At 42.4% G+C, this 288,358-nt stretch overlaps 1 long non-coding RNA gene across 7 annotated transcripts; it reads left to right on the forward strand.

Annotated features, from left to right (window-relative positions):
* The first annotated feature begins 25,213 nt into the window (after positions 1 to 25,213).
* LOC148054993 (uncharacterized) lies at positions 25,214 to 146,411 on the forward strand. Of its 7 annotated transcripts, none has more exons than XR_015706084.1 (16): positions 25,214 to 25,406; positions 51,889 to 51,965; positions 52,654 to 52,766; positions 55,255 to 55,323; positions 56,814 to 56,920; positions 65,233 to 65,357; positions 87,948 to 88,008; positions 105,240 to 105,319; positions 107,528 to 107,733; positions 119,084 to 121,610; positions 124,208 to 124,320; positions 125,303 to 125,402; positions 129,746 to 129,890; positions 132,035 to 132,150; positions 132,293 to 132,370; positions 144,904 to 146,411. It is a non-coding gene; the product is annotated as an uncharacterized LOC148054993 (long non-coding RNA). The 7 variants fall into 7 exon arrangements; XR_015706083.1 differs by having other exon boundaries at positions 129,751 to 129,890; XR_015706081.1 differs by having other exon boundaries at positions 119,084 to 119,234; positions 121,492 to 121,610; positions 125,303 to 129,890.
* Positions 146,412 to 288,358: the final 141,947 nt, after the last annotated feature.

Here is a 288,358-nt window from a genome sequence, read left to right on the forward strand (position 1 = left end):
AACACCACTGTTAGTAGATTTATTGCTTACTTCATCCTTCTTCCCCTGTACCAATAAATCAAATGCTACCATTTTCTTCTTGAAGCTGGAACTTAATGCACTCCAAACCAATCTGAGGAAGGAGTCCTGTAGTACAAAACCTGGCTGTGCTAATGCCCTGTTCCATTTACAAAAGAAAACCAAGAGCAGTGGCAAAGTTATTTTTACTGTAACTTTAACGTACTTTAGACTGCAGCCACTCCCAGGAGTTGCCAGTCATATATTTCAAGAACTGGCTTCTTTGTGCCCAGGAGAATAAAGCCTAGAGTGACTTGGACATTTCTTAAACCATGCTGGTAGGGAATGGCTCCTATCTGCTAGCAGTGGACAAGAATGGGCTTAAATCACACAGTTTTGGACCCAGTTCTGAATTTTTCTTTGTAAACTTTTCGTACAGGGCAAGGGGAAGAAGGAGATTAAAACTGAGTAAATCAGTGAAAGCACATTTCTGGTGGCCGTTTCTAGCTAGCTGGCTTGTGTCCTTTGGAAAAAAAAAGGAGGATGGAAAGGAGTGTGAAGTAGTTGGAGGAGAGAAACACGATCAGTGCTTGTGCAGGACCTCCCAGCATGCTCTAAGGGACGAGCAGGGAAGTAGAAACCTGCTTGTGAATGTAGAGCTCCAGCTTCTGCTCACAAGTCACTGGAATTGCTCTTGCAAAGCTGAATGTGTATGAGAAGAGGGTGGCATACTGTTAAAAATATGGCTTTGATACAAGGCCATTCAGCATTAAAAATGCAAGGCTGAGTAAAAGACCCTTTATCAGCACTGGTCATGATAGCAGAGTCCTAGAGCTCTGGGGATCTGCCTTTGCAAGGGAGAGGATGGTGGTATGGAAGAAGACATGGAAGTCAGGGTAGGAGAAGGGGATAAGGGGTTTAGATGTTGTAGGGTGAAAGCTAAGGCTAAATTAAGAGGGAGTAGGAAGCTACCAGAATAAGGGTGTGCGTGGGCTTGCAGGTGAGGCTGGGAAGTTTGAACCTGAAGAATAATGCAGGAGTCAGTGAAGCAAGGAGTGCTGTGGTCAGAGCGGACCATGAAATGAATGGGAACATTTCCCGCTGTAGATAAGAGAACATGCCTGAGGTGAAGAGTTCTCAGCCCAGGGAAGTTATTAAGTGTCTGAATTCCTGGCGGCTGGCCTGAGGACATTGTTGAGAGTGGAATGAAGTCAAGCATGGACTCCCACTTGGCTGAATGATATTTAATATTTAAGCCTTTTAAAGTGGAGAGAACTGCGTAGGAGCACCTCTTAAAGAGGAAGGAGCACAATCCCTATTGATGAACTGTGTGCATCCTCCATGATTTTTGTTCAAAATGATACTAGCAAATTAGCTTACTCTGAATAGAAGCTTTGGAGAACTGACGCTTCCAGTTGATTCACACATCCTAATTACTCCTTCTCTCTCCCCTTTTTACCCAGTGTGTTTTTACTTTTTGCTTTGGTTTGGTTGCAGACAGGGATGGCAGACTGTGTGGCTCTCCAATGGTGCCCTGTGAAGCTGATCAAAAGCAAAATAATACCTGGGTTTTTTTCTGTAGCAGTTTTACTTCTTAGAGGACAAAGCATTCTGTGTTGTCCCTGTTTGATAGAGGGAAGTGAAGGACTGGAGAAAGGAAGTGACTTGTCACCCAGCAAAACGACAGCGTAGACAAAAATGGAACCAAGGTCTCGTCTTGACAGAGAGAAATCTGTCAGACTGCAGCATTTTCTCCAGGGTACAGAATGGGAAGTCTATTTTAGAAATTGGTCATTTTAGAAATCAGACTGTGCTGGAAACTGAAGGTTATTTTTTAAGGAAAGAAAGCCCTAGTCCAAAGATGGCTAAAGTCACTGGAATTCTTTCCATTGCTGTCCATGGGAGCAAATCTTTGTTTAACAGTGGTTGGTAACAGGCAAGATAACACCCGGCGAACCGTTTCCCATATCAGTCCTCAGGCTCTGCAATAAATACTGCTCTTCACTTAGAGCATGGTCAGCTGTTAGATTTCCATACAGAAAATGGTCAATTGACTTCTATTTGAAGGAGGAGGGAAGAAGAAATGGAGGTGAGGGTAAATTGCAGCACTAAAGTGAAAGAAAGAGGAAGCAGAGCATATTTACTTCTCACCTGCTACAAATTATCCTGCAGCACAATGGCAGCAGAACGCAGGGAGGAGGAGGAGGAGGAGGAGGAGGAGGAGGAGGAGGAGGAGGAGGAGGAGGAGGAGGAGGAGGAGGAGGAGGAGGAGGAGGAGGAGGAGGAGGAGGAGGAGTGGTGGGATAGGCGGCGGTGCGGCCAGCATGCTGGGAACAAAAGGCTTTTCTGTCTCGAAACGCTGTGCACCAAGGTGGAAGCTCTGTGTGAGCGCTGCAGCTCTGTGTTTCTCTGGGCTTTGGTTTCACCGGACAAACACATAGTATGGAAGGCTTTGGAAAGGCTGGCCCACAAGTCTGGGAGATCTTTTGCTCCCTAATGACACTCAGGCTGTGTCCTGCTATTGCTGGTCAGCGTTTTCCTTGCAGGCTTATGTTACAGTTGTACCAGAACTCATTCCATATTGGCATTTGATCCTGGGAGAACGGGAAAAATCTGGTCAATACGGTTCTCATTAGCCAAAAAAGCTGTAACATGCTGGAGTCATTAGTAGTTTGTTGATTGAGTTAACCGTGCAAGGCGGGCTGCAATTGATCATCTGCATTCTCATTAAATATGCCGCAGTCTAGGAGAGTTTATTATGAAACTGTTTGGAGGACATGAGGAATCTTGGTTTCAGCCAAGAGCACCAGTTTCAAAATATCTTTTGGCTTAAAGCTCAAACTGTATAATTAGTATCAGAGATGGGACTGAGGTGTAACATAAAAATAATCTTTCACAGAAGTGTTACTACGCAGGGTCTTGTTTCAGCTCTACATGGGGAGAGAGATCGGGGCTGAAACTTGAATCCAAATCTAAACTTTCTTAGTGCTGCAAGAGGCAAGGGAAGTGGTGAGGGTCTGTGGCTAGAGGATTTCCATTTGGAACTGTCTAGTAGGTATTTGAAGGAAGGAAGCATTGCTGTGCTTCATTTAAAAATAATGAGGTATAGTAAACCCTAACCAAAAGTCCAATTCACTTCATCTTTGCATTGCTCATAAGATAGTCAATAAATTAAAAAGATATATATAGAGAGAGGTGATATCATTTCACTTTCACAAAACGGGTGAACAGGAGTTGCTGAAGAGTGTTACCTTGAAAATATATCATGATCACTTTAAACCTTGTCTATGTCTTTCAGCTTTTGAAATGCTGGAGATCACATCTTGAGGGAATTTGTTAGAGCCTTTGAAGTATTTTTATGTTAGGCCCCTATGGCAGAAGATTGTACAGATCAAGAAAGTACCGAGTAGATTTATTCACAGAAAATGCATTTAAATTACCCAGCTATATGGGCACACATTCTTCATTTATAGCCTGGTGTCTGGTCTCTGAAATCCTCCCAAGAATTGAGGTCATAGAATTTGAAAATGAGCTTCTGTACACCATACTTCTGGCCTTTCACATGTAATGTCGTCTGTACTGTGTGGTAAATTGGACAGAATTCAGAGAAGAGCAGCAAAAACGATTAAGGGAGTAGAGGATCTGACTTACATGGAAAGATTAAAGGCGTTACAAATTTGTGGCTTGGTGAAGCAAAGACTACTGCAAGTCATTGGAAGTTTCTGGAGACAGGAATGCAGCTTCAAAATCCCCTGTCTTGTCTAAACCTGTTTTTGTTTGTGTGTTTGTTTTAAAGCAAAATCTTTTTAGAGCAATATCCTCATCTGGTGTAACTTACCGCAGCTCCAGTGAAAACAATGGAGCTATGGGATCTGTGCCAAATTATACTGCTAAAAATGTGGCCCTTGCGCTTTTTTAAAACTGGCAACAGCAGGAGTGGAAGCAGTAGTTTAGGGAGGCAACTGATGTTTTAACTCATGCAAGTTAATTCCTGGTATATTCAGAAGACAGAGTGGTTAAATGCAGAAGATATTCGGACACCTCCCTTCTGTAGGGCCTCTGCCCTTGCTGATGCCTGTTCTGGGGCAAGAGTGCTAACGAGCAGAGCCGGTACCAGAAAGCTCAAAATTTTATTTAATGCTTCAGCTGAATATTGGCAAAAGGATGGACTGAAGGGACACTTCTGTTACCTTTTTCTTCACCTGCTCTTGCAGAAATACAGAGAGCTTTTAAGCCAATAGAGAAAAGTCTAACATAGTCCCAGAAAATGGAGGGACATTGCCATGAGGAGTACCGGGAAGCCGCAGGTGTAGTCCACTACTGAATGTATATAACATGCTGCCTTCTGTGCAACATTTCCACAGAGGAGCAGTCTGTAAATACCGCAATTAGTGAGTGTAGCTTGTTGGAATAGGGTGTAGCAGCTCATGTTTTCAGCCTTAGAAACCCTTAGTTCCGTCCTTGCTGAGTTGATCAAGATGGTGGCCACTCCGCAGACACAAGGAACGAATTGTTCGCAACGGTCCACGAGGATTGAATTACAGTGAGACCGAGCAATTAAAAATGTGGGCTGACTCTTAGGAAAATTAAGTGTGAAGCCCATTGTACTGCGAAATAGTCTCAGAAGGGAAGTGATGGAGGCCCTGTTGCTTGGGATGTGGTACTTTTCATAAGGATGGAGTGTTAATTGAAGCATTATGGCCGAATTTTAACTGAGAAGTTAATTTCTGGCTCCCTTGCTTGCTCCTTGTTCCAGCTGGGTAGGGAGCTATCCCATCCCAGGGCTGAAGTGTGATGTGGCTTGGCTGCATGTGGGGTTCAGAAGCTGCCACCTTTCACATAAGTGATTGCTTTTATGAGATGGGTGAAGCTGCCAGAGAGCAGGGGAAGGAGATGGGAGTACAGTAGCTTCTGGATGGAAGTTGCTACAGATATCAATTTCCATTGTAACTCATGTGTGATCTTCACTGAGGGATGAAAGCAGCCAAACCTCTAAAACATAGTTAGGACTAGTTTTCAGTCTTGCCAGTTGCACCAAAAAAGCAAAAGTGCTAAAAGGGCCTATGGAGACTGTGCTGCCCTGTTGCCTTCATCCTGATTTCTTTGGGTCAGGAGTGGGGCACAGTGACCTGCCAGATACCTCATCATCCCTGTGATATCCAGCTCAATGGATGCATAGAAAAAAGAAGAAAACATACCCCTCCTGAAATGAGTGTTTGGAAAATGGGGATTTTGAGTGTGTGAATGAGACGAACAGTCAGACAGGAATACCGAATGTGGACCGAAGATGCCAGGGGAATTGTTTCCATAGAAACACAACCATGGAGGCTCACATGGCTCCCCCATCTCAGACTTACAAATTCATATGATTATCTTAATGGTCAACATAATGGATTGAAAAGAGGTAGGTGATTAGTAAAATTTGATCCGAGTTTGTTGCAGATGTGGGGAGCATTGTGCTGAAGTCTCTGTCTGATTGCAACTTAGAATGGCTCATATGCTGAGCGCGTATCGCTCTGATTTGCTGCAGTAAATCAGGATTAACTCCCGAGCAGTGAATGGTATCCTACTGGTGTCAAACAAAGGGAATCAGACCTAGTTTCTTTTAATTAACTTGAAGAAAAAAGGTCTACATTTGTTTCTTGATGCATTGTTCTTTCACCTTTGTTGTCCAGTCCTTTTGCGTGGCTGCAGACATAATCTTTTGCATGTAAATCAATACCATTCAGAAATGCCTCAGGAAATATTGTTCTGAAATGTACTCAATGGAAGCACATGCCTTTCTGTGCCAGAATTTATGAGGGGCCCTGGGAGCCTGTTTTCTTCATTTGCTCATGGAAATATTTCTCCTTGGAAAATCCAAGATGTTTAGGACTAATTTATGTTGCTCCAGCCCCTTCAAAGAAGCTAACACCTAAAGTGGTGGTTTTGCATTGTATTGGTATCTGAGTGTAATATGGATGATGCCGTGTTTAAATGAGTGAGCTTTAGTAGCATTAACAAAGGGCATTTAACTTTCATTTTTATGAAATGAGGGTGTTCTAGGCTTTTATGGGTAGCATTTCTAGGTTCTGTGCATGATCTGTCTTCTGGTGCGTATAGTGTTTTCAGTTGAGGTTTTTGTGTGGTACTGTTGACCAGTCCTGCACAGGCACAAGCAGAGTGGGTTGTTGCCGTGCTTCAGAAGCAGCTGATAAGATGGTACTTCTGATGCGCTGGGAATCAGGAATGATCAGAAATATCCTGTGGGAATACTAATTATCAGGGGTTGCTTGCCCACTAACCGAAATGTATCCTGATAGCTCCCATAAACCCCCAAATGCAACACCCATATAGGAGTCAGATTTCATGTGGGAGAAGAGGCTAAACCATATGGTCTTGGTCTGTGTGGCTTGGGCTCCTCTCTTCAAAAGACTGTGGTGGCCTGGCCTTCTCCTGTGATTCTGTAGTTTAAGCTGGGCTGAGCTGACTTGGTCTGTCTGATTCTTAAAGCAGCCAAAACTTCACAACCCACAAGCTTCATCTTTAATGATAGTCATTTGTGCTCTTTTTAGAAGAGGCTCCGTCTGTGTGGAGGGGGAGAGAAGAGCAGGAAGCAGAGACAGGACAACTTTGTACACCATTTCCAGTAACTGATGTTTGAGAGCAACTGTCCCATTATCCAAGACAGTAATGTCTCTGCAGCCAGAAAAATATGTGGTGTTATCTTTCTGGGTGGATGTGGGGGGAAAGCAAAATAAAGGCTAAAATTATGGGGAAAATGGCTCCCATCTTTCCTCCTGGTTTCCCCAGCCTCTCAGAATTGTCAAAAAGTTGCTAAAGACCCTCAAAAGCCTTAAGATTAGCCCAGCTTCAGGCTGGTCTGTTGATAAGCGTACATAATGCTCTTGTAGGTCCAAGAGGAAAACATCCGAGGTTTGGGAAGGGTCAGCCAGAAATTACATAGCTGCAAATATGAAAGGAAATCAAAGAACTGCAGGGTTCTGCCCAGGAGAGAGGAGAGCGCAAGAGGCAGCCAGGCCAGCCAGCGCCGAAACAGGATAAACAGGAAGGGATGCCCAGAGAGAAAAATTTTTCCTCTCAAGCTTCATGTGTGTGAATTCAGTGCTAACCTTGATGCATGCCTTCAATTGCCTTGTTTTGAAATGCCCTCTCTTGAACTAATTAGTGAGACTGCTCTTCCAGTGCTCCTAAGTTGCATGTTTTTGTGGCGAATTGAGTAATGTTTGATATCTTTCTTAAGGACCTGGATTGTAAAGTGACAGGAGTATGTCAGTAGTGTTGAGTTGCCCTAATTTCAGTTGGAACCTCTGGATGATACTAAAACTAAAACACCACCACCATTTACAAAGGAAAGTGGAAGTGTTTCTGCATTTCCACACATGAAACCCCGTGGAGTGTTGTCATGCAGACAATACATTAATTCCTTGATGGCGTTCCTTCGTTTCTCCCATACTGTGAGTTTCTTTTCCGTACTGTAGTCTTCTAGGACTTTTCTCTTACTTTGCTGAGAGCGGGGTAGCATTTACAAGAGCTTGTAAATGACTTGGATTTCCAAGTCCTATTTTAAACAAAAAAAGTGCTTAAGGGCCAGAATTTGAAAGGTATTCAGTTGATAATGACAGGGATAGGTTGAAAATGAGATAAAAGCAAACAACAAAGGAAAGACTTGGTGTCTGTGTCTCTTGAAATAAATGGGAATTTAGTGTTTCAGTGTTGCAGAAGATTCAGTGAGGTTCCTAGCACTACCTTTAGGACCCTAAACACCTTTACACTGCTGGTGACTTGTAAACTTATGTAAGCATTCCAGGCTTCTATTTTTCTCCTTGAAGCTTTAACACAGAGGTAGTCAGCTTTCCTAACTCAACGTATATGTCAAAGCATCCTACGTCAGGAGTGCCACTGCTGTGCTGAGGGCTGCGCTCGTTGTGCAGGCAATGTAACGGTACAGGCACCCTGAGCTCCTGTTAGCCGGTCCTTGGCACAGGGATGCCCAGCAATCCTGCCTCCGGTGCTGTCATTTGTTGGGGACACGTTATGGGTCGAGGAGGGGAGTGTGCCCTGCCCTGTGCGTGTGCAATGTGTGGCTTGGGAGGTAGCGGGGACCCCTAAATAGCTGCTCCTGATTTCCGAAGGTGCAGCCTCTACCCAAACCCTATCTCCGAGCAAACATCCACTCTATCATGAACACTACTGGTGTTATTAGAAAGTTGTTAGTTTACTGGAGGTTTTTTTCCCCATCAATTAGTCAGGAGCATAGCTTGGACCAACTTTGTCAAGCTTTTAATCTGGGGAGGCTTTTTGTTGCTGCACTGCCTCTGCATATGAAATGTAATTGGTTGCCAGCTCACACTTCCCTGACCCATTTCCAAAGCTATTTCATTTGATTGTGTTGGGTGATCTTTCTGAAATTATTTCTTGATTTTTATCTGAAATCCATTGATAATGGTTATTTAAGCTCTTTCTGTGCTATCTGGTTGTTTTAATTTCAGGGAGTACATTGAGGAGTTTAAGTATGTATTAGTTATCATATTGATGGATCAGCCAAGCAAGGAACATTTGGAAATTCACATATTCCTTTTCATTGACCTATGATATTTGAAAAGCCTCTTGCATGCCATTAGCAGTTTGAACATCTATAAACATTTCTCAGTATGTTTAGATTTTGTTTTGGAATAGTTTGAGTATGTACATGTAGATTTTTCCTTTAATCTATCCAAGAATATTAATTGCCCATTTGGTTTGCAGTTTGCCATTTATTTAATACTTTTCCTTTAAAGTAGAATTGGTTTAGTTTGTGCTGAATCAAGTACACTGGTGAAAGCCAGTAAGATCTAGTGCACTGAGAACTCACCTGAAAGCTGTGAACTATTGTGGTCTGTGACTGACACAGACATGATTTATATCCTGGGTCAAATTATGCACCTCTGCATCTCACTTCACCCAACTGTAAAAGGGTGAAATTAGCACCTCCCCCTCATGAATGTGGTAAGATTTAAGTAGTATTGGTACAATATGATATTAAAATTGTAGTGCTTGTGTTTTATTAATGGCAGAGCTTGGTGCATTTCAGAGGTGATTTTGTTCTCAAATGTGTGAATTATTCATAGCTTTGTGCTGCTGAGCAGTTAAAGTGCTTGTCAGAATTGGGCGCCAATGCATTTGAAAATTTTAAAAGGGGTGGTGCTCCTCTTCTATTGCTGGCCCATATTCACCTCGGATTTGAGCTAATCATCCCAGATTCATCTCTGGGATTGTGCAGTGGAGGCACAGAGGCTATCCTGGGAGCGCACCTGCCTCTTGAATCCCATGGATGGCTCTGTGGCTGGATTACAAACCCTGTGGGCTCCAGTTAGACGAAGTGGGACCATCTGTTGCAAGTTGCTTTGACTCATTAGCATCCCTTACATCTGTGCCAGGTCTTACCCTGTTGAGTTTGGATGCATGATCAACCTTTAAGTATTTGTGGAGGACAGAAATGGGTTGAAGGGTTGTGCTCTGATGTGACAAGTGTTCAGCTAAAGAGCTTCAGCAAGGTTCATTTGCAGGCCTGTAGTCTATTATCATCTGGTGAATCGGCACATAGACTATCTCAGTTTTGGTTTGTGCAGTTCCACTAGCTAAAGCTGAGGGTGTGAATTGACAGACTGGACAACTCTGTCACTTTGGGATATGACACATTATCTTGTCTATATTCCTCATGTAAATAAAATGAAGTTGGTAGGCCTAGTGCTCTGCTTCTGCTAAGGCAACCCCAGTGATGCTAACTGTGCCAACTTTGTGGTGAAATAATACCCAGGAAGTATTGGAAGTACAAACAGCATCAACACTTTGCTTGCGAGGCTACTTGGGATTGATACAGTGTCTCAAAGCAAACGAGGAAAAGGAAAAAGTAACTGTGATTAGAATCACCAAAACTAGATGTGGAAGAACTTCAGTCACATAATTTATCCCAATTGCAGGGTACACAGGATGGAATGGGTTTCCTAAATACTTCGTCTCATCCTGTCTCAGCAAGAAGGATAGCACTTCTTTCTACTGAAAATTGTCCTGTGGATGTGTCTGCCTATCAGTGCTATCTGATACACTTCTGGTTAAGGTGCACGCCGCTCCACTGGAGTTCCAGTTCAATATTGTGTTATGCTGTTCTCCACATGGGCAGTGTTAACAGTGTTGGTTTCTGTGGCAAATGTGATACAAAATTCCTGGAGGCACTGATATATCTGTAAATTGAATAAATTGGGATAAAGTCAATAGGCTCTGAAAATTTTTGTTAGAAGGAATTTGGCCCTCAGTATGTTATGTAGGTATATTGTGGCATGGCATTTGTTGCTTCGGGACAAATGCATCTGTCTGTCTACCTGTCTATCTATGGGTTTTCCATAGGTATATCAGCAGACAGTAGGGTGGGTCATTTCCTGCCTTTGCTTCTAAATTGCAGGTATGTGCTCTACTGTGACCAAAATTTGCTTTCTATGATCAGATATACTCTCAGTTTAGTGTCTGATGATCCTTTGACAGAGACTCTGCTTTCAGTATGTGTGATTTTTCCACTGCGTCACTCCAGTTTCTCTCAGATGTAACTCTGTTAAAATTGGTTGAAACTGGTTAAAACTTGGTAACTTGATGATGCATGAAAATGCATGGTGCAAGGAGATCTCTTCAGTCTTTAACCGAGGTGATCCAGATGTGGAATCAATAGAACTACATTTACACCCTCTCCAGGAGCGTTGTGAGGCTTAATTCACTGAAGTCTGCAAATCACTTAGTGGTCCTTGGATAAAAAAATAAAATGCAAGGGGACAGAGCTGTAGGAGTGGTAAAGAATATCCTTCTCTTTAAAAATTTCGCGTGTAAGGTCTCTCCTGCACTACCTCTCTAGATTCCCAGTATCTGCACTAGGAGTTAGATCTGGTCCTTAGGCAGAGAATTAATCTGGATTCTTCTTACAAAACACATCTCTCAAGTGAAACTTTTGCCTATATTTTTCCCAGAAGATTCTTCTCTTTCAGTCCAGAATTTTATCAGCAATTCTTATGCTAACAGGGGTCAGGAGATGAGATGTTTCTCACGTTACACTTGAAGCTTCTCATGAATAATGGCCTGTATCACCTCTATTGTCTGTTCAAAACATAAGCAACCAGACATAAGGCCAGAGGAGAAATTTAAAGAGTGCTGAATAAGCCAGCAGGACTGACCAAGAACTAAGATAGTTGGAGAGTGAAACAAATACAAGGTAGAGCAGATGGTTATTTGGGGAAATATCTGAGCAGATTAACTACTAGGCAGCTAGAGAATGAGTCAGTCCCTAGTTAAAAAGTACCCTGAAATCTTCAGAGTGAGATTAACAGAAGCACAGATGAAGATCACTGTAGCCAAAATAAATTAGAGGTCATTATTCCCTAGTGAATTTTCTTAAGTGTTAAGTAGAGCACATCAGGCTTTTCACAGAAATCTGAGGGGGGTTGCTATACTTAAGACTATCACTTGCTCCTATGTAAGGGCAATCTGTCCATTTTGAAGCAATTTTTCCCATCAGTATTAGCCTTCTCCCTCAAATTAATTTCTTTGCCTTTTTCATTCTCTCATATATATGTCTGTATTGTGTATGGAAAAAAAAATAGCTGCAGTTTGAGCAGGATGATAATCCCAAAATACATGGCATTGGAAATTGTCGTCATGGAAATTCTAGTTCCCCCCTAGCCCTCCAATCTTTTTGTTTTTCTTCAGTAAGACTGCAGCTGCCATCTGATTTGTATTTATATATGCTCTTTATAGATATTAATGCAATAACAGATTAAACCTAAAGTAACTGTTACTACACAGAGAAACCTCAGGGTCTGATCTTGCAAACACTAATGCCTCTGAATAACTTTAATCTTGTGTATTGTATATTTGAATTTAATGGGGACTCTTACATGCCAAAGTTTCTCACATATGCGAATGTTTGCTGCAACTTCAGACTTTCCCCATATGTTGATGTCAATTTGTTTTTGCAACCTCAATACGATTTAGAAACCTAAGTCTCTGGTCACGGTTTGTATATATTTTTTCAGTTCTGCGGGCTTCATTGTACCAGATGTTCAATTGAAAAAATGGGCCAAAACCTCACTACTGTTAGTGAAACCACCTACATATACCAGGCTAAACTTGGCTTACAAGGGATTCTTCAGGCATTTTCTTTGAGGTCTGAGCAAGCTCATAGGTAATAGGAGTTACAGAGTGGTAACGCTGTTTTTACAGCATCATCTTCTCACCACACATTCTGAAGGTGAATTCCTAAAAGAAACTGGATTGTAAAACTCTGAAAATCGCACAATAGCCCAGTAGCCAGTTTTAGTGCTTGTATAAATAGCTGAAAAGTGTCCAGGAAACAGACAGCGGAGTTGTATCAAACTTCTCTAGTGTAGCTGGCCTCTGATCTCTGTGTAAGGGCTCAAGGTAAACTGAAGAGTTCAGACTCACTGTGTTGGTTCTGTAGGGTCATCTTTTCTGTATAGGGGCTTAGATGCCAAAAACTGTTTAGAGGATATTAGTTTTATCAGATTTCCACTAGAATATAAAGTTCTGATAAATCCACTTCAGACCAAATATGGTTGGTTTCAGAATACTTGGGGGGGAACCAAAAAACTGTTTCTCTTGAACTCTAATACACAGGTATTTAAACTCGTGTACATCCTCCGGTGAGCCAAAGCAGCCAAATCCTTATATTCTGCCTTTAAAGGTAAGAATCATACTCACAGTGCATGGTCAGCCTGTTGTGTTCTGCTGCAGAAGGCAGCTCAGTCGAAACACCAGTGGTTAGTTTTGAGTTCAATAATAATGGTAGTTTTACAGGCTAATGTAAGGGTAATAAAGTCTTCCATAAGGCGACTACTGTGACCATCAGGAAAGTTTTATTTCTCCAAGTTCAACAGTTTACATGTGACTAATGTACTCTTGGAGAAGAGTTGACTTCTCTTTAAAACATGCAGCAGCTGACTTACAGAAACACTGATATGTCTGTGTTTGCAGTTAAGGCTCACTAACCGTTGGCATAAATCTGATAAACGTCTTATAGTACCTCAAATTATCCCACTTCGCAGCTTTTGAATGAATAAGACTTGTTTCTTAGCCCACAGAAATGTAAATAGATTTTTTTCTTTTCTGTATCCTGGCATTATTTAAGATTAAGCTCCTTTTTGTAAGAGTTATCTCCATATCTGTCAAGACCAAATATATATGTATATGTGTGTGTGTGTATGAGTGTCATAGAGGTCTAAGAACAATAAGATGGTGAGGACCAAGGTAACAGACACAAGAAAATGATTAGGCACTTGAAATTAGGAAGAGATTTGCTTAGGTAGCATAAATAATATTGTCCATAACCTCTTTCTCACCAGTTGCCACTCCTGAGATATTAGAGGAATGCATGAGACAGATCAGTCTGTATGTCAAAAAGTCATGTGGGACAGTTGAGATACTGGCTAGGGCTTTTGAAATGTGTTATTTTCAAATGACATAGGATATTAAAGAGTTTTGTCAGTTTTAGGCTGCTACATCTCTGTAGGAAATCCCAATGTTAGTCATAAAAGGGCTAGATGCTTTGGAGAGGATTAATGTTGTCTAATTTTAAATGTCTAAAAATTAGTAGTTTTGGGCTATGCTGGTCAGTCAGGATCTCTTTCTAACCATTGGAGAGAAGGGGGCACGTCCAGGGACTGAATGATGTTAACTCCGTGTTAGGAAGAAGTGAATTGCTTATTGGAAGTGTTGCTCTTTCCATTCATTGTAGAGGGAGACTACATGAATAGTTTCAGCAACTGATTTTTTACATCAAAAGTTATATGAATATAGAGTCAGCCCTAAACATATAATGTTGATATTTTAAAAGTTGTTTATTTGTTGAAAGATGCAGATAAAGGTCCAGTGGGTGTTGGTTTTTTTTTTTTGGTTGCGGTTTTTGTTGTTTTTTTTTTTTTTTTTTTAAATAGAGCCCATTTACTGGATATTTCTGAAAATCTTTATAACATCTGTAGGTACTTACAGAACTCTTGAAAGAAAAAAAAAGAAAAAAGCACGCTTATCCTTCTTTAAAAACAAGTTGGTACTACTGAATTATTGGTGTTAATTACATGACTGAGAAAACACCCCTGATGAGGGAACAAGAGCTAATTACTTCTGTCTGGGTGATGATGGACTATTGGCCGCTCCTTTCTGAGCTGGGTGGGACTGATGAGTGTATAGGGTGGTTTTTCTTGCTCTCTGCTATGGAGCAGCCTCCAAATTTCACTGACTTGTGGAGCAGCTGGAAGTCCTGGTATGGTTTAGTCTTCCACCTTCTGTGCTATACCTCCAAGGTTATACCTCCAGGAGGTGCAATGGAAAAATAAATCCATTGGAGATGGATACTCACCAAGCCCCATGGCTTTGAGTAGAGATCCCAGCAGGGAGATCAAGGAAGGCCAATTAATAAACTCATTTCTGTGCCTACTCCCTCCATGTGTGTTCTTCTCCTGTTTCAGATGGGCCTGAGGACCAGAGCTTGCCCTCAGAACACCACGCGTACTAGAAGCTGCATTTTTGTATAAATTGGGAACAGAACTGGCCACCAGAGATTGAAAATCTGGCAGGCAGAGCTGATTAGACATGCTCAGAAGAGCTTGCAGTTTCACTGCCGTGTGCCCTTTGGGCTTGCAGTGAAAAACAAGGCTGAGCGCTGCCAATATTTGTATATGTGATTCTGTTGTTTTATCTGAGGATGAGATCAGTCGGTGGAGAGAGCCCAGAAAAAAACTAAAGTGCTCTTTTTTATTCCATGGCATCATGAGGAATGTGAAGCTGCGATCACCCCCCACCCCACCCCACCCTGATCTTTATGACTCCTAAACCAGTGCTCCTCAACCTTTTTTCATTGCAGTGGCCACACACTGTCCTTTCAAAAGGACCCTGTGTCTCTCTGTCTCATTTAGGTGTCTAGGAAATGTAGAATTGTCCCGATATACGTCCCTGCCTCTTTTGGAAATCCTCACCCTTACTTGCGAACTTAAACCATGTCTGACCTGTTCCAGCCTTGTAATCCCATACTCATCCTCAGAATATTTTAGCACCTAGATGATTTTTAAATCCAACCCAAACCATTCTTTGATTCTATGATCTCACTTACCTTCAGGTTTTCCTTTATTTTACTTATCTACCTTTTAATAATAATGTGTTGTCAGATAATTATTTGTAAAATGCAGGTACTGAAATATACCTACTTTTATTTTGATGGAAAGGAGTGATTGCAGTGCCATGATTTGAATGGGGATTTGGAGAAAGCTAAGGATAGGATTCCTAGATAAGGAGACACAGGGGAGTTTTTATAGGTGGTAGCTGACTAGCAGCATCCTTGTTGAATTGATTGTTTTAATGCTGAAATTTAATTGTAGTATTAATCATGTGCTAGAGCACCAGGAGCGTTGGGAAGGTGTCTTTTTAGTTACTATTTCAGTAGAAAGACAGAAATTGAATAATGACTGTTTAAATGTTGTGATCAGTAGGGATTGAACCCAGGACCTCGGTAGCTGAAGCTCCGTGTTTCTGTAGCTAAATTTCCAGAAATTCATCCCACCACATAGGACAAGGTCTGACTCCCAAAGCTTAGATTTGGTCATAACTTTGAACAGTCTAGGTGGATTTTTTGTGTGCCTGTCTGTGCGGCAACAAGACACGTAGCTGACTTTTTCTGTTGACAGGGGCTAAGAGAGGCTCCACAGCTTTTGTAGACAGATGCATTACCACAAGGCCAGATGCTGTCGTTGCCCCAGCCACCGAACAAGAAAAACAATTATAGAAGCCTTCTCTTTATCAAATTCATTTGCAGTGGTCGCTCCCAAAGCTCCTTTGAGAGAGATGAGGAGAAGAACCCTGAGAATACCTACTGAAAGCTTGTCCAAACCCATTTCAAAAAAAAAAAACAAAGGGAAAGAAAATATCAGTGTGTAAGTCTGTCTGCAGCTACAGCAGAGGGAAGCAGATGTAAGCAAGCCCGCCCGTGCCTGCTGAAGCTCTGTTAGTTCCTGGAAGGCAGCCAGTGCTGAAATAATGGCTTGAGGCGGCACCCCTTTCTCCCCTCTCCCTGACCTACTAGCAGACAAGACATTTGTACGTTATTAAGCTGTGGAGCACATACTGTGCTTTGCAACTGGACAGTGCAGGGCACTGTTCAGAGCTGTAAATCTCCAGTCACATATTCGCTGTGAGAATCTTGTATAATGTCAGAAATATCCCCTCCAACTCCTGCAGCCTCCCTGGGCTTAAAGACGCCTCCCTGTGTATAGATGCTGACACAAAAACTAGTTGGGGTTGTTGTCAATGTAACGTGTCCTGTAAGTCAGGAGAGGTGATCTGGGCTGACTTCTAGCCTGAGTGGTTGGTTGTACCTTGGAGCTCGCTGAGGTACGTGTGCTGCAACTGCGCTGTGAAACCTGCTCTTCTGAAATGTGGTGGGATCCTGAGACACCTCTGGTTGTGTGCATTTACGTGCTCTATAGAGAGAGGGCAAGATACAGTGGCATGCAATATAAATATTTTGCATTTGACTTCCTTGTCAAAGTTCCTTTCAGTTTAACAGGTTTCTCATCCTAAATTTCTTTTTTCCTATTTCTTTAGCCTGAATTCAACTCTCATGTTTTATTTGTAAATGAATTCTCTTTGCTTCTACATGATTTATTTATTTATTGTTCTTTGCCCATGAGTGGGCATCTCTCCCTGTGCTTTAGCTGCAGTTATTTTGCAAGTCAGTTCATGGGCATTGTCCCATTTCAGTTATTGCCATGGTGTTTTAGGTTCCCCTCCTAGGCCCGCAAGCTTAACAGGCTGTGTCTGACTCCATGTGTGGGATGGATGGGTACATTCAGATGCAGCATTAACATGGCTTTTTTTTGAGGTGCTGCTGAAATTCGGAATTGCTGAAATTTGATTGTAAAAGATGCTAAAACGCAAAGCCAGAAATGATCCTTTAAAAGCACTCTTTGATATTTGAAAGGATTGGTGAAGTGAACCTTAAAAGCCTCCCCTTGTTTTCTGTTGTTCCATTTCTTGTTTTCTCTCGTAAAGATTTCTTTTCCCTTTCTGAAGACTTCCAAAATACACAACCTCACTGAAAGTCTATTGCTCCCAAAAGAAGGTCTTTTTGTAGGTTTTGACCTGGGTCCATCTTCTATCACAGCTGCAGCTTCTTTCCTGTGAGGTAAAGCCAAAGCTGCTAAAGTAAGTGTCAGCACTGGAGATTGAAGGCTTCACCCGATCCAGAGGGAAGGGGTTAACATTGGCAGAGGCAGTTCACGTCCAGTTTCTTGTCCAAGGCAACACAACGGGATCTTTCTGTGGGCAAGATGTGTCCCTCATCGCCTGTGACCCACCCTTGACTCCTGGGAGGTCCTCCAAATCACTCCTTCCTTCTAAGCTGCTCATCAGCTGTGAGGTGGTAAAGCCTTTTGGTTTGAGCTCTTATTTCCCTGTGTGACCCAGAAAGGAGAGACTTGGTAGCTTTTTAGGAAATGTGTGGCTGCGTAATATTCAAAGAGAGGGTATTTTGTAAGTCAGGCATTTTAAGGCCAAAAAGCTACCTTTTAAAAGAAAAGACAATTCCGAATTAAATCATTTAATAGATGCAATGTTCTGGTTAATTGCAGTCTTCTCTTTCCTGTGGCGTTCGGCTTTTCCAAACAATACCCACAACGTTTGCAGTAAGGGAATTGAAATGTGCTTGGCAGCTCCATTCTGCAAAGCCTCGATAATTTTTGTCATCGATCCAAAATCTTATGCCAGTTCACTGACGTGAGGTCACTCTAATTTCATCCCATGGTTGCTGGTAGACTTTTTTGTCCCGGCTGCCCTCGCCCCCTGCCCAGCTCTCTCCCCCACCTCGTTTTGTTGGAGGTTAATCACTGCGTGAGGTAACTCCATCCTTGGCATGTTCTGTGATCTGGAAATTTTGTCGCTAATTACTGCCTTCGCACCGGAGAACGAGTCTGCAGAGCCCTGCCCTGTAAGTGGCTGCGCTCCTCCATGGCTCCAATTGCATAGAGGACGTTTCTGGCTAACAGGAGTCTGGTGGGGGTTGACCAGTCTGAGCCTGGAAGAAAAATGGACTCCTCTTTATAATCTAGAGTGTCTACCTAGAAAACACTTAGTGTGCCATGTGCTTAGCAGCAGAAGAGAAAACACCTGTCTGGAAGGAAGACTGTCCTGCTTTTAAACAAAAAAAAGCTTACGTGATTTTTGCTTTGAGCACTCAGGACTTGGGGTGAGACAGGAATGTAGAACGGAGGCTTGCACACAGTGGCTTAAACATCCCCAAAAATCTTGCTAGCAGGATGAAATTTTCTTTTCTTTTCCCTTTCTGGTCACGTTTTACCACTGGAGTTACTCAGCGAATTAATAGGTATAGAAATGCAAAGCTCTTTTCTTATTACACGCCATCGATCTGATTGCAGTGTCATTAATTGAAAGACTCGGGAAATGTGATGGATGGTTCAGTTCAGGATTCCACATTCGTTTTGGCATAGCCCTGCAGGAGAAAAGCTGCATGAAGCTGATTGAAGGGCTCTTTTTGTCTGACATGAATTATTCTTTCATTGTCAAACCTTGTAACAGCATTCAGACATAGGGAGATTTACAATGTGAAATCCTAAATGGGGTCTATTCTTAAAATAAAATTAGAAAAAAAAGAGAGCTTTATCTTGCAACGTTGAAAATAGCTACGTTTAAAAAAAACCCACAACTATTTCTACAAATTAAATCTCTTCTGCAAAACCCAAGGGGCTGATGTTTCTCACTTAATTTTAAATTATTCCAATGGTAAGGCCTTAAATGAAAAAAACAATTGCTTTAATCACATAACTGTTGTCAACATTTTTATTACATTCAAATATATTTGTTTGTATGAGAGGGTTTGTTTGTTCTTTCCACTGCTGTCATTTACCTAGCAGACTGATTTGTCCGTTAATCTGTGAATCCTGCTTGTCCTGTAAAATAAGACGAAGTTTTCTTTTTCTTTGGGGGAAACCTAGGTGGACATTGTTTAAATGCTTGTTTTTAAGGAAATCATTCTGGATTTTAGAAAACATAAAAATGTATCGGTGTCGTATGCTGACAGGATTTCATCTCTTGCCAGCTTGTGTCTGAAGGCAGATCTTATCGAATAGCTTTGTGGTTTTCATTTTTCGCTGTTGATCCTGGTCAGTTCTGTTGTTAAATTCCCGTTGCTCTGTTGTCTGTTAAAAATTTGTGCCGTGCTCTGTGAATTTTCTGCAACATTATGAAACGTAACAATTAGTAGCAGAAAGGTGCAGATCAGCTTTGCTTTACACATGATATCATTTACAAAGTGGATGAAGAGTTTCCAATGCAAAGTAGCCACCCAAATTGTAGTCTCATTTAAGAATAAAATACTGAAATAACATTATACGAGATCTGAATCAATGTCATGCCTATTACCAATGCTGGAGAATAGCTAGATTACACGGAGCAGACAGATTAGATGAAGAAGAGCATTAGATTACATTACATCTGAGTAGTGGTGTCTATTCATCTGGGTTTCTTTTAAAGAAAGCTGACTTATTTTATTGGAATGTGGTATGTTTGAAGGAGCGACAGTATCAGGACTCAGATGAGCAGCTAGAAGAATTGGACGTAAAATACAGCAGTAAAAACGTCCAGCTCTCTGGTTTAACCGCCTTCCTCCCGTAGCTACCTTACCGTCTGACGGACCCGCATGCCCAAGTGGTGCTAGTAGATAGATAGCCATGGGAATGATTACAGTGTTTATTATTCTATTTAACTACTTTTCAACCCCAGATAAGTATCGAGCGATTAGTTTCTGTTTGAACTCCTAAACAAATGCCCCTTTTCACCTGAGATGTACATTTGCAAGCAACAGACTGGCCCGATAAAAGAGATGAGTAATTCACATTAAAGTGGGAAACAGCCTTTTCAGACACTAAGAAATAAAATCATTGATGGGAAATGTTGTTCTCATCCCCCCGCCCCTCCCCCTGCCTATTCTGCATGTAATACCCTCGCGTACGTATATTTTAAGGTCTCATTGTTCGGCGAAGGGCGAGATTATTTTGTAGTTTTTGTTACGCTTTTGTCTGCCTGATAAGACCTCTGGCAAAGGGACCGCGAGCGTGGTTGTTTCTGGTGGAGTTGCAAAGCCGGCCACTGCTCTCCGTGTTGTGCTAGTCCTCTATGCGGTGTCTTTCTTTCAGAGAGCAAAGAGCCTACGATAAACTCTGCGCTTGGCATATTGGAAATCTTCTGTCTCCATAGCACCTGCAATTCCCAACAGCTAAGTTTTGAAATGAAACTGCATGGCGGGTCAGCACAACACCCATTTAGCACCGTTTCTTTTAAAGCCCATTATTGCTTTATGTTACGCTGTACAGTCAGCTCTGGGACGCTTGCACTCAGGGCTTCTCTGGGCAAAGACATTGCTTTACTGCAGCTTTTCTTTAATCTTGCTTCATTGTGAGCACCTTCTATGTTGTTAGCAGTGGCCAGCTGTAATCTTCTAGCCACTAGCCTGTTCCTAAAAGGTGAGGGAGCTGGGGAGTTATTTCTTTACGGAGGTATTTTTGTTGTTTTAAATTTAAGATTTTTTTTTTTCTTTATGCCGTCTAAAGCTAAATAAACTTGACAGTTTCTTGGAGCCCACAATTGGGAAGAATGTTTTTCCTTTGGTGTCACTAATTAGCCTCCCATGGAAGCTGATATAAGTAGAAAGAGAGCTAACGATAGAGGGTTATGCAGCGTGCATCCTTGCAGGATTCTGCAAGCATATTGTACGTGAGAAAAAATTGCTTACTTCTCGGCAACAAACTCTTTCTGTCAAACTGCTTAATTTTCAGAGTTCCCCGCAATTCAAAACGTGGGGTATAATTTCTGCAAATTAAATTACAGTTTGGAGCCGTAGTCGCTCTTATCAAATCTGTGTAAATAACATTGTCCACAGACTGTGTTGTCACCTTTGAAATGCTCTCTGCTCATGGATAGCAACCTAGCTCTGTCTTTTCTTGTGGTGGAGTCAGGGTGGTGCTGGATTTTGGAGCTTTTTAATTTTATTGTTTTTGATTTTGTTCAGGGCATTTTTTTTTTTAGTCCGTTTTGACTCTGACAGTTTTTAAAGGTAAGGCTCATTTTTTGAGGTTAAGAAGAAGGAGAGAGTAAAAGGTACCGTATCTTTCTTCTTAATTGTTCGGCTTAAGTCTAAAACATCTGAAAAAACACCCTGAAAATGATTCTAAAAGTAACAGTCGCTTAATTAAAAAAAAAGTAACAAATTTAGCTTACCCTCTTTATGGACTTAACTTCAGGAAATTAGGCATCCTCTCTGTCTCCTCTGGAATAATCCGTTTCTTATCTAATATATATGAAATGACCAAATACATCTACATCATTTGCATCTTTCACTCAGGAACAATTGATCAAAAAATGGAAGCACTGCTACAGATCAGAGAATTTTTTAGTTTAAAGCCTTTAAGTCACCATTTATTTCCATCTAGTTAAGCTTAATTTCCTTTTATTGTGTTGTTCAAGTGAAAATATACAATGCCATGTCTAATTGTGTTACTATTCACATTAATAACCTGTAACTTTACATAACAATGAGCAAGAAGCATCGAAAAGGCAGAAACAGATGCAATTATTTGTTGCTAGCTAAGTTACTGTACGTGACCCAGGTGCTGTAGTACTATTTGCATGTGTTTCTCACCTTTGTTCACCCAGACACATGGGGATCTCAAGCTATTGCTGACTAATTGATAGTTGTAGTAACTGCTATAGGCTCCTTAGATTAGAAATGCATGCAGACGTGTGTCTTGATTCAAACATTAAGGAACACACACTCTCACTTACTTACATGGGCAGAAAGTCTTCATACTATTAGAGGTGTGTGATGGAGATAGCAGGACATAAAACAGAAGAGAGAGAGACACAGAGAGAGAGAGAGAGACAGAGACAGAGAGATGGCATGCAGCATATATACCCCTACAAATAGTTCTAAAATGCGTTTGCAAATGCAGAAGTCTTCAGAACCATCCAACAGTTCAGCACACCCTTTTTATCTCTTCTCTGCGGGACGTCTCCATCCAGATTACTCGAAAAAAGCGGAAAAGGTGAGAGCTCTGCCATCTTAGCTCTGAATTCATCTGATTTCCTTTTTTTTTTTATCCCCCCTCTCCCTTGTATTCCTCATGCCATTGTCCATTCTTATGATGGCAGCCGCCCTTGCTCTTGAATGCAAGTGTCACAGCGGGAGCAAAAAGGGTTCAGGGCTGCATTGTCAAAGCCATGGTTCCCTATTGTTTCTTAGCCTTTCACTGCTCTGCTTTTCCGAGCCTCTTTCCCTATCAGTGGCCCCTGTCAAGGGGAGGAGTAGGGAGAAAATTGCAAGAGTTAGTCGTCCTTTTTATTGCACACTGTTATGATAAACAGCCCAGCAATACATCCCACAAAATTAGGAATTATAACGACGGGACGGGGGAAAAATTCTTTGTAGGTTTGCGTTTGTCGCTGCCCTTATGTCAAAAGCTTGGTTTCTTAGGAAAGACTTTTGTATTGGTGTTTTGCCCAGCAAAAAAATAGAGGCAGCTGCAAAGTGAACAGTGAGCTATTTAGCCACAAGGTAAAAATTTCCTGTTGCTATTTGGATACTGATGCTTTTCAATTTTAAGGGGGGGGGGGGGGGGGGAGGAAGCATGACTGAAAGCATTTCTCTAGCTGTCCATTCATTCATCCATCCATCTATATTTTATGTTTTAAAGCAATTGAAAATGATTTTTAAAAAGGCCAGAGAGACTGTTTGCAACTTGGTTTTATTTGAAAATATCTCAGTGTAGAATGAGGTTTGTGTTTCAGGTGATTGAATCTTGTACTGGGAAATGAAGGGGGAATGACTGTCCTGCTCGTGCCAGAAAGTGCTGGTTTGTCAGGTCATCTGAAAGTAAAATCTTGTCAGAATTTCTTCCTTTCATGGGGGGAAAAATGTATACAGGACTTTACTTGACATTTAGTATGTGTTTGATTGTCTTGTGCGAACAGGCCAGCTTTTCCGGTGTTCAAAACTTTAGGGAGGTTACAAAGTCATGGCCTCAAAAGTTTTTCGTTTTACCGTGTTTGATAATAAATTCTTTAGAAAAAGAAATTATTTCTAAAATACGGCTTCCAAGAAGAGTACAAACATATTTACGTATTCAAGTTGTAAATAATCTAGTAATTTCACTTTCAGTATTTTTTTTGTCTTAAAAATCTAACAAAGTAAAAGAGAAGCAAATGCAATTTGGTTTATGCTTTTGACTGTTTTTGTAAATATGAGCATCTTTTCAACCCTTAAATTTATACTTACTCTCCTAACTGTACAGTATATTTAGCAGTTTTGGGATTCCATTTTTTAAAAGTCTATTATTATATTATTTTGACTGAGCTATTATATTATCAGAAATTATAAAAAGAAAACACTACAGACCATTCAAATATGTGCTTCTTGAGTCTGAATATCTAAGTCATTGCAAATGTCTAGTGCTATTTTATCATGTCTAATAATAACAGGCAGAGTGCTTTCACAGATGTAAATACGGTTTAAGTCTTAAAGAAGCTTGCAGAGAAATACTCCTTAAACTGCTGAATAGTTAGGCTCCTGTTTTGGTTATGTTTAAGAATATCTAGTTGTCCAAGTCTCCCAAATGATAAATGTTTGTTGTGAATTTACTTTGAAAGAAACGGGAGAAGATATTTCACCTGAATTCACTTTTAACTCTCAGAACGCTGAAATATAAGTGATTTGATGATCAAATTCTCTTAGTCCGTCCTACAGACAACTTGCTTTGCCTTTTATTCTCCGTATTAGTCTTTTTTACACATATATATTGTCTTGCATTGCCAAGTTCTAGGTCAAGTATGTGTCTGTTTGGAATATCTTTAGAATTGAAACTTTTTGAAGAAATGATGAAAGAACTCTGGCCTTGTTTTAAATCAAACTCTGAATGCAGCCGAGGCCACCCTGGGAGCACAATGTTTAATTTCCATTCGACATCTGCCTTATATTTACCATTGCAGACCAGTGTCTGTGTAGAAGGAGCACTTATCGTTGATAAAAGTTTGGTATCTCTTTTGTCAGAGATTGTCATTTCTGTTCTCTCAATCTGGACTGTCATTTTGTAAAATCTTTTGTCATTGGAGCTGAATGGAAAACCTGGAATGTGTAAGAGATTAAAGAAATGGGGAAGAGGATTCGAATGTGTAGAGCAATTCTGGTCGCTTGACTCTCTGAGACAGATGGTGCCTAATCCTGATTTTCCTTACTCCAGTGTAAATACCGAGCTGTCCCACTGAAACGACCGCTGAATACTGATGCGGCATCAGAATCAGGCCTGGCTCATTTCTTTGCTTTTTGAGACTGTGGGCTTATCTTGCAGTGCTTTATGCATGCAAAGCTCTCATTTTACACTTCTGATGATAGATGCCTACTGAGTGACTTCATGCTGATTGCAAACACATGGGTGTAAATCCTGAGTTTCGGTCATTACTCCGGACTCAAGCTTGTAGAAGTGATATCAGTCTGACCTTCCAGATTCTAGGAATAAATATTTGAATAACTTGATGTGTTTTCTTTAGGTAGGTCTGGGTAGGGAAATATCCTCTCCAAAGAACTGGGGTGGAATTTTGCATGTCTGGACATTCCCCAGTGTCAGTGAGAATGTGGTGGTGGTGGCTGAGATGTTAGGTCTACCTGGGAGGAAAAAGTTTATTCAGAGCAAAGGCAGCAACGTTTGGCCCCACAGATGTATTTGCTGCAAAAAGGGTGATTCAGGGGGATTGACTGGAGAACTGTTACAGCCTTGGGATTGAGAGAGAACTATTTCAGGTAGAGAAGGGAAAACTTCGCTCTGTGTTTAATTTTTTAAATAAATTTTATCTCCTTATTTATCAAGACAACTTGTGTTTGTGTTCATGTTGCTTTTAATTTTAGGAAAAAAAAAAAAAAAAAAGGGCTTTCCCTCCCCCCCAGATCCATTCTGAAATCTGAGGTTGAAGTGCTCTGTGTACAGTGTCAGCTCAAGACCCAGGCACCTGTTTAACTTTTCCCTGTGGGATTTCAGTGAAGCACAACCCTTATAGTCCTGCTCTACATAGGAATAAATTTCTCTCTCTTTCCCCCCTTCCCCCCATAGGAGTAACTTGATGACTTCAGTGGGAATTGCTCATAAACAAGAAAGAAAGGGTCATCTGGATTCTTTCGAAGGGAAGAGTCAGGGCCAGAAGTCTCCATGAAAGACCTACCCAAGACACAAGAAGAGGATCTCACCTACTACCTCTTTTCCGGAGACTCCATCCTGCATCGAGGTTCAGGCAACTATCGTTTTCCCCTGGTTGGAGCTTCACTGGTGAGTCCTTAGAAGTGCTTGCTTCTCACATGTACAAATTTTGTCAGTAAAGTTTTGTAGTGAATCAGAGGGCAGGTTCTTGTACCCCAATGTGTTCTTTCATACCCTGCCACTGGCCTGTGTGGCATTCCACGCTCATGAATATGACGGGTTTATATAGTCCAAAATGCAAGAAGAGTTACCCTTGGTAAGTCATGTCAGGAAAAGCTGAACCATTGGATTATTAACCTTTTACTAATTCCAAATCCATATCCAGTTACCACCCGAGACACATACAGGTAGAGTAATATCTCTTTAAATCACTGATTAGGTAACCCACTGCATTTACTGGCCTTTTGAGTTTCACAAACCACCAGAACCAAGCCGTTGCAATGAATTTTGTGTCCAGGTAGGCTTTGCATGTCATGGGCAGCATCTTCCCCAGGGATTGTCACTGGTTTCCATATGCTTGTTTATAGAATTAGGTATTATTCAATAGGAGCAAAGCGATTTCAGCTTGGCAGGTAGAAAATAGGATGGTTACATCCCTGTTAAAAGTAGAAGCATCTGAAATAAGACATGGAAGAACACATTACCTTCCACTGGGAAAAGCCTGCTTGGAGGGACTCATTTAGCCATGGGAAGCTGGGAGAGAAGTGTGGAGTGAAAGACTTGCCAGGCAATTATTCTACTAATGGACAAGATTGTGTTGGTTTTCAGTAAATCAGTGCAAATCTGTGGTTAACTATGTCTGTTGAAAAGATTCTGAATACAGAGAGTGTAAGGGGACAGACCCTTATCTGATGAAAACTGCCACAGTGTTCAACATCAATTGGAGATCTGCTTCAACTGCAGGATGTGAGGCAGATTGAAGTTCTTGTGTAAAACTGTCCTGCTTGGTCTGGTCTTCCCTGAGGTTGAGACAGTTTTGTGCTGGCCGATTTCGCTCTTCCTTATTCAAAACATGTGACATAGTTTAACAAAAACAGAACTTTGAAAGCCATTAATGTGTTAGCTCAACAGAAAACTTTCATGTGACAATATTGGCAAGAAAGAGAAAAGACTTTTTAAATAATTGTTGCTTTCTTTCTACCTCAGGCCAATTGCTATATTTTGATATTGTGTCGGAAGTGCCTCATATGCTCAGTCTTAATTCAGATTTCAGAACATCATTTCAGCTTTGCAAGATATCACTTTGCCACAATGTGATTTCGGTAGGAAAATTATTTGTGGTATAGCTTCAACTTTGTTTATACACATGAAATCTAGACAACTGTTCTCTCCGACCTGTGTATGGAATTCCTACTTTTATTCATGTGAACACATTTTTCTGAACCAGGGTAGTCACTGTGGAAATGTTGTGCACGTGCTGAAAATCGTGGACATTGTTTTCTTTCTTCACATTGACTTTGACTATGATGAAGGCTTAACCTGGGTGTGAATTATAGGTTTAAAAAGGGCAATAGACAAATTGTGTTTCCACCTGCCACTTGTTCCTTTGGTTTTTCAACATTTTTTGTCCATGGTTTGAGAAGGGACTGAAGTCTAATGGAAAGCACTTGTCACCTTGTAGGTCCTGGTCTATTTTTTCAGTTGCTACAGAATGTGCAGTCATTTCTGTAAGGTTCAGAGGCCTGTTAAGCTTTTATGAAAGCAAAAATCAAGCTCTGCACCGTTAATAGTTTTCCCGTTCTTCATGTGTTTTCGTTGTCTTGTCCAGCTTTGTCCTGTATTACTTGGCAAAACAATAAGGGAATGAGATTAAGAGACTACATAATATGCTGTGTAGAGCAAAGGTATAATCAGCTGAGAGGACACTGAACGCAGGTGTGATGTGGTCATAAGTGCCTCAGGAATGTGCCAATGTCAGGTTTAAATGCTGAGAGAGCAATAAACCAGTTGCAAGTCATGTTCTTCCTACAGAATTTACCTCAGACTTTGTTTCTGGTTATGTCTCCCTCCATTCTGCTGATGATACATACCTTGATATCCATCTCTGGTTCGTATTCCCACCTGTGCATAGAAAATCCTTCCAGTCTTTGCCAAGTCATCATCATCTCAACATGCAAATCCCTCCTAAAACTTCACTTCTTCAGTATTGACAACAAGAAATGATTTATTCTTCTAATATATCAGCATATTTGTCAAGGCTCTAGATAGATTAGCTAGGCAGCGGGCACATACCTAAATGAACTGTGTGATGTTTTCACTGTAACCATGATTCTTTTTCCCTCATTTATTTAACTTTCTCGCTTTGCTTGTTTTGTTGTGAAATAAGCTGATAAACTGCTTGAGTTAGGACATCATGTCAAGTGATTTCATTTATCCTTGTTATACATTTTGAATTCTGTATGAATAATAGGTAAGCGGTAAAAAAAATTAATTCAGGTACAAGCTGCAGCTCAGAAAAATGCCCGGTTGGCATTAAGATTCAGGAATGCACAGTGGGCAATGGAAATCAAACAGTGGTGATGATTACCAGTGGAGGATTATGTCTTGCTGAAAGCAACAGGATGGACAAGGGACTGGATAAAGCCCCGAGTAACTTCGTTTGATTGCAGAGCTGACCCTGCATTGAGCCTGAGGTTGGACTAGAGACCTCCTGAGGTCCTTTCCAACCTGAATTATCCTATGATTTGGTGCATGTAGGTGGCCTGATGCTGGGAAATTATGAACATCAAACCCATTAACTAAGGCCAGCAGAAGGAGCAGGCTTCCGAAATGTGGCCTGCTAAAGAAGCAGACAGTTTTTACCTGTGAGCACTGAACTTCTATGTAGTGCCACCTTTTCTACTGGCAGCTCGCTATTGCTGTGCATGATGTTAGGCAAATCCATTAGAAGCAGCCTCATTTCTGGTATGAGGCAGTGATTCAGACTAATACTCACCAACTGCCGGTGCATGCTGGCGTTGGATCTGGGTAGGGGGCAACTCTGCAGCTGCACCTACTAAGATGAGGCTAAATTGTTGTGGAGGCCTGCCGATCATTAGGCTCCAAGTTGATGGACATGGTAGATGGATGACCAGCCTCTGTTGTGGGAGGCTGGCTGGGGCAGGGTTGTGAAGATACCATAGGTTGAGGCCAAGCCAAGAAGGGGTCAGAACCTTGGGTGGAGTAACATATCTGATTAATTTAATTTCTTTTTTCTCTTTGGACACTATTCTCATATCTAAAGGTCCTGAAATCTGCCTTGCGTGCGAATGTCACACTGTCCCTATCTGCTTATTTGATAAATATGCATTTTTCTATTTGCATATTTTATCTTTTATTGGGATTTGTTTTCTTTTTAGTTACTGCATGTTTTTCCTCTTTGAATTATCAGGCAACGTATTAATATCTGGTAAAACAAACAATCTACCAAACATTAAATGTCTCAAAGAATCTCTGTTACGGGTCCTATAGGACAAGCTGTAGGTTTGTGGCTCCTCCAGGAAGAAACTTGCCCAGTCTTTCTCTTACATGATCTGTTTTAGCCATACCTACTGAATTCCCAATAGCTGGAGCTGCAGAAGGTGCCTTCTGCCCATACATCTATGGCTGGTGGGACTACTGCTTTTTTTTCCACACAACATAGTGGCACAGTCCTCACGGTGCCTACACATGACAAGCCTGTGATGGGGAAGAGGAGGTCTCACAACAAGACTGCATCTGTCAGGTTGTCCTTTTTTTTGAGCTGTGACTGGTTGTATAAATCACGCGACTCAGTCTGTCTTTGATGATTGGCCTGTGCTTACGGCACAAAGCGTTCGGATTTAGCTTTCTGGGAGAATTCAGCTGTACAAATCTTATATTTCTGATGTGAAGACGGGCTTTAGGAAATAGGTCTAGATCATGGAACATTTCTTCATTGTAATAGCTGCCCTTATAATATAGTTATAGCTGTGTTTTTTTTTTTCTTCTACACGTGAATAAACTGTGTGAAAGGAGAAATGATTTGCCAGTTTTTAGCAGTGGATTTGATATCAGCCCATGATAAAAACTCAGACCTTAATTTAAAGCAAAAGTGGATCAGGAGTTTTTGAGCAATACATTTTTCTATTGAAAACTATATTAGGTTATGAGTTAAATCATGGGAGAGATATTTTTAACATCTTCTTGCAAAGAAAGGGAGAAAGAGTTCAGTTTTGATAAAGTTTTAAAAAATGTTGGAAAAAAAGCAAATATTTATGTGTCATTTCATGTGATTTAAGACGGTTACATAGCCTTGTATACTTTCCAGGATGGACTTAACTATTACAGGTAAAGTGGATAAAATGCTATAAAAGGAAAAATGGAATGGGGAGAGAGAGAATTGAAGAAATGCCAGCAGTAGTTCAAAGGCAGTAATTAATCCAGTATATAGTTTAATTCAGTAGTTAGTAAAATCATGTTGTGAGTGTTCAGGAATTAAATATGTATAGAAAGGTAACGCATCATGTAGCATATACCCTCTTCCATGAGTGCTGATGAATGGCTGTTCTTTAATGTTTATGTTCTGTATATTGACCTGATAGTTTCAGTCATTAAGACAGTATTTTGTTTCTGAGGACATAGATCCCTGTTTTGGAAGCCTCCATCCAGAAGGCGATAGAGAAATCTAAACCTTGGTAAATGATCTTTTGGGCCATCTGCTTCTTACTTGTTTGGAAAGCTGCATTCAGAAGAGTAGATCAGGCAAGGGACTGAGTGACAAACCTTCATTGTTCTGAGGTTTAAAATAAACTTGTTGTGGCTAAAGATGACAGCGTTAGTTTCCCAGAATGCATATTGTCATTTCAGTGCAGTATGCTTTATCAACCGAGCTGTGATTAATTGCAGCAGGGCTGCTTACAATTTGATACAGACATCAAATGCTAATCTTTCCCTTAGTGGACAGATCATATAGGGGCTGGCTATGCCCCCCCATGTCCTACAGATACTTCTCCGCACGCGTGACCGTGCTCATGTGAATGGTCCAGTTGAAGTCATTGAAACTACATGCGAGTCCAGTTCTGTAAACATGTGTTTGTGTAACCCACTGGTATGCGTCTGATTACCGGCAGCTTAATAAGTGCTGCTGACCTGTGTCTTGCCCTTTCATGCACTTAAGCAGGCACACAGAAATACTAGTTTGTCTGGCCTGTTGATCAGCCAGCCTCCCCAGGGACCAGATTTTCTGCCTCGTGAACTGGATCTGGCCCCTGAACTCACCAGCTGGCTATTCCACTCGGTGGGTATCTGTAACATATAGAGAACAAACTGCAGACAGGTTAGTTCAGATGCTTAAAGCAGGACCAGCCCAGCTGGTGCAGAGGCTAATTATGCCAGGTTAATGTGGCATTATATTTTTTAGGTCCTGAGCTGATCTCTCTCCCTGGAGCAGTGCTGAGGTATATAGGCATAATAGGTCTTTCGGAGTTAGCTCAGATATGGGACACAGTGCTGCTGCTGGAGACTGACTTGAAGTCCCCCAACTCTAGGTCAGGCTATAATTACTTGTGTGTTCTGGCCAACGCTGTAGTCATAATTAGTGGAAGCTCAACAGAGATGCCCCAGGCCAGTCTCTGCTGTTCAGAGAAGGGTATAGCCTGTTGGTCAGTGTGTATTGTGTGTCCCTTGAGTCCCCAAATCTCATAGGAACTGGGTCTGTCTTGGCTCTTAGACTTTGACCCTGCAGCTCAGGCTGTAAAGAATTGTTGGTTTAACTTTGGAGGTCCTGGGTGCAGTCCCACGGTAGCCGGACAAGGTAGCTATGAAAAACTAGCAAGCTAAAAAGCCCCGGGCTGGACATTTGTAGATAAAAAGCTTATGAAGTATTAATAGAATTTTGTTTCTGTGACATTACAGGCTGACTATAAGAAGAGAAGAGGTGACTTTCGATGTCTTCATGAACTAATCCACCATAAAGATGGGCATTGATTATGATGCTAACTGGTTTTATTACAAAAGAAATAGAAACAGTAAACCTAATTCTCATCTCTCACTGCTTTGTCTCTCATTATGACATCATTTCAGTTCCGTGGGATTCTTCACTACAGGCTATAAAATGAGGATATTAGAGTGGTTGCAAAGGAATGTATGATATTATGGAAAGTGGATCACAGTGGCACACAACCACCCCGAAGGTTGTAGGGAATTGGAAAATAAAGAAAGAATCAAAAAGAGATGGGGTAGTTGTGCAAACTGGCATTTGCCTAAGTGGGTTTAAAATCTCTGCTCTTTCAACAGGCAAGAAGTTTTATAAATGCCTTCTTCATTGTGCTATTACTGAGTCCTTCAGTTAAAATGCAGTGTGGATTTTGCTCTTCAGTTTACATGGCTATGCTTGCCACATGAACTGTTGAACAAAACACAAGATGCTCAAGTTATGAAATTACTGTAAGTTATGAATCTGTTCTTGATGTCTCCTGGGTGGATTTCAGTGAAGTCCAAAGCTTGGTGTGTTTGTTGGGAACTGATTTTGGCTTTAGTAAAAGATTGACTGACACTGGCAAGAAGTGCAAACCGAAAGTAAAGAATGGGAAATTTATGTTACGATCACTGTAAAGTACAATTTGTTAAGCCATGTTTCAATAGGATTGTATAGTTTGTGGCAAAAATTCAGCAGCGTTACACTGTAAAAGTGTTGGGCTGGGTCCTCACCCAGGATGGCATGGTTGAAATCGTGTCTGAACACAGCTGACAGTCTGGTTTATGGGGTGATTGAAGGGAATGACTGTACTTTCCATAGTTGTCACTGCTGCCAATAGGACTGTTCTGAATAGAATAACATGAGATTTAGTATCTTTTACATCAGTCGAATCTTGGTCAAGTCCAGGCAATCTTTACTAAAAAAAATATTTCCCTCTTAAGAGTCTTAACTGAGAAGGGTTTAACTTCATGGAAGCTGATTCAACAGCCAGCAAGTTGGTAGAAGTCTTTCAGGGAGCTCAAATGGATTTTGGATCAAATTCTTCCTAATATGTCAATTATCCTATATTTACTTATTTACAGTGGAGTTTTCACCCCTCTAAACAAGAAGCTGTTGGCTGAAATCGGCCTCCAAATGGTACTGGAGACAGAAGTGTCTCCCTGTGATAATCTCATTATTTTAAAACGCTTTGGAATACTTCTCAGTAAACTGATACTGCATTTTGCATCACTCTTATTCAGTGAGCCTATTTCCGCTATGCCAGGGAAGTCATTGTCAGGTCAACAGCATTCATTTCCTATTGAGTTTTCCTAGAGAGTTGAGCCACAGTTCGGTTTAGTCCTCAAGACCATCCACAGGAAGAGATACAGGAATACCTCAGCCTGTTCCCTGAGTTAGTCTGGCCCAGACAGATGGTGGTTAATTCACTTAGCACTTAACTGAAATTATGAAGGACTTTCTTATTATTTTATTTAGTTTACAGAATGTTCTCAGTGCAGCTAATCCTCTGAGCTCAGGGGTGGTGCTGATTTGAGCAAAAGCCCTTGAGTACCACAAATGTCCCTCCTTCCCCTTTATGGTTTCTTCTAATGCTCTTCTGGTCCCCTTTGGCTCAGTAGCTTCCATATTCTTCAGAATTAAGAACTAGCCTCATTGATTTATTTCCCTATTTCAGTGGCACTGGAGACAGATTAGAGCAGCCTGTTTTAAAAGTCAGCGAAGGAGAAGGAACCCAAAAGCAGAATTTGCTCTTCATCAACTTGCATATCTCTTCTTTTTTTCTGATAAGCAGGTTAGCTATAAGCATAACAGAAGATATGGATAAACATAATATTTATAATATAATTTATATTCTCATTATAGTCCTTATTAAAAAAAAGAAGATTTTGACAAAAGGTCCTAAATAATTGATAATTATGCTATTTTGCAATCATTTTATATTTTCAAATAGGATAAAAATGTGCTCATTATTCCTTTTCCGTGATGTCAGTCTTGGTCCAGGACCTTTGCTCTTGTTGCCAAGGCTTGAAATTGAAGCAGCTGAGATCTGGGTGTGGTAGCACTGCAGTGCCTTTTCTCTGTGACCATAGGCGAATCCCTGAAAGCAGCATTTTGAAAAACAGGTTTAGGAACCTACTCTGTTCTTAAAAATAACATATGCTTCAGCTCAGAGGATGGTATTAATTTGAGGCAAGTAATTCCCATTGCTTTCAAAGTTTTTTACTCTTTGTGGTACGAACCTTAGTAAATTACCACCCAGTCTTGCTTGGTATCTTCTACATGTGTAGGAATAGCAATAATAAACCCTGGATATATGGGATGGGTCACAGGGACTGTGTGATAATTTTACAGGTCATACTCATTGCCTGCACTGTATTTTGTTCAGGCAGAGATGAAAGGCTAAAACCTTTGCTGTCACTAGATTCTGCGTCTTTGCTCAGCCCTCCTGCCCTGTTGCATGTGTCACCTGTGCTCACAGGTATACACACTTCTTTGGCTTTCCCTTGTTTGCTGTTGTAGCTGCTACTTCTGGGTATTCAACGTATGGCAGAGTTACTTGTTTTTGTGTGTGATCTGATGTCAAGGAGACACCAGCTTGGGCTTGAAAATGGCATTGCTATTTTAGTGGAGAACTCTGAATTGCTAAATCCCATCTCTTTCAATGCTTTTTAATCCGGCTTGGAGCTTCTCCTGATCAGCTGTTCTCCATCCACAGTGTACTGGGCTTGGCAGTAGGCTAAAACTTAGCCTAGCTCAGTTTCCCAATGTATGTAGGCTCAAAACCCTCATGGACACTGGCTCAAAATGGCACAACTGCTGCTGGACCCAGTGACCACTGCAGAGCATCCCGGAGGGTCACTTTGACTTCGTTCCAAGAACAAAAATATCAGTGGAGATTTCAGGGTCACAAAAATTCCCCTACACAAAGAGTCTGGGAGAAGGGCAAGACCCATATTCCACTGGCACTGCTCACTTCCCTTTTGCGGGTCAGGGCTCAGGTACCTTCAGCTGCAGAAGGTGGAAGGAGCTGGGAGGAACCTGAAGAAGTCCTGAAATAATGTTTTCCTCTGCTTAAAAGGCAGAGAGAGAGAGAGGGAGGTTATTCATTCTGATATGCATCCAAGTTGTCTCTATTTGCACATATTAAGTGGCTTTATTTGCTATAGTTGTTATTTTAGGTTGGTACTGTCTTTATATATACAATGGTAATTTATATATAAATGGAAGGCATAAGAGTATCTGTGGGAATGAGCAGATCCTGGTTCCTGCCGAGTGGTAGCAGTCTAACCATTTGTAGCCCTGACTCCTGCCACATGAAGTGCTCTTACTAGCACTCCTGTGCATCTCACCCTTATTATATAGTGTATTAGTGATGGTGGAATTGGGCCCACAATATTATGTCACAAAATAGAAAACACATGACCCTACACCAGCTGTAATAGCATAATAGGATAAGTGCAAGGGAGAAACAGCAGGATATAATAGGTACTCAGCTGCTTCAGAGATGGGGCCTCTATATTTACCTAGATAGAAGAAAGCTGGAAAACTAGGGCAACATAAGAACAGAGTGACAGTGTAAGTGCTCCAGGAGGTGGTTGTGGGTGAATTGAAAATGCAGCAATATGGGATGTTATATAATAAATAATAACAATAATTTCTGCGCTTAGTCCTGTTCATCCTGAAATACTTCACCCAGCTGCTTTACAGAGCTCAAAGTAGTGTTGGGGCCTCTTTGGTATTAGCTTTCCTAATTCCTTCTCTTCTCCTGCTGTATAAAAGCCTCTGTGTGGTGTTTTGTGCTTTATTATGTCTGGAGTGTAGAGAAGCATTCATCTGCCTTTCTCTACCTGAAAGTCCTGAATTTCAGTTGCTCGTGGGGTAGAGAAATGTGTATGAATGACCAAGGCCAGCCATGCTTTGTGATATTTGAGAGTGGAACTGATGGGGAAATGGGAAACCAAGCGGGGGAGATCTCAACACTTCCTGCCTTGTCCTCTTGACAGCAGTACTCCATCATATGCATGCTGTCTCCTGCAGGAGGTTTTTTTGCTGCAAGTTGCAGAACTCTCTTTTTCTGTATTTGGTTGCTGTGATGGTAGCAGGCTTCTGTGTTGAACTGTACACTCCTTCAAGCCAAGACATGACTTTTTGGCATTCATTAACATATTTAAGATGTGTTTTCTATGCCACTCTTTGATGTATACTCATCTTTGCTCATGGCTTTTCAGCTTATCTACATTACCAATTTCACTTTTAACTTATTTGCTGACTTGGGTTAAGATCCTCCTGCTTAAGTGATGAGTCATTTTTACTTGCATAAAAATTTGCATTTTCTTCCACAGAGGCACTTAGGAACAGGTTAAATGAACCGTTTAGATGATTGAGAGAGAGATGCCAGGGAAAGTGGTAATGTGTGCTGTGATGCTATTTTGTTACTCTTTGATTCAGATTACTTCTGTTCAGTTACATTCTCAGATGTGGATTGCTGAGTAGTGCCTCCCTCTGCCTTGCCTCCCTTGCCTGTATTTCTTATTTTGAACTGGTTAGAATTCATTTGTGTATTTTGGATTGTGGTTTTCCCTACAGTGCTCTGCCATCTAACAATAAAATTCACGTTATAGTTCCAGGAATTGCCAAGGCGGACTGAACGGTTGAACATGTCGGGAAAGATGCACATAGCAGTCTTTAGTAATAAAAGAAGAGGGGTTAAGAAATAGAAAATGAAACTTTAAAATATTGTGTTCTTTGAAGACTTTCTCAACTGGAGCAAGTGGTTTTGGAAGGAAAATCTAGTTTAAAAAAAATCCCCAAATATGAAACATAATAAATTTTAGATTTTTTAGAATGTTTCCAAGGGACATGTAATCTTTCTACAGCTTTGTGAGATTTATTAAGGGAAAATCAGTGTTCATTTTTTTCAGTATAGAGAGATGGAATCATTGTGCTGAATTACAGGTGGTCAGACAACTTACTGTCATGCTTTAACCCCAGCCAGCAACTAAGCCCCACCGAATGGCTTGCTCACTCCCCCCTGGTGGGATGGGGGAGAGAATCGGAAGAGTAAAAGTGAGAAAACTCGTGGGTTGAGATAAAGACAGTTTAATAGGCAAAGCAAAAGCTGTGCACACAAGCAAAGCAAAACAAGGAATTCATTCACTCCTTCCCCTCGGCAGGCAGGTGTTCAGCCATCCCCAGTAAAGCAGGGCTCCATCATGTGTAACAGTGACTTGGGAAGACAAATGCCATCACTCCGAACATCCCCCCCTTCCTTCTCCTTCCCCCAGCTTTATATGCTGAGCATGATGTCATACGGTGTTGGGTATCCTTGGGGTCAGCTGTCCCAGCCATGTCCCCTCCCAGCTTCTTGTGCACCCCCAGCCTCCTTGCTGGTGGGATGGGGTGAGAAGCAGAAAAGGCCTTGACTCTGTGTAAGCACTGCTCAGCAGTAACTAAAACATCCCTGTGTTATCAACACTGTTTCCAGCACAAATCCAAAACATAGCCCCGTACTAGCTCCTATGAAGAAAATTAACTCTACCCCAGCCAAAACCAGCGCAGTTACTAAGTGAGGAGCTGAGCTTGCTTCCCTGAGAGAGATAATCTGAGTTTGAATCCAGAGTAAGAAGGAGATATTTGTTCTTCGTGTTATCTTTGAGGACAATAGCTATGTCCTGCTAATTCGGAATGAGAGGTTGAAGTAAATGAGCCATTTTGCATAATGATGATGTAAAATCATCTGCATTCCAAGTCTGCCATGGAGAAAGAGAAGGACCTGTTGAAATATTAGCTAATATGAGTTTGATACTGTCTTGAGTTGTAGCTAACTTTGAGTAAATGATTTGTTAATAATTGGGTTAAACCATATAATAATTCTCCTCACGTAAATGTAGGTTCTCGCCTGGCCTATATTACTGTGATATCAGGGTGTGTCCTATTTTGCCAATGTATTCTTCTCGTAGCATCCCAAAGGCGGAATGCAGTGGTGGTGTCCTGTCTTACAAATGGGAAACTGAGGCATGCAGGGGCTAAATGACTGGACCCAAAGCTAAGCAGAGCATGATGGCATTTTATGGACTTGAATCAGGACCCTTCCAGAGTTTAGGCTCAGACCTTCCTTGTGGCATGGTTGTTTCTGCTTGCAACATCTGTATTGTTGGCTGGTTATTGATGGATGATTTGGGTAGGCATGCGTTTCTTGTATGCGTATTGTGAGTACACACGTACAAATGCTCAGACAGCATTTAGAAGCTGGAATACACTTTAATGGTGAGGGGGTGGTTTGGAAGTGGGGTTTGTTATTAAACAGCCTCTTTGCGTGGGCAATATGTATGTGTTTCTAAAAATCCAGTGTGTCCTTGCTCTCCTCCCATTTTAGGTCTCTAAAAAAAGAGGGATAACAAACATCCATATTCAAACCTGCCTTATGCATGTATCAAGCTTGAAAAGACATTTTACCGCAGCTGTGGGAACCTCAGGCTGCCAATGCCGACGTGTCACATGACGGACTTCAATCAGATTTCAGTCTGCAGTGTGCGGAGCGCAGAGCCCGTTTTAACTGCATTTGCACTGATTTGCTTCATATAGAAGACACTGAGTTATTTAGCATTATTGATTCCTCTTGACTTATTGGTTGCATTAGTTGCCGTTGACCCTGGCATCTTGCTGGAACAGACTGGCGCGTCATGTGATACTGTCTGGCTTTGTCCTTGTTCTGAGTCAATTCCTGTTTTACTCAGCAGATGTCTTTTGTTCCTGAGAAAGATTGCTCATCCGATTGTTTGGGGGTTAGCGGGTGTGCCCCATCCAGCCTGGGGTCCCGGGTCCCAGCCCTTCCTAGGCCAGACTTACACCCCCGCCCCCAGTCTGTACTGCGGCTGCTGTGCACACCAGAAGGAGCCTGGTTTGCTTTTGCTTTTTTCTCCTCCCCAGGGGTCTGGCTGGATTATTTCTGAAGCTGGCTTCTTTCTTCTGTGAAAGTAAGCCAGTGAAAATAGATTTTATTTTTTGGTACGTTTTTTTGGGAAGCACCTGGGCCCCACCTTGAATAAATCAGCATACATCCCTCCTTAGTTTTGATTTGCATCAGTAGAGAATCTTGGTCTGCAATGTCTAAAGAGATTTTTTTTATTTGCTGCATGGTAACGCATTGCATTGACCTGCTAGAAGGAATGGGGAAAAAGTTACGGACTATGACAGGGATTTGTGTGGCAGCCTACAGGTTTTGGGTGCCTGATCCGCTTCTCTCTTATGCCAGCATCTGCTAAATTAGGCATTCTTGCTCTTCAAATCAAAAAAGATAAATCATTTTAAAGCGAAGTGAGGGCCCTCTCTATCAATATGACTGCAATTCTTCAGGTGCCTTTAGGACTTTGGAGTACCTTGTGGGGATGCTGCTATAGTGAGCATTTGGGGATGTTTGAAAAAGCAGGGATCTGGCTACTACGCAGTGTCCTGGAATGTCTGAGTTAGGAAAATGGGTGTAGGGTCAGGTGATGGACAGCAGAGAGGGAGCAAGAACTCATTTCAGCCCACACCACTACCTAAAGAACAGCTCATGAGACTGCAACCTGGGGCAGGAAAAGCTGATAAGTTCTTCATTGTCTACTAATGGCTTTAGAATTCAGGATTTTTCCTTGAATTCTAAGATTTCTCTTGGGCTTTAATGGTATATTTTAAGACTTTCACTGCTTGTGGGGTACGTGAAGTCTGGGCCAATCCAGGGATTGGGTTCCCCCGCACTTCAGGTTGTACCGGTAAAGTTTCTGCTCAATTCCTTCTGTGTGCTGGATTGCCTTTTCTCTCCAAAAAAATGAAGAAAAAGATCAATAGATCTGATTTCTGCACCAGCTTACTGCAGCCAGGCTCTGTTTGTCAGCATCGTACTACTTCATTGCAACTTCATGTATGGAACCTGAATCAGGTCCATAAAAGCTGCTCAGAGGCCCATTATTTTCCATTACTATTCCTTTTTGTTCCGTTTTTACTTTGTCTCAGGACTAAATATTTTTTTTTTTTTTTAAATTTATTGTGGTTTAACTTAAACCCACGCTTTTCCTACTAAACCCACAATAAATTACTATGCTAACACCTTATCTCGCTGACTGCAGCTTTGTTCACATGGCTCAGGGATTCTTGGAAAAGAGTTCTGTGGGGTTTTTTTTTTACTATTTTTCTGTCACCAGTGGGAATTGGAGGGGGAAAGGACAAAATTAAATTAATAAAAAAATCTGCTAAAGGAAAACTGATCCTGGTGGTAAACTCACCTTTCGGTCAGTACTGTATGTGATCCCCCTCTTCTGGTAGTCTGTGGAATTGGCCACGGAGGAAAGCGTTGCAGGCTAGCACAGACAATAGGACTTTGGCAAATCTGATTGCAGGGGTATCGTTTTTATTATCCGGGTGAAAGACCTTTTTGGAATTATACAGCAGAATGTAATTTTGCTGTGTATCACATTCACCCGGCGTAACTCATTTGCTGGTGCTAATTTGCACGCTGTGTACGGGAGCTGAGTTGGATCTGCGTGCAGCCGGGCGCAGCTCGGCTATATTTGGTGTGGCTCTATTTTTAGTGCGTCTTGCAGGACTGACAATGGGGGAGACTGGTTCTCCCCTGTCTGGCACCTGGCGTCGTCGTTTGTGCCTACGAGAAGTCAAGGTGTGAAATGCTGCCATTCTGATTTGGTAGTGCTTTAAATTTTATTTGTCTAGATAAAAATCGTGACGGGTAGAAGGCAGTTTAGAGCCAATTCTAGAGCATCCTCAGGAGGGGTTGTGTGAGGCATGAGTAGACAACAGGCAAAAAAATTCACATCAGGTGCCTGATCTGTCTGCCGTGGATGGTCCTGCTAGCTAAGAGCAAATCCATCACAGTATGTGGGGGTGAGAAAATGAAACAGAGATCAGCTTTGAAACTTCTGGGCTTGAAGTATTGCAGTATTTTCCTGCGTGTAGGTACCAAGATTTTGTTTGGCTCAAAGCAGAGGTAGGGGTAAGCAGCCAACTTTATATCCATATCCAAGCTTCATCTTCCAGAAACTGAATCTAATCATGAAGGTTATTGAGCTGCAGACATGTTCCTGACTAATTGTCTAACATCTGCCATCTTACTCCATCTTATTCCTCTTCCTTTTTGCAGCAGTAATCACACTGGAGTTCATAACCTCTACCCAGACATTTTAAAGGAGGCAGGAAAATATTCTGGAGAAGGCATTGGATTACAAAATGGGTTTAAATTGAAAGAGAGAACTAAAAGCGAAGAGAGATCACATAATGCCCCCCCAGCTTAAGGAAGCAGCATTCCCTTACTGCTATGCATCCTTGCCAGGGAGAGCAGTGAGATGAACAGTCTTCTCTCTTCTTTCTTCCCTCCTGGTCTGAATTCACTGTAATTCCTGGTTGCACATGGCAAAAGAGATTGAGCATGGATGTTGAACCCACTGTTGCGTATCAAATGAGCCAGAGAATCTTCCTGGAGCCCAGACTTTCCTGCATTAGAAAAATATCCTCTATTTCCTAGGGTCCTAGAAATCCTGACCCTGAAATGGAGCCCTATCATAGAAGAAGGCTTCTTCTGGCTTTCTGTGTGTGCTCCTGTCACATGTGGAAGTGTCAGACAGAAATCAGTTTCACAGTTGTGTCAACTAGGGGAGACATATTTTCCTTACTGGTGTGGGAGATGATTTCTGAGAGGTGTAAATGCCAAAGCATCCAGAATGTTGCAAGGTAACTTTGTCCCACACGTCCAAGAAAAGGGTCTTCTTAGCCTTGGGTAGGAGGAATTGGCTATGGGCTACAGATTGGTAAATGATTTGGACTCAGAGTGTCTCGGTTTTGTTGCTGGGGATGTCATTAGTGTGTTTTAAGTCACCTTACCTCTCCGTTTCTCCTTCTCCCTTTCCTCTTGCTGTGTCTTGCAATCTAAATATCGAAATCTGTGTGGTATAATGGGGCCTCTGTGCCAAATAGTGCCTCTGGGAAATGCCATAATGCCAGTAACATTCGTGTGACCCTTAATGTTGAACCTGCTGGTCTTAAATCAGGTGCCCTCTTACCTTCAGGGGAAGCACTGTGGAAAGGGATGAGTCAAAAACTGCAGGGGGACTGCAGGAGATGTCTGATTGAAACCCTGGGCTCTGCCATAATGGATCCATCTCCCTTTCTGCTAGAAAGTTTCCGAGGAGTAATAAATTCACTCTAGGTCTGCACTGAATGCAAAATTGATCAGACTGCAGGAGCCACAGGGAATCAATTTTGTGTGTGTGTGTGCTGGCGCGTGCGCCGTCAGCAGCGCAGTCTGTGTGTGCACTGCATATACATTTGCTCCCTTTCTCTGCTTCCTCCTGCATTGGCCTGCGGATGCCACAGAAAATTGATTTTTTATGAAATAAAAAGGTGAACCGTGGCATTAAGCAATTCTGAGCCATCTGTCTTGTCAGGACTCTTGTTGGAGGGAAGGCACACAGGATGGTTATTTAGAATTATTCATTAATAAAGAGCCACATAAATTGCAGCCAAAGATGTATCCTTCTGTGTGAGACAGAAATTTCCTTTTGTTTTTCCTACAAAACTCATCAGTAAGCACAGGTTCTCTTTCCCTTAAAGAAAAGTCAGCACATGCAGCACATCTAGTTGCATGCATGTTTTCTTTTCTTGCCACCAAAGAGCCTGATCCTGCCAAGGTGCTGAATCATTCCTGAAAAAGCCAAGCACCTGCAACATCCCCCACATACAGGGCGAACTGCAGCTTCCTAGAGCCACTGCAATCAGATATGTCTTTTAAATTCACCTGATACAATAATCTACTGAAACAAAGCAACAGATGCTGAGTCATGACCCAGCACTTTTGTGCTACTCTGTTCGCCCAAAGAAGCTGGAAATCGCTTGGCTTCCCTTAGCTCGGGAAGTAGGAGAGGACAGGGGGGTGTCCAACAATATGGGAGCAGAGCTAAGGTGGTTTTGGTAACCTCTGCAGTATTTGTATGATTTTCAGCACTGGTATGTCTTTGAGCATAGATTTTCCTCCCCTCCTTGTCTTTTTCATCTTAAACTAACTCAGTTACTGTTTTTTGCTTTTCTTCTCTTTTTATATTTTGCTGCAATCTACAGGCGGGTTCTCAGCTGCTGCCATGGTAGAGGGCATTTCAGGATCATGCCATGTGTATAAACTGCTCAAAAGTTAAAAGAAGAAGAGATTACATTATACTCCTCCTTTGTTTCACTGATGTTCACTATACCCTGAAGAAATCACAGTTTTTTGGAAGAGATTCGACTTCCAGCCTGTAAACTGTGCTGTTTGGCTTTCTGAGGGGCAAGCTGCATCTTCCTTTTATTATTTCAATATTGTATCATGCTGAAGAGCCTCTGTTTGGAGATCATGTCAGAGATTACAAAGCCCCAGAACCCTCTTCTGTCCCCGAAGAATCAATCAACCTAAACTAATACTTTAATAACTCCTTTTCCTACCAAGGAAACAAATTCAGGCACACACACGCGCATGAACAAAAAAAAAAAAATTTTTTTTTTTTAAAAGAAGCTAGGGGCTGAGGAGGACCTCGTCTGGTCAATGAAAGAAAGAGACGGATGTCTGGTGCCATGGCAATGGAACAGGGATTACTTTGCACTGGAAAATAGGTTCCTTTTTTTTTTTTTTTTATTCCAGTGTTTTTTCTTAGGCAGCTAAGAGTTGTCACTGAGTCTGAGAGGCCCATTTAGAGGAAAACGAGCCTCTGAGTAGAATTGAATGCTTGCTTTCACCGGCTGCTGCTTGAACAGTCTGCTTTGCTTTTCGGGCAAGTCAGGATGCAAACACCCATATTTGTTTAGAGCACTTTCACAATCACAGTGTGTGTGCATATGTGTGTATACATATCTATATAAAATAAGAGTAACTGGATACAGACTTGGGCTAGTAGGAACATACATTAGTAACAAAGCTGTGCAGCCATTTGATTGTAAAAAATATCCGACATGGCCAGATATATTGTGTATGATTCTGTGAGAATTTATCACTTTACTGCTGGGGATATTGTCTCTTGATTTGGGGAGCATTTAGCATTTTATTACCATTAGGCTAGGTTTTGACTAGGATTAATTAATTCCATTTAATGCAGGTCAAGACATTTTCTGACAAAAGGTATTTTTTGTGGAAAATGTTAGTTTATGGAGACTTTTCACGAGACGCAGTTTGGTTCTGTGCTGCTTCCTCCCTACCCCCAATTCTAAATGTTTTTTTGGAAACAAGTTACAAAGTTTCAAACTGAAGAAAATATTTTAGTCAAGACAATATTGTTTTGAAAATTCATCTTATTACTGTAAACATTTTACAAAGAAATTGGCCAATGGAAACATACCGAAGTGACACTATTTTCAAGAGGTTGGTTTTTTTTTTTTTTAAACTGTTTTGAATTTCTGAACTTTTTAGAGATTCTGGCTGTTTTTGTCACCTCTTGGGGTGAAGGGAAGGCTTGCTTGCAAATGTGGGCCAGCCAAGAGATGAAGGTGTTCTCTGATGTGACCTGTTTCTTAGTGAGTTCACCCACCAGCCTCCAGACAAGGAGGTACTAAGTAGACTATTTACGGCAGGTAAAATGAAATAAAAGACAGTTATGTGACTTTTCTGGGCCGGCAAACGGATTCCCAGGTGATACCAGCTCAAAGCTCTGTGACGCCTGGGGTCGCCTTAGTGGCTCTTACCTCTCTCTTCTGCTGAATTTCCCTCTGTTTACCATCCCAGAGAATAAGAGTGTTTCTTCCCATCACACGTGGCAGGTATAACCTAGACGTTAATTCCACTGTAGTGTGTGGCTCTGATTCTTTAGGGCTTTGGGCCTTCCCTAGCCGTGGACCTTGAGGGAACTGCGTTGATTTCTACCATTTTAAGGACTAGACAGTGTATTAACTTTGCAGTCTTGACTGCTGGGTCATTGAGACACACATTTCACTGGCACGAACGATGGCACGACTTGCAAAATATTTACTCCCTGCTGACATTCTGAGATGCTGTTGCTTTTTACCATAGTAAAAGTGCCTTAACGTATAAGCCAAAATATGGTTTTAAGCTATGTTAATCTTATTCTATACATGCTGTGCTTTTTGCATAGCAAGGCCACATTAAAGCCTTTGAAATCCTACTGTAATATTTTGTGCTCTCTGTCCTTTCTGGGCTGAGTTGTTGTAAACGGTATGTGTATCTCGTCTCTCCTGTCTGGAATGAAAAATAGCTCCTTTCTTTGATCTTCCCTCATTTGCTAAAAAGTAACCAAAATAATCCCTTTTTTTATGTAGGGGGTAGGTGGTGAAATGTGCCAGGATTAAAAAAATGTGACCCTCCTTTTCAGTGATTACTAACTGTGAAACATAAAATCTCTGTCCAGGTAAAAAATTTGAGTTGTCATAGCAACAGCAGGATGGCTATTTATTTTTGGATTTCCATTTTCACTGATTTATTTAACACATTGACAATCCATTTATAATGAAGAGGAATTCAAGGGGGTTTTTGTTTCTGGCTAGGTTTATACTAAACCAAGGTTGGGTTACTTTTCTTCATAGCAAATAAGCAAAGATAAAAGAAGTAAATAAAAAAGAAACCTTGTGGCTTTCAGGGGCTTTTCTTGTAGACAAATACGGGTGCTGAGTGGTGCACGGGAGAGTGAAAACATGACTTACTTGTTTATTTTATGTCTTTGAGAACCTTAGTGTTATAAAACGGAACAAAGATTTAAATCCAGTGCAGCTGTGAGGCACAAGAGCCGTAGATGCTCCCCTCCACCTGCCTTTGGTTGCATGCACACACTTGCTGCCAAGAAGAGGTCATCAGGGCTATTGCAAGTGACTCCTACTGCTCCATCTCCTCGCAGAAGTCAGGGAGTGCCCCAAGGCCATGAACAAAAGCTGTCTTTCTCATTTTGGTTGCGACCTCTGCAGCTATGCTCAGTTCAGTTCAGTGCACTCCCAGGCTCAGCCTCTCAGGAACAGATTTGCCTGCTCTCCGCAGTATTTATGTGTGAGCGGGCGACTGGTCTGGGGCTTGGAAGGAGCCACAGAGCAGCCTGGAGTTTGGGGAGCCCAAACACGCTCCATGCTTCAGCATGGGTTGGGTCCAAAAAAGGTAAAGATGGCTTTGTCTCATTTTGGGGTGTTTGTGTTAAAATGGTCTGTGCTCTATTTTTAGGAGTGTTGATAGTTTGCAAGTCCAGGTGAGGCCAGTAGCCCTTGGGATAGGGGATGTGTCTGAAAGGTTTTGTCTGATGATTTATGCCATCCCTGGATACAGTCAGCTTTGGATCTAAGCAAACAGGCACCCACAAAATTAGTGAAACCTGGGAATTTTCATAGCTTACAGCAGTGTTAGGCAAAGCACTTTGACAACAGTGAAATGTAACAAAAAGCCCAAGAAATTCCTATCACCTATCAATTCCTGTGTATCTTCTTCCCTGGAAATTTCATTTCAGTGCATGCCTTTGAGTGCCATCAAATTTAACTGCCACATAAGCCAAATCAAGCTTCAATGTTTGGTGACTTTTGAAAGCATCAGAAAATTGGGAAGTTTGAGGCAGATTTTGCAGAAGCGAGCAGTGAAATCAGATTGGAATAACACAGCACAAGCAAACCCAGCAGATTTCTGCCTGCAGAACGTCTGAGAGTACATAGACGAAGCAAATTTCTGCATGGGTTTTCTCACAGCCTGTCTTTCTGCAATTGCTCTGCAGATTGGTTCTTCTCTGGGATTTGTTTCCTGTGATGGATTTGGGTGACGAAGATTGATAGCTTTAAAAGAACTAGTATTGATGACACATTTGTAAGGCTCAGTAGAAATTGTGAGCCTGGCAGATACTGGGGAAGTCTTCAATCATTTTCTATTATTGCTATATGTGGCATGAATCTGGACTGTTTTCAAGACAAGTGCGACAGGAGGCCAGCAGCTGACCAGAGTAAGTGTTGCAGTTTCAGTCCAAACCTGTTAATTTGTGAAGCATGGGCTTGTTTTTGGACCAGTCGGTTCAGGAAAAGGTGAGATTTGACCTGTGTGTTAGATAAAATCAAGCATTATTTCTGGACATGATCTTGAGCATATAGAAAGGAGAGTACTGTCCATCAGTCACTGGTGCTTCCCTCATTTATCGTGGTGGAGGATTCAGCTTGCAAATTGTCTTTGGGGCTGAGAGTGGGGGAAGGGTGGGAAAACCCAAGAAATCAACTTCCAGACGTAAATACAATATGGACAAGTCATAAACATTATTAAAGCAAGTCTATCCCTGCAGGGCAGGTTTTTCTTCATAATGCTTTCCTGATTACGCTTCCGCAAAGCTGGGGAAGTGAATAGTGGGCTGATTATCCATGGACCATGATCTACATCAGTGTAAAACTGTTTCCATTGTATGTGAGAAGAGAACTTTGCATATTTACTGGAAGGGAATAGCCATCCTGCTTCTTATTCCGTCTTCAAATTCACAGTGGGCCTGATCCAAAACACAGCTATGTCAATGGGATTCTTTGTTTGGGCTCTTCTTATGTTCCACATTACCATTGCAAAACCTGCCCTGTTTATCATCTTAAATATACATGCCATAAATGGACCTAGTATTGACACGGTATGTGATCAAACCCCAGACTGATTCGACAAACACTTTGGAAAATAGGTAGATCAATGGATAGGCAACTAGGAGCTATTTCTGCAAAGGCTGAATATAAGGGGAAAAAAAAAAAAACAAACAAAAAATGACTGACTGTGACATACTAAAGGAATTGTCTCTAATTGTTTTTCCTTAAAAGAACAAAACCCTTGAGAGAAATCCAAGTCCTTTTACATAATGCTTTCTTGGAGCCAGACTCCAGTTGTCTAGCTCATCTTAAGTACCGCTGACTTTGTTAAGATTTCATATACAGTATGGCACTGCTTGCTGTGAGAGTCCAAATCTGATCTTTGGTCAATAGTCAGAAAGACTCAGACTTTGTATAAAGATTTGTATTGGCAAGTATATCACATAAAAGGCCACTTATGCTTGATACAGTCAGAGTAGCAGAGACTTTTTAAACAAATGCACAAGGTGCATTAGTTTCATTATTCAATTATGACAGAATTTTTCCCAACATCTTAATTAACATTCATTTACTGAGTATTAAACCATTTTTTCTGTTAAACATAAAGATCAGTGCTAGGAGCTATACATTCTGAAAGATAATTGCACCATGTAATTCTGGTGCTTCAACAATTTATACTGAAATATTGATGGATATATTCCAACATTCTTTTTTTTTTTCACAAGCATATTTCATAATCTTTTAAATATCTCTCTCCTGAAAACTTTATTATAAAATACAAATCCCCTTATGTAATGGAAATTTAATGCATCTGGATACTGCTAACCAAACAAAAGCATTTCAGACCGATGTCTATTTTCAGAAATAAAAGAAGTTGTTAACATAAAGTATTGTAAATATGAATTTATGAGGGATATGCAATAGCAGAAGGGCATGACTAAGGATTCTCGAAAAGTTAAGGCCTCTGCTTTAGTATTAGAAATACAAAGTATCTTTTCTGATTTTCATTAGCATAACTAAGAATAAAAACCCTTCCATTTTCAAATAGAAATTTAATGCTAAGTGACACTTTGCATAATCTCCTTAGGAGAGTCACTCGGTAGTCTCACTGCCTGTGCTGTGGTTCTAGCGTTGACCAAAGACTTGTATACTGAAATAGAAATGCAATGAGGTTATACAGAACCACGAAGGAGTATCTCAGAGAATGAAGCCTCGCTTATAACCAGTGGTTGGAACAACAGTTAGTTCTAGTGGTTTGAATGTTTGTCATGAAAATAAAACTTCGATAAAGCGAATAATAGTCATTAACAAGTAGTCAGGATAAAGCATTTGGTTGTGAATTTATACAAACTATGTGGAAAGCTCTTGGGTTTGCTATAGGAGGAAGCTGTTGGACGACTCCAGAGTGCTGAGAGCTCTGCCTCAGATTGTTGGATTAATTGACACAGAAAGGTTGAGTTGTTTACCTTTAACTCTGCTATTGGTTCCTAGTGTGTGAACAAAACGTAAACTGCAGAGAAAGACTGATGAAATCTAGTAAACGTTCCTTGAATTTGCTACAGTGTCCTGTTTAGTTATGTACTTACAATGCAGTTTCTGTTTTTCATGATCTGAGTGTGTTATTCCTCTATCCACTTAGCATGTCATGCCATGATGTTTTTCTGCTTATCTGCAGGGTTGTCTTTCCTACCTTTGTCTGACAACGTTCTCTCTCTTTTGGTACACCTTTCCTGCACTATATCTCCTCTTCCTGCATCCTGTCCCATCTGCTGAAGAATTAAGTAGGACTCATAGAGGCAGCAATTCTGAACCCTGCTAGTTCGCCCCAGCTCTGTCCTGGAAAGTCCCCTCCACTGACAATGAGGCATAGATCAGCCTTTCTTCCCATTCAGTCCTTGGCTTCTTTGGTAAGACCACTAAGATGGATGCTTACTGCGATAATGGTGCTGACATTTGCTCACCAGGAACTGGAGTGAGACCATCATTTCATGTCATATAGGTCTCCAGTAACAATCCAATGCTAATGAGCGCCAGGCTATTAGAGGCCTGGCATGCACTCCAACTACTGTCCTAAACTCGGTGTCCTTAGCCCAGTATCCATTGTATCTGCTAGGTATTGCTACAGTTTGCCCCATCAGCAAAGATGTTGCACAACCAGCTACTGACCACCCAGGGCTATTCTGTTTAGGCTGGATGCCATCTTTTCCGGGCAAGTGTACAGATCAAGTCTTGAACTGTGCCAGACACGCTGTTTGTGGTTCTTTTTCTGCTTATGAGCCTGGCTGAACAAAAAAGGATATATATATATATATATATATATATATATATATGTACCAGTAGCGTTCGTGTTACATACAATCTGACACCCGGTACATGGTCCTTGGGGATCATAATGAGGTACCCACTGCTATACAGCATGTTTTGGCAACTGAGAGGGCTGGCGAATCCCATAGCTGTCTTTCTTTTGCAAGTCTTTGAGTTTCTTTTTGGCACATACATGCAATGAAGCACAAGATGCAAATACTGCCAAAGCTTCTTGTAGAATAGATGACATTTATATTGTTATGCAATTTGCTGATCTAAACATACCATTGCCTTGCCTTGATAGCCCAGGGCAAATGCTAATCAGCTTGTTTCGTGGGCACCATGCCATCTGAAAGGGTGAACACAAATAGAGACAGTATGTGCATCATCTAGGAGCGTTGCAAGAACACGATTCCCAGCTGAGAGTATCCAAATGTGTCTGTCTCCTGAGCTTACACACTGGCATGTAAAAGATAAGTGACAGTGTTAAATATAATGTATTTGGAATAAATCAGGGTTATATTCCTTAGCTGCTTCAAGCTAGTTTTCATTATATAGGTCACATCGTCAACTGATATAAATTGGCATAGCTGCATTGAAGGCAGTGGAGTTGACCGATTTTGATCTGTTAAGCATCTGGCCCCATGTGACTGTTCTCCATGAGAAGCTTTCCTTCTCATTTTGCCCTCTAGGCCATCATCAAAGGCTGCTTAGTCTAAAAGGTAACATGTAAGATGAGGAGTTTGGGTTCCTATATTGTCTCCACAGCTCTGTCACTAACACTTGATGCTGGGCAATTTGCCTTCTTAGTATCTGTGTGCCTTGCTTCACCTAGTGTATGTAACAGTACTTTTATTTAATTAGTCCCTTAGTACTAAGGGCTTTAATCAAGGTTTGCTGGAAGGGCAGGCATGGTGGAATAGTTTGTGTGACTGGAGTGTTGCAATGGGTGGATACAGCTCTTTGACAAAGATGTACACCAAAAAAAGGAGAGGGGGTTGTATTTTGTGCAGAGGAGTAGCAGTGGGTGTTGGGAGCTTGGGGGTCAGGATCAGAGTGGGGAGGCCCACAAAGAGGGTGTCGTGGTGGGCATCTCCTATGAACCACCTGATTGAGAGGAAGAGCTGAGTGAAGCCTTCTTTAAACAACTGGAAAAAATCTTCTGTCATAGCTGCAACAAGGGGAAATTCTGATTGCGTATAAGGGGAGGGGGGAACCGAAACCTGGGAGAGTGATGCAGCACTGGAGCAGGTGCCCAGTGAGGCTGTGGGATCTCCATTCTTAGGGATTTTCAGAGCTCAAGTGGACACCACCAGATTCAATTTTGAGGTTAGCCATGTGTTGAGTATAAGGATGGCTTAGGTGACTTCCAGCAGTCTTTTACAACCTCCAAGCAAAATACTATTTTTCTACAAATCTCTGTGACTCTCATGAATTTGTTCTGCATTAGCGGACAGACGAGGTGTAGCCTCTCCATCCTTGTCCTCACTTACAGTAGCATGTCAAGTACCCTTAGTGCCATCTCCTGCCTTCATTTGGCTGTTTTGTGTACCATCCCTTCTCTCTTTCTGTGCTTTTCTTTGCACCCATTTCCTGTTTGCTTTCTTGTTTATTCCTCAGATTGGACTTTTCTGGCCATGTTTTCAGGAAAATGCTGTCTGTGGGTATTACATATAAACAATTACATTTGAAAACCCCCGAAGATGCACTGGAAGTGGATACTTGCATGAAATAACAGGGGACTTTGGATGTACAAGTAGAACTCTAATAGCTGGCTTGAATTCATTTTGGTAATCTGGCCCTTATCCCAGCCTTTTTGAAAGATAATCATCGTTCAAAGAGAGGTTTTCATTCACTATAGCATACACTTTATATTTCACTATGTAATGTAACCTTCCATACACGCAAGGAAAACAATTTACAGAGCTAATTGCTGAGCTCTGCAGATATAGTACTTTAAATGGGTTATGTTAGATAAGAGTTTATGTTAAAAAAGAAGAAATGTTCTAGAGGAAAATTATTGTTTAGGGAATATTGATTTGCATGAATTAATGTTTTCATTTCAGTTGATAGTTAAAAATGGATACTTAAGCTAAGCCACATTTTTAGTGTAACATAAATGCTTCATTAGTTATGAACCTAGGGTGTGAGCTTAAGTCCATTGTTTGTTTGGTTGGTTTTTTTAAGTCTTCAAACTTCAGTTGGCATTGGGTCAAACTATACCAAAGATTTTTTTTTCAATTGAAAAAAAAACCTACATGGACTCAGAGATGGGAGGATGCTTTGGAGTTCTCATTGTAACTTAGTTATTCACTTTAGACAATCCTCTCCACCCTTCTGTCTCAGCCTACTTATCAGTAAAATTAGGGGCGGTGTTAATGATCCTACCTAACACAGTTATTGTAGAAATTAGCTGATGAATATTTGTACAATAAAATATTTGTACAGAGGTGGTGTATTACATGTACTGCAGGAGCTGCCATCTGTCGCACGCATGCATCTCAGTTTTAAAGACTGCAGCAGAGATTCTGGGCTTGGGAAGTTAAGTAACTTTTGCAGAACTCAGATTTTTTTTTGTGTGTGGTGTTGTTTTTATTACTTGTTTCTTATAGTTTAATTCAAAATATAGCCCAAATCTGTAACTGCTGTCAGTTGTGGCTTTATTGGCCCTATAGTTTGGGGCTATAGCACAAAGTGTCTATGTAAAAGGTTCAGCGCTCTTTAGAAGGTCTTAGTAATGAACTAGACATAATGTTTGAGTTTAATTTAAATTTGTTTTCTCCCATGTAGCTGAGTGTTGGTGACAGACTGAGAGAGAAGGAATAAACCACAGCATTGTGTTTTAAAGCAACCCAATGGAACAAAGGGTATGTATATTTATTTTCCAAAGTTCTCTTAATTATCTTGTAATTTCTGTGTCATGCTTACCTTGGCTGTGTTTAAAGGAAGGTTGCAGATTCACATATATCTAAAGAAGAAGAGACTAAGGATAATATTCCCATGAGTCCGGTCTTAGGCAATGAAAGTAGAAATGTGAATGTGGAGCTGTCCTTAGTCAGTGGAGCATCGGGAGAGTGGATCCAGGCTCCGAAGGTAGGAGTCCAGCTGTCCTAGTAGTCAGCAGAGCCTTGAGTTGAGGGCTCACAGATTCTGCGTTAGGAAGCACTGCTTCTCTACAGGTAAGGTAGATGCCTGAAGGTCGACAAGTACCTTGAGCTACCTACCTTCTGCCGATGTAGCTCTGCTGATTTCAGTAGACAAACACTGGAGAAGGCGTCGCAGCCCGCTCTGACCTCAGGCATTGTTTCAGCGAGAGGCTCTGGCTCTTGATTAACTTGTACTGACAGGCATGTCCACTGCGGTCAGCTGGACTCTCCTGCGCTTACCAATATACTGAAATACCTGAATTCTCCAGGCCTAGACTCACACTCTTTTTAGGCATATATCAAACTTCCAGCATGTGAACAGAGCTGGGCTCTCCAGCAGTCAATGACTCAGTACGATGTGGAGATCACATCAATTCCACTGATGAGCGTGAATTTCCTTCTCTTTCAGGATCTGTCAATACTGGTGAAGTCCTTTCTGTGAACCGCACAACAGAAGCTGCTGTCCCAATTCATGGTTGCTCCTTCCCACTGGCAAACAGCCTAAGGAGGAGCTGTTTATAGGTGAGATGTTCAGCATCCAGTCAGCTGAAGTGATTAGCTTTTTGCTCCTTTCTATTAGAAGAGCCTTACCAATTGTGACTTGAACTGATAATTAAGAGCTCAAAAGCTTTATAGCCCATTGCTGTATTTGTACAGTATTTGTACAAAAGTACTATAAGGCTGTGATGTATTATACAAGTCCATTGCTTCTGCATGGTTATATCTTTTTTCTCTTTCTTCCTCTCTTTCTACTCTGTGAATTTTTATTCTTTGAATTACCTCCTGCTACATCTTGTGATTTGTTGCAGCTAAAATTGATCTCACCTGTGAATTTAACACTGTAACTCTAAAGGCATTACTGTGTCTCTAAGTGAGTATCAGTATGGTACTGGCACTTGTGTGGGTCACTGAAAGAGAATGAAGAACGGCAGGGTGGGCTCAGCGTTGAGTAATCATGTATGTGGAGATAATTCAAAGAACTAATCAGAGATGGACATAAAAAGAAGTTATCTTCTGGAATGCAGAAAGTTAGGTAGAATGAAAAGCAAACCTGAAAACAGTGAATCTGTTTTACATCAGTGAAGGCAGAGGATACTACCCGGGGTTAATTTGGCCATGGTCAGTGCTTGGTGCTGCAGATAACATGAGTTCCATAGCAATGAATTTTTAACTTGAAATTCCTGGGTGCAAGCGTGCATATTAACTGGAAAATGGACTTGAGTTTCACTGAGATCATTAAAAACTAGCTTTATTTTATTTTCTAACCCCCCATCCTGCTCAGAAAATGGACTTATTTTTGAAGTCCTTAATTAAGGATGAAAATTCAGTGTTAGGCAGATGCTGTCATTTTCTTCCTACCCCTCCAGCAAAAACCCACGTGTAATGTGCTGCGTTGGGCTCTGAGGCTCTAGGATGGGTTGTCAATGATATGCATCTGCAAAACCTGCAGCACATGCCCAGGGACTTGTAGTCAGATGAGTCATATGTTGCATGGGCCAAGTTTAATCCCAGAGAGAATGTTACAACACAGGAAGAAACCCCTGAAAATAACAGGAATTGGTACAGTATTTGGGCCATAAACACAGGTTAGAACAGTCTGGGTATTTGCTTTAATCCTCTCTGATTCTATTTTGAATTGCAATGTTCCTACTTGCTAAACCACTTTCCATTTTTGCTCTGTTTTACCGTGACATAAGGAGGAGGGATATTTTGGAAACTGGAAAACTGCCACTTGCACCAGAATGGCATGCCACTAATTTTTGCAGTTTTTTTGAACTGAGCATTGCCACTCTGAAAGCTCTGTCAGCCTCTTCTTCTAGGATTCCCCACAGAGATCCCCACCCTCCTACAAGGCAGGACATGCCCCAGGTTACAGGACTTTTGTTCCTTTCTCTGCAGGCTGTGCTGCCTCACCTGCTTCAAAATCAGGCATTTTGAAATGCTGAACTGAATATTTGAGAGGATGAGGGAGTTTGGATTTATGGGCTCTTCCTCCCTTAGCCTCAGCAGAACAGATTCAGTGGGCGCAAACATTGCCAAAGGATCAGGAGTGCGAACGCATCCTTAGTGTAGACAGGATGAAAAATTACTTGGCAATGTGTATTGATGTAGTTTAGCATCATTTCAAGCAAAGATCAAGCAAAAGGGTCCAACTTGCCATGAGGCCAGTCTCCATGAAGGCTTTGGCTTTGTGGCAGCGAGGTGGCAAGGAACCATCTGTGTAGCATGTGGACTGGGTTGGAAGAGAGGTGCTTGTGACAGTCCTAGCCAGGAAAATGCCTGATGATGGACATTTCAGTGGCTGATGTTGCACAGTAGCTCATGATTAAGCAACCTGAATGATAGGTAAGAGCTGAAGATGAGGCTTGATTTTTTTTTCTTTTTTTTCTCCCAGTATAATGAAATATTACAAGGGTCTTGCTTTGCACCTTTGCTTACTTATGCTCTGCCATATATTTGGGTGTGGTTTAGCAGGCATGACAGGTAGCCAGGTTGAGGGAGAATGTCAAAATGTATACAGTGACATAGTGAAGCCTCTTTTGTAGAGGGGTAAACAAATCTTACTTCTACTTTTTTTTTTTCCTTTTCCCTTGAGCAGAAATTTGGGAAAGTCATTTAATGTCACCTAGTGAGTTTTAATGGAGGCTTGGAAGAAGAAGAAAAAAAAACCCTCCTGTGTCCGCTTGTTTCCTAGGTACGCCACATTACCCACAGCTAGTCTCACCACTCCCAGAGAAAGTTTGTGTAAGTCCTAAAATAATTTCATTCCGCTGGCCCACAAATATTCCCATTTGGTCAGCCTTATATAGAGTAATTACTGTTTAACATGGCACCGCAGCTGGGTCAGGGCTTATTTTGGGTTATGAGTTATAAAAAGCTGTTTGTAAAAAAAAAAAAAAAAAAAAAAAAAAAATTAAAATATTACTATGTTTGTCGGTCTGTCATTCTAAACAAATGAGTCTAGAAACTTGTTAGTTTACTTATTCTTTTTTATTTGTTTTGCTTTAAGAGTCAGCATTCATGACAGCACTGGCATTAGTACCAAAGGCATCCAGCCACCTCATCCTGGCTTATTTAGGTATGTCTGCACTTCAATTACAAAAAATATAATTGTTAGGTAGCCAGGTGTTGTGGTGATATTTAGCGAGTATTGTGGGGTGGCACAGGCTCAGGAAAAGGGGTCAAGGTTTAACCAATGGAGACGTGGGAAGTTCATTTTCGTGGGCAGGTGATAGGTGTGATGGGTGGGAAGAAGCGTCTTGAGGGAAGCATCTTGGCTCTGTGCTCTCATCCAAATAGGTCTTTGCATTTTATGTGCCTGAAGTGCTGTGCGCGGAGCAGGCAGTTCATTCCCACAGCTGTGCTGTGGTGTAATCAGCATTTTTTCAGACCATGCCACGTCCAACATCAAAGTTGCTTCTAATTTTAATAACTTTGATATATACATATATATATGTATGTATTTTATGTTTGTGCATATATGGATATATATGTATGTGCACAGCTAGAAAAAAGGAAAATATGGCTATGTATATACATGTGTCATTTCTTACCTGCTACTAAAATACAGGTGTCTCTGTGGGAAGCAAGTTGTTAAGCTGTTTATTGTACAAGAGTTCAGGAAGTTGAGAGTATTATGTTCACTTATACGATTTCCCATGCTGGGTTGGTCATTTCACCTCAAAAATTAGCATCCCAGTCTGTTTCACAGAAAACCCCAATATTTTTAGTAATCATAGAAAAGAATGTTGTCCACTGGGACAGAGCAAGAGGCTGTGGTTTGGTTGTCTTTTTGTACTTATTTTATGGCCTGGGACAATTCTTAGCACCCTTCTGTGTCTCTGTTTAATAGCAAAATGGGACTAATAACATTGAGTTACCTTGCACAGAACTATTTAAAGATGAAATTGAAGTTTGGAGACCTTTTACTAGCCTTTGGCTTCAGAGTAATAGAGCAGTTATAAGATGTATTCCTGTGGCTTGGCTTTATTAATGGTATGAACTTCTTGAGAAATTGTATTAATGAAATGGAGCTGGGAAACAAACCAGAAGCAGATAAACAGAAATCAAATCCCTTCATGGGCAGTTATACAATGTGCTAAGTGAGGATGGCTGTATCCTTAGATTTTTTCTCATGAAAAATTCTGAGATGCATATGGAAAATAGTTTCCTCTCTATAACAAAACGACAAGATGACTGACATTTCAGTAATTTTTAAGGCAAGACAAATCTGAAAAGAAATACATGGGGAGTTATGAAAATCTTTCAAACTGGAAATCTGAAAACAAAATTGAATCTGGGAACACACGCTGTTGGCTCAGAAATGGCTCTCAGGTTTCCTGGCTCCTTGTTCTCTGTCAGCTATGCCAGACATGTGGCAAGTGGCGTCCTGGAAGCCCTGAGGTCCCAGCCTTGGACCAGAAGCAGATACATCATGATAAGCAGAATTGGGGTGGGGAAATAGAGCTATGGACACAATTTTTCCTCCGCTTGGGCTTGAGGTTTCCTGTCAGGTCATCCATCATATTATTCCTTATATTCATGTATTTCTTACTCCTTTTACCCCAGACTGTGCCTGCTAAGTGTTGGAGGTGAAGAAGTGCACACCCATCCTCTTTGCCTTTCTTGCTGAGGACAGGTACAACGTGGTCATTCAGGACTGAACATATTGCCAGGTAAGGGGGCACACCTTCCTCCCTAGGTGGTGGAGTGAGCAGGCAAAAATGAACTGACCACCGCGATAGTCGTAGCAGCATAGGCTATAACATACCAGCTCTGCCTTTCTGTTGGATATTTCCTACATGTTCATGGTAAGAATCTAATTATTTTTCCATCTACAGCAAATCTAATAGGTCCAGATAAATGTTGTTGTGTAGGCACTAACAGTAAGGAGAAAACAAGTTTGATCCCAGGACGTCAGGGACCAAATCTTTTCCATTGTAGGTTGCTTCTTGAATTAGTCTGAAAGAGCTTTCATTTTATTTAAAAGGCTTTTATTGATCAAAAAGGCTTTGTTTATAGGCTCTATCTTCTTCAGTGGCTGAAGCAGGCTTAACTCATGATAGGAGTTCTTATTTGAGCTCATTTTTATCATCTTGGTTGTTGCTAAATTTTATGCTTTTCTTCTCTGTAAAGGTATTGGGAAAAGAGGTACATGGTTTAGAGACACAAAAAAAAAGTGTAGGTTTCCTTTCAGTCCATTAATTTTCTTTCATGGAGCTCTGTACCAGTTTGAGTGCACAACTGAAAGGAATCAAAACACAGACATCTAGACTATTACATAAGATCAAAAAGAGAACAGATTTGTTTTGAAGCTGGCTATAATGTATTTGTCCGAAGTCATGAACATTTTTGAGAGCTCAGAACATTCTTCCTGTTCTGCCTCAGGATGAAACTTAGATCATGCAAACTGCAGTGAGATCCCAAAAACTTGAAGCCGTTTAAGTAACTGTAGACCTAATTCAGAGTCCTTACTGAGTGAGGCGAAGCAGGGATTTGAACCTGATTTTTATGCGCGCTCTTTTCTTCTCTTTCCTCCTTTTAACTTGAAGTTCCATCTTCTATTGAAGAAACCATCCCTGTGGATTTCATAAAAATGGATTTATTTGAGTCAGATGCTTAGGATTTTTTTAACTGACCCAGTGTTTTGTGTCCAACCACCCTCACCCCTGAAAAAAACAAATAGATTGGCTGTGGAAATTTCCATAGAAAATTTTCCTGTGTTTTGCCTCATAATTATATTATTTTACAACAGTTTAAGTTATAGCTCTTCCTAACAGAACCTCTGTATAACGTAAAGGACAGAAAGCAAGTGGACTGTCCAGGCTAGGAAGATCTAGTATTTAGGGGACAGCGTACATCCAATGTATGTGCATCCAACTGCAGTGGATGGCTTTGCTGGGTTCATTGACCTCTCATAGTCTGTACACATGTCTATTAGGAACAGGCTAGGAACTGGACTGAGCTCCTTCTGCTGCCAGTCACTCGCAATCCTGAACAGAAAAGGAAACACCAGTTTTTCTTCCGTTGTCCGGATGCTGACTCACCTGTGTGGTGGAAGAAAATAGCCAAAGGGTTGCTATTTCACCAGTGTCCCAGTGTGCCTGGGGATATTTCATCAGCTGCTTTACTTGGGCAAGTTAAACTGCAAAGCTTTAAGGCCTGAGGCCAGTTCAGTAGTTACTCACACTTAACTTTGTTATGTGCTTGATGCCCTGGTGTCTGAGGTCCCCATCACCGATAAGTAAGTTTTATTTTGCGGTTGGTTTTAAAGCCATTGGCAACATCAAGTTCTTCTGCCTTCGTGTTTCATTGATGCATGATGTCAATTCAAGGCTATTTTGCTTGTAATTGGAAACCTGTTCCAACTCATCTGCCTCTTCTCTGCGTCTGGTTCCAGGCCTTGACCTGGTCTGTGGTAGGACCAGGGAGCTGTCCCACTGCTGCTGTGTTCGCTGCCCGATAATGGGGTTTTGGTGGGGTGGGGAGACCCAAGCTGGGGATGCTGCAAGATGAAGGAACCACTGTTCCTGAATTTCTGAAGGCTGGCAGTGACCAAGCAGCACTACTGTGGTAGCTGACTGTCATCGGCCATCCTGCTTCAAGCCGGAGAAACTTTCTCTGGCCTTGTGGAGTGTTTCCGTGCTCTCTGCCTGCCCTAGAAGGCCTCCAGATGCCTTCAGACCAAGCAACTTTCTAAAAGCTTGCTGGAGGGGGCATCACTTATGGTACTGCACGAAAGAAGATTTCTCCCCTGCTATACACCTTTCCCTTATTTTCAGAACTGGCTGCCCTAATGATTACCCATGTTGGTGACACTCGTTCAGACAGGCTACCAGAAAGGAGGTTTGCTCTGTGCCTCTAGATCAGTGCTCAGGCAGGATGCTGATGCTCCTTGAATCGTGCTGGTTTGCCTGCAAGGTCGGGATCTGAGCTTCTCATCAGGTAGAGCCTGGCCTGAAGTTCGGGACTAGAGCGTGCAGCAGCTGCCTTTTGCTGACAGCTCACTGCAGTGCTATTTTGCTATCAGTCTGCCATCTACACTCACCTCTGCGAGCATGGCCAATACAGCTAATCCGTGCTTATCTGAATGCAGAGACATAGGCAGCAAGAGATTTAATGCAAATGTAGCATCGCGCAGCCCTGTTCCTTCTCGCAAACTATTGATTACGTGTCTGATTTGCTCTCCCCTGATAATAGGCCATAGGCAGAAGCCAATAGGGCGAGGAGGAGGAAAACCTGTCATGATCATTCGATGCAGCTGGTGAGCCAATGAGAGGAGAAAGCCCGGGGATTGGGCTGGGAGAGAGCAAGGGTGGGGGAACTGTCTTAGCAACAGCAGAAAGCAACTCTTTCCCCCTCCCACCCTGCAACCATGCTGGAAAGTTCCTGATGATGTTCCTTAATGTATTTGTCTCGCTCATGCCAAGTTTGTACGTGATTTGTGTGACTTTGCCGCATGTGCCGGTTTACCCCTTTTCTCCATGATCCTTTGGAAAGGGTAGAAGGGAATCTTTTTTTTGTCTGTCCTACTAAAACCAACTTGTGAGCTCAAGGTAAAGGGATCTGCTGCTGGATTCATTGCTGTGCAAGCCCTGAGGACAAAACTGAGTTTTGTATTGTCTTTTTGTGGTTGGTGTCTTCCTCTTGACATCTCTCCAAGACTGTTGTTGAAACAGTCAGTTTCTTGCCAGTCTGTTGTTATAGTGCGAGCTGGACACCTTCTCATCTCTGCTGAAGAGTCCTTAGATGAAACCAGGTGAATCCTTGTCCTTCAAAATCCAGATCACTTTGTCAGGTTGCTGGGCTCTCTGGTCTGGGAATTAGAAGAAAAGCTTTCTCAGTTGAGCCCTCCCTGTGATCTGTGGGCTGAGAAAAGCCAGTCCAAGGCACCATACTGCTTTGCCTCTTATCTTTTATCTGCCTTGCAGCAGGAAATGTTCTTTCTGTCTCTCTGTCTTTCTCATGGTCAATCTATCATTGGTTTAACCAACCGAAAATGAAAATGGCAGTTAAATTTGTCCAAACCTTTTGAACATTTATTGGAACCAAACATTGGCACTTTCAGCACGCCCTTGAAAATGACCTTCGTTGTTCTCCTCTCACCTGCTGCCGCCTCCTGCTCATAAGCATTCACACGTTTATCTCGCTATTTGCATGCTGATAATAGACATAGATTTTGTTAGTCCTGCATCTGTCGAGACGGCAGGGACAATAATAGAATCACCGTTGGGACCAATATATATTGGTCTTAGGAGTGTGTCCAATAATGTCTGGGTCAGGGAGCCTTTAACTGCAGTGTCAGGGAATTTAGTCAGCTGTCATCGCTTCTTAATTAAAAATAGCTGAGACTCACTTACATTCCATTGCTGTGCGTTAGCTCATTTGTCATCTTGTCCTCTGCTCTCCAGCAAACCCCCTAAACACCTTCAAAACCAGACAATGGGTAGAAATGCATGCAGCAGGTAAGAAGACAAGGGAGCAGAGAGCAAATAACCTGTGCCATAAGCTGCTCTTTGGGTCAAGAGTTTGCAAGAGTTTAGGAAAGGGGGTGGGGATACATAACACTGCAGTATGAAATGTACTGTATGTATTTTATATATATAAAACTAGCCTCTGCCCAGGCATGTGTCAGGGAATAAATCAAACAATAACTGTCCTAGGGTTACAAGAAACTTTCCTTGGGGACAAACCAACTTATGTTTTTCCATCTTGAGTTTCCAGCATCTTCCTCTGGTCCAGTACTCTCAAAGACAGAATGTTTTTTGAGTACAATCCAGTCAGAGCTTTCCTACGTACATAAGTGATTGGATTCCTAATTCCTTGCTAAATGGAATTTAGTGGTATCTGTGATTGCTATCACCTTCCAGTAGGTTTCACTAATTTATTTATGGTATTCCTAAGGGGACAGGGAGATGGGAGGTTACACAGAGGTTCAGGAGCCGCAAAGGGAAATAAATAGCATGCTGTAATATCATTACTGAAAGAAAATGTATCCCCCTCCCCCTGCCAAAAAAAAGGAATTTATTGTGATTCTAGCTAATGCTTAGAGCCAAGGGACAGTTTTGGCATAGGGAGAATTTTTCTGACTTCCTTTTTACAAGTAAATAAGAGGTGGAAGGGCATTAGACCGACTAACTTCCTGAACTGGAAGTTGCATCCGGATTACCATATTTAATTGCCTGTGATTGACCTATCTTCCATGAATTTTGCTAATCCATTTTTGAACCCGTTTATGTATTTGGCCTCCACAGCATTGGGTGGTGATGAGTCCCACCATTAAGTCACATATTGTTTGAAAAAGTTCATCCAGGATGTCCTGTACAATGCTATCAATCTGTCCAGTGAGTAGATGCATGGCTGTTGCCAGGGCTTCAGATTCCCTCAGGCCAAATCGGTGAGAATTCCCCTTGAGACCGCATCCATCCCTTGCACTCGGGAAGGGAAGCAGCACCAGACCTCCTGTGCTTCACCACCCAACTTGGGCTGCAAGGGACCAGTGTTAGCTCCCCATAGGGTGGCTTCTGCAGTCCCACTACTAAATGGTGATTTTTCTGGCCATACATAGTTATTTCCGTCAGGACTGTGTTCCTGCTGACTTGACTGAAGATCCCGTGATACTTGTTGATGTTCTAAGAATGTTGTGTTTCCTGTAAAGGGGAAATTCTCATGCAGCTTGTGGGATATACCTGGATTAATTTCAGATGGTCTCTTCAATCTGGTCAGTTTTTTCTGAGTCCAGGTCAAGAAAGCTGTAGAACAGTTTATAGGAATCAACAGGGAAGCCCACTGATTTGAGTGGGTATTGTTTGGGGATTTTGAGTTACTCTGGGGTGTGCTGGTACAGGATATCAGAAGCAACAGGTAAAAGCTCAGCTGAACCCCAAAGCGTCAAGCTAAGGATAGACTTGCACGTTAGTAGAGACATTTTCAGACTGTGGATTTTTTTTTTAAACTAATTAAGCTCTGATGACTTCAGCTGTATTTTCAGCCTCTGATTAAGGCCATGATACTAATTAAACTCTTGAATTATTAAAAATGCAAATAGTCAGACCTGTGTGCAACAGCAGACTTGTGTTTCCATGCTCCAGGACAGCAGTGGGATTATTTGGCAGAGTCCCTTGGGGTGACAAGTTTTTCTTTTCCTTTTTTTTTTTTTTTAAAATGGCTGCACTCCTCTTGATGCAGAACTAAAAACGTCAGCTGCTGGGGTAAATGTCTCAACTGCCTTGCAGCTAGACAAGTAAGTTTGATTAAAACACAGCAAAGTTTTGGAAGGAACTCTGGGTCTCCTGACATCCTGACTGTGGCATTTTCACTGACTGGGCTGTTGGGATTGAAATACCATCTAGTCCTTAGAGAGTGAGTCTGCTTTCAGTAGTAAAACTCTTGGAGCTGCATTTAAGCTACCTACTTTGTTGTCATAGTTCAAGAGCATAATAAATTATTTAGACCTCTAGCTGTCCTCCCAGATCCTATCTCTCTGGCATCCCCTACGATGATACATGCACCTTCAGTGAGGCGTATATACCAGGAGGTCTGATTGTGGCCATTGCTTCAGTACAGGTATGTTTTGGTAGTGGCACTACTGAACAGCAGGGAATCTAAAGGACGTCTTGATCTCTTTACTTGTCAACATCTTAGCAGGCACCAAGCACCTCTTGTGAGTAATAGCCATCCTTGTGTACAAATACATCTTTTGAAGGAGGATTTTTGTAATCATAAGTAGGGCTCATCTCCAGATGGATAGTCCTGCAGAGGTACAATTAGCTGGTCTTTGAGGTAAGATAGAGTTCTGTAGGCTGCGAGTTGGGTGAGCAAATATTGCCTTTTACTCGCTCACCAGTGTCGCCGTGTACCTAGATCATGGAAATTTCTGTGTTTATTATAAAAGGTTTTGCACAGCTCCTGAGCCAAGAGCTCCAGTGATACCCCGAGTACTACTTCTGCATCACTGCCTATACCCTGCTCAGTCTTCTGGATATGCAGCCCTTCTTCTGGTTCAGGCAGTGGCCCGTGGGACTTGGAAGTGTCTGTCCCATCCTGTAGCCCTTTTGCCTTGCCATTATGGAGGCTCTGCTGGGTCTGGCAGTGTTTGCAGCCAGTACCAGCTGGGATATTAGAGGGCTATGCCAGTAGGCAGTCTAGTTACAACCTGCCCAGAGGGAAGTTTCTTCCTAGTGCCTATTTAGTTCATAATAAAGACGTAAATTAAAAATGTACACAAGACACTATTCAAATGCGTCAAGTGCACGTCATAGTGAATAAACTGGAACCCTCGCTGGTGTGAAGTGACAACAATTTATTGGAGTCACTTATCAGATAAAAATGTGACCCAGTGTCTACAGTTGAGTCCAGTCAATGGCAGGTGTGATGGCAAAGCTATGTAATTTTCTGCTTCCCCTCTCGACTGTCCTTTTCGTATGTTAAAACAAAGAAATAAGTGGTCATTACTTTACCTATGACAACTGATTTTTTTCATCCTCCTGCTATAATGGGCTGCAGGTGTTTCACAGCCAGCCCAGGCTAATAAGGACAGACATTCTGGCCACATGCCAAAATTATAAAACTGTCCAGGGAGAGAAGAAAAGAAAAGACAAGGGGCGGGGGTGGGGGTGGTAAGGAAAGAAAAAGCAAGCACGGGAGTCACTCCATGCTGAGATTTTGTACTTTTGTGTCTCCTGAAGTGAATACATCAGTCAGGAATCAAAGGTTTGAAAAGTCATTCAGCCCCTCCAAATTAGAAGGCGAACCATCTGCACAATAGGATGGAGCTCTCCTCAAAGGCTGCAGGCCAGGGCTGATCTCAGTGACACCAGGGTAAGCCTGGAGTATCTCCTCCAGAGTTACAACCAGCACACCCGGGATCTCAGATTCTGGCCTGGTGCATGTGTCTTCCTGCCAGAGTAGCGTTTTGGACCCAGCCCTTTAATGTTGTATCACCATAGTGACGGGGTCCTCTGCTCCAGAGCTGAGGAGGAATCACTGTGGGGTTGTCCAACGTTAATTAATCCCTTTTAGGCAAAATTTGAGCTCAGTGGAAACTGCAAAGACAAGGCAGCCCATTCAGAGCTCTGCAGCCTCTCACCCTCTTTGGTTTTAGCAATATGTCTTGCCTGCAAGTCCCATGTGCCACAGCAAATCCCTTGTGTTTCCTGGAAGTTAGAGCAGTGATGGAAAGTCAATGGGAAGGAAAGATATGCTGTATGAGAAGTGAAGATACGCATGTGTCCTTACAGCTTTGCAGATAATGCTGTTTGGAAAGCCTGGGCTGTGATGCAGGCTTCCCAAGGTGCTGCATTTTTGGGTGTGAGCCAAACAGCAGCCAGGATAACTGAGCACAAAGGAAGAGCTGGATCTGAGGCACTGGCTGGCTTAGAGCATTTAGCTTGAATGAGGCATTGTAGCTAATGGCAAGAGATCAACATCTCCAAAGGTACCTCTCTCGCTGTTGATTGCATGAGTGCCTTGGGGATGTCCGTGTCCAGGCCTAAGGGCATGTCCATGGGGAGAAAGAGATCCCAAAGCTAGTCCTGACTTCAGTTAGCCGTGGCACAGGGTCACAGAGATGCTCTGATCCCAGTAGCTACACTGCTCATGTAAAACCAACCGGAATGCATTTTCTTCTGTGCTGCTCAGTGTTTCTGGGTCTGGATGAGCTTTCAGACACAACTGGAGTGTCCAGAGTGCAGAAATACCCCTGGGCCACATCCTGAAAGATGCCAAAAGACATCACCCAACCCACCAAATGGTTTGGGGTCCAGATATCATAGTAATGGACACATCTGAGGTAAATTTACTTCACTGGATTTAATATGACAGATCACAACCATAAATTTCTTATCCATGTTTGTTTGGAGCCAGGATTTGGTTCAGGCCAAGTGTTTTGTTTTGCTTTGTTTGTTTATCTAAGATATGTTTTTGGATGCTTAGCAGGAAAAAAAAAAAAAAAGCCATAACTGATGGATGTTAATTATGTTCATTTCAGATCTCCTTTTGGCAGCTGGATGAGAAGGGAATGCCACCGCAAAGTAAGGATTACTGAGGCGAGGTTCAAGTTGTATTCAAAGGAAACACAAGTGCTGTGCATTACACATACCACCACCACGACAGGTCAGTACCTTTTCCCTGGAGTCACTGTCAGAGTTCTGTGAGTAGCATCCGTGATAACTAGGTCAGACCCTGCATATGGATTTACAGGTGATAAAAATGCCACAATTGAAATTCGCTTGTATCAGAAAGGAGTTACATAGTTGTAAGGCTTAAATGATTTTAAAAATGGTACTAGAACAAATGTTTTATAGTAAGCAAATGGTTGATGAAAAGAAGTTTCAGAACGTGCTTTGTAATGAGGCAGGCTGAGTCAGTTTTGCATTTTCTGCTTTTTTCGATGGCCTTTGGGTTTTTGCATTAACCCAACTAGGTAGTTTGCTTGGAAAAGTGTGCGAATTCTGGCTTGTGGTTTGCAAAGTGCTGAGAACACTATGACATCTCTGAAAATACAAATAATAATAGTGGTAATGAACGGCAACATATCAAAATCTTTTGTTATGGCTTAGAAATCCATGAATTCTTTTGCTCTCTGATTCACCCCTTGAAGTATCCTGTGCTTTGATTTCTGTCTTTGGATGCCAGTAATGTGCAGCTAAGATCTGGGGCAGTTCCTAAGCAAGTGAATGTAATTTGTTTTCTTTGAAAGAGTTTCAGATAGGGACAGATCTGCAGCTGGTGCAAACCTGTGTCTTGGGTAGCTTCAGGAGAAGTTATTCCCTAATCTGACAGTCAGGATTTAATTCTCCTGCTTAGAAGTTTAAGTTCCTTACAGTTCCCATAACCAGAACTTGGTTTTAGGATGACTTCCTGGTGCTTTGATCATTCCTTTAGTTAACTTCAATGTGGTTTATGCATATTCAGCTTCTGAGAAACCAGGTGCCAGTGTAAACCATTCATGCTTCATATTTGTGGCTTACTTTGAGACTGAAAACTTTTCAGGTGCATAGCATTTTATAATGCACTAGAGCAATTCTTATTCTTTTGTACTGTATGTGCAAACTCCCTTAGTCGCAGGCTGGTTCTGTCTAACGTTAAGCATGTGGCTGGGCTGCCTGGGTCACGGTCCTATGCTTCCCAGCACACCTTTGGGTGAGTGGAGAGAAATAAACGGGTGCAAAAGGCGACTCAGACTTCAGGCAGATGGAATATTACTCTGAAAGTGTCCATCTCTCCTGCTGATCATGGGGAGAGCCGAGGGCGTAGCAGAAAGGGGACAGATTCGGGGCACTGCTGTGCAGGCTTTTAAATGTGCTGCAGAGAAAGATACCAGATCTCTGTATGGGGTGTCCTGGTTTGGGAGCTGTTGTGGAGATGGGATACAGAACCACATATATGTGGCAGGGACATTACTTCATTTTCTTTTCTTCTGAAGCTTATCTGAGGGGAGGAAACTGTAGACGTTATCTTTTTCTGAGTGGAAAAACTGATTTCAAGTACATATGTTTGAAGCTAGCAACAGCGTGAGCCAGGTTAACTTGACTAAATAGGCGTATGAGGCCACAAAATCTGACTGAGCCTAATTAGAAACCAGGATGCCTCCCAGCACTTAAATGTTTCTTTTAAGATCATGATGAGCTGACAAAACATATTAGTGAGAGGTGGAATTGGTATGAGCCATGTTTGGCATTTTACTACTTAGTGGCAGCAGCAAGAGGCCCTATATAGAGATCAGAACCACACGTGCACAAGCCTGGATTAATTCACCCCACCTACTTTTTGTTGTTTAATACCAGTACCTAAGTTAGTTGCACAAAGCTCTCAGAGTTGATGGGGTGGGCTGAATCACCTTTGGAGATGCTGCTGATCTGCTGTGGCGCCCAAGATGACTGTACTCTTAACAAGGGGTCTCAATTAATTGCCTGCGCATTGCTGGGATGAAAGCAAGCCAAGGTATGGTGTCCACTCATCACAGTGAGACAACACATGGCCCGAGTAAATTGAAAAGGAGAATATCAGGTTCTCATGAAATGATTTGTAGAGAAGAGGCATTGCAGTCTGCCAGCTGTCAAATGCTGCTGGGTAGTTTGCAAGCAGGGGTGAGGATTTAAAGAGTTGAAGGAGGGCATGGTAGTAGTTTTATACATTTCTTTCCAAGGATTTATTTTGCATTGAGACAGTGCTCTTGTTACCACTAGCCTGAATTCCTCTGCTATCCATCCTGCACATCGCATTAATACAGGCAGTGCAGTGCCTCTGTTTGTGGGATCAAGCCATCAGCACTGGAGCAGGGCCGTAAAACTGTTGTGCCTGAGCACAGCCAGGCTGCCAGCGAGAAGCCGGGCTGATTTATGCTGGCTGACGGTGGGACCTATTGCCTACTAAATTCAGTCCTCTCCAGTCGATGCCAGCAGGTGCTTTGCCGATCTGGGCACTGCCAAGCTTCCTCCTGCTGTTCTCCTGAGTTCCAGTATTTCATCTTTGCTTGTGCTGCTGATTTTAATCCCTCTGCCTCGTTCCCAGCCCTTGGTGTCTGTTCAGAGACTTGGTCTCATTTGCTGTTGTCCTGGTGCCAGAATTTTAAGTCCGAGGCGGTGGAGCCGCCTCTGCATGGGGAGGACTCACGCTCGCTGGCTCCACCGTCTGGACCTGGCCCCGAGCAGAGAGCTCAGCAACCCCTAACAGGTCCCCTTGCTTTCTCTCCAAGAATATGATTAGAGGTTTGAAACTGAGCAGACAGCTGGTATACTCTCCCAGGGCAGCCTCTGTGTCTGGGCCTCCGTTGTTTTTGTCCAAATCATATCTGATTCCTTTCCAAAAGCGTTTCAGTCTGTAAAACCAGACCAGGTGCCTTTGGTTGTACTCATTCCTGAAATACCAGCTATGAACAAAAGCATTTTTGATTGGTCTTAAAATGGGTACGAAATTCATTTCAAACTGGGATTTTTTTCCCCAATTAAAGCATTTGAATCTTCCCTTATGCTTTCCAGATAGAAAACTGACCTTGTTCAAATCAGTCCTTGGTCTTATACACAATTTACTGCATCCTTTTTTACTACATCTTCAAAATTGCTTCATGCCACACTGCAGTCTCTGAAATCTGACCTCTACATATATTCTTTGCACCTTGACCTCTCGGGATTTTTACGTAGAGTAAAACTACCAGCAAGTCAGATGGTGTGTTTTTCTGCAATGTGCTTTCCCATTCTGCTCAGTAATTTGCCAGAAGAGTGGAAAAAGCAAAAGAAACCTTACCTTACCAGCCAAAATTGGTGCAAGTGTTTAAAAGCTCGGGTGGCCTCTGAGCCTTGGTTTAGTTCTGCATCCCTGTTAACTGCCAAGCTAAGTGTTTTGTCCTCCAGACTGTCCTTCATCTAAACAGCATGAGCAGTACCACTGGCACCAGGGCTACGGAAGGGCTCCTGACGCTGCCAAGGAGATGCGCCCTCGTTATGGAGCAGAGATCTGCCAACCTTCTGTGCCGGGGAGTTTGCAAACTTCCACAACACATCTGTTTTATTTTAGATCATGGATTGCACTGAGTAGTCCTTTTGTGTGCTCTGTCTCCAGCTACTAAAACTGGCTATGAAGAAGCCAGAGATAAATATGACAGCTACTGTTATAGAGTATCCCCTGGACACTACAGCCTGACCTGCACCCACTGTCTATCTTAACGTTGTCAGTAATAATGTTTATATTGCTGTGTCAACTCCATTTCTTATCGTGTAACCAGAGATGGGCCAAATGAACGTGGAAAGATTTTCTGTACCTCTGCATTCAGGGTCATTCAGAGGTCCACAGATGGAACAGGCACTTTGCCACTGAACTGTTTACCCTGACGAATGCCATGATGTTCTATGTATCATTCAAGGGGAAAATAATACTGTTTGAAATGACAGGAGAGCATTACAAGGGTAGACTGAATGGCATGACTGCATATCAGCAAGTCTGCCTACCCACAGTATGTGTTGTTACAGCAGGTTTTGCAGAGGTAGGGTCTGTCCACATTTCCCGTGGGACATTACCTTCCAAACTGCCACAGATTCTCTGCGTGGGTTCAGATAGCTGCAGTAACACTAACCGCAGTTTTGCGTACTGTTCATGTGCATTGTTAAATGGGCTTCATTTTGCATTGTAGAAATTTTTACACTTCAATGGCAGGGGAATGTGTTTGTGTATCTACCCCTGGATAAAGGTGTGTTTGCGTATGACTGTGTCAATGGTAATAATATGTATGGTAATGGAATATATGTCAATGGTAAGGGAATATGAGGGTTCCTGTACCTGGCATAGCGTTTGTCATTATCTGCCTGGGAGCGCTAGGTCCCAGTAAAGTGGTGTAAAGAGAAGAGCCGTTTCATTGCACCTCTGAGCAGCAGGTCTTTGATGCCTGAATCAGGGTTTCCATCGGTCGATCTTGTCTCCAAAGAGTGGTTATTTTGGAAAATGTGACCCATTTCATTTGTATTTAAGCATAGACACCAGAAAGAAGTGCTTGTGTCTCTAGTACTTGCAGTTCAGTTGCTGGAGTGTCACCAGTTCAAGGCATCACCCAGTCAGAGCCACTGGGAGCCCAGCTCTCCCTGCGCTGTCTCTGGACAGTGTTTGACTAGACTGCTTTTATCTCTCTAGTCTGTCTGTGGGAGTTGAATCTTTGTACAGAGACTGCATTGCTTGGCATCTAATCTGCACTAGTTGACTCAGTCAGCCTCAGAAGGCAAGGGGGGAGGGAGATAAGTAGGAGGAAGAAAGGTGGGAGTGGAAAATAACATATTTGAGGGGACAGCAGGAAGCCTGGGCTCATTCGCATCTTGGGAATTGCTCAGGACATGACCAAGTGAGTGTTTCCTGATCCCCTCTTTTTTTTTTTTTTTTTTTTTTTTTGTTCCCCTGTGGGCCAGGAAGAAAGGATGCCTAGTAGGGCATGGCTGGGGGAATCCCAACATGGGTGATGCACTTAGCAAATGTCACGAGGAAGCCAAGAGTCCCAGGTGGGTGGTAACCGTGACCCGCCAAGGTAGCTCAGTCGCAAAGATTTTGTTTATATTCTTTTCTGCGGTACCTGGATTTCCATTGAACATCAGCCATTCAGTCCAGTCCTTGCTTATATCTTGAGAGGAGTTCTCTGCATGGAGGATATTTTAATATACGTTTGCTTGTTATTGTTTGCTTTTTCTGTGGGGAGATGAATCAAAATGGCAACTCAATGAGGATCCTTGGTGAGGGAAAGAAAGTAAGATAGATTTCTAAAAGATGAAAAATGTTACTGTTTTTGGGTAAAAGGGTTGTTTCAACCTGCAGGTAATTTAAGAAGAGAGGCCATTGTGGAGGTGGAGCTGTAAAGCAGGACAGGAAGGAGAGGTGTACAGCTGTGTGTCTTTTCAAGTACTTCAGGACACTCCAACATAAAAGTCGCCATGTGAATGTCAGATACTGTTATCTATTATTATTAAAGTTGGGGATCTGCTCACACTTTTAAAGATCAATAATCCTACATTCTCTAAACAGGCAGAGCTGGGATCACAGGATGCTTATTGCATGTTCCATGTACTTCAGGAATTGATTATGTCTTTTCTTTGTCTGCCCTAATTAAATCAATAAATGGCCTTTGTAGTCACCTGTGTAGCAGGTGACAAGTTGAACTGCTTGAGGTCACTGAAGAGGGTATCCCGGCAGCCTTTGAAAAAGAAAAGGATTTTGATCCAGAATAGTCATGATGTCCTAGTTTCCTAGTCCCTCGGGCCAGCTTGTTCCTAGAACAGGGCCCTGAAAGCACATAGAAAAGAACAGAAGAGAATTGTCTTCTCTCAGGGATGATCTAAGAAATCTGGTATTTCTGTTGTCTCAAATCTTTCACTGTTTACTCCAGCTGTCACCTGTTTTGTTTCTTCTATGCTTCTCTTATTAACATATTAGTAATGCTGTGATGATTAGGTGAGCAGATTATGTGTCAATGTTGCATTACGATTTAGTTTCTAGTTGTACTGTAGCAGCTCCTGGGTGTAGAGGCATTGATGGGAACTGTATTGTGTAGGTTGCTGTATAAACCCAGTGCTTATTTATCAAGGTGCGATCATTTTAAGTGGAAGTGGGTAGAAAGAAATTTTGATTCAGATTCCTCTGGGTCCTGTCGTCATTTGAAATCCAGATCAACTCCAAATGGATCCAAATTTTACATGCAGTACATGTTTCAAATCAATTCAGCCCGAGTCTAAGACTGACACAGCCTCGTTCTCAGAGATGAAAACAAATGCAAATCCATGTGCTGTGGTTTGTTCTGCTGCATTAGCCTGTTTTTTCCCAGATTGATGCAAGGGCATTTGCAGGTGTTTTCTCTGTGGTAGTTGTCGTTTGACATCAGGTGCTGGCACGCAGGTGTTTGGAAGTGTGGCCACTGTGATTAGCAGAGCAGGGCTATGGTAAGGCCATTGCCATTAGCGGATTTTGCCAGCCTCCTAGGATGAGGGTGTGTGTGCAGAAACCTGACCCTTGTCATGTCCTTCCTTCCCTAGGACTCTCTGAGGTGGTTCATCATTCCTAGAACCTCCTGCCTTGTTCTGGCACTTCAGGATTACCAATATAAAATAAAGGAGCACTAGTAGGATGGGATTTTTTTTTTTTTGCTCGGGGGTATAAAAATGGTATCTTTTAACCTGTCAGTATGCATTTACAACACATCTGAGGTTTGAAAGAGGCTGTCCAAAAAGAAACCCAAGAGTAATAAGAGTGTGTTAGTAGAGCCAGTAGGCATTGAATAGTCTCTGTGGTGGTAGAAAAGCCTTAGGCTTCAACTGATTGCTAATTATGTGGCTCTATTCCTTTTTAAGAAAATACCATACAAGGTTTGTGAAGGAGGTAAAGTCTGTTAATCTGTGGAGAGTTACCAGTTTTTGGGTTGGTGGTTTTTTTCTTTTTTTTTTTCTTTTCTTTTTTCCCATGCCTCAATTTGGTATTAGAGACTGGGCTCTGGTTTTAAAATGAAGCCGCATTCCGAAGTTCTGCCATCCATCTCTTAGAGCCACTGTGTAAAGGGCACAAGTTATTCCACCTTAAAAAGAAAAGAAAAAAAAGAAAAAGGGAAAAAAAGCAAAACCCACGCTGTGCAGAGAGGGAGAGAGTTACAGAAAGTGGGCCCCCTGCTTTTTTCAGAGGGGGAATGTAAGCAGATCCTTGCTGAAACTGCTTCACTCAGCAGTTTTCAGCTTGTTTTAATTGGCCTGGCCTGAAAGAATTCTGAATGCTGTACCTGTGCCAATGAAAATGCAAATGTTTCCCCGAGACGAGGCACTTGGAGTGCCTGTGCCCCAGCTCTGATAGCAGCAGCAGGGGCATGGAGACATGTATGTGATGGGAAATGGGGAGGCCTTGATCTAACTCAGCTTAGGAAACAAAGGGCTGTGGAAAATGAAGCGTGAATAAGGCAGACCAGGGCAAAATGTAGGGTCCCTACTGGAAGTCTTGCAAACCCAGGAGCTTTTCTGTAGTGAAGTCTATTACCCTCTCACCTGGCGCTGGACTATTGGATCCTTTACTAATTTACAGGGGAACTTGATATCTCTTTCCTTTGTTTTTTTGTTTATTTGTTGATTTGTTATTTACTGTAGAAGGTCTCCTGTCAGAAAGAAGGCTGTTCTTTCAAGTGCAGAGATGCTGTCATCGAGCGCATCCTTACAGCCAGTGGGTGCGGTGGTGTTAGGTACCGCAGTGTGTCATTGGAGACTGTCTCGCAGCGGGAGAACTGAGGTTACAAACCGATCCCAGACTCTTGCTACATGCAGGAATGAATAGGGTGGGCAGGGAGATGCCAGTGATGTTTCTGCATGTGGAGCCTGGTGGCAAGGCTGCTGTTGAAGCAGTAGCTGATGAACCCTGCTTGATGGTTTGAGCTCTTCCTTGTCTGTGCTGCTGTAGCTCGGGACCCCCGGTCTCAAGGGCTGTTCCACCTCACATCGGAGCCGGATTTTATGCATGGCTCAAAGGGATAGCATTAGGGCCAGTGAATCAGACACTGACTGTGTCTACTAACGTGCTGGAGTTTGTTTTTAACTGAGAATTTTGATGAAGGAATCAAGTTGTTTCTCTGAACCAGCAAGATCTTTTCCCTGTCTATCTGGTGTAGCCTAATGCTCCTTAGTATTGAAACTTCAGCATCACCCCCATTTAATAATGGCTATTCTTTTCTAACTCCATACAAACTATTATTTGTGTTGCTACCTCAGCTGGTTACAGCATTTCCAAATCAGTTCAGTTGCACGGTCCTGTATCCAGACCTGATGCAATGTAAACTATATTCTCTCCCAAAGCATCAGCTCAGTTCTGGAATCAGAATTACTGGCATGACTGTCTTTATGCTCTAAGCTTGCCATTATCTTAATACATGAAAAGATGGTTGCTTAATTCTTTGTGTTTGTTTTCTGAGGCTTTTTTACAACAGACTGTCTTTCCAATGTGGAAAAAAACCCCCAAACAAACGGTTTCCATTTCACCTAAATTTGATAGTAACTCACACTGGGTGCATCATCACTAAATTAAGGTGGGTTTGTACAAGCATGGGTCTGGAACCTCCCCAGGTAGTCCCACGCCTGCCTTTCCCATATCCCATTTTTATGCTATTCATTCCCTTGAGATGCTGGCCCTACACAGAGTTGTCCTTCATCCCAAAACCTACTTTTTTGCATGCATTTGCATCTCCCTGAATTAGCTACATGACTGCAAAAAAAACCCCACAAACCAAACCACCACCAACAAAAAATCCTTTGAAACTATTGAGTTTCATGTATTTCCTGTGTATTGCTACTCCCCACCTGAGCCTGGGTACCAATATTCCTCCTATACTGAAATTCCCCGTATGCTCGCCATCCCTTAGTGTGACCGTTCTAAATGCAGATAACTCCACAACATATGTGTTACAAATTATAGCCACACAAAAGTATGTTCTTATGCATGCATAAAACATACCGCTTCATAAAGGGTACATACTAAAGTCCTGGAATGAATGAATAAGAAAAATTACCTGGCTCAGCTTATTTTTCTGCCTCATGTCAAATTACAGCCCAGTTGTGAATTGGGAAAAGAATTAATTTTCAATAAATGGTTGATCAATTCTTTTCTGTCTTTGTAACTCCCTATACAGTAATGAATATGCATTCTATGCATTTTCCAGATAAATATCCAGCATCTTAGGGTATTTAAAATTAGATCTGTATACATTTACAGAGCAATGATTATTCTGAATTTCATCTGAGGCAATTAAAAAGCATCATGATGACATTTAAGGTGATATTTTTCTCCCCTATGTTAAATAATTATAAATAATAATAATGATTAAACAAATTATTCTGTTCCTCCCAGTCTGGATCAACCTTTAGGTTAATAATCTAAATCATTAAAATTCATCTGTCTCTCAAAGGATTGAGCAGTTAAAAAAATTGGAGGAACCTTTCTGCATAAGGGTGATTGATAATTACGAAAGCAAAGTTGTTTTGTGGGTAAAAATTGTGAAGGCTCAGCAGATTGATTGGGTTATATATTGGTCAGGTTGAGGTGATATTTTCAACAATTAAACTCAGCACAGTTTCATCAACTGACATCCTCTTTGTAGTATGATGCAGAGGTCAAGTCCAAGCCTGCTTCTTAGTAGACTGGCTCTCAGGAATTTGTGGTTCACAGCTGCAAACTCATTGTGTGACCTTAGGTCACTGATGGCCATTTTTTGAGATTATTATTTAATTACAGTGGGAGTTAGGCCCTCATATATATATTTTTTTTTTTACTTAAACTGCCTCCCTGAGTGAGATTTCTCTTGACTAAGTTCAGTCATCTAAAATCCAGCTGCCTAGACCAAGCTACTACTCAGGGAAATAACTGGTAGTGTCTATCATTTCCATCTGCTTTGAGTTGCGTTGATTTGTGTTGTATCATTTCTCTCTGCTTTAGGGTTGGTTGATTTACCCCTAGAGGTGCCTGTATCTCTTTATTTGTGATATAAAGCACTTAAACAATTAGATGAGAATTGAAACCCAACTATTAGGTGGTTACAGCTAAAAGATGAATATGACTCAAGCTGTCTCTCAGCCTCTGTAACCATGAGCACTCTTTTCGCATAGACATTGCAAAGATAATGTGGTAAAAACTCTGAAATACTGTAGCTTCTCTATTGACAAGAGCAATCTAAGATGACTACCTGAAAGGTAGATGGACTTTTCTGGACTTTACACCTCTCTGGATAATTAGAGACTTGCCTGGCCACAAAGAGCCAAGGAAGAATGGATTTCCAATGCGGGAAGGAAAGATAAGGCTTTCCCTGTGGGGTTTATTGAATTGTGAATTGCTCCACCTATTTGCAGAGTTTCTCAGAAGCAGTCTGTGTTCATCCATCTTTCCCCCCTCCCTCTGGGCTATTAAATTTCTTCCCACTCTGCTAAAACCAAGCCTTCATGTTGCCTTTATAAATTGCTTTTCTTGTTGAACGTGACTGTGCTTTGCAGGAAAACACCCCCTTCGAAGTAATCGGGACCAAACAGATACCCTGTATACAGAACACAGACTAAGGAGACTCTCCTTTAAAATGTGGGGGCCTATGGAGTTACTTCTGATTTCACTGAACACAGACTCTGGCTGTTGATAACACTCTCCTCTGGCTTTCTCTCTCCTTTCTTTCTTTTTTTTTCTTTTTCTTAAACACATTTTTATATTCCCATCTTATTTTGCTACTTAGGTCTCCTCCCACTTTCCCTCCCTCCCCTTGTCGCCTTATCTTCCTAGGTGTCCCTTGCTAAGTACGAACGCTGCAGTGCTGGTATTCCAGCTCAGATTTAAAATCCGCTGAGACGCCTTAGTCCAGCCCTAGCATCCAGTCCTTGCTTGCTGCAGCCGGGCTGACGTTCCCTGGAGAACAGCCTTGCTCAGGAAATGTAGCTATTTCCGGTCTCGGCTGCAGCCAGGAAATGAGGAGGCAGCAGTGAAGATATTTTTTGAATTTGACGGGATTTTTTCTTACTTTGTAGCACAGAATGCTCAGGCCAGCCAGTCCTGCAGCGGAGGGTGTATTGAAACCCTTGGCCCAGGAAGGCAGCGTTTGAATTTCGGTTTGTGTTAGACCCAGGTTCAGATTAAAGCTTGGGATTTGAAAGCAGTGAAATGTGAGCGAATGATCCAAAGATTTGAAGCCAAAATAGTAAACATGACCTCAGAAAGCATTTCTGCTTTCTGTTGCTGATGTTCTTGTTTGCTTGTTTGTTTGATTTTAGCTTACTTGTTGGTTTTTTGGTTTTGGGGGGCTTTTTGTTTGTTTGTTTGGTTGGTTGGTTTTTTGGTTTGGTTTTTTTTTGACACAGAATTAAATAATTTAAAGTCTCTTCAGAATCCAGAGCAGTGCCTTTTGGGTGCTGCTCGTGTAGAAATTCCCATCTGCTTCCACCTCAATGAAAAGGGTTTCAGATCCCACACTCTAATATTGGCCCACTTCTACGTTAATTTTAAATAGACTTTCTTAAAATTAATCTCATGAGAATGTAAAGCAGTCAAGGGTACTTTAGTTTTAATGGAAAATGTGTGGCTAATCCCCTAGATTGTTTTAAAAATCTCGTTCTTATTAGTGTGAATATCCTGTAGATTTCTACTGCAAGTAGTGGTTAAAACACTGAAAATAAGCATTTCCAGTGAAAATGAAAAAATACTAATGGTAATCCTTTAGTGAACTCAGGTGGCATTTTAGAATTATGTTATTTTTAGAGCTAAATGGAAGATAATTCTTGCAAAGGATTTCAAATTTAGCTATTTTCAGAAACAGGCCCATACTTTGAAATTCTCTTGAGGAAGCTTTTCCTCTACCTGTCCCTCTCCTCCTTCAGAAAAAATACATTCGAACAGAATTTACCATTTCATCAAAATATTTACTATTTTAAAAAATATAATATGTATTCACCATAGATGGATTTAAAAGATTCTATGTCAATATTGAATTTTTCTTTAATATATGAAAATATGATAGTAAAGCTAGTAAATGTCAAAGCAAAAAGTTATTTCTAATGAGAAATAAAACATTTGTTCTGAAATTTTTGAATGGATAGTTTTACAGGATTTAAAGGTTTTTCCTAGTTTATTCAACGCAAAAACGCTGTTGCAGCATTAGCCTGATTTTTCCCAGGGTGTTTCAATCACGGTTCCCTTGAAGCTTCTGTGATTAGGGATAAAACATTAGCTACGTTTGTTAGCACATTATGTTTCGTTAGTGCTTCAGAACCGGAGTCACAAACTATGGGCCAAAATCCTGCCATCACCTTACAAACGCAAACAAGAACTGGCCTCTGCCCTAAGTGTGTGTATTACAAGAGTGCCTACAGCAAACATTTCCCAACGGAGGAATGCACGACAGCAGCCACATATGCAGCCCAAAGGGGTCAAATACGTATCTGTGCAGCCCCTGGTGCCACAGCCACAGGCAGCTGCAGTGTTTAGGGCATAGCGATGTACGTTTGAAACTCTAACACGGGGGGTCCAAGCTGGATTGGTGCCTTTGTGTGCTAGGGGTGGTACAGATACTTGGCATTTTTACTGTGTCCCAGGGCGTTTGCTCTAAATCTGTGACTTGCTGTGATGCTCTGGTATTGCCTGCCATGTTGTGTTTTGCTTTCCACAGGTATGTCTGTGTTTAGGTTGGTGAAGCGAGTTGGGTGTCCTCTTGGTGCGGCTCTGTTGCTCAAAGAGCAGTGAAGCCTGCAGACTGTAGGTCTGAACAGACAAAAGGGAGGGAGAAAAGGGGGGAGTGACTTGCTTGCAGTCATCCAGAAGGAAAACATAAATCTTCTGACCTGCAATACAATGCTTGTTCCCTTAGCACCCACTGCCTCACAAGCGATGTCCCAGAGCTTTACGTATGTGATAGTCCCACTGAGTTCAATTGTGGCTAAGGAAACACAAATATTGTTACTCACATGTGGAGAGTTGCTCATGTACTAATCAGATGAAGAACAGAGATATCCATCTCAGCCCTATTAACTTCATCACACAATTCATCATTGAAGTGGATAACTGAAGGCTCAATTAGGCACTTGTGATTTTGGCTAGTGCCTGCAGAATAGTGTCCCGTTGTATAATTTTGTTTGGTTTTGGTTTTATATAGTAAAGCACAAATAACATTTACTCATGAGACAGACTAGGGACACACTGCCAGAAATAGAGGCTCCCGACAATTATACAGGATGTTGCTGTGGTGTTATCATATGATTCATCCACTATGAGTATGAACAATTGTTAACCTCAAGACACTCTCACTTTCACGCCCTCTGACACACATACCACTGAGGACAAATATCCTCACGATGAGTAAAACATTAGGACTAGGATTTTAACTCGTAAGGGCCAGTTCATTTCAGGTTCATATGTTAAGCCTTAGCTTTGCTGTCCAGTCCTTGAGCATGGGGATTATAAGGAGGATCTTCCGTAAGCAGTATGATGTGCTTGCTTAGTTAATCCTTTTTGGATGCTGATTGACCATAGTAATGGCTGTGGACAGAGACTATCAAAATGGTCCATCGTAAAAGCCACTGAAATCAATTACAAAGTGAATAAATTTGGCACAGATGGTCTGATACAACTGAGCTGAATGCAGGAGGGAGTTATATTGAGGAACGTATCCAGTAAAGCTGGAAGAAACACGGCCAAAGGCATTCAGGCGCTTGCAAGAGTGTCGTTCTTGTGAAAAACTGTGCAGGCTTTGCTTGAACGTAAGCTTGGTGGTTATAAATTGATAGAGCAATAGCAGCTTGTATCAGCTGGGCAGCTGGACTATGAGACCTGTAGTTGAAAACTTGCATGTCCTGAAGTCCTCTACCATGGATAACAGCTGGATAACGGATGAGCTTCTATGCAACCCCTTCTATTGTAAGCGTTTTGTTATCTTATGTACCATAATGCTTATCTTTGCCATAAATGGTTGAGGGCCACCACTGGGTGTGCCTTTTTGCAATTCTTTTTGTTTAATTGAATTTAATTTAATTCTGGACTCTCCTTTCAGAACTTGGCTCAGGCACTTGCTGTTGGTCAGCCATCTTTTGCCAGCTATTTTGCCTTGCAAAGTCGCATCACTAGATGGCAGTGTAATGGCAAAAACCTGCCCTGCCTGTACTGCCAGGGAGAAAAGTCAAATTTCACCTGAAAAAGTGGATGAAATTTAAAATTTGAATGCAAAACAACCAGACCTTAAAATGCCTCTTCAGCCTCCTTAAATTCCCATAATAGTCTCTGTAAAGACCTAGGACAAGGTCTTCATTTATGACCCAATGGCATAGGAGCTACACCAATTTATGCCACCCACAGATTTGGCCCACAGAGCTCACATGAATATCACAACCATACCGGTGATTTGCAAGTATATGATATTAGGTCAGGAAATTTGGGTAAGGTTTAAAATGCAGAAACAGTAAAGCAAACAAACATGATATTTTTCTTCAAAACTAAGCTTTCCTCACTCTTCAGGTTTTGCTCACGTTTCCCCACAGGATAATGTTTTGAATTGCTTTGCAGTCCCAGACTTTGTGGTGCAATAAATTAAGCTACAGGTCATCTCATTTCGGTTCTCTTGAAATAAAAAGGCTCTGCAGCATTCAATCCCATTTCGTGGCCCAAAGGGGAATTTAAGTGTGCACAGGTATTGGTTTGGTTTTCTGTAGGGAGGATTGCATGTAATTGAAGCATATGGAGTACGTGCGTTCGTGTATGTTTTCTTAGGTCTGGATTAACGCCCTCATTTATGACCAAGATTTTAGCAAGGAGGAAAATGTCACAGTATAGAAAAATAAACAGGGTAAAAATAAATGGCAGAAAGACAGTCTTCACCACGCTAAACATCGTCCTTTTTGGACGTCATGAAGACAGCTGTTGGCTGAGAGTGAGATCTGAAGGTCTTTGTTAGGAAACGTTATTGCTGAGATTTTCACTGTTTGGATTTCCTGTTTTCCTCACTTCTGAACCCTTTAGCTTTTGTAATCTAAGCAGGGTCAGGTCTGGTCATCCGTGGGGAAACAGACTGACTGAACAACAAGGCTATGTACTGCAAGAACAGTGCTGGGAGTCAGTAGGTGAACGGCTGGGTAGGTTATGGAGGCAGCCAGGATCCTCATCAGAGTCTGCTCTGACCTTCTGTGTAATGCTGGCCATAAGACTTCCCTGTCTGAACTGCATCTGTCTAGATAAAAAATATCTATCCTTGATTTTAAAACATTGAGTGATGGGAAACCACCCACTGTCCTTCACAAGCGCTTCCAGGGGTTAATTGCCTTTGGCTGTTAAAAATGAGTGTCTTATTTTTCGTCAGAATCTACTTAGCTTTAATTTTCTTGTCATTGCATTTGGTTATACCCCTATCTGTAGACAGAAGACTCTTGTGAAAAGTTTTTGTAGAAGTCTTTGATGCCCAGATATGATATGCTCCAAAAGATGCTCCAAGAGCCATCATCTTCCAGATAAGATGTGAAAGTCAGATTGGAAACATTTGATCTCTCTCAAAAACCGTACTTTTAAAAGAATGTGCCAAAATACATTCAGGTTTCACTATGCACAAGCTCTCCCTCCAGTATCAATGTCATAAAATGCTTTTAACAGCCCTGGTGGTGATCTCCATGCATGCATGTGCCTTTGTATCACCATTGGCTGGACATGGTGATATTTTTCCCTGCAATAGCTAAACCAAAGTTAGCCCTAGAAGGAATAAAATTAAAACAATGTAAAGGTGCGTGATTGAAAATAGAGAGAGAGAGGTTGAAAAGTCCCACCCACTGTGTCCACACTTGGTGGCAAGTCATATAACTGTACCAGCATAGTTGAAGGGATATAATCCTATTGTGGTAGGTGCTGTTAATGTTATTGTGTAATATTATTTGTCACTGTTTGGTACTTAACAGTTACTCTAAGTAAAGTGATTAAGCACTGTACAACATGGCTGTGTATCAGGTTTTCTGTAGGGGTAAATCAGTGCTGTCTGTCAGTGCAGTTCTTTGTGCAGAATCTGCAGGAAAGACTGCCATGGTGTACTGAGCTCAGTTTTCCTCCTGCACATGTATTTGGTACAAGCTAAACTTGGTCCTGTCTCACGATCCCTGGAGTATGACCAGGAATTCTGCTTAGTACCATCTCTGCCTCTTAGCATCCCTCTTTTCCTTTCCACCACTCAGTTTCTTACTCCAAACACTGATTTTCACCAGCGAATAGGTTAGATCTGCTCTAGAAAGCGGTCTTCACAAGGCTAATGTTTTTCCTTCGCTTCCTAATTATGCATGGCCCATTTTCTCACAGTTATACGTTGGCTTTTCTCAGCGTTATGGCACAGCTTATCCATGTTTTTGAGTTCTTTTGTGATAGTAAGATCCTTCCAGCTGCAACTGTAATTAAGTTCAACTTTTTTGAAGGACAGCTGGTAAGACTTTCACAGGGTGGCATTTAATGGTTGGATTTGTCCCCAAACGTTCACGAAATATCTTGGTTTTCACCTTCAAATTCATAGGTATAGGGGATGCCATGCAGACGTTTAGAACTTGATTCTCTTCTCGCTTATGGTGCTGTCCTGAAGAAAGGCAAAGAAGTTACCTGGGTTATATCAGGCTAATTCATGTGTTTGTAAGAAGACAATTGGGTTCTTGGGTTGCTGGATGGATAGTATGCAGTTTCGGTCAAGTTGTTAGGTGTCTGAAGGTGTCAGGGCTATTCTGCAAATTGAACTACGATGTGGAGCAAGGAAACCCAGGGTCCTGCTGTGGTACCTTTCTGCCGTTTTCCCAGTGTACATGCCTGAGCGGGGCAGTGTGCCCCATCTCTCCTTCTCCAGAGCAGGTGGACTGGACAGTGGCTCCAGTTCTCCCACTCACAGACCCTCCCAGCAGTGTTGCTGCAACAGGACGTTGTGATTTACAAGGACCGGCCAGCAGGAAATTCCTACCTCCGCCCCCCGGAGAAAGGAGGAAGCAGGAGAAGGATCGTGACTCAGAGTCATGCCTGAGTCACTGCATACGCGGTTCCTGGGGTGGTGCTCAGCTTGCACCCGCCGTTATCCTGACCCTGCGTGCAGTCCCGGTCACCATCCCCTAAAGTGCAGCTGGAATTAACTTGCACTCCTGCATTGATGCCTGGAGTTATTTAAGGGGGAAAATGAGAAGCTGCATGTAGAAAAAGACCTGATTCAATTAATGCTATTCTTTAATACATGAATAAACAACTTATGGCAGGTGCCTGGCAGCTTATGATAATCAAGGGGGTATTTACTGGAGATCAGAAAACATACTTAGTTGAACAAGTCTCTCTTCTGTCTTTGGCTTACCACAGACTTGCTGAAATTGGAGGGGGTCATTTGCTGTCTAGTCACAGATAATAAATCAAAGGGCTGAAGAAATTGCAGGAGAAAGGGCATGAACTGACCAAACATTTAGCTTATTGTAGTAAGCATCAGCCCAGCCAAAGTGAAACTTTCCCAGCAAATTTTCACTTTTCTCAAATCCAGTTATTCCCTGTAGGCAGCTGAGTTGTCTAAGTAAATAGAGGTCACTTTACCTTGACTAAACAATGACTTTGCTATAGTCGGTGCCAGCTATGTAGCAGTTACAAAATGTACTTTAAAGGCTTGTTGGTAGCAAGCTGCCAGGGTGAATGAACCAGTCAGTCTGGTCTACTTTGGGCAGGATTTAGGATGCTTAGTTAGATGAAGCTGTGGTCGGATCAGCTGATCCCGTTCTTTGAGTGGGGATATAGTATGCAAACGAACAGACGTGTATAAGGAGGAAGCAGACAGGAGCTGGGGGAGTGGAGAAAGGATGATTTTCCTCTGATGTCAAAAATCCCATCATTCAGTGCTCGCAGTGAAAAAGACAAGAGGAGAAGAATGTGGAGAGAGGGAGAGAGGGAGAAGAAATGAAGGGAAAGGACACACTCATTTTTCTCCCTAATTCTGTAGGCTAACATTGTCCACCCTAATAGGACGGAGAAATGAGCCTGATCCCGAGTGCCAAGTTCTGAACAGCCTTCCAAGCCCCGGGGATTGTTCACAACCCCATCCCGATCTGGACTTGGTTAGTACTGTCTTGATATGAATAATCAGGTAGATAAAAATTGTCAAGAAACTTACGGCAGTTTCCTCAGAGCTCTCTTTGTGTTATCTTTTATTTCTGGCATTTTAATTTTGTGATCATTGTCTGTGTTTGTCAGAGGTGGTAGATATCCAGCTCTCCCAGGATTTCTGCAGTGGTGTGAGAAAGGACCAGAGCTGGCTGTCAGTGAATTAGATCGAGCACCAGACGCAGGAGAGCTGGAGTTGCCTGGAGGTCTGTCCAGGTTGCTAATTCTTCCTTCCGAGGGGCTGATTTCACAAGGTGCCAGATTTGTCCTTCGTCCATTTTGCTGTCTGCCGTTGCCTGTAATTAGTTTCTTAACTGAAAAAGCTTTCTCAACTGGAAAAAAAAGAAAAAGGGAAAGAAAAAAAAGCCAAAAAACAACCCCACACATTTTTGGCAATGGGTTGTTTTTCTAAGCAATTAATTAAGCGCTGATTTTAAAAGAATTTGAATCCTCCTTCCACTCTGTGTCAAGCATGGATTTTGTATTAATCACTTCACTACTTTCTGACTGAGTAAGGACTGAAAAAGATGCATAGAGTAAAAATTTCCTCAGGAAATGAATCAGACAAGGAACCTATGCCTCATCTTGCCTCCTACAAATGAAGAAAGAGAGGATTTTGTCAATGGTGGGTCAGTTTACAAATGCGTCCTTTGCAGTGTGAGTCATAAGTAGTGATACATTTCACAGCAATGCAACCACAGATGCAGTTTAAATCCAGGACTGAATGCCAGCTAAAGATAAATAGAAATGAATCTTCCTGCCCGTAATAGTAATGAGAATGAAAATGCAACCTGTCAGACCTGCTTGCATGTCAGCCAGCTCTTGCTGCTTTTTTAACCAGTGTCGAAATTCTCGCTTACTTTAATGGGAGCAGAATAATCCCTCGGGACATGGTCTTGTGATTTTCATTTGCTGATAAGCAAGGAAGAGATGTGGATTTTTACAAGATGGAGCTGGTAGAGTACCTGCCCTGCCGTGAGCACCTTTAGCTTACTGCATTGGAGTCTTAAGGAGAAGTGACAGCATTTCAGTACAGTCTCCAGTCAAATGTGAATGCTCCCAGGTGGGTATCACCTCATTGCAGGGAGGTGATAAAGGAATTGGGAGCAGGTGCGAAGCAGTGCTGTCTCTGGAGCTGGCTGCGATGTGTTACTAGTTTTGAGATTTCCAAAATGCTGGACAAATATTTATTTTTTTTCCAAAAGCGCCAGCCTTTGTTAGTGTTATAGCTGTTAAGAGATGTGTAAAAACTGTTGTCATGAAACTACCATCAAGATTTGTTGTTGTTGTTTTTGTTGTGGGTGAGAGAATGAAATTTAGCAGAAAATCTGAGCTGAAATACAGAAATTTTAATAGTTTTCACTGCTGCCGCTTTCCCCAGCATTTCCTGAGACTAACCCTTGTAAGTGTGTTAGTCCTCATGTTTTTGTTTTTCTTTACTGAGTTTCCTGTAGTCATCTCTAGCTTGCCAGGCTTTAAAAATGTTAGGCAAGAGATCAGACATGGATCAGATATTTAGTGGGTCTGCCAAAGTCAATGGCGCTATCACAATTTATTACTGGCCAAGATCCATCCATTGGTGTCCTAAAGTGTGATAAGATGAATAGCTGAGATGATGCAGGTCTTTCTGTTAAAGATAATGGCCATCCTTGGAAAGATCTTTATATTAAACAAGTTCATAGACACAGATTGTAGTATATTTATTTATTAGTGTATGTGCAGTCTTTCAGTCTCTAAGCTCAAAGACCATCACAGTTTGCAAATATCAGCATGTTCCTTTGTAAAAGTGCTAACACTGGGGCAGCACCAAAAGGTTCGAAATGGGATGGAGAATGGCAGACCTGGAGTCAAATTTAAATTTTCTAAGTCAGTGGCCAGCACTTTAACCATAAGATCAGTCCTCTTCTCTTTAGGGTTAAACGTTTCCACTTACAAAAAGAGCCAGAGGCTCTTGATTATCCATGCAAAACAGGCCAGGGCTTTGATTTGTAAGGTTTTCTCTGACACACTTTTAAATGGATGAAGCTCAATTTAGATTCCAGAAGAAAATCTAAATTTGATGGTTGAGACATATACCTACTTTTCTCTCTTATCCTGAGGCACCATTCTCCACCCTTCCCCTTTCCTCGTCAAAAAATGATACTGCCTAATGCTTTGAACCAAGAAAGCATATTTCAAGATCAGTGTGGAACAATTAAACCAATGATCTGTACGCTTCAAGGAGAAAACTGAGCTGCAGTAGCTCTGCTTTGACAGGTCTTTGGAGGATTTCAAGGAAGTTACACCCACTTCATTCATGATAATCGGCTGTTTAACGCAGAGCAGCTCAGTGTTATGAATGAAAGGGAGCATGTTTTGGCTTGCAGAACAACTCACAAATCTAATGCTTCACTCGTCAAATAACCAGCCACATTAAAAAAAAAGAAATCTGACTTCATTCTTGAAATGAAATTAATGAATGCAAGATTCAGTGAAAAAAAAAAACCCTGACACCTAAAACTGCATCCTCTCTTTCTTTAGAGATCCAGCAACATTTTACCCCTCCTTACTGTGGATTTGTGAGTCATTGTGGCTGGACAAGTTGGGGGAAAAAGCGCAACCTCTGAACGGACTTTGATGCAGGTCTTGGCGGGTTTTGTGCGTTAGATCAGAACATGCTGAACTGCTGGATTTCATATCATTTTGGTGGCAAAAGGGAAACAGAAGGAAAGAGAATATTAGGGATAGTATATGGATCTACAGAAGTAATAAGTTTTCATTTGGTAGGGGCTCTCTGAGAAGCTGTGGGCTCTATGCTGTGCCTAAGTAGCCCTGCTGATGAGAAATACATTGATTCTTGCTTATTGAACCTGGCTTGGTGGAATACCACGATTTCCCTAGGTGTCGCATGGCTGCTGGAGCTGCCCTGTATCAGGTGCTTTCATGCCTTCTGGCAGCACAGGGTTTATAGACTCTAGAGAGTCTTGGATGATAGTAGGACTCCTGGGAAGTCATTGTAGGAAAACGTAGTTTAGGATATCTTGAATTAAAGGCAGGAGCAAAGATAGTTTAAGGCTGTCTTTCTACCTTTCCTTATTCACAGTTCATTTGGTAATAAAATGGCTTTCTGGAGGAGCAAAGTGCACATCCATCCTACTGACTCCTTTACCAGGCAGTGATTTGCCTGTGCCTGGGCAGGAAGGAGCAGAATTACTTTGATCAAATAAACACCCAGAGGTGGTTTCAAAACGTTTGACGTGGAACTGAACTGAATGTTTTTTAATTGTAGTTTTGGAAGAAATGTGTATAATGATTTTCCTTGCTTGTTCTCATCTTGGTTTGGGGTAAAAGTGCCAGATGTAATATTTTTCTTTTTAGCAGCATTTTACAAAGCATTAATTGTTTTCAACATTTTTCTTCTGAGGGGAATGTATCATCGGGATTATCTGAGAAATACATGGTGATATAGGTTGATTAAGTGATTTTACCAAGAACGGGTCAATGGTAGAGGCTAGGATTAACTATCTAATCCAAAAACCATTACAGCAGATCTGGCTTTTGAGCCCAAGAGCATCAAAGCATCTCTCTCCATCTTAGTGCCTAGATAACTTCCAGGTCCATAGTACTCAAGCTCCCCCCAGCACTGCATCACCATAAGCTAGAGCAGTGCTTTCTGTCTTACCTTAATAGATGGGGAGCTGATGCACCAGAAGAGTACATGGCTTTCCCAAGATTTCAGAGAAAGTCTGTAGCAGAGGTATTTTGGCTTGGATGGGCTTTGGATCCGTTTGACTTGAGGTTGCCAGTTTATGGTCCAGTGTAATAATTAGTAATGCTATCAAAAATCAACAGCAATACAAAACAATAGGAAATCCCTGGAGCAGCTTAAAAATTAAGGCCTAGGTTTCCCACACTTTAATGTTAATTAGGCGAATAAATGATTTTTCAAGAAGTTTAGGAGAGTGTAACATCCCTTTTGGTGTCTTCTGTGCTGTCATTGCTGTATCATATGGACAGAGGTGTTGAGAGACCTCTTTTGCTTCTGCAAAAATCCCAGAAAATCGTAACAGAACAAACAAGAACCTAACTGACTTTTCATTATGCATACAGAGCAAGAGGCAGAGAAGGCACAGTTCAGCTGTAGGTAGAGGAATCATGGGAGAACCATGCATTCCTTAATATTCAAATTGATGCATACATTGAACATTATGTATGTATTTCTGGAACTGACCTCTCTCTGAAAAAGTGAGTTTTACTCAAAAGGAAGTTAAACAAAATCAATTGGAGAAAAGTCAATGCCATGTGAGGATCTTTCATCTTTGTTCAGCAGCTGAGAGACTCTGATGGAGGGTGGGAAAACAATTTTTCTCATCCTTTTTACACAAAAATAATTCCCAGAACAATATTCAGCTAAACCCAGGATCTCGCTAAAGCCCTTTCCACTTAGCAGTATAAAAAAAGGGCAGGTTGGCTGTAATCCCCTGCCTTGTGCCCTGCAGGGGAAAATGGCCGAAGGTAGAGCAAGGCAAAGGTGGGTTGGATGGTGCCTAGGAAGGGAAGGAGTGTGGGGAATCACTTCTTCATCTGCTGCGTACAATAAACTAATGTCTGTCTTTCTTTTCTACTCTATAGAACTGTGTTTGGGGAAATCAAGAACTCAACAGATCCTTTTTTATTGCCACTCATTTTCAGGGTGAGTGAATTCTCTCGTCTTCACTACTGCTGTCATGTCCTGTGCAGCTAAGAAGTGTGACTTAAGGTTCAGAGGAAAATCTCTCTTTTTTTAATCTTTGCACTGATAACACTGAGCTTAATTTAGCAGCAGTGAGGCAGAACATTTGGATTTTGTCATCCATTTCCAAAACTATTGTTGGCTTCTTATTTCTTTGTTCACCCCCTACTGCTCGTTTTAGATTTACATTTTATTGTAGGTGCCAAAAGATAAGTTAATGCCAACTTGATGATTAATTAACTAATACTTTCCTCTGCCCTAAGATGGAAAGCCTTTATCTAAGAAACCTATTAATTATTATTTTATTTATTACTGCATGGGTACATCTAAATGGATTTGAGTTCTGCCCTCCTGAGAGATTTGGGTAAGAGTTTATAGTAACAGGATGATGGAAAGCCAAAGGAACCTTAAACTTGTTATCAGAAAGCATGTCTTAATGTTGGGATAATGTTGATCTATATTTTGCAAGCCCCAAGCAATATCACAGTCTCATAGTCAAAAGTGACTGGTAATAGGCAGTTCTGAGGCTTTCCAGCATGCTTGGAAATGCAAAAATCAATGAAAAGCTTGATTTTCAAGAGGCTGTGAGAATTGCTCAGGTGTTCTTAAGGTATCTCAGCCTAGTTGCACAAGCTTAAAAAGAAGTTGCAGAAAAAGCACGCCTGGGAGACTTCCAGCCTATCTGACCTATGCCACGAAGGTCTCTTATGTAGCTCTGCAGAAGTTAGCAGGAGCCTCTGCACTGCTAGTAGTGGTACATGTCCCTTCTTCCGTGAGCTGGTAACTGGCTGCAAACATCTCATCTCAAGTTAGTGTCTTTCCAGCAGGAGATTTGGAATTCAAGATGGAGTTCAGAACGGACTCTCATTGTGGGAATAGTTATTCAAAGTGCCATAAAAGCATAGCATTAATACAAGACCATAGATGTGAATAGGTTTAATTGAATAAATGAAAAGAAAGGAAGAAAATTGAGTTGAACAATGGTAATAAATTTATTGGTGGTGAGATTGGTTACCTCATTCTCTTGAAATTATGATTAGACAGTAGGAATGAGGTAACTGCGTACTTTATGGAACTTCTGAGAATCTTGCCTATGGGCAAAAATTAATGCTGTGGAAGTGAGAAGTATTATACATCCCAGGTAAAATTCCCACCATGAAGAAATGGTAGGACACCACGTAATAGCCAGTGCTTAAGACTTACAGGAGCACTGTACATAAAGATGAATTCACCAATCAATCCATTTATAAAGGGCTTCACCTTTGGAGATTTGAAATACCTCTCTGCATTGAGATTCATCTCTCTTTACTTCTCTACTTATGTATGTTCTAAAAGATATAACACATGTCTAATTGATGTCCCCAAGTGCTATTGCAGATTAAATATTGAATGCACATATGCCTACTGTGTAACATAGTGAATAACACATATGGGTGTAGATAGCATGATAATATGGCTTGCGAACTGATGAATAACGTGTGTGCATGCTTATATAATAAGTGTACCAGCTTTGTTCTGCTACTGTTGAATTCTGGGTCCAAATGCCTTTTGCTTTTATTAAGCCCTGTGCATGAATATGTTGACACCTGTTAATCTGCTGAATTCATTGGCGCCTAAATTAGAAGCATACCGAGTCTTCAGAAGTCTTATAACTACCCTTGACTTCAGTGGGATTAATCTGTTCCTGGATTGTGTGAATAATGGGCTATTTTTAGGGGGGAGGAGTAAGGGAGATTAGTGGCAGAGTCAGGAAGTTAAGGGAGAAAAGTCTACATTTTCCCTGCTGCCCTAAAAGAGAATCTTTTACCCCCACCCCCCCCCATTTTTTCCTCATGCTTAACATAATATGTTTGCCTTGAGCTTTCACAAAGCAAAATGCAGAGCTTTAAAGGCTGGATTTGATAAGATGAAGGAAGAGTGGTAGGCAGCAGCAGCAGTCGTAGCAGCATCTTCTTTTCATCAAGCATGTCAGGAGTTCGTGCGGTCACCTCAGATGTGGGACACCCCGGTTCGATTACCTCCCCTACCTTTAGGAAATTTGAACCGCATCCAGCTTGCAGGAATGTGTGTTAAACTCCAGACTACATTAAGGCTGTTCCAGTTTGCATGAATAGCTAAGTATTGACAGAGGCAATGTCTTAAGGTGGGTATTCACCTTCCTACCTCCTCCAGTGACTGTACTAACTATTTGACTAGTGAATTGTTTTATTTCAGTAACTGTTTATATTAAGATTACGGATTTGAGGACTGTTTGTGCGTTTTAATTGCTGACTATTTAATGCAGAACATATACGTAGTCCTTGAAGCAGGGATGGGATCCCAGGTTTCCCCTTTGCCAGGTGAGTGCCGCAGGCAGCACATCAGGGAGCTGTGCTCCATCTTTCAGTGCACTGAATCTTTCCATCTTTTTTCCACAACTTTAGCAGGAAGCGCAGTGAGTCCTGCCACTAGAAAGCAGCTGACAGCCAGCTGGTTAAGGCTCTGACCTCTAAAGGTTGGAGAGCCTGGACGAGCGACATGGTCTTCTCTATTTCCTCGGTCTTTTCACCACCGGTCTTCTGCAGAAATGGAGGATGGTGTGATCTTTGCATGTAATTGGCCATGGTCATTGCATTTTATGCAGGGCCTGAGTGGGACGTGCATGGCAGCAAACTGGGTAGTTAAGACTTGAATCTGATACTTTGAGAATCACTCACTTGGGCACCTCAGATCCCCAGAGTTCTGTGTAAGGAATCTGAGTCATTTTGTGGAATGAGCCTGAGACCACCAGGGCAGATTTATCACAGTATGAATTTTACCTGTGAGATTTGTAGCCCCTGTGAAGTTTTCATGGGCCTCTTTGCAAGCTGCAGCAATGGTGGGGGCAGGATACTGGTAGCAGCTATTCCCTCCCTTACAAATCTAAAGGGAATTCCCAGTAGATACAAAACAGCTCTAGGATCATTTGTGGAGCAGTTTCCTAATTTAGAGCAGTTGCTGAATGTTTAAAAGTTATGCCAGTGGACCCATGTCCAACTCTAAATTTGGAGGGTATTAAGCCATGCCCCTGGGCTGTGTGTACTGATGGCTTAGCATATAGGGGTTCTTCTCTTGGATTATTGAGCAGCTGGCAAAAGCAGAGAGATTTTGCAGCTTAAAGCTAGTAGAGGTAACAAAAAGGAAATGTCATTTGAGGCTGAAGCTGAGGGGAAGTCACACTGATGTTTTGGATGAGCCTGTTTCTTGCACAATGCTCTCTGCTTATGAATGTTCAGGTAACTGTGGAAAGAAGTAAAAACAAAGTTAAGTCTCCACTATACAACAGAGAGAAAATAGGAACAAGGTGTCCAAAAATGTTAGAATCATCTGGTTTAGGAAGATGAATTAACTGTATCTTGCATTAATATAGCTGCTTTGTATTAAGTCCTTTCACCCATAAAATACTGTGACTGTGCTTTCTCTGTTTAAAGTTGAATGTTGTTAATACTATATATGAAAATATTGTGGAACTTGCTGAAACTTCTGAGCCCTTTCCTACACCAGTAGATGATGAGTGGAGAAGCAATGCTTGGGAGAGATTTTCCACTGTGATTGCCCAAGAAAGTTACTGTGCCGTCTTGTAGGAAGAAACATCTCTGTTAGTGTGCATTAGTCCTGTTGCATGAATACCAGTGCCTCTGTGCGGACATTATTTGGATGTTTCTAATTCACAGCAATTTGAAGCATGCTTTTTGGGGGGAAGGGGAGGTTAATCAGGGAAGGAAGGGCCTGAGGGAGAACTGCTAAGGGGTTTGCTCGAAGCATCATTGGGATGTCTTGAGCCTCACTGAAAGGATGAGTGTTAAGGCTGCCTGTCCATCCTGCTCCTAATGGAGACACCTGGCAGATAGATGAGGCTCAGTGAATGTATTCCTCCCCAGAGAGGCTTTCCTTTTTCAGAAGGGTCTTCCAGGGGGAAGAGGTGGAGATAGCAGCTTTGGGTCCTGCTGAGGTCTGTCCTAGGTCTACATGCTTTCCTAGGGACTTAACTCTCTTGTAGGAACCTGTTCTCTTTTTCTAGGTCTACGCTCTTTCCTGGGCATCTATCCTTTTCCCTAAGCCTGTGCTCTTTCCTAGAGATTTATGCTCTTTCTCTAGGCATTGTTCTTTTGCTGAGGATCAGCTGAGCAGGCTACAGTAGTATTGAGCGTCATTGTTAGTGTATTTACAACATCAGAGAGAGCAGAGTTCTACGCTGCAGTAGCTATTGAGGCACACAATTATTAGCACATTTGCAGTATCTGAGAGAGGAGGCCTGTGGCTGCAATAGCTGGACAAGACGCTCAATTATTAGCTTCTTAATGGTATCAGAGAGGAGGTTTTGAGACTGCAATAGCTATGGAAGCTCACAATTACTAGCACATTTGCAATATGAGTGAGGCAAGGCTCATGATGTTTATTATATTGCCCATCACTCTGTGTCCTGATACTGCTCAGTCATGCATGCTAGGAACAGCTTATCCATAGTGCTCAGAGAACGGTATGCCAAAATCCTCTTGTAGTCCATCAGCGAGGCTGTCGGAGGACCTCACAAGGCTATAAAAGGAATGAAACTGTATTAGTATGTCTCTTCTTTTTCTTTCCAACAAGCAGGGATATTGACCGTGATTAAATTGTTTGGCCTTTGTAGGAGGTTAAGAACTTAACAAAGGGACTTTGTCACACAAGATGGGCTGTCAGGAGAGATTCCCCAGAGAAGTTCCTCTGAGATGTTCACATACCTGTATTCTGGTGTCACAAGCCAAACACAGTACAGTACTATCCAATAGACCAAGGAATACCGCTTCAGTGTTTTCTCCAAGTAGTATGTGGTTTGGGTTTTTTAATCTCATTCCTTGCCTTCTTGGCAGAGGAAATAGGATGGGAGTGCCACACATGTGTTTTACACTCCAGATTTCTAGTGAAATAGTCTCTCCTGGCCGTGGTTATGAACTGTCCGCATGCAGTGGGTGATGCATTAAACTTTGTACCTTGCTTGTTTGTCGGAGATTTTTCCAGTATCCTTAAGCTGAGATAGGTATTGAGAGGATAAGTGCATTTAATACAGAAGAAGTCAGGTATAGGTGTGGGACAACAGATACCTCCACTGATAAAGATTCTCCTATTCAGCTGTCTTTTAAATGAAACACAGATGTCCTGAGTTCCAGCCTATGCCTGAACCACAAGACTAAAGGGAAGAGAGAGTATATGTTTATTTGAGCCCCTTGTTATATTGCTGGCAATGTATCACTAGTTTCCATTCCTATTTTTTGTTCTCTTAGCAATCCATTTGCTATTGCCCTTTTCTTCCTCACTCAGCCAGTAATCAACACACTCCAAAACACAATGGATTCCTTTTTGCGGTGAATCCCCTACTTGATGCAAACATTTGCTGGCCTCATTTCTTTGGGATACATTTCAATGGGAAGAAGAGGGGAAAGTATTCCTTGTTCCTAGTGAAAAATTGCACTGGCAGCCTGGGTTATTTTGTCGGACGTGTGGCTTTAAGTGACGCCTTTGCCATCTGTTCTGTCTGCTAATTATGAATGCAAAACAAACGTAGCCCACAATTGCTTCATTTAGAATAAGGGAGATGGCAGTGACCAAAATAGTTTTATTTTGGTGTCAGATGCTCTTTTTATTTCTCCTGTCTCTTCCTAATCTAAAGCAGGTCTGAAGCACTTCTCCCTCTTCCAGTTAGCAGCAATAGACATTGCTATGACAAACGAGACCATCTTCTACGTGTTCATCCTTTACGCCTTTTTAAGGGATGATCCCACACGAGCAAGGAAAGGGAAAAGACTACATTTCTTGAACTGCGAGGGCTGGTTTCAGATTTCATTTTTTTACTTCAATGATGCCGGTCCTAGATCTGCAAGTATCTCAAAGAGAGACATCAGGATATGTCCAGAAAGTTTGACAACAGTGTGTGAACCACTTTCTCAGTCTGTTCCATCCCTGTTTCCTCTTACCAGAGGCAAGTTTTGTAGCCATACTGGAATAGCATGGTGATAATGAATGATGCATTCTCCTGTTGTTGTGTCCAACAGCTGAAGAGGTGAATTTTCTTGGCTTTTGATTGTGGGCCCAAAGGCTTTTCTCCTTAAGTGAGCCATCACCAAAGGTAGGCGATCCATCTCCTTCAGTGACTGTGCAGAGACTGGGTTATAAGAAGCCCCCTCCATTTGCTAGTTAGACACTGCCTGCCGTTTAGCATTTCCTAAGTTGCTGCTGACTTACTTCAAGCCAGGGCTGTGGCAAATCATAGAGGCATCACTAGCAGCGCAGCCACGGATTGAGGTGACCTAGATTTAGAAAACAGAGATGAGATAAAATGCTCACTGCACTCTGTTCTAAGGGGATATGCAGCCAAAAAGCTGAAGTGGTGGAACAATTTCTCTTTGAGTCATTTGAAACTGAAAGAGGCAGGTTTTTTTCCCCATTAGACAGCTCTATGATATGTGCTAAGCTGTGACCCCATTTGTTTCACTTGTCCTTTCTCTAGTCTCAGGCCAAAGAGGTGATGAACAAGTGGCCATGAGGGTTTCCACTCCTCCCTCAGTAAGACTGGCTGCTTTCAGATACACATGTGCTTCAGTCCAACCCTCCTTGCTTTGGTATTGAGCATGTCGACACATGTCTCTTACCCCTCCTTCTTTCCCTCCCTGGCCATCACTCTTGCTATGATAATCAACATGCTTCACTTTATTTTCTGGCTGGTTCTGTGTTGAAGGAAAATGGGGTTACAGTATTTTTGTACCTACTGAAAAGCAATGTTTTGGACAGTAGAAGACCTCCCTTCTTCCTCCCCACAAATCTTCTTCAAGAAAAGCTGTTGGTTTGTGCTTAAATATTCTCTTTCCAAGATATTTTGAAATTCTATTCAGCAGCTTACAGTTTTCCTAAAGTTCTGCTTATTTCTTTTTTTTTCCCATTTGAGATTGTACAGGGAAGGAGTGGCAAGGGATGCTCTCTCAGTAAGATGTTGTATCTGGAAAAATCTCTCTCACCATTTTCAGATCCCAGCAAACTGTCATAGCACAGCTGAGGCAGAAATATGTGGAGTGCTACGTCACGTCCGGGGTGTGAAATGCCCAAATCAGGTACTAAAAACAGTGGGCTGTCATCCAACAGACAGGTCCTAAACCCTGTCTCTCTGTGTTTGAAGATTGGGCAGTTTGACCAGGATCCTGTCCTAGGCTGGAGGCCACCTCTGCTACAAAACAATTATTGAAAATGCTTCAGGATCTTACAATACAAGAGTTAAAGATTTTGTTGGTGTCCTAGGCCTGAAGGATGATCTTGTGGTTTAAGCATTTGGACTGGAACCAAGAGATGTGAGATACATTCCAGGCTCTGTTGTGCACTTCCTCTGTCAGCTTCTGAAAATCGCTGCTTCTCTCCATGCTTCCATTCTCTGCCTCTAAAACATCATGCTCTGCTCTCACAATTTCAGTAGCGAACTTGCAATACTGAAAGCTCCTGATTGATGACACAGGTAATTTTCTGAAAGTCTTAACTTTAGGGTTAAAATAGTGCTCTAGCCCCATGCACCTGCAAGGGGGGAACCGTTTAAAATTTGAAAGTAAGGGCACAAAAGCTCAGACAAGCTTGAAGGACACAATGATTAATGCTGTTTACTCAGCCTGGTGACAGCAAGAAACAGCCTGGTTCAGAGTGGTTGAGGGGTAGCAACGCTGGGAAATGAAGGTAGGGTACATTTTTCTCTGGGTTCAGTTAGATGCCCAAGGAATGAATGTCCATGAGCAACGCTAAAAGGCTGGCCAAGAAGAATCAATTTTGTATGCCTACCTAGCTGTATTTTAATAAGTTTTAAATGCAGCAGTTCTAATTACTGGAATCCACTTATTTGAAAAAGGGCTCTGTAAGTGACAGTCACAACCTGATGGAGAAGACTGGGATGAGGGTTTGTCTCCCTGGTACCTGATATGGACACTTGCCAGCTTCATGTTAAGAGGGAAAGACAGTTGCTGGAGACTTCCCTTAGGTGTGTCAACATCTATTTCATACTAAATTCATTTATACCTACTTGTAGGTTTGTGAGTCTAGAATAATGTACAGAATCAATTGTCCTGTTTTGGGGTGTAGTGTTTCTTGTTCGAAGGTTTGGAGTCACGTAAACGTGACAGCAGTGCTTAACGAACATCTTTCTCGTGTGACTTATATCTGACTTTCAAATCTGATGAGATGCCAGTCAAGCTTTTTGTCTTTGTGCTGACTCTTGGAGGGCTGCTTTGCTTGGAGCTCAGTGAATCGGTGGCCAAAGGAATGAACCTCCCATGGAATAATGCAGAAAGAATGCGTAGGTGTGTGCACACGTTCTCCCCGGGGCGCACATGGCAAGCAGTGGCAGCTCCAGGTAGGGCTGGGCGGCCTGGGTGAGCTGCATGTGCGCCCGCCGTGGTCTCAGCAACTTGCGTGCCTCCTGCTGTTAGCCAGGTTGTGCTGAGTCCGAATAAAAATGGTTGTCCATGGATTGACACACTGCCCCAACCTCCCCACAATTTAAAAAAAAAAGTGTTCCCTTGACATGATGTGCCACTTTGGTAATGAAAACCAAATTGCAAATCCTTGGGTGCGTTATACAGCCTAGGACACTGGAGTTGGTTTTCCCTTATTGAACTTTCATGTGGCAGCGGCTTTGTGAATAAGCAGCTGTGAACGGGCTTTGGATAGCAGAAGTTGAAGAAAAGATCCCCTACTGTCCCCTGCCGTGTTTTGCACACCTACAAACTGTGTAAGGTTGTTCCCACTCTCAGTGAACCATTGCTATTCTGTCTAAAATTTGCCTTTGCTTATCTTGGTCTCTTTGTTACAGCTTTGACTTCAGGGTGGAAGAAAGTAGATTTTTTTTCTCTTTATGATTTCTAGAATAGGGTATATAGAAGACAACATTTCTTGCTAGAAGGCCTTGACAGGTGTGAAAAATGTTACCCAAACCATTCATAACGTGTGACTGTTCACTACTTTGTGCACTTGACCCGGTCTTGGACAGGATAGCAGCTTGTACTCCAAGTTCAATATCAAGTCCAACACAGTCTTAGGTCAAATTGAGGCTGTTGCTTGTCAGGAACTGAAATTCCACATCTTGCTGCTGGCTGCATGACACATCTGACTGTTCCCTTTGAAATGCAGCTTTAGACATCACTCCTGCATGTGTCCATCTCTCAGATTAGACCCAGAGGCTGAGACTTTTGGTCTCTTGCTGCTTTGCCCGTGTTGTGGTAGCATCTCACTACTGGTGCCTTACAGTCTCCCAGAACCTGAAGATGTACCTAGCCCGTCGAGTAACAAGAGGGTGTGTTTTGCCTGCTATAGGAAGAGGTTGGAGTAGATCTCATTTACTTGCCTGTCACTTGGGGAGGGCAGTGATGAGGCAATAAAAAATCCCCATAGCCATTAGTAGCAGCAAGGCAGATCAGTTGCAGAAACAGCAAAATGAAAGTGGCTTCCTAAATTAAATTACCTGAGTTGCATTTACATCACATTATACAAACCTTTAAGTGGTCCAAAACTACTACTCTGTCAGGGCTGTTGTAATTGTGACTCCGTGTAGCTCATTAAATAAGACAAACTGTCTTTTGTCTTACAGTCCAGCCATGAAACAGTTTGATATATCTCCATCTTTTACTCCTTGGGAGAAACAGAAGTCACTGTGAATAAAGTGTTTCCAGTGAAAGCAAATGATATTTGTAGAGATTTTTCTAGATGGCTGTGCCTTGACTACAAGCTAGGAACAAGTGGAGTATGCTCCTTCTCTGCTGGGGATTTAGCCTACTCTTTGGATGCTTCCAAACAGTTTCTTTCTCTAGGTGACTTTAAAGCGTGACCTGTAAAAGGATTGCTTTTTCTTTCATTGGGGATGCACTAGCTTGTACCAAATGGTAGGTATTATCCCAAAATATTTGCTCAAGGGGACGTAACTCTCAGACCCCCTGCAAGGTTTTTATCTCCTCATCTTCAAACTACACAGTTCAGACACACACATAATGACACATGTAATGATGATAAAATGTAAGTGTGACTGCAAAGAGTAACATTTAAAAATAATGATATACCTCTAACTAGGTCTTATAAAAGGAAGTTTAAATAGCTAGAGAGAAACAGATGCTTTGGGGGACTTGTGGTTAAAAATAGTGGCTTTCAATTTGCAACCAAAACAAAAATATAGCCCCACTTAGTCAACCTCAACACTAGAAATTCCTCTGAAAACCTTAGGGCCCAGAACTGGTAAAGCATGTAAAGTACCTGGTACTGCGTCTGCAGTGGTTTTAGCATATTTTTACCTCTTCTACCTTGCCTTACTACTTCTCAATTTTCTATCCATATTGGTGCCTTGCAAATACCCCATCTTACTGGGCGTGATGGTTTATTTAATAGCTATCTAGTGGTCTGAGACTGTTTTCCTTGGAAAAATGCTCAAGTTGTGTCCAGGCTATGCACGCATGATTGTCTACTCTGTGGTTAGTATGGATTTGACAGAAGCAGTGCAGGTGCAGTCAGTGTACTCAGATCTTTGCCCAGGATCGAGCGTATTCCTTTAGGCAGGGCTGCTTGGGGCTCAGTTATCTACCTCAGTGATGAAAGACTAAATCAGCCTCAGCAGAGCTGGATATGTCTGCTTTGCAGTATGAGATTTTCAAAGGTGAACTACAGATGGCTCGCTAGAGGCAAAGGCAAATATCCTCTTCCCAGGTCAACTGGACTGGTTGAAGGTCTGAATGTCTGCAGGCAGCTCTCCCCCCTGCAGCTCACCCAGGGGAAAGAACTATGTGAGCAGTCCCTAATCCAGTGCAGTGTCTGGTTAGGTCTATACATCTCCTTTGCTGGTTTTAAGTTAAAATGACTGATTTTTCATTGATGCTTATGAGAAGCTGTGGCATGGTCCCTTCTCCTGGCTTTGCTGTAGAAGCGATAACCTCCTTCAGAAGTAGTTAAGGTGCAACAACATCTTAAACCTCATTTCAGCTGTTCATAAATGTATGGACCTGAACACTTGGTGTCCTGCAGGCAGGTGCTTTGACTCCGCGTTGTTGGGCTTGGAGCATCTATCTGTTCCAAGCGACTGAGCAAGCTGGGGAAAGGGAAATGTTTGTTTTGTGTGCTTTCATTTAACTCGAAAAAACACTAGTGTGTAAGAAATAATATTTTTATGATGATTCTGACTTTTTCCTTACCTGCTAGGGCAAAAGCTGAACCTTTCTCTTAGATGAATAGTTTTAACTTGTTCATTTGGTATTTTTGTTTCAGGTGGTTGTTCCCAAACAAAGATAAGCAGTCAGGTGAGTCAAATGTTCCACTTCCCAGTAGATCTATGGGAGAGGAATGAGAAATGACGAGTGAGGGCAATGCTAGACACCTCTGAATTTCAGGGAGTGAGGTTCAGGGTGGCTCTATAGCCACCTGAGCATTAACCTACTGAGAGGCATTTTTAAAATACATACTTAATTCTCTAACTTCTGTGCAGTGCCACAGATTCCCTTGCTTTGGAGCCCAAATTTAGTGATTAGAACTTTATAATTTTCTCCTCTGTTAGTAATGCCCTCACAGTGTCATTTGGAGTTGAAAAGAAAGCACACTGCCAGAATTGGCCCCACCGGGTGCTGTGATAATAGTCTTATGAGTGAGACTGTCATTAGATTAAGTGGAAGATACCAGTAGAGTTGTTCTTGATGGCCAGCCTCTCCTTTCTCCACATGATGCTCTTGAGTCCAACTATACTTTTTCTTTCAGATTTCCATATTGTCCCTCCTTTATGCCTTGTCAAGAGCATTAGTCACAGTTACCCATTTGCATCTTACGTTGCAGCTGAGACAAAGCCCATGGGAAGTGTGGCTGTTCAGCACCCTCACCCCTGCTGTAGCACAGGGTTTGAGTCCCTCACGTGAATAGCAAGTACTGGGGCAGAGAAGGAGTGTTTGACCCTATATGCCCAAGGCATGATGATGCTTCTCCTGGATGGGGTGTCACCATGGCGTGACATCGGCTGTGCTGAAATGAAGGCAGGGACCACTCTCAGCCCTGGCATGGAAACCCTCTGGGGCTGAGCAAATGGACTCACCTGTCCTTTGCTTTTGCTGGCATGGGTATAAAGTGAAGATGGTGCTCATTAGGGCAGTTTGGGTTCCCCTTCTGGAATATGCTACCTTCAGTAAAAGCCCTCAGTCAGACCTGAAGGCGCGGTAATGCTCTAGGACCAGCTCCAAGGCACAGCCCATGAAATTGGCTTTTCCTGTACGTGCTGCCGTTGAATTTGTAGGTTACTGGATTCCTCATGTGAGGATTGAAATCCTTATCTTGCGAAATGCAGTGCACAAAACAAGCTAAAGGCAGGTGTTGAATGATTGTACTGAGCTGTCCGTCAGTGGGAAAGTATTTGAGATTGTGAGACATGAAAGGAGGGCTTAAAGAAAGAGGTGTATTTCCTGCACCCAAATAACAAGGAACAGAAAAAAACCTCAAGTTTAATTTTGTCCCAGCCAAGGGCTGGTGCACTGTCGGTTACTGAGGAATGGATTATGCTGTGCACTGACAGTCACCTTCCACGAATGGTTCAGGCTTTGATTTAATCTGCCCCTTCCTAAAAGTAGAGGGCGAAAATATTATCTCTAAATGTATGGTTTAGGAACACGCACATCAGGGACTAAAAAAAAAAATAAATGGTTGTTTAATATGTATATATGACCCCACTGTGCTGAGAGAATGAGCCAGTCTGCGGCCTGAATGTCTGGTGGCAGAGAGTGGGTCCGACATTGTTCGTTCTGGCAGGGTTTCAGACATCTGCCAGGGGACGGGGGATTTTGTTAGGAGAAGTGGGAGAGAGAGAGGAGCGAGAGAGACACAGCGAGAGAGACGCAAGAAAGCTCAGGGAGGCTTGCAGCTTTATATATATATGTGCCTGGATAACACTTCCTCTTTAAAATTCCCTTACTAAGCTCGGCTCCTATATTTTATATTCACCATGAAGGTTCCCGCCCCCCCCCAGCCCTCCCCACCCACCACCACCCTCTCTCCCTTTAACTTGTTAAGTTTGAAAGATGATATATACACACAGTTTGCTTTGCCAGTCAGCCCGTTTAAGGCCAAGATTAATGCAGTGCATTGGTGCAATCGTGCCGCAGTGGTGCGTGATCGGAATACGAGATGGAATATAGGGGGAAAGGCCAGAAATGTGCCTGTATTCTGAGTTTACACAAGTCTCCTTAGCAACTTGCCTGATTTTTTTTTTTTTTTCATGTGCGGGGTGTGTGTGCGTGTGTGCGTGCGCGGGAACATTGTCCCAAATCACCAGTGAATAAAACGTTCCCTGAGTTTTTAAATAGCTTCGGTTGATGGTCTTGTTGTTGTTTTTCCTTCTCCTTTTTCTTTTGTGAAATTAGTGGCTTAATTTTTTTTTTTTCCCCTGGAGGGAGGAGGGTACAGGGGGAGACTCCGAAAGGGGTGGCAGTGGGGCTGGGAGTGGGGGCACCGTAATAGTTTTCATTGTGACTTCTAGAGAGTTGGTTTCTTTCCAGTTGTTCACATCTCAGCATGTGGAATTATTGTGCTTTCTCCCGATTTGCCACAGAATTGGCAGTAGACTGACATTGTTAGTCATTTGAATTGTATTTGGATCTGGGCTGATTTTTTTCCGCGTATTTACTTATTTCAAAACAATTTCTTTTATTTTCAAAATATGCACAATATATTTTATAGTCTGTAAAATGGAGGAAAGAAAAAAAAAAAAAGAGGGTGAGAGGATTGTGGCAAGACTGTCCCCCGAACCGTCCCATTATTCCCCTCCCTGTACAATTTTTTTTTAGTTGCCTACTGAAGAAACCCCCTCCCTCCCTATAGGAGGGAGTGGCCTTTTAGTGATCAAGGTACGTTGGATTTTTTTTTTTTTTCCAGTTTGTGTGATACTTTATTAATAGCATGGGGCAAGAGAGAGGATGTAGGGTGGGGAGAGCAGGGGAGGAGGTGACGGCGGGTGGAGAGAGAGGAAAGAGTTATCCTCGGAGTACCGTACCTTGAAATAACTCAAGGGAAAATAGTTGCTGCCTCACTTGAGTTGCTTTCAAAATCTTGCTGTGCGCTTTTACTTTTTCTTTTACTTCTATTTTTTTAAAGCTTTCCGGGGGGAGGGGGTAGGGAAAAAAAAAAAAAAAGAAAAAAGAAACTGAGCCAAAAAAATTTTGAAGGCTTGATCTTGGCTTCTATGCAAACAGATGTTGCCTGTCATTCCGTTGTTAAGCAGGCAGCAGATTGGAGCAAGCAGCAGCAGTTTAGGGGGAACTGCAGCAGAACTGGAAAGTGGGAGATACATAGATATATAATTTTTTTTTTTGTTCTACAAATAAATATTTTTTCCCCTGGAATTATCTCTAATTACGACATGTCTATTTTCAATTTTTTTAATTCAAAATTTTTTTTAAGTGGGCAAAACAAATCCAAAACAAAATGGAAAAGCACTAGGAACTCTCACCCAAATTTTACCAAAGCAGCTATCTTTTGGGTTGTTTTTGAGAGCTTTTCAGTTTGTTTTTTTGTTCTTTTTCACATAGGCGAACATGTGTAGGAAAGGGGTTCTATTGGAAATGCTTAAGGCATTCTCGGTAAGTGAATGTTTGCAATGAATTAGGTCAGGGATTCTGTTGTTTTTCTTGCTGCTAGCCCTGTTTCTGTTGGGTTTGCCCTGGAGTTCTTGCTGTACGTGGAATTGTGAAGGTTGAAGGCCTTTCTGTCTCCTTTCCAAGTTTTAGCAACATTGTAAGAACAAGAATCACGTTGTTTATACAGTAGAAGTTCTAACGAAGCACCGATACGCTCCATATCGTGGCTCTTTTGTGTTCTGCATGTGCTTGTGGGTTTAATTCCCCCGTCCTTTTTATGGTTTTGTTTTTTATTTCCCACTTCGTTTTTAATTTCTGCTTTCTGATTTAATCGTAGTATGCTTGGGAGGAGAGAGAAAATAGCAAAACATGGGGAGTTTTGAGCCGAAAGAGTTAAAAGTTTCTTGGCACAAGAGCAGCAGTTTAGCAACAGATCAATTCATTTAAATGAAAGAAATCACAGACCAAGCCATCTGATTTTGAAATTTCACATCTTATGCTTCCACTTCAGAACAAAGCTTCTGTTTTTCTTTCCCCCTTATTAATTCGCGCTGCTTTTGTTGAAGGCTGTTGGTTTTCATAGAAACTTTAAGTTGTCTGTAGTCTGTCTCTTTTTCTCTTAAAATATGAAATACGGGGGTGTATTCATCTTCTGCTGGTTGCAGTTAGTTCTGCTGTAAAGTCAGCCGTAAACCTCTGCACATATAGCAGCTGGTGTCAGAGCTGTTTTCACCCTCGATTATTGTATGTTTGAAACAGCTTCCATTTTCTGGCTTGCAGGCTGTATAAACAGTCACCTATGTACTGTGAAAAATAGTCGTCTCCAGCCATTCTGACTACCCTGCGTGCATTTCGTATGCACGTAGGTCTGTCGGCACGGGTAACTCAAGGAACCGTGGCTGAGTGGGAATTTTCCTTAAACAGATATGAAGGATATGTCCCTCCAACATCTGTATCAAGAAGTAGTTGTTGAGACTGACTCTGTGTGTGTCTCGTGGAAGAGTTATATCATTCTATACTTTATAACGTATACTGAGCATAAGCCACCGTAACGCTTTTCATAGCTAGTTAAAGTCTGAGAAGGATCACAAACAACTTTTTGTTGCTGTTTGTTCATTTAAATGCATTTGAGCCTTGGTACCAGTCCCAGTAATTTTGTTGCTACATCAAGTAAAATAAAATAAATCAACTCGTATACAGAGAAGTTGGGGATTTTAAAAAACCTATTCCCACCTTCCTTTTACACAATCCCTTTAAAAAAAAAAAGAAAATCAGTCGCTTACGATAAAGGAATGTGTTTGATGAAAGAATTCGCAGCCCCGTACTGAATTTTGATGGAAGCTTTTGCGCCGTGATGCCGAGTCTCTTCACGGTGGCATTGCGTCAAAAGAAAGGCCGTGATGTTTGGGCATGGGTGAACTCCTATCAGAGGGAAGCAGCAGAAGGGTGGGGTAGGAGTCCGTGTGCGGGGGGAATCCTTTTGTTAGGCTGCTCCCCAACCTCTGCTTCCCTGCACCCCCTGGAAGAAATCCTCAATGAGAAAGAATAGTCTGAAGCCGCAGAAAGTGGATTTAAAAAATAGGTGGTGGGGGGGAGAAGTATCAACCTCCAGCTCTAATGTGACTATGGTTGATCGCAGGTCTGGACGTTTTTATTATTTCCTTCTCTTACACTAGGTCCCAACCATGTTGTAGGAAAACGCCAGGATTCTGAGCGTGAGTCCGTCCCCCCCAATATTGGAAATATTTCTGTGGGTGTCGTTGTGGTTACATCACAGCGCGCTCCTTCCTCATCTCCATTCTTGTGCAAAATTCAAATAATTCCCCCCCCTCCCCGATAGCAGCTGTGCATGGTTTTTTAAGTCGGTCTTTAACGTTGCGAAAGGAACAATAAAATGAAAGGCAAAACCGGCATCTTAAAACTTGGCAAGTGAAAGCAGCTTGGACTGGCAGCCAAGAATCCTGCTGTGGTGCAAAAAGAATAGCATCCACGAAGCCACCACAATCCGGGGTTTCTCTTCTTTTAACAATCGCATCGGCAGAGAGAAATAATTATTCCTTGTATCAGTGTTAAAAGAGTCAAAAAGCTTAAAATGCTTGCTTGGTGAACCTTCTCAAAAGCAGGTAACGATCCTCCTATTTGATTCTGTTTTATCAAACTTTAATTGGATAAGGATCTATATATGATAACTAATCAGTTTAAGAAGTTGATGCGTGTTACTAACTAGCAGGGAATGCATTTGCTGTTGCAACCACCACGTTGCTTTATTTTTCTTAATTGCTTTGGTGGTAATAGAACTGGCAATCTTCTTAAATGTTTGTGTTACAAGAAATGTTTTATTTCCACAGATTTAACTCATTGTGTGGGGGAGGGCAGGAGTGGAGTGATCCAAGGAGTAACATGGAAAATAATCTTCCAAAAATTTTTTTTTAAAATGGGGATATCAGGAGGGGGGAGTAATTTCTCTCTTAGGACCTTCTCTCTTCCTTTTGCTTCTAAAGCTGTAGCCTCTGGATGTATAAAGGTAGCATCCATTTCTTGAAAATGTGCCATGAAAATATCCATAAATATTTTGTCTTCCAGAATACGTTCCTTGAAGAGTTGGGCCTAGCAATATGGCAGCGCACATTCGAAAAGAAATCTTGTAAAATGCTGCTACTGAGGTAATTTGGTTTCTCATACATTCTCCAGTCGGTATCTTCCTTTTCCTTATCATTCCTTAAAATTACTTGAAGTACAGAAATCTATTGATACAGGTCTTTAAACCTCAGACGGAGTGTATGTGTGTGTGTACATATATATATATATGTATATATATTTATAGGCCTAAATAGTTTGGGGTTAAAATTGGGAGGAAGGGGTGGGGGAAAAGAATGGGAATTATTTAGCAGTTGTGTTTCTTATTTGTCTTATTTTTGTGGCAGAAGTATGAAATGGCTGCAAACAGTTTTTTACTCAGGCACACAATGCATTCCATAATGATCGATTTCCCTGGGACAGGGCATTTATGCTTTGTGGTTTGCAAGAATACCACCCACAGACCAAAACCAATGTTATGTCTGTAGAGACTTTATTTCTACATGTTTGCTTCTATATTCCTCTCGTTATAAATCTATAAAATGCCAGTCTTATACTGGGTTAATACTAACGAAAGTGTATTACTTTTTTGGCTGTCCCAGGTTCTAGTACCAAAGCCTTGTTGATCCTGTGATCATTGACATATTATAAAATTAATAGTGAAGCAAAGTATCCTTAGTATAAGCATATCATGGTCCTTAATATAAATAATATGATCCTTAAGGTACAGGTTGAAACTTTTTATTTGTAATCTTAGCATTCGAGACAAATACAGTGTGAAGATGATTGATTTGTTTGCCTATAATGGATTTTCTGCCACTGCATATATGTTCATCAGGTTTTCAAAAGGTACAATAGCTGTATGGTTAATCAATGTAGGGAAATGTTTCAAAATCCAGAACTTCTATAACCTATGGCTCTCACTCAATCTCCCTGAATATATTTGATATAAGTGAAATTCATCTTTAAAAAAGCAATGCTCATTCAAAAATAAAAAAAATCCTTATCTTTCAAAAAACAAAACTGTGTTCATTTGCTGCTGCCTTTATCAGTTCACCGTCTCAAAAATTATCCATGAGTTTGTTTTCCAAAATGTATGAAAAGGAGTAGGTTGGTTCCGGGATACTTGTAATTTACAGCATACAGGTGCCACTAAATGAAATCTCTGTGCCACCAAGCTGCCTTTCTCCGAGGCTCACAGGAATGCAGAAGCAGTCGATCAGATTTATAGTGGGGACCTGCCTGAGTGATTTATTTGGCACACATAGGTGCTTTTCTAGAGATAGCTGTAGCTGCTTTCTCTTTTTCTCTCTTTCCTTTTTTAACAACTGAAGCTATGGCAGTGGATCCTAACACTCGTTCTTCCCTTTTGTTTTGTAAAAGCCAATCAGGTAGCAAGGGAGAAGGAGATGGTTGGCCAGAACTGCAGCAGAGATCAGCCCTCCTTTAGGCAACTAAATAAAGGGCATATTTTCTGTGTGGGTCAACACCTAACAGCTGCCCTTACAAGCATGTGATGGGCTCTTAGAAGATCTGGCTCAGTTCTGTCTCTGAGAAGAGCTGCGATAATTCAGTAATAAAGAGCAGTTGCTGAAGTGCGTTGGGTGCCTGCAACTTCCATTCAGACCAGTCAGAATTGAGGACACATGTCCCATACCACAAGGAGGTATGTACAGGCCACCCAAATGTTACATCTTGGTTTCCTTCAAGGACTTGAACTATTCCAGTGGTTAGAAAATGAGATTGTGAGCTATTAAGGGGAAAAAAAAAAGTTTTGGAACTAGGAAAATCTAGTAAAAATTTAACCTCCACATAGTATGTGTACTTCAGTGAGATCATTACTTTTTTACTCTCTCATATGAAAAAATAAAGTATTTCTTTGCCAGCAGAGAGACATGCAAATTAGCTTACCTTCATATACATACATTAATGTAAAGAATATTAGGGTCAAAATAAATATAAAGAAAATACTCTGTCTTATGCAGTATTGCATTATAGCATGAGAGTGACATGCAGAAGTCCGACAGAAAAATTTCTTGCCATTGTAAGAAGTACTGGTACATGCAGCAGCAACGTTACTGACTCCTAATATTGTGGCTATTAGGCCCTAATAGAAGGGTCAAAAGACAATTTGAATTTTAATCTTATGTTCCGTGAAATAAATGAGCTTTGTAGTTGGAGGGCTTGGGTTATTTTTGGTAGGGTAACATTTGTTATATTCCGTTTGCAGTTCAGTTCCAAAGAAGTGCACAATACGTGTATTTGTGCATGATGTGACTCTGTTCTGTCTGCAGGACCACGTGCTCCCTGACCCATTGCCTTGACCGCTGCACAATTATTGCAGGGCTAGAGCTTTCTGAATTCTGGGTGCTCCTAAATTGCATTTAGGATCCAACATAAAAGTTGTCCTGATTTTTCAAAGATGCTGAACCCCTGCAGCTCCTGTTCTTGGTATGAATTTTGGGTGCTGAAAACTTTGGAAAAGCTGGACGCTTTTAAGGTAGGTATCGGAGTATAAGCGTAGGAATCTAAATTTAGATGATCAATTTAGATAACCTTTGGACAGATGGTGAAAGTTTAACATCTCTATTGCTGGATGGAACAGGAGTTTCTTGTAACCCAGCCCAAGCAGAAATTCCAATAAAGGAAAATTGTGTTTTAATTGCATGCTTAGCAGGCTGCAAAGGTTGAAGTGATTTATTTTAAGAACCTACACAAGAAGTGGGGGAACTTTCTAAAAGCATCCAAATAGCAAAATTATTTTCCAAGTGTTGACTGTTTCATTTTATAGAGAATAATATTAGCTTGCATTAATATAGTTTATCTTCCGAAGAAAGAGAAGAGGTAGAAAGTGAAAATTTTCTGACACTTTAAGCAACAATTAATCTCACTGATTTTGTTCACCAGTTCTGTGTGGAGCTTACAGCCAGACTGCTTTTCAGCCTAATTCCCCACCAGTTGCCCACCCAATAAAATGTCATTAATGGGAAATGTTAGTTACGCAGGAAAGAAAACTTGGAAACTTCGGGGGAAGGAGGGGACGCTTCTTGCTTGCAGTGGCAAAACTTTGCTCCACGACTGTTTTTCAAGACTTATTAGAAAAATCCTAAAGAAGTTTTATATTTGTCTCTGTCATTTTAGGAAGAAATGCAGTGAGACAGCAGAGAGCTGGAGTTAGAGGAAATTTCTCGATTGTTTAGCAGAGTGAAAGGATTTTTTTTCTTTAAAAATAGAATTAAAATCGAACCCCAGACCAGTAATGACTTCTCTGAAAGTTAAAACAACTCTTACGCAGTTGTTTCTTCTGTCCGTTTTAACCAGGCTGCCAGGATGGAAACAAGACAACTTTTTGCGGGGTGGGGGTATGCATGTGCATTGCAACTCTGTCTATATACAGAAACTTTGCTGTTTGATAATTTGCCACAGTGTTAGCAATATAGCTCCAATGTTGACTGTTAATCCTTCAGTACTGTGCAATCATCAGTAATTCTGTCCAGCAAAGTACTTACGAGAAAGAAACACAGATCTGCTTTATTTTGTTTATTTTAAAATTCGTTTTATTTTGCTGATTTTTTTCCAAAGGGTTACATGGGAGTGAAGGAAACTGTAGCAACAGAGCTAATGTTATAGCACAGTCAATAAGCAACTCTCCCCCCCCTGCCCACCCTGCAAAGGAGGGGTTTTAAGGTGCTGAGGAGAATGAAGGCTGCTACTTACTAACAGCTCTGAAATTTCATTTGCAGAAATGGTTCTCCTCTTTAAAAACAAAATCAAAAACCAAGCCTAGCAAATTACAGAAGAGATCCCTGCCTGTTGCCACAAACCCGTAGATCCGAACTTGTGGTCATATTCCACACAAGCTTGTATCTATAGGTATGTGTCTCTCTGGCAAGTGCACAAAGTGGTGTGTTTGTCCATTTAAACTGACAACGTTCACCTTTGCTGTCTGTATCTTTCATCTAATGCCTTCTTCCCTCCTCCATTCTTTTGTTTTAAGAAATATAAAATTAGAGCTGCAGATCTTGTTCTACAGTTATCATATCAGATTTCAGCTTTGGTTAGTGTTAAAATACACTCATGCAAACCAGCAACTCATTTGTGCCTGAGTAAAATGGGACGGGGGAGTTACTTGACATCAGCCTGAAGAAATTAAATCTCAGCTACGTTATGCATAGGTCTGGCTATGGGACGTGGTAGGGAGTGTTCTTAGGTTGTTTAATTCTGAGGTTGTTGAGAAGCAGATAAAATTGGTTCATTTATAAAGTAATGAGGATCCATTCTTTCTTTGCTTAGTGGCGGCAATTTGTTTGTGAGAGCAATAGACACTCCTGTTCGCCTTTTTATCAAGTAACTTTGAATCACTGGCTATACTGCAGGCTTGCAGCGCTGTAACAGAGGAGGGCATTGGCCCTCCAACTCCTATTCTCTTTCAAAAATTAGTTTATTGTAGAATCCAATTCCTTCCAATTTCATGGTATTTATGTCTTTTAAAATAGTTTTTAAGGGAAAATAATCATGCTGTAAACTCAAAAAAACTGGTAGAGCAGGGAAAAAACCCACCACGTAAGCAGACAGTATAAAACCTGCTGCGTAAAACTAACATTTTTAAGTCATGAAAGTGGAACAATTATTTTTTAAGAAGTCATTTTTTAAAACCCCAATATACAGATTCTATATGAAAATAGTTAGACTGTAAACTCAAAATAAAGTCTGACTGTTTCTTTCCAGCAGGCTTCAGTGTTAATTCTACCAAAGATTTGGTCTGCGTTTCCACTTTTAAATTTCTCTGTTTTTGAACTTGGCTGGTTTGACGCACGCTGCTGCAGTCCAAAAAAGTTTTTTTTCTTCCTTGCTGAATTTCCAGGGTTTTCTATGTGTTTTCTATTTACTATAGAAGCATAAAGCGATGTCGAAGAAGGCTTCTGCTAGTAAAATTTCAGTCTAACTACTCTTCTTTCTCCTTGTGAACTGAAACTAGCGTGTATAGGAAATCAAGGTATAAAAGCTGCACTGCAGTAGATGCGTGGTTTCCAGAAGAACTTTTGCTGCTGGGTTGCCTCTGTAGTGCAATGCAGCTGTTTTTCAGGTGTGTGCTTACCTTTGCCACAGCACAGAATGAATGCTGGACGTCACCGTTCTGGTCTCAGTTACATAGATATGAAAGGCCTTTGACACGCGTCCACAAGTAATGTTTTGGCTCTTCAGAAAACAGACAGTACGAGGTGACTGAGGAGGGGGAAGGATAAATGTCTTTCAGGCGAGGGTGCTGCAAGGCCACGTTGAAGCCTAGTTGTGGGATGCTACCCAGAATATAGATCTTGAGTCAAGATCTCATTTGGGACGTGGTGCTGGTTCCTACCTCCACTTTGGCTTTGCTAGTGGACGTTGTTTCACCTGTAGTGGAATGAGTAGGGTATCATCATGGGCTGTGATAGAAGCAGGGTGAGATTGCATCTACTTGTGACAGTAAAAATTGTTTTTCCCAGAGGGGCTGTTAATATTATGTGTTGGGTTTTGGTTTGATTTTTTTTATGGCTATAAAGGAAGTATTGGCTCATTTAGTCTAACCTCCAAAGAGAAATGAGCTGGTCAAACCCAGTTCCCAATATAATACATAGTTCTGCATGATGGTCTCTTCTCTGTAAAGCCATTTGGAGACATCAGGCTTCTGGCAGAATATGCCGAGAAAAGCCTGGAATTTGTCACAGATGTTTCTAGAGGCTGGCACTTCAGGTGACATTGCTTTGAGAGTGCCAAAAGCCTGTGGCAGGGGAATTGGACAGATGTGTCGCAAAATGATATACCACAGTTGGATTTGAAAGCGTATTTTTGGATTAGAAGATCAATATTTGAATCAAAGAAGAGGAAAGAGGAAACAGATTTTTTTGTAAAATATTTAAGTGTAGTTTCTCACTGACTATGTTGGGACCTGCTAATCAATATCCAACATTTTTTTTTCCTTTTGGTGAGAGACTTGATCTAAACATGGCTGGATGCTTAGAAAGCAAACTTTAGAAATGTGCCATCAGAAATGGGGCTAAGATGCAGGCCCTGTGCTGCTGTGAGGGGAACCGTTGCATTATATTCTGAGGCTAAGCATGTTTTCTGGTTGCTTCTGGTTTTCTGGTGCTTGGCAAAGAAAAAGGGTAGCTGTGCCACTGCGTGGGCATGCATCAGCTCAGCCTGACGTGAGCTTGTAGACGCTGTGGCCTCTGCTTTACAGGACAGGGTAAACATACCCAAGGAGGCCTCTTGAACGCTGTTGTCTTCTGCAGCAAGAGGTGCAGCAGCGTGGCTGCAGAGAGGGTGCCAACATGGGCATAGGTAGAGTCGGCACTTCTGTCAGCAATACCAGCATAGCTTCTCGGAGCATGGCGTAGCCATGGTTTCTGCCACAATGCTACGTGTAATCTGGGTCTTTGTATTGAAGTGCTCTCTCACTATACCTGTTTGCTTGATGTTGCTAAGGCTGCGCTCTCTGAGCCAAAGTTAGTACTTGGGATGGCCTGGCTCCAACTTCTGCCTTCCTGCCACTGGCTCATGTGCCTTTCCCCTCCCCTCCTTCTCCTCTTACATTTGACTAAATTTTAAAATTTATTTTAGTTTGTTTCTTGTTAAACTGCCCCCTGTTCTTTTCAACTATAGCCTCCAATATTCTCCCCCGCCCCTTTGTTCTTCAGCTCAGCCTTTTGAAAAGAACTGTATTGTGTTTTCAGTGTTAATTTGTATTTCTTTTCTGTCGGTTGTATTTCACTGCACTTCATTAAGTTTTAGAGTGAAACCAGAGTCTGACAAAATGATGTGAAGAACCTTGATATGTGTCTCCCCTTTAGGATGGAAAAAACTAATTGGAGTCTGTGGAGCTTCTACCTGTACATTTCTTAGGAATTTTTTTCCTCATTTTGTTGATAAGGAGCTTACATTTATGCAGCAGCTTTGATCCAAGTGCCATACAGAGTGCACAGAGATCTCTTCATCTGTCACTGAGGCACAGCGACTGCATAACTGCATAGACGCGCTGCAAAATTGCTAAGGGCGGGAAGTACTGAATACTTCACCCAGTTTGATGTTGCAGGGGAACTTAAAGAAATAGAAGGCAGTTACTGTAGCTGGAAACAAACCAGAGCACCTGCACGTAGAAAGTACCAGGAAGGCCTTGGGGACACGAAAAAGTCCCAATATCCTCTCCAAAAATCGGTGCCTTAATTAATACAGTCCCTTTCTCTAGCAATAGGCAGAGTCATTGCTTTAGTACCTCCCAAGAGGAAAAAGAGTGCCTCCTGTGGAACTACATGTCTCTATCTGCATCTGGGGAGGCTTTACTACAATTGTGTTTCATTTGGCCAGAGTTACACTTTAAACCAGAAACAGTAGTTCTTGTCTGAAGAAGCAAACCAAAGCTTTTCCAAAGCAAACTTCTCTTTTTTTCAGATTTGGTAAATCATGTCTTTATCCCTCAAAATAACAAGACCATTTCTCATTTCTGTTACTGACGTCTTTCACTGAAAGCACCTGTAAGGTCCCTTGCAGACGAGCATGTTGCACGGTGGGCGCTGGAGTATGAAAATTATTACATTTGTGTGCTCCCCCTTTTCCCAGTCTTGTCTGGTGTGGAGCACAGTGAGCCCTTGTCAGCAGAGGAGCACACAATAGCATTCGGGTAATTAGAATAACCATATGCAGTGGCAAATGGGATTCATGATAAGCAGAATGTAATTGTGTACCCTGGAATTTGAACCATATCCAAATACTCTTATTCAGATAATCAAATCTGGTTAAACTCTTAAAAGGCAGATAAATAACTATTTCAGTAATCTGATTTTTTTTTCTCTTTGTTTATTTGCTTTTAATCAGTAAGGAAGAAAATAAGGAGAGAATGTTCTTAGGGGAGGAATCCAAGACTAAGTAAGATACCTGCCCGTGAGCCGGGAAGTCTCCCTGACTTAGGAGCATTACAGAAGTAGCAATAGCCACAGTGATCTGACGGAGATGTGCTCCAGCTGGGCTGCGGAGCCTTTGGTTGTAGATATGCAGTGTCGTGATAAAATACAGCCTCACCCTGCCACCCTGGAAGTGGCACCAAGTTTTGGTACAGCTTCCTGACAATCACCTGTGAGCTCCTTTACTTTCCAGTGTGCATGTGAAACCAGCCTTGGCTCTCGGTCCTGTCATGCTGTGCAGAATCTCAAACAAGGGCATTCAACCTGGGCTCACTGAGCATCACACCAGAAGCATAGTGCACTGCTCAATCACAGGGCAGGCCTAGGCTAAGCAAAAAACCCTAGGTTTTGGGGTCATTTAGAGTCATCAGCCTTGCAGCCCTTGCTAGCTTGTGCCATCTTGCCCACCAGCATCCCTGATCCACCCTTAGACCCAGCACAGAGCGCCTATGTCATGTGTTGTCCAACCCAGAGCTGATGCTGCAGTCCAGCTGCTGACAAAAAGCTATATATGGTTCAGGAGTGAGACCGTGGCTACCCTTCCCCTAGAAAGTACCAGATATTGAAATGTAATATTGAGTAAATGTTCAGATTGCTGTAACTCTTGCTAAAAGTTGAGGCAGAGACCATTTTAGTAATGTGTTGAAAAATTTTGGATAGCTTTCAAAATATTTACTTGCTCTGGATTTCAGCTGAGCCCAGATGAGACTTCTTTCCTTACTTCGCAGACTCTTGAAGTTCCAGCCCTGTCTAGTGTGTCTGCCAGACTTCTAGGAGAGCTCTCTGAGCTAGAGTAAACCTTTGAACTTCTTGAGGTTCCTCATCACAACCAAGTTCTAATAACAAAGTTTCATCAAGTAAAGCTGAATGGGTGAGATGACCAGTAGGAATCATGTCAGCATTTCCATTGTAAAATCTCTTCTGTCTGAGGTTTATGAAAGTCAGCTATAAAAAAGATCACTCCAGGCTGAAATTTAGCAAACAAGATTTCAGACCTCAAACTGGAACAATATCATTTGTGGGTTTTGGTATTTATTTTTTTCTCAATGACTTAAGGAAATATGTTTGCTTCATGAGTATTTTCTGCTTTCCACCCCCTCCTTGGCTAGCCCAGCAATAGCCTGCCTGTGATCTGAAAGTGAAGGTAGCTTCTTCCTTCTTCTACATCATTCACATCCATGTAGATTCAGAGCCGAATATCAGCTGATGATTTTGCTGATTATAATAACAAAATAGAATTCAGCTTTCTTGAACACATCTGTACTGAATTTCCATTGCTGGTCTTCTTACTGTCTTGTTCATATCTGTAAAGTCAATAGGAGTGATCTGTAAATGCACACAAAGTGTGGTATAGCTGCAGGGGATTAATACATGAAGCACTGTTTTCTGTGTCTTCATTTGGGAATATTCTGCCCTCTGAAACCCTGCTTTTCTGTGGATCATGGCTAAGTTGCTGCTTTGCATTGAAGCATATTTTAAAATAATGGAATATTCCAGCCATTCAGTCCTCAAAAATCAGTTCTGGATTTGAATTCTCTCCTCATTCTTGGGGAAATTAACTATAACATTCGGGTTCGTGTAGTGTAGAGTAGGGGAACCAGGTTTCTGAATTCTTCTCTCACCTGAAGTCCGTGAAGGGAACAGGCAGTAAAATGAGTGGTGCTTCTGCATAACTTCCCAGTCCAGACTAAAGCTTGCACCTTGATCTAATGTCTTCTGAGGTCAGTGGCATGGGCTGTTGTTAACTTCAGAGATAGAAACCCTTGATCTGTCTGGGAAGAACTGCTACAATGACATTTCCTCTCCATTTGAAAATAAGTGTTCATTGAACATGAACTCTGTCTTCTCTGTGATAAGACAGCAGTCTTTTTCACGTTTACTTCAGCTACTGTATTTCAGAAATCAGAGGGTTACACTAAGTAAAAGGACACAATTTTTTCATTACACTGTTGCTTTAAAATAAAGCTAGCTGGGCTGGGACAGAGATTTCCTTTTGTCCACAGAAGTGTGAAATCATTTCTGTGATTCTGAAAAAGCAAGAGGCCTAAAAGGGTTCACGAACACTAGGCGCTGGGGCACATGAACTTACACAGGAACGCACAGCTCTACATGTAATGCAGTTCTCCCTACCACAGTATTTAATAGGAACTTTTATGACATTGATATGTATCATAATTGAACATTGTCATTAGATTACATATTTACCCTAATTACATAATTAGGTATGATTGTGCTAATTGGGTAAAGACATAATTGACAAAGATCACCAGAAAACAAACATGGAGATTCATGCCACCAAAAGAAAGTGTCTTAATAGACGCTAGTGCTGTGAATCTCTCTTGGTCTCCTCCCAGAAGAATGTTTGTAGTATGTAGGTAGGTACCAAAGAGCCAGGCATTGACAGATGTTGTGAAGGTGCAGATGTAATGGTAATTAGATGAATTCTGTTTTAATATTTGACCTCAATTCCTGAACTCAACACTTCATGTCAGTAATAGCAGCAGATACTCTAATTGATGGAATGACTAGATGCGTGACACTTTTTTCTGCTTGAAATTACAGTTCCTCTGCGATGCAAATACACTTTCATCTGTCCAAGCTTCATCTGAGCTTAAAGCGGTGGGAACAAAATACCTGTAATCCTGAAGCCAAGCTCTCATAAATGGGGAAAATTTGCCAGGGTAATCTGTGCAGCAGGCTGCAGAGGTGTCTAAAAATTGACCAGAGGGTGAGTTAGGTATCAGACCCGGGGGCAGAAACTGCTTTAGTGTTTAGAAAATACTTTATCTTAAAGTCTCTTTGTATTGCTCTGTAAGGCAAGCAGAGGTTGCATACAGGTCCACATAAACACTTGCTTATTACTATCACATTTGTGCAGAGAGGCGTTGGCATATGTGGGAACTTGGATGAGGATATTTTCTCAGTGAGGACCTTCTCCTGGCAATTCGTGCTTGGACACTGCCATGGCACCTTGGAGCAGGTCTTGGTACTTGCGGCAGAAGCATGTGTGCCAAGCGGGGCACAGCTCCCCGGCTCAATATAGTGCCGGGGGAGGGAGCGAGAATGCTCTTTGAATAAGTGCCAGCACGGAGCTGACAGCTCAAGGATTTGTAAATGTGGTGATGAAGAGGAAGTTGGAGTTGCGATGGAAGAGGGGAAAGGAGAGGTGGCGAGTCATGAACAAAACAGTCACGGTGGCGTTTGCCAACCTGAGAAAAATTTAGGTTATTTAGGTGCAAGTTGAGACTAAGGAATTTTTTCATAAGGAATTTTCTATTGTAATATATCTATGAAAGGATCTTTACTTAGTTAACAAAACGCTTTTTCTCCACCTTCTATTTTAGAGCAAATTATTGGAGAGTTTTTTGCTCAGCGCTGCTTGTAACTACCTCGTCTGCAAGGTGTGCCCGTGTTAGTCTCAATGCAATGGTGATGTTAACAATACTTTCCTTAATTGAACTGATCAGATATAGACAATAATTTTTTAAATGTTTTGCATTATGTAGTATCTAACATTTGTGACATTGAGATACAGGAAAAAATTTGTAAGGGTAAGTTGTAGAAAAAAATGAGTAGCCTAGCCATGTGATACTAAAATGGTTTAGTTTATAGCTGCAGAATATGAAATGAGACGTTTTCGAAAGTCTAAAGGGGAGTTATGTCTCCTGTGTCACATAGAAATTGGGTGGGATTTGAGATCTTCTGTCACCCTCAATGAGCACACAGGTTCATTGGCTTCCATAGACCTGCGTTAGTCACATCATTGGATTTCATGTCAGAGGACAGGTGTTCAGTGCACAAAAATGATGATGTTGCATCAAGGAATTGGGATGGTTTCAGGATGCTTTTAGACAGCAATAAAGCTCCTGGTCAGGGTACAGGGCCAGAGAACCATGGTTTCCTTATCCAGATTTGTGGTTGGATCACTGTTCTAACCAATAAAATGGTTAACAGTGACTCCACTGTTAGGGTACTGTACTGTGCTGTTAACTAAAATAACATGTTGTATTTCCACAGAGCCTATCAGATCAAAGTAAACTTTACCGAATATGGAGTCATTAGAAATTCCACTGATACTATCAACATCATGTACATTTAAACCTTGCAGAAAGATTGGTTTTTTTCAAATATTCTTCTGCTGTTGCAAGCTGAATTCTGAAGAGTGGTATTATTTCTCACCTTCCTCCTTTATCTCTAGTCAGGCTTTCAATGTAAAGGTAGGGCACTGGCTTTTTCATAATCAGCAATTCTACTTTATCCTAAGAAAATAGAAACAACCAAGATGCCATCTATTCAGCACAGCTCATCATTCGTTCATAGGGTTTGATTCCCTTGTAATCCCCTTCCAGCACGGAGCTGCTGTGCCTGCAGATGCACTCACCTGAGAGGCAGGATCTCAGGACTGATTCAGTTCCACTGTCTGCACTAGCATATTTTAAGATGCTAATCCCTGTTTGTAAGCCATAATAAATAGGCAGCATACTGCTTTAAGTAATACCTTGGTGGGTAATGGGAATGAGTCACAATGATAACATCCTGGTTGTTTGACTGTGAACTAATACGAGTTAAAAATGTAATGTGTTCCTTGTTAAGGGAACACCGTCTTATTCTGACTGCTAAGAGAGGCTCAGTGTTGCATTTCTAAAATCGTTAATCTTAACAAGGGATTGATGCAAGGGTAAAATTTACTTAAAACTTTCTAGCCTTTTTGCAGTTCTTCTCCTAATCCCACTTCTGCAACCATCTTTTAAACATTCAGGAGCCAAGGTGCACATTCCAAGGTCAACGTTATATGTGTTCAAAAAGGAAAAGACGTGTTAGGACAAATTTCATCCTAAGCCTTCTTTAAGTGCTTTAAAAAAATGTATGTATATGTTCTGTGCTGTAGTGCAGATGCATCTGCTATCGAGTATTTTTTTTGGCCAGGGACAAAATTCCTTCTTGTGTGAAAAGTGACCGTGATCTTGTCTATATCTAGCAGTGATAACCATGGCTTATTGTGTCTTGTCTATTAACATATGCAGTGTGGGGAGCTGCATTTGGTTTTGGTGTCTTTTCACCAGCAAAGCATTTATTACTTCTAAATTAGTGCACCGAGAATTTTGAGGACTTTTTTTAACTAGAAACCCTGACATTATGTCGGCTGTGAAGTGGTGGGTAGCTTTCAGCATTTTTGACTGCATGCATCCAGGTTGAGGTAGTAGGTTGTATAGTTTAGAATTACACCAAGGGAGATAACTGTACAACCTCCTAGCTTTCCTTGGGTCTTGCACAGAACGGCGAGATGAGCGACCATAATTCCTCAGCAATGTTTGCTCTGGACACATGGAACAGGAAAGAGCAGGTAAGATGAGCTGGAAAACCTTTTATTTTCTTCTGCCTCTCTAGAACTTCAGAAATGTTCATTCTCTCGGCATTTTTTACCTATTGGTGCTATATTATTGAGTTTTTAGCAAATTCAGTGGACTAGTAATGCTTGTCTTCCTTTATTAGCATTCGAGCAGTGCAATGTGTAACATTCCTAAAAAGCACCATGGCAACATATCAGTGTTATTGCCTTTGCGGTCAGCAATCAGAAGTCTCCAAAGGTAACATGAAAAAACATCCTGCATTGTACCTGTTATTGAGATGTGTAAGCAGGTTTCCCTTTCCATTAGTCTTTGACTGGTTCAGTTAGATCTACACTAGGAGTTAAACAAGGCCGTGCCCTGTAGCACTATGAGACCTGGCACGCTCATTGTCTCTCAGGAAGCGTAGGAGGCTGGTGCTGATGCTTCCAGATAAAGCTGGTAAGGGTTTTTGTGAAAGTACCTAAATCTACACAGTCCTCAGGAGAGCTGTTCTTGGGCAATATCCATTAGTGATTACGGTCAGCTAAAATGGTGATTTTTAAGTTTTTTTTTTTTCTAGGCTTGTACAGTTAAATTAGGTGTTTCAAAGGCTGATGCTTCTGGACACATCCAATCAAGGTGGTTTGCTTCTCCCTCACAGCAGTTTGGATTAAGGAGCTGTGGAGCCACCCCAAATTTTGTAGAGGAGCTGTGCGGAGAATGGGCACATGGTGAGCCTGCAGTCTTGGGCAAAAGACCATGTTTCTAATGTATCTTGCATGTCTAAAATGCAGAGAATATACCTAATATACCTAGCAGCTATTGAAATCTACAGTATTATTTGCCTAGCTATTGGAGGCCTAAAAAACCCTCTGAAACTCCAGCATTTATCTCGTAAAGTTTGAACACAGAGTCAAGATCTTCATGTTGGCAATGTTCAGGGTTCATTCAGGTCCCCTGGCAGCCTGGAGGAAGGTGGTGGCCCTAATGCTTGATCAGGGCCCAGAACATGAGCTAGGTTGCGTCTTTTGACTATATACATGACTAATTCTGGCAAGAGTTTTTGAGTTCCCAGAAATAAGAGAGACTGTTTGCTAGTGGATAAACTTTCGAAGTTAGCGAATAAAAGTAAAGGGTAGGCACAGGGTTCATTTCATTAGGCTAGTCTAAAAGTGTGAAAATGATAACAATATTTCAAGGTATCTAAATAACCTAGAAAAATGTTTTTTTCTGGTAAAATGTCGCTTAAAAACTTTAATATCTGCAAATCCTTGTTTACTGAATGCAAAGAGAAGCTGTTGGTTTCTCGAGTGTTACCCAGTGCTCAATTATTAGTTATTCAAAGAGTGGATTACTGGGATTTTCTTTCATCTTGTTTTCAGAGAGGTTATAGATATCACTACCATGTTTTATAACTCTGCAATTCCTTAGGACAAGGCAAGTATCAGGGCTAACACAACACTGCTTCTGTGTTTTGTGAAGGCACATGCGTTAAACACATGCAGGCAGTTAAAAAAAGAGGAATCTTTTTGGCACATTTTAGGCAGTACCTTATTTCCCCCCCCATAAATCTTTTTGCAGATGGAAGTGCAAATTTTCAGCTGTAAATCCACAAGCTGCGTTGACTCACATCCAGTGTAGAGCTGTTCCATAAGGGTTGATTTTTTTTACCTGTTTGGTACTTCTCTAGGGATAGCTTTACGAATGGGTGGTAATAACTCCCAAATGAGAACAGTCTCTTTCCTTTTTTGGTGGTAGCATTTTAGAGCTGCTTTGCACAGGTATAAAGGAACTTCACAAGGTTCAAAACTAGCGGTTATCTATACTAGCGCACACATTTGTGGCTGTCAAACTTAACTTTATGTTAAGTATATTAATCATATGATATGTAAATCAAATGATCTATCTTGCTCCAAAGAACAAGGAATAAGAATTAAAAAGGAGAATGGTCAATGGTACATTGAAGTTGACAATAAACATAATTCAATGTGCATATTTTTCTTCTGAACAAAATAGCATTCCAGCTCTCCCCCTGATGAGAGGAATGTATTGTCAATTAATTAGACTTCCATCATATGTCCTCGGATGCCCTTCTATCATATGCCTTCCATATGTCCTTATGTCATATGCCTTCCATATGCCCTCTATGTAATTAAGCTTCTATCATATGGCTTCTATCATATGCCATTTAAATAGATTTCCAGGAGAATATGGCAGTGTTACAATTATGGACCTTTTGCAATGAGTAAAGGAACAACTCATGAGCTGTAGATTAAAAGAGGAGGAAGCAAAAGGAAGGTGGCTCGCCCTGAACAGTTCCTTTAATTGCCAGTTTTGTTTCTCTCAGCTTGGACAATGAACGGACAAAAGTGTCCTGTTTTCCTTGTTTTCCGTTACTGTTCCATTCCTAGTTTTTATTCAGTGAAGCCTGTGAATAGTTGGAGAGATAGCAACTGTTTTTCAGAGAACATTTCCACTGGAATGTAAAATGAAAAAGAAACAATCCACCTCCCAGAAAATTGTTTGTCCTACGATAATGAAATGTAAACTTTGATCTTGTTTTTGTCCCTTTAAGTCTGTAACATAAAGTGAAGTACTAGAAATATCACGGGGAGAGAATTAGTGAAAATGAGATGGTACACTTTCCTTAAGCACACATCCCTGTTCTCCCTTGTGGACAATGGATTCAGATAGTATTGTGCTTTTCTTGGCATGACGATTGCTTGGTAGATAGTGTCCTAATGTACAAGAACATGTAGTGAAATGGATTCCAAATTTACTGTGACTTATTAAGGATAAAGACCAAAAATAGGCACTGATGCTTATATACGTAATGAAGAAAACTGCAAGCATCCAAGGAATGATGAGGTCTTGGAATGGTTTCCAATGAAAAGACAGCTAGTGTGTTCCTTTGCCTTATGTACATTTGTGTATCTGTGCCTTCTTTCTTCCCAACAGCTTCTGAGACTATTTTCTAATCCCAATCAGATTTGATAGAGGAGCAGTGACTTCTGAGACTATTCTGCTCCAGCAAGCTTTGCAGAAATTACAGAAATCACAGCCATATATCCAGCAGTCAGGAAGAAGGCTGAAAGGACAAAGCGAAGGTAAAATAGAGTAATATGTGCTGAGGTGTCCAAACCATAAAATGGAGAACAGCTTGTAGCATACGCCAGTTTACCTGGATTAACTGGATTGAATGAAGTAATGGGAACAGTTCAAACAGATTCCCGCTGGCTAGTAACCAGCATGTCCCTGAAGAATTTGTATTCTAGTTGCTAGAGCGTGCTAAAACCCATACCATCATGACTTCACTTCTATTTTTATGTGCTCTGCCTAGATTAAGCTAGAATTTACCAAACAATGGTCCTATATTTTGCTGTGTAAGCATACTGCTAGCCGCTATTTGTAATATAGATGCATTCCTGAAACATAGGTGACAGGTCTTATTTTGGCTTAATCTTTTTATTTTCAACTCAATTCTCATTTAAACCCCCCCCCCCCCCCCCACACACACAAAATATAACCAGTCCATCTGGAAGCTCTAGGTCATTAGGGAAATTATTTTGAAAAATTCATGTTGTGGTCCTGCACCATCATTAGTTTGCTGGTGCCACAGTCGTAAAATGCATACTAAGGGAAGCCATTAAGCCTCTTGTAGTGTGCCACTAAAATTATCTGTCAAGAATAACTACTAAGCTGTCGTATGCAGAAATATTTTTTTTCTGGTTTGCTGGACAGCAAGAAAATACTTGCAACAGCGCATCATTGCAAGTTTTCTTTTGCTTCTGTGTTTTCACATGGCTATGATACTTGTGAAAGATGGCAGCCTAACAGTCCTGAAGGAGGAGGAACTCTGCTTATCCACAAAAGTGGTACCTGATTGCTTGCGACTCCCTAAGCATCTTCTGACTGTTCTGTTGTGCTGCCTCACAGCTCTTCTTGGAGAGGGCCAACCCGTGACGGTGAGAAAGCTGAGGCAAGGGCTGGTTCCTGGGACCTGAATGCTGTTCCTTCGGAAAGGAGGCTGACACTCAGGAACTTTCACCATTAAAGGGATTTTTTTTTTTTTCCTTTTTTTAAACAATGCCTTTCATCTGTTTCCACACCCAGCTGAAACCGTGCTGCAACACTTGCGCTGCTAAATCAGACGCATTAAGTACAGTCAAATTTGTACGTAAAAGTTTTGTAAGAACTGGGATGAAATAGAATGGAATGCCAGAATGACTCATTGTTTAATGAATAAGGCCCTAAGTGTTCTATTGATGCCATTTATAAATCTGTATAAAATGTATAGAATTCATGTCATAACTGGAATTCCAAGCACAGCAACCTTGTGAGCTAAATTATGATGATGATAGGGTACCGCACAAATTAATATGAATTCTAACACGCTTCTGCTTGAAAGCTGCTCAGACAGTTAAAAATAAGACAATTTCATTACACAGATTCAAAGCCCAGACCTCAGAAATGCTGCTACTCTCTCCTTTTGAAATTGTAAATTACTGAAGAAGGAAGTTCTTTTTGTGTTTCTCAGAGTCAAAAAGTATAACCTATAAGGGAAAAAGATGTTCTTTCAATTAGATGAAGATATTGATTACAATGCACAGTGTGCATTAGAATTAGCTGGTATAGACCAGCTCAATATTTGGAACTCTTCTATTGGAAATGAACAGTCTGAGGCCAGAGCAAAGATCTGAACACGCATCTCTTTTTAACTACCTTTTTCCTTCTCATTCTTCCTTTTCCCTTTTCATAGCTTGGTGGCTTAGGTATGAAACCAGGTGAAGCTCAACATTTCCAGCATGAGTTTTTGAGATAAGTTCTATATCCATTCAGACTTTAGTCAGAGACAAACTCATATATGTGTGATGTTGGGCTACCAGGATTTAACCTTGCAATAAAAGCTTCCAGTCTAAACTGGAACAGAAAGGAAATCTGACGCTTGGAAATTTCCCATAGCGGAGGAAGATCCAAAATGTTTTATCTGGGGAAAAAAAAAAAAAACAAACTTCTTTTTTTTTCTTCTTTCTTTTTTAAACAAGGCAAAACTTCTAGTTGCCCTGACTCTACTGATGCTCCAGGCAGTCCCAGTTGCAGACATTTAGATTTATATATTCAAAATACAAAATGTATTCTCCCTGAGCAAATATTTTTTTACATGCAATAGGGTGAAATTAGCCTCTTTGTGCAATGTCATGGCCCTGTTTCTTGGTTAAATAAGTTCAAGAATCAGGTTTCTGGGGCAGATACAGAAAGAAATTGAAATGGTGCATTCTGTGTTATATGCAGTGACTCCTTACCACCACCTCTCCCTGCTTCCTTCTCAAATTCGTAGAAAACAACTTCCAGTTAGGAGATCCAAGATTGTCTGAGGTGTGCTGCAAATAAAATAGAAATATTCCAAGCAATTATTTTCTTAAAAGCAGGAGGGAGCTGCTGCTGCTGCTAAGGATGAAGTCACTTACCTGTGGGGAAAGAGCTGTTAGCCCACAGGTGGGGGCCTTACCGGTGGCTGCAGGATTCCTGCTGGAGCCACTCCCTGGCTCCTGCCAGACACCTCTCCATGTACAACCACTTTTTCTTTTTTAAGAAAAAAAGCCCACCACACTCGAGACCCCTTCTAAGAGTACGGTTTAAGAGCAGTGTAGATTAAAGCTAATATTCAGTCCTTGATTTCTGTTTTCCATCTACGTTCTTGTAGGTTCCTGTGTTCAGGTAGCCAGACTACAGCGTCATGCCACAGAGGAGCAAATGTTGTGGTGCAGGGTTCTCCCTTGCCCCTCTTGGGTCACTGAGGATATGTCCACTTCAAGTGTGAGTCACCCTGCTGCCACTTTTCCTTCCACCCTTTGCCAAGGTCTAATGACAAGACTGATTTCTCTAAGCTTGTCTTTGTTACAGGTGTGACACACCGCTCATAGGGTTTCATTATGGCTTTCATAATGTATTAACGAAATGTCAGGATCAAGTCATTTATAATTAACAGTGATGTGTAAATGTCATGTCTAACAATTGTAGTGTAAGAGTATTTTTGTGAATGGGCCATTTTTTACACATGCAACTGTCAATGTCCAAAAAAGCCATAACCAGTCAGGCAAATGGTTGGTAATGACAGATTTTTTTTTTTTCTTTTGTTTTCTCCTCATTGAATTCTTGATAAGCAGTTAGACGTTGTTGCCTGTTGTTCCTAGATCCAGTACAGATATAAAGCTCAAGCCACGAATGGAAGCTTTTATGAACATTTTAGGGCTTGATCCTATTATAAATGTGAAGTGGATAAACCCCTGCATAATACTGGTGTGAAATTCATATAAGCACTGTCTGTATTGTTGGGACCAAAGACGGTAAGGCATGCAGCATAGGAGCTGTACTACCAAATCTGAGGAGAGGAAGAGTGGCTCAAAAAGGTGCCAGCAAAAATGGTCCCAAGCATGGAGATATCTGAAATTGATATACTGGAACCATTCCCATTAGAAACGAAAAACAAATTGATGTTATAATGAAAAGAAAAAAAAAAAAAGAATGAGGAGGTAGACTGAGAAATTCTCATAGTTTCACAAAGTGAATACAAGGAGACATGCAGTGAAATTAAATGGTGACAAATTGAAAATGTTTTAAAAAGCAATTCTTTTCCACCGGTGTGCAATTAAAAAATGAACCTAATTGCTTTTAGAAGTTAATGGGAAGTTTGCAAGTCTAGAACAGATTAGATACTTATGTTTTTAATAATCATACGTAGAATTATGGTAATTCACTGTAATAACTTCAGAACTGAGTTTAGACTTAATGTTTCAAGGTTTAGGATGAAGTGCAGCAGTTCAAGACCAGGGAAAAAACAGTGGGAAACACAGCTCGTGATTGTCCAAAGCTGCTAATACTTGTCACTGTCGGAGAAGGTATGTTAGAGAAGTCTGGATTCTGACCCAGTCTATATCTGTCTCCTGCAAAGGATTAAGCACATAGTTTGCCACTGACAAATAAAAGCGAAGGGTTGATAGATGTTTGGCCTTCACTTGGGCTTGCATATTGAATAACTGCAATACAACAGTATTAGTAATAATTATCCAATGGCATGGTCCACCTCTAGTTCTTTACAGTTACCATGTGCAGTGGGAAAGGATTGCATGACCACTGTCCAGAAATGAAAGCAGAGGAAGGTGAATGACTTATCCAAGGCCAGGCAGCATATCATTGGAAGGGCTGTGTACAAAAGCCAGGTCAGTTGGATTGCAGATCTGCATCTAAACATTTATTGTGACCTTTTCCTTCCTCATTAAATATGTTTCTTGGAACCCTGGTATTACCAGAAGTAATAAAAGTTTCAGAAACAGTGAGGAGGGTTACACCTGGATCTGCTTTCACAGCCACTTTTCAGTATGAGGTTAGAGCTGGTCTTCACCATGCAGGAGCCTGTCATACAGATATGCCCAAGCTATCAGTGACTGCTGTGGGATGTGGTGAGCTCGAGTGTGGTGCTGCACTAGCAACAGCCCTGCTGCCCGGGGGCCTGAGCTGGCACTTCCAAGTGGTACTGGCTGGAGATTTGTGGTTGCAGCAGCTCAGGTTGGTGCTAGACTTGGGGTCGCTGCAGTCAGTCCCCTGAAGAGTGTAGGCAGACCCTTTGTATTCCTTGGCTTAAGTGAGATTTAAGGAATTGTTGTAAACAGTGGGTCAAACTCATTCCCGGATTAATGCCACTGATGTGGGTTTATTTTGAAGTTTGTTTTTCTTGTGTTTGAAGTGGCCTCTCATCTCTTCTGACAAGGAACGGCAGTTGTGGCATCAGAGAGTGGTTTGCAATAGTGGTGTTTGCAGTCTGTCAGATGCCACAGCTTCCCCTCGGCTTTCCATTTCCTTTCATAAATGAGGTTGTTAGGTTTGGAGGACAGGATTTTAAAAAAAGAATGAGGAAGAGAAGGAAAAGCAGGAAGGAAATAGAAAGGGAAGAAGGCAAGACACGATTGCTCTTTGCTACAGATCTTGCGGTTTGAGTTGATTTTGGAAATCGACCTTTTGAATAGCTTTTGAAATGTGAAAGCAGAACTTATTTTATAAGGGCCCTAAGATATTTCAGTCACATGTTTCCCTTCATTTGTATGTGAGAATAGTTATTGAATGAGAAGTTGAACAGTGTAGGTCTTAGTGGGAAAAATAAAATCAGTGCCCACTACTTACAATGTTAGTAATGATGTAGTTAGACTGCTGAATCATGTCTGTTTGTAGAGTTCTAGGATAGAAGTCACTGGTCAGCAATCTGTAACCATGGTGCTGTAATAAATCCACAAGGGCCCTGTGTTGGTGGCTGTATTTCATGAAGTGACTACTTGGGACTTCGCATCAGAATTAAAGAACTGTAGTCTTTTCCTTTTTCAATAAAAGAGGATATCCAGACTCTGCTGGTGGAATTGCTAGTACGAGGGGTTCTGGGATGTTTATATTCCAATAGAGGGGCAATTTTTAATTGCAGAATACGTATTCACAATCTCATTACGTGGTGCATACAGCCTCTCAGGAGGTATGCACACCAGCTCACTGCTGTGTATTTTAGAAGAGGCGGGGATCTCATAAGACATTCTGTCTTGGTGCTGTCTAACATTTTATATATATATATATTTGTATATATGTTAGTCACATGCCTGTGAAGTAGCAAATTGCAAACCATCAGCGACTAATGAGTTGAAGAGCCAGAAAAGGTTATCTGGAGCAGAGAGAAGTGTGTGATAACTTTTTAGACTAATAGGATGCAAGGTGAAAGCCTAACAGACGGTCTGTGTGCAGTGAGTCAGTCCTGCACCACAACTGAGTCAAGAGGTTCTGAGGGGCACCTAGAAATGGCCCAGTGGAGCCATGAGTGCAGGGATGTGGGGGTGCTCAGTGGGGCAGTTCTGTCAGCTCTCGGTAACAAGGACCTCTCAATCCATATTGAAGTCAAGGGTTAAATGTTTAATCCGTAAATCAGTGCTAGGAATTAAGAAAGACTACTTGACATCTGAATCACAGGGAGCCTTTTTCTGTGTAATAAAAAAGCCTCTTCAGATTATTTAAAGCATGCTTCTCTTGCATTTTAAAACTGGGGGAAGCTGTGCAAGTGAGATGGGCCAGTTTTGGCTCTTGGTTAGTAATAACTGAGTTCACAGAAATGACAGCAGGATTTTTCTCTTTTTCCTGCCATGGCTTTAAAAGGAGTTACATCCTGGTTTAGGTTGCAAAAGAAAATGCTTCCAGTTGCTGTTTCTGTGCATCCTGCTCTGAATCTTGGTTATAGAATCATGTCATTTGGTCATCTTGAAGTCTGCAAGTTAGCTTACAGACAAGCTCTAGGCAATGGGACTCAAGCATATCTTTAACAGCATCGCTCAAGCAGTGCCTCGGGACCCATAGAGACGGTGAATTCTGATGTAACTGTTCACATTTTTATTTGCTTCTTGTATGACACAGGCCTGAAACCTCAACAATAATTTGCTAGAGTAACAACGAGGACAAAATGAATCTCTCCTTTGCCTGGGTGTCTGTGAGGGAGCTTTAAAAACTCCAAACAGGAGAGAATTCATTTGGGAAGTTTATAGTTTGTAAAGCAGCTCCCTTACTCTTTGCAAAGCCCTCGGTCTGCCTCATGCCACATTGCGTTACGTATTAACATAGGCTTTGCATTATATATTAACGCAGATTTGTCCTCAGATACCCTACTGTGGAGAAAGCCATTTTTAAATCTTTAATAGGGCATTAGAGCAATTTGCCTGTGATTTAGTTTTAAGTGGGCAAGGAGAGTGGTGACAAACGAAGCCGGGAGGCCCTAAAATTCTTTGAATATTCCATGTTTTCCTGGAACTGTTGGGAAAAGGCTGCCAGAAAGGTCTTGGCAGGTTTTCTAGGTGGCTGGCCAAGTCTGAAGCAAATGTGGATAGTTAATAGGCTAATGCAGCTCTGGTTCCAAGTCCATACGTATATAACATACGTTTTTATTTAAGAAATCCCACCGCATAAAGGAGCAAATGTAGTGCTAATATATCTTCCTGAAAGAAAATAGCAAGGGGAAAAATTCTGTCATCTTGTAACGATAAAATAAGGGATCTTTTGCCCTTACTTTTTAGGGACTTGAATTGTCAGTTGAAGAAGAGAAGACGTAGGAAATGAAATCAGTAGACAGGCAGCGGCTTTCCCATGAGGGCCCCATATTAATCAGGAATGGCTTATATAGCAATAGTTTGCGTCTAAGAAAAAAGGCAGTTGTTGTTCAAAGAATGGATTTCTGTTGCTAGATTGACTTTTTGTTGTTACCATGCAAGTAATTAAACCTGGCAATTAAGCAGGAACGTGATCAAATAATGAGTCGGGACCTGCTGCTGCAGTTGGTTCCATGTGGACAGCCCGTTCCAGCGTGAAGCATGAGGCCACCTGTGCGGGTCAAATCATAAGAATTAAGTGCTGCTACCGAATCATCCCAGGTATAGGCTGGTTTGGGAGGGGTTTCTCTGTGCTCCAGGGTCGGGATCGTGGTTCTCTGTGGTCACAGGCACCCAGGGAAAAGTAGTGTACTGTCGTGACTGGCAGGAGTTGTTCCTGGGAAACATGAGTTCAGATTTCTCTGAGACACCAGGTGAATTACCTTTGTAATTTTAAAATTGTCTGCACTGTGAGGGATTCTTGTTTGTATTCAGCTCATGGGGCCTGTCTTGTTTTATTATTAATGGGGCAAAGACTGTGCACAGCCTCTCCCATTATAGTGGAACATTTTTTTTTTTTTATTAAGCCCTTGGTGCAGACCCTGAAATTCTGCTACAGATCTTGGATGAGTCACTTATTTTTCTTTGTTTTTATTCACTGTCTATAAAATAGAGGTCCTTGTTCCTCATAAGAGGTATTGTAAAGACAGAGAAACTGATTATATGTGGATTGTTCAGAGGCAGTCATGTTGCATGTCATATTGGAATTGCATGTGAGCATACTGTATATCTCTGTGAAGAAATGTTTCATATGGACGACCTCTGTGCTGACATATACATTCATTAGCTGTATGGAGTTAAAATTGACAATATTTATAATCTAATACTATTTTTATGCAAACAAAATCAACTTGAAAAGGTTATTATTACAGTTTAAAAATCCTAATTAAAGAATGTTATTTATTATCATAAGTTAAGTGATCTGATATTCAGATTGTTCTGATTGTTTTCTTCATTTTGTATCTCATAAAGATGTTACACTGTCTTTTTGCATTATAAAAACAACTAAATTTAAGTTTAGGGTGTACTAGAGCCTGCACTGCAACATTAAGTGATGCAGAAGTACGGACTGGCACCGGGAGTGGGGAGACTGGCTGCTGCGCTTGCGTCCCGCTGCTATTTCTGGCATGCAGAGACTGAGCAGTGTCTGATGGGCCAAACGTAAGTCCTCAGAGGTTGCCGCGTCTTCCTCGCATTCTGACATTCATTCTGTCTGTCACATGCCCCTTGATATGTGGCTTTCTAACTTTTAATACGCTCTCAACACCAGCGAAGCAACTGAGAACAAGTTACTGTATATTAAGACCTCTGTGTCTGGTTTCACAAGAGGTAAGGGTGACTAGGCTTGCATTCAGACTTCCCCTGTGTTAAAGCGCCCAAGCCTGTTATTTCTTTGACAGCAATACCTAAATGGCTTGGCATCATGTAGATACCCTGTGAGAAGAGACTCCCTGTCCCCAGGAGCCTGCAGTCTAAATAGATAAGGCAGGCAGAAGAGGAAACACAAAGAGATGGAAAGACTTGCCCAAGCCACTTAGCACGTCAGGCGGCAGGACTGGGAATAGGAACAGGTCTTTTGAATTCTCGACACTGTCATCACCGCTGATTTGGGATTCCTGGGGCTGGTTCTGTGCCAGCTTCTGCCCTGTCCCTGCGCAGGGATCGGTGGCTTGGGCCCACCGGCCAGCTGTAGAAAATATTTTGGTGTCTTACCTTTTGGTTTAATTTTTAAGCAGTGGCTGAGACAAGTACTTTTTTTTGAGAGAAATATGCCCTCACGTATTGTTTAATTTTTTTTTTTTTTCAAATTGTGTCAACTGCAGGCTGTAGCTGGAGTACTAGAAAACCTGAAAAACATTTCTTTGTTTGTTTTATCTTTTAAATAATTCCAGCCTCTCCTTAAAAAGAAAGTTAGTGCTGGTGAAAAGGGCTAAGGGTCTGACAGAAGGTCTGGGGGATATTTAAGGATGACCGTGCTTTGAGGTTCTTCAGGTCCCCGTAATCTCTCAGGGCTCTTTACAAACATTAATTAAGGCTCAGAGTCACAACTCCTTTCTTAAGTGCAATAGTCATGTTACCTATTTGTGTTGTTTTTATGTAGGGGAGAATTGGCAATAGAGTGCAGGACTGAGGGTGCACAGTGAACTCATGGAGGAGACGGGAATAGATCTGTGGACTGCAGGCAGCAGGCTCTGCCCTCCAATCACTGAATTACAGTCTCTCTTTTACAGAGTGGCCCTAGCGCTTCTTGCTTATTGAAATATAATTCATTCTAGCTCTACTCTTAGTCTTGTGGATTTCTAATTTTAATTTAATTTTCTACTTTTCCTGCCAGTTCAGATTCCCCAAATGTCCCTAACTTTATGCGTGTTTCTGAAGTTGAATCTAGGTTCAGCAGTTTATTTTCTAATTGAACAGCCTCAACATGTATTATTTTTACTGGCTTTTTCAGAAAAAAAAAAAGAGAGAGTTGATTGAGGGACACCATCTTTTTCATGCAATGATTCTGTTGAAATTTCAAGTAAATTTTAAAAAAGCATTAAATGTTGACCAGACAGAAAGTTTTTGTAGCAACCTTGTAGGTTAACACACTAATATAGCTCCATCGCTTAGTAACTGAAATATTTCAAAATTCATCAGCCTTCCAGTATGAAGGCTCAGATCTTAAGAATTATGTCACCAGCTCAAAACAGGTTAGATTTATCTGAAATTTTAGTGAGGTTCTTGGAGCTTTTGTCGTGTTTTAAGTGAATCGAGTCTTATTTGAAACTTTTGGTGGACCTAAAACCATGTGAAATACGAGGGTTTTCAGGTGCTTTATGTGATATGGAAATGGCAAATCATGCAAGAGTAGATGTAATACTTTTTTGCGTGACTTCATCCACATAAATTTGAGTTTCACCTTGAGTTTCAGAGTTCGGTTAAATCCGGTATGTGTAGGAGAACTCACGGATAAGGGCAGATTGTTAACTCCCCATAGACAAAACGGACATAACTCTAGGTACTGCGTTCCCACTTCTCATACTCTTTCTTTGATATTGGATGAATTCATCTCTGTAACCTTTCCTTTTCAAATCCCTCTGTTACATCCACTGACCTTTTGTTGAACTCTTCCCATTTCCCCAAACTTGGTTTTCAGTAAGGGCACCGAATGGTGCAGAATTCCAGGCCCTTTCACCAGGCTCTGATCACCAGGAGGTGAACAGCACTGCCTCATTTTGCTTTTTGCTTGCTTTACTCAGCTTGGGATAGAATTGTCTTATGGCTTTCTCACCTTATTATTTTAATTGTTCTCTGTTATCCAGGGATTGATATAGTTGGAGCTCAAAGATCTTTGAGAAACGTATTAGCAGAATTGGGGGATGAAGAGAAAATACAACCACCCCTTTTTAAGCTGTGTTGCTGTCAGGATAGTGCTTGGGTGAGATAATTTGCTAACATATATGCATTGTTGGGTTTGGAGGTGAAAGTTGGTGGGTGAGTCAGGTCAAAAGGAATTGTTGGTGGTGAAAGGGAGCCTACATCATCTTCAACCACACTCTGTCCTTTCTGTTGACTAACAGGGTATCAAATGAGGATAACAAAAGTAATCTGGACGTAGCAGCTTTCTTCCAAGGACTTCAAAACACTCCAAGAACATGGTAAGCATTGCTGTGATGGTTCTATATTGTGGAGAAGCAAAGTAGGAAGAGGTGAAATGATTTTATCACTGACTTGATGTGGAATTGGACAATGGTATACAAAACAGTGAGGCTCAAATTAGTAGCTTTTGGTTGTCAAGCTCCTCGCTTGATAGAGCGCTGTTCTGGTAATGCCCAAATCGTGACGCCTTTGCCCAACTTTGCTTTCCATGGATGTGCCCCACACTACGAATTTGTACCTTTCCTCAGATCATAAGAATTCTTTGTTTGTATTAGTAAATATTTTCTTCTCCACTGAAGACATTTTAATGATTCGTAAACTATTCTCATATATTATCATATATGCTGTCCATATAGCTGAGATAGAACTGTTATTTTAAAGATATTTCCTAAATGATGTCTGTATAGTTTGCCTAGAGTGAAGTTATTGACTTGTCTCAAAAAGGCCTTAAGATTTTATAGTTAATGCTTAAGTCCCTAAAGCACCCTCTATGGCTAAGCATCGCTTCTCCTATGTGTCTTCTCCTTTGAATCACTAATTCCAAATGGTCTCAGAAAAAATAGTAACAGTTTGTCTTTACTCTGCTTTCTGCTATAACTGTGCACCTACCAAGGTCTCTTCTTCCTTTGAACCTGTGTCCATCATTAAATTCATTCTTTCTTTCTGTTTTCCAGCTTCTCTCTGCAAGCTTCCTCTCACTCCATTTCTGCAAGAACTTTTCCTGCAAACCAGGTCCCTAAGAGGATTAGTGAAGGGGATACCAATTTATTTGTACCCACCTCAGCATGGTAGCAGCCAAACTAAGTTGCTGGATTGTTAAATGGCACGTAGCATATGAAAGAAGCTTCAGTCTTCTGGTGCTGTTCAGAGTGGACAAGTGTCTACCTCACAGCTGCTCTGAACTTATCCTTAGTTCTGGCATTTGGTTTTTTTTTTCCTTCTTAACCTGTTCACATTGGTAATATGAACAGGCATGCTCAGGACTAAATGGACTGCAGAGTTGGCCCCTTTTTAAATATGAGAACAATTTTCAGGCCTCTTTCAGTTGCATTTATTTCACTTAAAAAAAAAACCCAGAACCCCTCAAACTTTCTCTGTTTAGATTTCAAATTCCTGGTGGTCACAGTGCCAGGTGATGTTGCCATTTGTGTTTTCTTCTGTAGTGCCTGGCTTGACTGACCCCAAAGCAGCAAGCTAAGTTAAATACATGGCTATGATCAAAAGAAAATGACGCCTCTATTTTTTTGTACCAGCCGGGAGGCCCTTAGGTTTTGGAATTTGAGTCTTTGAAAAACAAGGTTACTGGACTCTAGTAAATGAAGTGTCCGGATGTTAGTGATGATTCATAAAAGCAATTAAAAAAGGAAAGTGCTTTTCCATTGAGCGTAATGTCTTGGTTTGAAGATGTCCTTAAGAGTGTGTGTAATGCTGCAAATAGTGGTCAGTGGATAGCGACTGCTGTGTTTAAGATTATGGATCTGTTTCCGGCATAGAACTTCTTTTCACATGGTTCTGATGATCAAAACCATTTTTTTTGGTAGTTGAATCTTTCTTATTTAGTTTCTATTTCAAAATAGTTCCCATCTCTTCTGTCGTCTTAAATTTGTGGGGAAAAAAAAAAAAATCTACCGAGGATGTAATATTTTCCATGGGAGAAATGTAGGTTTTGCAATGTAAATATTGGAGATGACAGATAATTGAAATTCATCAAATACGATTTCCGTCCCCCCAGTGCTACTCTCTTGCATTTCAGCCCTGACCTTCCACAAACACAAAACGCTTGATTTTGTACAGCTTTCAAAGCGATTTTCAGTAAGCAAGACTGAACTCGGTTAAAACATGATTAGGGTTATTGTTGTATACAAAGACCCATCAGCCCGGCCGCGTTACCTAAGCAAGAAGTAGACCCTGAGGCACGCTCTACAAGATTCTTCCTTACATGGCATTTCAAGTCATCTCAACCAACCTGTTAGCTGTTAGTGATGGCTATTAGGCTCTGCCGCTGCTGTTCTGGAGCAGTCACTTCCAGTCTTAGTACCTGCTCCAGGTGGATGCCTCTCGCTTCTCTTGGAGCCTGTGCCTATTCCAAAGTTGGGGCCTCAATTTGCTTTGCCCTCACACGCTGTCCTTGGTTAGACCACGCATATATGCTAAGGGAAGCAAAATAGTTTACTGATTTATCATGGATCATTAGATGCAGTAACTATTCTTAAAATATCACCAGTATAGATACAATAATTAGAGATGTGCTTTTGTTAACATTGCCAGCCTCTACCCTCTTGTACAGTACCCTTGGGTACTAAATAATTACCCACTTTGTGTGGTTATCTAGCTCACTAATTACCCACAAAAATTGGGGTCAGGTGTTAACTGCTTGAAATAAGTATCCTCCAAAGACTTGGTTAAATTGTATAAAGAAATTATGTGTTTGCAGCAAAACTTTAAAAAAAAAATCAAACAGTTTTTGGGGAAGGAAGATAACAGAATGCGAAAAAGACAATGGATGTAAATTGTTCCATGTGATGGCAAAATCTTGCACGCTGCTGGGATGGTGAGGGAATCTGTAAGGGGAGTGAAAGGATGGTTGGCAGATACAGTCTCTCTAATCCAGTCTACTTTTCCCAAAGATTAGATCCTTCAGTACACAGGGTTTGATTCTTCCCCTATCTAGGCTGATGTCAATCAGGATTATGTCGGTATAAATAAGAAAATTTGTATCCGTGGATTCCTGGACTGACTTCACTGCGTAATCCCACCTCTTCTGTCACCCAGGGACTTCTGCATTGCACCCAATAATTTAATTATGTACTGTATATTTATTTCCATATGTTTATTTTAGTTGTTTCAAACTGTGTATGCATGCAGAATTTCATTCTAAGGCTGCTGCTCATAACATGTAGCTTGCTTTGAGTAATAATTTAATTCCTGTGTTCAGGGAGTTACCCCAGTGAGTCAAAGATTTCTAGATAGCCCCACCCTCCCCAACTTCCCGAACACTTACACTGCAGTCACTTTCTCTTTGCCAGACCCACACAAGATGTCTAACTAGCCAAAATCCCAAGAGGCAGCTTCTCCTGCCTCCCCCATTTTAGCCCCAGAAACCTAGGAAATAAAGCCACGGAAGCCCTAAAGCCCTTCAAATACCCGGCATGTGTAACAGAGGGATAACTAGTAGACTGTCTTCCTAACCTGGTTTCTTGCATAGGTGCTCTCTGTCTTCCATACAAAGGAAACAGATTTCAGTGGGAGCTAAGAAGGTGTTTCTGAAAATCCCACATCAGGGGCTTTGGATACCCAGATACCTTTAAGCCCTAAGCACCTGTGCAGCGCGCAGCGTAACAAAGAAACCGTCTTCTTTATTTCTGTATTTTGCGTTAGGTGCTGCCTCTCCTTTACAGCGAGTAGCACCTTCTGTTCCCACAAGCACCTTTTGAAGCTTGTGCGGAGTCAGGTATTAGGCATTAAGAGCCCCACCTCCCAGCCCCATTGCTGGGGCAGACGCGGGGTCTCAGGCGAGGCCCCGCACGGCTAGGTGTGTGCTGTGTCTTCGGGGGCATACCTGCGCCCCGCATTGTGTAGCGCATCGCTGGAAAATGCAGGGATCAGCCTCATAAAGCACAATGCAGATTTAGTCGTCATCTTTGTCTCCCCCCCCCCCCCCGGCTCCGCTCCCCGCCGATGTTAACTGTCTGTATTATTATTTATTGTTATCAAGGGATTTGGTTTGATCAATGAAGTGTATATGTGTCTGACGGACATTCGGAGAGGAAATGCTTGGAGAATGAGTAACATGTCTGCAGTGGAGGGTGTGTGTGAGGGAGAGAGAGGGAGCATCGGTACTAGAAACATTGACTGATGAGTTCATTTTAAAATCCAAGGGCATATAGCTGGTAAATTAGCACATATTGCAAATATAGTCTGGTGTGAGAGGCAGCAGTGCTGCCATTGAGCAGAGGGGTGGGGGGGGGCGGGGGGTCGAGGAGAGGAGATTGTCAGCTCTAAAGTCATCACGGGCATGAGCCAGGCAGTCTGCCTGCCTCAATGCAGACGTGGGGCGTGCGATTTCCACGGGCGGCTGCGGGCTGCAGTGTGGCGGAGGGGCGGAGGGGGGGGAGCGGGGGGAAACCGAGATAGCAGCGGTGGATTTTATTGTTTTAAAATCCAGATCCAGCCAGAGGGATGCTAGGCGGAGGGCTGCAGTCCCACCGCTTTCCCCCCCTCCTTCCCTTTCCACCCCCTGCATCCCCTTAGGAAGGCGGCGTGGGGCGGGAGCGGGTGCCCGGCTGCCCGGGAGGGTCCCGGGGCTGGCGGGTCCCCGGCGGCGGGGACGGGGACGGGGCAGCCGCGGCGGGGACGCGGCCACGGCGACGGGTTTCTCCCGGGAGCTTAAGAGATTATCGGGGAGGGGTGACTGGGGCTGGGGGGCCTGTGTGTGTGCGGGGCTGGCGGCGGGGGGAGCCGAGTCCTTATTCTGTTAAAGATTTAAGTAGGCATGCAAGGAATCTCTAGGATAGTTGGCAAAGGGCGAGGGTGGGGAGGGGGGGAAGGATCCAAAAGAGTCTGTAACCAGACACTGAAGCTTTCCAGGAGTGAGAGTGTGTGAGAGAGACGGAGACAGAGCGAGAGGAAGAGAGGGGGCAGTGTGGTCTAGTACATTTTCATCTGGTCGTTGATTTGAGCCTGATGCTTGCTGTCCCTCAACAGCCTCCCTTGCCTGTATTTTTTCTTTCCCCCTCTCCTCTCCTTTCCCTTCTACTTCATCGAAGCCTAGGGGAGCCAGTAAAGATTAAATGTGCTTTCTAAAAGGCAGCCACTTCATGCAGCTATGTCTACTCCCCCCCCAGCTACCCCCCCACTCCCCCTTTTTGAAATAAAAAAAAAAAAAGAGAGAGGGGGAGACAGAGAGGGGGAGAAGGAAGGAGGAGGAAGAGGAGGACTATAGTTTAATGATGTCGGGACTGGCTGATCCAGAAGGAGGAAAAAAAAAAAAAGAAAAGATTTGAGATCCTGGACGAGGAAGGACTTTGGTGAATGGGCTCAGACTCCTGAGGTGAGAAAAGGACGGGAGCGAATGATGATGATTCCGTAATGGTGCCTGTTACCGCCGCCCCCGGCCGTGGGGTGGCGGGGAGCGCCGGGGCGCGGGGCCGGGCTGGCCGGCCGTGCGGGGCCGTGCGGGGCCGGGGCCGGGGCCGGGGGGGGACCTGCTTTCGGCAGCGCCGGGCGAGGAGCGGCGGATATTTTGCATTTTTAAACTCGGGCCCTCCGGTACGTTTCGGCTTCTCCCCGCTTATGCCGCTGGGCCTAAAGCGGTTCCAGAGATGGGTGGAGGGTGCAGATCCATATTATTTATTTGGGGGGTGGGGGGAGAAAGAGGGAGGAAAGGGAGGGAGGGAAGGGGAGAAGAGCGGAGAAGGAGGTGGCAAGCTGGGGACGAAATCCTGCTTCTCGGTTATGGCCGGCGTAAATTTCCATTGGCTGGGGTTGCACAAGGTGCTTGGAGAGGAGTCGGTGCAGGATGGAGTCCCTTTTGTGTGTGTGTGTGTGTACGTGTGTCTCTGTGAGTGTGTGTGTGTGTGAGCAGGGTGCTGGGGGACCTCCTCTCCCGGGGAAGCGGGTTTTTCTCCAGGTTTTCCTTTGAAACCCCGGCCGGCGGCTGGCAGGGGAGGGCGACCGGGGCTGCTGCGGCGCTGCCCGCGCCCTCCCTCCCGCTGACAGCCCGGGGCTCGCTCCGGCACCGGGCTGGCCCCGGCTCCAGCCGCCCCAGCTGATGCAGGAGTTAGGAGCGGGCCGCAGCTTGCAGACCCCCCAGCCCCCGTCCCTTAATAATAATAATCATAATAATAACAACAACAACAGCAGCAGCATTGGTGGGAGCGCGGAGGGAGGAGGGCGGCAGGCGAGGAGCTGCGGAGGAATTTGGTTCCTTTTCCTTTTCCCCCTTTTCTTTTCCTTGATATATTCCCTTAAAAAAAAAAAAAAAAAAAAAAAGATGTTTTAAAAATGCAAGCGGCTTGCCCAGCTGCACACACCCACCCTCGCCTCCCTCCCCCGGCTTGCGCACACCGCACGCTCGCACTCGCTCGCTCGCCCGCGCTCGCTCGGGTGTCAAAACCCGCCGGGCACCCAGCCTGGTCCGGGCACTGCCCCAGCCCCGGCCCCGGCCCCGGCCCCGGCCCCGGCCCCTGCCCCGGCCCGCCCGGGGGGCCGCCCGCCTCCCCACCGCCGGGCTTTTCCCCCCTGCTCTTGGCGCTGAAGATCGGAGCCTCCCCCGCTTCCAAATGGTGAGTTTCTACCTGATTTTCTCGCAACTCGGGTTTTTTCTCCATCCCTGCCGGCCGCGGGGCTGGTGGAGGGGGCGGGGAGGCAGCGCCTTTATGCTGCTGCATGCTTTGTGCCAGGCGGCTGGAGGGAGAGCCTGCATATTCCTGCTCTTATTTCTGCATTCCTTTTCGTTGAAACAATGAAAATAATTCCGTCACTGCCCCAAACTTCCCTTTCTTTCTTCCTCTTCGTTATTTAAATGCGGAGACTTTTCATGTGTTTGTCGCAAGCGACCTTGTTGGAAGCTGTAAGGAACCTGCCGCGCCTTGTCATTTTTGTATAAACGATTAAAAATGGAATGTATTCTCTCAACAGAGGGTCCTTAGAGAAGCTCTTTCCTTCCACCTGTGTGTCCTGTTTTGTAATCTTGAGCCATGAACTGAACTTGCCTGCTATGCTTTTCCTCTTTCTCCTTTTTATCTTTTATTTTTGATCCCTGTTTTTTGCAAGAAATAGTTCGTTGCGCCCCTCTCAATCCCTGAGACCCTAACTTGTGATGTTTAGCTTTTAAATCCACGGGTTAGGCTCTTGGGAGCTGTGAGTTGTGCTTTGACATCTTTATTTTATTTTATAAATATATCCTATATATATGTATATGTGCGCGCGCGCGTGTGTATATATATAGGCGTATACACACGCATACAATAGTGTTTAGTAGACCTTTTAAGGGAAAAAAGTGTATCTCTCCTCCTTAGGGTAGATCGGCTAATGGTAGGGCGGTGGTTAGGGCCATTTACTGTAAAAATCTCGTCTCAAATTAAAAGTAGCGTTTGTATGACAGAGGGATTTTTTTCTGTGTGTGTATATGCGAGAGATAATTTTACAGCTGATACAGATATGGGGGTGTATGTGTGTACACATATAGCGATTATTATATATGCGTGTGTAGATAAGATATACACGATACGGATGCATGTAAATATAGCTATTGAGGTGTGTGTATAGATACACATATGGATGATACGTGCGTATGAATATGTATGGAGGTAAATAAAACCCTAGATATGTATATATATTTACATATGTAGGTATATTAATATACATGCCTGTGTTTTCATATTGAGAGAGAGATTTGCCTTGCTGCAGGCCACTGCATATAGCATCTCTCTCTCTTTTTTTTTCTCCCCCCCTTCTTGAGAGCAACACAGAGTACCCTGAGAGCGTAACAGTAACAGCTCGGTACATTGGTGCTTGACCTCAGCTGAAATCCCAGCATGCCTCATGCTTCCAAGTTTAAAACTGAACGATTAATCTTAGAAATGTGCTCTATGGACACGCACACACACACACACAAAAAGAGGGGAAAAAAAAGTGAAAAAGCCAGGAGACGGGTTGGATCTTATGGATCGTTAGGTCAAAAATAAACTAAAGAATAAAATGGTTGCATGTACCAATGGTTGGAAACTGCTAAAAAGAAATGCTGAGCAAATGCTGAAGTTTTGTTTTAGTCCTTTTCTAGAACTGAAAACTTTCCTGCTTTTCCAGTCAAAATTATATGTAAATGACAAATCAGAAATGTTAAAAATGTTTCCTGCTGCTGTTTTTCTTTATTAGATTTTTACATTGCTGTAAAATGAATTATGGTTGAAACTGTATTTCTTATCTCTGTTCTGCAAGGCAATTTATAATGAAGTTACTGTACCTTGTTATGGCACCGAATTGCTGTTTGATATTTGAATGCAAATGCTTTAACTTAAAACACAATGCACCAAAAATTAATCGATGGTGTAACATTTTGGTATTTAATAGCGTAGGATATGTTTGATGGTTCTCGTTGTTTAATAGTTATTGAACTGGAAAAGGTTGCTTGTTTGATTTCTTGGTTTTTTAGCTTCTTTTTATTGACACTGTAATTTCATTGACTATTTTACCTCTATGAAAAAAATGCCAACGAAGCCTTTTACTTCTGAATTTGTATATTATTCCAAACGTCTTCTAATTTCAAAGTGAGAAACTTATGCCGAGTTGAATTTATTTCCTATTACCTGTTTGGCATTCTAAATCAGAACACGGTACGCTGGAACCCAACCACCTTTGTCCAGCTATTACCTCCACCTCAGAGACAGGCAAAAAGTGGTATTTTTTTTCCTTCTGAAGCTGCTTTTAATCGCCGTTTCCCCCCCGAAAAGGGCAGGGGCGAGCGCTTTTGTCTGCGAGGGGCTTGCTGTGATACCTCTCCCTCTGAAATCCCCCCCGCATCCATCCCGGCTGCGCCCTTCTGGGGGGGGGGGGGGGGGGGGGTGTTCATCGGGGAGCCCCGGCGGAGCCCAGCGCGGCCGCGCCCGCCCCCCGCCCCGCCCCCGCCCGCCCCCCCCCCCCCCACCGCGGGGCTGCGGAACCGCTATTGTCTCCGCGCTGCCTCCGCGGTGCGGTGCGGAGGATGCGCGGGGCTGCGGCAAAACAATGGCCGGGGGCGGGGGGGGGGGGAGGGGGCGGCGGCGGCGGCGGCTGCTGCTGGCCCTGCGGCTGCTGCTGGCCCTGCGGCTGGTGGCCCTGCGGCTGCTGCTGGCCCCGGGGCCGCAGGGGCAGGGCCCGCTCCCCGCCCCGCCGGGCGCGCAGCGCTCAGCTCCGGCGCAGCGAAGAACATAATTGGGAGCTGGTTCAATCACTACCAGTCTAGACTCGCCCAGACACATCAATTAGAGGGGCTGTCGTTTTAAAGGGATAGTGCGGCTGGAAAGAGTCAGGGCCTTATGGATAAGGCAGCGCGGCGAGTAAAATGAACTAAAATGAAATGAAAAACAATTGGCAGGAGTTAAAAGAAGGAGGGAGACCAAAAACTGGGCTCCCCCAGCCTCCTTTTCTAGTGGAAAAGGTGAGGTTCTTGCAAGGAGAAAAAGAGGGAATAACAACCGAAATATAACACATTTTCTCCCCCCCCCGCAGCCTACCAGCACAAACTCCATAATTCAGTGCACAGGGCGTGCAGGTTCAGGGGGCTTTCTCAGCCAGGTTTTGTGCGTGAGATCTGAAGAAATGTCAGCGTTGTTGAAACTTAATTACATTATAAATACCCAGTTGGAATAATTTCTTTATAAGCAAATGAAAATCAATCCAGAACCTCTCCCGCAACATTTTTACCTTCTGCAGACAAAAGAAGGGATATTGCGTTTTGCTTTTATTTTTGCTTTATACATATAGCTATAAGGCTTTCTTGTCTTAGCATTACAGAGTTCCTTCAATGATAATTTCATCAGTCTCTATAGCTGTACATCTTTACTGGGATAAAAGGAAGCTGTGAACAAAAAGCAATTTTTTATCTTAAGAGGAATATGGCAGAGAAAATAAATCTTGGGTGTTAATCTAATTAACAAACAGAATAAGTAAGTCAGGCTTAGTAAGGATTGAAGATCTTATTCAGCACTAAAAAAAAATGCCAGACTGGGACTAGTTTCAATTAAAAGTATATCTGATATGCTATCATGACATTTAATATAACGCATTCTCAAGTGTTCTGTGCAATATGCGATGCAAATAATGAAAAGGGGAAAGATAAACAAAGCGATGCATATTTTTTTTTGGATGTCGCTTTTCAAAAAAATAAGGCAAATTTTGCAAAACTCTGGCATCTAGGAGTTTTGTCTGAGCAGCAACTGTAGCATTTAGCTCTGTGACTTTGACCTCGTTGTAGCTTAGTTGGAACTTGCTTTCCCAAGTTGAAAGGCATGGGGTTGGTGGCAGTAAAAGGTAAAAAAGGTCCAAGGCATTCTGCAGTTTTCCATTGTTGCTCTTTTATTTCAAGGGTTTTAACAGTACCTGAAGTTGCATAGTACTGCAGCTCAAAAAATGGAGAATACTTTTACTGTCTTTCTCTCCTGAATCATTTCCAAAGTACTTAAGGATTTATTGGGCCAGATACCAAATTATAGTTGAGATACTATGTAGTGGCTAGTGCTGATTAGATGACTGATTAATTTCTAATCGATTTCTAATTCAAAACTTCCTTCACATTATAAATCCTTGATATTAAGATGCGGCTTAGGTTGAAATTTGATTGCAGCCTTTTCACGGCCAAAGTCATATCAACCCAGTCAAAATGCTAGTTGAAAACAGCATAATATATCTTTTTTTGTTGTTGATTTTGTTAACTCTTTAATTTCTCTGTGCTGAAGGCTTTGGCCATACTTCAGTACTTGAAAGTGATGAAATGTTTGTTCATAGTACGTTTGCGCACAACCCCAATGAGAATAGAAGGCACGGTACTACCCAGAGTATAAGGTAAATGTTAATCTGCACCTCTAACAATTGTCAAATGATTTTGACTGTTTTAATGGCCGCTTTCCTTTAGTGCTGTCCTAATTTTCTTCACTTTTCTGTGAGTAAGGTGGAATGCAGACGTACAGTTAAGAAGTTCGGAATGTGGGCTTACAAAAGGTACACGTTTCCCAGTGTCGCTGTGCAGCTCTGCACAAGGCTGGTGCTCGCGATGCTTGGAAGAAGAGCCTCTCTGCCAACTGTACCGCATTCTTGCTGCCCTGCCTTTTTCCCAGGGCTCAGAAGGAAAGAGCATCCCAGTTCTTCTTCACTCTTGGGAACACACACATTGTTTCAATAATCCAGGCAATAAATGCTAATTAGTAATGCTTAAGGACCCTACCAGTCAGAGTAATTATCATAATTTACCTCTTCCTTGTTAAAAACATTCCTTGCTGATTTAAAATTTTTTTAAGCGATAGTTTCTTTCCTCTTCCTCTGGAAAGCATGCCTTGTTGCGTTAGCAATAAGTATATGGATCTGCTGTAGCACTGAAACACGTTTCGCATATTGCATAGGGAACTGGAGCTAGAGATAAACACGTGTGAAGATTTTCCCACACATAAAAATTTATTTTAGAACTGATATTTTTCCTTTGCCTTCCCTCCCTTCTCCCCCCACTTCTCCAGCACCACCAAAAACCACTTACAGAGGGAGAACAAAGGAAATCGCTAACTATAAAGGCATCATTAAGTATGAACAGCAACAGCAAGATAGTGTGTGTGATATGACAACATATTTTATTGCAGAAAAGTAGAGATAATTAAATAATTCAGTGGTATTCTTAGCTAATTAGCACAAAGATCTTTCAGAAGCCATCAAGAAAATGGATCTCATCAAATCTAATAATATGCTACATTTCCCAAAGATCCTATATTTTCCGATGTTGCTACTGCCTCACCGCCTGATACAGTAACACAAAAGGTTACAAATAGTTGCACATTTAATTGGGCTGTTTCTCCAGATAATATTTTCTGCATAAGGTGATTAGGTATTTAGAGGAAGTGAATATGTGCAACTGGACTTTTCAATATTAGTCAATAATAGAGAAAAAGATCATAGCTTCAGAAAAGCCAGCTCTATTATAAGTGATCTGTTAAAAAGATTAAATTATCAGCTAGGAGCCATTCTTGGGTTGATTGTGATGGGGCTGACTCATTTTGATTTGGAGTTGGTGAATGAGTGCTGGAGTCCGAGATCTTTTAATAGAGTTAATTGGGGACCTAGATTGCCTGTTTTCAGCTTTCCTCAACATTGAGAAATGTGTGGCAGAGTCTAGGAGAGGTCTGGGACCTCTGGTTTAATGTGGGCTCTAATTTCAAGGCCAAAGCATTGTCTCATTTGCCAATGGTACAAACAGGGAAGAGCTCCATTCTCATCAGTGGAGTTGTTTTAGGTCTTCAGTAGGACGAAGTATAACTGTCGTGCCATGCAAACACTTTTTCCTCTAGATGCATCAGTTTTTTAGCTGGCATCAGTGACTGTAGATGTTCATAAGCACAATCCACCTTGACAATCTACAGATCCTATACAGGGGAACAGGCTGCGCTGACGAGTACCTGCAGGGCATTGGTACTGCTACTGGAAAACTCTGTTAGGCATGTTCTCAGTAATTAGGTGCATCAAATATTACTCAGAAGATGTCATTGTATTATTCAGAATATCTTATTATACTCCTTTGATCTAAATGTATCCACGAGTGCATGTGATGCATTTACAAACTGTAATTTACTGCCTCTATATTTGATATAGTCAAGGTTACTTTTTCCACTGCCTAACAAAGGAACGTCTGAAAATTTGACTTTGCCAGTTAAACATCTCCTGTTTTAAGTAAAATGTCAGCATGCAGCTCACCCTTTAAATAATGGAAAGGGATGTGCATCAGTCTTTTAGATACAGCACTAGTTCTTGCTTTTACTCTGGGCCCAAACTGAACTTTACTCCTGTGTTACAGTTATGGTGCATATTGACTCCATGGACTGCCCAGACAAGTAATGCTGTGGGTAAGATGCTATGGTTTGTAATTGTTTGTTTGCATGTAAGGTAGAACTTATAGACTCACCCTGAAATCGCACAGTGCCTAATACAGCAGTGTCCCTAGTCCAGGGAAAGAGGCTTTTCCCTGCTCAAAACAGATAGAGATTGATTTATAAAAGGTAGATGGAGGGAATATGAGGGGAAAAGGCACCAAAAAGTGTTTTGCCGAAGGAAGCACAGTACATCGTTATCAAAGCAATAATTCAGCTGTCTCTTGGTTTACAGGGCTGCTGTACTTAATAGTATACGTTCTGCCTCTGTGGAACTTTCCAGGTTGTGAATAAGATTCCTGATGAGCCAGGGGACCCTGTCGTGTACCCCCAGATGTAATTATGAAAGAATACGTTAGTTCTGTGAGCAAGTCATGTGTTCTTTCTCTTTTGTTTTTGTGTCATTCACCCAATGGTCTGGCAACTGTATTTTATATACGAGGGTATTACAACCAATTAAAAAAAAGATATTTTTCAAGATGAAAGTTGAGTCTCTGATTTACATGGTAGTCAAAGTGACCGTGGAAGGCTGAGACTACTGCAATTGTTTTTATTTAACAGCTCTTCCCCCACTGTAGTCAATGAATCTCTAATCTCCTGGACTGAAACGTCTGACACTTAGAGAACCATTTATTTGCTGACCCTCGTATCCATGATTGACTGTGTCGTGCTCACAGAGCTCCACCTACAGAAGTGTCTTAACAGTGGGCTGATGGTACACTGGATATAAATTATATGTTCTTTAGGGAGTGGGGGGGGGGGGGGGGCATAAAAGGATGAACATAGGCTTTGTGCAGTATGTGCTTCTGATGCTGTCCTTTAAGTACGAAGCAGTGTCCAGCAGCAACTGTTGAAGGATGGCTTGGGCTTCTGAGAAACAAGGAGTAGATTAGCTCTGGCAGAATTTATTTCTTGCTGCTGACTCTCAGACCATGGCTACTCATGTCAAATAGCCAACATGCTGACTGAAACTTGGTGCTATTTGCTGTTGTATACCTTTGGAGGACAGGACAGAAGGGGTGCCCTTTGGTGTCCTATATGGCAAAGAGGAGGATAAGCTAAGTCAGCTCCTGAGAGAAGTCTCCAAACAGCTCCCTCTGGCTACTACAAGAAGCTGAACCGATGGCTTCTGTTCCCTGGAAGCTGTGTCTGATGATCACAGGCCATTATATACTTCTCACTTGACTGCCCTGCTGCTAACTCCACTTTTAAGATGAATTATGCAAGAAATGCTGTGAAGCATCAGACATTCAGGAGCTGAGGATTGGGAAGAGTCCTCTCTCAGTGTATGAACTCATTTCTGGATAAAGTCTGAGACTCACCTGGATTCCAGCTTCTCCGGAAAGGACAAACAGTGGAAAGGATCAAAAAATAATTGCTGGACTTTGGTTTTCCTGTGCATGTGTGCTTGTATCATGTCTGAACTTGCAAAGAATATACCTGGTTATTCACAAGGAATCCAGTAAATAGTGAATTTGTAAATCAGTTACTTAAAGTGTGTTTGTCTCATTTGATCACCCTTTTCTCCCCTTTCCCCCAGGGTATCCCCTTGCTTTTAGAGCACCTAGTTCCCCTTGAGGAGAGGATGGAGTGGTTGGGGCTGGGTTCTTCCTGGGGCTGGGATGGGGGAAGAATACCATCTTGGGAAGAGGGTTGGTGGGCTCCTGGAGCACCTCACACACAAAATTTGCCTTCAGATCTTTTGTTTAGTTCTGTTTTCACTTCACAAATATCTGGCAGGGTAAGGTGAATTAAAAGATGTGTTGCATCTCGCTGTTGAGGGCCAAGATACCCTAAAAACTCAGGAAAACTGTATTTCTCTCTCCTACGTTTCATAGGTAATTCAGAAATAGCAGTACAGCTTTGGCATAATTCCTGTTCTCTTTCATCCTCCTTTGATCTTTTTCATGTGACCTAACATCCCATGTGTAGTTTTGGGGTATAATGTGGATTTTGAAAGGTGCTGAAACATAATTGGAGGAGGAGGGAAGCCCTGGTTTTGGATTAGTGGTATTCTGCTTGCTGTCTTTACGTCAGCATTCAGTTCCTTTTGGAATATATGAATAGAGGAGTTAAAAATAGTGATCAAAACCCAGTAAAAACATGACGTTTTGGTACAATTGCCAAAAGTATTCAATAAGAGTCTGAAGTCCCCATATTCCTCAGACAGCCAAATGCTTCTTTTTCTTACAATCATGGCATACAAACTGGCATTGCAAAGGCAAATAAAATTGCTCCATTTTTTTTCCTGTTTCCCTATTTTAGGAAGAACTTTCCCCAAATCCCAGCCCCAAAAAGCACAAGCCTCTATCTATTGTGCATGCATGGAGGACTCTATAGTAGAGCATGTGTAGTGGGTGCGAATTCACTGCAAGCTGGAGATAGGCAAAAGGAGACTCCAGTGGCAGAAACAAAGCTTAAATTAATGTTTCTCTGGAGGGATCTCTCCAAGTCCATACATGAAACTGCAGTGGGACAGTGGGGGAGGTGTGTTTCCACATTTATCTTTTCAGTTGAGATATAAACCCCAAGGTCTCCTCTGTTGTTCAGGGACAGATGTCCAGGGAGAAGTTACGTTCCTTTGGCACATGCTGTGTGAAACCTTTCCTTCTTTTTTTCCCCCCTCTTTTTTTTTTGTAAAAAAAAAAACAAAAAAAACAACAAAACCAAACTCCTATTTTGGTTTCAATACCCAGAAAGAGACACAATGTTGTTGGAACTATTTCCTCACCTCAGAAATAAAAAGACAAAATATTCTGGGATGTGTTTGCTCCTCTCCAGGTTGGAATGTATCTGTCTGTTGGAAAACAACACAGGGCCTAATGTTATAAAACATATGGAGCAATATATGAGTGTGTTTTGTTCACATATGATCGTACCTCATTATTTAGTAATGCATCACTTCTACAGCAAGTTCCATCTGTGGATCTCAAGGCACTTTCTGCAGAGAGCTGAATTAACTCTCACAAGTCCCTCTGTGAGGTGGGTATGGAAATGTTCCTGTTCCTTATTCGCATGAGGGGAAACCACAGGCAGAGAATCAAGCCCCTTATTTTCAAGATTTTTAACCTCTGTGTCCTCCTTTCCACACTTTCATTTTCCTGATAATGCGGAGTAAGACTATTCATTTTCAACCCAACTAGCCAAAAAATATATCGAGCACAGTAGAATCAAATATAATCTGATTTGGTGGGTTTTTGTTTGGCTTTTTTTTTTTTCTCTGGGGCAGGGGTGGGGAGACTGGCTTTCAGTACAGTGGGTTTGCTTTTCAGAAGGCCAGGGGTCTGTCATTCTACCCAGAGCTTGTGGGGTGGGGAGGTGCTTAGCACCTCTGAAAATCAACCTAACCTAAAAGCGCTGATTAGAAAGTTTGGCTTAAGCATTTTGCCTGAGATGGTAGAGCTGATAATTCAGTTTTCTGAGATCCAGTCCATTACTACAGCTATAAATCACAGTGCTTGCAATCACTTGTCTAATGCACCCTTAGATTTAAAATGTTTCCTTTACAGCTTTTTCCATCTGTGCCTATGAGGACACCTTGAATATAGGTAATACAGCAGTGGAGGGATAAAGCTGTGCCTTCAATAGCTCTTAGTGCAGTGCACTGTAACTTATTGAGTCCTACCTGGCATTATCTCTCTCCATAAAGCCGTTTCAGATGTTCAGAGTTGAGTGTGCTACATTTGGCAGCTTGAATAGCTTTTACACCTGTAAGGATTTTACATCCTAGTCAGGGAAGCTACTTTCTTACATTTATCGGGTCATGGTAGGCTAATTTCAACACAAACTCCCTAATCATCTGCACCATTTGCTTGCTCCTTAGCTTGTGTCTTGGGACAAAGAAATTTGCTCTCCGCACTAAGAAGTTCAGGCACAGGATGGGGACCCGCAGCCTCTGAGCCTGCCTCTGCAGGCTCCATCTACACCTTCAGCATCTGAACTCAAGTGGGTTTAAGCTTGTGAGGCCCTGTGAACTGAACTAAGTGCCAGGTTCAGATAAGTTTGCAGTGTCAATTAGCTCCCATTATATGGGTAGTATCTGAGGTTATGATTTTGCCAAAAAAAAAAAAAAAAAGTTCCTGTGTTAACTCATATTAGCCTGAATAAGACAAGTCACATAGAAAAGGTGTGCAAAAATCTTTGCTAAATCAAGACCGTAACTTCTTCAGATGCTAAGTTTGTTTTGATCGCAAGACTAAAAAGCAGCTATCTGCATACATGGGAAGTCCTGCTTTTTTTTTTTTTTTTTTCAAAATAGATCATGATAAAACCCTCACTAACTGCACACATCCTCTTCTATCATTAAATTTTGCCTTACAGAGTAGATTGCTAGCCAGACCTCTTTTTAGATAAACATAGCAACAACGAGGTAAATCTGGGAGAAGTATGCAGGATCAGGGAATACCCTAGCTAAGTCCTAGCTGAAAAATAAAGCATGGTTTTTGCCACGTGAAGCATTAAGTTAGGTTGGATGCTAGGATCCCTTGCACTTCACTAGCTCCAGCTCTACTATAGTGCAGTCAATGGAGTGACTGCAGAGTTACATTAATGTAAATCTTACCATGTGGTCCAAAATAGCCTGGCCCAGAGAGGTTTGGAAGCTGTGATTGGGAGATTAAGTGGGAGGGGTGTTGCAGTAGGGAACATATCTTTTGATTTTGGTAGCAGACTGCCCCTACTTTTTATGTCGCCTGGGCCATAATATCTTTTCATATGGACTTCAGCTTTTCCCTGCTTGCTGCTAAAACAGAAGACAAAGGTAATAGGCTTTCTAGTGATCCTCCCCCTGACTATCTCTAGGCAATTAATTCTTGAAATCTTCAGCATTGTTGGTGTATCTGTTTCTTCTATAAAACCAAACGTTTTTACTGCTAGAGGAGATGCAAAAGTAGAGATGTTTAAAGGAATGAGCACTTAAATATGCCTTTTTTTTTTTTTTTTTTAATGAGTTTATTTCTGAGTTCTGGCTCTTTCTCTATATCTGCTACCTTCAGAACCTTGTCCCTTTCCTAAGAGCTGGACTTTGGTTGATGCAAAAACCACATATGCAATGGGACAAATTCATTCTTAAGCTGACTCTAATGTTACTGTCAGAATTGCACCAGGACTAATTTTGACTCAGAGACAGTAAGATCAGATGTTAAAAACACTGAACCAAGAGCTCATCAGCAGGAGGTCTTGTTCCTGCTGAGATTAGTCAAGCCCATTCTCCTAAACATTTTTTATCCATATCAAGAGGAAGTTTGGAACTAGATTTAATCTATTTCCCAGAAGCTGCTGATGCTTTCATGTAAAATGAGGAGTTGGTTGTCAAGACAGGAACAAATTTTTGGAGCCATCACACACTTTCTCTGCTTGGTGTATCAAAGAGATGGACTAATTGGATATATGAGGGCCGTAATAGTTATTACTATCTCTCCAGACACACACATCAAATTCCTTTTCTACCTTCACACGCCCACAGCCCCTGTCCCATGCTTCAGAACACAAAAAATGGAGAATTAGGCCCCACCTCACCATTCAGTGTTCCTAAAGAGATCCAGCTGAGTAAACCAAAGTGACTGGAACCAGCCTTTCATCTACTAATGGTCTAATGGGATCCCTTTGTGTTGATTTTAGCACTTTCTCTTCTTGGCTGAATTAAGGAATCCACTGCAATAATGCCCAACCTTTTATTGTTGTGCCATGTTATTCATGAAGTATTCCAGTTTCATGGTTATTTTTGTTTTGGCATATAGCCTGTTTTAAAATATTTGTAAAACAAAAGAAAGGAACATAGTTTTTCCACTTCCTGTCTGTCTGTCTGTCTAGAGCTGTGGGTCCAAACAGTTTCCAGCTTTGAGAATTGAGCTGATAATTTATGAGAGTATGGGATGGTGAGAACCAAGAACTTGGCATCCCTAGACTTGCGTGTGTTGTAGGCAAGTTCTAGTCCCATTCCTGCTCCTCAGCAATGATCATTACTCATCCATCCCTAGAAAATGTAGGAAAACCAGAACCCATGTCCTTAAAGTATCCTTAAAGTGCAGGCAAAATTTGGACTTGGACTTGATTTATTCTGCCAGGCAGTCTTTCTTTCTTTCAGAAGGAGACCCAGCAAAGTGTGTTGAGAACTTGGTCCCACCTTTAATGTCGCACCCAGGTCTACACAAACCACTTAAAAAGAATAAAATGCATAACATTAAGCAGTATTATGTGATAAGGGAAATTTCCCTGTCCCTTCAGTAACAATGGATCAGTCCATCTAATATTGCACAAACTGACATCTCTTTTCTAAAAATAGATACATGAACATTCAGTCAATGGAGTAATCCAATTGCCTGAACATTCTTGGGTGCTTTATCATTTGAATTGTAATAAATCACAGAATACCAGAAGCTGTATTGAGCTGCATCAAGTTACATACCCACCAATACCATGCGGTAACCAGATGAAATCAGTGTGACATGATGTAATTGAACTGAAAATTCAATGCGTGCACTGTTTTGTCTTTAAAAGTTGGTTTAAATAGGTCTCTCAAAAATTAGGGGGATTTTCTTGAAATCACTGCCTGTATCACATTTTGACTCACTACTTTGCCCCTTTATTTACTTTAAATAACGAGCACATAGAGCCTGCCCTAAGGTCCACTGAACTCTATTGAATATTACTATTGATTCCAGACTTTGGACCTGGCCTATTGGGAATTTTGCAGTAAAATACAGAAGAATCAGTATAGTGCATTTTTTAGGACAGCTGGACTAACAACACTAATGCTCTCATGAGTTCCTCAGGAAGATGCTTCCACAAAATATACCTACCATTGTTTGGAAGATTTTCGTTATATTTAGTTTCCCCCCGCCCCCTTTCTTAAGTAAAAGTAATGGGATAAAATAATTTTAACTCTCCTAAGCAGTCCCTTATTTCTCAGACTAATATTCCGCTGGACCGCCCTAATGAATTCCCTCCTCTCCTTGGTTTTATACGTGTTTCAGATATTTATACAAGATGTATGAACATAAAAGGATTATTCATAATATTGTTGTTTCTGAAACAGGGGACTAAAGCTAAACATAATCTGGTTCAGTCCCCAGCTGATGTAAATCATTCTAGCTGTCCTGGAAGCTGCTGATGAAATATTTTTGTGCACCAGTTAAGGATTGCTTTCAGCAGGAATAGGAGGAGGGAGAGCATTGAATAAAACTGATGGGAACAAACTTGTGCCACCTGTGATGATGTCTGTGGATGCCCAGTGTGCTGGAAATTCATCACAGAGTTTGGCTCTGCTGCCAGAGGTGAAGGTGTGATGAGATTATGGCTTGGGCCACCAGAACTAATGTCACTGCTAACAGGTAACGGTGGGGTGGAAATGCAACAGCACAGAAATTAGACTCACCTAGTTACCTGAATAAATATGCAGAGCCCTTACAGAGCTAGATCATGGTGAAGTGCATGCTACATGTTTTGGCTGAAATGCTACTAAGGTTAGCTGGTTCAGGCCTAGCTACGTGTCCTGCTCTCAATTGCAGTCACACTTAGCCCCTGTCTAGTTCTGCTAAATTTATTGCTGCAGAGCTACAATGACAAAGCTGAAACCCCTCGTGGGGGTGAGGTTGGTATACATTTGCAGTGGATAGAGCTGAAGTGTAAGAAGGGGGAATATTACATCTGACTCATTTTCCCCAAAGTACGAGAGATATAATAGGAGATCAAAAGAGTTAGTGACTTGACAAGAAAGATGAGAATGAAATGAGAAACCAGAGGAGAAAAATGTGGGAAAAAGGGAAAATAGACCAGCAAGGGATATGTCTCCCATTATAAACTCTGACCCTAGCTGTGAAAGGGAAGGTGCTGGACAGTATTAGCCTGTTGTGCGCAGCTCACTCTCGCAGTGCAGGGTCACTGATGAGGCACTTGAAGTGCCCCCACCATGAAGCATCCATGGGGATAGAAGAAGTCACTGTAGTGCAATGGAGGGCAGAATTTGTCATCCTTACCTCCAGCTGACCAACCCTGCCAGCACTGATGCAGAGTGCAGCCATGCCTTCCCTTAGCCTGCTCAAAATGCTCCACTGCACATTAAACTGTCTTTTTTTTAAACAGGACTTTTAAAGCCAGGCTAAGAAGTGATAGAGCATGCAATTGTGCTGGCATTTCTGGTGGGAGATACCTCCCCTATTCCTCCTCCACTGAAAGCTGCAGTGAGAAGCAGCTGCTGGAAATAGCCTTTGAGAGAAGCTCTGCTGCAATCAGAGCGCATGAGCATCCGTAAGCAGAGCTTATGTTCCACTCTTCTTTCTTCGCATGCTTTATAAAAGTTAATTAAAGGAGGCTGGGATTTGAAAAGTGAGAAGTACCATTGCCAAACCAGCACTTCAGTGTTCTCTTTATTGTTCCCTCTGACCAGAACATCAGCACAGACCTCATTCCTACTACTTACATACCATATTTCCACAAACTTAATGGTTACAATGTGGTAATGAGCAATAGATTATCAGATGTTCAGATAAGAAGGATCTAATGGCTGTGTTACAGTTTGTAGGGTAAATACAGTAATCATTAAACCCCCCATTTTACAGGCACAGGAAAATTGAATTACTTACCCCAAATTTCACATTAAGTCATTCATAGAGCGAGGGAAATGGCTAAGGTAATAACAGCGAAAAAACTGCCAGCATTTCATCAGGTAGCTGTAGGCTCTAAAAGTCGGGTAGTGAGTGTGCAGAGTTACTGCAATAAAGAGAATATGAAACTTAGACTCGTGCACCTTTTTCTCCTACACCAGATGAGAGTGCATAAATAGCACCTTGTTGTGGAAGAGATTTCCAATACCTCTCACATCCTGCGAAGTCCCAGCCAGTTGTAATGTAGTGAAGCAGCAGAGACAAAATCTTTAACAAATGGGGCCAGGAAGGAAATGGCTTTAATTCTTTGGCCAGAAAGACTCTCTGATGAGCAGTGGTTTACATGACTACAAACAGACAAGAACCCTCTGGGCTTTTTTTAAAGTCTTGTGGTCTTCGTATTTATAGGAGAAAAATGCCAAGAAATATCAAAGCTGTATCTTGTCTTAGTTTGTTAGCACAATTCCCCAGTCTGTAAAGTTGACTATTGGACATGAAGAAACCCTTCTTTTCCTGTCTGTTTTCAGTGAGGACTACCTAAGCTTGGCACAGAGGCCCTCCAACAGCTTTCAATGAGGTCTTCAGCCTCTGGCCTTGAAGCTGAAAGTTACCATGGCCCTTTCATGCTTAAATTCCTGGTAGGAAGTTTGGTTTTCATGCTTTACTATGGTTTTCCTACAAACTTTGATCTTCACTCTTGGGAGTCTCATTTACACTCAGCTGCATCCGCATCTCTGGCTTTAATCTTTCATAACTGAGTGGCCTACTTATCAAAGTGTGACAGCTATCTTAACCCCCCACCCACTTGCCAATGTAGATGTAGGAGACTCTCCAACTGTTATGAAAACAGATAAGTTAATTGACTAGGCTGTTTCTTGTCATACTCCAAATATTTGGTCTCCTTTGTCACTACAGCTTGAGTCCCTCAATTCTCTATCAATATAGTCCCCGTCTCCGTAGCATCTGAGAGTTGTTTTCTGTACAGTAGCATGCTTCCATGAACAAATGATTAATTTTTGCTCACCACTTTGCTGGACATTGCTTTATTCTTGCAGGGCCACCTTATCATCTGTGAAGACTAACAATTGCTATATTCTTAACATGCTTATGTAGTACCAACTATCTCAGCATGAGTCAGCGATGTCATCATATTGGGATGTTGTGTATGAGCAATAAATATGCCCCTCTATCAAGCAGAGCCTTGAGTGCAGGACAGTATCTTCTCTTGGGTCCGTGCTTCAGTAATGATATGAAGCAATCACTGTAGGGAAAACAGCAAGAGTGGTTAGAGGTTTATGAGTAATTACTTTTTTGGGGGGGGAAGTGGTGGAAATCTGAGAGAACTATTTTTTTTTATTCAAGAGAAGAGAAGGCTGAAAGTGAAACTTGAAAATTGCCTTCAAATACATAAAAGAAAGAAGCAGAGAAGGGAGTACATTGTTCTCCATGTCCACTGCAGATGAGGCCCACAAGGCAGTTCTCTCTGCCTGTGATTCTTCTCAAAGAAAAAAAAAGATATTGTGCCAATATAACCTGACCGAGAGAGGACTGCAGGGTGTAATAGATTTTGCCTGCATTTGTTGGTCTGCTGTGGACTGGTGACAGTTTTTTTTTCCCTAGCTTCCTCCTTGGCAGTCCATTTAAAAGTGGCTCATATTTTGTTATTACCTCTGATGGTTAGGAAACGACCATATCTATGAGTTAACTCTCATTTATGATCGTCTCATAATGATAAAGTGGTTCTTTTAAGAGTCCTGTTGCTTGCCAAAAACCTATTATCGCAAAAGTCTAAAGCCATTTCCAAAATAATTTATTGGACAACTGCACTCTGAGTAAGAAGCACTAGGAAAGCTCTCATTTAATACCAGCATTTAAATACATTTAAATGTACCCATAACCAGAGTATCCAGATGCCATGTATGCAAGCATAGCACTGTGTCTCTCCAAAAGAACCATTTTCCCCAGTCTTCTTTTATAAATGCTGCATTCATCCTTGAGATAGTTTTAAGGAAGGAATTTTGGAGACGCTTGTGGAGGGCCTGCCTAGCTGAGGGATGTACCTGAGCTGGTTCTCCACAAATGGCAAGCAGCAGAAGAGGACTTATCTACACAGGCAGGTGTAAAGAGACCGAAGCTTCTCTTGCCTGTGACCAGAGCTGGCCAAACCAAGCTGACTATGGTCTGGAAGCCATGCAGCCATGTTAACATATTAGAATATATAAGCTAGGGCTGGAGCTGGTTCACATCCACAGCACAGGAATGCAGGACCATCGAACTCCATGGAAATTAAGGGAAGCTATGCACCTTGCCACAAGCAGATACTTCTCTCAGAGGCTGTCCATGAGGCCAAACCATGCAGGGCTGTTTTGGGTCCAGATACGAAATTCGTTAAGTATATAAAGAAGTTTTCTTTGTGGTATTTCAGGATATTTATAAATCATTCTCTCGCCTTTGAACACAAGATCAGTCACAAAAGGGAAAGCCTTGTTAACAAAGTTATTTCCTTTTTTGAGCCTCTTATACTAAGAATTAGTTGGGTTGTTTTTTTTTTTTTATAATCACATGAGTTCTGTGACTCATGAGGGCTGTAGGTGGTATTATTTGTTTTGGTGTCTGGAATCCCAACATCAAACTTGTCTTTGTCAGGAGATTGATACAACATTGGTTTTGGCAAGAAGCATGGTAGGAGAAAGGACATCACTTAGCAGATACTTAAAATGTGGTCAGGCTCTGAAAAGTGACTCTTAGAAATGACATTGTGGTTTTCCATATTTATTTTCTCTCAACAACTTCCAGAAACAATCTGCTGAGTTCACAAATCTAAAGGTGATTTGTTGAGCTGTCACTTCTCCACACTCAATGGAGGGTTTTGAAAACCCCGCCCTTTTCCGTGTGCCTCTTCCATCATCACTGCTAATAAGGATTCCACAAGTGGAAACTAGCCGACATGTTGCTGATGGATGCATGAGGCCAAGTAAACTTCAGCTTGCTCTTCCACAGCTCCCTCGGCTTATCAGGGATAAGAAGAGCCATAATTCAGCTTCAGCTTGAGTTAACACAGAGGTGCACAGAAGGAAGATTATAAAGCAGCAGTAGGATGGTCTAGTGGTTAAGACATGGCTTTCAAACTGAGGAGGTCTTAATTGAATTCCCATCTTTAAAATAATACATAGTCATGATGGCTATACTCTATACTGCCTTGCCCAGCTGTGGGCTTAGGCAGAGCTAGGAAAAGCGGTTTAGAATTAGTCAATATGACTAATATGTAGATATTTTCTTTTACCGTGATTGCTTTTCCATTTGGCCAAGGCAGGTATAAGGAATGCCCAAGGCTTAAAGGAGCATTTCCCAAAGTTTGGTTTTCATGGTTCTGCCCTTCAGCTGTGGGATCTCCCATATGGCAAAAGAAACCTATGCTACATGATGATGTGTGATCGGGGAGAAATAGAATTGATATGTAGTAGCTGGAGAAGTGTTGTATTTTACTGTGTTCTCCAAATCTCCTGATTTTTGGGAATTAGTGAGATAAAGCAGAACTTGTTTTCGTCCTTTCTCACAATACAGAAACAGGAGAATGCAGAAAGGATGGAAAAAGCAGGGAATTTAAAAATCTAAATACTTGGACAGAATAGATTTGGGAGCTGCAAGATAATATCATCAAGAGTAAGACCTTCACATTTTATAAATACAGTTGGTAATAGACAAATTCTAATGAAGATTCCTGTTACCGCTTGAAAACTGAATGGAAAAAAGATGTGCAGAAGGAGCAAGCCAGCTTTCAAATGGAAGGTTTGGAAAGCAACTTGCAATAAAGACAAGTTTGTAACTGCCCTAGTGACAACTTGCTTGAACAGAGACTGGCAAATGAAGTAGGCAGATCGCTCCTTCAGCCCAAAAAAGCAGCCACTGGCTTCCTGGTACCTGTGCAGGACGTCAGCTAAAGCTACACGTAACATGTAGATGATATTAATCTGGCTCCAAAACTTAGCATAACTGTGCTTAATGCAACATTCTCGCCTAAAAACCGAAGCTAATTAGTCCATGTGGAATGAAGCTGCTGATGCAACTAGACTGCTGCTGATGCCAGAGTTAGCAGGGGTTCCTCTCCTTGGTGCCATGTAGACACAGTCATAGGATACTAGTCAAGCAAAAATAAATCAGGATAACTGAAATGTCCTGGACTTGTCATGGCAAAAAAGTCAATCATGCAAGTGATGATATTGAGAAAAATCACTTTATTTTTCCCATGGAAAATATTCAAAGACAGTCAAGATGCCAAAAAATTAAGTCATTCTTCTATAATTCATTCTACTGGGTGCCTATGGAAAAACATTAGGGAAGGTCACTTCCTTTAGATACCTTAAAAATCAGGTAACTGATTTCCCCATGTAAAGACATGCATAGGTTATGAATTTTTATTTCAAGAACATGTCATCTTTATGACTGACATGCTTACAGTATAATTTTCCTGTGCAAAGGTGGAGTAATTTTGGTTAAGCAACATTTATTGCTTTGCATTCTTATTTAATTGAATTAACTACATTTTAAATCAGTATGTTGAGAGAAAGCTTGTTGGGAAGAAATCTGGCTTATCGAGGCCTGAAGTTGTGAGCCAGGAGTACTAGGTCCTATTTCACAGTGTCGTGGGAGGCCGTTAAAGCTCAGTCCAAAACCAGCTGAAGTACAACGAAATAGTCCCATTGACTTCAAAGGGTCTGACTCAGGCAGCTTTTCTCTGTGCCGGTTTCCTCATCTTTAAAGTTGGCAGAAATGCCTCCTGCTTAGGTATGGGAGCCTAATGATTCACCCGCACTGTGCAAGGATCATGGGGAGTTTTGCCTGAGGGACAGCACAGGAATTACAGAAGCCTTACTTTATCAACAGTTCTTCCACAAAATGGCAGGAGCGAGGTTTTATCTGATAACCCAAGAGGTTAGTAAGAGAAGACATCCGTAAAAAATCTATGAAGGGTATGGAAGATGGTAGCTCTGAAACATGAATACTATGAGGTTTCAGGTTACATTGCTGAGAAAATATGGTACAGGTTTAGTTAATGTGGCTTAAGCAGGCAGAGTTTTTGTCTCAGCTCTGATTATTTTTGTGTGTTTATAAAAGCCAGTGGCTATGTTATACTGTGCATCAGGAGTCTGGGCTTTGCAGGTTAGGTATTTTTTCTAAACCCAAGACTCATTTGTGTTTTAATTCTATTTTATTCAAATGTTGGGGTACAAATGAGAAGATAGACTGATACAGTTTTAGCTCATCTCCACAAGGTCCAAGCCTGAACTAAGCCCAGGTCCAGACATCCTGGTCTTTAAAAGTTGATCACAGGTTGGAATTTGGCAACTGAATCCTCTTCAGTCTTTCTGCTTTCAACCTTTTGCTGAATGCTCCCTAACTTTGTGTCTGTGAACCTCAGCATGAACCAAAACCAGTGCCTGCGCGGCTGTGTCTGACCCAGAAAGACTTCACAGAGACCATGGCAGAGACTTTCTCAGGCCAAGGTGATGGCATTGGACAAATCCTTGGGGAATCCTTGCATTGAGGGGATCTTATTTAGCCATGGGTTGAACAGCTTCATGTATGGCAAGGTCCCATGCCAGCTGCCCAGCATCAACTGCAGAAAGGAGTAATGGTTCTTCACCCTCAGCTCTCAGCTGCAGCCTCTTAGGGACTGAGTGGGACAGGGAGGAACTGGGTGGGGAGCAGGGTGGAGAGCAGCATTGCAAAGACACCTATTGTAAAGGTGGATGCGCTGGAGAGGCCTCTCTGCAAGGTAGTTTTTAAAGCGTTCTATATATTTCTGGAACAAAGAGAGTGGTGGGAAAAACAGGGATAAAAGCCTATTGACAAATTATATCTAAAATTGCAATACAGGCACATGCAGATACACATATACCACATAATACAGTAATTTTAATTGCTTGCAATGTAGCCCACTCCCCCCCCCCCCTTGCTCTCTCCTTCCTCCTCCTGCGCTCTCTCCCCCCGTCGGTCCCCCCCCACGAGTTAATCTGTCGCTAGATTCTCAGCTTTTCTTTTGCTTCTGGTTTCATTTTCAGATGACAAAATTCAAGGCACACAGCTCTGCTGTCTGGTTGCCCTGGTAACGGCAGCCTATTATCGTACCTTGTCATTCATCAAGAAAGAATTGCACTTGACAGAGATAGACCAAAATGCCTGCAGTCTGCAGCATAAGAAAAAAAAAAGAAAGGAAAAAAAAAAAGAAAAAAAACTGTTTTCTTTTCTTCCAAGTATGTAAAAGGCCTTTAATGCCTATTTAGCTACATGTTTTATTTAACGTTACTTATTATCCACTAAAGTGATTGTCGATACTCATAGAAATAGATATTTCCTCCTCAAAAATATATTTAAGTCAAATTTGTAATTCTGTCTTGCTTTCAAACCCTTCCACCCTGATGCACAGTATAAAGGAAATGGTTAAATGATAAACGTTTTGCATGTTGAACTCACCAAGTGACCACACAAATGCTGCCTTTCTGCTTAATTATGTCTTGTGTTGGTTAGCTTTCCTGCTCTCTTTATAGAGCTTCAAAAATAATTAGCAGGGTATGTAATAAATAATTGAATTTTATCTTTAATTAATCCTTCAAGTGCAGAGTGTTACGGAATACAGATAAGTATATGTACATAAAAAGTACATATATAGTGTGCGTGTACGCATATAAATATTGTATGTATTAAAAAGGTAGATGTTTGTCTGAGCATAAAATCTGTAATCACTCTTTCTGAAGTTGGACCGGTCCCAAATTCATTGTTCTTCAAAGGCAGGAAAAGGTAATTGCTTGTTATTTTGCCTACCTCATCTTTGCCATTTGAATTAACCCAAATTAATTCCTGAAATCTGTGGCCTCATACCTTTTGGTTAGTGAGCACATTTATGTGGTGAAACTCCCAGTATTGTGATTTTTTTTTAAATCTGAGTATTTTTTTGATGATTATATGGCTGCTTAAATAGCTGTAATTGAGGGTTGGGGTTTTTTGGCTCTTTTATAAAGGGATTTGGGTCAGTTTTTGCGTACATTGGTCAATTTGCTTGTTAAAGGTGAGATATGTTGTAAAATAGGTTTTATTGGCCATGTGGTATTTTAAGTACATATCCTCCTTGCTTGGGGTTTGAATCCCTGATTGTTGAATCTTTTGTCCCAAAGATCAGAGAAAAAGGAGAGAGAGATAGCAGAGGGGAAAGATAGAGTGCACTTAGAAAAAGGGGGGAAAAAAAATTCCTCACATAGATTCTAATGCCAGCTCTGTTTATTTTCATTAAGTGTGTCATTGGCGTTATACCCAGCCTGCAGGGGTGAGGAGCTCTGAACTTTGGAAGTTCACTTTACGGTCCCCCACCGAAAATAGAAATCCGCATGTTGCTCTCTTTCTCCGTTCGAGCTTTCTGTCTACACAAACTCCCACATGGGTAAGGGATACATGGGGAAAATAGATGGTTGCGATGGCACCAAATCAAATGCAGATCTTTTCATTAGAGGGGTCCTCGGTGTGTGCGGGCTGGGAAAGGCTCCCGAGGACACATCCTTACCATTTCAGATTCACAAACCCAGGGCACTTCACCACACGGATTTCGGTTTTATTTGTAGCAGCAACCCAACAACAAAAAGAGCAGGGAGAGAGGGAGATGGCACTTAAACTGTGTACTAATACGCTAGTTCCTAGAGCCACTTCTGAACTTTTTACTTTTTACTTTAATAACGCCGCAACACCAGTGTTCATTTCCTGTTCAACCTCGGTCCTACCTTTTGATTTTTAAATCTCCCTTAGGCTAGTGGTTTCAGCGGACAAAGAAATGAACAGGCAGAAACAATTAAACTAGCAGATACAGTGAAAACCAACACCACAGCACTTTCGCAGAAATTGCAGTGTATGAACGAATTCTGTCGTGTATTTGATGTTTCAACAGTCGGTCTTATTCTTGCAGTTTCTTCCAGCCTTCCTCTCGGCTAAAGGAATTCTGCTATCCCTTAGGACCTCATAAATACATAGAGGCACTGGCAATATTTTTTCTGTATATTAATATTACATGATAATCTCGTTGAAGAAAAATAAAATGCTAGATCTAGATCTTCTTAACTGCAAAATGGCTCTTTAAATCCCTTTTAAATATTCGCATATGTCTTTATGAAAAATTGGAATTTGGAATGTTTATACAGCCATGAATAGTGCAAGTGAATATCCTTAAATTAGCTTTTCAAGTTGATTTACAGCCTGAAAATTCTGTAACAAGTCACGAGTGTTATCTGTTAAGAAAGGAATAAGTTTTTCTGTTATTGTCTGTCTGTGTGTCTTTGCTGTGAAACAAAATGGGAGCCAAAATGCCAGCTATAAAATGAACTTTCAGGAGGAGAAAAGGCTATATGGGAATTAACAAAGAAGGAATGAACTTACTCAAAAATTAAAACACTGCTTAATTTTTTTTTTTAAAAAAAGGTATTTTAACCAAGATTTATTGATTAAATCTTACAATACAAGGAAAAATCCAAGTCCCTGAGAGTTGATATTTGTTTTACTTAAGAAAGGACTAAACATCTATTGGATCTATCTAATTAATTTCTTCTGTCTATTGATGTGTGTATCATTTATCTCACTGACTTTCCAGGCTCTTATTTTGTGCTCACAGTTCTGGTACCCGAGTAGGTGATAGATCAGAAAATAAGGGCAGCGGGACAGAGCTTTATGTATTTCTGAGCATTTTTAGCTGTGTGTTCTGATTCAGCCACAAAAAAAGTTGTTGACTGAAGTTTCATTTGGGTGGATGAAAATGTATTTGTAGACAGTGAGGCAGTACGAAAGCCTCATACACAGCTTGTCTGGCCCCCTCTATAAGCGAAGCTGGGGAACCTCTCTCAGTAAACTCTACACGCAGTGTTTCAGTGACTACTTTAGCTTTATTTGTACTCCGGCACATGGGGAATAGTTGATTCTCTGAAGCCAAGTTTTTAAAGCACACTTGGCACATCCTCTGGGTTTGAAGTCACCCTTAAGTCTGCAAAATAAGTGTAAGTCAGAGAGATGCTTTCTATGGGTCTGCCTCAATAAAAAGCCCCGTCCTGCTGTGGCAGGAGGGAAGCCCATGCAAATGCTCACAAGCCTCCAAAAATTGACTCTGGAGGTGAGGAGGGCTGCTGCGAGGTCTTAGAGGAGGTTGCTCTGTGTGAGAGCCAGATGGAGGTTTTATTGAATCCAGCCTTTGGGTATCGACACAATAAAACACCTCCTGTAAACCAAACTCTTTCTCTCTCTTTTCCCCTTTCTTTCTTTTTTTCTCTGTCTTTCTCTCTTTCCTCCTACTGCAGTGAAAATTTGAGGAATGTGGTGAGTAGACCAAAACCATGGCACAGTGCGTGCTTATCTAAAGTTCAGTCAGAACAGAGTGACTCTCCTACCTTTGAATATGTCTGAAATTAAAATGTCATGGCTCAGATTCCCACTTTTGCTCATGATGAGTTATATCCTGTGCTACAAATCTTTCCTTGCAGTGACCGATGCTTTTCGGAAAGTGAGATGCAGTTGCGGGACAGCTAGAGGAAGGCTCGTGCTATTTGTCTCCTTGCTCCACATGTATACGAAGTATATGCATTTCTGTACTGTTTTTGCGCATAGAATCACTGCTTTCAGTGGCTCCGCTGAAGGTTAAGGTCTAGATCTGAGTAAGGGACTCGGATGCCAGCTTTTCTCAGTCCTGTTTCAGAGGTCAGAGGTGTGATCTTCCTTTTTGCTCCGGAGGCACTGAAACGTAACACTTTTTTTTTTTTTTTTAATTAGCTAAAATGGAGTGAAAGCACGTGAAAGATGTAGCTGGAGAGTTAAGGGGAATATATGTAGGACAGTATGGTGGTAGTGGCTTCTGTTGAATGCTATGAAAATAGCTCAGTGGTAACATCTGAGCAGTGCAGTTTGCTGGGCAATCCAGAATCTTGTCAGGATCATTTGCATCAAGAAACAAACAATAATTTTTATCTATTTTCAGTATTTCTGATGTGCAACTTGTCATTTTAGTCTCTGACATTATAACCTCCAGATTTTAGGTCTGATTTTCAGCTACTGTCATGGGATGGGTGTGCCACAGAGCTATGAGGAATTTACATCTAGTACAGAGTATAGTTTTCCATTAGTAGAAGGGGACATCACCTGTGCCCCTAAGGACCACGCTGGTTTCTACTCACTTCACACCAATATATTAACTCTGCATCCGACTTTCCTTAGGTCTCTCTGGCTTGAAGTTGTATTTTTTGTGTGCTGTCATGGTGGCTGAGGTTAGTGGGGAGGGTTTTCCTGGCAGCTCCTATATTAGAACAAAAGAGGGCAAAGCAGCCACTGGAATTCCCTTTCTGCTGAGCAGATACTGAATTGCCATCAGGCATGAAGACCAGGTTATTTGTTTTCTGCTTGCAGGGGTGATTGCGGTTCTAACATGTACTTCATTGGCAAGTGATCCTGCCTAAAACTACACATGAAATGTCTGAAGTTAGAAAGTACTAGTGGAAGGAGGTCCTTCCATAATTGTTCATTATAGTAGTATTTTTTCCTGCATAAGAAGTGATGGCTACAACTCATAATTACAGATTGTGGAGTTATGGACTTCAATGATCCATTAGAAACTGTGAATGGCAAATGTGAACTTCCGAAGCTCTGCAGATACTTTTATACTGTCAGAAACAGCTTTAAAAGCTGAAATAAATCTTTAAATAATTTTCCTGTGTCACATCAAAACCAATAAAAGATCATCTCTGTCCACATGGTGGACAGTACCTTTTTTTTTTGGTTTTGTTAAATCCATAGAAATACCTTAGTTTACATATGGACAGGAGAGGTTTTCTAATTTTTTTTTGTGTTCCTCCCAGGGCAGTTTTTAAGCTTAATTGAATTAATACAACTAGGAAAACTTTATTTCTTATAGCAGGACAAACCAAATGGCCCCATTCAAATATCCACTTCTTTATCTTTGAAATTTGCTTCACAATTTAGATCAAGACTAAAAATTTCTGAGTGGGGAATTGGTTTAATCATTAGGTGCAGTGTATTGCCAGACTAAAGATCTGCAGCGGTTTAGTGAGACATCAGTGGGTCTTTGCGGTCTCTTTTCTCAATTTAATCTGTAAAAAACTAAATGCTGCTTTGTTTCATTATCATTTACGTGTTTTGGCAAGGACTTCAGCCGGATTTTACAGCCTTTCCACCTTTTCCCTCAAATTCCTGTAATCATGCTGTTATAAAAGCTGGTATCTGATTATTCCTCTATTAGTTTTCCCCCAAAGCATATCTTCTCAGAAGCAAAAGGTGATTAGAACCACTAATGCTGCTGGATTACCACACCCAGTACAGTCGCCTTTAAAAAGCTCCTATTCAGAAAATGAGACAAAAGTAAAAAATTGGATGAGGATTTAAATTGTGGAAAAACCTGAGAGAATAAAAATGCCTCTATTGTTCTTCTGTTCTTCTTATTTGTTTCAACTAGATCATTTTAGACATGACAACATGGACGTGCATAGGATAGATATTTCACACCACCAATAAATGGGATGCAGGAGCTTAAAGGAGTTAGAGCAGACTTTTGCCACCCAGCTGTTGGCTGCTAAATACTTTTAAAATTTTGATTTCATGACCAATAAGTATTTGCATAGAAAAAAGCAATGGAGGAAGGAAAAATGCGGAAAATTTCGTGTGTGTGGATACCACTACTATAAATAAATGTTTCCCCACACACCACAAACAAAGGGCGAGCATGGCTGTTTCTGTTGATATTTTAGCATTACTTTTTAGTATCAGTCAGGCTGCTGTTTTTCATTCTCCTTTTCTTCCTTGCCAAGCACTTTCTTTTTACACTTCGTAGCAATGAGGTGTTGGTGTAGTATTGCTAACTGAAGCATTCAAGACTCAAGTGTCAGGTGCCTAACATCATGAGTCTTAAAATGATGAGATTAGGAAAGTAATATGTGGGACTTATTCTCATTGCCTTCTAGCTTTTGAAATCAGTGGTTGTCTTTGGGTTACATTTTACAAGATCTTCCTCCTCAACCAAGAATGTTAAAAGCATCTTCCTTTTTCTAGCCCTCTTTTAATGAAAACTGTTACTGTCACAGGTTTCCATGATTTCAGGAATGGTGTTTCATGGCAGACACCATGACAAAGCATTGTTAGACTTGTGGTAAGAACCTGGTGGCAGGAAAACTCTGTTCCCAGAGAGTTAGGTGTCTCTGAGCTGTAAAAGGCATTTACAGATTGTGGTTGAGGGACACGGGGTCAAATATTGCAAGTCTTATCTCATCCGTACTTAGCCGAGTCCCTACCGACTTCGGTGGGAGCTCAGCTGGAGTGAAGAGATGAAGATGTGTCCTACTTAGAAGCTGAGACTCTGTCTTGTTGGCAGGGGGGTTTGTTTAGTTGTTTTGATTTGGGAAGCGACAAGAGATAAACGCTGCTCGGTGAAACAAAGGGAGCTATAACCAGGCTGTGCTCATTATAAAAGCATGATATTTAATGATGGGAATTAAACAGAGCAGAAAATACATTTTTTTCTGGTAGTTCAGGTGCTCTTTCCCCACTGCCTTTGCTGCACGAGTCTGTGAGAAGCATTTAGACATATTCAATTCAATCTATTATTTTAGGGCAGGATAATTTCTCATCCAGTTTTAGAAAAGAAAGAAACCAATCTTGTGTGGCAGAAAGCAGGCTTACCAAAGCAGGTTCTGATCTCAGTATTTCAATGGATATAAGATCTTGTCTCAAGCATTTCTGTCAGGACCCCTTGGGGAAAGTGTGGGGAAGACAGGAAAAACAAAAGATACGAAGGCAATTTTAAAGATTACGTTTTAAAATACCTTTTAATGAGCAACTCTGCTAAAAGCACCTGTCACTTACTTCCAAATAAGTTATCTTGAAGGTTTGGTGGATGCTTTACAATGGTTATTTGCGCCAAATTATGTATCGTTCTGAGCACGCACAGTTTCCAATAGAAATCCTATTGAAACTCCTTGTGTAAATACAGGTTCCTCGCAGGACCAATGGATTTGGCCATCTATTCTGCATGGGTGTAAATCATACTGTCCAAAACCTACTGCTCACGGTAGGGACGGAGCAAGGTCCAGCTTTATCTCAGCCAGAGCTATTCTGAAAGCAGACCCTTTGACCAGCCAGACATTCACTGTTGGCTACGAATGATAAGCACTTCCAAAAATTAGACCTTGCACCTTCTTTGTTGGCTGGAGAAACTGGTCACTTCCATGTGGAACAACAGGAAAAAAAAGGGCAGACTCTAACCTTCGTTATTTTGATGTAATTCTGGAGAAATACTATTAGCTGCAAATCTGCAATTATTCCCAGAACCGCAAGCGTAAGGGAATGTACATGAAATCTTTATTTTTCTAAGCAATTCAATCTGTAGTGTAGGGAAGAGTGCTGAATATGCAGAGGATTATTGCAAAGAATTTTAGGAAACATTCCTCTCCTTCCCTGTGTCATGTGCAAGTCTTGTCTCTAATAACCTCTTTCTGAGGTTACTGCCCATGTGTCTGTATTCTGCCATGCAATAGATATATTGTGCGCAGTTGAAGCATGGTGAAAAACTCAGAGTAGAAGGATTTTTGGTCTTGTTTGAGCATACCCAGAAAAACAAAAATATGCTTTTCTCTGTCTTTTTAGCATCTTAATTTAAAATAAACTGCCTCAAAACTATGATGCTGTAAAACAAAGGAAAAAGAAAAGCTCTTAAAGGAAATGCTCTTAAACATAAGGATATGAGATAATGAAACAGGCTACTGGGATAAGCATATTTATTGGGTTTGTTATGTATCAAATGTAACAAAAGTAAAGTGTCTGAAGAACTCCATGTGTGGTTCCTTCACACTCTTTGATCACACAATTCCCCCTTTAATTCAGATGCAGTAGAGCTTAAGTGGCTTCATTGATGTGTTAAGTGTGGAATGATTTTTGTATAAAATAAAAAAAAAAAAAAAGACCCCATTATGTGTCCAGAAAAGCCTTGTGTGCACTTGTTTATTGAGACAGGAAGTCGGTTTCCCACACCGAACAACGGTGCCGAAACACTGAAAAATTGTGTAGGGAAGAAAAGTAAAGGAAACTTAATTTTCTACCTGGCAGAAATCGGCCTCCGGAGGAAGAAGTAGACAATGAGATTGGGCTTAAACTGAATAATAGAGCCTGATTGATTTTAGGAAAATGCTCCACACCATTTATATAGGGGGTTCATGTGCTGCTTTTGTTAGTAAAATGCAAGGCTTTGGTACAAGCGTCTTTGTAGTCAGCCTGCTGCTTAAGTATTGCTTCCACTATTGCATTGCCCAGAGGAGAAAACACCCAGAAGAACGGCTGTCAGGTAGAAACACAGCATTTAAATATATATTAAAAATAAAAGAACAGCGGACTACTTTTAGGATATTTCTTACCAGTTTATCACTGACAGAAATCTGTGTGAGGCCCTTGTGAACAAAGACTTGGATGCTGCAGTGGTGTAAATCAGGATAGTTTCTTTTATCCGAGACAAAGGAGCTACTCGTCGCTCCCGCACCTGACGCTCTGGGCCAGCCTTCTCACAAAGCAGCATGGCAAAAAATATTGTTTCTATAAGACCTGAATTTTAATATTAAAAACAACACAAAAAATCACACAGGGAGGTTTTTAGGCTGATAGTTAATATGTATTTACTAATACCTAGGAGTTTGAACATGATTAAAAACAGGCTCCAGTATTCTGATGTATCTCAGTCTCCTATTTGGTCAGTGAGCGTTATGGGCTGGAAGTGAAATATCACGTACGGGCATTTATTGGTGTTTTCAGAAGCAGCCGTAAGTCCCCAGAAAGGTCAGAAGTGCAGCTGGCCCAGTGCTGTGGGCTCAGAGCCCAGAGTTTTAATTGGAGGAAACAAACCCAAGGTCTGAGGGGCAAGAACGGCACAAAGAAATCAAGTGACTCGCCAAAGGTCACATAATTCATTGGTAGCAGAGACCAGAATAAATATCAGAATTTTCAGGTTCTGTATTTTGCTGCAATTTCATATTTCCTGGCTTTTCTCTAGTTTTATTCAGCAAATAATGATGCCTTCTACCTCTGCAACAGTAGCGTGCTTTTGTGCTCGGCGCTAAGGTCTCTTTTCGCTTTGGAAGCTTGTAAAAATGTGTGGTTTCCTAGACTCTGATGCCAAACCCAAGGCTATTCAAAACAAACAAACACAAAAGCCCTCCAAAATGTAGACTGGGCTTTTATAAATATTACCCAGAGGTAGATTTGTGCAAAACGGTCACAGGGAAAAGACACCCCCTTCCCTTCGCCCCGAACCGGTGGGTTTGCAGGACCTCAGTGACAACAGCCGTCAGAGGTTCTCCCTAGCTGTGTCCCTCTTGGGGTGAGAAGCAGTGCAAAGCACTTGTTCCTTTTACCTCAATGCCAAACCTCCCTCACGAATGTGTGTGCTTATATGTAATGAGGAGGATTCTGAACTGAAGTGTTTTTACCAGCCTCTCTATAATCCTTGTAAGGCAAGACTTGGAGAGAAGCTGCACGTTTTCCTAACATGCGTGCACTCTCCCACTGACACACGCAGCTCCCCCTTCCACAACCCCGCTCTCCCCGAGCCTTTTCTAGCCCATATAAAACTCTTCTTCCTTTCAGCACCATCTCCCCACACCCAGCACATTCCTTTCATGTGCACAGGCCGATGGCCTTATCTCTCACTCTCGCCCTAATTATGAAATGTGTGGTATGTTGCTGCTCCATGAGAACAGAGCGCGCTGCGACTGGGAAGAAGTTAAAGGACTCTTCTTATTGCTCTTCAGGCAAGCCAGGTTCAGGGTAAACTGGCAGTCCTTCATTGTTTTTTTTTATTTCTTTTTCCTTGAGAACAAAAAAAAAAAGAGAAAATTGAAATGATCACTAAACCCATAAGCTATGTCTTGCTTATAAGGATGGCTTAAGGAAGGTTGTTTGCACTGAGATAACTTTTCCAGCACTGAATATGGGTCTGAAGCATTTGTACATTTGTTTGTCACATCTGACAGACCCTGAGACAGCACAGAGGATTTGGACACTGAGCTCCTGAGCTCGACCTGGGGCTCCGGCTCTTTCGGTCTTGCTGCATCGTGCTGTCAGCATAGGTCAGCACAGACATTTCTCTCTGTTCTTGAGAGCTGCAGGACCTCAGTACGTAGCAGGAGGCTTTCTGTGTCTGGCAGGCATGTGGTCCTTAAAATGCAACTGTCAGACACTTTGCAGTGGGATTTTCAAAGCGGATGACTACTGGCTTATGTCTGCTTCCACCGAAATTGTCTGTAGCAGCAAGACAGCCAGACCAAGATACGAGCACCTTTGAAAATCCCACCGTGAAATACTGTATATCTGAGAGCTACATCTGAATTGTGCAGAATGTCCCTCTTCCTCAATTATTTAAAAACGTAAGCTGTACTGCCTTAGCCTGGTCATCCACTCAAAAAGAACACATTCGTGACCTGCCATCAATTCCTGCTCCTCCTGACCCTCCCCCTATCCCCACTTTGTCAGCCCTTAGTGAACCAAAAACTGGCTTTTCTGATTTGAATCATGATTCAGCCTGATGCGACTTGAAATGCCTGAATTCTTAACCCCCTGCATGATGGGATTTTATCTAAAGGAAATGCCAGCAGCCTTTAAGTCAGGCATGGCAGCATCTTGCCAGCCACTATACCCAGCACGCTAAATAAATGATAAATATTGTTGCACATATGTTACATCTGCCAAAAGTCTCAACATCACGCCATCACCACGTGGCCTTTATAAGGTGATGAAAGGAGCAAAAACAACAACAAACCCCAATGCAAACATCAGATAGGCATTAGACATTCTCTGCCAGTGCAAATAAAATACCCTGTTAGTGAAACAGGCGTGTAAGGAAGGGGGATGTCTTTTATTAGGTAAGGTAAAGAACTGAAAACAGTGGACATGCTGTGGATTCAGAGTCTCTCCATCAGGTGAAGTAGGCCCCAGCTCCCCTGTGTCCTTGTTCCAGTGGGTATGGTGCTGTTACTATTTTCATTTAAGGGGTCCCAGGTTCTGTTTTTAAACACCAGGTTGAGGTGTGGGAGGAGAAGGGAAGGTAAATAAAGAAAACTCTTCAGGATCTTAAGTATCAATGTTACTTCTAAATGTTAGATGTGTGTAGTCCCACATCACACTGAAACATTTCAGTCTGCTGAAGGCTGATGTATACTATTTTACTCTTCCCCAAGCAGGAATTTTTAGTATCTCTTGCTCTAGAAGGGGCATTTGGCCAGTCACAGAGAGCATTAAAGCAAGACTGGGGTCAGTCTTAAGGCGACGGTTCAAGAACATGCAAATTCCTTGCCTATCTGAGGTTTTGTCAGGGTTACCCTGAAGGGCACCCCACTTCTGCAAAGGCCTTGTTCTGCCTGCGGGAAGGAGAAAGCAGGGAGAGGGTGAGCAGAGGGAGGAGAAGGCTGTCAATATGCTGAGCCATGCCTCCGCTCCTCTGCACCAGCTGGATGCCGGGGAGGAAGGATGCTGAAGTGCTAATGCATCTTCCTTCCCTCCAGCAGAAATGACTCTCTGCAGAGGAGCAGATCCTCAGAGGAGGGTTTCAGAGGCAGGGTCCCTCCTGAGGGGAGGAGCAGAGGGGAGGTGGAGCTGCTCCACCTCTTGCCCAAGGCTCTGCCTAAGGCAAAATTTCAGCCCAAGAAATATATTCCTTTCTCTCTCCCTCCCTCCTTAAAAATAAGGGTCACAGTGGCATTTACCTTGAAGTCTATTAAAAAGCATTGAACTCCCAGAGTGTGGCATGTGTGTTTCTTATTAAGAAAGCAGTTCCAGACTAATAACCATTTTTAATGGCTGTTGTTGTGCTTTGCACTAAATGATATCAGCTATTATTACATGAGAAAGGCAAAGAAACCTGGAAAATTAAATGAAAGCCTTCTGCGGAAATTTCAAAGGGGATCAAAGATGCTCCCCAGTTTTTACTTTAGCCCAGGTGGAATGTTTCCTAGTTATGACGATAAGGTAGGGAACCCGTGGAAAAGCACTTTTGCAGAAAGCAGGTATAATTTTCCCTTTCCCCCTTTCCTTCTTTGTCTTAAACCGAGTAACTGTTGGAAGTCAGATAATTTACTTAATACAAATGAGAACAGAATTGGCTCCACCAAGGCTTACGAAGGTCGTTGCAACTTCATGTACAGTGACAGAGGGCAGGAGGAATGGTGTTTGGCCAATCCCTTGAGCAGGAATGCACGCACATGAAAATCCCAGCCAACCTAACCAGCTTGAAGTATCCTTCTAACATTGGATATGACACATTCATCATCCCTCATTGATAGAGAATGGTGTTGGTTGTGACTTATAATCAGTGTGTACTGACATCTAATTTTCTCTGTGTTTGCTCCTTCATTCTTGTTGTGCGGATGTTTGCAGGAGTGAGTGGATGTGGCAGGTCTTGTAGCCTGCGGCTGCGACATCTATGCACTCTCTCATGGTGCGGAGCAGCTGAGTGGTGGTTTCCCAACTGAACCTGGGATAAAGTGTTCAGCTGAGGTCCCTGCTGATGAGGCTTCTATCACTTGGAGGTATCCCAGTGTTAGAGACCAGAGGGTAGAACTTGAACTAGTAAACTCTACTGGGCACGTCTGCATCTGAGCTAATTGTCTAGACTCACTGGTGCTCTGCAGAGGAAATAAATGATACTTGTAGGATGTGATTCATCTTATCCTAAAGTGCATGTACAGAATAGGTCAGATGAGTTGTACCATAAATATGGCTGTTTCTGTCCTTTGACTATAGTAGGAACCAAGGATGACTGGGTCTAAGAGTAAAGAACTTACCTTGGGAAACGACAAGAGGGAGAGCCAGGGACAAGTCTGTTGACCTTCACAATGTGTTTCAAATTAGTTGTAGGCTATGACTGCAAGTTGAGAAAAATTCAAACCAGCCTGATGGTATTGAAGCAAGTCAAATTTTGTTGAGGCCAAATGGTTTGTAATTTAGTTTAAGACCATGACTGTGAGTCTTAAAAATCCCGAACAGTGGGTCTTGCTGGCAAGCTGAGCATCTACTAATAACGTGGCAGTGAAAGCAGAGGGTTTTATCCTCAGGGGTCCATCCTACCAGCTTTCGAGCTCCCCAGACCTCCCACTACTTCTGTAGGAAGTAAAAGTGCCCAGGACTTTGCAGGATCTAACCCTAAGGATGGGCTGCATGCTCACAGGGATAAATAATCTTTTTCCCATTAACTTCAATGGAGTTATCTCCATTTAGACTACATGCAGAAGTACTCCTGGTATCTACAGAGAAACTCTGTTTTTCGGGGTGATCCATTTTGATTATCCTATTAAAAGGATGCAGCCTGCTTTCCAAATGCACAGAAATCTAACTTAGTTGCTCTAATTAGCCCCTACTGCAATTTCCACCATGCTATTAAAATATGTTATACTCAAGTGCAATGAAATGCTTGTAAATCAAGTGAGATTAAAAATCCTTTTGGCTGCAGAGATGTGTTTATCACAAAGACTTTAACATCCTGAATTTTAGAGAATTCTGTACACTATAAGGGAGTCAGGGTTCATAGGGAGGAGCAATCTCTTTTATTGCGTTGTCTCATGGAGCTGAAGAACAAAACAAAATAAAAAAGACGACATTTTCAAGCACACAAAGCCTTTCTCTGGACCAACACAGTAACAAACACATATGAAATCCCACAGGAATGAAATGTTTACCGTAAACCCAGTTTGGGGGTGAAATGAGTCCAGTTGTCTGTGTGATTTCATTGCAGAGGTTTGGATCTAGCTTCACTTGTACTGTGCCTGGTACCGCTTTCCTTTTAGAAACCTTCAGCTGTGAGGACCATGCCTGTGCACACTGAGTTTCATTGTGCCATCCCTTCAGATACTGCTATTGTATGTTCCTTTTTTTAGCGCAAGGTATGTGAAAGCTCAGTTGTTTAGGCTGAAGGTGGGCGTTGTTCAGTGCACGTTCAGAACCTCCTCTCTGGGTTTCATTTCCAGGTTCAGGGTTGGGTTTGAATGAAGGGAACTTCAGAAGATTATTGTCTGACTTGTAATCAAAGTGGTGTTAAATCTCAATTTTTTAAAAAAGATTTTCTTAAAAAGGAAACCAGTACTTTTAAAGTACTGTTTAGTTTATATTTGACAAGGGAAGGGAAATAGACCCTCATGTAATAAAAATTACTTTAGGTCCTTTAAGGCTATTTCAGCAAGACTGGTGTATGTCAGGTGAGAACCTAATCCTAGAAGTTATGCCACTCTTTACTCATTGCTTATTAAGCTTATATTTGGTTACTGAATTCCCCTTTTTTTTCCCTTTTCTTTTGGATCTGTTTGGTTAGATCCCTTTTGGGTACACACCTTCTCACTTATACTCCCCTTTCTCCTCCCCTTCTATGTAAAGGCCATGGAGAAAACAGGCCCAATATATCTGAAATGCATGAGGAGGTGGTAAGATTTATCCTCGGTCCAGATTCAGAGAGGTTAACTGCCTTGCTGAAAATCAGTTAGGGAAGGCTGTGGCTAATCTTCAACCAAATCTCCCTTTCCAGCATCACTGGAGAGCAAACTGGTTATTTTAAGTTGTTGTTACTTCTGTTTATTCTAGCCGTTTATTCTGACTTACATCCCTCCCCTCCGACTTTGCCATGGCGGCTGTGAGCGTTGCTATGTTGCTGAAGAACCTTCCTCTTTACAACAGTTGTGCAGAAATCACTTTCCTCTGTCATTCCTTTTCGGCAGCAGCAATTTGTTATTCGCCAGAAATAGCTGCAGCTTAGCACCTGTTGTGCAGCCCGAGAGGCTATCATCTGGCGCTACACAAACAGAACTTATGTTCGCAGGACTGGACCAGGATCCTCTCGGTTTTTCGTTAGAATTCTCCTTCTGTTTTACCAGGCAAATAATCTGTTGCGACTCTTATTGCTTCTTATCTTTTGCAGCTTGGACCGGTTCCATGCACCATTTTGTTCTCAAAGATGCCTAAGCTGATTTTTCAGTGCTAGCCAAAACAAATGAGAGTCTTGGCTGCCGGCGTGGTAGCAGCAGCTGGTTTCACTATGGCTCCCTACACCTAACGCTGGGGCAGCTTTGACTTAGACAGATAAAGATCCTTTTCCCTCATTAGGGGACTGGGAAGTGCTGGGGAGCGGGCAGGAGGGAAATGAAGTCCTGTAAAGTTGCTCGGCTGATCCTGTTTTTAGTGGAACAGTGGAAGTCTTTATTAGAGGTGTTTGTTTATTGTGTGTTGTCCCAGGCATCCGTCATGACGGCCTCTCGAGAACGAGCGGGGTTGAATGCATAGGGCACAGGACTGGGAACTGAGACACCCAGGATCTGTCCCAGACACTCACCTGCTGTGTGACTTTGAGTTTTCCCTGCCTTGCCTTGCCGTCCCCATTCAGACTGCCAGAACTTCACAGCTGGAGCTGGCTTCTGTTGAGCGTCTGTACAAACTAACATAAAAGGCGCCTGGTCCCAGCTGGGCCCTATAAGCATTGGTGCAATGCAAATAGTAATATATATTGTCCAATTTATCAGTCCTGGTAGATATAGTAGATAGTACAGCATCCCCGGGAGATTTTTAATGCCTACAAAGAACACAATTTGAATTAGAAAAACAAAGAGAAGGTGTAGAAGAGAGATGGCGGTTAATGAATAAAGAGTGCAACAAAAGACAGGGTCCAGCAAGTTTCTGAACTTCTGAAAAGTTCAGATCTAGACTCAGTCTGGATCTGAGCTTTCTGGTTCTGTACTACCAGTCACTACCACATAGGTGCAAAGCAATTACGAGAGCTGAATGAGTTCTCAACTTCTCTTTTGCAGATTGAAACCCTCTTTTCCATGCTGCATGTGTCCCTTCACCTGGACTGGAATGGTTAGGAAAAAGTGGGGGTCTTGTGACTGGGAAGCCCACAGTAAATGAGGCGGGTTTTGGGACTGCCTATGACTTTGGGCAAATTCCCTGGTCTTTCATTGATTCCCCTTAATGCCTCATCTGTAATAGTAATATTTTCCTACAGCTTCTGTAGGGCTGATGTGGGATAAAGGTAATAAAACTAGCAAGGTGTTTGGATGTATAGGGACTGTGAAATTATGATAGATAGATAGATGTGTTCCCTTTGCAACATGGGAAGGCCAAGCCGGTCGAAAACTTCTAGACACACTGTCTCTTCTGAGCCGAAATATGTCACCGTGAAAATGCCACGCATTTTATTTTAAAAGGACATTATGGCAAGGCTATAATCAGATCTCTTAGTGCCTTAGACAGCTTCAGAACCTGATTCAATAAAACCATGGCTGGACTCCAGCATTATGAGGAGAAGCAGGCTATCTGTGGGGACTTATCTCTGCCTGCAAAACCTCTATTTCAGAGCGCTTTTGAGAACTTGAGTCCAGGCTTCTCTTGTTTGTTTGCTATTGTACAGGGAGTTGGTGAGGGGGACACCAAAAATATAGCAATGTGATATGATGTTTGGGTGGAGAAAGCTAATTGATTTGACAGTTAATCAAAAACTACTAAGGGAAAATCAATATAGAGTAAAACAATCTAGTCTTCTGTTCTATATCGTATTCCCAGTGGCATTGTTGATTGTATAGCATCAATGTCATCTATTTTAGATGGAAATGTTACCAACTATAATGCCACTGTTGATGTTTCAAAATGATTCTAATCTCATTTCAATAATAGCTTCTGTCTCTCCTAGTGACACACATGCCATAACATTCTTGGTTAAATTGACAGCACTAATAACACGCTCAGTTTTTATATTATTCGGACCACTGTCTGTATTTTTGAGCTTTCACAGTATTGCACAGTACGAAGGGCCTGCATCTCCCTCGAAAGCTTCAGGTAAATGCGGTAGCACCCTCACAGCCCGCCTGGACATCGCCGATGCTGTGCTGGCACTTTGAGAGTCAGCTCCTCAGTTAATAGGGATTTGGGGCCCAAATGGAGGCCCCCGAGCTTGGAAGGTCTGACTGGAGGTGATTTGCTCAAGGTCACAAAGACTAATTCAGGAAGGGCAAGGTTAGGGCCAAGATGATGGCCAGTTTTGTGGTTTAACTGCTGGATTATGTACTTCCTCCTGAGGTCTTGAGTCTTTCAAAGTGGACTAAAAAAATCCCACGGGGAAATTCCTTGCTGGTTTTCTGGAAACTCTTCCCTTGCATCAAAGCCTGACATACCAAACTCAAAGCCTCTTGTGTGGTTTTATGGCACATTTTGTTTTCATCCTGCTTGCAATCCAGAAGTAAAAAATAAATGTGCCAACAGATCCTGCAATGATGGGCAAAGGGTGAGATGGACACCTCATGATGAATCAGGTTCTCCAGACAAAGCAGGGAGTTTTCAGTTCCTGGATGTCTCATTCAGATGAAATTCAGAGTACAGCTCATAGTCCTTTCTTGGATGGACCTAGTGATAACTTGACTTCAGAATTTAAGGAGGTCTCTCGAACTTTTTGTGGGGAAAATTCTGGTCTCTCATCATGTTTATTGTCTTCTCCCAGCCTTCTCCTGTGCTGGATTGAGCAATAAATGCACTGACCAGGCAAAGCACTTAAGCAGATGCTTAGCGACACACTTAATTTCAGCTCGCTGAGCATGGCTCAGGTTTAAATTTTAGCAAATAGAAAAGACTCGGTGAAGTCAATGGACTTTAAGCCTGTGCTGAATTTTAACCATGGACTTTGCCAGAGCCCTGCACTTGAACCTGTTTCTGGAATATACGGTACATAATTGGGAACACGGAAACAAAATCTTTCAAATAGATCCTTCATTTAAAACAGCTTTCCTCTTCAATTATCAGCTGTGGATTTAAATGGAATGAAAATTCAATCTTTTCTTTCTGATTTTATCTTTTCTCTTGTCGTTTCTTTTGCAGGGGAATTTCCTCTTTATTAACTTTTTGAGCATAAAATGCAGAAAATAAATGAACAAACAAAACCTGGAGCAATATGTGAGATTTTTAACTAATTCAGCAGTCATTATTACTGACATCAGGAGAAAGAAATGCAAGAATACAAGTCTATTGCTTTAAGCTGGGATTTTCAGAAGAGCCTGTTGGAGTTTGGCACCCAAATCCCATGAAATCCCCTTTATACTTTTCACTTCTCTTTCTTTTCTTTTAATTTATTTTTCTTTGACATGGGAAAGGCCCGGTGCACTTTGTTAGCGTGTGTTATTACATAATGTTTAGGATCAGCATCGAGGATTAAAGCAAGTTCAGAGCCCTTGTAGTGCACAAAGTCATTGACAGTTCCTTCTCCAAGGATGTGATGTCTGCGGATGCATGTGCGGTTGTGGAGCCAGGTTCAGTATTTAACCAGCTTCCCAGGCTGTTTATTACCTCCCAATGGCTGATGCTTTTTTTAAAAGCGCTGTTTTTCTGCCATCCTGGCTGAATTTGCACTGAAGCAGATCAGGGGTGTTCCCTCAGACATGTACAGCACTTCTGCTCTGGGACAGAAGTGCTGAAGGGAGGAAACAATAAATGGGATGGTTTCTCAGCTCTGCCTATGCCATTGCTAGATAGATAAGGAGGACACAGAAGCGTGATGCTTTGCAAACGGAGGGCGAGAGGATGGAGAAGAGGGAGCCATGGTGGGAGGCAAGGCAGCTGTAATGAGGCACAAAAAATGAGAAAGGCAGGGGTGCAATGTGGAATATAGCCACATTATAGATGCGTGCTGAAGTGATACCAGTGTTTTTCAGCCCAAGGGCTTGCTGCTGTCAGGTTCCTCCATGAATCTTTTCAGCCAGAAGACATAGCTGATGCATGAGACTTAAAGGTGCTGAACGGTGAATGGCTGGTTACCAATGGCCACATTAGTATATATTTCTTGGTATGCCTTGTAAGATGTGCGTTTTTCAGTTATGAACCGTTTTGTGATACTGCTTCCGTCTTGTGCCTGGTGTAGGGTCCTGCAGATCCCACACCGCGGCTCATAATTAAAGTGAATAGCCATATCCCACTATCCTGAACACAGCTTGCAGAGGGGCATGGGGGGCATATTTTCTTATTTCCCAACTGTGGAGCAACTTGTGCTTGTATTACAGTAACGTTTTTGTCATTTGTGGCAAAAGACCTATCCTGTTGGGACAAGTCAGCCTGAAGCTTGCTGTAGTTAGTTAAGCTAGCTCTGAGCTCTATTTTTGTTTCTTTTCCTGACAGAGGAAAATTTATATTTTCTAACACACCTAGTAGAATTTGTTCAGTTTTCCTTCTCGTTTTAGTGCATAAGAATCACATCTTCAGCACAAACCAGGGTTACAAACTAGATTCTCTACCCTTGTGATCAAAACTCTGAAAGATTTCAGAACTGTAGCATATCTCAGATTTTTGGTTTCCTATGCCAGGCCTTCCTTCAGTCTGGCAACCACTGTGCTGATTTCTGACCTCATTACAGTCTCTCTTATGAAAATGAGGTACCAAAATTTAATGCCTGATGTAGCCTCTGAAATATGGTTGTATGCTATACTGGTCTGACCTTTTCATTATTCTGTAGTTTGACTGACTGGCTATCCCAGCCCTTTCCCACAAGTTGAGGAGGCTGTAATCATCGGAGGAATGGAGCTGCTAGATAATCAGCATACAGAATGCCGAAAAGGTCAGGATAATCCAGTATACATAACAGATGGATGCACAGATAGGTAATACACAAGCAGAACTTGAGGACTAGATATGTGTTTTCTAACCTTCAAAGAAAGTTGCATTCTTTCTCCTACTTCCCCCCTGCCCAAAGAAACCCACAGACTTGTTATTTGTTATTTTAAAAATGCATATAGTCTTCACAATTTTCCATATGCTGCAGACAAAATGCATTTCCTGCCTGACTGTCTGCGGGACAGAAGCGACAAGGTTCAGGGGAAAATACTAGAAACCTTTTAGCATTGTTTTCTTTCAAAAATCATTTCAAATATCTCTGCTCAGTTTTTTACTCTTTTCCTTTTAAAAAAATATGAAAAGAGATATTAAAATGGATATTTCAAGAAGCTTGTTAAAAATTTCAAACAGAGTATTGTGAGTCATTCTCCCTTTTTCCACTGGTGAAATAGTATCAAGTAAGAAGGGAAAATGGGAGAGATTTTTAAAAGCAGCATTTTGTTCTGTTCTCTGAACTACAGGACTGAAGATTTGAAACAATGAGAAATTACCAGTTTTCTTCTAAAAAAATCATGGCCAAATACCTAGTATTTCTTATTATTACCTCTTCTTCAGAATAGTACAAATTACTTAGCTGCAAGGAGATACTGAGGTACAGTATCACTGTACTGAAGTCAAGACACCAGAATTTATCATAGGACTTAGATAAATGTACTAGTTCAAATTTACATGCCTAACAGCAACAGAGGGAAATAATTGAAGAATAATATCTAAATAACACGTAGAAGGAAATTCCGTGTTATTACAAATCAGTTTGGTTATCTTCATTAATCAAGCTAGAAATCAGTCCTCTCCTTTCTTAGAGGTTTTCTTCACAAGATTCAGTGTAACCCAAAGGGTAGAAAATAATTACCTACAATTAAAGAATATGCAGCACAAGCCAAGGTCAAGGTGAAGCTCTAGGGATCTTTCATTAGCCACTTTAAGGCAGGTTGAGAGTAGGCTAATAAAAATTCTGACCTTCGATATTTTGTTGTCTAAGAGAAACTGAACCTTGTTCAGCAAAGAAGAAGGGTATATTCCTTTTGTCATTCCTCATGAGGGTAGAGAGTCACAGGGATGATTTTTAGTCACAGCACAGTTTGCTGAACTAAAAATCCTGCAGACTGTTCGCTTCAAATACCTGGCAGGATATCAAACCTGAGAACAAGGTGTGGTAGCAGATGCTGATTCATTCATGACTTGTTTGCCACGATATTGGTCGTCTTTGTCCCATTTCTGCTACTGGAAGCTGCCTTGGATTCTGGCATTAGCGTTTCTTTTTATCGCCTAAGAAATAATCCCTCCCTCCTAGTCCTGTCAACACCACTTGCCTCGCTCAGGTCTTCATCATTTCCCCGTATTGATTGCTCCAGTTTGCTTTATGAGTTAGTCCTTCAGACGTTCTGTGCACAGCTCCTTTGTAAGAGCTCTGCAAGGTCAGATGTCTGTGTCCTGGCCTGCTCAAGGGCTAGCAAGAAACGCAAATCTCTTCCCAGTTCCTGCATGAAGGAAGGGGAAAAATAGGACTATATACACACCTGAACCCAAGCCAGTCCCCGTGCCCTTCTGTTTTCCTCCAGATTTCAGGAGCCTCTACACCAGTTCTCTCCCTGAAATCACAGGTGATGAAACATTTCTTGGGAAACACTGATGCAAAGGACAGGACTGAACATGGATCTCCTGCGGGTTGGAGGAGGTCTCCAGCCTCTGGAATAGCATACATTAAAGCAGAAGCTCTTTATGTCCTTGTTTAGGTACCAAATACCATCTCTGGTTTGAATCCGGCCCTTTTTTCTCAGCCTGCAGGGCGTCTGAGGCCAGATCCTCAGTTATCCGGTTTGATCCTTTTTTGGCTTCTAAGCCAGCCTGCACCTTGTGATGCTCAGGTACTGGTTTACTAATTTTCCCTACTGTAGGCTCAGGAGAGCAGGTGGAAGGGTCTGTGTTAATTGTGCCCCGAGGCTGCGACGTCCTGTCCCTAATCAGCTGCCCTCAGCAGCTATGTTTTTGAAGCAGGTTGCAGGCATTCACTACCCGCTTGAGCACTAAAAAAAATCAGCTCTCCTTTGACTGGCATCCTAAGATGTTTTGTTTCAGGCCTGGACAGTTCATGGCAAAACAACCAAATACTTGGTATTTCCACAGTCATTGTCCAGCGCTCATGCTTAACCCATCCTGTGCCATAATGAAACATGGCCATTGCTTCATAGGAATTACTGTGTGCTTAGCAGTTGCATCTCAATGGATGGGACAGCTGATGGTCGTAGATCTATATGATTGCTTCAGGCTGGAACCGTATTGCAGTCTTATATTTGGCTAATTCTTAGGAAAACTGGTTGGGTTTGTTGGGGAGTTCGCTAGCCAGCCACAGATAATTGGTTTTATTCCTTTTGCTATCAATGTAGCACTATGCATGGCTCTCCATACTGAATTGCCATTTGAGTGCATCTTAATCTTCCTTCTCCTGCAGTGTCATTTTTCCATGAGGATAGCAAGGGTTGAAATATTAATGTTTTTGCCTCTTTCCCTACAGTCAGATATACTATCACTGCCTCCTGCAGTAGGAGGGCAGATGTCACCTCCTGCCACCTTTTTCATGAAGATTGATGCCTGTTCACTTCTTTCTGTGTAACTAAATACCCACTAAACATTTAGCAGATGTAAAGCTGCATAGTCTACCTGAAGAGGGTGAAGCTTCAGACATTGATGCCAGTGGACAGCCTGATAGTGTCAGGCAGAGTAGGATAAATCTCAGAGAGGTCTGTCTATCTAATAGCCCTGGACCTATTCTCAGTTAACCACCTATTCAGTGGTGAACGGTCTGCTCCGTGGAGAGATATGACTACTTCCAGAGGATGATTTATCCTGTCCTAATAGGGGTGCTTAAGAGCAGTGGGATGAATTGCCATTTAGTACTGTCTTTTCCTTCCTCATGTGATGACAGAAGACTGTAGGTAGATATACATATATTTTACAATCTCAGCTGGCTAGGGTGATGTCTGCGTGTGGGAACACTGAGGAAAGGGAGGTTGGTCTTGCTTTGTTTCATTTCTTTTCTGCCATAATTTCTTTCTCCCATTTCTTCTCTGTCTTCAGGACACAATACAGCAAAGATTTATTACTAAGACAAGATGTCAAATTGCTGCGATTAGATCCAGGTTAAATCTATAGTTTCTCTTAGCCCCCCTGACTCTTCCTACCTGTATTCCAAACACCAAGGGAGAACAGTTTATGAGCTCAAAACTCAAAGGAAAACGAAGCAGCTTTAGGGAGTGAGAACTCTGTGAGATGGGACCTAAATTAATCCCTGCTGTAAATCCATCGTAGTCCTAGACAGATTGGGCTGAGAGCAACGCAAGTGATGAACAGGAAGCAAAGGCATAGTACAGGCTGACTTATTTCTCTGCAAAACCTAGCTTCTGTCTTAGTCATTGCTGGTCATGTTATACAGCCCCTGTATGTAATAACATTGGGACGGATAGCGGTAAACTTACTGGTTCTTACTCTTCAAGGTACTCCTTAAATCCTGGGGGCACTGCTCGGTCCTTCCAGCAAACAGCGCTCAGATCAAATTGCAAAGCAAGTTTCCAGATCTCTCTGCTGTCTTTGATTGCCAGCGTCTTGCATTACTACATTTTATCCTGCAACATCCACCGGATAGTGGGAAGTATCGGCACAGAAATGTTTCATGAGTGAGGGGGCGAGGGACGGGTGTAGTTAAAGGACATGATCTGGGAAATATCCTCTGCTCCCCCCGACCCATTTTAGAGGTAGGAAAACTGAAAAGTGGAGCTCTAATGCTAATGTTGCACAGGGAATCTGCAGCAACATTAAGGACAGACCTCTCTCCTGAGAGTCCTGTGTCCCTCCCTCCTCCGAAGGGGTGTACCTGTGGAGCTCCACCTTGGCTCACTCAGCAGGGAAAGAACAGCCACAAAACTTGGCTTCACATCAGGGCTCTGAACAGGAACTTCCCAAGCCCTGGTTTGTAAATCTGCAATACCTGTACTGTTGCTACAAGCCGGAGCTCGTGTCCGAAGAACAGCCTGGCTGCCTGAAACAGAGGATTTGCCTTGACACCTTCCTTTGAACGTTACTCCATGACCATTACTACTTTTTCCCCTCTTGCGGAGCAATAATCTGAATTTAAGGAGAACAGGTACGGCACACTAATTATTAATATGATAAATATGGCAGCTAATTAAATAAACAATTTGAATTTAGCCTCTACTGCCATTTAACTATAATTGAAGTCAAAATATAGTCCTTAAGGCATCCAAAATGAATATGGAATGTACTTTCTGTGACTGTTTTCATTGTTTGAAAACAATTGAGTCTCGGGAAGCAATTACAATGAACCAAACTGCTTGTGTAACAGCCAGGTAAGAGAACGTTCAGGTTACAATGAGCTCCTTTCACATAATAAAGCAGACTATATAGGTTGTTAATCTCAACTGAGCAAGGCTTTCTTAATCCATGCCGCTGTCTGGACCAGAGTTAAACCATTCTAAATGACTGAACAGCTAAAAAAAAAAAATTCACTACCCATATCTGGACAGTTTGACACCAAAGAGTTGGTACTGATCCAGAAAAGGAAAACAAAAATGATTTAAAGGAAGTGATTTGTCACAGGTAGAAGAGATATGCTGAACTTCTTTCACCTCTGTACGCTGTCGCTCCTTTGCAGCTCTGGTGGGAAGGAACCAAGGAAGCTCAAGCCCCAGCCATGCTTGCCCCATCTCAGAGGACGATCAAAGCAATTTTTAATTCCTCACCTTTTCTGGAGATAGGTGGAGTTTAGGCTACAGAGGGTCAACTCAGGTCCGTGCTTCTGTTCTACTACCTGATCCATCCTATAAGACCATTCCAGCAGAGAATATTAGATTCCAGTCTGTCCTGTTTTCCCCTCCCACTGCCACTACCTACTAACACTTGACAGACCACAAAGCATGACGTTTTCTTCAGGCAGGCTGTGCCGGTCCTGTGCAGAGATGGCACAGAGGTGAAGGCACCTCCAGCAATTCTGGCTCTTCCCAGTCCTGCTCTTGAGGAATGAGGAGGACATTCCCTGTGGGAATTGGTTCCACACTTTCTTTTTTCCAACCCTCCTTAAAAAAAAGCCCTCCCACTTGTGTCTAATATCCTTCCTGAACACATTGTTGGTTGTTGTCCTTCTTCTCAGTTTACCTGGCTGCAGTAGAATTAAAAAGAAAATTAACATTTCTCCCACAGGCAGATGAATTCATCCTTGTTGCAAATCCCAGGCAGTCTGTACCTTTTGAGGCTTTGCTTATTCCCTTTGGCATCCCTGTGTGAACTCATCTTTGGGTTACCCATTCACATGATGAACTTGATATATAGTAGCGTGGATAATCGTGTTACTGAATCCAGGGCCAACTACAGGGGAAGACCATTAATAGCTGCCCGTGCCGAGACAACATGGCTCCATCCCCTTGCCATGAGTCATTCCAGCTGCTTGAAAATGCTATCTTTGTAGATTCCCCTTTGGTCAGGAAGAGGAGTATGGAGATTGCTCCAGCTCAGCGGTGAAAATATCTCCCCAATTTGTAGACAAGAGAGGTCTTTCAGAGACATTCTTGGACAAAATACCTAATAGTGCTGCGCATGGCACAAACACACTCCAGTTCCCGAGGCCAGTGGATAAAAGACACATATGCTGTCACAGATTAGATATGAAACGAGCATATGTTTCTGCACTGAATCAACTGCAGAATCAAGTTTGCTGGTATATCTGGTCACAGGACAGGTCCCTGGCATATGTACAGGGAGGGGAGTGTGTAGGTACGCAGAGTCAAAGATTTACCCTGCTTTGGAGCACGGAATCACAGACGGGGTGGAATGACAGCAATTAGAGATGGAGATTAACGCTGCTAGGTCTGAGAACATAATTTCAGTGGAGTCATTTCTGATTTACAAGAGAAAATGCAGGTCCGGCAGCTCCAAAACCTTGCTGAGGCCTGCTTCATATTTTCTCTCCTGCCATAACTAAACAGTACAAGACACATACGTACATGCATACATACACACATATGATTCCAGCATAGCATTTCAAAAAGAGGCTATGTTTTAAATTTCATCTAAGTCCATGTAAAACACTACTTTTAGTTTGTCTTGCAGTAGAAGTTAAACATTTTCTAGATAGTCAAGCATTTATTTATTTATTTCTCAAATAACAGAGTGAAACAAAGTGAGCTTTTTTTCCATGATATTGGTTGTTACTGCCAATTTGCAAACTCGGGTCATTATTCAAACTGGGCTTTGGATTAGGTTATTCTCTCTTTCTGTTTCCAGTGCAGATATGTGACAAACTCAGTTGCAAGATGCTGACTGTCCCACAGATAAAAGTTTCAGTGTTACAGACCCTGGTAACTGAAGGTAACCCTGGCTGGACTATTCCTGTCTTGACCATTGCTTGCTTTCGCTGCTCCAGTTGCTGCTAAGCAACTAAGGTACTTCTGACTGTCTAGTCATGTAATCCTTTTAGTTCTCCTTAATTTCAAGGAACTGTTTGCAGTTAAACACAACTCAACGTTTGACTGTAAACTCATTAGAAACAAGAGAAAGACAAGGGAAAACTTGATCTCCTGTGCAGTGAAGGAAGAGCAATGATATTGTGTGATTGTGAAAAATCTGAATGTAGTGCCTCTTTTTGTTTGTTTTTGGATGGTGTTAGGAAGTTAGACGTCTGAAACATGATTGGCCTGATGAACTTCATCCTCTACGAGTTACAGACTACTTGATTCAATCTCTGTACTGTTAACAGCTATCTCTGAGAGCACGTGGAGGATGAGGGAAGAAACAACTATGAAAGAACACGCATGATGTTTAGCTCCAAAAAAAGTTGTGAAGGGGAGGTGTGAAGTCCAGGAAGTGGAGGATCACAGACTAGTCATTTCAGTGCCAGCCCAAGGGAAATTATTGGAAAAAATAATTGACCCAAGTATTTGTTCACACCTAGAAGATAACAAGGAGGAGAATAAGACGGCATTGATTTGTTGAGGAAATTGTGGCTAAGCAGGCTGAGCTCCTGTTCTGGGATACCCAAAACTAAATCCAAATGAAATCAGGAGTTACAGACCAATTCACAGGCAGGTGATGTAGGATACCTTGTACTCTCTATGGTGCAGAGCAAAGATGATAGTAATATCTGCCTCCAAAAACACACAGTCCTGTGCTTGATTCCCTTTCACTGTCGGGACATTACAAGGACCTGTTCTTTAAGGCCCTCTGTGAGTCTGGGACAGCTATATCAAAAATCACCTCCTGAGGCACAGACCACTGGGACAACACTGCTCCTCCCAGGCAATGTGTTTGACAGTACCCAGGAATAAGCACTCAAGAGCCAGAGATTTAAAGAAAAAAAAAAAAAAAAAAAAAAAAGATTGGCTAAAACAGTGAGTTTATTCTGAAGTGTTTCCAAATGGCCACACATCTTTGTTTCAGTGGTGAAAATCCCTTTTAAAAATTATTTTATTTGATCAATTAAATGCTACCAATTTCTGGATGCACTAACCACAAATTTGCTAAATTCCTGAGCTAATGAAAGGCTGGCTTGCTTTGACATGAATGAGAGTTTTGTTTGAGTAACAATCGAATAAGGACTTGGCCCAAAGACAGCAAGGAAAACATTTAGATGTTAAATATGTATTCAGAAGACCTTTCTTCAAATCTTTTCTATTACAGCAACAGGATTGTAATTGTGTTCTCTAGAAGGGACAGTTCAGTGAGACATCCAGAACCTCTCAGGATTTAGCAGAGTGAGCAAGAAACTATGCAAATATTTTAGTTTAGAAATACTTGAAGCTCCTTTTCAAACAATGAAAGCCTCAATTAAAGCCAGATCTCCGTTATTTAAAAATTCCAGGCAGCAACTGAGAGAGAAAGAGAGTGAGTGAGTTTCATTTTTTTCCCCTCACTCGCAAACATAAAGTCCAAGGTATTTGAGAGTCAGGAAAATTGTGTCTAACATTCAAACTGTGAGAGCTGAGAAGTCTGAAGCTGTGATTCTTATCTTCTAAAGAGTTTTGCAGTCATCAATACCTAAAGTAAGCTGAAGTACAAGAAATAGGTGACCTTAATAGATATAACTCTGTATGGGTTCATTGTACCATGAAATTAAATTTTTAATCTGAATTGATGAACAAAAATGCTTGTTTGATCCTCCCCACACACAATAGTTTAAATAGTTTGGTAACTATTTCACTTCCAGAATGTGGCTGCACAAACAAGATCAGCAACAGAATAATCCACTTCATAGACTATGGTCTGGGATGATCCGGAAACAAAAAGCTCTTGGAGACTTTTTTTTTGATTTGTTAAATTGTTGCAAGCAAGTTTTAGGATTATTGGGGACATAAAATTATGTTCTTTTGCTTCTGATAATCTGCAAACATAGGGGTTAATCCCAAAAGCCACTAAAATCAATAGTCAGTGAGTCTTTTGAGGGACTTCAACTGGCTTTGGATGCGGTTCCAGACTTCTGTCTTTTGCTGGTGTAAGCCGTCGGTTTTGTGCATAATCACATTCAGCAACATCTTATCCTCAGAGCTCATCTCATTTCAGCAGGCTTCCCTTAAAAGTGATGCACTTCCTCCAAGTGTACCTTTAAAATACTTACTGCCAGGCTGAATTCAAAGCAGATATGTTGTCTAGAAGGGACTTGCTGACTATTTGGCGTATGACCACTTGGTCTCAAGAATGCTAATACAAGTTGTAGAAGCTGAAATGAAGCTATTAATAGAGGATCCCCTGCCAAAAACAAAAAAGAAGACTTCATCTTCTGTATTTCATTTTTAAAAGCCAGCTTATCTTCCTTTTTTTTTTTTAAGTTCTTCAGTATTAAAAATGCCCCTCCATCCATGATCTTATTTATGGCTTCTTTTTCCCCTAAAATTGCTAACAGAGATTTAACAGATAAACAGGAAGAAAAATCGTCTCTTCATTAGCATCGAAACCTGAACTTGGATATGTTGGTCAGCTGAAGCTGTCAGAATGGCTGGAGGAATTATCTGCTATTATCTGCCGAGTAAACACCATTACAAAGTGAAAACTGATGCCATAGCATTTTTTATAATGCAATAGGCATGGCCCTCACTACTGAGTATTGGAGCCAAATGTTCTGCCATGGCCCTATACAATAGCACTCTTTGACAATAGCTCAGTATTTAGTTTGTTATGAAATCCAGTCTATTTTGGGAGGGCCCTATTGTTTCCATTTTATATGTGCTGCAGACTTGTGTCTCGGAAAACACGGAACTAATTGCAGAAGTTGTCACTGTTGCTGAAAAAGCTGAAGGTTTTGTCCCAGTGTGAGTGGAGAAGTGTCTTTCTGCCAGCTAGAGCCTCGGAGACAGCTTGGTCCTGCAGGACTGCACACGTGTTTGTCGATGCCTGTGGGAAGGATCAGCAGTGAGCTACCAAGCAAAGCTGATGTTCAGCTTGCCACCTTTTTGTAATAATTTCTAGAAGTACCAATGTCTATCCTGGAGGTATCTCATCTTTGATACTTCTCAGAGAAGTATCTCATTTTAACACCAGTCCCTGAAGGAGGATATAAAACAGTAAATGTAAATATCCAGCTCTTAGAGCTCTTCATTTCCTGAAATAAGGTGGTTTTGTCCCCATAATGAAGCTGACTCATTGCTGCCATTAAACAGGAGGGGTTGCTTTATCTATGCTGCTCTCTAACAACCTGATTCTGCTCTCTTTTCTCTCACAAAAGACAAGGTCATGCCATTAAAGTTAATAACATGATGCATACAGGAGTGAGAAGAACGTGAGCTGCTTGTGTGTTCTCCACCTCTCTCTCTCACGTGCACTGGTTCAGTTCTAGTCTTATTTTGACCATGGAAAGTAGGATCCTTAGCAAGAAGCAACTGCAATGCCAAATCGAATGCTTTTGCAAAAATAGCTTGTTGGGCAGTTCCTGTGGGATGCCTCATTGCTGCAAGAGGCCCCTGTCTCTGAGCGTGTCCATGCCCCTACTCATGCCCCAAAATGCCCGTGGCTCTTGTCTTGCTCTCCCTGTGTAGACCCATTGCCTGAGTCTGTAGCTGTATCATCAACTCCACAGATAGTTTTTTTCCTTTCCAAACTGCTAGTTCAGGCTGTGGCATTGTAGCATAGCTTAATATAATAATTTCAGGTAAATCAGTGATCTAATGATGTACTCAGTTGTATGCAAGGTAATCCTTACGGGCCTTAATCTGTAACAAGCCCTGGCCTGTTTTAGAGAGAAAACAAAGCAGACAAGGATTTTGTGGGGTTATGAGAAGTAGAGAATATCAAGAGGAATCATAGAATCATAGAATCGTCAAGGTTGGAAAAGACCCTTAAGATCATCAAGTCCAACTGTTAACCTATCACTGCCAAGTCCATCTATACCATGTCCTCGAGCACCACATCTATCCGTTCTTTAAATACCTCTAGGGATGGAAACTCAACCACTTCCCTGGGTAGCCTGTTCCAATGCTTGACCACCCTTTCGGTGAAGAAGTTTTTCCTAATACCTAACCTAAACTTCCCCTGGCGCAGCTTGAGGCCGTTTCCTCTCGTCCTATCACTTGTTACTAGGGAGAAGAGACCGACCCCCACCTGGCTACAACCTCCTTTCAGGTAGTTGTAGAGAGCAATAAAGTCTCCCCTCAGCCTCCTCTTCTCCAGACTAACTAAAGAGGAAAAAGGGTATTCCCCCTGCCTGGTTTTATTAGTGGGCAGTGATGCCCCATGGTTGGTGAAGGGGACTGATGTTAATATTTCAGACATTCATTAATGTTCTGACTCATGATGAGGCACTGGACTAGCCACTTCACTTCTGCTGTTCTGTGCCTCTATTTCTAAGACTGTAAAAAAAAAAAAAAAAGACATTAATATTCAACTCTACAAGATCAGCAGCAGAAGCTAGAGATTTATTTTGAGCCCATAAAAATGACTAAAAGAAAAGAAAAAAGTCTCATTGACTCCTTTCTTTAGCTTTCTTTTGATTTTTTTCTTGGTTTTTATATGTTTCTAAATAATTACTGACTTTTCAAAGTTCCCCGTATGCTTACGCAGATATGCTTTCCAAAGCTGGGGACTCAGAGTCAGATTGACAAGTGGACTGAAGTTGGCAGAAAGACTCATGAGGCCTTTTAAGCTTAGTCATGATTCCACAGAAGAAAAACCTTCCATTATTTTAGACTTGAACTCTTTACTTTTGTTCACAGTTTCAGAAGTTCACAGCAGAGCTAGGAGCAGTCTGAGGCCCAAGCCTTTCCTAGTTCACAGAAACTGTATTTGTGCATCCTCATGCAATCTTACTCGAGTTACTGTAAGTTTGAACAGTCAGCCTTTCTCTGCTGAGATCGATCAGAGTAAATTTAGAGCTATCGAACCTCATTAAATATGTATTGATGTTTGTTGTATGTGTATTTTTTCCTTTTTTCCCCATTTAAAACGATTCCAAGTTTGTGCATTGAATGCAAATCAGCAAATGAGAGCTCATGAGGAGTTTGCAGACAAATAATGGTGGTGCACTGGTTCCTGCTACCTGTTTCGTCCTTCCATTTTAGAAGACAGAGTAAGTGACAGGTAGCACAGAAGTGGTTCATTCTCACAGTGACAGAATCTTCTGAAGGACTGTGCCCTCCCCTGGAAGCATCCTGTGAGCATTAATGGAAATTAGGGACACATACTGAGGAGAGTAGAGGTGGACCATACATAAAAAAAATATTTGTTATAAAACATTTATGTGTAAACTCAGTACAGGGGAAAGGAGCTGGACTGACAGCGCATGGGAAGCACAATATGTTCCCACATGCAACCCAGCATGATAGTAGCAAAATACAGGAGGAAACTTCCCCTGGCTCATCTGTTTATTTCCAGTGCTGATTATGGGGAACGATGCATTTCAAGCTCTGTGTTTTAGCTTACTTGTGGGCTTTGAGCACGACCGCGAAGGGATTTCAGGGATGACAGCAGTTTGATGTGCCTGTGTTGACATATATGTGCTTGCACATGTGGTCCACTTTTGCTCTCCAGTAATGTACTCCATCTTCGAAAGAAATGGTTAATGCTCAGACTCGTCGTGGGCCAGATGCTTACCTGGTGTGAATCAGGGAAGTTCTGCTGGAGTAAAACTGAGCTGCGCTAGTTTGTGCTGGCTGAGGATCAAGCCCAGAGAAAATATATGTAGGTGTTTTATCTATTTTGTAAAATTGTATGAGAAACGGCTTGCTTTGGAAGCTTACCAACCTTCCCATTCTAAATTTGGATTGCTTACACACGCCAAAGCATTTCTAGATGAAGGACCATGCAGTCATCTTCCAGTCAATATTCATATCCTCTATTGACTAGAATGGTGTAGCCCTGGTTATTTAAAATATAGCTGCAATCTGCAACATCAGAGCATTTTATGTCCAGTGTGACTGCTTTACTCTGAAAGTAAAGTCTCTTTCTTTTCTCCCTTAGGCCCCCCAACACAGTGTGTAAAACCCAAGAAGACATAGCCTGAAGGGTCCCCGCCTTATATCTAATCATGGGAACTATTGCTTAGTATTGATATTGCCTTATTAAAGCAATTAGCCAAGCATTTCAGAAGCTTGTTAATGTTTCTAGAGTGACTTCTAATGAGGGATAATGATAACAAGCATGGAAGGTCTCTGGTGAACTTTAGATAATGATGTAAATCTGAGAAAGGTCAATGGTATTCGTGGATTCAATGATGGCCATTCCATTTCCGTTCATTACCTAGTTCAGCTTTTATTTTCTCTTCCCAGGCCATTTACATCGGCAAGAACATGTTCCTTATCCAGTCTGGAGCCCTACCACTTGGTTCACGCATTGACTTGGCTAAGAAGTAAATGATGCTGAGCTTTAGCACTCCTTGTAATGAGCTCAAGTCTAGACAACAACGAATCAATTAACAGAAGGAAAGCAGATACAACAGGAGGCACTGGACAATGACAATGTTTTGCATTTACATAGCAAAACATTTCCCCAGAAGATCCCAAAACAGGGGCCTGGACATCAGGAGGAGCATTTTGTGGCTGTGGAAAGGATAATGCCAAGGGGAGTGAGATCAAACAGAAAGATATAGAAGGGTCCTACAGGGAAGCAAGAAACGGAGCTTCTTTGCCAGAACTGGACTGGAAAGCTCAGGTACGACAGAAAGGTCTAGAGCTGTAGGAACTATTAGTATTGTTATTAAATAGGCATTTACTAGCATAGAAATATCAAGTATGTACACCCCATCCCCACTAATGTGCCTGTGCTGACAGATTTCTAATCTATCCCTGTCCCTGGTCAGGGACTATGGCCTTATCCACAGATGTCAGCCCAACACTAACTTTGCATAGGGCCGCGAAGCAGCCCTGCAAAAGGGGTGCAAAATTCTGGAAGGAAGCTTGAGAAGGCTGCGGGGGTCAGACTGGACACTGCTTCAGTGCAGGCTGTCACATGAAGTTCTGGCTAAAGGTCTCATGTAGTCCTTTAAGGAGGCAGATGTGAAGGCAGGGTATAGCAAGAGGAAGGGTATTTCCACCCTTGCACAAAGTCATTACAGGAATTGGCGCTGTGTATAATTCTGATACGAACATTGTTTTTATAAAGAGCCACAGAAGTAGTTTGAGGGGTAAAGGAAGCGTCTGTCAGTGACAGACTGAAAGAGCTGTCTATTTAGGAAAAAGAATAGAGAGAGATTACTTGATTACTCCATGCTGGCGCTCCACTGGTACATTCATGAGAAGAAAATGCTAGATACCGAAAGGCCATTTAATCTACTAGAGATAAGCATAAAAGCTTGTTACCAAGCTGGGCAAATTTAAAATGGAAATGAAGTGCACACTTTTTCTTTTTTTTTTTTTTTTAAAGTGAGGGTGATCAGCCAGGGGAAGAAAGTCCTTAGTAGATCAATAAACTGCCTCTTGCAATTGGCCAGGGACTTGAGAGCACCAGCAGGTTTAATGGCCTTGCCCAGCCTCACCTGTGTCCTCCATCCATGCAGCCTGCTGCCCATTCCCCTCACAGCTCTATTTAAGCTCAGATGTGGGCTCCCCGAGTTCACCTAGGCTTTGCTGTGGGTAGGTGTCCTGCAGTTCCTGACCTGTAGACTGGTCTTCCCAGATTGATCCTGGACCTTCTGCGTCACTTCACCTTCACTAGATGATCACTGGAGCACGAGCTGCGTCCTTACTGGTGAGGCTGCCCTTACTCCTCTCTGTGCCTTAGTTTACCCATCTGTTTGGCAGGCCCCGTTATGGTGTATTACTGACCTGATAGGTGCTGTTATGAGGATTAATAATTAACAATGGGATTTGTAAATCTGGGCTGACTCTAGAGAGCTCGGAGAATTGTTCCAGGCTTGTAGAGAAATCAAAGGAGGCAGAAGGTAATTGTAAATCACTTTCAGGAAGTAGTTTTATGCCTTTGGTGGAAAGAACTATATAAGGGAAATGTATTAAACGGAATGCCTTCCATTCACACACTCTTTACTAATATTTTGAGCCGGTAGATCACTTTTTGATTATTAGTGCAAATATTTGCTCTTTGTTTATTATTCTGTGTCTCTTTAAGATTGAAAAGGAAGGCAACTAGGAATGGCTGGTGAGAGGGGCAGATGGGAATTATTAAATAAGTAAATAAAAGGCCAGTCATCACATTAATCACTCCGGTCCCCACTCTGTATCAATCCCCATGCTGGTGACCCCCTCTCCCAGAGCACAAAGTCACTGGAGCTGAGAGGGCCCGTGCCTGGACGTGTTTGCCCTCTGGCAGGAGCTCCTGAAGGACTGGGACCAGGCTCTTCATCTGCATCTCACCCTCCTGCATCTGTCCCTGCTTTTTAGACTGCAAGCTCCTATGTGTTTGGGTAGCACTGAGCACGGTAGGTGAGCTGACTCAGTTTTGTAATAACTGATAACTGGAGAGAGAGAGAGTGTTGTTTTGGGAAAGAATGGGTATTACAGAGCACTCGAGCTGAGAGAAGCCAAGCCATCGAGGCTCACTGTAGGAAATGAGGAAGTTCATGTGCTCAGGAGAGAAGAAAGCTTCAAGGGGAGATGCAGAAATTAAATGACTTGCCCAAGGTTACATATTTGGTCAAGACCGGATAAACCACTTACTCAAGCCAGCCTGAGCGAGCCCTGCTCCTTGGGCTACCTCCCTTTTCCAGGTATATAATTTTCAGTGATAAGCTTCTTCCCCAGAAGCCTCTCCCAGTCCTGCCTTCATTTGAAATGTCTTTCTTGGCTTATTAATTTGAATTTATCACAGCCAGGGTTTGTCTGAATATCTGCTTTGTTTGTCCTCTACAACTTTGACACTTCAGAAGTTCTTATTTAAAAGAAAAAAACCCCACCCAAAACAACACAAAATAGCCCACAAAACCCACACGGCTTTGCCATAGAGCATCCCTTGTCTTGTTCCTAAGTTTCTCTCTGAAGAACGTGTGAAGAATAAGAGTTGCTTCATGGTTTGGATGAAATTATGTATCTTTATTAGGTTTCTGTTCTCAGGAAACAATTTATTAGACATAAGAATGTTATGTTATACTACCTCCTCCTTTTTGCCTGGGAATTTACAGTTCACACACTGCACCAGCACATAAATCCAGTTTTATTTCTCAATTTATTCACCTGGAACTAAGTGGATTAAATCTTTTTTTAAAGGAGACCGGCACTGCATTTTCAAATAGAAGCACTGCAAATAATCATGATTGTTAGGCAGACAAATTAGAGGTGGCTGTGGACATGCAGTTGCTTTCTATGCAAACTTTTATGCTTGCTGAGTTTAAATGGTGATTTTTTTTTTTCAGTGCAAAATTTACCTTTAATGACCCTCTTTCCCCTTAATAAACCAGGATTGATTAGAATTTGGCTTTAAGAGATGAAAGGACTCTGCAATTATCTACTTGTATATGCCCTTCAGTAAACTACCTTGTCTCCCCCTTTCTACCTCCCCTTCTTAAGAAGACTTTCCCAGGTCCCTCTTGGCTGCGGTTGAACGATGTTGGCTCATGTCCATGCTGCAACAAAGACCTGGCATTCCAGCTGTCTGCTTCTAATCTCCAGTGTCAGCTCTTGTTAATGTTTCAGCATGAAATCAGAGGGGGCAAAGCTGCATGGAATATTAAAACCATGATCAGAATTCCACTGAAATGCTGATAGTCTGCAAGCACCATTAGGAGGGCCGTCAAATCACTGTCTCACATTAAATAAAAAGAAAAGATTTCTATCGCTGGGGCGCACGGGAAGTACAATCAGTGAATCACTGAACTAAATTAGCATTTTTTCAATTGGAGATCGAAGTTGATTTATTGTTCTACACAACATTAATGTAACTATGTGCTTGACCTGTTAAGGCAGCTAATTTTTCATTTAAATGGGTTCTTTCTGTATGCAAAAAGGTTGTAATCATATTTCAACTTAGCAAAGTGATCAGGAAAGTACTGGACTGTTTCAAAATTGTCTTAAGGAGTCTCCCTCCCCCTCTCCCTTCCCCCCTCCCTTATGCCTAGTGGTCAAGGGCAAGCAGTTTAAAAAAAAAAAAAAAAAAGCTGTCTCAAGTAATAAGCTTAATTGTCATTTGACTTGAGCTATTTTACACCACTTTGACCATGTAGGAAAGCATTTGAGTGGGTGTAAATTTCACACCCCCGAGCCCTGCGAAGGGATCTTAGTACACAAGGAGGATCCTTCCCATCAATAATTTCAGGTTTTGCAAAAAGGGGGGGGTGTTGTTATTCATCCACATTTATTTTTCTCACTGTCCTGAGTAAACAGTTGCTGGATATGACCATAGACAGCCCATATTTTCTGTAGGTTTACAAAAATTAAAAAAAGCTCCGAGTTAAGCGGCAGCAGACTGAATTAAAGACCAAGAAATGTAGGCCAATACAAAGCTCAGTACAGAATGAGCAGTGCAGAAATTCCTGCTGGTTTTAATAGACTTTGCGAGGTATTATATAGAATAAGAGCTGTAGTTTTCCAGTGAAGTTTGTTTTGCAAATGAAAATGATGGCTTGCTGGAAGTGAAGCTGCCTGTGAGAAAGTGCTCCTGATGAGTCTGAAAAAAGTGTAGCTGTCCAAGAGGAAGTCTACTTTTCTGGTCTGGAAGGCCACTCCATTTTGCAAATGTAATTTATAGTTTGAAAGAGAGAAATGGTTTTTTAAAAGGCAAAAATCCAACCTGTGTGCAAAACCTGCCGAGGTTGTCCCTTTCTTCTTGGTTCAGGAGGGTGAGGAGGTGGAGATTTGCAACCTCCAATGCTGGCAGGATGGGAACCCATTTCCCATCTGACTCCAGTATGTTTCCTGTTAAATGTGTCTACTTTAAACCCAGTCATTTCCAACTGTTGCTTCCTCATAGTCCAGCATTCCAATCTGGGAAAAACTTTTGTACAAATTGACATTCGCCAGCTGACAATACAGAGCACCGCGGTGCCTCCTCCCTAACAAAGTGAAGATAATATACATTTCCAATTAGTGGTACACATTCTAGTCATGTTCTCTTTTTACTCCCTAACTATCTTTGTTTTGCTAAAAAGCTGTTCGGTCATTAATGAAATCCTGCAGTTCTGCTAATCCTAGATACAATGCATCTTTTCTCTAGCAAGCTATCCCTGACATAAAACTACAGTTACCCAAGTTCCCCACCACATTAAGATTCGTTGTCATTTGCCTTTCATTACATACCTGATGTAGCACAGTAGCAGTCAAATGTCCTTGGCAGGCAAAGCAAAGTATTTAATTGTATTAGTTTCCGCTTGCTCCGCCTTAGGAACAATTTTTTTTTTTCTTGGGAGGGGAAAAAAAAAAAAAGAGGAAAAAATACTGTATCTTGGAAACTTATACTTTCTGGTTGGACATAAAGGTAATTATACTTAAATTCTCAAAGCAATCTTGCATACACCCCCCTCCCCAGCAACACTGTATTGCCAGTGCCATATGAAATGCCTCTCCTTAGAGGCGAACAATGAGGCATTCATCAAAGGGAACTAGTGATTAGATGTTTTTCATTTTCAGAACTTTAAGAGATAAATAGAGGCCCTGTTCCTTCATTTGATGTACAGTACTGTTGGGATTCAATTAATCTCTTCTGATAAATACAGAATTTCTGCAATATTATTTCGGAAGGAAGAGTCACACAGAATGTTGACTTCAATTCCTCAGAATACGGGTGCTGGTTTTCAATAAAGAAATATATTAAAGAAAGCTTGGATGACCATGGGGCCTGCAACAGGGCTATGAAGCTGTACAGCTTTTCCACTGAACAGTCTTGTTTTTTCCCAATGTTTCCCTTTGAAAAAAGATATTGGATGGAATAAGGAGCAAAATGTTGAAACTCTAGCTTATGTTTTAGGAGCTCTGAATTCTGTCCCTTGCTTTTCTCTGGAATTATTGAGTCTCTTGGTGTGTTTGTGCCCCATTCTGTTAATGGAAGTTAATAATCTTTTTCTTCATCAAGATGTTGGGGGTAGTTTTTTTTAAACTCTTGAAATGCTCAAGTGCTACAAGGTTAAGCAGTGCAGGGATCTCTATAGATAAATTCAGTTACTACGTGTAATTTCTACAGTCTTCATTTGAATATGCAGAGTTGCAACCAAAGGGAGCTATCACTGGCAGGCTGCTCTATGGCCTATGAAAAATGAATTGCTGCTTTCAGCACAGTCTAGGTTGTGTGTCTGCGTTACAAAAGCTGTCTCTGCAATTGATAATAATTTACCTATCTATTCCCATTGACAATTTTATTAATAAGATCAATGACTGAACAGGTCTCAAACACTGAACATGCATCTTGTCATTGCTGGAGCAAATGAGGAATATTGATGGAGCAGGGTGGTGGAGGTTTGTGTTGCTGTTGCTGTGTGGTACATGATCGGTGGGTGGACCAAGAAAATAGGTCAGGTTTGATCAATAGGCCTGCTTTCATGAGTACTGAATCTACTTATACAAATGGACCAACTCAATCAAAAAAATAAATAAATTAGGTAACTGTCAGGCCGAATTTGAACTTAGTCTAAAGGAGGAATAACTACGCTCCTGGCAGCAATGCTGAAGTTGTGCAAGTGCTGTGAGGAAGCTCTGTGAAGGTGATGCCCATCAGGGAGGTTCCCGACTGATGTCACGGGGTACTTGGGTGGATATTTCGAACTCTTTATCCATACTGCAGTGAAGAGCTAAGACCCTCAGCTGCTGTAGCCCCGTGGGGTGATTTACACAGTTCAAGCCCAGCTCAGCACAATCCCAAAGTTGTAATATTGTGCACGCGTTTTAATCAATCTGGCTTAAATTGCCACAACCCCTTTTGAATCCATTTGTGGTTTTTATCATGATCACATTTCACTGCTATACTTTATAATCTGTCTTTCCTTGTGATTATTTTGCACTAAAACTACTTTGTATGTTTTGCTATAGAATGAGCAGGCATTTATTTAGAGTGGCACATGCCACATTGCTAAGTCAAAAGAATGAACAAATGGTGTTCATTAAGGGTTTGACCCGCCTCCCATTTACTACTTTGGCAAATCTGCCACTGATTTTACTAGAGCAGAATCAGATACTGATTAAATATGAGTTTACCACTAAGGACAAGATAGGGATTTATGGTCAAATGCTGCAGTCAGTTTCCAGAGCACCACAGAAATATCAAGGGACAAGTGGCAGCTGTACCTATGAAACGAGAAACGTTTTTGGCACAAATCTTCATCTTTGTATTTTACAGATGCAATAGCTCTTTTGTAGTCTTCAGGATTGATGTTAGGCTTGTTGAGGTCAATGGGAATCTTTCAAACAATTTCAAGGGCTTTGGATCAAGTCTAAAGCCAAACTGCTCATAAAAAGTCAAGAACTAGGCATAGATTTGGGGAGGGACACGGAGGTCATTCGGTTAAAAAAGTGGATTTTCTGAATTTCTGCTGGTTTTATCAGGTGCCTTCTGAATGTAGCTCAGCTTGTATTATCTGTAAGATTTTATGTCACTGCAGTATCTCAAGCTGCACCGATAACACGATCTCACAATGTATTCTTAACACAAAACATGTAGAGAGTTTTGGAAGGTTTAGTCTCTGGATTAACTGAGTGGAAAATGTCTTTCATTGTAGCTGCAGATGGCCCACAACACAGGGGAGGAATCTGGAGAAAAAATCAGAACCTCTTTGTCTTTGCAACTTCAGTAGGTTTTCCAAAACTCTGAACAAGATTGATCACAAAATGAGAGAAGGGATGGAGAATTATTATTTTTCATATTTCCTCATTCTTTTTCATCTTCTTACTGTTTTCCCCAAAGAGAAAACATTAAACACATTTCTCATTTAAAAAATATGAACATGGGGAAAAAAATTCAAACTCTTTATTTTTTTTACTCTAGAGGAGAGGCTTATACTTGCAGGAAATCTAGGAAGCCACCTTGCAAAGAACGTGAAAAGGTTATAAACCCAATTCAAGCAATTTGAATTGCTTGAAATTTGAAATTGAATTTCAAGCAATGGAAAGTAGCAACCCAAAGATATTTGATTTCTGATTTGTTTCGTTTTTCTCCATGAGGTTTCTCCCCATGAGGAGTTTGATTCCTGATGTGCTGTAGTGAGATTGCCAAATATCTGGTGTCACGGGAATTCACGCTCCCCTCTGACGAGTCATGCTTCATTATGACTATCATCAAAATCAAAATAGCAACATTTTTGCTGACTGTATTGCTAATCCAATGGAGACTGGAGAGAGAGGTGGGTGGGTGGGCAGAGAGAAAGCATAGCAGTGATAATGTCACTTAGTTGGGAACAGGATATCTTCCTGTATAAGATTAAGTTATCAAATTAAAGCTTAGTGCTGTGATCAAGAAACTCAGTTCTCCATGTGATATAATTGCCAGTCTGGGCCAAATTTATCCATGACAGAAAGCCATCTGTGTGTATATTTCTGTCCAGGTTGAAGTGGGACCCTTGATACTAATGGGACCACCACCAACACCACTAAGGTATCTGTATGTAAATACCATCCTTAGGTCTTGTGAATAGTATTACTAAGATGTCTAGGGTGATTTTCATTTAATTTCTCAAGCCCTTACAGTAAAAGGGTCATACCTCCATGACAGAACATTTACCAGTGAGAAGACATCTCTGCTTTGTGGGAAAATGAAAAACTAGACCAGCCAGCAATTGCAAAGGAAATCTGTAGCTTGTATTTGTAGCACATTAATAACATGACTAGTGACCTTTCTGAAGACAAGAAATGTGTAGAATTGATTGTCCTACCCAGGAATTGTGCAGAACTACGGATTGGGTATTTTCAGACCAGTCTTTCTTGTGGTCACATCTTTGGCCAGCGCAAACTCAGTGCAGGTATAGTTTGGTCTGGTTGAATCCAAATACAGCTGAGTAACTAGAACAATGCCTTGGTATGGCTGCCAAAGGTACAGCCGCTGGTGGCCATGCTTGAGCTTGTACATTACAGAGTTTCTCCTAAAGACAAGGTAAGAGTTTCTGTGGGTTTTTTTAACCTGCAGAATCTCACTTTTCTAGACTATATATACATATATACACACACGCTTGATTTTTCATTATGATCTGAGAGGAGGATGGCAATTCAGGTCCCCAGAAGTTTTTAGTATTTTGGTAATTTCATATTTTATTAGGGAATAAAAATCCCAGAGTCTAGTGTCCTCCCTTGTTTGGAATTAATCCCACAGGCAGCTCCATGGTTTACCGCTTTGAAAATCCTGAGGTCCCAGATCTAAGGCAATCTGCTGGGTCAGCTTTACTGGTGGGTTTCTCCAGCCTGAGAGTCAGAGTTTTTAGCAGCTCTCTAGGGTTATACTTGAAATCAGAAAGGGTTCCCTGAGTTATGTCACATCTGCAGAAAATCCAAACCCTCCCTGGAAAATACTTTGATTTTGCAAGCTAGCAGTTTTCACAAAACACTGATTTTCTTGACAATCACTATCTTTCCTAGTAAATACCTGCCTTTCCCATCACTCATCACTCTTTAAAGACAAATGGGACAAAGAAAGGCTCCATGATTTGCTGCAGACCAAGGAAGAGTAAGACTTCTGATTTCTTTCTCTCACAACTGCAGCGATGTCCTTCTATAAATTGTAAGGCAGTAACAGATCCTTCAGGCCCCTGTCAGACCTGTCTGTTTGTCCATGTACCTAAGAATGGTTGCAAAGCCCTCTGTTTTCTCAAGAGTCCAACCAGATGATAATGTCCACGTGGCATGGGACATTCTTAACACCAGTCATTAGATAGTGTCACTTGCTCTAAATTTCCCTTAAAATATTGCTTTATCTACCCAGTACTATAAAATTCTGTTGCAACAGGATAACCAGGAAGGTTAATTTAGGGAGCAAACAACTGGCCTGAAACGTAGCAGGTAATTTGCAAGTTGGGTTTCCTGCATGAGGGCAGGTAATTTTCTGGTACTTGGGAGTGGGGTGGATGCTCTGCTTCCTGCATGTATCCAGGAGTAATATACAGAATCCATTAGAGAGATGCCTAATCATCTTAACCTGTCAGATCCAAACCACCCTCTTTTAAGAGCCAATTTGTTTTCCTGCCAGATCGATGTTCTTATCTGTAATTGCACAGGCCATGAATGGCACCCAATAACCAGTTAATATTCAGTTCCATTCCATGACAGGGTGGGGAGCAGGGAAATGTCTTAATTTAAACATTTATTGTACAACTGTGAAAATGTCCTAAGTGAAATTAATTGAAGCTCAAGGAGAATAACTTATAAATCACCTTGTCTGGCTTGCATAAAATGATATAAGGATATGCCGAAGCCTTATCAGGGTGCTCTGTAGAGCTGGAGAAAGCTTTAACCCTAAGGTTACTGCTGTTATTCTGGCTCCAAGATGGAAGAAATCTGAATCCTACAGGTTATGTGATAAAGGGAGGACTGATCTAATTAATAATAATCCACAAATTTTTACTGTTACTTCGCACTTTTCCAACATCTCTCTGTAGTGGATTGTGCTAGACAATTTGAATGTAGTGTTAATACTGTCAGCCATTCATCCCTTATACTTCAGCAGCATTTTAAAGAGGGGTAATAATCCTGTCAGACTGTGCTTTTCACAAATATCACCAGAAAATGGAAAAACAACCCTAGTGACATTAGCAGAATAGGATATAAACAATACCGGCTAAAATACAAGATGGAAATTAGGCAGGCTAATGGGGAATGTGAAGAGCACATAAACACGCAAACAACTTGCAGAGAATTTATTGATTTGCTAGAAACAGTGGGACTGCAAAGGAAATACTTGTTACACTTGAGGAAGGTTAGAAGAACACTTAAGGAAAACAACGATATTGCAGACAAATAAAAGCCAAATAGGTAGGTATCTACCTATTAACTCTTACGACAGGGGATAGTACGGGAAGACACAATGCAGTGACAGAGAAGGAAGTACCAAGACAGGGATGGAGGCTTGAGAAGGAGTGTAGATGGCTTTTTCACAGCATTCAACACCATGGAGGCCTGGTTTATGGCTCCTATCTCCTGCCGCAATAAGAACAGTAATAGAGCGAGAAGTTACAAGGGCCAAAAAGTGCATACCTGTGATTTGTGAAAGACGTGACTGAGCTATTGAAAAAAACCTGATAATCCTGCTCAAATCAGCTGCTCTATAAGAAGCCTGCAAAGGCTGCCTCTTTGGAAATGTTCATCCTGCATATTGCACATCAGCAAGGCTTAATTACGTGCTGGGCAGGCTGAATGAAGAGATTATTTAAAATAGAATTCTGTAACAACTACTTGATATGATACAGATGAGCCAATGCAGCTCCTCTAAAGCAAATTCACATCTCTATAACAGACACTTGGGAACAGGTCAACAAACTAGTGAATAAAAGAGAACTAGTTGACATAATTTATATAGACATGCAGAAAGTCTTCGGACAAAGTCCCTGACAAGAGGCTACGAAGGAAGCCAAGTACCCAAGGGCTGACTGGTAAAACACTGTCATGGATTAGACGTGAGTAAAAAGCGCCCCCCCCCCCCCCCCCCCCCCATACATGCGTCCCAAGAAGGGAAGTAAATGGTTGATTTTTAATATGGCAAAAAATCAGTGCTGTGCCTAGGGTTTTGTAGTTACTTAAATATATTTACCATTGAGTTAGAAGAGTGAAAAGTAAGGCACGAAAAGCTGATTTGGGCTAAGCTGGAAGTGGCTGAATGGTTTTAATGGAACCCTACATAGTAAAAGGGAAACCTGAGGGGCAGGGTGGAAATTCCTGGCTGACAACTCCAAGGGACTCTTCAAAAGAGTATTTGGACAGCCCATATCTATCTAAGTTATCACTGAAGGGAAAAAAAGAGGTCTGTAACTGAACAGTTCAATGTTATCACTGTTCAGTCTACAGCGGTGGCTAAGAAAAACACCAGTGAAGTGGTAGGAAAAAAACCAGCTAGTATGGAACATAATATTGAAAATATAAAGATATTATATCAGTGTCCCATGATATTGGTCACTCCTACACAAGTAGGATACAGAATAAGTAGAAACAGCTGGGAGACGGACAACAGAAATAATTAGACGCTTGCAAAAGTTCTCAAAAGAATAATTTCTTGAAAGAGATTGTTCAGATGAGAGAACATAGAAGTAAATAATAAAAGGAGCAGAGAAGGTGAATTGTAGTACATTCAAAACGGTTAAAAAGAACTGGGTTTTGTACAGTTTACAAAAACCTGTGGAGTTCTTTGTCTCTTGACATGGCTGAGGCCAGGAGTCTGGTGGGATTGAAAAATTCATTGAACATTTGTACAGTGAATGGAAACATCTGCAGTGAAATGGGTGGGATGCTATTCTTCAAAAAGAACCAGCACCAACGCTCCTACTTTGGGGCATAGTTTAAACAGTGACTGAGGAAAGGACTGGGAAGAAAATTCCTCATTAAGGTTTTCCATTGTGATCCAGGAGGAGACATGTACTTTCTTCTGTAAAATTTGATTATCAGCGTCAGATTGCTGTAATAGGTTAGCCATTGGTCTAAATAAATACAGCAATGCATATTTTTCATTATAGCATATTGTCATGTCGTCCAAATTTTTGTGAAAGGAAAGGTAGTTTAAGAGTGAATTGAAATTTCTCCTAGTTGCAATATGGCATCATCAATGCACATCTGTACACAAATGCTTAAGGCGGTAATTGAACAAGTTTATAACACTCAATTAAAATTTATTGCACAGGTATATTTAAGTGCTAGCAATAAATGACAGACTGAGGAAGATTATTTGTGGTTATTCTTAATAGGGGGGATGAGACTCCTGCACAATTCTCAAATTATTTGCCCAGTTGGAAAAGGACTGAAAATAAGGATGATGAATTTTTATTTGTGTGTTTGTTTTTTTTTTTTTTTTAATGAAGCAGATAAGTAGCACTTGTCCAGTTGTAGAACCAGCCCATCCTCAGCTGAGATGGAGGGCAGGGTGAGAGAGGAGGTGCCCTGGGGGTGCAGGGGATGCCCATGGGGTGTAGTGCGGGGGGTCCTGGTGCAGGGGCTGGGGCCTGCCTGTCCTGCTTGCCCTGGCGACCTCCCCGGCAGCCCCTCGAACCCACCGGGTGCCTCCTATCAAGGCAGGGGCCCAGCCCAGATTTGCTTAGCGCCCCTGGATCTCTTCACAAAAGCGTCAAAGAAACCTGGGGAGTCCAAAAGTCAAGAGCCAAAAATTCATTCCTAGGAAAGAAAAGAAACCAGAAGAAAACAGCAAAGCCCCAAACCAGGATTTTAAAGATGAGCTGAAACTTGGTGATGCAGGCAGTAAATTTGACATCTTGCCACCTCCTCCTGGCATGATTTTCTTTGAACTTTTCAATGTAAACAGTGCTAAAACTGTACTCAGGTAGGGCTTTTATGACCAAGGTTTGCAACTTTCCTGCAAATTACTGCCACAGAACAGGACACTTACAGTCCTGTCCACCTTTCCCTACTGCAAAACTGCTATTAACTCACTGAAAATGTACATGCAAGGAAGCAGAATCAGATCTCTAAATAAAAAGCAGAAACAAAGCATGAAAAGAAAGCAAGCAAAGCATCGTATTAGACCAGAAAATGTACTGGGCAAAATAGCTTTTCTCTATTCTTCAATGCAAGTAAAAAGGATTGGGATAAAATATGCATGTGTGTGTGTATATATATAGCTGCACAGGGAAATTTTTTTCTGTTTTGAAATCCAGATCAGTGCAACAGGAAAATAAAATGCTGAGCCACCACACAAACCTCCTGTCTTTCTCTTCTGTGTCAACTCTTACTCGCAGAGAACAGCATTTCGTTTCCTACTGTTGAGGCAGCAGCAACTAAAGTGAATGTTCATATGTGTGGTGAGGCATTTGTCCCTGGAAAAATAACATCTCTCCTTCTATTAACGTTTTAATTAATCCCTTTTAGTTATGAAATGTAACTTTACATTACATAAAAAAAATTACATGCAGTCTCTTAATCTGCTAATCCTTTCTCCAGACAAGCTGGTTCTTTTTAAATCAACTGCCATTTTATCAACCCAATGGAGCAGAGATCCGGACTCAACTCTATTCAACAATACATTCTTTTCATGAGAGACTGGCCTAGCTAATATGACACCACAAAGGGCTTGAGGAATTCCAAATACCCAGCTCTTTGGATTAAAAGCATAATAATCCCATGCAGTTTTTTGTTCAGAATTGATAGAATGGTTGTATAGTGAGTCACACTTGTTTGAACTTATCAAAGTAACAATATATCAAGCATTTCGTAGGATGATATTTTATTTTCTCAGGTTGATTCAACTGCTTTCAAGTCTTTTTTTTTTTTTAGTGTGTATTTATGACTGCCAAATGCCCCTGCAGTTAAACAATTAAAACATATAATTAAGCACAGAATCTGATAGCTGTTGTTTTATGACTAGATTTCTATACAGTTTTTATATAGACATAAGCATTGTTTTTACCAAAACAGTAACAGCGGCACAGCATAGTACACAGTGTGTACCAGTGTAAAAGTAATTTATACTGCTGCGACTCTTTCCCCTGCCCATAGGCATGCCTTTACTCTATTTCCAGGCTATATCGCGGAGCCAAAGCAGGACAGCTTTTGTGTGTCAACAAGCCCATTGGGAGATGGAAGACAAGGCTGTTAGAATTAGTGGCCCAGTAGCCTGAATAAAATCATGTGTTAAGCTAAAGCTTTAGAAAGAAGGGGGGTACAGAGGAGCGGTGCAGAGCTGTTGCTGTCTGACTGCCCCTACCCGAGACCTGCTTCTGCAGCAGCGAACCCCCCGTCCACCCGCAGGAAGGGACTGGGCTCCTGCAACAGTTGTTTTCTGCCAGCCACGGTGTAGTTTTCATCTCCCATTACTGCTATCCTGAATTCAACTGATGTGAGTCTAGCCCACATGCCTCACTGTATTCCCTCCCACTTTGCACTGGATTAAGCAAGAGGAGACTGAGGCTCAATGTTTTCTTTCAGATAGGTTTTATAAGCTTATTAAAAAAGCTATCAGTTGCAATTACAGAACAGATAGCCTCTTAAAAGTGAACTGAGATATTCATTACCATCTTGCAGTTCTTGTTGGAGGAATGGGTGTTTTTATTACTAACGTGTTTTCTGCTAGCGTCAATAGGACTGTAAGCGAATCTCATGCCTGTGAGCTAGGAGTTAATGGGCTGGAGCGCCGTGTAAGGACCTGCACTTCAGCTAGCATGGGAAGAGCACATTGCAACTGGAAATACTTGATGGGCTCCAACAGAGCAGCCTTACGAAAGGGCTCCTTGGCCATCGCTGCCTCTGCAGGCTTCCAGGACAGCAAGAAACAGGTCTTCCCTTTACACTGAGCAGCACAGGACACTCTGCAGTAGCTTCTCACTCCAGTTATGGCCACATTCATGAACCAGGATCCCTGATTCAACATCTTCCCAAAGCAGGAGTGTGGGAGAACATTTTATTCTTGTCATGGGGCAGCCACAATTCCCTATTATGAATAAAAACATACAGAACTTGTCTGGCCAGTGGGGCTGAGCTGGCGAAGTGCTGACTAGAGCATGGCAAAATCAGCCGGAGGGCCTCCGGGGATGCTCATTCACTTGCTGGCCTCCACGTTTTCTGTAAAAACTCGACTGAAAGAACTCTCCCGTGCTGTTGTCAACTTATCCCTGCACTGCTCAAGGAGCAGAAATTTCTTGTGGCTGGACTGGTGAGTCCTTAGTCATGTCCCTGCAGAGAACACAGAACTTCCTTTATTTTATTTATGTTTTTGTTTTCATTGTCATAACTCTTCCCTTGAGTTCCCACCCCTCCTACTCCATATGGCATCTCACAAGGGAACAATAGAGAGCTCTTCAGGGGTTTGTACTATAACTCTTCAGAAGCAAAGTATTCTCTAAGGAGCTGGTTGAATTTTTCATCCCAGCTATTTCAATATTTCTACTGAATTTCAAAACTAAATACATTCACAGAAGAACTGGCAGTGATCGAGTGAATATTTTTCATTTTTACTTTCAACCAACTGCGGAGCTAACCAGAACATTTTGAAATTTGACTCCCTTGCCAATGCCTGCTGTAAAGAAGGGAAATTTGGGAAGGGTGGTGGCAGAAATGTTTACTAATTTCCCTGTTTCTTCTCTTTTTCGGTTTGGGGCCCGACCCCAAAACCAGTGAGCCACCTCCTCAGGCTAGAGGAATAAAAGTGTTAATGAGGAAGCAAATACAGTTTAAAACTTCAGTTCTTACAGACACAGGGGAAAAAAGCAAGAACAGACACAATTTTTCAGGCCAGATTAGTACGCCTTTCTTTTGCCAAGTTAATATTGTTTGCATGCCTCCTTGAAGGAGGGCTAGGTCCTTCCATACTCCGCCGGTGCCCCTTTAAACAAACACCTCGTAACACTATAGCTATAAATAGCACTGAGGTGGCAATAGCTGGATATGTTTCTATGCCCTCCTTTGTATTCACATTTTTCAAACATACAAACCTTCTCCCCTTTTACCCCCTCCTTCACAATGTGTGGTTATATATAGAATATTTATAATAGTCCTATTTCTAAGCAATTTTCGCCACTGCCACACAGCAGGAAGAAATTGAGAAATTACTGGGGCTGTTTATTTATTTATTTCTCAGTTGAAATATGCACTTAATCCTGCACAGTGTGGGAATATACACTATATATATGGTATGTATTGAAACACATACAGTATATATATAGACAGATAGATGCATGTTTGTGTGTGCGTTTTAAATGCAGACCATATTGATTTCAATGTGGAACTTATAAAGATGGGAGATGTTCTTATCTCTGCAGGAAATAAAGTGTTTTGGGTAATATTTATGGGCAAGATGGTGACCAGCTTATACACCCTATCATTCTCAGAGCTTATTATTTAAGTCAGGGGAGGTACACTGGGGACTAACTGCTTGCTGGTAAGAAAGGAAATTACAGCCCGAGTACAAAGATTCCACCCCTGTCCCAAAGTCACTGCAGACCACTTGAAACCAGAGGCGTATACTGGGGAAATACCAGTGTACACTTACCCTCCTCTCCCACCCTTTGCTAGGCATCTGCTGGTGGCAACTATTAATGGGATATCAGGCTTAATGGCTAATTGCTGCGTAGCCCTATTAGCAATGCCTCGTCCATGTCAGAGGAGAGGGGAAGAGGTTTAAGGGGATCACGGCTCACGCCAGCCTGACACCGCGGCAGAGGCTGGCAAGGACTTCTGTGGTCCGGGTTTGATGGGGAGCCAGCCGCAGCTTGGACGGTTTCAGGCTATAAGGCAGCCACGGATGATGCCATGCGGCATACCTGGGCTCCATGCGGTGTGTTTGAAAGATACGGCCCATGTGAAAAGGAAACGAAATTCATATCATTGAGCTTGGCTTGTGTAGTGCAAAGGTGTGTTTACTTAAGGCTTGCTTCTTATTTGGAACCTACCCTGCCCAAAAAAAAAGAGAGGATTCAGATGTTTCCATTTTTTAAATCAAGTGGAAAGAAAAAGGAGAAGGGCAAAGCTTCAGTTTGTGGTTAAGGTAGTCCTGGGTGTTGGATTTATTCCAGGCTTTCTGTTCTCCTAAGCTTTATGAGAGCTGTATGAAAAACCTTACAGGTTTTAGCATAGTATAATACTTGTACAGAGTTTGTCCTTAAGATCAGCGGTGTTATGCTTGGTTCAAGGTCCTTCTCAGTCAGCTTCCAGCCTCTGGCAGGAGCCAGTGCTGATGCTCAGAGTTCAAGAACAATGCCTGCACAGATTTCCAGAAGGTGGTGTTAACTTCTGGCAACCTATAACTTTTGTGTTTGCTAGCTCAGGTGGGCTTTTCTTCTATTTATTAGTCTACATGCACTTAAAATCCCTTTTTATCAATGGACTTTGTAACATCCTGTAGCAATGAGTTCCCCAAATTTGTTGTGTGCTGTGTGAGAACCAGGTGTGGCTTTTATAAGCTTTTTCTAATTCAAAGTGGGAATTCTTTAGGACTGGGACTTCCCTGCTACACAGAGAACATGAAATATGTAATAGAATAGTAGCAGGTTTTGAGCTATTTTTTCTTGATTGCATTTGACAAGTCCTGTCTATCAGCTTAGGGAAATGAAAAAGAGCAAGCATCTCTCTCGGCCCTTTTTTTCATCAGTATCAGGCAGCATCTGAAGGAAAGCACTATTATTTGAAAGGATTAGACCCTGAAGAATGTGCATGGGACATGAGAAGTATTGAAGCACAGTGGGTGATACCAGGAGCATCTGTGATCTAAGAAGCCCTCAGAAAGGCGAGGAAGAATGTGTGGCTGTTGCAATGGGTTCCCTGGAATGTCAAATGAACATGTGGGTGCCACCGGGTGCTGCCGAGAATGCAAAACTGTCTAGGTGGGCGCCAAGATATGCACTAAACAATATGAAACATGCCATGCGAAGCCGCTGCGACAAAGGAGAGGGGTGGGGGCGGGGAGCAGGGTGCTGGAATTAAAACATAGATTAAGCTCCCAGTATGTTTTGCTCTCACTTCTGAAGTATCTGTCTCATGCTGTTCTCCTCTTAATCTGTCAGTTACAGTTAATAGCTGATCAGAGCAGTACTTTAATGAGTCAGCCAGATTGTTTGCATAAACAGTTGCTAGGCTGATGTAACCAACAGCAGTTTGATACTGAATCCTCCCTGTATGACTTACACCTGCACTCTTGCCTCTCTCCCACCCTCTGGGTTGTTTTCTGCCAGAAGGGCACCTGAACAGGCATGCTTAAGTGGTAGGTTGTTTTTTAAAATGTATTTACATCCGTGCAGCATCCTTTTCCTTACCCATTTTCTCCTCTCCCACCACCTAGACGAGATTTTTGTGGCTAATGCACTCCAGGACGTGACTTCAGGTGTAATAATTCACAACTAGAGCTTTGCCTGAGTACTGCCTTTTGCAACTGGGTGTGAATTATTAAGCTCTGTTTCTCACCTCAGAATGCCTTTATCAAGATTATAATAATAAAAGCAGTACAAGAAGAGCTAAGTGTGGAGCACAACTCGGGAGATTAAATTCAAATGCTTTTCAGTGTGCTCTGACATATTTACAACTTAAATATTTTGCTTTGAAGTGATTTCAGGCATTTCATATCAAGGTAATAGTTCTGTCTGAAAAACAAATGTTTGCAGTTTCATTCATTAGTTACTATTATGAGAGATTCGAGCAACCCAAGGCTTAGAGCTATACAGGTTCTGATCCAAATCTGATTTCCTTGGCCTCATCTCAGCACTATTAGAAATGGCTTTCCATTTATGCAGTGCCTTTTCCTGTGACTTTCTGAAAGCCCTTGATAAAAATTAATTAACCCATAATGCAAATCTGTCAAAGCTGGAAAAAGAACCCCTGACTCTTGAAAGGTATTGCTTTGCATGAGTATCTGGGCAGAATGACTCCCAGGGTGAAACTTCTGGTGATGCTACCATGCTTGAAAATGTACCTTTTAAAACAGTTTTTGCGTAATGCTGTGTGGGCAAAGTGAGCATTCAATATTATTCTGTTCCACAGATGGGGAAAACAGTCACCAAGTGACTAAATAATTTGCTCGTAGTCACAGAGGAGAAGAACACAGTGTTCCTCATTCAAGCCACGTGCCTTTCTTATTCCCCTCCTGCGTACTCAACATGGTATGGGGAATCAAAAGGTTTAGATTCCTGTATTTTGCAAAAGGTATAAGGTAAAGATCTGGACCTCTTTTGAGAGCTCACAGTCCCTTGTACAGGTCCCTTTCACCAAGTTGTGTTTGTACCCTGGCCAAATATCAATTTGCCAAGTTATTTTTGATTTTCCTAAAATTATGCCCTTGTTGTAGACTAGATATTCTTTCATGCTAGACTCAAGTTAACCTTAAATATTGTGCATTTTAAAAGGCTATAGCAGTCCATCACTGAAATTTTTCCTTTGCAAAAGTTAAGAGTCCCCTTTTAAATCACAGCTGAGAGAGACTTCGAGATCCTGCAGACGACATGGAGCCACAGAAACACCATCAAGTTATTGGTACTAACGAACAGAGAGGATTTCTTGTGGCTCCTTTTAGGACATTTGGACATTGCTCAAGCAAACCTGAAGAGTCAAAAGCCGGTGAGGTCACTGTGCATGGCTGCCTGCCTGAGAATATTGGCACAAAGAAATTGGCACCATTTTGATAGAAAATGGGCAGGGATTCACTTGACTTGTGCAGCGGGCAAGAGTGTGATCAATACCACGTGTAATTTACTTTCAGAGAAAGATGCATAAAAAATATAACAAACCTATAAAAATGGATTATTTAAGTGTTGGTTTTTAAATAGAAAATCACTTACACACCAGTTGACAGTATTTTAACATGACTCTAATTCATGTTCCTTTTGTATTTTTGATCATGTGTGTTATTCACTATGATGACAATTGGACTTTTTGTGGCTGAAATGTCAGATATATGTGGGCATGTCTCCAAAAGTTCTCTCTGCAATGCTGCTTCTATTTGCAGTTTGTGGTCTCCTGGGCCTGTTTTTTAGAGATGCTCTGGATTTAAAGTGACATTTAAAGTACCCAAGATGTTTCAACTTCTACAGTCCACAGGTGATGGGTATGTTTGGGTGTGGTGATGTACTAAGGATGAAAAAAAGGAAATTTCATTAGACAAAAGCAAGTACTGAATATCTGCTGAAATTCCTATTGTCTTTTTCTTTTAGCCAGTATACATGTGCTGAAAAACCTGGAAGTTAACCCTTTTGATTAGAGTTATCTTTCCAATGGAGAACACTTGTTTTTGATAGCAGTGTTTATTGGATACAGTGCTTGCTTTCCTTGATGAGCTCCTTCAGGCCAGCTGGAGCTCGTGGAGGTGGGTGTGGTGCTACAGAGGACCAGTGGTGGGGATGCTCAAGGAGAGGAGGCAGTCAGGCCAGTTTGGCTCCTGCAGAAGTACAACTTCAGTATCCTGGTGGAGAGCTCATCCTCCCTGCGCCAAGGTAAGCTATTCTGGCTTCTTCTAAGGAGATTTTGATGGTGTTGACTGTAAAATGTGTTTAAATGAATGTCCTGGAAGTTGATTCATACAAGTGGACTGGAGGACTTGTGTGTTTCTGTAATTTCAGAAGCTTATTTAAGGCTCCTTAGTCTTAATTTTCAGAGGATAGACCTGCCTATCTCCAAACAGCTTCAGGGAGAGATGGGGGCACTTGGGAACTGTATGAATCAAACTAATTGTTATGTATTTCAAATTTTTTAAGTCTGAATTGCACCAGCACCTCTTTGATTGATAAGGTTTATTATGGTAGTCCCTAGGGAGCTGCTTGGAATGAGTTTCCCATATGGATGGGAAGTGAAAGTCTTCCTCTTGCTGTTCCCAGTTTCTTCCCTTTCTCAGACCCAGTGAAGGTTTTCCATCTTCTGGGCTCCTTCTTTGTCCCCAGATTATCGACCCAGTCTGCAACTCCATTGTGGTTTTGATACTTGTTGGAAATAGTAGTGGTTCTGGGCTAGCAGAACTACAGGAGCCTGATTTCCAGCACCATTTCTGTGTGGATTTACTAATGTTGAATTAAGAGTGAACTTAGTCTTTCCCTTACTGGTGGCATTCATAGGGTTGTTTTCCTTTATCTTGTCCTTATTTTATTGAAATTTGCATGGAATTAAGGATCTTTCAGAACTTTACCATATGTTCTTGGTTTGTTTGAAATTAGCTAGAAAGTTTAAAGCTTGGGAAGTGGTAGGAGAACATAGACTGCAAGAAACCAGCATGTATCATTTTGCTGAGAAACCAGGCTGAAAAAAATGCTGCTTTTTCATTATTTGTGCTTTGATTGCTTTAGTGTTGGTATCTGTAAAGAGTGTTTTGTTTTTATTTTGAATGTTTGTCAACAAAAGGAATGTAAAATGATCAATAACCCAAATGTACACTATGTCTTGGCCGTGTCAATGTTATTGTTATTATTGGTACTAATAATATATCTCTTGCAGTTGCATATGTAAGAGTGTCTGCCAAACTTGTTGTGGCTCCTTACAGAGATTTCTTTTTTTTTTTTTTTAAGAACGCCTAATTGAAATAACAGTAAAACTCCAATTACTTGCATAAATATAAGATAAAATTGTATTTTGTCTCAGTTTGTCATTTTTTGTTTAAGAACTACTGGCCCATAGGCAGCAGCTAAAATCATTTCCCCACTGCCTCTGGCTGTATTCTTGATAAATACATAGGAGGAGGTCCCTGCTGGAGTACTTATATTCTGAATAAACAAAGCACAGAAGGGGAAACAGAGGTATTAGCAAAGCAAGGTAACACACACACACAATTAGTGGCTGGGCTCAAAGGCCAATAGGAATCTCATGATGCTTAAGGAAATGCTGCAACCTCTGGTCTAGGCTGCCCTCCCTATAGGTACCCTGTAGGTACTTCCTCCCCTTCCTGCACCCATAGTCACACTCACTCCTGCTCTCTTCTTCACACACATGCTTCTGCTAAAATATTCACTGGGAGTGTGAAAGCAGCTGCTCTTGTAAAGAAACAACCTTGTGTGTTATTAAGATAGTGTTCCCAGCCTTTCAGGCTTCAGAATGATGTCGTGAGTAGCCACTGAAGGGAATTGGGTGTCCGGTCTTGTTCATACCACTATTGTGGGATGGAGTCAGTGTGCAGAGGGTTAAAGATTAACAGGGCTGGATATGACAGGCTGATGTCTTTCCAGGTAATCAGGATAAACTGAAGCTCATTACAAAAGGGATGAGCTTGAGCCGTCTGCAAAATACAAGTACCTTAGAAGAGGGTGGGGCTGCTTTCTTAAAGAGCATTAGGGAGCAGTGGCAGGAAAGAAAGCGAGAGGTTTTATTCCTCCCAGTCAGTAGGTCTGAGGATGGCTGCTTGCTCATCTATTATTTCTTTAGCGACGCTATACTGGATAATCAATATGCTGCAGAGGAGGTTTTGATAGTGTTCATACATCCTGGGTGTGGTATATGGGCTAATCTGAAAGCGCTGCTCCAAAGCTGCGGTGTTTTTTTGCTAAGCTGCCAAGACAGATCCCTATAAATGGCTGGGGTTTTCTTATTTATTTTCTTTTCTTCTCTTTCTTCTTCCCAAGGCAGGCAGTGGGAAATGGCTGCCTTGCTGAAAGAGTCTCAGTGAAGCTTTGTGCTTTACATCTATGACGATTATTTTCCGCATCCAGCCTATGCAAAAGGGTGAGATTCTAGAAACAGGCATCATATCTGTGATGCAGAGAGGCTGAGGATTTCTCTCTGTAAATAGGAAGGCTATAGACCTCTGCTGTATATCTAAGCGTATCTGCCCTGCAAAGCACTGGGGTCCTCGGCCCCCCCTCGATATGTCAAGTTTAAACCTTTGAAACACATTATTTTCATGCTCTGCAGGGACTTTTACAAGAGGATTAAGATACTTCTCCAGTGTATTATAGGGAAAGAAACATTATTCCCTTTAAAATAAAAGTATTGGAGAAAAAAATGCTTAAAGTGCACTACAACTAAGTATCATGTTTCCTAGCATAGTATAAGTGCTCTTGCAGGCAGGCTCCTGTTCTTTATAGTGCTCTCGAACCTGTGCTAAGTCCTGCTGAATTCAATCTGAATTGGATACTCATTTGAAGATACGGTCTGGCTGATGATACATCTTCCAGTTAGGCAGCAAACGCTGCCGAATGGGTGAACTTTGGTCTCCTTTCTACACTGATCTTGTGAAAAACTAAATGGGGAATAGCTGGCACTGGGAAGTCTAACAGAGGCACAATATACTTTTTTGATGTACTGGGTGCAGCCTTGGGATCACAACTGTAAGGGTCCTTAGATGTCCTTCTAAACTCTTTTCTACATTAGGGTCTTTCACAGTTAAGTTCTGCTTGCCCAGAGCCATGCCAGAGCTTTCTGGTCTCATCCATCTGTGAGGACACCTTGTCCTGTGCCTCAGTCTCCCAGGCAGGGTATTGGGGAAGGAAGATCGCTGGTGTTCTCTAAGGGACTTGGAGACCATGCAAATGCAAAGTGGAATTTATTATTATAGTATATTAGATCTTTGCAAACCTGTAAAACAGGGTGGGGAGTTCAGTTTAATATAAAACTTCCCATGGTCAAAATAGAATTACTAATGATTATGAGATTTTTCTTAAAAAAAAAAAAAAAAAAAATTGCCTATGAAATAGGAGCTATAAATGGCTTCCAATAACCAGAATCCATTTGTTCCTGTAGGTGTCTGACTGTAGGCGGTACAGCGTAAGGATGTCCAAAGTAGCTCTGGTCTTAGATCACTTACCCAATGTTGGCTTTCTCTTGTCTTTTCCATTACCTCCAGATACTTGCATGAAGAAAATGCAGTTTGCTGTTTTAGGAACTCAAATATTAGGAATGTCACACTTCAAAAAAAAAAAAAAAAAAAAAAAAAAAAAATCCCTTCAACATTTCCTCTTAGATTTTCCAACCTCTTGGCCACCTATCCTTTTTCTCCTTGCTTGACTTTGTCCTAGTTAATATTTCAACAGGTGTTTCCTTTTTCAGTGGAATTTTTTAGGCCTATGTCTCAAGAGGCCTTCTGCATAATAATGCTGTATTCATTATGTGGCAGCATTACTAGGAGAGAACTTTATTTTCTTAACCCCGCCATTTCCCCTTCTTTCAGTGAGCACGGAGGGGTGGAGGAGGGAGCAAGTTGTGGTTTTCAGCATCTTCTGCTACTTTGTCTTTTGATGAGACCACCGCATGGTATAATTTCGGATAAGCCCTGCTGGGAGGGTGACAAAGATGCGGGGATGGAGAAGCGAGGCAGAAAGTCTCTTTTCTTCCACAGTTTGCAAAGAATCTCAGCTTCTGATTCCTGTTTTGCTTTCCTGCTGAGAGACTGTTGGAAATGACAGAGTTAAAAATAATGAAATTAAAGCTTGTAGGCAAAAGAGACTCATCCCTTTGTGCCCCCTGGTGCATTCTGATATTGCTAGAAATTTACTGCGGTGACATTTTGGTTTGAGGGTTAACAGGAGTCGCTCGTTAATTCCTACAGCAATTTGAAAGATGCGTTGAGGTGACTTCTCTGCCTCTTGTGAAATTCGCCCCTTTCTACCTCTGGATGATGCTGAGCCATCAGTGCCAGAGTGCGATGATGTTATATGTGAACATAAAACTAAAGAGCAAATATTTTGTTTCGAGGTTTTACCAAGTTTGATACCTTTTTAAAAGAAGGATGGAGGGATATAAGAACTATGTGCCAAAGCTTTCCCTTGCTCACGTTTCACAGTGCGTGAAATGCTGGTCTGTACTAGTGTTGCACTCCGTGCAGTGGTATGGTGCACAACTGAGGAATATTTGCAAGTGCGTGTGGTAACTATGAGTTTGGTTCATTTCCAATAAAAAACCCAGGAGGGAAGAAGAATAGTAACAATGCAACATTGTAAGATTGTCACGTTATCTGAGGATTAGCAGGATATGATTTGTCCCAAACTGACCAAAGTAAATAGTATTCCCACCAAGCCAAATCAGTGAAATTCATTGTCACTAAAGCCAAGGGCTTACACGGTTTCAAGAGAAAATGTGGTATTTGGAGGAATATTCAGAGATGCCACAGTGAATAAGCATGTGTGTGCAAATTTGGAGACTGGTGTATACCTTCACACTACAGGACATGAACTTGACCTAGGAGGTTTCCAAGTTATTTCATAACTGCATTAGTAACCAATGGGCCAGCCTGTAGAGCTTCATGTCCAGAATATGCAGGAGGAATAATGGATTCTCAGCCCTGTAGATTTTGAGTTTATACACGTATATTAAATAAATACTTGTTTGTATAATAGTACCTATCTGCATGTATCGAGAACATTAGAAAAGGGAAAAGACTTGTCAGTTAAAGTTTCAGGTTAGCTTTAAGCCACCTTGCTTGCCCTGCCTTCACTTGGTTCACTTCTATCACCTGCTTCGTTTCGAGACCCCTAAGACATGTCACTTGCCTTTCTTTCTCTGTTGACTCTGCTGTCTATCTGTAAGACAGAGTGAACAGCTTTTATTTTTTTTTTGTCGCTTCGCTGATACTTTGATGGTAAAGTCTTTGGAGCAGAGACTGAATTCAGCTGTGTGTATACCCACCAGAACAGAACACTACTCTTGTAGCTACGACTGGTGCAAGTGGTATGATGCTCTGCTATTATCTGCTGTTTTGCATGCTGCTGATGGATGGATTTGCACAAAGGCAAGCTGAATTTCTTCTCCTTTTATAGCAGTGATCCCACCCCTTTTGTGGTACAAGAGGGTCTCCCCGTTAGCTGGGTGCCCTCGCTTCAAGATGTTTGTCTTGATGGAGATGCATAATTACCTGTCCTATATGTGAGATAATATCTCCTAGGGTTTAGGGGATCTTGAAGGAAGAAAATGGAGTTTTGCTTCTGTCTTCAAAGACTTTTTTTTTTTTTTTTTTTTTTTTTTGCTAGTAAAGTGGCCAATAAAGAAGTCATGGCTTTCTGAGTGCTGGGCATTGATTAGTGGGAAAAGGAGCTTAGATAACCTGTCCAACCTGAGTCTCTAAATCAGGACCATATGTGCCAATATTTTCTTGTTTACCATAGATGTACAATATCACGTAATTATATATTATGTATGGCAGAGAGGATAAAGAAAGAGGGATGAGTGCTGAAGCAATATAGACTATGAATAGATTAGGTTCTTCTGTTATAACTCCATTAAAAATTGAGTGCACAGTAATGTTGTGCTATTCTTAGTACAGATAACTTTTAAAAAGGTTAAGACCAATAAATTTGCTTGCTATTGCAGAGCTCCTAATTCTAGGATGGAATGGGGTAGGTGACCTCAATATGATGCTACAAATTATTGGAAACAAGACAATTGCAATTCTTGGAACCTTTAATATTGATTGCTTAAGTAAATAATCTGTTAAATGGCAATCTAATTTGAAAGGTATACATTGAACTGAATTAATAAGTGAACTGATCAGATTCAGATGTTTAAAAAAAAACCACAACACTGCTCAGTTCAGTTGATTGGGTGCTTGTAAACAAATGTGGAAGTGAGAGATGAGATTACCATATGTACTTAAGGCTTTTTTCTCATATACATAGCCAGACAGTAAAGACAGGGTCCTTCAAGAAACTGTAGCAATTATTGTGGCTATAAGTTTTGCAATACAGTCAAAAATATTTTCACAGCAGAACTTTCTTTCCTAGTTACTAATACATGAAATTATTAAATCCCAAAAAATCATTAAAACAGATTAGATCTATTCTACTTGTGTACTTGGACAAAGGAAGTTATTTATGTTCTTTCCAAGCTCATCATGAATTCCTAGCTTACTGATACATTATCTTGGTGTTTGGATCTCTGACTCTTTAGAAAGATGCTTTTTGCTTGTTTGTCCTTATAAATACGCATATGAAAATCTTGACACGTGAAAAACCCTTTTGAATTCAGTGGGCCTGCTGAAGTACGTATCAGGAGGATCTAAAGTATAGAGTGTGGGATACTCAGAATCTTGGCTGCAACTTATTCTATTTGATATGTATAAGTACTTTATACGTTTACATGGTTCATACCTACACTAACATTAAAGAATTTTTTCGTAAGTATAAATATTTTAATGGTTAAAAATATTGATCAAGTAAAATGTCTCTGTGTCACAAAATCTTCATTTGGAGAGTAACATATTCCTGTTTCTTTAAGGTGGGCTTTGCATTATACAGCTATTACAAATGTTTTTCAATATTTCAATTTATGAATAAATATAATTACTTACTGATTCTATCCTTTGTGTTCACATTGCATAATTACTAGCCACTCTTGATGCTTCATAATAATTGACTTTATATTGATAAATAGATTAGCTAATACGGTAAATGATTATTCCCCAGTAAATCAATCAGTATGCTTTTGACTTCAAGTGCCATTAACAATAAATGCATGGATTCAGGACAGCTTATGCATTTTACATTAAGCAGCCCCTGAATAAACACCCAGAAAGCAGGGACCAGTGCCCAGGGTTGCTCCTCCTCTGTTGCATGCACTAACCACTTGTTCTGCTCCTCCTGAACTTGCTCTTCTGTTCCTTGGTTCTTAAAACAGCTGCTGTACCTACAGCATGGACAGGCTTTCCTGGAAGGCTCTGAAGTTGTTTAAGCCCTTTTTAAGGCTGAGGACAGATCAGAATGAACTTCTGGGTGAATGCTCTATCCACTGTGTCATTGTGTAAAATGTAGGTGTTGCTACCCACCTCTCTGGCAGCTGGTTTTTCCCGAAAGAGAGTAGCTAAAACTAGTTGGTTTGGTGGTGGGTTTTGGGGTTTGGTATTTTTTTTTTTTGTTTGGTTGGTTTTTTTGTGGGTTGTTTGTTTTTGTGAGCAGCCTAGCCAATTACTGTAGGATTGGTACAGTCTGAGCATGTCCAGGGAAGTTAGCATCAATGCATCTGTTTTCTGGATCCTGCAACAGATCTTGAGCTTATTGGAGCTATTTGAGTGAATTTTGGACACTGGGTCACTGCAGAACTGAAATGCAGGAACTTTCAGATAGAAAAAGGGGATTGAGGCTTCTCCTCAGGAATAGCTGGCTACTAATCAAGGCAATTTTGGATCCCTGTTAGACGCTTTGGTACCTGAAGACCCCCTAGGTCTTTTCTGGGTCTGACCCAATCTGCTGAAGGAGTTGACAGTCAAAATGATTTATGAGAGTAAATTCTAGACCATATGTTGAGTGAAATCTTGGCTCCATTGAAGTGAGTTGTGGGGGAGGCGGGGACACTGGCCTGGATTTCATGGCATCAGGTTTACAGCTGCTGCTTGCATGTGGGAAGGGCAATGGGATATAGAACAAATAACTCTTCTCGCTGGCAAGGAGAACGGAGCAAGCTCTAAACCTTAATTCCACCGTTTGTGAAGGCAATAATAAAATCACAGTTTTAAGGGAATTGAGGATTGAACCTAGTAATGACAATATGATTTCCTGTGTCTGTCACATGATCTGGGTTTATTTTAGTCACTTAAAGTCCCATCACTTTCCTTTCTTTCCTCTTTTGCAGTTGCTTTATTAACTGTAATGCTGTCTAGATGATATATGGGACATCGAAGATCAACATGCACTATATAATACATAAACATGCTATTTCAGCCTTATTACAGCACCAGTATTGGGGGAGGGAAAAAAGGCAAAAAAAAGTGCTAAAATTAATGCAACAAAATTGGAACCAGCCCTTAAACGGATAGGAATTGTAACCTGACGTTACTGTTCTATAGCATCGCATCTAATTTGCTGGGTGTCTGCAGTTGCTTTATATTAGGGTCCCAAATCCTGGAAATGTTTTAGCAGGTGCTTAACTTTAAGGTAGATCATTCCCATGGCTACTCTTTCTGGCCTGTGATTGTTTAGGTGAATTTGCAGCTGAACTTGGAATTCCCTAGACTTCTGCTGCTTTGCAATGCACTTCAACTCTTCCAGCTCCCAAAATTAGTATTAGGTGCATGTGTAAAATTATAAAGATCCTTACTGGTATTGTGGGGAGAGAGATCTCTGCTCACCTTTAGAGGATGGAAAAACTTCTCTTTGCTCTTTGAAAGGGTGAGTTATTTCCTGGATCAGGTGCATAGCTACAGGATCGAATCTGAAGATCTTTGACTGGCAACCATGATGCCGGAAATTTTTCCCTTTGCAGAAATGCAGTACATGTAAGTCAAGTGAACTTCTAAAGGCATTATGGAACTTACATACCAAGAAGGAATTTCATTTGATGCTAACATTTGAGAATTTTTATTAAAAAAATGTTTGGCTAGCTAGTGCAATTTTATGTATTTAACCAGGCTGATGGTTGCTTTTTCTTAAACAAACAGGGTGTTTAGTTGTTTTCTTTTTCCTTGAAACACTGACATTACCCTTTTCTCAATTTTTTTTTTCTTGCCATATTTTATTGTTTCATTTTCTTCATCTTTTAGATCAGCTATCTCTTTCAATATTCAGTACTGGTAAGTCAGAGAAATATGACGTCTTGGTATGATATCACCATGTTATAGTTCAGCTATTGTCCTTAGTGATTTTTCTCTGGATGCTTAAGTGAAAAGGCAAGAAAAGGTTATTTTGGGTATGAAAGATGAATGCAGATTTGAGTGCCAGTGAAGCAGACAGATGTTGATGACAAAGCAGGACTGGAAGGAACACAACAGTCTATCATCTGCTTTGCAGAACAACACTGGCTATCAAGGACCTCGGTAAGAATATTGAGCTTATGTGGCAGCCTCTTAAGTTCACCTTGGTGGTTACATTTGAGATACCTGTGAGTACACCAGACTGCAAAAGCCTGGTTATTTATGGTCAGGTGAAGGAGGATTATAGAAAGTAGGATGACTCCAGAAACTTTTGCATGTTGGCATAGAGAATTGGCCTGCATGGACAGAACAGGGAACCGCTCTGTCCTCCAAAGGTAAATGTACTGCATATGCTAATTCACCCTAGCTTTGTGTGAAATCTTTTTTAAAGCACAGCATGAGAGAATAAAGCAATCCAGGACAGGCAGATGGTATGGAGGAAATAGTTGCCTACAGCTGCTGGGAGCAGCAAATAACAAAGCAATAGCAGCCAAAACATAGGCATGTCCAACTATGGGACAGGGAAAGCGGAGACCTGGAGATTGGGCAAAAGAGTGAGAGGTGGGAACAAGTTCAATTTTCAACATTTGGTCAATGACGGGTCTGTCCGTAAGCTGAAATATCATCTTGTTGATTTTTTTTATGATCCCTCTGCACTGTGTCTCACAGAAAATCAGTAAAGAATTAACAACTATGAACTGTTATACTCTAAATTTTGACAGATTAGATTGACTTAGACCTTATTTCTCTAACCAGCTAAACAAGATTGATTCCTAAGAAGTGTTTCTGTGACTCCAGGATTTAGTATGAGCTGTTGACTCTCATCCAGAGCAGAACAACTCTGTTCTTCACTATCAACAGAGTGGTTGTCAAGAAAGATTTAGAAACAAATGAACTTGAACCTTAATCTCTCCACAGAGGTACAGTAGAAAGCATACTTGCTCACGTTTCTTCAGTGCCCACCTATTGTGTAGTCCTTGAGCAAATTAACCTTTTAGAAAACAAAGCCTGTGGCTCTGATATAATCAATGTTTTCTGGGTGCAGAGACACATGAAATCAAGACCCCTATGGAATGGTTCCATGAAATTTAACAATAATAAAGCCAGTAATGGAACAATTTATTGGTGAACCTAGAGTGCTTACTAGACAATAAGGTTATTTCTTTTCTTGGATTTTTTTAGCTGTCTTCTAGAAATCTATAGCAAGACTTTGATTGTATTAAATTACATAAAATGCGTAGATCCTTAGACAAGTGATCGTTCCCAATGAAGATCAGAACTTTTCTATAATTTGGGGGAAAGGGAAAGATCTATAGAATTTCTGTTATATCATAGAAGCTGTTCAAAAGGTTTCTCATTTGTGTTTATAAAGATGAAAAGCTCACCATGTGGGAAAACTCACTTAATGCACAGGTCAGATACGATACACTTTTCATTACTGTGCTGCACTGAGCCCTGACTTGGTGGTAATTTGGAATTCCTAATACTTTGGTCTACCGAGCAGGCATAGTTAAATTTGCTCATTGGTAATAAAAAACCATGTATGTTGTCTTTCTAAGGAAGCAATGTCTGTTTTGCAAACTGAAACAAAATATGTTAGGGTTTGTTTTGGGGGGAAGGTTATGCAATGAACTGCAACTATGAGCCAAAGCCTTGTGAAATCCAGCTCAGTCAAAACTTCTTCTGGGGACTGGATCCCCTTCTTCTCATCCATAAAAGGAGTGATGCATATTCGAATCTCCTAGTCTTGCTGTATTCTTTATCTGGGAAAGAAGTTATTTGTTTTTCCTCAAAACCTTCAAGTGCTTTTGGGAAAAGCGATGCGCTTGTACAAGTATCATTAGTTCCAGCAACCATGAAATAGCTCCATTTCAAATTTACAGGGGTCCTGTTTTCTCATTTAGCCTGGGGGGAGGGGGTCCTGTTTTTCTCAGTTAGGTTTTGGATGTGTGTATTTGTTGTTGTGCTATTTTGGTATACTTATTTTTTGAGAGTCTAGAGCACTCTCTGTGATGGGATTGTGAAAATGTCTTACCTCAGGGCAAAGAGAACACAGATGACTTTGAATTTGTGAAAACTTAAGAAGTGAAATCATATATGTTGGTTACTTCTCTCTTTTTTACAGCTGGGGAGCTGACAGTCAGAGAGGAACTGATGGGAGTTAGATGCCTATGACAATTAGAAAATCCCACTTTCTAATAGCAATATTCTATGCGTTCTCCATTACATTGTGGTTTTCTCTGCATCTTCAGTTATTCTAGATAACACTGTGGTCCGAAATGTAGTCTCAAGATAGTTCTTTATGTCATACAAGAAGTTTAGGACTCAGCTTGAAGAGAGATTTGATGCTCTTTGATCAAAGAGCAGGGTTTTCAAAACAGAATTATGTCTCTGAGTCCTTTAAAAATTGTGTTTTGTAATCAGTAAGAGGTGGATTTATGACGTGAGAGACTAAACAATCTGTACCTCTCTTTTATCACTAGCATCACACTCCTGCATTCCTCCTTTGCTCCTCTCACTGTGATCATCCTGGCTGCTCTTAATCATAGCGCACGTGCAATATCATGGGGGCAATGTGACCCATTAGGCAGTAGACCTGGCAAACTGGATACACAACTGTTCTGGATTTACTCCCACTGCAACTCCACAGCCCATTAAAAAGCAAAACAATTAATTAAAAAAATAATTTGCTGCTCTGATAGGATTCATTTGACATGTGGCAAAACTCAGGAAGAATTTTGAAAACCAAGATTTTTGTGTCTGTGTGTTCATAGAAAATGAGTAGTTTATTTAAATCCCTCTCATTTGAAGAAGACCAGTCTTTAAGATAATGAACATCCTGCATCTAAAACATTCCTTTTTTGCTTTACAAGTTCTGGGGGAAAAGAGACTCTGGTTCTATAAGAAACTGAGTAGAATGACGTATTTTGTCGATTGAGTCTCTGTGTGCTACTTCTATGGTGTGTGTTTTTCTTAGTTTCAAGATCTTCTAATTAAGCTAAAGGAATTTGGTGTTCTATGCAGCATTGATTGGTACTAGTCAGACTACGAAACAATAAAAATATCTGCTCTCTTAAAACAGAAGTAGCAGTCTTACAAAATGGAATTTTTGGGGATCACCCTTGCTGCTGCTACTCCTTTTTCTCTTCTCTGCAGTATCATAAACCACCTTTTGAAAGGCTTCTTTTATGAGCTCGTTTTTGGACAACATAGCAACAGTAAGGTATTAACACCTGAATTTTTAGTTTCTGGGATATGTTTGTGCCAGGTGGGAAAAGAGTGGGAGATCGAGTCCTTGCAACAACCTTTGCAACTGGATCTTTACAGCAAGTGAGAGAGACAGCGAAAAATAGTCAACATTATTTCAGCACAGTGGGGAAGAAGGGATGAAAGCTGTGCAAATGAATTCATTGTGACAACCTTTGTGAAGAATCTGAGTGTTTGATCTTTTAAAAGATTTAATAATTCTTTTGATAGATTAAAGAATAAACTGGGTGGGAGGAAGAGAGGAAGTTAACTTTCTTTCCCTGATTCTGTCAAAATAGTAAATAAAAAGAGCAAATCCCTAAATTTAGTAAGCTTCTCCCCACACCACCTCTTTTTTGGGTGTTGGATGCATGTCACGTTATAGTCTGAGCATTAGATAAACACTTGGAAATATGACCCTTTAGATAAAGATTGTGGACAATGACCTAAGTGCTTACATCCAATGGAAATTGATCTAAAAAGCAAAGTAATTGAATGCTTGGAAATCAGTATTTCCACTATGTAGCAATTTAGGAAGTCCTATGCATCTCCAAAAAGCCAGACATTCAATCACAGTATTGGTGGGGGTGGGGGTGTTTGGTTGGTTGGTTGTTTTTTTTCCTCTGCTTTACTCATGTATTCTGTCACTTGCTCAGGTCTTTAGGTAACTGAGCAATGCAGGGTTTTCCCTGGCAAATGTATTCAAATGGCCTCCAACTGTTGAAGCCAAGCTCTGAAGGTCTTTGCACTGACACTACTAAACTATATCTTAGAATAATTTTTGGTTTCTTTTAGCTTGAAAAACTTTGCATCTCAGACCCTATTCTTAAAGCTAACTCCAATTCATGGTGCTGTGATGTAAAAAGTAAATTCCTGTTACATTGTTTTGAAGTATTGCTTAAAAAACCCCAAACAACAAAACACAAAACCCAAAGAATGTAAAATGGGTAGATTTTTCTATTAAAGGACCTGGTACTACTCTTTTTAAAATAGGAAAATTCTCTGTTGCAGAAAAAGATGTTCTAGGGGAATCAAACCTCTCTCCTTTGAAGCAGTACTTATTCCTAAAAATTAACAGAGGATTTTTGGTTTAGGCTGGCCATTAGGCTACCTTTGGCTAACAAACAAACAAAAGACAGCTTTGACTGGTAACAGCTGTCATACGTGTTAGTAGAAAAGGGCTGTATAATCATTTCCTCATCGAATGCTGAACAATCTTTCGTACGATAAGACCCCAGGGTCCTACAGACTGAGCCAGAAATTCATCTGGACCAGAGCTGAACAGGAAGGGCACTCAATATAGGCATCTATTTCAAAAGACTCCACATAATGAAGATTAATTAGACCTTCTTTACTGATCAAAAGTTAAATACACATATCCGAGGCCTTGGGCTTCCTCATGCTACCAAAGAGTTTCCATGGAAAGTTAAGAAGAATAAAAAATGGTAGATAGAAAAAAGAGGATTAACTCCCCTGTAAAGTTACTTCAAAAATAAACCAAGATTGACTTTTCTTATTCACATACAATTATTAGAAAAAAAATTTCTTCACTGAAAGGGCAGTCAGGCACTGGCACAGGCTGCCCAGGGAAGTGGTTGAGTCCCCATCCCTGGAGGTATTTAAAAGACGGGCAGACGTGGTGCTTAGGGACATGGTTTAGTGGTGGACTTGGCAATGTTAGGTTAATGGTCGGACTTGATGATCTTAAAGATCTTTTCCAACCTAGACAATTCTATGATTCTATAAAATGCTGTAATGTGTACCTCCAGCGCAAAACAATGTAGGGATAAGAGTCTACGTCTGTTTGCAGTAATGCAGCTGGCTTCCCTAACTACGTTATAACTAATCTTTTTTTAGTGGCTGAGGGGTATTACTTGTCCTTTATTTCATGTATACCATATTCAGATACATGCAATATTCTTCTTTTTCCTAGCAAAAGGACAAGTTCACGTATCTACCTCTTCATTTTTCAACTTGCGTCTATACTGTGAGCTAGGTTTGGATTGGGGTAGCTTTTCTTTCTGATCAGTTTTCTTCTGAGACCTCACTTGGTCTACAGCTCAAATGCAGTCTAGAGTGATCTTGTTCTTTGATCCTCCAGTTTCAGGCCTAGGATCTGAACTAATCTCCTTTCAAATGGTACCACTGGGGAGTAAGAGACCAATGCAGCATGTACTCAGTTTGAGGGTGTTGGAAGGGGATGGGAATGACTTGCTTGTATTTTTCCAGCTGAAGGATGCGTTCAAGTAGTTGGCAGAATGAAGGGCCATGTGTAATGCAATCAGTAGCATAGGCCGTTGCAGAGGCAGAGTAGGGGGTTGACTTTATAAAATACTTATTAGGTACAGACTCTCCCCAGTTGCTACTTTAGAAACAACAGGCGATTGCTATCGGCACAAAGAAAACTTAGGCCATGACTGGAAAAGGAGCTGAGCCCTGGCTCCTCGTGGAGTGTCTCCATCACCTTTGGGCACACAAAATCCTTGTAGTGTCTTATTGTCAAGGCTGCTGACTGCTCTCATTAACTTCAAGTGGAATCGAGTGCTCAGCACAATGGAAAACGAAGCTCTTCACTTCTTTAAAGTGATCTTTTGGGTTTCATATTTATTTGCAAAACAGGGTAACGTATCCTGAAAAAACTTTTTTTTCTCCTCACACAGAGTTTTAGGTAGACGCATCTAGGAAACGCATGTTCTTCTAGCACAATAGCAACTTATGAATAAGATCATACTTGTATTTGCATTAACACGGCTGGCTTCTCCAACCAGTTTTACATAATCTCCTTTTCAATGGGTAAGGGTGTCATTTCCCCTTCATTTCATACAACTGTGCTTTGAAAATGTAGGGAGGAAGTATTTAAAGAAAGTCCGCATTTTATGAAAGGGAAAATTGCCGGCGTTCCTTTGTGTGTCTCAGTAGGATTTGGATAGATTACTCATACTTAAAAAGGGAGGGAGCTTTTGCTTTCTCTTCTCCTTTTTTAAAAACTTGCATTAACATGATGTATTGACATATTACAAAATCCAAGGAATGCTGGAGAGCAAATCAGACACGACTTTGTCCACAAGTTGCAACAAATTCTTAAAACATCGTCACCTTCTGAAATAAAATTGTCACATTTTGGATACAGGCAACTTTTATAAGGACTAAAGCTTCACATACTAGATAGGGACAACAGCATGCTCCCTCTCACTTTCTCTTTCTTTCTACTTAAAAATTGATTCTTCTCCCCCCCCCCCCCCCCTTCTTTTGATCCAATAAGCTTGGTATGAATGCAGCACATTTTAACAATTTTCATAAATCAAGCAACTGGAATAGATTTTAATACAGAATTGTATTACTGCAAGAATGCAAGGCATGCAGGCTCTAAGCACTAACAATTCTATTAGTTGAATGGAAGCCAATGCCTTAGCTGTAAGCATATTAAAGGAAAATAATTCTCCGCTACGTTTCTGGGGTCTCTGATGTCAAAAATCCTCCCTGTAAGTAACTCGCAACTTTTTCAAAGTTGTCCTTGTCTCATGGGTGTTACCACTGGTCAATCACAGTTTGAAGAGTATGTTTTATTCTTCATGATCAGATATGAAAGTCTATTGAACTATTGTTCTCTCTGACATTCCTTGATTAAAAAAGTCATGTAGAAGTAGAATATCAAGCTTCATTGCTGTGAGGAGTTATTAGTTTAGTGGTACCTTTTCATGAAGGTTTTCTATACTTTACAGGATGTGTATTTATATTTGCTGATCACTCTGTTAATTTGGCACTTGCTAATCAACCATTGATGATGATTGTCATTCTTGCAAAGGACACAATCCTATGAGGTCATGAAGACATTTTATACACTTAAATGCACTGTGTGCATATGTGTCTATGAATTTATGTGCTTATGTTTATATTTACAAAAGATGTTTATGCTAAAACTACTTTTTTGGTATACTTTTGATATTTTTCTTCTTCCCATTTGTTGCTATCTTCATTCATCAAATGCTGCTCATTGTTAAATCATTAACGAAGTTTGAAAGGTAGAGGTGATTTTGCTGTGTAAAACTGAGGAAAAAATTGCAAAGAAATTTTAAAGGTTTTTTTGTGAAAAACTTGATAAGATGCAGAGAAAGATGGCTGAATGTTTTTTTTTCTTAAAAAGAGAAGGTTTTTTTGTGAAATCAGTTGATGACATTTTCATCTAAATCCATTTATTATCTCATATATGAAAAGCATTTAGCTCAATAGGGCTCTGTACCTTCACTGATGTTTCTAGGCACCATTATATTAAGCATCCTAACTTAAGCATGGATAAAAGATAACACTATTTGTTATTCTCTCCCTCAAAAGAGAAGGCGAATAAGTTAAGGCATCTGACACTGAAAGTGTTAGCCATCAAGTAATTTGAAGGTGTTTCAGCTCATAGTTCAGCACTGAATTTTATTATTTTTTTGTCTTGACATTCCACAGGTTTTTGGTGCCTTAGTAACGCTAGCCATAGTCCACATCTCTGAAAACTAAACTGATTTTGAATTGTCTTTCAGGGCACCAGGTTTGTTAATGATAATACTTGAACATGTGGATTCCTGAATTGGTAGTTTTAGTTTCCAACATTAGACATTCAACTTCAGAAACCAAAGGACTCGGAAAAATTTATTTCCATTTGCATGTACCATTCTTTGAAGAACAGAGTCCTCTTCTAAATATAGCAACATGTATCTGTTGTCACAGGGCAAAAAGATAGCTTGGGCATTGCAGATTGCTTTTCTGCTGGAGGGGAATACTGGTACATTCTCAGTTTAATTGCCCTATTTAGACTGGTGTACCAGTCTTGAAGCAAGAGTGGTCAAATAATATGCAGGATAATCCCTTCTTACAGGAATCTCAACCTAGCCTCAGTGACTGGTACCCAGAGACTGATTCTGGCTCAAGAACTGACCTCAATCAGAGAGCAGGGCAAATGCAGAAAGCAAATTATCTCACTGCTTCCACAGTTTGCTCCCGAAGGACTACAGAACCTTGCATAAACAAAACTAATTATAACACACACAAAAAAATTTATAAAACTAAACCTTTGCTTGCAGGCTAACAAAAAAGAACCTGGAAGAGTGTATGTCACAGTGCCATCTACTGACGCCAGTCACAACAATGTATGAAGAATAACTGATTACAGTAATAAAATAAATAAATAAGGCTGGGAGTCTTGGAAGGATTATAGTCTTATGTTTAAAGGAAGGAGATGACTGCTAATTAATCTGACAAAAGAGAAAGCCTCACCTACTGACAGGTTATTCATCCCACAAATGTTAGATTTCTCTTCAGTGCAATATGTCAGTTCTTGTAATTCTTGGAAAGAGATCGTTGCAGTGGAGGAACAGCTGACCATAACTCCTAGTGCCAGCTCCCATATTTCTATTTTGTCTTGATGAACGCTTTATACTGTAGGAGAAAAACAGCCTCCTATGGCGAGCAATTTGAAAACATAAAGGAATGCAATTGCAGAATAAAATCTGTTCAGTCTACTGTGCGATAACTTTATCTGACACAGAAAATGAGTGGTAACTTGGAAGCAGGTAGGAGCAACATGTAATCCAGTTGACATAAATGAAAAGATGATACTGGCAGAAAATTGGGCTGCATATGAATATAGAGGCTGTTGAATAACAGGGAATGGAAAATGACATGCTTAGCAGCAGTAAGGTGAAGATGAAAGAAGTTCAGAAAACATTTGTATGGGAGAAGCCAAGTACAAGTCAGTAAAGACTGAAATTCTTTGCTCCTAGAAGCAGAGTTGAATGCCTACAGTCCTAGCTGTGCTAAGGGTTGCCAAATGGGAAAGTGTCAAAAAGAGTTTATTCTCTAGTTGCTAATGTGCAAACTAAAGTGGCGGATGAGATGTTCAGCAAAAACATTACTAAGCAAGATGATGTATCATCTTCTGTATCACTTTCAGTAATTCCAAGGTAAGAATGAAATGAAGGACGAGAAGAGAGTGATTGGGAATTGAGAGGCAGACAAAAAAAAAAGTCAAGAGGTGAGAAGACTGCAGAATGTTGATTGAAAAAAAAAAAAAAATTTACATATATTCTTAAGCCTTATGTCAAGTATAAGAATTCAGAAGGAGGGTAAAAGTGAGCACCTGAACTGTACTTGCTAAGATTCACTCTGATATGTTGTGGCAGATGGAGCTGACATCCTGAGAGAGGCTAAGAGGTGAAAGTAATAATGAACATTCTTCACAAAGTAAAAGTAAAAGAAATATTAGAGCTGTTACAAGAGAGCAAGCAGGAGATGTTTAGATTTATGAGTTCTTTTGGATAGCAGCCATGAGTTGTCTTTATTTCCTAGTAACTGGTTCTTGGTTTGAGCTTTGTCAGGTCATCAGATTAGTGCCATCAGCTCTAGAAGGTTTTTAGTCCTTTCTTTGGATCATCTAGCAGGCAGGGAACTAACATGTGGAGTGCAAACATGATATGCTTTTGGGGGGGCTGCCTTGATAAGTAAAAGCAGTGGAAATAAGTACAAATAGAGAGGGATTTTATTATGGCACCATCTGTCTCCTTGCTGTTAATATTTTTCTCAACTTTTTGCAATGATTTTGAAAATTGGATTTAAGGATGGGTGTTGTACTTCAGAACTTTGCTCCTGCTATGGAGGGATGGTTTCAGAAGGGAGACCTAAGCCATGATAATAGCTGTCCATCTGCTACAGGAGAAAGCAGATGTTTCATTGAAGTCAACTGGATGACACTGATCTTCAAAGTAACACACACAATCGAGTCTTTGCTTGGATCAGGGCCAACAAGTGAGTTCAAATTTATTGGTCTTCCTGGGTGTTGGTGTAAGCCTCATGCAAGGCATTTCTCCTGATTATTCCTATTTCTCATTCTCTTCTTCCTTGCATTACTTCATTTAAAGTCAGTTAATGACAGTCCAGACTTGTCTTGAACAATCTACATTTATACAGCACCTAGCAGTCAGTTGGGACAAACACCTACTGAATGTTAGTGGACCCTGGCAAGTGCTTTGCTATCACATTGTGATGTATTTTTCAGCTGATCCAGAGATTTCAAGTAGCAGTTTCATTTTTCCTTTTTTAATTTAGTTGAAGAAAGTAAAGGAAGCTTCTGATTTTTACTGGTGGAGCCTGATGAGGACTGAAGCAGTTTAAACTCAACCGACCTTAATCAGGCAGGTCACCCTTCTAGAACTTTTGTTTACCTCCTGTTGAGCTGCTGAAGAGAGGAGGGGGGGGTGGGTGGGTGGGTGTGTGTATGTGGAAAGGAGCTTTGAGTTACTAAACCCCCTCGTGGTATTGAATTCTCACCAAGTACATCCAGCCCTGCCAGCCAGAAATGCCAAAAGGAGGAAAGCTGCTGAATCAAAAGAAAATCAGGATTGGGAGGATGGTAGGGAATATGAGAGTAGCACTAGATGAGTTTATTTGATAGACTTATTGCTGTTTTGTATTTGCAGATCATCTGGGAGTAGACTTAGGTTTCTTGGGCTTTTTATTATTACTGTTTTTTGTTCCTAAATTATTTACCAAATGTTTTATGAGAGCAACTTCCAGCATATAGATTAGTTATCACCAGCTATTTGCTGTTCTTGAATAAGTTCTGCTGTTCTGAGCTGAACTTGCAAGATGCCAAAAGCTTTTGAACACCCTGGGCTATGGTCTGAGTAAATGGGAGTTCATGGTGTGCTGCGCCTCTCAGGTTCAAATCCTATTTGCATGGTGTGGAGTGGCCACTTAAATCATGTGGTTTTCTTTCTGCTACCTCACTGAGTGACTCTCAAGGGCCTTTCACATCAGTCACGTGAATGCTCCTGCCACAAGTACTCAGGCAAATAGAGTAGCCCTGGCACTTTCTCCCTGTCTGTAAACCTAGCTGTATGGCCTCATGGGCTGGTAGCACATGGTGTGGCAGTGGGAGATGACAGATAAGAAGGTATAGCCTGTGGCCAGGTGCCAGCAGCAGAAGGTCACAACCTCTGGTCTCTCGCCCCTATCTGAACTGCAACACGTCCTTCCTGTGGGTCTGCAATGCAGATCCTCTGTGCTTCCCCGGTACAGGCCATCAGCCAGTCACTGGCAGTGAACTCTGGAACAATTTGGAAAGTAAGCACTGCCTTAAATACTAGTGTTCTGCTTCCCTGCCCAGGCAGAGTGGTCCTGGATAGATGGGATGGACAAATGGCTCTACCTTTGCAGCCATCATATGCTGCGATGGAGCATCTCCTCACTGTGGGGTGGCGGGAGAATTGCCTGCCAGATTTAGCACACAGTCATTTCTCTCTAATATTTCAAGCAGAAATGATCTTTGACCCAAGTGTAATCATTTCATTGTGTGTGGTGGTGGTGGGAACTCCAAGCAGGTGCTCATTTCACTGGAGACTTTATTGGGGTACAATCCAAGCCTAATTTAGCTGCATCTTTGAGACAATGAGCAGCCCCTGTGGCATTTTCTCAGCTTGTTTTTGGGTTTTTTTGGTTTTTTTTGAAAACCACCAGTCTGCTTCCTGCGAAGTAGGGTAGCATTATTAGGAAACCTAGGAGATATGCCACACTGGCCTTGTGCAGGAGTGAGTCTTTGCTGAGCGTGGTTCGCTACAGTATATTGTGTAGTCATTGGCTAATTAATGCTGATTTATTTAGAAATATAGTCTAGCCATGGCTGTCTGCTTTTCTAAAAGATACTCTGTATGTCCTTTCTCTACCACACTCAATGGAGTATGTTTGCTGAAGTTGCTGTTGCATACACTTAAGCAATAAAACATTTACAGCTATTTCAGAAATTGTCGCAGTAGGCAATTTTCCTCATTAATTTTACCATTGTAGATGGGATTTCATGAGGTCTGAAGGCATGCAGAGTCATACCTTATACTGTCCCTGATCCTGCTTGTAACACCAACCTTTTAAGGAAAAATGCATTGAAGTAAGAAAGGGATATTTCAGGGAAGATGGAACGAGAAGCTTGATGCATAATGAAAGTAGTGACTCTTGTGCAGCTCCACATCCAGCGATGAAGTGATTTCTCTTCTTGCTCGGCATTGTTACATTGGTTGTTTTGGAGACATTTTAAAGGGCGTGTTATCATTAAAATACACTTTACTGCAGAATGAAGAATCATGACTTCATAGGTGGTATAACTGCCATTGACACAATCAGTGGAAGGGCCATTCTTCCAGTGAAAGGTGAAAACAAGCTCTTATCTACCAATGCCTCTCAGAGTAAGTAGAATTCAGTGTACTTGTCACCTAACAGTTTGGAAGACTGCTCAAATTTCACTTTTCCAATTACATAGATTTTTCTCCTTTGCTCTGCCCTACAAAATTGTTATTTAGATGCCTATCTAGCGACCATGTACTCTTACAGGGTTGCTAGCTTGCACCCGAGAGGAGTATGATATGTTAGGGCACGCTTTGCTCCCTCCTACCCAAGAATATAGAGACTTCAAAATACCTTTGGGACCCTGCAGTGTGGGCTCTAAAGTGGGCTATAAAGATATAACAATAACTACTTCTTTCTAGCATCTTCAACTAAGGAATCTTTAAGCATGTTTCAAATATCAAAGAGCAAGAAACCCATTGTAGTATCATCCCCTGTATATAGGTGGAGGTAGAAAGAATTGTACAAGGCTAAATGTAAAGCCAGTAGGAGATCAGGAGATAGAACCCAAATCTGGCACTCAGGTCTGTCCCTTGCTGCAGGAGTTGTCCCCATCTTGCCTTCTGTATTGGGATAATTTTTTGATAAAAATGCACGCACAAAACTTAACATCTGGTAAATATTTTGATATGTCTCTCTCACAGAAAGAAGGCTTCTCTTGTATTTTAGAAAAGCTAAAGTGATGCCTGCATGTCTGCAAAATAGAATATAACAAACTACCAGACTATAACAAATTACAGAATGCTCTTCTCCATCCTATCGGTCACAGGGCTGTATCTCTACTTGACTCTCCTGTAAATATTAAGACACATGATAGATAGTGATAGGTCAAAGCAGAGAAGATCTGGAGTAATTCTTTTCATATTCCAAAAGAATGAGCCTTTGTTATTTCTCACACTCCCATATTTGCCCCAATTTATGGGGTAGATAAGGCTTGAATTTTGAAGAACGACATCATGAATTGCTTTTCTTATTGATCTAGCTTTTAATGTGCAAACAATGAAAACAATAAAACTTGCATTTAAAAACAAACATTTCTAACACAGGAGCTACATTAAAATGATACAAATTGCTTTTGTGGGCTGAATTTAACAGAACACCCATGAGGTTCCACTTAAAAACAACAAGCCAACGAAAATCAAATTGCATTGTTTTACTAGCAAACAAAATGGTGAACATGCCTTGGGCTACGTTTTCAGCATGTTTTCTTGGAAGATCAAAGCTTAAATCCCATTAACCCTTCAAATGTCAGTCTAGTGAATTCATTTCTTTACCTCTGGGTTTCTCATACTCCCTTTAACATGAACCAAACTGTTTGCCTACATCTGATCCTTTTCCTCCTCCTCCAAATGCAGTCAGTGTTTCACTTGTCTCCCCCACCAGCATCTCTACAGAAGCACCACCTTGTAAGTGGGTAGAGTTCAAACAGACGGTTATCCATCCCACATTGGTTTCCCATTTTACAAACTTGGAGATCTGGATAGAAGCCAGAACTAAAATAATTTTTTTTTTTTTTACCATTCTCTGTGGCACTGCAAATGGCTGAATAAGACTCGCTTTGTTGGCCAGTGGACCAATTTTTAGAGCAAACTCGGGTCTCTGTTTGACCCCTCCCTGTTAATGATCTCCTCCTGGGCATCAGGTACATTGGTGCTTCAAAGTGTCTGATGGTTGCTTATAGTGAAGGAAAGCTGATTTGTGTTGATGTTTGTCACAATTACTGTCACCTGTCCCAACAACCACTGGTCATCTTGTGTGCCTCCTATTCACGCGAGTAAACGCACACAAGATGCCTCCTCCTGAAGGTTAGCTGCTTTCTCGGGGACGATAAACTAATACCTTTGCACAAGCGTGCCTCTTTTGACGCGGTGGGCCGGATCCTAATCTGCCTTTACCTTTATTTCACTGCTCTGCTGTGACCCTGTTTCGTGTATAAATACAGAATCCTCCAAATAGTTACTAATTCCAAATATCTGTGTGTCTGTGTACATTGTGTAATGTAGGGAAGATTAGGAAGATAGAACAGATGCACCCTTCTGGTATTGGTTTGTCCTTACGGGGAAGTGTGGAAAGATTTAGATGCACTGGAGAGCAGCAGCATTCTCCCCCTGAGCGCTTGGGAGCTGTAGGCTTATCTATCCCAGCCTGGGATGATACCGACAGTCCAGTCAGATCCTCAGAGTGTCTGGAAACTTGCCAGAAGGCAGAAGTCAAAAATTTTCTTGTGTGTCCAGAATTATATTTCTTAAAAATAAATCCAAAAAAAGAAGGGGGTGTGAGGGGAAAAGTAGCCTGCAAGAATTTAGTTCCAACCAGCTCTGCATTCGTTAACTTGAGCTGTGCGAGAAGGTGAATGTGTCCCAGCTCATACAGAAGCAAACTGTACTTTCTGGCTGTGCTACCCTTCTCGGGCCTCCCGTCGACATGCCAGAATTCACTCTTAAAATGATTCAGTTACAGTACCAGCCCCACAGCTGTCTACAGCTGTATGCCTCCCAGCTCCACACAACTGGCTTTTCACACAGAAATGGCCCCTTTTAAAAGGGTTCACTCGAACAGATTGCTTCAGTCTAACAATGTGTAAAACATGGTACTTCAGACAGGCTTTCCTTTTTATTGTGTGGTCTTTTTTTGGAGTCTTTTATACCCCTAGATGAGAAGAGCTATTGCCAAATAACTTGGCAGCATTTTTTTTTTCACCTGAGTGCTTCACAAGGAGAACTTCTGCCTCCCCCACTGCCCCCTTCCCCTTTAGAAATGCCTCATCCTAGCTTCACTTCTTTCTAAGAAAAAAATAAAAACTAACCCCACCATCCTTTCTTTTTGAACAATTGCGCTGTAAAGCCCTGAAAGGCCAAGTATACAAATCAAACTATAGCCCCAAGGGCTGTCTCCTCCTAAGCACCTACAGGGAAACTCTCCTGCGGGATGGAGGAGCTCTTGGTTGTCACTGTACAGCACCGGGTGTAGTCGTGACCATGGACCATGGCAGAGTCCTTAGATCTGTGATACAAACTGTAAGCACAGAATAAATCCTCTCTTTTCACCCTTGATGTAGATATTTCACAACAAATGCCCTAAATCTGAGGGAAATGACCAAGAATAATAATTGACAGCAGTTTTTTATTAATGTATTTCAGAGAATACCTGAAGTTTGCTCGATGCTGCACAGGCTAGGGTTAAAGAAGAGTCTCTTGCTTGGGAGCATTTGCAGTCAGAGCAGAAGGCGCAGAAGTTTGTCATTTTCCCTCCTACTTTTACTCAACTATAGATCTGTGAGAAGGAAAACTGCATTTTATGATGGGCAGGCAAAAAAAAGCATTTTCCAATGTCTTTATTTCCGGTAGTTTGGGGATATCTAGGGGTGGTGAGGGTTGTTGTTGTATATAGGAAGGCTGTTATTTCTTCCCCTTCAGTACAAATGAGGTCTTCTCTCCCCTTGATTTTCACTTTTTTTTTTACTGGGATGAGGAAACGAAAAGAAAGGAGGGAAACAAACATAACAAAAAAAAAAAGCAGCACTTGTTTCCCTTTGTCTATCACTCAAAACTTGTACATGTGTTTTGGGGGAGAAGGGAAATGAAAAATTATCTCTAGACAGTTGATTATCCCTTATCAGACATCACTTGAGAAGAGCTGTGAAATGAATTGCCTTTGCCACCCTCTGCCAATAGTTTTCTCTCTCTAGTTTAGCAGGTCTTGCAGAGACTTGTTCCGAAACGCACACATACCATGGCGATACCTGCCAGGAGGTTGCCTTTTCTGTTGTGCTGCAATTTTTCTGGGGATTTCATGAACATGGGGAGTTAGAGTAATGCTGTGTCGGAAACTCAGATTCCAGGGAGAATTTCCCTACACAATGGATTGCATTTAAAGAGGCTTGCTCCAAGCAGAGTGCAGTGGCTGAGTCCAATTTCCAATGTGAAGCGAGGTGTGATTTTTTAATTTAGTTTTTATGAATTCTTTTTTCCTAATCCCATCATCATTATTCTGTTCTAAGGCCCTTGCCAAACGCTGGCGTTTGGTATTGATGTGAAATACAGCTAACTCTCTTGGTGCCAGCTTGCATGAAATAAAGGCTGACCTGGGTACTGGGTAACCATGGCCAGAGCTGGTAGTACAATGACAGGGCTTTCACCAGTCCCTAGATACTTTAAATCTGCTCCCTCCTCTGAATCAGGCTGCTTTTCAATTAGCTGGAAATACACCCATTTTTTACTAGCTGTGGAGATGATGGATGTAGTTTCCACAGCGGAGAATTTAGATGAATTTAGTTTCCATCTGAGGGCAATGGGGTCACCGGCATGATGTAGCGCAGCAGCCTCGCCCCCTTATCGGGTGGTGGCAGCGCCATCGGAAGGGGGACATGGGGTTCCCACCCCTCCGGTGCTCCCATGAGGTCAGGGCTGAAGCACGCCGGACTCTCCTCTCTGCCATACGGCAGATGGAGATGCAGAGGTTGGTCAAGCTGAAACTTTTCACTGGCCCTACATTCTCACAAGCCGTTTTTGTAAAGGAAAGCTAATATCTTGGCTCTTTCCTTTGGGAAGTGTTGTGGGATACCCAGGAAGTGAAGGCATCAAATGAGCAGGACCTTCTGGGATCAGAAGGCATCCTGGAGGCATTAGATATGGATGGTATTTGATACAAGAACTGAGGTTTTTCTGTTTTATTGATTTAACCTATTTGTGGTTGTACACACACAATGGGCTACATTATGAGTGCCATGTGGATCTGCGCTCCTGCCAATAAACCCAGAAAACCCCCTGTGAGTGAGCTGAAGGGCAGATGTTTCCCACCCAAACACTCATTCCTCTAAGGGTGAGAGAGGGAGAGGCTGCTCCCCAGGACCTCTGCAGCAGAACGCACAGAGGTGCACGTTTCTGTGTATTTGTTCATATCTGACCCTTTGGTAGCAGCAGATAACTTCCTGTGCAGTTTGCTCACATTCCCAGCAGAAACAATGGTTGCAGGCTGAGGGATGTCAGAGGAGAACGGCTGCTCTCAGCTGGACTGTGGAACATGGTGAGGGGTCTGTAGCATGAGCACACCTGTACTTTAGGAACCTTTTTTTTTTTTTTTTTTTAGCATATTGGCATAATTTACTGATCGTTTGTGCTTGTGTTGATGCACCTTTGCTAAAAACACTTTTGGAGGGGATGAGATCTTATGCCCAAGTTTTTAAAAAGGGATGTCTAGCTTTAGACTGGTACCCAGAATGGGCACACGCTAAAGGTGGCAGGGAAGATAGTGGGCAGAGGATCTGAAAAGCAAGCTCTCAGTGTCTCAAGCGGAGCCCCTCAGAAGTGAGGCTCAAGGATCAAGAGAGATTTAACTCAAAACCAGCAAGTGCTGCCGCAAACGATTGGGCCATGCGGTTTGTCTTCCCACGTGTAGCTCTTTCCAACAGAAATCTCAACTCACCCAGGCACGGACCAGTCGAAGACACGTTTCAGGAAAATGAGAACTGTAAAAAATCCAGGCACTACACACTCTGGTCACTTGCTTTGTAAATGAGGTACAACCTCAGGGTGCTGGGGTGATAACGGGTGTTTAAGAAAAGCATAGCAGTGGCAACACTAATAGTTGTTTCCTTAGGTGCTAGAGGGAGACATCTTGGACACAAGGCATAGCCTGGTATTTGCTCTGATCAAACGGAGGCTTGTGCTCTGTTCAGACAGCAATGTAGGTGCGAGAAATGGGACTGTGTTCTTCTGCAAGATTGCAGCGAAGTGTCCTTCTTCACCCTGTGTGAAAGCAGAAAAGAGAATGCTTAGTCTCTAAACATTAAGCCACTGAAATTTCTATGACAGGACACTTTTCATTTAAGCTGTTACCTTCCTGAGAAAAGCCTTTGTTTTGAAATAAATAGTTATTTACTCTGTTTCAAATCAAGATGGAGCATTCCAGTGAAGCTGAAACATGCTTCCCGTCCTCTTCAAAATTAAATGCTTCAATTTTCTGTTTGGAAATGACTTTTTGTTTCCATTTTGGTATAATACAAATACTTTTTTTTTTTTTTCTTAAAAGTCAAAATTGAAATGAAGCACTTTGGGTTTCATTAAAGTGAAAGCATTTCGAGCTGTGGAGGAAATATTTTGTGCTGGGAACAGAGAGGATCTTTAGGCATTCTCAACATTTGAGTCCTCCTTCTTCTGATTTTTAAAAAACACTAACATCATCAAAATGTGGAAAAATCAGAATTACCCACAGAAGAGTTTTTTCCAGATTACAACCAGCTCCAATAGCAGTTCAGTGTGAGGATTAGCTGTATATGCTCTTGCACAGCACGTACCAGAATATTTTACAGTTGGGACTGAAAGTCTGTATTTAAGTAGCAATAATTTACACAAAGAATTGACAGATTGGAATGCACCTGGTTCAAGCTGTTTGTTACTAATATCATTCCAAGTTTTCTCTTGGTGAAAGCCAGCTAGGATACTTTATGGGTTCGTACAGTCATACCTAGGGCTGCTGTACTTAAATATGCCCTCAAATTAGACTTGTGCTGTGGGTTCCTAGGGACAAATCTCAGAGGGATAGCTAAATTTAGGAGGCTTCCAATATGAAGGGAGCCATGCAATGCAGAAGGCTCCGCGTCTCGCATGTGAGTGTACGAATGTGTGCACCAAACCGGTCCCTTTAAGAAGACTTCAAGCAGAACCCAGAAAATCAGAACCACCCCAAATCACTAGTTGCTTTTGAAAATTGAGGCCAAGCTACTTAGCTGCACTGCTGGCAATATTGTTTAAAAACAATGGGGCTCAATTAGATGAGAATTATTTTAACACTTCGGAAGGCTGCCAAGTCATTTCCTTCTCCTTTATTGATTTTTTCCGTTGCCAGTAAATATATATGCAGCAGCAGAATGAAAGAAGTAGCATTAGAGAGGGGGAAAAGTTAAGTGTTAAAAAGGAGACTGTAACAAGATATGTCCCTTGAACCTCTGGGAAGAAGGAGGACATTTTAAGACAGAAGGAAGAAAGGGATTCATGGAGGCATTTCACAGGGTTAGATGTGGTAGCAGACAGCCCAATATTATTTTTCTTCCAGTGCTTGCCTGATCCTTTACTTAGATTGGTTCCTGTTTCTTCCCCTTATTGTGTAGTCCCCGCATGAGCTGGTCTCTATGTAAAGACATTCCACCTACATTCCTTTGCCACCGGGTGAGAGGAGGGGGAAGTGCAATTATGTGGGCTAGCGAGACACAAAAGGCTCCGCTCCAGAGCTAAAGCTTGTAAACTTGAGTTAACTTTTTACCTTAAAAAAAAAATTAAAAAATACAGGAGGAAAAAAAAAAAAAAAGATTGCCAACAAGGGTCTGGTTTGCTCTCCTCCTTTCCTACCAGCCTACAAGTGAAAGTTTTTGAGCTGTAACTGTCCCACCTACAAATATTTCCCTGCCCAGAAATCTGTAGATCACCACTGAATAAATAGTTTTTAATTTTTTGGCAATATCACTGTTTCTCTCTGGCTTTTTTACGTGCGTCTTTTCTGTACTAATGGGTAAGGTGGGAACAGATTTAAATGGTCCTTGGATAAAAGGGGCCATAGGTGATGAATTCTGCAGGGGTACTTGTGTCATACACCTCTTGGGGTCTAATGGGGGCCATTATAGCATCTGTCCAACTGGTTTCCAGGCTTCAGGTGTGATCCTGCCTTTCTCCATCTTCACCAGCATCCTCGAGAGTCATGTCACTATACTATTTACAAATGCTAGGCATATTCCACTATACACACCACTGGGAGGAAACTCGGTCTGGAAGGAGACATGGTGGGAGTTGTCTATAAAAGCACTGTGAGACACAAAAAGTCAGAGTCAATCAAATTCTCTAGCCGAGTAAGCTGGAACATGGAGTAGACTGTTTAGAAGTTCACATAAGCTGGATCTTTTCCAGGTGAACATCTTCAAGGATGTTATCAGTGCAGGATTTGTTATCAGTGTTATTACACTTCTCAGCAGTGAACTTCATTAGCTATGCTTTTTCCATGTGCAGTGCTTTCTAAATGTTACTGTCCTGCTTACCATATTGATTTCTGTGCCCCTGCACTCTTTCTTCCCATTTTGTCTAATAAGCAAATTTCATTACCTGACTTCACAATTTTTCCTCTGGGCCATTAGAATTGCTTGACTGTATTCCTGGCAGAGCCCTTAATTAGAGATGGATCAGAACTGATGCCATTAAACTGATCCATTAACCACACTCTTCCTGTGACTCCAAATGCGGGTGGTTCAGACAAAATGAGACCTGGATCCAAATCACCATTGAATTCGTTGTGCAAAGCCCCAAACCTCCTTAGATTGCCAAAGATGAACAATAAAAATTAAATGAAGCGAGTCACCCCCATGGACCTTTCACAGTTTCTGCCTAAGTGGTCCTGACACGGGAAACATCTCTGGTTTTATTCTGCAACCAAAGCATTTCTGATGTATAAATGATTTCATTTCTTCTTACTGCACTTTTTGGAAGGCTAGGTCCTTACTTCGGCAAAATAAAAACGTTATCGTTTTCCTCTTTGTGTAAAAATGTTCTGAGGCACAGACATACTAAGAGTGAATACACATCCCCTGAGCTGTGTATTCTTCCCACATCTCCAGCTGTCTCTGAGTAAGGGTCAGTCACTGTGCATGCTCTGGCACGCTGTTTAGAAGAAAACAGGCAAGCTGAGCCTGGCAGGACCAAGCGGTCCTGCTGCGTTATGCTTCCAACCCAGTGTCCCAGCCTTTCTGAGTCCTCAGTTGCCTGGATGTGTTAACCTATAACTTCCTCTAACTCCAGGGACTCTGGTTCCTGAGATAGTAGAGCATGAAACCAGGGAGCCAGGTTTGGTACATGGAATTTTCTAACTATATTCACTTTGCTTTTACCAAAATACCCTTGAGAGCTCTCTGAAAGCTAGTCTAATTTTTAAATCTCCTTATAAAACCCAATTATGTTGGAATCTATAGGCTAAGGTAGACCTTTTGGCTTTCTGTAGCCCTGTCAGGTGCTGCTTTGTCTGGCAGCCCTGGACACTTGTTTAAAGAAATCGTTTTCTTTAAGATTCACTTTCCTCTGTTTCTCTGGTATTTCCTTTGGGTTTCAAACATCTCCATCAGCTAGCATGTGCTTAGACAGTCAGTATGTGCTTCTGCTCATAGGACCCTCTTGTATTGATGGCCTGCAGTCTCTCTTTAGAGCTAGACGTAGCCAGAGGTGGACACAGAGAAGCTGAACGTGATGATCTCAAAAGATGCTCTGAATTAAGCAGGAGGTTGCTATGCCACGAGTGCGCTGTACTCTCCAACAAAACTTACAGCACTGAGTCCTGATGCAGAACGGCGTTTTCCAAGCAAAAGAGTCTATAAAGACATACTCTTAGCTGGCTATGGTTGTAAAAGACCCTTGAAGACATCTAGGATTTCATCCTGTACCTCTTGCAGCATCCACATTTACTTCCCCACAAGGAACCCAAGCAAAACCAAACAGCCTCCCTTCCCCAAAATCTTTGAGTGTGCAGAATTGAACTCTGCCTTGTTCTGGTGCTTATATTTATTTGCACAGATATTACAATAAAAATAATATTCAATTCTCCCCTTTCTTCACTGAAATGGCTGCCCCAGGGTTCCCCCAAGGATGGCTCAGCACATATCTCACATCATCCATCTTTCCGGAAAGTTATTCCCACCTCTCTCTCCAGCCGAAAAGCGTTAACTTGGCCTTTCCCTGGACATAGCAGAGGCAGCACCTGCTAGCAGGGTGGGGTGTTCTCTTGCACAGCTTGTCAGAGCTAGATTATTATTATTATTTTGTAAAATAACACATTTCTTTGTCTGCGTCCTACCCTGCAACCTTCAATACAGCGTTGCTGGTCTCTCAGCCCTTGCTGCCAATTTTGCTGTTCTCCCTATCTGCAGAAACCTTAATGCTCTGTTTGAATTGGCCTGCAGAATAACTGTTCGAGAAGGGCGAGAGACCGAACAAAAATGGGAGGCTTCCCCCTGTCCCCCCTCTCATCCCCCCAAAAAAGAAGTGCAATTTGCCTTTAAAGGCTCTTAAACAGCAAACACATTCTGTCTGATCCTCCTTAATAAAGTATCCCAGCAGTGCTACAGTGCCTTATTTGAGGTCTGTGCAGTCTCATTAAATTTGATGTGTCACAGAGGGCTTGGACATGTGAAAGGGAGGCTGCAGGAACCAGGATTGAAGTTTGCCAGATTTGCTAAGGAAAAATGATTCATTACGGCTTTTCAAAATGGACGCCCTTCAGGCTTCCCGCTCCATTGATTGTGTGTGCGCAGACGAGGGAGAGACGGGCAAAGGGGCCATCGCAGCCTGCAGATTTAACCCTTATTAATAGCTGGTTAAATTAAGGATTCAGTTTGATCTCTTAAGATGTGCGCTCATACTTCTGTGTTCTGAGTAAAGAAAAGAAAGGTTATTAAAGATTTAAGGGCTGGATGTTTCAGCTGAAAACTCAGGGCTTGCTTTTCCTGCCGCTGCACTGCTGTAGGGGAGGTAGGAGGGCAGCAGCTCCAGGGTTTGCCTTCCTATGCTCAGACCGTGCAAAGCCGTCTGTGACCCACACCTGCAGCCAGAACAGCCTTTGAGCTATTCAAACCAGCATCCTGCTTCCCCAGTGCCTGGGAAAGGGGAGAGTAGGTGCTGAGAAGGGTGTTTGGGTCATCCCTTTGATATAGCCCTAATGCCGTGGTTTGAGACCCAAACGTGCCGGCACCACCAAGCTGCAAGGGCTGTTGCACAAGGACCACTTTGGTGGGGCTGTCTCCTCCTCTTTTCCATGCGGGAAGATTGCACAGAGATCTAGTTTCACAGACTTGTGCTTTGTTAGGGGCAGGTAGTTGGTAGATAACGACTGTCACATGTACTGCAGTCTGGGGCAAAAGATACTGTTGATGCGTTGGTTTCTGTGTGTCGGAGCTTGAACCCTGGTCGGTCCTTGCACTGGTGCAGCTGAGTGGCTCGGTCCTGAAAAACCCTTCAGGTATCTGCCCTTTGCTTTGCTGGGAGGAGAGCCAGTGCAGCCCTGCTGGGTGTCTGTAGGGGGTTTCTCTCCTGCAATCACTTACGCTGTGCTAGTGGTGGGTGAGGATGAGGAAGGTGGCTTGGAAAGGTGTCGTAGGAATGGTACCAGAGCAGGGCGACGCCTTTTTCCTGGCAGGCTGCAGCTCCTCGGAAAGTAAGGTAGAGGCAGGTTGAGCTGAACACCAATAAGTGATGGGCCTAGAGCTAGCGAGCATATCTGGAGACACTGTCCTGGGTCAATGGCTCCAGGCAGCAGCAGGAGCCAGTGAAGTGAGAGATGTCTTACAGCGTTAGCCTATGCTGCCCTCACGATGAGAGCAGTGACACAGCCAGGTTTATGGGTATGAAAAGGTGTTAATCCTGGGCAAGAGGCTGCAATAGTGAGCTGATGAGCAACAGGTTCACACATTTCCTTCCTCTCCCTTCTCCCTCTCTCTGTTCGTGAGCCTACAGCATAAAGTTCACAATACAGCCAAATTTCAATTCAAGACACTGGGGGGAAAAAGTCAAGAGAACGGAACTGGGAGATCCATGTCCATTTCTTTGGATAGCAACAAAAAGACGGGAGAAAACCAGCAAGGGGGATTTCCTGATGCTGCAAAGATTTCTCCTGATTTGTGGCATCAGAGTTAGGGGGCCGAGAAGAAAAACATTTGTGCTTTTAAAAAGGTTGTAAATCATGCTCTGAATGCTCACCATTTACATTTTAAGTGAAATAGGATGTCAAACCATTTTGCTTTATGTTTATTTTCAAATACTGTATGCTTTACTGTCCGCTTTCTCTAGTGCCTGTGCCATTTAAATCATATTGTATATAGCCAAAGATGCAGGGAATATAAATCTCACATGGTGTATGTATACACCAATTATTCTTGGGAAATGCAGCCTGCCAGCTAGAATTCGCAGTACCTGAGAAACATACATACAGTGGGCTACGTTATTTCTGCAAAGCTTTGGGTGTGATTCTTACCCAGCGTAGATTTAAGAGTAAATCCACTGAGTTCAGTGGTGTGACACAAGTATAAAACGCATGTAAATTAGATCCTTTAATTTTAGAGAGCAAATTTCAGCTGTAGACGCATACAGATGCTGTGTGATAAATACAGTCTCTCAACTGCATATTTAAACAAAGCATTAAAGCATTCACACTTCCTGTTGGAGAAGTATTTTATTTCTTTTATTTATACAGCATGGCAGAAAGAGCAGAAATAAATTTCATCAGCTTCTTACTGCCTCATCACCAGCAGAGACGCACAGGAACAAGATGAAACATTGTTCAAATAAAATGTAAATTTAACTTGCATGCCTTGTCCAGTAAAACATTGTGAGACTTGGAGAGGAATAACACAGTGCAATATGGAGAGCTAGACAGGGCCACAGGAGGGATGGACCTGCTTGTGGTCCAGGACTAAATGAACTGAAGTAGTGGGGGTATCGGTATACAGGCTTTGAGCTCAGCTCCATCCCTAACGTCCATGCTGGGGGCACGCGTATCCATTCCCTGAGTCCTCGCGCTAATGAAGTTTGGTTTCTATTGGAGTTGTGCCTCATTTTTGCTTTGCTCAGTCTTTAAGAAGGTGAGAGTTCCCGCTAAGGCTTTTGCAGTGGTAGTGCTATTTGTGAAGTGCTCTCTGCTGTATGTTCTCTGGCCTTTCATAAGGTGTATCTTTTCGGCTTTTCCGCAAACCAGAGGGTTTGCCTCTACTCTGCCCTGCCTACAGTTACGAATATCATGGAGATGTAATTCTTGCTGAGACAGCTCTGCCTTTGGTGAAATTGTCTAGCAGGTGACAAAGGAGTTAGGGATGGAGACATGGTCAGCACGACCACCCAAGCCTCTGTTCTGCAGGAACCCTTGCCAAACCCAGCAGTGCCGATGATGCAGATAGGGCAGGATCTGTGCCGAGTTTGTACTTTCTGGACAGAGGAACTCGCTGTGTTCTTAGGAAAAATATTTCTCTGCTAGCAGCGTAATGAGAGATTTGGATTGCCTTGCCTTGAAAATAAAGAGACAGTCTTCCTCTGCCTTTGAGTAGTGCTGTTTCCCCGATCTCAGTGAAACCACACAGATTTACACCATCTGAGCGTCGGGCACTAGGGAGTGCAGAGCAAAGTGCCCCTGTTCCCAGCGCGCCCCAGGTGAAATGGGCCAGGGTGAGGGGCAGCGCCCGCGCCTGCAAAGCTGCACCTGCGCCGGAGTCCTCCCAGCTACTGTACGAGTCCAGTTAAATTGGAGGAGAGGAATCCGAGTCATCAGGAATTTGATTTGCAACTACTGCTATACCTTTAATTTGTATATTTTTTTTCTCACAGTGAAGCTGGAAACTCAGCTAAGAGACAGTGCTAGAACTTCTCTGAGCCACCCTCCTGGTTAATTAAAAGATATTCTCCCCTGTAGCTTCTAGCACAAATCCCATTTACCAGGCTTTCTCATGGGCAAAGAAAGGCTGAAATTCAAGCTATAAGGCTAAATAGATCCACATTGTGCTGTGAAAAAACCCCTCCACATCACAATTCAGTTAGCTGCTTAAAAAGCTGCCTTGCTTATTGCCATTGTTATAAAACCTAATAAATTATGAGATTACTTTCTCAGGGTCCTAGAAGCTATCCTGTGGGTAGAGAGATTTAGACAGCGGATGAAATCAGGATGTTGGCTCAGCACAGGTTCAAATCAGTGGGCATGAGTAAGCACCCCCCCGAGAGCCCCCCACCTGCAGCCCCGAGTGGCGTGGCTTGCACATGAGGGATTCGTGCAGGCTGGGGGTTTCTGGTGGGAAGGAAGTCTCATGAAGCCTCCAAAGCATTTAGGGAGCTTGCAGGGCTCTGCTGCTTTGTATCTTTTAGCTTACATCTTCTGTTGCTGAAGAGGCTTTGCTTTGCAGTTACCCAGACCCCGTGATGCTTCTGAAATTTGAACACAGGCACCCTGTACAGTATCCTGCCTTATATTTTATAAAGGATATTCCTGAGCTTTTTAGTACCAATAGGCAGCCCTCAAGATTAAAGCTGGAGCTGAAAAGATTGTTGTCCTCTTTCTCTATTGGCCTCAGTGTGTCCATTGTACTTCCAAGTTCCCCGTGACTGAGGAGCTGGTACTTAAGCACCATACCAGTGCACATACCTAAAGAAATCGTGGGTGTAATTCCATCCAAATTTGTATTTCTGTTAGAGATTACCTTTAGGTAAACAGCTGATAGAATAAAACTGAAAAGTATATATGACACTAGGATAATTCATGAAGCCCCTATTATAAAAATCTCGTTCTTTACGAAAACTAGTAGTTTTTGTTATATAGTAATCCTAAGAATCCTCTTGATTTAATCCCTTACATTTTGCAGGCAATGAGTTAGACCTAGCGTCCACATTTTGTCTATAGAAAATAAGCTGTATTAAACTACAGCTCAGCCTGCCTTTACCTAGCAGTAAAACACGATTGTCAGAGCAGGTTTCTACTGCGGACAGCACAGTGCGGTGGATGGGACACCAGTGTAACAGTCAGAAAGTGTGGCACCTCTTCTCAGCTCTGCCATTGACCTGTTGGGTGGCTGGGGCGAGTCTTTTAATCTATTTCTCTTTGCTTTCATCTATTTAGATCGCAAGGGCTTTGAGGATGAAACGGGCTGTGTGTGCATGTACGGTGCTGAGCACAACAGGGTCCTGCTCCACGCTGGGACCTATGTACTAAGCCTCACTCTAATAGAAATGAACCCAGAATGAATGCACGCAGCTCCCTTTCTGTCAGTGGAGGTGCACCAGCTGACACCAGCCGAGCACCTGGTCCTAAATTTAGCTTAAGACCTGACACGCTCTTCAAGTCAAGCTGGGACAATCCTGTTCCTGGGCGAGCAGATAGGAGCAATTCAGAGAGATAACATATTCCAGGTCTTTCTCATTACAATTCTTCTCATGCAAGATTATCTTTGATTTTTCCATAGCTCCTCCACACTGGCAGCCAGAGGCTTTGTTTAAAACACATCCATCATTATCACTGCAATGTATTATTATTATTATAACTTATTCATTCATACAACATTTTCCCACAACAACCTAGGAATCAAAGTGTTTTACACTTTGCAGTCTGAAAGCAATCTGAAAGAAGAAATCGGGGTGGGGGGAGGTTAAAAATGCCAATGTAAATCTGTGGAACTGATTAGAAGTTCACAGTGAAAACTCCAGGTCTAAGTAGAAAGTTAAATAGTGGTGAGGAGCTGTGGGTAGCTGAGAAGGAAACTGTTATGTTGTGTAACGTTAGATGAAAGAGAATTTAGAAGAGACTTTGCCCGATCTCTACCTTGAAGGATGTTCTCCAGGTAGCTTTGTGATACACAATACCTCACCTCTAAAACAGGAATCCAGATATTGCTTCAGCATGTGAACATCTGGGAGCTAAGGTATAGATTTAGCTAGACATAATTAATAAGGATCAAGGCTAATGCCTTAGCAGAACACCAGCGATACTACCATTTGAAGTTCTCCAGGTCTGTGCTTTTCTCTGTAGCTATCTTAAACAAACAAACAAACAAACAAACAAAACCAAACCCACAAAACAAACTAAAACAAAAAAACCCACAACCCTAAAACAGAAACAAAGAGACAAATGAACAAAAAGAAGGGACTTGGAACTGCAGGAGGTCAGTGCAACAGCTGTTAAAGGGGGGAGATGAAACCTGAATTATGCCCCTGTCCCTTCTCAAAAAGTAAAACTGTCTCACATCTGCATCGCTCCAATCAAAGACAGCAAGAGACCTCGAAAGAGACTGTAGTGACATCTTGATTTTAGATCTGTCCAGACTAGAGAATCCTGAAGCCTTCAATAATTCATTATTTTCTCCTCTTAATTTCCTTTCCTGCTATGAACATGCACTGTGCCATGTATTGCATGCCCAAGGTTTTGCTGAAGGTGATTCTGTTTGTGCAGCTTTTACATGCAGCCTCTTCCCTTTTTAATTTTAATGCAGCATTTTGAGGATGTCTCTTGAAAACCTTGATGTCTGCTTTGTGGAGTATCAGGAAGGCATGAAAAGATATGACTAAGGAAGATTATGATATTCTGGTTAAGTGCAAATGCATTTTATAAAATGCTTTGGCTTCTTACCAAGAGGAAGTGACAGATCATCTTTGGCAATTTTATTAATGCATCTTTTCTGTATTGTTCTATATATCCCCCTTGTTTTCTAGAAACAGACAAGGACCAGCATTATTTTTCTAAATCTTCCCTGTCTCCTCTCAAAGAATCTTGTATGGATTTGGAAAATTGTACCCCAGATTCAAATGATCTTTTTCCTTTATGTATATATCTGAAATCCTTATTTGAATATCTACGCACTGGTTATTTTATATTATCATTTGCATAGTTCAACTTCACCCTGATTCCTCTGCAAGATTAAAGTATAACAGCCACCCTCTTGGCATGTATTAACAGGACTATTACCTATCTAGGAGTTCACCTAGATGTCTTTTGTGAGCTGACGCGTTCACAACTAGAAAATAAGGAAGAGAGTCATGGTGGCCAAGAATTTCCTGGACACCTTCCTAACCAATGTTCGTGACCGCCGAGAACAAGCTTCTCTGTCACCACCACCTCTCTGATGCATTGCCATCCCTTAGGGTAACCTCCAAGGTATGGCTGGCCTATAAAGTCTGTCTCTTCGGATGCTTGCTTGCTCACAAGAGTGTTATTCTTCTTTTCTGCCCTGACTTCCTTCCATTACGAGTTCAGTGCCTTTTCTGGTGGGATGGGAGGCAGTTTATCCTACCTAAGTCTAGTATGAGAGGTATGTCTGTAAAACATGGTGTCCATCTGTCCAGCAAAGCAGAATGAACCAACGTGTCCTTACGTTCTGAAGGACACGTGGTGTTTTTGCCAGAGGAATAGACATAGGGCTAATTACAGTATCAGGGAAATGCTGAGAGACTAGTCAAATACAAAATATTCAATTCATTTAATATTCCTGATGAATAGGCAAATTACTCTAATCACATTAGTTATTCTATTCATTTATTAGCTAAGAGTGATTAGTAGTGAATAGCTGTAAGAGGATCTTCCAGGTGCAAAAATTAGGCATCTATAGTTTCATGATGTTTATTTTCAGCTGAAGATAATTGTCTCTTTAGTTCATCTCAGGCATACATACACACTGACACACACAGATACGCTCTCTTTTGTCCAGGCATGGGGAAAAAAGGTAGAAGAAAACAGGGCTGGCACACAGGTGTGGAGAGATAAGGACAATTCACTGCAGAATTTAACAGGATTTATTTAAAAACAACTGAGAAGAGATTTCTCAAAGATTATGCCAAGTGAATGCAAAGGGATTTGGATCTCTGGTTCCCACAGAGCACACTGATAATGCCATTTTAAGCACTGGGCTCTACTACATTCATGCTTGATTTGATTCCAGTAGTGAGTTGTAGCTTGGCTTTATCTGTAGCACAAATATGACACAGGTCCCTTGTGTGACAGTGGCACTGTCATGCTGCTCCATTTTCGCTGATCCTCACTAGTCACCAGATACTCTCTTGCGTTGCTCCTCATGGGCCAGATGCATGTGCTACCTGTGTGCAAAATTGTGGTGGCTAATTTACAAATAACACACAAGTCTGAAACTTTTCCTTTATTAGCAACTATATCAGTGTGCACAGATGACTCCAATACATGAGGAAGAGAAACTAAACTGGCTGGAAGTCTGCCTGAAACAACTTAATTTATAAAAGTCCAACAAATATTCATAAGAAAAACCCATCACTGTGCTTACCCAGCTCTTCCTGGGAGAGGGACAGTTAAGCACTAACAGACACATCCAGCGGGGGACAGGTAACAGGATAGCTGAGAAAAGCAGTGGGATTGGCTGTGGGTAGTGTGAGAGACAGGTGAAAGGGAATTTCTGCATACTTAAATTTTGGCTCTCATACTGGCATCATTGCCTTGGGACTCATCTTTCAGTTCATAGTTTGTGGCTTGATGGATTTCACTAGGGCTCTGCACCAGTTTGTCTCCAGGCATTAAACTGCAAGATCAGAGGTTGGATTGCAAGCAAGGCATTTCACTTATTTCACCAAGTAGAAAATCAATGGGCAATAGTATTTGGACAGTAAATTGACGATAGTATTTGCTTCTATATTGCACGCAGCGTTACCAGGTTGCGTTAATTTAATGTTCTCGTGCACTTTCAGGATGTTATGCTAAGCAAAGGCTGAGCTGTCATTACATTTTTATGAAGTCAATGCAGTTTCTAACAGCTTAGAAAAAAGAATTTAAAAAAAATTGATCAAATATCTCATTTTTCTAAGAGAATCTCTTCCTCTGGATTTCCCTGAGCTGTCAGCTTTCATTGATATGATCTGATTGATGCTGTTTGCCACGTTAAGAAACGTCGGAAGCTAATCTGTTTTAATCCCATTCTCTGTTTTTAATATAATACTCTTGAAGGGAACTGAAGGTTATTACTTATTTTAAATAGCTTAAATATTTGTGTCAAAACATTGTCCTGAAAGGTTCAAATCCAGCCTTTGCCACAAGGCTGGGAGGAAAAAAAAAAAAAAAGAAAACCCCCAAACCACCAATGTTGAGACCATTTGGAATGATCTAATCCATGCTTCAAATCCCTTTGTTCTCCTGTTCCCTTGCAGTGTTGGAGAGTTTGAGCTGAATGCTATTTATTAGATTGTTAGAGGGTGTGCTGGCTGCTAAGTCTCGTTTCAAAGATTTTCTTCTGTAGGCTGTTTTGGGAGGCTGCATTTTTCAAACTCACAATTTGCTCCCAGTTTGGATGAGAAGTGCCATATCACAAGTAATTTTCTATGGGAAGGACTAAGAATCCGTCACCGCACTGCAGAGAATGCTCTGTTATATTAAACTGGTACCTTTATTTCTGGGGGAGAAAGCCATGGTTTTCCAGGACTTAAAAACCAGTATTTGGGGGGATTGGAAAAAAAAGTCCTTGGGTAATGAGAGTTGTACATTATCTTAGAGGAATCATTTATCTCTATGCCAGTTGTTTAGCTGGGTTTGCCAAGCTTGAAAATTTAGATTTATCGGTGCCAGAAATAGGAATGGAAGCATTTAATGGGCTTGTGCTTTATCGAGGTGACAAGCAAAAGCAAAGGAAAGTCAGGAGGTGGCTGCAAGGGTGGCTGGAGTTGTGCATCAATGACTTTTTTTTAATAATAAATTCTGATTGCTGAAAGAAAAGATGTTTTTTAGGAATATGCAAGATGTAAGATGCTGTATAAGCTATAGGCAAAACTGGTCAGAATTCCAGCATTTCATCAGGGGATTGATGTCATGACTTTAAATTCCTGACAAAATGTTACATTTGAAGTAGCACCTTTCCCTGTCTGACCTATATTGTAGCAGTTTGCTGCGGCCAGTCGGCCTGAATCGCAACAGTTCAAACGCTGCCATTTTATAAAGCACAGCTTTGACTTTTTTCTAGTCACTGGGTAGCACGTACTGCCTCCATCTTTGCTGCAGTGCACCCAGGGAATAACCAGAGCCCTTCTGCTGAGGAACCGGCCCTGTGCAGGAGCCAAAATGCTGCATCCCCTCGCTCAGAGGGCAGGGAAGGGCTGGGGCACTCCGCTGCTGGCACGGGCAATAGCTCTCCTCCTGCGCACCAAGGTGGCGGTGGGGAGCTAACCTCTGCAAGGGGCTTTTTTAGCAGAGAAGGGACACAGATCCAACGTGAGTGTGCATGAGGGCCAGGGGCTCTATGTGAGCATGATCCCAACAACCGGTGCCCTTGTCAGGGCTCAGTTCATTTTATCCCCCTCAGTAAACCTTCACCTGCAGAATTGCTCCCCAGCCCAGCGCAGAAGGCATTTTCTCCTCTCCGGCTGTTGCCAGACAAGGCGCCTCTCCGTTTCCGAAGATGCTGGGCTCAAGATGGCCCCCATAGCATATGCACGTTTGCTTGTGCTTGTGTTTCACTAGTGATGCTGTTGTTTACACTACATGCTAAAACAGGGCTTGCACTGGCTTCGCAGGAGCAGATGTGAAGCATAATCTTGGACGCTTTCCCAGCCCTCGCTCAGAGCGTCCAAGTGCTCAGTATTTCCTGCACGAAGCAAGTCTAGTCTGACACAATGCCAGCTGCACTAAATGTGCTCTCGGAGTGAATGCTCAGTGTCTGGGTGGCTGATAGCTCTCATACAAAACCAGCGTTTTCAGTCGGTCCCATTTCTAGCTCATTTGCTTCCCGCGCGGCCGAACCTTAAGCATCGCGGTGCTACTTTTGCCGCCTTGGCAAATGTTGGTGTTGCTCCTGCGTGGAGTATCCCTGAGCGGGATTGGGTTGTAGGAGGCAGCGGCGGTGAAAACACGTCCGTTGTGCCCGACGCCTTCCCCGTGCACCTGCTGCTGCACGTACCGAAGCAGCTGCCACTGCTCTCCCCGGACCCGTGGTGGTCCAGCACGACCCCTCAGGTTGCGCCTGACTCTGGCTTTCTGGTCCAAACTGTGGTCCAAAGAAAGGGGTTTTCTCCTGCCCTGGTCACTTGCTTTTGATTACATCTTCAGATTTAGAGCTAACAAATACACATGCATTTATGGTTTATGTAGATCAAGCAAAGTGGTGAACATTTAGTTCCCTCCTGCCAACTTTTTCACTTGCTATAGTACATAGTCCACTTAAGAGCTACAATCTGGTTGCTTCATTTGCTTTCAAATTCGGTTCCCATTTGTTCCTCCAAGACATTTGGGTAAGTGGCAGCATCTGTCTTATGTTTGTGTTATTCACACTGAATTTCCAAATGGACATTTCAAATGGGTGCAAGATGCTACTCTGGCTTGAAAATCAGACTTCTCCAGGCTGTGCTTGACTTATTAGATGTTAAATAGGCTCAGTTTTGATGTGGGGCTAGATGGGAGACCTCCAGAGCAGCACTGGATCCTCTATAAGGAGCACTTCTCCTGCTGAATCTGTCGGCACTGTTGCAGTAAGGGACCAGACACGATGGGAGTGTGGCAGCGCTGCTGGAAGGGTCGGGGATGAACCCTGTATTTTTCTGCTCACCGAAAGGTCACCTGTCTGTCTCTGCAAAAAAATTAAGGGCGCTTAACCCTGCTGCCTTGGCTGGGTCCCAAACCCCAGGTTAATGGCATTCTGCTGGCCCAGGGGCCCTCTAGTGGCTTTCCCTGCTTGATGTGCTCAGTGTTTCTTCTCCTCGGGTGCCGCAATCCGGGGCGATGTCCCTCGCCACGGGTGGAATGGTGGCCAGCCACAGAGAGTGGGATGCTCGATGCCCCCTGCATCCTGCCCCTGGGTCCCTACCGAGCAGCAAACGCCCAAGTGTGGTGTGAATAAGGCTGAAACCACATCAGAAGCCCGCTCGGTCTGTTGCCGGTTTTGGGGGGTACAGCAGCACCCTCCCTGTCTGCCTGACACCCCTCCCTACACCCCCCGTGCCAGCCCCTCTTTCCCAAAGGTTTTTCTCTCTCTGTAGCTGATGTAGCTAAACTGCCCCTGTCCCTGCTTTATGCTTCATCCTGCAGCAGCATTTCTGCTTGCAGTATTATCTTTTCCTGGGAGGAGGTAGATGTGGTCTTCACCTGTACTGCAGCAGAGCGAGGTTTCTGCTCCGGGGTGCAGGAGGGAGCCCTGGCAGGGAGCAATGCGGGGATGGGGCAGGGCAGGAGGTGTGAGTCGGTGGCGGCTTTCCTTGTTTGCAAGGTGCTGTGATAGCCACAGTCTCCCCAGGTCTTTACGTACCAGGTGAGCTGTCCACCTTCTGCACTTGCTTGTGACTGGGATGCTGTGTTGGCTTTTCTGCTGGCTCGACAGGACTGTAAAGGGGTTTTGGGGCCAGAGAGGTGGCTCTTTTCTCTCTAGCTTTTCCCCGTCATTTCTAATATGACTTTTCTTGGCCAAGCTTGCTGGTGGGAACCCATGTAAGCAAAGGAAACATCTCTGCTGTTTTATTAATACAATAAACACCTGGGCTTCCCTGGGTAGGCTCTGTTCTTCACTTAATTATTTCTACAGTTTTTCGTGTTCCCTTGATTTCCTTTTTTTTCATTCTTCAGATTGTCTCCATCAGCACTTTCTCCAGTTTCTAGGGCCCCTTTTGCAGTCTGTTTGCAAATAAATTTGCCACTGTCTATCCCCTTTTCCCTTAGACAATCAATTTTTTGAAGCTGTTGGAGAAATTGTTCAGATGTTCCCCCCAGCAAATAGAAGCTTTAATTTGTTCCCTGACGGTTTTACTTCTTATCCCTTTCATTTACAGTGGGGGGGAAATACAGATAATTGCAGATCCTGTACATCTCAAACTGTTTGTGGTGATAGTTACAATTATCTAAAATAATTGGCAGAAAGATCTGTGGACTTAATGTGCCAGGCTAAATTAATACTTCAAATGCTAGCATTTTAACAGCCTGTGTTTGTGACATTGCCTGTGCTGGATCTTCTAAAATGGGCTAAATTGGCCATGCTGGACATAAGGAGGGCAGAAAAAGGTTTCTCATGTCATTTTAGATTGAGGTTCATCTGAACAGCTATTAGGAAAGACAGAGAGGAATACGTTTGCACCCATAGGAACCTACTTTCTTCTCAATGTAACAGTGTGGCCCTCATCCCTCAAAGACTTTAAATAGAGACAAAATTTTCATCTGCAAAACTATGCGCAGCTTGTCCAGCCTGTGCTACACAGAAAGTCAATCTTCATCAGTGTTTCTTATCCAGTTTGTAAGTAAAACCCTCTTCTGGGTTCTTCTGCCTCCATGTGAGGCCACTACTTCGCATGCAAAATGGCAGAAGCTCATTTCTGCCGGTTTAAGGGAGAGGAAAACATCTGTGATTACTTTGGGTCCGCATTCCCTTTTCCCAAAGGAGCAAAGCTGCCCGACTGATGAAGAGTGTCGCTGTCCCCAACAAAAAAAACTCAGCAGACCAGAATGGGAATACCGGAATATTCAGAGATACCGAATTTGGGATCAGATTCAGGCAGAGCTCAGTACCTATGGAAATCTTACGCTTTTAAGGGTGGGCTTGGCCACTCTCTACATGGAGCCAGTCAAAACCCTTAGGAAAGGGAGACAGAAAAAGGATGGGGGTTGCAGACAGAGACAGTGCTTTGCCTACGGCCACACAGCCAGCTCTGAAAACAGAACCACGGCTCTGGCTTTTGCCAAGAGACCTTACTCCCCCACCAGCCAGACTGTGGGGAGAAAGACATTGGGAGTGAAGGGCTGACAGAGACTGACAGAAGCTTAGCACCCTGCTGGATCCAGCATTTTAAAATCTGCGATGAAAGATAAAATTCTCTGCGCTGCGATGGCAGCAAAGTCCCTGGTGCAGCCCTTTGTCTAAAAGATGCCAGTGAAGACTGTGCCAAGGTGTTTTTCCCTGACCATCTGCCTTATGAGCCCACATGCCAGGGTTGATGCAATCCAAAGCCTGATAGCACATAGGCCTGCTGGTTTATGAGAATCCATTTCGCAATTAAAACAAATATTTAGGATTTCTTCTAAATGAAGTGGCCAAGTCCTCGGAAGGAAAGTCTGGCGGTTCTGAACAGGATAAAGAGGCCTCCCTTGCTCTCATGACAGATACAAATAGTGCTAAGATTCAAGGAGTACAGAGGTCATATATGTCATTAAAATAAAAATCATACTGGACCTAAATTAAAATAAAAAAGAACTATAGAAACTCTAAAAAAAAAAAAAAAAATGAGAGAAAGAATACTGGCTGTGCTCCTGGGTAGAAGGCACATCCTCTCCCTTCTGTTTGGCTTAGATCTTATAGTGATAGGCAAGGCATAAAAGATAGAGGTTATTCAGTTACGAGGGATGCTGACTTTGACTTCACATTTCCTTTACAATGTGCCACAGGGCACCTACTCTGCACCTGGAGAAAAACTCCATCCTGGCCCAGACTGGGTCATTTTCCTACTTTCACCTGAGCTTTTGAGGGCAGTATCTCTTGCAACGGGGCTTGATGTTTCCTGAGCTTCCTTCTAGTGCTACCACCATGTTAAACAAATGCATATGCTTCCTGCAGTTCCTTGGCAGTCCTTTGAATATCTCCTATGTGGTAATGATGAGAACTGGCATGCCACTGTGCAATCCAATGGTCTCACACCCCAACAGAGCTCAGCTGCAGGTCATATGTTCCCCTCTGAACCATATTTTCTGATGAAAACCTTTTTGGCTGCAGCCTTATAACCAGCTTGAGTTAAGTCAACAAGACAGAGGAAAGGACTTGGCCAAGATGACATGGCAAATTGGTAGTGGAGCTGGGACTGGAATGGGGTCTCTTGACTCACGGGTGTGTCTTCATTGTGGTGGCTGATGAGCACAGTACGAATGCCAACCCATCCTATTGATGACACAAAAACCTTCATCAGCTCATTTGTGTCTGATGAGCAGAGAGAAGTAAGGAAGCTAACTCCCCTATGAATATTGCAGTGTTGCACATCACAGAGATAATCCTGAGGCTCCCCAATGGAAGCACCTCCGGGGTGTCAGACCTTCCCAGTCGTGCATCCATCCTGTATCTGAGACGTGTCAGCAGCTGTAAACTGTATCTTTTGTTTCACCTTGATCCAGAGAGGAAGGACTGGCTTTAAGCAGTGGATGCTGTTGAGACCCCGTAACTTAATGTGATATGGTTTTGGCTATAGTTACCTGGTGTTGTGTACTGGTGCTGCCTACTGAAGAGGGGACATGTGAATTGCTCTGTCTCTCTGCGCTACTCTCCCTTTTTAAGCTGTGCTGTAAAAAGGAGTGTGGGACCTCCTTTTTTTTCTGCTGGCGGGGTTCTGGCTATCATTCTCTGTGGATGGTTTCTAGACACACATTCCTTTGTTTAGGAAGACCCTGTATTATGTTGACACAGCAGCATGTGGCACTGGAAAAGGAAATAGAAAAGGCTTTTGAACACAAACTGGACTAGCGTTAGAAGAATGCAGGGGTTTGCAGACAGCCCTGCTCCCTTTCAGGAAGAAAGATGATTAAATATTAGGGAGCAGTTGAAATAAAAAATTCAGATCTGCATTTCTGCTTTCTGAAGAACGTGGGGCAGGAAGCTCCAGTGATTTATTCCACTTGTAGGGCAGAGTTACCAAAGCGGGCTCTGTATTACTGCAGTGAGGTTCCTCAGGTAGAGTCCACCAGGGCACTGTATGGATATTGTGGGTACTGAGAACAGGGAAATGCTGGAAGCTCTTCGGGTTCTTTGCCTTGTTCTTGCATTGCGTCACTTTGTGATGCAGTAAGTCCCGCTCCCTAAGCCTCAGGTTCTCCTCTGGGAATATTAATGCGTATTGGTAAAGTGCTTTCAGGGCTTGTCCATGAATTTGCAAAACACAACAGAATTGTCAAAAAAATCTGTGGTTTGGTTCCAAGTCAATAATTTCCCACCCCCTCAGGACCATGTCTTCAATCAAAACACATCTGTTGCAATCAACATAGCTCCATCAGTTTATAACACCTATGTCAGAAGTTTATTTAAGCTGTTCCGCTGATCTCTGTTTCCCAACTTGTTTCCTAATGGATATTCCATGAAATACGCCTCTTGAATGCCCTGCACATTCGGGGCTCTTCCCTGGGATTCCCAAGCATAGATTTAATTCCTTGTCTTGCTGCAAACTCCCCATAGGTCTGTGCACAAAAACAGCATTTATGCTTTTACTCGGGACTCGTATGCACCGTTTCCATATTTACGGCTTAACTGTTGCTGCAACTCAGCTGAGGCACACAAAATAACCGTACAAGCACTCAGGCTGGTGTGATAACAGGGAGATTTGATTGTGTGTCTGAGCCCCCAGTGAAAGCAGCATGAAGGGACATTTTACACTGTCTTAAAAGTCCTTTTAGAAGAACACCATAGGGTAAAAGAGCCTTACAGTGTACGAGAATTAGGTTTAATCTCTCTGTGCCGCAGCTCTGCAACTATAAAATGGAGATAACTGGTATTTTTTATGTGGCTTTGCCAGCTCAGGTTATAAGAACTTTCAGGCTAGGCACCTAGTATCTCTCTCTCGATGCAGAGTGCCCAGCAGGACCGTGCCCCAGCTCCACGTGGTGTACCCAGGCGTGATTGCAGTACAGGGAAGGGGCGCAGAATTTGGTCAACGCTGTGGGCTGCCCCGCAGGCCCCCAGGTCTCGCACTCTGCTCTTTGCTTCCCAGTCCTGATTTGTTTATCTCTTGGGGGGCCTTTCTGGTTTTAATTCCATTGTTCCTCACCTGGGAATTTCAGGCTATTATTTAATTTCCTTCCAGGTTTCAGCCCTTCCCCCTTGCCTCCCAGGTCTCCCGCTCCATCGCCAACCCCATCCCCTCAGAGAAGGCGGTTTACTTTTCTGCCCCTCTGTGTGAGTCAGTTTTCGTTGGCTCTTGCAGCATCTCCTCTTGTCAAGGCATTATCCAGTGGGGAGCCTGATTATTTAGATTCCTCCAGTTTTCCCTTTTAATATATCTTCTCTGTGTCCTGCAGCCTGACCCCTGCCAAAGGACCTGCGATGAGGGTTGTTTCTCCCAGTCTGAAGCCCTCCCCCAGCTTCCCTTTCATCTGTGTTTTCTAAGAGGTCTGTCCTTCAGGCAGCAAACTCAGCGAAGGGTTTGGGGCCTCCGAGTCCACCGCCGGATCCCTCCCCCATCACCTGAGAAAAGGCAAAGGCAAAAACCACTTCCAGGGCCACTCCTGGCAGGGGGTGGGGAATAGCTGAGCCCAGCAAGGGAAAGGAAACCATTTAATCCCCTTTTTTTTAATTTGTGGCATAGTTCCTAGCAGACTGTAGGTGCTCTGGGCCAGATCCTGTGCTGTGCTCTGCAGCTTTCTTTTTGGGCAGCAGACCTGGGAGAAGTGAGGAGGGGGTCCCTACAAACCAGAAAGCAGATGCTGTTAATGCAGTGCTAGCCCAGCTTGGGTGTGAGCTGCCCGCGCTGGACGTCAGCACCCGGGAGCGCAGTCTGGACTGGCCCTTGATGGGTCCAGTATGCCCAGCGTCCAGAGGGACCAGTCTGAAAGCCCGCATGGGGACCTCAGGGCGCCCCTCGTGGGAATCAACAGGAGACGCCGGGTAATGCGATTTGATTCCCTACTCCATAGAAATATTATGTAGTACTTCTCAGCCACCGATCTCCAGGGGTTTTGCATAGCAAGGCATGGGTGGTGCTGGTGTAGTGCTGAGGTGGAAACAGAGGTAGGCTATCCAGGATTGCTGCTGAGCACGTGAACCCAGTGCTTGCAAATCTCTGCAAGCGCAGCACTGTAGAGAATGAATTCACTCCAGTGACATTTGCATTTTGAGGAACTCGGGGAGGCTTCTTTAACGGAGGGTGCACATCTGGACACCTTTCCTATTCGAAGTGGTACAACTGTCGTCTCGCTGAATTCATCGCGTTGTCCCCTGCTTTCACGTGCCGCTCGGAGCTCCCACAGGGAGGGCTGACACCAGCTGCAATTGTCGAGATACTCGGAGCAAATCCCCCTGTGATCTATATGATGGAGAGCATATGCACAGCCCAGGATCTGAAGGAAATCACCTCCCATATGAAGAACACAAGCATGTTCTCCTAGCTCTCTGCCAGCGTTTTCTTTTAGAGAAAAAGGAGACCCTTGAAGGTCTCCAAGCTCTAAACTAAAAATAAATAAAATATTGCTAGACTGTGTTTAGCAAAGATAATATCGAACACAGAAAAAGAGAGAGGGAATGAAGGAAAGATATATCTACTGGAAGCTTATTGAGGGTTTCTACCCAGAGAGCAGGGCGCTAAATGTTTTGATGGGTGGTTCCCTGTTCGTGGCTCAGGTAATGTATAAACCACACGTAATCCACCAGTGCGCTAGTGCTTGTACTGAAACCTGGTCCTACCAGAGCCCAAGCTGAAAGGCAGGTAGATGGAAAGAGGGTGTTGTCCACATAACATTGCTTGTTATTCTTGAGACGGGTGCGTATTCTCAAATAAGTGTTTTCAAATATGCTTCCAGACCAGGGCAAAATAGCGGCTGATGGCATTAGATCCTTCTTTAGCTCATACCTCTGGCACTCCTCTTTGCTGCATTATGCGAGAGATGGATGATTTGATCTTAGGAAATTGTCTTGCGGTCAGCCAAGCTATAGGAGCCAGAGCAGACGGGAAAATCTCTCCTTTAATGTCTGGGTATCACTCTATGATCAGAGCCAACTGCAGTAACCTTGTGTGGGGACAAAGGTACCGTTCAGCTTGCGTGGCCCACCAAGACCTGCAGCTTGACGTTGGTGCTAAGAACTACCATTAACAACTCTGACTTGGTTTAGTTTTTCTTAATCCAGCCTTCCAGCAGTACAGAGCAAAACCTTACTCTTGCAGAGAGCTACCTCCTTTGGAATCAGCCAGCACTGATCTAGCAATTGCCATGACTTGTCATTCCCCGTCCTATCTATCAGGCAGCACAACATGATGCCTCAGCCAGGGAAATTCAAAAAGAAGCAGTTTTCTGTCGGCTTCAATTTGCCAATAAAGAGCGAGAGACACTTTGAAAACAGGGCTTTAAATGACTGTATTCTCGATGAAAACTTCTTTTATAAAATGTAATGGGACATTTCTCTCGGAGGAGTGCAGGGCCAAAAACGTAGTTAAAAATATTTCCCCTTTTTCTCTACCATCATCCACCCTTCCCCTCCCAGGCCAACAATACCATCAGATTTTTGGCTCTGCTGAGTGTCAAGGGAGAGTCCTGCATTGTTCCTCGCCTAGGGATGAGGCCCAGCATCCATCAAAGTCCAAGCATCTGAGCAGTCCCACTGACACTCGCCCCTGCCCTCGATGACATGCAAAGGAGAAGTTATTAGTATTGAGCAACAGCTCTTCATTGATGTTTTCAGGGGGAGCGGCTAGGAGGGGCAAAAGAAAATGTTCATCCATAGCTAGGACTGTTGCAGCTAAAATCTTATAAATCCTTCCACGTCCTGCATGCCCTGCTATTCCTTTGAATTGCTGAAGTTAGTACCGCTCAGCCGAAGTGAAGGTTGGGACTGACGATGAGTATGTTGCAGCTATGTAAGTTCCATGCCTCTGTTAAAATGCATCTGTATTATCCCCGATATGTTACTTTTTTAAACATTTGGTTCCAGGAGTACAACAGCGCTGTCATATGGTTTCAAGTAAGCCCCATGCTTCTCCAGGCCAAAGACTGCAGGCAACTGATGTTACAGGAAGCAGAGATTTGACATCTGGATCAAAACTGCAATGTAGTTAAGTTACCTTCAGGTTTAAAATCTCCCCTGACATTAACCTCACCCTTGACAGTTACCATCTTGCCTCTCTCTTACCTGTCTGAGCAGTGCTGTAAATATAGCTTTCTGGATGATTCTCAGCTCCTCCCCCCCCATTTTTATTTATTTCTTTTTAACCTCCATAGCGATCTCAGCCTGGGAATCTTTATCAGAAAGCACACAGCAGCCCTGGCCTATCTAGCATCTCTCTCATGCTGTGAAGATCTCAGTCCTTACCTCTTGCTTTGCTAGAAGTGCCTGTCTCATAATCTGCCAGGAAAATGACTCCTGTCTCCAAATGCAACTTTGCTAAAGGCTTGAGCAAAGCCCTCTGCAATAGCCGTTGAGATTCTGCCCTTAATGCTGCAGGGTGCTCCCTGGCACTGACTTGTCCTGTCTCTGGCCAGTCTGTGCTCCAGAGCGCAGTGGGAAGAAACGTCCTACCGGCTCATGTGTTAGGAGAAGGGGAAGAATCCTTTCTCCCTGGTCTTCTGCAGTGTGCAAGGTGTCTAACTTTAGATTTGCATTGTGAAAACTGTGGAGCTGTCTGCATCCCTTTTAGTCTTATGTTTATCTGGTAGATAGCGAAGTGGGGGAGAGCCTGCGAGCAGGATGATTCAGCAAGGGGAAAGGCAGGAGTGAATGAGAAGATAGGCTGAAGCCACCGCTGGGGTAAAAGGAACAAGGCATCCCTGATTTGGGGAGATTTTTGTCATGTTGAGAATCTGGCCTGGTGAACAGCACAGCAGTGATTATTTTCTAACACACAGAGCACATATTAACTCAGCGTTCAAAATTCTTTATTTTCCTTGGCATAGTGAGAAATGAGACCTAATATGGCAATCATACATAATACATGAAACAAGCAAAAAGACATAAAGCAAACAAAAATGAGATCAAATGCACAGGATACACAGCAGTACAGGGCAACCCACCACTTGTCTGCTGCTGCCAACAGCAATAAGAGCAGCTCTCCTCCTGCACCTTTAAACACAGGATCCCCAAGCATGTTGTAGAAAACACAACTAAATCAATTAGCCTCTCGGTGCCGATTTGAAGGAAGAAAAGGGGGAAATGTTTGCTCACCTCCCGCAAGGAGAAAAGCCATCATCCCTAGGGGCAAACATAGCCTCTGTGTAACCACGCACAGCATGGCTGAATGGGTGTTTAAGCCGGGTGCTGGAAGGCTCTATCCATGCTGCCTAACTCAGATTCCAACAGTAGCTGTGAGGCACCTAGTTTGCTGCTATAATCAATAAAGAGAGGAAAAATGCTCCAGAAGTCTGTTTTAAGCCAGACTTTTACCCTGGCCCTTTGGCAGAACTGTTTTCTCTCTATGGGCGGTGGTGTCTATAGTTAGGGATTGTAGGGCTCTGCCATGGATTCAGCTGCAGATGTGGGGAGGGAAATATGCTCTTCCTTAGTGCATGGGCCTTCTTGAAATTGTCTGAGCTGGCCTGAGGACAGTCAGCTTGACAGGGTTTGGATGAGGATCTCTTTTTCCTATCTCTGTGTTTGGTGCCTCCCCTTGTCCTGCGTCAGTTTACCAAGAAACGATGAGTGGCGGAGACCTGGTCAGCTCTGTGTGACCATCAGTTACGCAGGCTCTGGTGGTCTTCTGAGCATACCCAGAGAGAAACGTGGGTCGTCTTTAAATAATCCAGGTAAAAGAATATGCCAAACCTTGCAGAAGGTATTAGAGCTCTGTTGACTTTAACGATCTGAGTCCCTAAAGAATACTCTTGTCACTCTTGGATTGTATGTAAGCTGTGAGGGACGTGTGTGTTGGAAAAAAGTTTGAGAAGAAATATAATCTTGAAAGGGTGTTTAGCAAAATGAGGGAAGTCAAAGTATTTCTTGAGCCTTCTTTGTTTAATCACTACATTGTGATTTTTTTCCCCAGCAGCATGCAACACATCTACCATCCCCCTACACACACGCATGCACACACATACACTCTGCACCAGGGCAACTGCTCTGAATTTTATTGGAAAAATATAAAACGGCTTTGCATTCTTACCTTTATTTCAAGACCTCCTACAAGAAACAGGAAGGGTAAACATGAAAGATCTGTTTCCTTTAAATCGTGAGTGTGGGGGAGTTTTCCTGTAGTGAAAGGACTGTTTTGAGAAGCCCTAAATGCTTTTGAATTGAATACATAGAAGTAATGTACACACGGTTTGAATTTACAGTTCTGGGTCTCCTATCCCCCTCCATATGAATCCTATAAGTCAGACGTGTTGCTACAGTGATTCCCACCGGGAAAGTCTGGACCTAGACTAGGAACAGCTGTAGATCTACAATCCACCAAAGTCGGCTTCTGAAACAGATATGAATTATTGGTTCAGTCAGATAAATATGGCTTTGCCTTTCCCCCACAGGCAACCACATATGGCACTTGGAAAGAATTAAAACCTTTACCCTTGGCCAGGTCTGGTTAAATAATGGCTCTTTCTTATACTTTCCCCCTCTCTCCATTTCCTCTCATTCATTCTTCTTTCAATTTTCCTTTCATGATCTTTTTGGCACCAGTATCCGAAATGTCACCTCCTCAAAGTGACCTTGAATTTTACAGTGTCACCTACAGGGCTGCGGGAGCACAGGCAGGCAGACGTATGGGAAAAAATGTAGTTGTTATTCAAGGGGGATGGAGCTCTGAAAAGAGAAACAAAACCACCTTTCTGCCTCTCAGCGTGGCCACGTTGAGTCCAAAAAAGCCTCCAAGGCTGCAGCTGTGCTATCAGCTGAATGCAGGCCTGCCCTGGAGCCCAAATTCGCCCACCATACCTGGCACATAGGCACGGGAGGATGCTCCGACACCCTTCTCGGGGGGCAGAACTTGCGTCCTCTCCTATGTCAGCAGTGCCGATGTAGATGTATTGGCTTTTTAGTGTCTCTGTGTTATGGCTTGTGTTAAACTGCTCTAAAAGGGAGGACCAGCAGTCTGAGGCTGAAGCATCACGGAGAGACACGGGATGTGAGGGTTCAGCTGCTGGCTTTGCCATGAGCAGCACTGCACTGAGCCGTCCCTGCTCTCCCGGCCTCTTCTCCCTTCCCAGGCCCCTGTGCTGCTGGTGTATGCGTGTGAGGATCTCCCCTCCAAATCCAGGGCACGCAGGTGCAGAATGGCATCCCTTAGAGGAGGATTCAACCTCATAGCTAAGAAATGGCCTTACCTGTGTGTCTCTTGGGGTCCCTGATAGCCCCTCCTCTCTCTCTGCCCCTCTTTTCTACCCTTAGCCATTCATTCATTCAGCCTCACAAGCTTGAAGAGGCTGCCCCCCAACCAAGCCCTCCGCTAGGTTTAACCCAGTTCTCTTCCTAAAGCTACTTCATGGGCTTTAAAAATCTGGAATTAAGAAACCTGTAACTTGCTGCTTTATCTCATTATCTCCTGTTTTGCATTTTAATGTGCCTGCTCTAAAAAAGACCTCATTGATATTCTGGTTCGGCATGTGTTTGTTTGTGTCTCTTGGGAAAATTGGCTACAGATATTACTAAGTCAAAAACACACACAGGAGAGTTTGCTGCATATTTTCCTTTCCTTTTTTTCCTTCTTTGAAAGAAGATGTTATTTTCTTCACCTTCTTGAATGGCAAGTGAATTGAAATGGCAGAATTTTGAGACAGCTTGGGATGTAGGATATAATCTACTGATCTTGAAGATGTGTCTCCAGCTCTGCGGCCGTAGCTCCTGGATTCCTCCTCCCCCTCTGCAAAAGGATCTCAGGATCCTGCTCTGAAATACAGGTCACTGTGTCTGGCAACCTCCTACACCTTCCCATTCCTGTGGTCCCTTCTTCCTGAAGTCCCAAAATTCACAGTGCAAGCAGGGACAGTCCAAATGGCCAAAAGCAGCCCTTGGGAACCAAAGGATAGTGTTGAACCTAAGATGACCCCAAAGGCTGGTGTTTCTTGCTATGCAGCCAGCCCAGGAGGGTGGCACTGGGCAGGAGCGCGCCCATCGGAGCCTGTGGGCTTCTAAATGTGGAGCGTGCCAGCCCCGCAGCGTGTGGCAGCCTCGTGTGGATGGATTGGCCCCAGTTCGTCCGTGGGCAGCGCGTGAAGCGGCTGCGTGGGCAGAGGGCGGCGCCTTGCACAGCAGCATTGCCCTGACTCCTCAGCAGCTCCTCGGCAGCTGTGCCGAGCTCAGTGCGGTTGCTTCTGGAAAGGTACGGGTGACTTAATTTGGATGGCTTGCTTTCTACTAGTCACTGCTCCAGCAAGATGTTGGCAGAGCTTTTTTCCTCCCTCTTTTGAGGTGCAAAATTAGCTTTCTGCCCTTGCGCAACCATTAAAGATCCCTCTGGTGCTCCTCTCGAATGGTCATTGAACTGTTATGGTCCTGACAAGTTTCCACTGCGTAACTGCTGTTTCCTGCTATAATCCTATGGTTAGGAGGTCTTAGGATGGGAGGAATAACCCTCTGGAGGTAGCAATGCCTCTCCACTGACTAGAGAGGGAGTTTAAATAGCTACTTCAGGCTAGATATTGAATTTTTTAGGTGAATAAAAATTAGATGAGGTGAACCCCAGCTTGGCTGCTTGGGAAATCAGTGTCAAGCAAATCTTCAAACAGATTTTTTAAAAAAGCAGTCGTTTTCAATGTGTCCTCAAGAATCATAAATGATACAATATCTACCATCAGCCTGGGACTTGGCATACAAGGACTTCTTGATTGTATCTCCCCGGTTTTTGGCACTGCATTTTGTACAGGTGGCATCTTTGTGGTGGGAGGGGAGGATATACGTTAATAAATGAGGAGGCTCTGAGTACGTGTGAATGGGCCTCGGAACTATGGCAGCTTTAGGGTTTACCTGGGCAGGGGATGATTTAGTAAGCCCTGCCATCACACAAAGGTCTTAGGCTGGATAATCCAGGAGAGGCATCTTCCCACCCAAAAGATATTGTCATCTCTAGTTATCCTCCTTGTGTATCGCACTGCGATGCTCTGGCATAAGCAATGAATGCCATTCCCGTTACGCAAGAGCCCGGGTCCATCCTGCTGACTGCAGCCAGGGTCCAGGTGTCTCTTGCAGGCTCTTGCTGCTTCTGCTGCTCTTTTTGTGGCTTTGAGTGATGCCACGAACTCTTCTGGCAATCTCCCCGTCTCCCCAGAGTTTGCTGTACATCAGTAGCAAATAAAGGTATTTCTGAAAAGTTTCTCTCTCAATTTCTACAGCACTTTGCCTTTTGTGAATTGGAGCAGCGAGCAGCTCAGTATTGCTAATGGCAAAGACTGCAGTGAAGCATTTTTCATCTTCATTGCTCTTCAGGGGCTCAGTGTAGGACACTAAGCAGAGACTTTTCATATGGAGTTTGAACTGGGGCTGGATTGTGTGTACGCACTCCGCAGCACAGTGCGTTCAGATCTCTTGCGTGTCAGATAAAAGCGCCTTCACCTGCACTTACAGTGCTTGCTACACTACAGCCACCACCTCAAACCTCTCCTGGGAGATGACAGTATTGAACAGAATCGTGTCCCAGTGGTCAGGGTCTGTGCATTTATCGCAGATCTCTGCGCCCGCAGGCATCCTCTCTGTCCTTGTGCTGTGTCACTGAGGCCTGAAGTTTTTTCAAAGGTAGGCGGCTCATTTTACTGTCCCGCTTTCTGGACTCCCAAAGCTGAGGCACGAATAAGACCTGCTTTTAGAAGTACGCTCATCAATTCCTCAAAATTAGGCTCCTTTATGGCATCTCAGCTATTGGAATATAGGGCTCCCTCTCCCCATGGCAGTATTTCCCTGTGGCGATAACTTTCCCTGTGTGACCAACATGTGGTGTACCGATGGGTCTGCGTGGGGCAGGTGGGACGCGGACCTGCTGGAGGCAGGCAGGGAGCACCCGTAAATCTCGGCAGCATCTTGCCAGCCCCCAGCCCACACCCGGGTGCACGTTTTGAGCTGATCTCCGACAGCAGCTTACCCACAGCCACCGCAACCCATCCCAGCACGCCCTTCCCAGACACATGGATCTATGTGAGGCACTGCTGTAATCTAACATTTCATTGCCGGTATTTCTACCTCTTAGGCATGCATTTAAGTGTTGTAGGTGCTTTTTTTTAATGATATTTTTATTTTCTTTAAGTTTTCCGATATTTCCAGTGGGACTACTGAAGCCAATGCCTTTCTTTTTCACCTTGCACTGCTGACCACCCCAACACAGTAGCCCCTGTCAAAACTGCAGTGAGCAGGAGTGGCTTTCAGGGGACGGCTGTGCAAGGGAAGAAATGGCACTGTTGCCAGATGCTCCAGCGAGCAAACAGTTTCGGAGCCCTGTGATTTCCCCCTGCTGTATAGCAGAGGCTGCTGCTGTACAGAGGGCTCCCGACAGCACCGCAGCCATGCACTTAACTGACTTTAAAAGGGACTGAGGTGAAGTAACCCTTCTTTCTTTATTTTTTTAAATACCCTGTGGTGCTGAACTGAAATTGCAGCTAGCTTCTATTTTCAGAGGCCTCGGTAAGAGAATGTTTTTATCTGGAGATACAATGACTGTCGCCCTGTAGCCTGCAGTTCCCATGCTGGTGCTGCCAGGACCCATGAATGCGTGCTTTATGAGCTGCTCTCGCAGGTGTTCGGGGGGCATGTAATCACTAATGAATAGTAGGGAGACATAGAAACTCGAGGCAGGCTCTGGCACAGGCAGCTAGGCCAGGCTTTTTTCATTCGGTGAGAAAGGGGGAAAAAAAAAGTACAGTGCCTTTCCTCTGCTCCCTTTGCATACTTGACTGCAGAGAGCTCTCCCAGCCTCTGCCGGACTAGCTAGTTACCAGCTCCGTTTATACCGACACAGATGTAAATTTGGCTGTAGAATTCAATGTGCTTTTTTTTTTTTTTTTTTTTTTTTTTTTTTACCTCCCTCGGGGAGATGCTGACTGTAGAAATCCTGAGCTGCTGGAGTGGAGCATGGAGTTTGCAGGAGCTTGTCTTTAGGATTTGGCTCAGGATTTTGTGCTTTATGCTCCTTGTTATCTTTGTGCCAGGGCTCATGCATAAAATAAGTCAGGAACAGTGACTGCAAGATGAGTGCAGTCCTCGGTATAATTTGGAATGTGTGTGTTATGGATGGGGCCTATTATGATAATGATGATTAATTCACCATTAAGCCTGTCTGATACTTCCCCTTCTACAACCCTATGATGACCATAAAAGCTTGCATGGTAATGCATAGGCACAAAGGGAGGTGGATTGAGTTGCATGGGCAGTTTGAATTTTGGCATGCTGGGCTTTCAAATGCTTGACTTTGCAGCCAAATAACGTGCTCGTAACAAAGTTGTGTGTCACGTGGAAAAAAAAATAACACCACCACCAAGCAGGTTATATTTTAAAAAGGGAAAATGTCCGTCTGTAATTTTCTGAAGCTTCCACTTTTAACTGTTCTAACACAACAGGTCAGTAAAAGAAGGGAAGTCAGTCCAGTTTATTTTCTGATTCTCAGAGCTGGAGTCTTTGGATCAAGTGATTTAAGCCCTCTTGACTTCTCAGACAGCGCAGAGGTGACAGACACCCAGCAGTCACGCACCATGTTTGCTCAGGGCTTGAGCCCCGACGGCTGATCTCTCGCGCCGCTGATAAGCTGCCTCTCGCTTGGGCTCTGGTCTGGAAGGGAGAAATGGCTCTTTGAGCCGGGAAAGGCCAGTGTGCCAACACAATTGACTTTGAGTCTTTTGGCTTGGAGAACCTGAGCTCCAACTCGGCTACGGCTACTGCAGGTGGGGTGGACGCGGCCACTGACTCCTGATGGCAGAGCTGCTCGGTCTCAGTGTGCCTGCAAAATTTGGGTGCAGGACCTGAATGTGAAGCCAACTACCTGCCAAAGTGGTAGAATTTCTCCTGGGAAAACTCCCAATGATTTCTGTTTATTATTTTTGTTGTTACTTAAACATTCTCTGGAAGAGAATAGCCCCCAAGTTATGATTACTTCTATCAGTTGGTGTCAAGTTAACAGTTATCTATAAAGCAACACATCCTTAAGCTTAAAAGGAAGACACTATTTTGGAAAACTATTAATATTCAGGGTGTGCAGCCTAAGCCAGTGTTTTTAGTTGTGCTCATATTTTTCATTGCCTTTCTTTTACACCTCAAGGACACATTTATGATCTCCTCATGGTATTTCACTTCTGAGGTGATGGCGATGCCTTGAGAAAAAACAGATCTCACATTAATTTGGCCCCTAAAGCCATTAAAGTGCTTGTGGAACAGGGAAATGTGAGTACAGTTCTTAGACACTTGGCTATATTTATCAGGAATTTGCCATTTTGTGCTTTATATCTGCAGTACCAATATATGCAAAGGCTTAGTATTGGGGTAGCACATGTTTTCTTTAGAAATAAAAGGAGAGTCAAGCACTCCCTATGCTCCTGGAAGTAGCATCCCTGAAGGATTTGTTCATGACATAAAAATCTAGGATACTGTCTGAACATGCCAGAGAAAATAAAACCTTCATTGCTTTGTATATGTTTGCAAGTAGGGTTTTACCCTCCAGAGGAGGAAGCAGAAATGCCGAGGTGGTCTGCCAGTAAATGAGGATAATTACTGATGAAGCATGATAACATTCTGCACTGGCAGGCTACATTTCACACTAGGCTCTTCTAGTACTGGTCTGGTGGTGTTGTCTTCTCTATGGCTGAGGGAAACGAGCAGGGAGGATGCTCAAGATTAAAGATCATCTGTAGAGTTAGTGGCATAGTAGCAAAGAAAATCATCAACTCCCAAGTGCCAGAACATGCTTTAACCAACAGGAAACACAGCTTTTTGGTTCGAAGATGACTCTCCAGCTGGTTTTGCTGTGCTCTTCGAGCACTTTGCGAGCAACGATGCAGCACCTGTAAAATAGGAATTACCCCTGATTTACATGAGGGGAAAATGAATCACGCAGGGAGGAGAACACCACGCCTAACTGCAGCTCTCCAGAAGTCAGGTGTTGGTTTGAGGCGATAGTCTAGGCTCAGCTCAGGAGCAAGGAGACAGACCCTTGCAGGAAGCAAGTTATCCCAGCCGAGATCCTGGTAGGTTTCATCACCCTCCAGAAATGTCCATCTCCACTGAAGGCCATGTTTGGGGGGAGCATGTGGACAAAAATGCTGGAAGAGGGGGCTGAGGCACTGTTTTGGGGTGCCTCTGGAGCACGATGGGCTCTGGCGCTCACACATGAGATGCGGTTACAACTAGGGTGGCTTGACCAAGGCCAGACATGGGAATTGTGGGAGGCTGAAGTCACTGTGAGGGTACAGCTACTAGCCCCCTCTGTCTTGACATGGAAGCAGTATTACTCTGTAGTTTGTCACAATCATGGCTTTTCAGTATCTCATTTCTGGAAAAAAAAGCCCAACAAGCAAAGACAGCCAACCTTCGGTTCAGAGAAAAATGAATTTCCCTAACCTGAATGGTGCACCAAGTCTTTGCTAAAATTTAGTATTTTGCATTTGTTTTCCAGAAATCTTGTGTTTATCTGAAAAAGGTGATTGTGTATCCCCCCACACGCACCTTTTTATCTTTGGCAGGCTAAACAAGTCCAATTACTTCTAGCTTTTCTTGTACATAATTTTCCCAGGATGTGGGCACCCTTTCTGAGCCCCTCTGGAGGGTCTCCACTTTTCTGCAAGCTCAGCGCCTTAAGCTAGATTTAGTGCTGTAGCTGAATCCTCCCCAGTTAGGATGAGAGCAGAAATATTCCTCCGTGTACCCAGCAGGCTCTGCCCCACCAGGCTTGTCCACCCCAGCGTTGTATTATTGACTTGTGTTCAGCTTGTTATCCGCTCTGCCTGCAGGGTCCTCTTCTGCAGAGCTCCTAATCAGCCTGGGGCTTATTTATGCTTTTGAATATGCTTGCCCATGTCCAGTATCTTGTACTTATATACCAACTGGATTTCATCCAGTTATTTCAGATGATTCTCAATTTATCCAGATCATTTTGAAGGCTAATTCTGCCCTTAACATACTGGCGGTCTCCCCCAGCTCTGTGTTGTCCACAAATTTAATAAACGTACTTTCTGTCAAGGTCATTACGGAAAATGTTGACTAGAAACAGGAGCTCAACAACTGCTTAAGTTCAACACCCACCATGCAAAAATTTCCCCAAATCATGCTGGTCTTAGCATCAGGGGAATGTAACTTCTGCCTGGAAAATCACCAGCTAGCAGCTCTCCCAAATACTTCCAGTTCTGCTTTGTTGTCAGATCTGTGTTTCACCTTAAAAAAAAAAAAAAAAACAAACCAAAAAAACTCCCCCATATGACTGAAGTATTTTGAGATTTTTAAATAGCACCTTTCCACTTACAAGTAATGGGACTGCATATGTACTTAAGATGACATTTTCATTCATAAAGATTTCAGAATCCACCACAACTCTCACTAGCATATTTTACTACCTCCAGAGTGGGGTATAGCAGCCATTTTAATGATGCCCAATTTAAATTTGCACATGATTCACTTAAGTCGTGGGTTTATAATTCTGTGGAGTTACAAAGTTCTTGTTCTGTAATCAGTTGCTTCCTAACTTGAAGTCATCTCAAATTATAAATTGCTTCTCTAACCAATGCAAAATACGGCAGCATAATATCATGATTGATGCTATAGAGAAAACTCTGGTACAGTTTGCATGCTATCAAATATAATCCTGGTGCAGGTGGGTGACTGAAGCATGGGGTAAATGCAGTTGATTAGATATTTTGTCTCATTCAGGATCCTTTTCTGCGAGCACTATATGACTAAATGCATATTGCATGAGGGGCCTGTTCCAAAGTCCATTGAAATGAACTGAAAGACTCCCGTTTCCCTCGGCGTGCTTTGGATCAGGGCAAAGACGCTGTCAGGCAGACAACAGAGATGTTGCGTTTCGGCTTGTGGAGACTGTCTCTTCTAATGACAAAAACAAATGTTTTGTCCATGATGTATGGAGCTATTAATGACAGTAATTCCTCTGAGAGCCGATGATTTGCAAATATTGAATATATTTCAGTTTTACAGGGGAGCGGTAGAAACTGAAGTATGGAAAATTAAAGGAGACGGCCAGGTCCTTAGAGAAGAGCTAGAGCCTTGACCTCTGCTATACCCTAAATACGCAGCGATCCTTATCCTAGTAGCATTGTGGTGAGAACGTGGCTGCCATCATGTTCCTCGCTTCTAGCATCATTCCTGCTAGGGAAATGGATGTTCTTTTCGTCACGCATGCAGTGTGTGAGTCCAGCCAGGTTGCTGCTAGTCCAGCAAAGGCCACGGTAGAGAAGACCTTCAGGCCACACCAAACGGCGGTGTGCTCCAGGAACAGAGCAGGAAAAATTAAGTGTTGGTGTTTTCTGGGTCCCTTTAGAAGCCAAAGTGCCACGGCAGGGACAGTCCCAGCCCACGGCTGGCCCCCAGCAGAAGTCTTATCCCCTGCTTGTGTCCCAGCAGGGCTGCACCCTCAGCTGGCCTGACAGCGGGGCTGGGACGCAGGAATCCCTCCTGGAGACCAGACAGGAGGTGTGAGGGCAAGGAATTGCAAAGCTGAGTTTATTTTTTTTTTTCTGTGTTTTCCAACTACACCTGAGGGTTTTTCTGTTTTCCTTAGAAAAATCGCTTTATCTCGCTTGTATTTATTTGTTGCCAGTAATGGGAAAAGCACTGCCACCGGAACCAGGCTGTGTGCTGCTGCTGCTGCTTTGCAGAGGCTAAACCAAGGCAGAAAAGGCACGGGCAGCCAGGAGGGAAGGGGCATTAGTCGTGTTTTGTGGGGATCTTAAGCCCACAAATGAGACAGATACAGGAGTACTGTTGCCAAGCTAAGAAGAGAGTGCTTACCCCCACGACCATCTCGTTTTGCTTTAGTACCCCCAGCCCAAGACGGAGGGAGGGGTCCACTGCTGGGACCCGGGGAGAGATGCAAAGCGTTGGCGTTGTGCGGGGAGCCTGCAGCGCGGTGCCGGAGGCTGGCAGCCAGGTCTGCGACCCCAGCCGGCCATCCCTGCCGGCTGTGACAAACTGGATTTAGATGGGTTCCTGCCTCTGCTAAATTTTCATATTTATACGTGCAACATTTCTCCTTCTCGTGCCCCTTCTTCTTCCTCCTCTTGCCTTATATAGTCATGCGAGGCATGGCTTCAAGGAGCAGGGGCATCTTGCCAGAGCCTCCGACCTCCCCTGCCAACGCCAACTGCTCTCGAGCTGAAAATTTAGTCAGAAGTGCAGCTGTAATGTAACTATTTGCTGCATCATGAGACGTTGTTTGTGTAAATGCCCAGGAAAATAAATAAATAAAGTGGTGGGCACCTAGAGCATAATGCGAATCTGTAGCTGGAGGTACAGCCGCCCCTTTGCAGCCCTCCCCGGTGAGCAATAAATGAAACTTTGTTCCCCCTGAAAGGCGTGTGGGTTTTTTTCCTCATTTGCTGGTCTCTAGCGGTGCTCGAGACCTCCAAGAGGTCTGGGTGCAGATTGCAGTGACTTCCAACCTCGGCTCCAGCTCTTTGTGCCAGTATGGCATTATCTGTGGCTTTTCTTCTTTTTCTTCTCCTGCTTTCTTTAAAAAGCCATAAAACAGCAAGAACTATTCAGTGATTAAGATTATTTGGGTTCACTTCAGTCCTGGCATGGTGCTAATAAAAAAAAATGTTAAAGGGTTTGTTCTCTCATTTGCAGAAGAAACCGTCTCACTATGGGAATGAACAATTAACAACACTTAAATGAGCTGAACTTGGTCCTTTTCTTCCATTGTCTTTGTGCCTTTTGAATCATCTGGAATTGGATTTTCTCTGCTGTATATTTTCCGGTGCACTAAAATGTTTTACATAAATTGTAGACCAATCCTGAGATGTAACCCCCTCATCCCTGTGGTCCACAGCGCCTTGAAAAATTATGAAATGTTGTGGTTAATCACCCGGATCTGTTGTACGATTACAATCTTTGCTGATTGTGATTTTTTTCCCTGCTGTTTTTTTTCCCCCTAAAGGAAATACAGTACAAAGATGGGGAGAGCGTTCTCTCCAGTTCTGTATCTGCAGGCATTTCTGCCTTCATTAATTAAAAATGATAGCAAGGAAGGCAAGCAAAAGGTTTTGATCTTTGCATCAAAAAAACAGTATGCAACCTCTGCTAAAACCTTTTAGCGACAGATTGAAGCACTCCTTTCACATTCCGCAACCTCAGTGGGCTGTTTGTATCTTAAAATATTGCCTCCCTTCCCTGGGAGCTCGCTGGGACATGATGCATTTGATCAGATACAGGGTAAAATGACAGTGAAAATACCTCACGGGGTTTTTGTCTGTCTCGTAGGTGCCACCTCAGGTATTCCCACTGGTTTATTTTACCTGGAGTGCAAAGTGAGAAGCGGTCCTTTAGTGCTTAAGCAGTCGCAGGGGACCACGGAGGGGTATTTTGGCTGGGCGAGTTCGGGTTTGTCGCTCAATCGCAGCATGCAGCGGGAAAGGCGATTCGGTGGCATTGCGCTTGGCTGGGGGGAGTAAGACGGGGAGAGGATTGAAACGTGTTTTCTGCAAACTATTAACCTACATATGGGGCTGGGAAGCAGGGGAAAAGCGCAGCCGACATTCGGCGTGGTGTGGCTTTAAGAATCGAGACTGAAACACCTTAAATGAACTCTGCAGCAGACAGCTGAAAAAAGCGCCCTGGCCCCGCTGCCGCCCGCTTCTTCATGATGTCATTTTTCAGGTGTCAGTTTGCCGGAGCAAGATTGGAACAGGCCTTGTTGCTAGGACATGAATGGAAAAGTGGCTGCCGATTGGCTGGGGGGCATTTCCTGGCCAGCCAATTGCGGGGGAGCAGTCGGCATAGAAATGAGAAGCAGAAAAGCTGCTGGCTGGGACAATTAATGCGTTTGCAGTGTCAGAGCAAATTGTGGCGCAAAGTACTGTGCGGGTACCATTAAACCAAAAATCTTCCCCTGTGTAGGCTGGTGATGCTGCCCTAATGGACCAGCCTTGGGTCTGAGGCAATTAGCAGCCATGCTGCCTTCTGTTTGAGTTGGCAGCTCCGAGCGGCTAGCGCAGAAAGGGGACGTCTTTCACTTGCCCAGCGCAGAAGATTATACAACATTTTTATTATCTTTAGCCTGCAGAAATAGAATAGGTAGAATTCATTTCCTCTAATTTTTGTAATTATTGTCATTTAAGTCCATCATGCGAAGAGAAAAAAGTACCAGTGTGCTGCAGCGACTCCATGTAGGAGGAAGGAGAGGGGAAAGCAGCTGGTGGGAAAGGTTGGTTTCCTACCCTGCACGGTCCTGGAACAAACACTGCAGCAGCGACAGCAAAAAGCCGGCAGGAGCCTGCTCTCTGCAAAGGTCTTTGAGCAGAAAGTATCGCTTTATAAAGTGTAATTGAGTATGATTCTGTTATTTCAGACCCCGGCTATAAAAAGCGTTCCTATTTAAGTTGTTAGTAGTGCCTGCCTGACAGAGGAATAGCCAAGTAAGCAGATTTGCCTGCCTGTCATCCTTAACTGTTTGCTGTCGCCGCGCTCCTGCGATGCTGCTGTAGCAGAGGCAGTTTTCTTACATAACCGCCCGGCTTTTCCGCAGCCTTCCCCCTTCCCGCGGGAGCGAGGCACCTCCTGGGTCATCGAATCCAGTCCCTCACTTGCCGGCAGCCACTGCGCGTGGTCCATCTCAGAGAGGGATGGAGCTCCCTCTCCAACCTTCATGGGGCTGGTGCCTCTTCTTTTCTTCTCTACCCCCTCGTTATTTTTCCTGGAGAGTCGTCCCAGCCTGTCCTCTCTCCATCATGAGCCCGGACCCGCCACTGGGGCATACCTATTGCCTCCCACGGGTCTGCGGTGGCACACGGTCCCCCTCCATGGCCACCGCTGAGATGGATTTGCAGAGCTGCGCGTGCCCCGGGGTGGCCCGCAGGGAGGTCAGCAGTCCCGTTAATGGAAAATTACGAGTGACATGCTGCTATGGGGTCGGGGGGCTGCAATGCTGTCAGGGGCCAAAAGTCGACAGTTGCTTTTGTGAATCCCTGCAGGGTGCAGGGTCAGAGAGGCAACTCCTGGCCCTGTCAGTGCCGTGAGGCAGGGAGCAGCACTCCTCAGGGGCTCCACGCTCTGGTCTTGCCCACCGAAACGGCAGCAGGCACCATGCTGGCCAGCACTGGCTCCCGTTATAAGCCTCCAGTTGCTGAGAAGGCCTTGGGGCTGTAGGATGGAAGGTGGAAGTGCCACGACCTGCCGCTTTCCCCAGCACTGCCCCGGGGCTCGCAGCGCAGCACACCTCCTCGTGTGGCTGGGAGGACGGCTTGCTCTGCAGCCCAGGCAGAAACCCCACCGGTCTGTGGGGCCGCTTACAAAACCATCCATTTTATTTATACCAGCCCAGAAGCACCGGGTCTAACCTACACCAATTCCAGTTATAGAGCATTTGCATTTGTGGCCCATGTTCAAAATGTTAAAAAAAAAAAAAAAAAAAAATTTTTTTTCTCTGTGTAACCAGAGCTCATCCTTAAAGCAGCCAGTTAACCATTTCAGTTCCTCTGTCTTCCCAGAGCAGAAGCTATTTTAGATGGCTTTATATCTGTTTCCTCAGAGCGTGAGGCGTACTGAGTGTCCCGTCCCTGTTGCATGTGGACATGTATGGGCAGCTGCAGGCTTGCTCTGCCTGGCTTTCTGGCACCGGCCAGGTCGTGCCCGCCGCGCATGCAGCAGTGCCCTCTCATTGCATCCCCATCCGTCACCCGCAGCCTGGCCGCCTCTGAGCAGAGCCCGCAGCGCTTGTGGCTTGAGGAAATTTCCGTTCGCAAGTTCACCATGGTAAAATAAATGAATTTCCACGTAAGAGGCTGGAAGGGGGGTAGAGAAGAGGGAGCGCAGACACACAAACCAGAGCCCTGCTGCAGAATTAGGGCAAAAGTTTGGCCTTGTTTATTCTCATGTAAATCAAGAGTAAATCCAGGCAATTTTGTCATTCTCCGCTCTGACGCATTACTGTAAATCCTACTTTCGTAACTCTGTCATTATTTATGAGTATTACCGCAGTGCTATGTGAGATCAGGGCAGAGTTATGCCTGGTCACGTGTGTGTATTAAGGACTACAGCTTGAACGTTTAAGTAGAGGAGACAAAGGCAGTCGATCATCTTCATTTTACAAATAGGGGCGTAGGATTACACGATCTGCTGGAGAGCGCGCAGGAAGCCAGTGTCTGGTCTGGACAGGAAATAGTTTTCCTGTCCTGAAAAACTTTTCATAGTAGGGGAAAAAAAAAAAAAAATCCTGTTTGACATTTGGGTGAAGAGTTTCGAGGGCAGGAAAACATGATCAGTAACTGCCCGAGTTCCAGATTTGAGCCTCTGGTCTGCAGGGAGCGGATGAAGGATGTGCCCTTGCAAATCCTCCTCGCTCAATGGCTTTCCCCTGGTTGGGGGGGCTTATGGATCCTCCTGGCCACTGGTGCAGTCAGGGATTTCTGCTATCCGTGATCAATGATGATCGCTTGAGCAGGATTGATTCCTCCTCAGTACTTGAGGTTTTGTCTACTATGTCGTGTCCAGAGCATGGTGGAAAAGATAAAAAAATTAATTTTGAGCAGATCGTCACCTACTATGACAAAGGCATTTCAAAGAAAAAACAGATCCCAAGATGAAAGGCTATACACTATATGTCTACTCCTATATGCTATATGTGTACCTTATCACCTGTTTAATCATCTTCTGCATAGGAAGGTGGCTCGGTTGAATGTTCCCGTCTCCTGCCCAGGCTCTGGCTGGCATTGCCCTTAGTCTTTGCTCACAAGCTGAGCTACTGGGAAGGATCGCCCTTACGACTGTACCAGCTTTTCCATCTCCAAATTGCCAGTCTGTACCACCTGCTCCTCAAAGACTGGTGACTCGGTTGGTTGTTGTGTGCTAGGATATCTGTTGCTGGTATTCAGGGACTTCCTCCGGTTTTGTTTTGCCATATTATTTTCCTGTATTTAGCTGGAGGACCTAAATCATAGAGGACAAATGTAAATACCATATAGTAGCCTGCCTTTCACTGACGAGGTCATGCATGCAGCGTTCACACAATCACTGCGTCTCGGTAATCTCATGTTTCTGCATAACTCCGCACCTCCCATCTGACTTTTCCATCTCAAACGACAGTATCTGCTAAAACCAGATCAGGTAAATGTAATGCCTCAGTATTGACCTAGGAGGAGAAAAATTACTTTCTAATCTGTTGAAGACGGTGTTTTCTTCTCAAATCAGCCCATCCCCTCCTCCTACCATCATGCAGTGCAGTAGCCAGGAAAGATGAGGTCTCAGTCCATGTATTGCAGAGGAGCAGTCTTTGTTAGACACAATGTGTGGGTACTGCAAAATACTTGGGAGAGCTGAGCAGGTATCTTTTAAAGGAAAAAAAGCCAATTAATTAGACTAAATAAACATACATTAGGGTCCAAAATATGCACAGCCAAAATGAAAGCCACATTCTGGTTCATTAAATCTGAAAAGACTTCACACATTTTAAGCCTGTAATCATATTCACAGATGCATACCCCCTTCCCAACCTTCCCCCCTCCTGCAGATTTCACACCTTGGTAATGGCTATTGTAAAAAGGAGCTGCCGATCTCAGTCAGGCGAAGGTTTGCAGCGCAGGCAGCCTGCTGCAGGGGACGGGCTGGGGGGAGTGGATGCACATGCGGCAGGAAAATGACTGTTTACTGTGGCATCTATGTCAGGTCCTCGCTGCAGAGTCTGTCATTACCAGGAGGACGTGTTCAGGTGCGTGAGGAGGAGGAGGCACGAAACCTCGGCTTGCGCTCTCCTTCCCCACCCTGCTCCGGCATCGCTGGACCCCCTGCTTCCATCCTTCCCTCCCTCCCCTGAAGGGCTGTATGTTACCAGGGAGCTAAGCTAAAGAACATATGGAAACGTCATGCGTGTATATATAGAAGAGGAGCAAAAATGGATGCTCTTGGGGACAATAAACATTAGTGTATCTGGGCGGGGGGGGAGAAGAATTTCAGCTATTTGTGCTGCTTTTGTGGATTTTTGTCAGTGGTTTTTCACTACTGTTTGTGAAAATAAATCCATATAAAATTTATTTGAATTAACAAGTCTGTGAAACCCAGGAGTCATTCTTTATGTGAAACTTCTGTTTTTTTCCAAAATGGCACAGTGAGAAAGAAAGATATTATGACTGCATGCCAGTAGATATTTGTAAGGAGACATTTTGAAAATCTGAAGTGATCAGTGTGAACATTTTCAAGATGTTGGGGCTTGTTCTGGAATACTTTGGTGATTCAATGCTTTCTTCTGGTTTTAGATAACATGAGATCAAAAATAAAATGTTTCTAATACGCAGAATATCACAAGCAGCTTTGTTCAACCATTTCTTTATTTTAGTGGTTTTTTTCTGGTTTAAAAAAAAAGATCTAGTGAAGATTTTACTGCCCCAGTGTGTGTATATTATTCAGCAAGGAGCCAGCTCCCTGGGCTGCAGCTCACTGTATTCTCCCTTTTCAAGAAAGCAGTCCTGAGGAATTTGATGCAATTACTCAGAAAAATAAGAAAGCTCAGCGTAAGGTGTCTTACACAGAAACCTGGATGTTGTGGTTTCTGTGCCTGGATATCTTGATCAGTTTAAGCTGATTAAAAAAGCTTCTCGGTTCATTCTTGGGCAAGCTGGAAAATGATCCCTGCTTTGTATAATGAAGTGTATGTTATCTATCCTGCCCTATAATAAATCGAGAGCGGGGTTGGAGGGGAATTGTCATCTGGTCTAAATTAGCATTGCTCCACTGATGTTGACGGCGCCTTGACAGTGCTCACCAGGTGAGGATGTGGCCCATTTAGGGAGCTCCCATGGGGTTACAAAAGCAGCATTGAGGACCACACTTTCAGAGAAGGAAAGAAGACAAGAAAGGAACAGGACAGCTTGCAGGGAATCTTAAATGACGTTAATTGAAATCTTATCACTTCCTTCATCTTAAGGTGAACCCAGGGCACAATAAAGAGCAATTATCTGCCATCTTCCTTCATCTGTCCCAAGTGTAGGGAGAGGAAGAGCATATCCATCACTCTTTCTGCTCTACCTTTTTTTTTCAGTAGACAATACGATATATTTACAGACCTGTCACCCCTTCAAACCCCTCCTTTCACAGGAGAGCTGAACAAAAGCAGGTGAAAGCAATGGAGCTGGGAAAAGAGAGGGGATCTGGAAACTGGAACCAAGTAAAAATGGGGGCTTCAGCCCTCTGAGAAGCCATTAAAGGGACTTGAGTTACCACACATCGGGGGAGCTGCTGCAGGAGGTTTTGCTGCAGGTTGGAGGGATGTGTGCTGGCAATTAATAGAGCTGAGCAGAGGCCTGGTACTCTGAAACCTGGGACATGTAAGCTGGGTGCAGCACTTGCTGGAAGATGCTGCTGGAAGCAGGGACTTGTTAACAGGCCATGGAAATAGTCACAGCATCCAGCGTGGGGACCGCTGGCGATTTTTTCCCCTGGCTGCCCCTGTTTGTGTGGCTGAGAGACAAAATGGAGCCCATGGCCCCATTTAAAGCATTAGCAGGACTAGCAGTGATCGTCCCCCTTCCCTTGGACGGACGTACCAAGGAGACCCAGAAGCTGGGGCACATCCTGGCAGACCAGGAGGGTTCAGAGGGGAGCTTTGCCCTGTCCTCGCATGTATTACATCCATTCTGCGAATACACAGAGGACTTCGGTCCTGGGGCTGCTAATCCAACACCCTTCCCCAGTGCTAAAATCCCCACAGAAGGTTTCAAAAGCAACACAGGTGTGCAGGGTCGTGCCTGGATTCCCTTTACCTAGGGGTTGTGTGTCTGAAAGCAACTGCTTGGGTATCTGAAGCAGTTGTGGACAAATCATCTCACTTTGCAAAATGTAACCCATACTTTTGTTTAGGCAGCAGGGAGGAAATTTTATCAAGTCATAATAGGAAAATGTGACCGAAACCTTTGAGATCTCTCAGCTAGTGGAAAGAGGAGCGGAAGGACACGGTGTGACCATAAGTCTAGAGAACCAGATTTGCTTCTTGTTGCTCACTTTCTCGTGATTCTTTGTGACCTTGGGCAGGTTGTTTAGTCTCTCTCTGCCTCGGTTTCTCTGCCGGTGAGCAGAGCCCTGCCTCCTGGGACATCTCGGATGCATTGGGTTTTGTGAAGTGCTTCAAGGTCCAGAGGCAGAAGACTGCTATGCAGTTGCACGGATCGCATGTGGTTGATGGTTTGGAAAGCTGGGGCTACACTGAGAAGAGCAGGGCTCATCAGCTCATTCCTGCACTGGAAAATGGTTTGGGGTGTGAGGAATCAGCCCGAGCCCTGGGGAGGAGGGGATGCGCTTTCCTGCAGCATGCATAGGTCCACAGAGGGGGATGGAGAGGACATGAGCTGTCGGGGCCCTTTCCCTCAGCCCCTGCCCAGGTGTTGGTCCCGCCAGGAGAAGGGCTGGCAGGGCTTGGCGCTGGGCTGTGGCTTGTGCCCCCCACCTTCCCCAGCAGCTGAAAAGAGGAGCGGCGTTTCCCCCGCAGTGCCGCAGGAGTTTGAGGGGAGCGGAAAAGGGCACCGACTCCAGAAGCACTGAGTGCAGCCCATCGCAGGGAGTCGGGATGTGAGAGGGGCAGGTTCCAGTCGGCTGGATTTCAACTGTGTACAGAAACTCCAAGGCCATGTTGCTTTCTGACAGCAAATCGATGCTGCTGTAAACACGAGAACAAAGGAGCTTGCAGAGGAGAGGGGGAAGGAACAAGGAAAAGGGAGAGATGAAGATCTGCTACGCAGCCAAAGCTAAAACAATGTTGGGAAAAGCTGAATTACTTCACCACCTATTCATACGCTGGCCAAAGCTGGTTGCTTGCCCATTCCCAAGGCCATCGAGGAAGTTGTGGCCTCAAGCGGATTAGGTGTGAGGGCGAGAGCCAGGAGCGCGGGGCGGCTCGGCTGCTTCTCTGCTCGGTAGCCCCCGGCCACTCGCTGGGAGCGCGATTCGCTCCCAAGGTTTAGCAACTGTTTAATCCCTGAGCCGAGGGGCTGGATGAGGCAGAGTCTGTACATGTGCAGCTGGTTAGGGCTGAGCGTGCCCTCCCCTGTAAAGAGTTGTGTCTCATGATGGATATCACTGGCAGGGTGAATTCCCATTCATTTGTCCTGTGGCTTCAGCAGTGCGAGTGGTTTCCATACAGATCCCGCAGGAGAGAACGCTGTGGAAAAATGTGGGTTTGGGAGCCAAGATGCTGGGACTTTCTTCTTCCCAGCTCTGCAGTGAAAGAGCAGATCTGGGGCCCGGCAGGTTTAAGTTTGGGACAGGGTCCGGCTCCTGACCTGATGTCGGGGTCACGCTAATGGACGGGTTTAGAGTGTAACCGATTGCGTATAGGCTGGTGAAAGGGCTATGTAAGATAGCCCAGCTCGGAGCACCGTGCCGATCTGCATGACAGAAACCCAGGTTTCCACCAGCGTTGATGGAGTGGGAAGGCGGTCAGATGCTTTGCAGGTACAACATGCCGTTGGAAGGTTCAGCCTTCAATGAAGGCAGGGTTTTCTTGTTTGGTTGGGGTTTTAAGCTCATATATTTTCTCTGGCTGTCATTGGGAAGGCCACATGGAAGAGCTTTAAGGACCGATCCTGAATGGGGAGAGGGGAGCTTGGCGCACACAGCTAGGTCTCGGAGTCTATCCATCTGTAAGGAATCAGCATAGCAACACTTAATATACTTCCCCAACATGGCAGTTGTGGGGCTTAATTAAACTGTGCGGAGTGCTCGGAGATCCTCAGATTAAAGGCTGTGTGTACAGTGAATTGCAAAAGCAAACAACATGAAATTTTCTGTGTGTTATGCTATAGCTGTCTTCATTTACAAGAAACAAATCATTTCATGTACCTCTTACATATAACTTGTTTATATAGGATGTGCTTATTATTCCAGTAGGAGGGAAATCTGGTAGTTTTGAGTATCGTTTCTGAATACGTAATCCACATAAGGCATAAAATTTGAATATGATGGTAAAGTAGTACCAATAGGTTTTTAAACTATATATGTGTGTGTAATTAGCTAAGGGAAACGTCATTGGTTTTAATAGGCCTAAAAGATGGAGGGAGGTAAATTTAATATAGTATAAAAATAAAAGTAATCCTAGCAAAAGACAAGCGTGGAGCGGTTACTAGAGTCGCCGCAGGCAGAGACAGTACATGTTTTGTGTCCAACAATAGCAGCGTACGTGACTTGAAATGCTCTTTCCTTATAAAACAAAATACCCACTGGTTTGGCTTATTAGCGCTAATCTTCAAAGGGAGAAGCAGTCCTGAGGTTCCTGGTTCAATTCATAAGTTCAGCTCTGCTCTGGCAGCGCTCGCTTGACAAAGTGCCATTGTTGCCCATGGCCGGGACCGAGTGTGTGTGTGTGAGGTTTAACCTTCTGCATTTCCCCTTTTCGGCTGCACAAGGAATGCCCAAAGCCATGCAGAAATATGTCTCTGATGTATAGTTTACATGTGAAAATGCTGCATTTGAACTTGCACTGACTCTGCTCAGAGTGGATCGGGTTAAATGAACTATTACAATGGCAGGAGCTCATCTGGAACTAATAATTTTTGAGGCCACCAAAAGTAAAAAGTAAAAAAAAAAAAAAAAGGGGGGGGGGGGAAGGAATCTTAGTGAGTTTGGTGGCCACTGACTAAAGCTTCTGCTGCCATCTACTGCACGTGGGTGGCAGTAGGGCCAGTTGGGAACTGCTCACTTTGGACCCAATCGGCCACAAAACAGGTTAAAGAGTGAATCATCGGTTCTGGTATGGATGGAGCAGGTTCACAGGTCTGCTCAGCCCTTCACATGAGCATAGCTGGGCTCTGGCTCAGGCTTTTCTCTAACCACTGCGGGGCATCTGATGGGTCTGTTACAAAGGGATCGGAACATGGTGCTTTAATTCTCGCAGGTTTTGAGCTGCGCTCGTTTTGCATTGTTGCCACTTGCTTAGGATTCACCACCGCAGAAGATTTTGGCTCCGATTTGGGGGGCCGTTAACAAAGCCCTCATCAATTGCAGGCAAGTGGCTGCATCACAAATCACACGACAAAACCGGCGCTCGGTGACCGACATCTGTTTTGTCTCAGAGAGCGCAGCACGAAAGAGCGATGCTGGTCGGTAGCCCCACCCGCTGGAACTGGCTCAAGCATTACCGTGCTTGCCGGCCTGGCTAGACAATAAACGGAGTCTATTTATTTATGATGGCTGGACTCTAGCAGGTCATTGGCATGGTCTCCAAGGGCGATGCATTCGAATCCCTTTCTCAATTTTCTCTCTTCCATCTCTCCAGGCTGCCTTCTATTCTTTGTGCCTATTCTCCCAGGAGATCTGGTCTTGAAACAAATAGCTCACCATCGTTGTGGCTCTTGGTTGCGAGGTTAAATAAGTTTAGGAGGAAAAGTACACTTGAAATGGTGCTGATCCAAATGAATGAGCCAAAAGCGCTATTGTCTTTACCAGCTCTGAGTCCGCCACGCTAATTTCCTGGGTACATAGACATGTTGGCTATGAGTTACATATAGCTACTGCAAAGTGGAACTGGATTGAAAATGAAGCTGGTCTTGTGACTAAACACACAACTGGGAATTGGCCTCTGGGCTTCTGTTTCTGGCTTTCTGAGGGATCTCAAGAAAGCCACGGCAGGGGGAAAGGAAAGCTCTGTGATTTCAGAAAGCCAGCCTAACCCCGATGCCGGGCCAGCAGCCCTCAAAGGCAATGCACGGAGGGTGTTAGGAGAGGACCTGCCACACTGCTCTCCGCTGGCAGCGTGAGCGGAGCCTCGGAAAGCTGCTCGGCGAAGGGGCGCTAAAAAAGCAGAGATACTTGGCGAGGTCTCTTCTCCAGCCTGCGGCACAGGGAGCACAGCTCCGAAGGCAGTGCATGTGCTTCAGAAGCAGAAAGGGGCTGCATTCAGCCAGCTCCTGTGTGTGGGGAATGTTCTTGCCACAATCATAGGTTTTGGGATTCATTTCACGTAGGCTGTAGTGTCTCACAGTCACAAGCTTCAGTGTGAGGTAGTCACCTGAAGTTCCCTTTATAGGTAAGAGTATATGACCTATTTTAAGACGAGGGGAAGCACACTCTGAACTGCTGTGCCCCATCCTTGGCTATAGAAGGGGCCTGGAGTGACCCTCTCAGCTTGGGCAAGGATCAATCCTGCTTAACATTACGTAGAGCCCAGGCCAGGAGGATCCTCCGACCTCTTTTCTATCTTCTTGCCATTACCCTTCAGGATCTCAGGCTTGGGGAAATAAAAATTGAGCAGGCAGCCACTCTGACAGTGGGAGGGAAAGGAAAAGGTGTAGAAAAATGTTTGAGAATGGCTCTTTCATGTTCCCAGTTCCTCCTTGGAGGGCATCGATTTCCCTCCACGGGCTACAGAAAGATTCAGGGAAAATAAGCATTCTCGTTTGGCCGGGCCACCCTGGAGATGTGAGGCTTGGTGATGTGAATGCCACGTTTTGTCCACCTCTGCCTCAGATCCTCCGTCTCTAAAATACGTTCCCCTTCTGTACAGCCAGTGTCAGGTTGTAACAAGCTTTAGGATGTATTTAATTAACTCCTACTCCGCTCACACCCCCATTCCCCATTCTCTGACTGTCTTCCTGGCTTTCGTTCCCAAATAGCTGTCTAGTTCCTTTTTCATCACCCTCGATCGTCCTCCAAAGCAGTGGGATTTTTTCCAGTCCAACCCCACGCAGGTGCTCTTGCCTAATATGAGGTCAGGTCTGCTCCCTGCTTCGCTCTGCAGGGCCTGGGGAGAGCAAATCTGCTGGGCATCATGTGAGCCCAGCTATGAGAGTTTGGGGGATGTGGGCTTCTGGATGCCTATAATTTACAGGGAAGAAATAAACCACACATCCTGGAAGAGCCCCGGACTGCTATTTTTCTTGCGTCCCACATTTGGCAGGTTGAGAGGTTTGTGGCAGGAGCCAAGATGTTGATGGTCAGCATGAATCTTTCCTTCCCACAGACCCTCTCTTCCCTCCTTAAAGCAGGGGT

The sequence above is a fragment of the Nipponia nippon genome, unplaced genomic scaffold, assembly GCF_047370975.1.
Source record: "Nipponia nippon isolate SJK-2023a ecotype South Korea unplaced genomic scaffold, ASM4737097v1 scaffold_28, whole genome shotgun sequence".
In the NCBI taxonomy this organism is placed as follows: domain Eukaryota; kingdom Metazoa; phylum Chordata; class Aves; order Pelecaniformes; family Threskiornithidae; genus Nipponia; species Nipponia nippon.